General features: G+C 38.8%; 1 protein-coding gene across 1 annotated transcript; it reads left to right on the top strand.

Annotated features, from left to right (window-relative positions):
• Positions 1-105,274: 105,274 nt before the first annotated feature.
• On the top strand, positions 105,275-239,634 carry FAT4 (FAT atypical cadherin 4). The gene is made up of 17 exons (XM_010710090.3): positions 105,275-111,067; positions 175,091-175,222; positions 179,159-179,420; positions 181,142-181,492; positions 185,215-186,137; positions 186,917-187,091; positions 200,546-200,726; positions 204,350-204,600; positions 207,387-211,736; positions 218,949-219,053; positions 219,937-220,244; positions 223,881-223,966; positions 225,321-225,500; positions 226,371-226,495; positions 227,603-227,820; positions 232,392-232,653; positions 236,258-239,634. Exons 1-17 carry the CDS (start codon positions 105,329-105,331, stop codon positions 238,129-238,131), a joined length of 15,522 nt encoding a protein of 5,173 aa, XP_010708392.3. The 5' UTR covers positions 105,275-105,328; the 3' UTR covers positions 238,132-239,634.
• The last annotated feature ends 48,724 nt before the right edge of the window (positions 239,635-288,358 follow it).

The raw sequence follows: 288,358 nt of genomic DNA, 5'->3' as shown, positions 1-288,358 counted from the left end.
AGCACAGATGGAAAAGAACTGAGAGTCTGCAGTCTGCTTCGGATGGCTGCATCCTCAGACAGACAAAACTACATTAACTTGGCAGGAGCTCATATTGTGTTATACATCTTGGGCCCCATGGATGCCATGGGCCAGAAGAAACGCGATACAGAACACACCTGGGAATTTCACCATGTAACTCTGAAGCCAAGCCCACAGTTTTCTAAAAACCAATATTTATTAATATATATGCATATATATATATATCAGATTTATTACTGCTAGCACTATGGATCACTGGGTTCCTGCAGACTTGTCTTGTAGTTGAAATCAAACTTTGATTTGAGCTTTTTGCATCCTTTACTTTCAGTAGTAGGTTCATTAGGAGTAATATTCATCCCTCATCCCAGTGCCTTGTATGTCCTTCTAGAGGAGAGTGGGAACACTCATTTCTTATTGATGTAGTCCTTTTTGTCCTTTATTTTCTGCTATGTTCAGTAGTGGCAGGAGTCATATTAAGTGAGCATCAAGTATTCTTTAAAACGTTTATGTTGCCTAAAATGAGAATTCTCAAATAATATCCATTGCCCAAAGCATGCCCAAAGAACTTGGGAGATGGTTTAGATTCCTAATTCGTATCCAAATTAAAATACAATATATTGAAGAAGGAAGCAGTAGCATGAAATAAAATGAAATTCCATTCAATTTCCTACAGACTGCAGTCCATGCTGGCCATCCTGTTTTCCAATTTCAGTGTCTCCTTTGAAGTTAATTGTTTGCTAGTGAAAGCCACTGAATAGCAAACCTAATTTAACTCAAGGATAGCCCTTCCTCTGTTCGTCAATTGCCTGTGAACAACTCCCGCGGCCCAAGAATCTCAAGGTCTCACACTTCCCTGCCATGCATCTCTTATAGGATCTCCTCCCACGGTTCTGTGATGGGACTCTCCTAAGAGTGGCTTCAGGCTGCCCTGGGGCACCTGACCTTTGTGACTTGAAGTGGCATCTTTTGGTGAATTCCAGGGGTTTCACTTTTTAAAGAGAAGGAGCAAGTGACTTTCTATTTCAGCAGGTAAGGTTTTTATAAGTTGTTTCTGAACTCTATGGGACAGACTTGGATTCCCTTTCTAAAGGGAGACGAGTGCACTCCGAACTTTTTAACAGAGGCTTAATTTTTAACAGGGATTGAACTCTTTACAGTGCGAAGGCGAGAGAGAGAATTAAGATCCTTTTTTTTTCCTAGTCATGCGATAAATGCTTAAAGATAATTTTCTATTAAAATCCCTTTTCACATCTACACAAATTTGCCTTCACATGCTTCCTCGATCAGGAAGCCATGGTGTCATCACTTTGTCCAATTGGTCATGATGCACAAGTGTAACCAAACCAGGGTTTCTTACCCATAAGTTATAACATTTCATCATTTCCATTAAAAACTGTACATTCACTTGTAAATACCACATTCAGGTATAAATATTAATACATAGGAGAATGTAAATTTACAAGTCATAAAAACAATATCACTCATGTAAGAGCTCAGGCAAGAATAATTAAAATACATGCAAAACAGTCAAAGAAGTTGGAGATTACTATATTGATGAGTTTATTTTCTTTGTTATTCCTTGAGTTGTGGCTTTGAGCTAATAAAGTCTTCCCTCAATCAAGAAAGAAAAAATTACATTTTCTAGGAGAAAAATATATTACATCCTAAAAAATTCTAATTCTTTGAGTCCCATAAATGGATTTTATATAGACTCAAATATGTTTTAATACATAACGGTATAAAAAATATTTTCTTGCCTCCCACAGACAACTTGGCAAAAGCAAATAAAAAACAAAAGCAAACACGCAAACAAAACAAAGCAAACCTAAGTGGAACAGCTGTTCTCTGAAGATTGCTAATAGCCTGGATAGTACTATTGCTTTTGTGAGGGGAGACAGGAAATAAAAAGGCCAGAACTGTGAAAGGAGTACAAAATAAATGGAAATCATAGCAGTTCAAAGTTTAATTTAATTTTCCTTTAGTTTATCCTGGAAATGGTAAGACTTTCATATCACAATAGAATTTTGTCCAGGTCTTGAATGTAGCTAAAACAAATGATTATTTTTTTTCTTAATTCAATGACTTTTCTCTCTCTTGCCCTTCTGTTCTTCTAGTGCTTGGTATTCAGCATGCTCCATTGCCACGAGGAAATGCAGAAGCAGGAAATAAGGGAAACTTAATTAAATTGCAAATCTCCGTAGAAATCTTTGTGATCTACTTTTGCGAGTGAGAAGTCTTTCAAGATTATGCCAATCAGCTTTTGGATCCATATCTGAAATAGCTACTGCCATTTTCTTTCATTTTACCATTTCCTACTGTGTATCTCGGCCACTTTCCATTCTGCTGGCCATAGCACAAAAATGCTCCTCACTTCAAGAGTGAGGAGGAAGCCATTGGCACTGGGGAGGCTGGCAGACTCCATGAAAAACACTGATTTGATAGTTTACTGCTGTAAAGCTATGCAAATCTGTCTCTGAGACATTCCAGAATCAATATGCATTGATAATCTCTAAAATCCAAAACCAATCAGGTTTAATCGTGACATGCCTTATTAGGCACACATTTCTTTTTTAGTGCAATGTGAATATGCCTGAGGAAAATTAAGATGCAGTTAACTGCTTCTGTGGAACATCCCAAGGCAGTGCACTACATCCCTGTCAAATCCATGCAGTTCATATGAGGAATTCCAGTATAATCTCAGACAAATAGACATCTTGTGCACCTTCCTCTGCCTGGTACTTCTGAGTAAAACCAGCATGCGGGTCTCTGGATCATGCTGCAACCAGGCCAAACCATGCTGCAACTTGGCCAGACCCTCAAAAGGAACCAAGATTTCAGCAGGAATTAAGTCTGTCTGCTCTGCTTGAATAAAGCCTTTGCTCCTTTCACAGCAGTTTAGAGGCTGCCTGGGAGTAGAGGTGTGCTTTTCAAAAGAAAATAGCTTTAAATACACTCCCTGTTAACTAGAAGGTAATCCTACACAAATAATAAAGACTTGGCTGTGAAAATGTTTTTGCCCCTGCTTGTAACTCTCCTGACAGAAAAAAAAAAAAAACTTGATGCAAGACTAAGCCTGCAGTACCTGCACCTGCACTTGTAGAAAGTGCGATCCTGTTCCAGTGAAAGTCAGTGGGAATTCTGCTCTCACCTCCAATAAGGTCACTCTTTCTGCCTGTGAGCAGTCAGACTAGTGAAAGGGACTGTGTGCAAATCAGTTACTCCATGAATGCAAATGTTTATAGGGGGTTGTGTCCATGTTTTTAATTATCTCCTAAATTAAAGATTAATTATTTCCAAGTGTCAATTGTATTATCTTGCTAATTTGTCCGTTATGCTGGATGGGCACATGCTGACGTTAACACCACTCATTTTTAAAATGGCTTAACTGGGCAAAATGCTGAGTGTCCTTTGCAGATTAAATTCTTTGGAAAGAGCAAATTGTGTAGCAGTCAGCTTGGAGTTTCTAGCACAGAGCTGTGACGGTGGAGCTGCAAGAGCAATCTCTTGCTATGAAATCCAGAGCCAGTTCATGGCTGAAACATTGACAGTAAAAGGAAAAGGATTCTCTATACCACTTCTGGTTTACATCGGAAGAGAATCCGGTTTTCTCCTGTACTAAGCAGGTAATACATACTTCATAGAGTTAGGAGGGAAAAGTCTCAAAGTTAGCAGTCTGCTTTCAAGTGAAGTGCATTTCCTCCCACATCTTCATCATTCACACATGGTGTCATGAAAAAGAAGAGATATTGACTTAGGCATGTGCAGCATTAAATCCAGTGCTATTCAGACATGTTCTGCTTTCCCAGAGGAATACAAACACGGAAACTGGCAGACAGGCAATGTCTTCAGCTTCAGGTAACCTATGAAACTTAGAACAGACTTTGAGGGAGCTGTCATCATTCCTTTTAGTGGCAGAAGCACCCCACAGCCTGGCAAAGTGAGTATTCATAGAGACAGATTGAATCTAACCTGGCTTTAAGAAGGAAAAAAATACCTTAATGACAGCTTATTATCTTAAGCCATTGCCAGGTCACATCTCAGGATTCTTGTTAAAGTTTCCATATCAAATGACATGTCATGTGTGGCATTTCATGAACAGCTGCAACTTTGCTGTAAATATTTTATATGACTTTGAATAACATCTGTTTTTTTGGCATACTGCAGTCTATGCTTAACCTTGACTTCTGTCAGAATAATGTGCACCTTAGGGTATTTCAGTTTCTGAAATCATATTTAAATAAATCATTAACTTCATAAATAGAGACATCTCACCATAGATATTGATTGTTAAATGGATCTTCTCCAGAAAGAGCAGTCTAGCAGAGTAAGACTTCCTCTTACATGTATTTATGTTCAGTTTGTGCAAATGTGCAGAACTTACACAGACAATATGCAGCAACAAAAGATGTTCATCTTCTTGAAAAAGCAAGGCCTGAATGGGAAATGGCTGGCACAGGCTTCTTCCAAAGAAAATAAAAGCCTGCATCCAGAGTGTGAGAGCCTCAGAAATACACCTTTCTGTTGAACAGCAAGGAGTGAAGTTATTCACCACTCCCACGAAAATTGCCTTGCACACTCATTGTAATGGTTTTGACGTTCCTCTGGCCAGGTAAAGAAAAATTGATTTTCTTTTTCCTTAGTTTTATTTAATATCAGACAAAGGATGTAGGAGTACCAACACTCATACTGTATTTATCAAAATATAAACAGAGAAAGAAACTATAAGCTCTAATACACAAGGACAGAAGATTACATGAGGAGAGTTGTACAAATAATGAAATAAATGAAATAAAATGTACATCTGCTTTGCCATGCTATACAAGTCATATTGGCTTTATCTTTACAACTTTAATTACTCTTCATTTATTAGACAGATTTTTTTTTCAAGAATTCAAATTAAGCTTCTGGATTTTTATTTCAGGATTCAACACATAGTTATAAGCTGACTTAGCCTCTAACTATGCTGAAAAAGCCCTATTCTGTTAGAAAATGTATTTCAGATCTGAGAGTGGCCCTGCATATATTTCAGAAATGCATAATGTATTGGACACATTTAATGGGATGATTTCATATCACACAAATAAAATCAGCAGACGAGCTGCCAAGAATTAAGTATCAGGAACTGAAAATCTGTAAACTTCAGAAGATAACTATATGCTTAAGAGGAATCCTAACCATGCTTAAGAATAGACATCTCCCTGGATTGCAAGATGCTGAGTCCCGAATCCACTGCTCAGAGTTACTCAGATACATTCCCAGTTAAAAGACTGAAAGGCATTGTTAGCAGCAAGGCAAGCAGGAGTTCAGGCTTTTCAGTGGATCAAGGACACTGATTTTAGTATGACAGTGAATGTTACTTTACTCTTGCTTGCTGTAACAGAAAACCAAGAGATACCTTCACTAATTTGAGGAAAGGAAAATACAAAGTAAGAATAATAAACCTGACATAAGCATGCTTGCTCTTCTGCTATAATGAAATTTGGAGATTCAGCTCTGGTAACTAATGGAGAAGTTAGTCTATCAATTTACATAATCTCTCTGCTAGCTGGCAGTGTTGAGGTGAAAAACATTAAACTGAAAGGCATTTTGCTCACCATTTTCTCTCTGAATCCCCCATCTAATGCACAGAATTAAGCCGGTGCCACCATGTAGCCGATTTGCTCCAGCGAATTCAATATTAGTGTTTATTTATTAAATTGCTGAGCATTTAGCACATCTCTGGCACCTATTCAAAAGCTACTTTTTGTTGTTATTGTTGTTGTTGTTGTTGTTGTTGTTGTTGTTGTTGTTGTTGCGGGGAAGCATCCAGTAATACAGCTGATGGTTGTGATCAGGGAAAGCAGGTACAGCCATTGAGAAACATCTGTAGCTACGGTTCTTTGTTATTAAAGCATAATCGTAAAGTCTAGTTCTGATGCCTCTGAAAGCAGCAGAGGGATCACTCGGATGTGAACAGTCTCTCCTGAAGAAAAATAATGTTATACTCTGACCTGTGGCCTGGGTGTAGGGCAGCACATGGTGCAGGCCTGATGGGGGCAAAGCCCTATTTGGATGTCTACCTGCCCACCTGCTCCACAAGGGCTGGCTTTTCTTTCTCTCTTGGAGCCCATAGAGGCTTAGGAGAGAAACAACACATTCCTCAGCTATCAAATGGTGGGCTTGAGGCTTTCAGAGCTTGCCACAATTTTGAAAAGCTCAAGGCCCAGGACAAGCGACTCTGTATCAAATTCAATACCTCTTCTTGGTGCCAGCCAGGCCCTGTGTGTAGCACAGGCTTTGTAAGCCCAATAGCTATCAGCATGTCAAGCAATGAAAGGAGAGGTGTGCATGCTTGCCTCTTGTGTTATATGGTTATACATGCACTTGCTAGGAAAGCAAGATGTGTGCTGGACTTGTTGGCAGATTTATGGCTGGCTTTGCAGTGCTGTAGGTTCTTCAGAGAACAGCACAGTAGCTTCCTGTGCTGTTATTTTAAAGCAGCTTTTCTGTTACTGTTGATCACAGAAGCCGTCTGTAAGCTGAGATCTTTCCACAACTTAAATCTCAGTGTGAGGTCTCAAAGGGACCCCTCCATCCAGGAAAAGATACGTGTTTTGTTTGGGGGAGGAGGGTAAAAATAAATTCAGTGTGAGCTTTTTGTCCTTGACCAACTTCAACACTTTCAATTTCCTAGCAACAGTGAAAGTTGCCCATGACAGAAACAACAGTTGCCCTTCAATTCAGTGAGGAAATGATTCCTCTGTGCTCCAAGTATGATTTGTGTGCCTGTTCCCTACATACTTGTAAGGTGCAATATTCCACTCTAGGTAATCTGTGCTTTTACCTGATGTCTTGGAAAGCATATTTTACATGTGAAACTTTTACTCTGTTTTAAAAAATCCTAGAAATCCACCTCTGCCTTCAAACATACATCTTAACAAGAGAAAAATAACTACAAATAACAAAAGAAACAAAGAGAGCTTTACTATAAAACTTTGCTGAATATTTTAATATGCTCATAAAATCTCAGAGTCCTAGAAGACAGACAGCATCAGGAAGGGCTATACAGATAAGGTCCATGTGTTTCTGTATGGCTAATTGGTTGTCTTCTTCATTTTTGGTGGGAGAGCCTATGTTTCTGAAGTAGGAAATGAAGTATTCCCTCATATCTGATTGAGAACAGGCCAAAATATTTTTTATTTTATTTTTTTTTAGTCAGTGAGTTCAAAATTAATCCATTCATCCTAATAGTCTGACACTGTTCTTTGCCTAAAACAGGACAAATGGATCTTCCCAGTTTCTACACACCACATTTTTTCCCCCTTGTCTATTTTATGCCTTTTCTGTTTGCTCAGCAGTTTACAACCTTAGTCATGGTACATTGCATCTTCCATAGAACAGACAATACTTTCAGTGACAAGCATTCAACATGCTACATGGAGCAAATATAGGCAATGATAGGGCTAACAGGGTGCCAGGGCAAAGGCAGAGACAACTTTGCTTCATATATTAGAAAACTGGACAGGAAATTTTAATGATATGAAGATTTTGCAAATGAGAGTTGGATGAGTTTTGGTGATAGTTTCATTAAGATAAGAATTTTTCTTTTTTTCTCCTTCATAGTCAGTATATGTGTGCCTTTCTCCAGGTTTTTCTCCTTTTTCAGATCTTTGGCTGACCTATTTCTTTTGCAGCCTGTCTTAACAGTAATAATTCTTTCCTCTTTCAAAAACACTTTCTATCTTGGCCTTTGTGCAAGCTACTTACCATCGGAATTGCATCTAACAATGTTGCCACGTACTTTTATGATCTATGAGGGTCCAAAATACTTTCTACCAGCAAGAAGACATGCTCTGTAAGTGAGTGGCATCGAAGTTAGAAATAGTTAAACATTTGTGCTTAGAGTACATTATGTTACTTTCAGAAGTTTATTAATTAAGGAATAACTCCTGTCCTTAATTCACAAGGCACTGGAAGTTACTGGTTGGAAAGCAGTTTTTCCTATACCTCCTTTTATCGAAGGCTTAAAATAATAATAATAAAAAAAAAGATCGGAGATTGTTTTGGCCTCGAGAAATAAATCTGATGCTTTATAGATTTTCACAAGGTCCCTTGCTGTTCTCATTTTGCAAATCACTCTACATGACTGCTTTCTGTGGAGTTATCTCTACCTTTTTCCCTTAAGATATCCAGATTTCTCTTTAGTGGAACAAGGGAGTCATAACTCTAGCTATATGGCAAAGAAGCAGACAAATATCTGAAGTTCCCTGATTAATATACATACATTGCTGAGTTTCAAGCCAGAAAGAGTGTTATTCAAAATTACAAACTTCCAGCTTAAGGAATAGCTTACAGAAATGCTGATAGAAACTAAAGCTACTCTAACAGCAAGAGAATGCAAACAACTGAAAATTTGTATGCCCTTGAACTATTAATTATTCCATCTTGCCAGGATTAAAAGGAACTTCTGACTGACCTAAGTTCTGCTTAGAAAACAGAGAGAGAAATAGAGTATTCCCTGAGTCTCTGAAGTTTAACTATGTATTTGTTAAATTTAAGACCTGCCAAAACCCAGCTATTATTTTCTAGCTGCTTTGTACTAGGCAGCTTCTTGTAAGAGTGACTTATGGAACATTTCAGGACTTTCATACGAGCAACAACAACCATCATAAAACTTGTGGAATATGACGTTAGACTCTGAAATACTCCCAGCATATGTTCTGACAATATTGTGTATAGCAGCAGATGTATAAAAATATTTTAATTCAATTAACAATGCCATTAAAAATTCCAGGAATAAAATTACATTTGATAGACATGTTGTGAATAAAAATAACTGAAGTTATTGTTAATTTTCCTTATTAGAGACAAGTCCTATTTTAAGAATTTGTACAGACCTCCTCAGTAATACAACAATTGGGCATATAGGTTTCAATGTCAGACAAATATCAGACTCCTTTTAATCTTTATGACAATAAAACAAATTTCTAACTCATTTTGACTAGTCCAGCTATTCCAGCTACTAATCTCACCCTAGATTTTAGTTGGTTTGAACAGTGGAACTGTAGCAATTTCCATTCAGGAAAACAATAAATTAAAAAGGTCTCTCTTGAGGAGAAGGTTTGCTAACAAAGCTCACAATGGCTTAAATAGGGGAAGACCAGCAATAACTCAATAACTGTTATTGACACAGCCCAGTCTATTATGTCTTTGGAACGAGTTGGTGCCATGGCTGCCTGTACGTTGGGCACACTTGTTCTCCCTGGATCTCCCACTCGTGAATTAAATTATGGTAAGAAGAGCTTGAATATTTCTTGCAGAACAGATTCATTTCAGTAGCCCTGATGATGGAGAACTGCCATCAATCACAGATCTGTATTTGTATGTCCCAAAAAGACCTAGTGTGCTTGATTAGGAATCAGATGGGCAGGAAAGAAGATTTATACCACTTTTCCTGGTATGTGGACTTAAAACAAAGCAAACAGGCAGAAATTGATTTCCAGGAAAGAAAGCACTTGGGAAAATTAATAAATCAGTGGCTTATTGACAGCAATTGAATCATCAACACAAGTAAAATTAGGTATAATCTTCAGCCTTCTGCAATTTCTTCTTTTCCAGTTCTGGCATTTTCTGAAAAATAATGGTTGGCAGAAAGGTAGAGATGATAATATTCTTTATATAGGCTACATTTTCATTTTTTCTTTTCCCTTTTCCCTTTTCTGTACAAATGAAGGCAAACAGTTCCCACAACTAAAATAGGGAATGCACTGGAGCAAAAAGCCTGTGAAAGTCAGCAGCTGGGGTACACACATCAAGGCTTGGGAAGCTCATCCAGAAAACGAGCTTTTTCTCAACCCATAGAGAATTCAAAAAAGAGCTAGTTTGTTAGCACAGAAAATCTGTTAAATTATTCTTAATCTAGTATTATCCTTTGTTGTTTATATGGGAGCCAGCTAGAGTAACACAATCACAACTTCTTGCGTAGGCATAGACATTTGTCATGGCTCCATACATAATTGAATTTAAGTCATGGATATGTGTGAGATGAGGGGAGCCTCACTTAACAAATACAGTCCAGAGCCCAACTGCAATACCCATCAGATGGTTACTTAGAGATCTTGGAGTAAAGAGAGGGTTCAGTGGACATCTGTCCCTATTACAAATCTAAACATGAGCCAAAGGTGTTCCCCTTTGGCAAATGTTCCCTACAGTCCAGCTTTGAGGCCCATGAGTAACTAGATTAGGACAAAAGAGCAAATAATACAACCCTCCAAGCCTCTACTCGGCAGCCACAATGCAGCTGCTCTGGCTGTAACAGCCATGCAGGCAGCACTGCTGATGGGTACCGACATTTTGCCAAACCATTGTAAGTAATATATGACACATACACTGCTGCATCAGCAATGACACCGTCTTGGCTTCAGCACAGTTGGAAAAGAAAAGCAGGGTTTCTGCCTCCCATATTGCATCTCTGAGGTGCAAGAACACTTCAACTTTCAGAAAAAATGTACAGCTTTCCAAGGAAGTAAATTTTTAATGGGCCTCTTGAATATTATTCCTCTTGAATGCTTCTACTTTCACCTTCTTTCTGCTGTGTTCCTCCCAAGTAATGTGAAGCTTTTCTGAGAGAAAATGGCATTTTCTCCCCCTGATCTGAAATTCTGGGAAGTGTTTTTTGCTTCAAAAGTTGCTTGTTGGGATTGTAAATTCAAATTACTGCCATACCTTATGGCTTTCTTTGGCAGCAGAGCAGCACCACAGAGACCAGTGACATATTTCATCCCAGGGAACGTATCTAGCATATGTACTATGTATGCTAGCTGTGAGAAAAATGGTCCCCTTTTGTGTGCTACTAGTAGTAATGAGCGTTAGTAACAAAAAGGAAAACATTTTCAAAGGCTGAGCCAAATAAGAATAATGATGGTAAGGTAACATAGCAGAAGAGAGAGAAAATTTACTTTCCATAGGTGCTATAGGTACCCCTCAATGATGAAATGAAGCATGTTATATCACATACCATTGCCAGTACAAATAGATGGTACAAACCCCAGTCAACACAAACTTGGAAAACCATTCCATGCAAACACAAAGGAAAGACTCCAGCTTTGGGAGTTTTGCCCTGTGGGACATACTGTATCGAAAGAATTAGGGACACAAATAATGTGAAAAAAGCCGCATTGTAAGAAACCTTGTCTGGAGATTTCGAGTGTGACAGCCTGGTGAGAGCCCATGGACTCAGAGAGGAATATTAGGAGAGCAAGGCTATCAGCACTAGTAAAACCTTAACAAAACCTGGAAAACTTCAAATAGAAAAGGAGCCTCTGGCCTGAGTCCACTGATCTCATATCTTAATTTATGGGAGGTCATTGCTAACCAAACTCACTATTAAACTTTTTTTGTTGTTGCCAAATAGGTCTGGCAAGCATATTCTCTCTTCACACTGAAGAGCAGAGATGATCTCCATACTGGAGATCATTTATCTTGATTATTCTCTCTGCGTTTTTATCTCTTTCCTTCATGCTTTGCCTGTGATTTTGTTTCTCCAGATGTAAGCTTTCTCTGAGTACATGTTCTGTGTATCTTTCCCTCATGCTACTGAAAATTATTTGAGTACCATGGCAGTATTTCTTTTTCTGTTTCAGAGGCTCAGAAAGCCTGTCCTGCAAACCCCAGGCCACGCCTATCTTAATCCATACCCCTGCTTCTCATCCCCACCAGCTGCCATAAGCATCATTGCAGGACAATTCCCACACTCCAGCAAACTAAGTATCTCCCAGGAATCCTTCAGGTAGCATTTTATTTAAGTTACTGGGGCTTGACTGGAGAGGGGAAGAAAAAATCTGACTCTTCCCATCTCTATCAACTGAAGTCCTAGGCAGAATTGTGCTGGCTGTTTGTGTTAGCTTTTTTCAAGGAGGTTGCTGTCATTTGACTTATGTGATTTATTCCATGTAAGGTGAAGGAATAAATGAATCATAGCATTTCATGCATTGGAAGGGATCCTTAAAGGCCATCTAGTCCAACTCCCTTGCAGTGAACAGGGACATCTACAGCTACATCAGCTGCTCAGATCTCCATCCAGCCTGGCCTTGAGCATCCCCAGGGATGGGGCATCCACCTCCTCTCTGGGCAAAGTATGAGCAGAGGATTTAGGTCAGGATCTCAGTGGCATCACTCCTTCAAGCCTCCTGTAGCCAGGAGTCCCAAGTGACACTACCAATAAGTGCTGTTTTGCATCTTCCTGCAAACATGGAACTACTGCTGAAGCACTGAACCAGTGCTGTTCCCAGCTCCACTGTACCACTCATCCAGGCCATACAACACCCAGGCACCAGAGGACAGCAGTCAGGAAGGCTTTCTGAATTACATTTTCTATTCCCTCTCAGAGATATTTAAAAGTTTAGTCAGCTACATCAGTTTCTTCTTTCCATTCTCTTTTTAATTTGAATGCAGAATGAAATGGAAGTCACAATTTCTGATGCAGTTTGGTATTCAGACCCATACAATACAAACTTTTTTGTGCACGCCAGAAGAGAGAATGAGCACTTATGAAAGCCTTGTTTACAAATTGCTGCCTATCAGTCCTCTGTGGCTGGAGCAGAAAGGTAGAGAGCCCCTTGCAATGCTGAGCAATTGCTAACATCAGTGACTGACTTAGTGTATTTATTGCTATCCATTCTTCTTCCCAGAATCATCACTCAATCTTTCCTACCTTGCCCTAAAATATCTTTTTGAATAGACATCTGAATGGAATGAAAAAAATAGAGTCCTAAAATGGCACAGCATAGTGAGAAAGTAAGTTTAAATGTGATAGGTCTCTTTTAGATTTCCTAGAACATAAGCTTTGCTCCTCCTTTCTGCCTTTTGCTGTTTGCAATGTTAAACGGCTGCAATATAATATTTAATCTTAGGTACTCTTATTTTCCTATTTTAAATGTATTTCACCAACCCTCTATTTCTGATTTATCATTTGACTACTCATAACAATAAGCCTTAATTCTTGCATAGGCAGAAAGTACCAATGGAATCAGATGTATGCAAAAGTACAGTTCCGGCAAGTTGGACAATGCTACTCCATGCTGAACAAAGTAGCAGTTGAAATAAAAATAAATATTTCTAAAGTGGAACTTTTAACTTTTAAAAAACAAGCCACATATAATTATGGAAGTCTTCATTTATGGTATTTTGAGGCTCATAAAATCTAATTAGTATCAAATGAATTGGTTTGGTATTAATGGAAGTAAAAAGGAAAATGACATCTACAGTAGTACATCTACTTAATATAGGCATTCTTATTATATAGATACTATGTGTATGTGTATATTGAAAGGATTATTCATGAGTTCATAGGAATGGCCCAAGAGAAGCACTTCCATCTCCATTTTATTGTAAATGAGGCACAAGGCTAGTGATGATGTTCAGAGCTGCACTGCAGCTCAAGTGATGGTAAGAACAGTTTTGTTAAGCCTCCCCTCACACTACTCTCTCTCGTGTGTGCAGATACATTCTCTTGCTTTTTCCTTAAGTGTTTGATTAATCAAGCTGCACTACAGCCCTGGCTCTGTAGTCTATACAGAGCACCTTTATAGGTACACATGACAGAATATCATTGTCACTCTTCAGTCAGCAAGAGTGCATTCAGCTATATGGCAGGGCTGCAGCTGTATCACTCCCTGAGTCCCATCAGGACTGTAGCAGCAGTAGCTATTTCAGTTATTAGTGGAACAATAATAAAAAAATAATCCTGTTGTGGCTTTTAAGGTCCCTTATTCCTTCTAAGCAGCAACAGTGATAACTCCAACTTACAACCTGTTTTTTTTGTTTTTTTTTGTTTGTTTGTTTGTTTTTTAATATTTAATAGATAAATTTGCTTTCCACTTGGGGTAAGGGGGCTTAGTCACACTTGACGCTCCCAAGGGAGAGACTAAATTAACTTACATTAGAGGTGGATCTGGCCCTGTACAGCTACATACATAGTTCATGCAGTTAAACATGACGAATGTAATGGGACAGCTGCTTATCTAGGTCCTGTGAAGTTATCAGAATAACCAGCAAAGTGCACTTATCCATGATTCATGGTTCATTTATTTACAATAACGTTTTGCATAACAAATAAATGAGGATTTTGCAGTCTGCTTGTGGACAAGCTTATGGTTATAGAAACTGCAGAAATTCATCCAATAAATAATTAACTGTGAATTAAACATTCACCATCAGGAGTAGAAAAGCAATAAAAGCTTTTGTTTGCAACCCCTTTTTAAGAAGAGTGAAAATACAGATATTTTTAATTGGTTTTTAATGGCAGACCTAAGCCATAAGTGTAGATATAGACTGAAACATCTTTGAGGAATTTTTTGAACCCCTTGAATTCCAATTCGATCTACTGTAGAAACAAGAAACACTTTGCAATATGTGCATTGGAATACACAAACTGGAAAGACTTGACATTTCAGTAACTTGGACATTGGACTTCAGTCAAGTAAACAAACAAACAAAATGAGAGAGATATTTACAATTGACAGGTATCCAATTTGTGAGAATTATGTCTAAAATACAAGACAACGCATCTTTTCCTCTTTGGATAATGGGCAGAAAAATGAAAGCTAAAAATCCCTGGTTTGTTGTCACAGATTGATACAAGCCAAGTATATCTGCATTACCTTGCAGACTGAGCCCAATGTACCAGGCATGCAGCTATCCACGCTTTTCAGCTGCTCAGGCACCAGTGCTGTTTTCATGATCTGTGCCATTTGTACTCCAAGTAGCAATCACCCCCAGTAAGCCAAGATGGAAAGATGCACAAAAAGCAAGCTCTTGTTGGAGTGTCCCATAACCAGAAATTTAAATTTTGCAGTTTGCTGGAAGATTTCTGATATTTCTAAGGAGCCAATAGTTTAACCCAGTACAAATGACTTTGTTTTAATGTATTACTGCAAATAGGAGCTTCTTTTCTTTTTTTGAATCAGAAACAGTGTTGCAAGCAGGAACGGGGAAGTAATCATCCCCCTGTACCCAGCACTGGTGAGGCCACACCTTGTGTACTGTGTCCAGTTTTGAGCACCTCACTGCAAGAAAGACATTGAGACCCTGGAGCAGATTCAAAGAAGGGCAACAAAGCTGGTGAGGGGACTGGAGCCCAGGCCTTGTGAGGAGCGGCTGAAGGAGCTGGGATTGCTCAGTCTGGAGAAGAGGAGGCTCAGGGGAGACCTTACTGCTCTCTATAACTACCTGAAGGGAGGTCGTAGTGAGCTGGGGTCGGCCTCTTCTCTCGTGTAATTAAGTGATAGGACCAGAAGGAATGGCTTCAAGCTGCGCCAGGCTGGACGTTAGGAAATACTCCTTCTCTGAAAGAATGGTCAGGCACTGGAATGGGCTGTCCAGGGAGGTGTGGAGACACCAACCATGGAGTTGTTCAAGGAATGTTTGGACAAGGAACGTTTGTGTTGAGGAACATGGTTTAGTGAGAACTATTGATGATGGGTGAATGGTTGGACTGGGTGATCTTGTGGGTCTTTTCCACCCTTGGTGATTCTATGATTCCAACAAGAATACAATTATTTATTTATTTATTTATTTATTACACATACTCAGTGCAGGCAAGCATTTGAGGACATTAAGAAAAAATATATTTTCTCAGAAGTAATTTAATCTCTCCATGGGAGGCAAAACCTGAAGCTTAATTTCTGTGGGAAACAGTAGAAACGCAAGACAAAAATGTTTAGTATTTTGTTTCATAAAGCTGTCGGAAATGTGTTGTTTTATCGCTTTTGGCACTAGCATTCATTGTGTTCCATCTCCACTACTCTTGTTCCAGTACATACAAGTTTATGCAATACAGCGACATGCAAGTGACTTTGGAGTCTTATGTAATATAAAATCCTCAAGAAAGAGGAATAGATGACACAGGCCACAATAGGCAGCATCCTGGATGTGGGGTTTCTGAGGAGGACTTTACAAGCTCTGCATTGTCCACTGTGAGCATGCGGCACCATGGCTATTTGTCTCTGCAGCAGCTGAAGCTCAAACAGGAATTTGCATGTTCCACGGGCAGCAGCTTATTTCTGGGTCAGCCTTGACCTTTTCCCGCTTGTGGGGATGTCAGCTGCTCTGTGACTCTTGCATATTTTCCTTCAGTCTGTCACTGGATGAATACAAAATGCAGCCTAAGAACACAGAGAAGAAACGCATGTGTCTGTCAATCTGGTGAAATCAGGCCAACTCTGCTATTGGCCTTGATATTGGCCCTCTAGAGTGGAAACAGAACCCAGCTTTTTTGAGGCCAGGTTTTAATGATTTATATTCTTTCTTGTGTATTAATTTAAATGACAGAGAGGTTTGAGCTATTGCATTAGAAATATTAACGCATAGTTTTGAGAGTATTTCTGGGCATGTATGCTAAATTTGAAAATTCAATATACTTGCAAAATTGCAAGTATAAATCAAATAACAACTAAAGCATTTCCTCAGACTAACAGTTTTAAGTGCTCTCAGCAGCTGGAAAAACTGCAGACTCTTTGCTATGCAAAATTGGCATGTATAGATTTGGAGAACAGACAGTCCTTTGCTAAGCTACAGCAATTTGTCATGTTTAATGTGTTTGTTGTTAGCAGGGCACAAGCATGATTTGATTGCCATGGTGTTCTGACAAAAATCCATGCTTTTACTGGAAAAGGCAAGAAAAAGTTTTTGGGAACAAACTGAAGTTACCAAACATTAGAAGGTAGAGTTATGTTTGCCATCTATAGCACATTCTGTTTTGCTTTCTTATTTTATTTAGCTTTTTTGTTGTTTTTTGAGGGCAATGGGTGAGAAATCAGCAAAATACATAAAAATACCAGGAAGAGTATTTCACTATGGAGTGAAATTTATGATTGCAGCAGATGAAGTCTTAGATGTAGGTTAGTATCAATGTTATCAGGTAAAAGTAGCTCTTTTTTTGTCAGAGCTCTCTGAATGATCCTTCTCAAGGAAGATATGTAACCAAAGACAAATTACTGTGAACTGCTTAGCAGTTACTGATCCTATGTCATGCCTCTCATGTCATGGGGTATCTCCTGTAACTGTCAAATCTGCTGGTTGGCAAGTTTAATTGCAATGAGGTTTGCTAATTTTACAGTGCAATATATGCATCCTGAGGTTTACTCTTCAGAAGAGTCTTCTATTTCAGATTTACTTGTGCAGTTCAGCTTTTATTAAGCAAGAATTTGTACATTTATATAGTACTTTTTGTATATATATTGTACATATATATAGTACTTCAGCCAAAAGAGTTCATTAAAACTTAGGAAAAAAATAGACAAACAAAAATCAAGCCAAAAAACAAACAAACAAAAAAACCCAGCACACTCTTTTGAGTCCAAATTCATCTAATGAATCTTCACAGCTCTTCTTTGCAGGCATGGCCTCAGTTACCAGCATGATGAGCTGGACCAATATCTAGGCAGGAAAGGCACGCGTGGAGCACTCAGTAGTTTAGGTAAGATGTTGTCGAATGGTTAATAATCATCCTGAAATGGAAGGAATCAGCGTGTGGCCCTCTGTAAAAGACTGCCTGGCCACAGCTGCAGAGGGAAATGGATCCCTGGTGTGTTGGAGGCTGTGGGAAGCGGTCAATGAGTTCTGGTGAAGCAGCTGTGTCAGGAAAAAGCAACAGGATGCAAATATCTCTGCCACAGGGAGTGGGGAGAAGAGGCACTAGCCTGTGAATATGTTATATATTACGGCTGCCTAAGTTTTATCTTGACACAGTGTGAGAAAGGTCTTCTTCCTCACAGGCTGGATATTCCTGTGCACTGAGCAAAATGCTTGGCTTTGCTTTGTGTGTATGCTGGACGCTGCAGCTTACTTCTGATTTAGAATAATCATGGCTGGTTTGGTAGCTGTTGTGGCCACATATTTCATCTCCAAGCAGTGGTAATTACACTTGAATGCAAGGGAGGCTTAGATGGCATAGCAGAATTCATTATTCATAGATCTATGCTCTTTTCTAAAATGCAAGGATGCATGTGTCTTGTAAACAGACGTGTTTATAATGGGCAAACAAATAGTTGCGGAAGATGAAAGCAGATACTAAAGCAAATATATTTTTCTTTAGTTATAGCGCACAGAAGAACTAGGAATGACTGCCCCGGCACATTTGTAGGAACCTGGGGAGAAAAGCAAAAGCAGTACTGGAAAACAATGACAAAATATTTATAATTTTCAACTGTATGCACGTGCTGAATTTAAGTATGCAAATGACCTTAGATACAAAGGCCTTAGATCATAAATGAAAAGAATCCCCACACTGTGATGGCCGAAAACAAGCAAACAAAACAAATACTGAACAGTTCTGATCTTTATGCTTGTGATGTTTCTAACACTGCTTAAGTGCAACACATGTTCATCTAAACTTGATACACAGAAAACAAACAAAGAAAAAAAAAAAAAGCCAAAAAACTGGGAGATAATTGGTGGGCAGCATCCAAGTATTATCTTCATTTCTAATAATTTTTCTTTTCCTGTGAACATTGGTGCTCTTTTGTTTTCCTCTCCAAGATGCAGCTGTAAACCAGCTTATCAGATACAAATAAAATTTTCTTAAATTATTAAATTCTTAAAGTGGAGGAGAATAATGAATTGGTTTGATAGGCCTATAAAACAACCTGAGTCTGTGGACATTTGGAAATAATGGTCTCAATTAGGATCGGTAATGTATTCTTTGAGATATCATAAGAACTGTGGCAGCGTGCTTATTTTTCTCTTCTCCCAATGATCACCTGCAATATGCAATAAAATGCTAGGGTGTACTCATAAAAGAGCCATCACAGTATCCTCCCTAATATATATGCAAATATTTCATCACTTTGAAACTTTGAGGCATATGGGAAAGCTGTTACAAATTAAGATCAGCTTCAAGATGCCATATAAATCAAAGCAATAGCTCTTTTCTAAATAAAGTATCTGCTCGGGGAAGTAAGCTATTTGGATTAAACAGAGATATAAATTAGTCCCAAGCAGAATCCTCACAGAAAAACGGATAGAGCTTTACTCTCACCCTTCCTCCAGAGTGAAGACTTTTGCAGTTTGGAGGACTTCACAGTCCCCTTTGGACGCTGTACCAAATCACAGAATCAGAGAATCAAAGAATATCCCGAGTTGGAAGGGACCCACAAGGATCATAGAGTCCAAGTCCTGGCTGCTTACAGCAACACCCAAAATAGACCACATGTCTGAGAGCATTGTCCAAATGCTTCTTGAACTCCAGCAGCTTGGAGCTGTGACCAATGCCCTGGGGAGCCTGTTCCATGCCCACTGTACTCTGGTGAAGAAACTTTTCCTAAAACTCGGTCTGATCCTACCCTGGGTACTGATATTTATCTCCTGAGGCTTGACTACTCCAATGGACTCAAGGCTTCAAAAGCCTCTGGCTGTTTTGGGGGAATCCCAGGAGTTGAGAGGGGATGGAAATATCCCATTTCAAACCCTTTCCCCTGAAAACCTTTGAAATCCTAGAAAAGGGCATTTTCTTTGTACCTAAAAGAGTGGAGTACTGCGGGAAACTCTATTCTTCACAGCAGCAGGCAGCAGCAGGATGCCTGCCTACATTAGTGTATCTCTGGAACGAAGCAGCCTAAAGGAAGTAATCAATAATTTTCTGAAGTTCGGGAAGAAGAGGTAAGGGAAACACACACAAAAAAGTGTATTGCTTTCTAGGATTGAATTGTGGAAACAACCTTTCAGTGTCTAAAGGGGGACTACAAGAAAGAACAGACTTTTTTATCAAGGTCTGCTGTGATAAAACAACGGGAAATGGTTTTGCACTAAAAGGGGGGAGATTTAGACTGAACATAAGGAAGAAGTATTTTGCAATAAGTTGGTGAGGCACTGGCACAAGTTGCCCAGAGAGAAGGTGGGGGCCTCATCCCTGGGGACACTCGAGGTTGGCAGGGATGTAGCTGTAGGTGTCCTTGTTCCTTTCAGCGGAGTTGGACTAGATGGCCTTTAAGAGCCCCTTCCAACTCAAATGATTCTATGATTCTTCAAAATGATTGCAAAGAGGAAGGAGTCAGGAAGGCCAAATCGCACTGTTCCCTAATTGTGATGCTACAATGAGTAGTGTCCTAATGTCATTCAGGAGCTCAAGTAACAGCTTATTTTTCAAGGTCTCTCAAGGGGAAAAAATGATCACTGCATCTGCGAAGGAGGACTTTAACCGAGAAACCTGACCAAATGGGGAAGTGGAAAAAAGTGAGACTTCTATTTTAATAGGTGGAAAGAACCAAAAGATGTAGTGTAATAAACTGTGCTTCCCACATCCATATGCCATTTATCACTGAGGCTGCTCTCCTGGGTCACCAAGGAGACCAGGATCACCAGAGCAGCTTCTCTGAGCAGGGTTGCATGGAGATGGGCAGCCACAACACCCTTTGCAACATGAAGAAGGACAGGGGACACAGCAAGTCTCTGGTGACTTTGAGAACCTGCAGGATGACTGCATAGCAATGACACTGAAAGGAAGCTGAAGGTCTTTTCATTGGTTTCCCTTGTATTAGAAGAAAAACAATTATTCAGAGAAGGATTTTTGAGTAAGCGCAGCTTTTTGTTGGCAAGTCTGCCAGGGCTTGTGCTTGCACAAGAAGTTAGGCGTTCATGCAGAAGTTAGGCTGTAATTTGATGCACTGAACAAAAGAAAAAAATCTAGTCATTCTAAGACATTTTCTCATTCTAACAGTTCCCAGGCTTTCACAGTACTTTTAAGGCACCACATTGAGCGACAAAATCAGAATGTCCTCTCTGGTTCCCTGGACATGAAGGCTACCAAGCACTTGACAGGATTGCAGCACAGAGTAGTGCTCTGCATTATGGGAGTTACCAGGGTGTGTTTGATAAACGTGCAAAGTTTTTCTCAGCTCCTAAACTTATAACTTGTTACAATCCCCCTTTCTAGCTCCTGGGACTTGGCCAGATTCTCTTCAATAACACCACTTCTTGTCAAAAATAAATAAATAAATAAATATTTCTTAAAAATATGAGTGAAAACATTTGCAAAATTTCTACATCTAACTTGTCTTCTAAAAATTACTAGAGCTCTAACTTGACTTTAACAAACCTTTCACTGCTAATCACTAACTGCTGACTAAATACAGATAGTCCCTCAATGTCACCTGCTGTGCTCTCTGCCCTGCCCTGCCTTCAGGCTCAAATGCTGTAATGGATCAAAACAATCAGTGTAATGGGAGGAACCAGTTTGTTAATGTGGTACCCATGGCAGGTTAAATAAAAAAGGAAAACAAACACACAGACACCAATCAAATGCCTGAGCAAAAATGGAAAAAATAATACTTCTTTATTGCAGGAAGCACACAGATGAGGGAAATAACTCTAGAGGAAACATAAAGATGTTGCTGCAGATTATTTCTAGAGAAAAGAAAAGACATGCAGTCTGCTACATGATTTGGGGTTTTTTGTTTGAACAACTCTGAGCAACTCTTCTTTTTAGCTGATGCCTAGGAATACAAATTGTCTACTAAATATCCGCAGCTGCAGTCTGCTCTGCTACTGAAGCAGCTGCAGCATGTCACTGCTGTTTGCTTTGTACAGGAAAGGGGGAAGGGTTCAAAGAGAAACAAAGACCACAGCAGCCTTACTAAGACCTGCGTATTAAGGCTGTGGTTTTTGTATTTCTCCTTCTGGTTTCCCCTTCTCCTTGTGGTTTGTGTAGTAAGAGAAAGGGAAGTAGCAGCACAAGGACAACTGTAAAGCCTGGGCTTGATCAGATCTGTGTTCATTTTGGGATGATTTGTCTGAGTAGGTCTCACAGATTCATTCAAGCTCTTTTGTGCTTTTCTAGGCACTGTATTTTCTCTCCTCTCTACTCATACCTAATGCTGGGGCGTATCTTGGGTTTCTACCTGGTCCCTATCCCTGGTCGCATGTCTTTTGTACTGTAAAATCAATGTACATAGATGCACTGGCTGTCTCTGTGTTAGCATCTCATGTTATTGCTGATGCTTACTGCTTGTACTATGGTAGGATATAGAAGTTCTGGTCATGGCCCAAGATCTTTTTCAAGGGATAAGTGCAGAGAAAAGCAATGTGACCTTTTAAAGAGCTAAAGACTTATCGATTTCTTTAAGGATGTCTGAGGTATACAAAGTGTATTCTGTAATGCAGCAGATCAGTTTATAAATAACACATAAATGGCATATTAGAAGCAAAATCAATGCAAAGCACAGATTCATCAAAAGTTATAAGGAGTCGTAGTCTGTATAGAAGATAACTGAACCTCAACATATAAAATTTATATGATCCCCTGGGGTTAGGTATGATGTGCATCTTTCACCTTCACATACCAGGGATGGTCAAGAAGAGTAAAGGAAGTCATAGGATGGTTATATACTGTTATGCTGTTTAAGTTAGAACTTTCTTTCCAGTCTGTTATCTGGAATGCATGACTGTTGGGAAACCAAAATCACTCTATTTTAGAGTGACTCAGTTATAATGCTATGTTAGATAACAAAACAAAGATCAAGCAGTCACATTTTTAACGTTTTAGTAAAGTCAATTAAAACATAATATCCATGTAAGGCCTTCATGATTGGGAAGCTCAAAATGCACAGTGTCCCTCATCAGCTCTAAATTCCTTCATTCAGCATCAGATAACAACTCTACTGCTCAGTCATTAAGACTGTGAATCCCACTATTTGCCCTCTGATTTCATAGGGAATGAGGGCTTTGTTCTTCTGACTGTGAGGGATGCACTTGCACATAATACCTGCCTGTTTGAATAGATCGATACAGAAGGCAGCATGAATTACATCAGGAAACAGAGGCACAGAATAATACACTACTTCAAATAATTTCAGCTACTTACATTTATCAAAAGAAAAATCTAGCAAGTAAGAAACTTAAATAGCTTTCAATTAATTAAATTTCCCTAATTCAAGGAGTTTTTTAGTCATATTTTAAAATCCAGACATTCAGACACACTTGAAATAATTTTGCTTATGTTCTGAATGGTGAAAGAGCCAAACGGTTATACCTGGGTTCTCTAAATTAAACTCACTAAAACTGAGCCCATCATCATGTATTGTGCAACATGCATCATGCATATATAGCACTTGGCATTTTAGCATAATACGATTAATAACACATTTGAATGTTGATTTGCTTGATTTTTCATAGCAAAGTTATTATTGAAATATAGACATTTAATCTAATTTGTGTAAGATATACCATATGTAATAGTGTGAGTACATATTTTTATAATAAAAAATGACAGTTGAACTGCAATTGAGAGACAGAAATGTACAGCTCCATGAAAATACCTGCGTTTCAAGCACTTACATTTTGCAGCAGGAAAGGAGTGGGAGCAGAGAGGGAAAGGAAAGGAAAGAGATGAAAAGATTAAATTAGAGGCAAAAAATCATAGAAATATGTTGTGTGGCAGAATTGCCAGGTCACAACGTGAACAAATGGTTGAGCACCAGGTGAGAATGTGTGGCTAACCGAGGGAGCTCGGGTGCAAATAATACACCTGAGTGACTGGAAGGGGTAAGTCTGGATCCACCCTTTCTCACTCCCATTTAAGGGTTAGCATCTGAGCAGTAGCTCTCTGGATAGGGATTGTGCTCTTCTTATGATGTTGCTTGCTGTCAGGAGGGGTAAGACAATTTTCCTTCTTTGTTGCCTGCTATTGTTCTATAGTGTCTGTATCCTCTTTGAAGGCACTGTTATTGCTTTCTTTTTCCGTGTATGTTGAAAGACAGATAAATATATTGGAAGTAAAATGCAATGGTTTTGTTAGTATTAGGCCTCTCTTTGTTTCTTGTTATAAACCTACTATATGCAGTAGACATGTTGAGATAAGTGACCTGCTCTCGAATGCACAGAAGCTGCCATGTGCTTTTTAAACTCCTGGCTATTCCATGTTCCCTGTTTCTTTTTCTGTTTTTCAATAATTGTAGGCCACATCTTACAGCAGAGGTGGGCATTACATCACCTAAAGACAGATACCTCCTGGGAGTGGTTTCTACAGATTCATTTTACTCTTCTATTTTCAGAAGCTAACAGACTACTTTTTTGTAACAGGAGGGAGACATATCACCTGCAACTGTGGATGCATCTGAAAATATAACTGCCAATGCAAGTGTATGGGGCTGCTGAATCATGGCCTGAATGTCTGATTGATCACCTGAGGTGAGCAATGAGTCAGCCACGGGAGCACAGGTGAAGGCAATTCACCTGTGCTGCAGGAAGGGGTGGAGCCTGGCTGCACCTCTCCTAGACTCATTTAAGAGCTGACTGCCAGTGGGGAAGGATCTCTTCTGGAGATCTGCTCTACTGGAGTCTATTTCATGAGCCTAGGGTAGGGTGAGTGTCTTTCTTTTCTTACTCCAATATAACAATTACATCAGCTAAGCTCCTGGATATACTATACCATCTGTATATTCACTGATTATACAGCAAGTTTGTTACTTATGCGCTTTTTTGTCCTAGTGCATGGATGGCAGAAAGTGTTAGAGCACTTATGGTATTTGATAGATGTGTTCAACACTGAGAAGCTTGCACTTGTAGCACTACACCAATGCTATCAAGTGGTGAATGGCAGTGCAGGATCTCAGCATGGATTCAGGAAAGCTTCTGCTGACTGGGATCCATTTCATTCAGCTTCATTCGGAATAAATATTTTTTTTTAGTGTTAAAAGTAAGTGAGAAGAGCCATATCCTAATTCATCTTTTGCTTATGTAAGTATATTACTGTAGAAAAGATGATCTAGATAAAATGGTACTTTCTCATCTCAAGTATGCATGGAAGTCTGCACTTAAAGTTACTTCTTATATTAATTTTTGTTCCTTATGTCTAATATAATCACATACAACTTAGACAGGTGCTAAACATTTTGTTCAATTGCTTATGGAAAAAGCTAAAAGTGATTAGAAGTTACATAATGAAATTTATTTATTTTCCCTTAGCTAGAGGAACAAATTGATTACTGGTGTCACTATTGAATATTTCAACATTAACATGTGTTCTTAAAAACATTTCATTAGTTTATGGGGTTGCTGATTCTCTCAGAAAGGAAATTCTATTCGGCTACTATGAACTGCTGAAGGGAAATTAAAATCTGCGCTGAACAACTCTCATTGAAAGACAACTCTCATTGAAAGAAAACTCTGTGATGGGATTGTTTCTACATTGTAACATAGCTTTTCACACAATTTCTACTACTGCTTCCTTAAAATTAGCAACAAATTTCAACTGGCAAAATAAGTAGCTTACAAGGAAAGGAAAACGTCTTGTTTGGGAGTGTGGAGATTCCTCCAAAGCCAGGATTAAACCTAATTGCAGGTTAGCAGTGTTCAGTATGTGTCCCATGGTGCAGGGCCAGTGCCAGCATCTTCAGGACAATGAGACACTGATGCTGGAACCACTTAGGTTGGAATAAAATCTTCAAAAACAAATTCAACCATCAACTTAACCTACAGAGTCCCATTGCTAAACTAAGCCCCCTCACTGCCACATTTACACATTTTTTTAAATACCTCTAGACATGGGGACTCCACTGCTGCCCTTGCAAAGCTGCAGTTGCTGCTGGCAGTGGGCTCCTCTTATTTGCATTAAGCCCTTTACTTACATTTCTTCATGTGATTATACTTGGTTTGAAGTTAGTGGGAACTTCCTGTATTTATGTATGCAGTTTGCAGTTGTTCCATTATGTGTGGTGTCCATAATATCCTATGGGGAGCGATCTATCAAAGAACAAAACCCCAAATAAACAACGAATCTATTGAATAAAGGTATCTATTGAACACAGTTATGTTGTTGTTTCATGTAACAAGAGATTTGCCCTCTGGAAAAAACCAAACATATTTCACTTATAAATTTTCAGAATGGTCTAAGTAGCAGCATCCTTCTGTTGCATGATTTAGATAGCTTCTCCTACATTAGTAGGATATAAAATGTAGAACACCTGAATCTGGCTTATGAAAAGTTTGTGACTGTCTTGAAGATATTGTAAATATGCCACATGATGGATTTTTTTAACAATGAAGGAATGTTGTCAGCCTTTCAAATCCATCTATCATATTCACTTTAAAATAATTATGTACTCACCCTAAAGCCTCACCTTTTAATGGAGGAGCAAGTCGCATCATTAAACCTATGAGAAATGTCAGACTGAATGTATAAACACTTTTGATGTTAACTCATGAATGTGTCAACACTTCAACTAAAAAGAATGATTTTATTCAAAAAAGTTTGTTTTTTTTGATAAGACATTTTCTATTAGGAAAAAAAAGCATAGTCCAATGTTCTGCAGGTGTTTTTCCTTGGTATTTTAGGAACTTCTGTTTATTTCCCTTTTGGATTTTAAGCAAGTAGTTTGAAGCAATGTGTGTATTATTTGTTCCACTAATCATCTCTATGAAGCTATTACAGAAACTTTATTCAGTAAAGGCAGCTGGTGTATTGACTAGTATCATAGCTATAAAAATAAACTGGAGCTTAAGATCAAAACTGTAGCAATAACCATGCTCTAATAGTATAAAAAGAAGCAGGACCCATTACGGATTTTTTTTATTGCTATCTGTCAGTTTCCAATTTGGATTATTCTGGAAAGATTTTTGTAGTCTTTTCACTCTAAACAACTTTGGAGTAAGATGCAAGTCAGAATGAAGTGAGAGAGCATTAAATCAACTTGTCTTGGAAGTGCAAACATTGGTGGCATCATCTTGATTCATTTCTTCCTATCCTGTAAGGTGTCAGCACATGGTCTTTGTTTTGGTGAGAAAGCACATGTCAGGAAGCAGGGTGCATTTCTGTTTGAATAAATCTTGAAATCACACCAAAACATAAGAGGTACAGAAAGTAAGGCATCTTATCTCTGTCAATAGGAATTTCTCAGGAATTTTGGATTATCCTTCCTCTTACCATTTTGTCTTATCTTCCTAATGTTCACTGATTATTAGAGTTTTATTATCTCTCCAGCAATCTCCATCTTCACTTGACTCTCTGTGCCACTATCTGTCTCTTCTAGGCTTTCTACAGCAGGAAAGTCTATTGGGTGGGAGAGCTTGGCAACAGGTTCTCCACAGCTCATTAAACCTACTTTCAGTGGGACTATGAATGTCATGGAAGGAAATCCAAGATTTTCTACAGACAACTACTGAATGTACTGTGAGAGTGTGGCTTGGGCTAGCAGATATATCAAAAAGCTTTATGCCAGAAGATACTGTATCTTCTAGAGTGCTCAATTTTGTAAAAGAGGGGTAGAAGAAAATTAAAGATATCTCATGGTGTTATGATAGAGAAATAATATTCTTACCCTGTTTAAAATGTTGGTGCTGCTCATAACAAGTAGATGGAAACTAGTGAAAGTATCATTAGTATCATTACAAGCAGAAGTAGTACACAGAGAGAGGGATAAATATAATATATTGTGAAGGAACTGAAATGGCTTTGAAAATGCCAAGTATGAGTTTTTTGTCTACCTGAGTGTTGGAAGGTAGAGGTTATCAATGTCAACTGTTATACTGATGTAAACAATCTGAAGAGGAAAGGAACCTTGCTGCAGAGGCAAATCAGGGAGGTGACACTTCATAGTGCTCCCATTGACAATCCCAGCGTGTTACCCTAACTGCTGCTTGGACTGTGCCAGAATTAGATATCTGCACTTGATCTGTGAAGCAGTCTACATCATAACAGTGACCGGTCTGTCCCTCCATTGCTGATGATCTTGTTAGCCTTTAGGTCACTCGGAAACTAGATTTTCTGCTTTCTCTTCAAGTGAGTGATATAATTGTTAAGCAGCACACAGACAATATTTCTGGCCAGAGTCTGCCAGTTGCTGTGAGGACCCACGAAAAACCTTGCCACCAGTGAGGACTCTTTGTCTATAACTAAGGTGCTCTATGCTAGCTGTCAATACTGGACCTCATTGAAGCCAAAGCCACTGTAGAAATTTCTGCCATAAAATCTGTATTCTTTAGGACTGTGCAAAGCTGTGGTCTGTGATTTAGTCATACAAGCTGAGGAGTCCAGTGTAGGTGGAATTATATTTCACTGCTTTAAACTCATTTCAGTTTCTACCTACAAGAGTCATAAATGGCTGTGGGAAGAGAACAGCTGGAGTAAACTAACTACAGATACACACAATGTATTTTTATTTCTGTTAGAATTATTTTAACATTACAGGAGTTGATTGCAATAAATTATTTTAAACCTAAGTTGTTCAGTTGCTACCAAAGTGAGTCATAGTAAGTATTTATTTACAGATTTTTACATACGTTTTTGTTTCATAATTTTACTGATTCTTTCTCAAAAATTGGAATGAATGTACTGTAGAGAACTTCTTTTTTTTTTTTTTTTCCCCCTTACAAAATCTGTCTGGAATTAAAAAGATTGATAACCACAAGGACAAATTTTCAAGTACCACTAAATATAAATGTGAAACTGAGTGTTTGGGCAGAGATCCGTGAAACAAAGTAAAGCAGCTGTTGTCAGTGTAAAACATCCTACAAATGCATAAATTTGTGACATATGTTCACTGGAATATTTTTTACATTTTTTGGCTCAACAGACTGTATGTATTGTTCTCTAGATACTATACAAGAGTATATATATGTGAATGTATTCTTGTTTAATATTCACAGAATTGTGTACCTTTTCCCAAAGGCATAAATTAGAGACAATATTTCTCTATCATTACACTTTTATATCCTAAAATTAAAAATTCAAAGTTAAAATCGTTTCCAAATTGCTGCACTAAAAAAGAAACATTACAGGAAAAAAGATATATGCACATGTAAATTAAAGTGAACTTAATGGTACGTGTTGGAGTGGCAGAAGAGTATTAATCACTTCTGTAGCATTTAAGACTACTTGGTGCTCAATTTTCAGCAGTAAGTAGAGGGAAATCTGTCTACTACTGCTATCTAATGTTTAATTGAGCAATCTTGCCACTATTACAACACCCCAAAAAATCTAAAGCATGAAGCACCCTGCAGGATGCCAGTATCCCACCAGGTAAAACAGGAGCTGGAGGAGCGAGGATGGGTATTTAGATAGGAAAACCCATAGCCCAGAGCAAATGAAAGCTTTTCTGAGGCACACACCTCATGTCTAGGAGAGATGAATCAGCCTCCATTTGCCAGAGGGCACTTGGGCTGTCCACCTTTTGCCCACACAGGGAGTAAATAACCTGATATTTACATGGTGGAAATAGCGATTTGTGTGCTGCATGCCAGATTTCATTTGTTTTCCTTTCCAGAATTGAGCTGAGTTTTCAGTTAATTTTATTCAGCACTAGGAAGCGTTGTTAGAAAAATAGCAAGATACGTAATGTGGGCCTTCAGAAGGAAGAAAGGTAAATGTTAGTCAGCATTTTCCATGTTTTAAATATCTTAAAGTTTTAGAAAGTAATAATTTATATACTATTAATTTGTACATGGATTGTACTGTCATTTTTGTGATCTATATACTGGTGAATGAGTTATTTCCAATTCTAGTGCTATTTAACTAGCAAAATATCTCAGTCAAGAGCAAAACTGCTTCAGTAAATTATTGCCATCAGTAAGATGAATCAATACATTTCCAAGTCTGATTGAAGAAGCTGTAGTTGCCATTCGCATGGATGCTTTGGAACAAACACTGCTTGCAGAAGCAGTGGCACAAGCTCTGAGAGTCAGATGGCAGGGATCTCTTTTTGCTGTCAGAGTTGGCCTGAATGCTCAGGTGAACTTTGCAGCTAGACCTGTTTTCTTTGAAGGAGTGATGAGGATTTATGTTAGCTGAGGAGCTAGCCATAGAAAATTGAATTTTACTGAGTTCCGGTTTGACATATTTCATCATTGCTTCAATATCCTTCAGCTGGAATTTACTATTTCCATGTGTTTTTAAGAAATCTGTAATTAATGCAAACAAAGTTTTGGCTAATCTGAGTTTAGGTGCTGTTTTAAACTGACTTTGTTGAAAATAACAATGTACATGCCTTCGCTGAGTACTAATAACCACTAATGGGATGACTGGGGTGTCCCTGTGCCCCAGAGAGCTCTCTGAGTGTATTTGTAGAAGAAAACAACATTTCTGCATCAACTGTCTGCTGTGTAATGTGAAAATGCAGAGAGAATGAGAAAGATACTGGAAATTGCTTGCAGCTCATAGGAATGTAATTTCAGTTTGTGTTAGCAGAGAATGTGTCCCATTTAGTGCCAACAGAAAACTGTTCCTTTTCTTATGTCTATTGTTAAGAAAACTCAAAGGAAAGTTCCCATCAAATCATGCTGCCATGAAAAACAAGACAACACCAACTAACCAGACAACAGAAGATTCAGTTTTAGAAGGGAAAAAAGTGGGCAGGGAGTTGAGAAAAGCTTGGATGTAGCCCTCTACCTTATTGCAAACAAGATCAGTTTTGACTTTCATAGATTATCTAAATAATTATAAAAGTTCCTACTCACTCAAAATCTTGTTAAGGATGAAGGCTTGCAGCAGAAATTACAGAATAGAAGGTAGCCTTTTTATGTAGCAGATCATAATGGTCCTTTCTGCTAATGAAGATGCACTTTGAGGGCCTCGTGGAATAAAAGCTATAATTAAAATTTTCTCATGCTACCATAATAGGGAGGAAGGAGAGTGGCACCATTACAACTGCACTGAGCAGGGAAAGTCTGTACTGCACAAACCAGTCTTAATGAGGGTCCTCTGGCTTCCTTAGTCCACAGTCTTCTCAATCCCCAGTATACTGTGTCCTGGTTGAAAACAAAGATATGCTGAGGAAGATCACCACATTTTACTCTAATAGAGACAGTTTTTGACACTATGCACCTTAATTTATCTGGGATTTTTTTCCTGTAGTTACACGGCAACCCTTCAAACTGATCTATATCCTTGGGAAATCAATTTTGTTCTTGTACAGATTCCTTTGAATCTGTATCTGCTGAACTTTGCTGATGGCATTAAGGAAAGTTCAAGGTTAGAACTGTGTTCATTTCTCTCTGTGTGCTCTGTCATAAACAATGTTGCCTATGCAATGGGTGAGGCCACCAAAGGAAAGCAAGAGCGGAGTAACAGTAACTGTTAATGATGGTTTTCAGCGTCTGTAGGCAATAAACACAATTCATCAGGGGAAGAAAAAAAAAAAAAGGAACCAATAAGAAATTCCAGAGCAATTAAATCTAATTTTGCTATTCAAATTCCATTCTTTGTTAAACCACAACTTTGTGGTTTTGTTATGAAACAAAAGGGGTAGTTAATACCTCTTTTCACTGATGATGGTGAAATTATAATTTTTTCTCAGGTTCCACTCCTTAAAAGTGTTTAACGTTCTACGTATCTTAAAAGTGTACTTGTGATACCTGCTTCTTCTCTGTCAGTACTCACTATAGTTGCTTGGAATTGGACATCTTTGTCCATCTGGCCCTCATAGTACCACCTATAACAGTTACAGAGAGACCCCCTTGTACCTGACATTGGCTTTCAGTTTATGCAGTGTACCTTCTAGATGATGAGCTGCCAAGCTCCTTGTTGCCTGAGGGACATTACCTATGTCACTGGTACAGGATGTGAAAGTATCCATGTTCTTTCCAGGCAACTTAATTAAATGCATCTCATCTGGTAAATGATGATGATGTGTTGACAGAAGTTTCAGGACCAGTGCAGAAGATAACATCATTCTGAAGCTCTGGAAAGTGGCAGAATATGTGCAGACAGATGTGTAAAGTTTTGCTTTTTTAATTTTTAGAGAAATTGTAAAGATTTTTAATATCTTTATAAGTGCACTTATATCTTAAAACTATCTTCAGTTCATTTATACAGTCACATTTGTAATATTTTTTGATATAAAGCTCCTCTCAGGTATACACATTTCTGTTACAGGACAAAGATCAGAGGCTACAGTTGTGTTTAGGTTCACCATTGCCTCAATATTCAAATGCATAGCATGAAGTTCTACAGAGTTCTTTGTCACTCCATTATTTTGATTTTCATCATATGTTCATTGTTTCTGTTATTTTCCTTCATTATCTTTTTTTTTTAGATAGGGGTTATACCCTACCATTTCACCTATACACTGTTCCTCTTGATGTCCTACTTATCTGGATGGGACAGTGTATTTAAGAGTTGAACATCTGAGACAAATGTTATGCACATATCCTTCCTGCGTGCTGCCCAAATCCGCACCCACACACAATTTTCCCCCTTGCACGTACCTTTTTGGCTCCTGCTTCTCTTATCCCTAATTTTCCTTTTTGATTCATATTTACCAGTTCTCTCTGATTCACTGTGACTGTGTCAGACACCAGATGATCAGGAACAAAAACTGCTCAGGTCAATCTTGGAAAGATTTCTTCTCTTTTCATTGTGTGTCTCAGTTTTGGAATTGATAGCAAAACAATTGCTCATACATATTAACTTGGATTGTCCATAACTGATCAAGAAGGAAGTTCAGGGAGCTGGGCTCTGTCCTGGACACGGTTATTAGCCTTTTGCTATGTGTCTAAATCATGAAAAACTTGTACCTTGGTCCACTGGGACACCAGCATCACAGCACTGAGCCCCCTGGCAGCTGAGTAACAGTCAGGTCCTGAGCACAAGCTACAAGGGACTGTAAAAGGCATGAAAGAGGCATGATTTTTAGCCTAATGGGGCTACCTCTAGTGGTTAGGGACATCAAAAATTAGCTTTCCTTCAGTATTACTTTCCTAAATGTGTTTTCCCTAGCAAAAAAAGAATGTTTGAAACTTAAAGAAATGGAACACAGGATTCTCTTTAATGTTGCTCATAGAGTGCACAGTTAGTCACTATTCATACACAGCAGGTTATCAGCTCTTCTTCATCTTCCTGCCTCTATATCTCATTTCAGTGGTGTAAAAGTCATCCTTCATATGGTACAAGGAGACCAGTGCTGACAGAAATCACAAGCTTTAATGACTCAAGAAACAAAAAACTAACAAAACAACAAAACAGCTTTCTTACTATAAACACTGTCGTAACCGCTAGCATCGATTCATCCAACGTTGGCATCAGCCTTCTGGAGGAAGGGCTGGTTTTCCCATTCTTATCATCTATTATCAGGTCAGTCCCACCTTCTCCCATGAATTTGTACCAAAACAACCATTTACACATTTCTTCAACTTGTGTCCTAGCCAAACATTCCCTCTTTCACCTGTGCCACCCATACTCTTCAGTCTTTCCCTAAACAGCACCCTTTCCTGATCCAAACTGACTCTTTTTGCACTAATAGGAGTAAAACTAGCTAACATCCAGCTAAGAGAAATCCTGCTGGGATTCATCAGGATTTTTACTTTCTTTCCTGTCTGTGAATCTATAGCCTCTGGACTCCTCAAGGGGACCTGCTCCCCATAGGGTTTCCCTGAGCTGGTGGTCTTCTCTGCTATGCTGCCTGGCAAAGAATGCTGAGACAGCCATAGGTGAAAATACTTGTAAGAGGAGAAATGGTCTCTATTTCTCCATTGTGTTTCTTGACTGCATTCAGGTTGTGCTCGTTGTGCTTACTTGAAGAGAAGGATGCAGTAAATGTGATATGTTTACTTTAAGCATCTTTATCCAGTAACAATTTGTTGATGTAAGCTGAATTTATTACTAATTGTTATTTTTCCCCACGTTTCTAACATCTTTGTCTTAGTATAGAACAGCAATAGAAAATTGCTGCTATTTGTCCCCAGATTGAAGTATTTAAGTAAAGTTCAAGATGATGTCCTCCAATAATGATAGTACTCTGGAAGTCAACTACATTATTTTCACTAGAAATGCAAAGTAATATCAAGAATTTCAATTGGAATCAGTTGGATTCAGTAAGTGGAGCATTGCAGAAAACTGAAATGTGGATTTTTTCAGATGTTCACAACTTAGCATAAATAAAAATTTCAGAGAAGATACACTTTACTAGAATGCACTAATAGAGTATAGACTATAGAGAGTTTTAGTGTATGTTATATTAAAAGAATCTGAAAAATTGACTGATACTAAAATAAAAAGCAAAAAAAAAAACCAAAACTTTACCCATTGAAATTCATACTTGCCAATTTCCAGCAATATCATTAATAACAGGATAAGGAATATATAAAAACAGTATAAAAAAAACTTCACCAAAGTGATATAATGCTATAAAAATTTGGAGCAGAGAAGTGAGTCTAATTAGGCATTTCCATAATGTGTGTATGTATAGTCCTAATTCATAAACTGCTATTTCAAAAGAAATACTTCCAAATGGTAGAAGAGAAAAAAAAAAAAAAGTAGATGCTCAAAGACAAATGTCCACAGGAACGTGGTCACCAAACTGGCGCCACATTAAAATGGCTTGAGACAATGATCAGTAGTTCACAGAGCAATAAGACAGGACAAAATGGGTTGATTTACTTTAAGAGAACCTAAACATTGTGTTAAAGTCGACAGTGAAAATACTGCCGAAAATGAAGTGTGAGACAGAGGTTTTCTTGATAGCCACAGGATGTCCTTGGAACAGAGTCTGCATCTCAATGAGCTTGATTCCACTCATAGTGCATTAGAAACAAATTAGTTAGACTTGAACGTAATTATAATGTCAGGGTATTTTCAGCTCTAAGATCCATCGTTCCAGTTAAGAACCACACCCTACGTAGGAAAAACTGTCCTGCTTACAAATGCACAATAGATCATTTCTAGCCCAAAAAACAATGCCTCCCTCCACCTTTCTTCTTCTTCCTACGTTTTCTTTCCATTTAAAGCAGTTAAAAAGACTTGCATCTCTTCTCAGCTGCTTTTGTCAGGACAGCTAATGAGTTGGGGCGGATCTAGTGGAAAACACAGTAGAAATGGGGTCATGGAAAGGTTAAACTTCATGAATTTATTCATTGGGATTCAGATCGCATCCTCCTGAAATGAGATGTCATCATTAAAATTGTGAATGACACTGTTGCACAATGATTCTTCGTGACAAGCTGTTAGAAAGACATGAAGAAAATAGGTTTCCTTTAGACTTTAATACATCACTGTGATAAGAAAACAAGCTGAAATGGAACAAACAATGTCAGAAAAGTCCTGAAAACAATCTGTACCTGTATAAGGTACTTGTAAAAGAGAAATGCTCCAATTTCATGGAAAAGAAAAAAGCATCTTGGTATTCTGTCCTTGCTGTCTTTTCCTGGAATCTGTGGGATATAAATGGCAGAAGTATCTTGGAAATTAATATATTGCTTATTTCATCATAACTACTTTTGATATAGCAAAAATGTTGGCTTTTTTTTTTAAACTTTTTTTTTTTTTTTTGAACTGAGTAAGTTAATGCTTTGAAAAGGAGAAAAAACAGAGTAATAGTAGTTTCTGATGAAATGTGGAGGGGGATGACTAATTGCAGATGTGACTCAGAGCTAAGCTAGCCACTTTCAGGACATGGGCTCACAGCACTGAAAGGTGAATCAAACAGAAGATGGTGGAACAGTTGCTCAGAGAAGCTGAGGATGCTCCATCCCTGCGTGTGCTCGAGGACCATCTGGATGGGACCCTGGCCCTGATCTGGTGGGTGGCAACCAGCCTATGGCAAAGGGTTGGGGCTGGGGGGTCTTTAAGGTCACCTCCAACCTAATCCATTCTATGCTTCGGTTGTCTCAAGGCAAAAACCAACCATGGCCCAGTCCTGACTGGTGCTATGTTGCCTTTGTTAGGGCATTTATGCAACACAGGATGGCATTTGCATCTCCTGAAACATGCTGTTCACCGTTTTGTTCACCATCAAACATGAACTGCTTCTGCTGGACTGCTGTTGTGAATGATCTCGTCTTGCAGTATGTAGCTGGCTACTAACTTGCTGGAGTGAGTGGGTTAGCTACCACTTGTTTCCTCCAAGCCTCCCATTCTTGACTACAGACCATACCTGTGCTTTGGGAAGTACATTCTGAATTCAAATCCTATCTCCTAAAACACTTCCAGCCATTCCCAGGTCACTGTTGTCTGCAAATCTAATAACCCTACTTGTTATTAATACATCTAGCTTATTATAACTGGATGTCTCAGTTACAAAAGGTATTTTTCCAACCATCCTTGAAAGCTGCCTTTTTTTTTTTCTTTAAGAGAATTTACGTGACTTTGAAACTAACTGAGTTGCCTACAGAAAGGTTGCAGGCTCATCAGTGAGATTTACAGCCTGCTAACTTCTTTATAATAAAGTAAATACAGAACTGCTGGGCCATCAGAGAATCTGTCACAGAAGAACACTAACAGCAGCTTCCTTTTCTTTACCAAGCCCCTTTTCTCCTGATGTGGAAAAAAAAAAAACAAACTCAAACAACTTCAGTCTATGATTTAGAAAGAGAATTAAGATAAGATGGATACTTTACATTTTAAGATAAAGCTCGAACTTCTAGTGCTGCCCTTTAAGCATAGTTGGTGAGATTAAAGGAAGTCAGGTCTGAATAAATACTGTGGAACTTTGATTGGGATTTCTATCGGAGAAAAACAAAATGCCCAATAGAAGCTATCTCTCTGATTATTCTCCAGAGCTGCATAGTTACCCCTTATGTTAACATGACCTTCCAGTTTGAAACAGCCTTAATTTTACAACTCAGAAAACAATGTATATGAGAGATGTCCTATGAGATGCTCACTTTGCTGACAGGAAAGTATGCCCATGTCCAATAGATAAACGGTGAATTAATTTTAGCAGAACTGAGATTTCCTGGAACAAAATCTTATCTTTCTCTAGCAGAACTTAAAGCACTTTCTCTGCTCTGTATTGGCAATGTCTCTTCTTCCACTTTGCATTTCTCTAAATAGGTTAAGTTTCTGGATAGCCTTTGTCACCACATTTCATTGTGTGACAGCATTTATGTAATCTTGAACTTTCAAAGACATAGCTGTACATTTTTTTCCGGATCCTTTCTGTTCTCATCGGCTACTCTGGGAAAGCTATAAATTGTAAATAAACTTTTCAACATATATCTTAATATGATAAAGGGAAAAAGAATCACACATCTGTGTGTTACTAAATTATTAGTTACTAAATGATTACATGTCTAAATAGAAGAAACGCAGGTTGGATATTGGGAAAAATTCCTTCTCCTGAAGAGTAGTGAGGCACTGGCATAGGCTGCCCAGGGAGGTGGTGAAGTCACCGTAGCTGGAGGTGTTCAAGATCCACGGAGATATGGCACTGACAGACATGGTGGATTAGGGGCATAGCGGAGGTCAATTGTGAATGATCTTAGAGGGCTTTCCAACCTTAATGTTGCTAAGATTCTACGAAATGTTTTAACCAGAGCCCATATTAGCAGAACTCCAGCAGCAAGAATTACAAAGCCCATAAAGGACTACTCCTGCCTTTGGAAAAAAACACCCCCACACTGAAAAGAAGTCAGTTTCACCTCAGAACATGTACTGGCTATAGCTGCATAGCATTCTCAAGTAAAACAGCCGCAAAGAACAAGTGATTTCTGTAATATTTTGGCTTATGTGACTTTAAAGAACTGTACTGTTAAGCTGGCTGTTATTTTTTTTAATCTTAGTCAAACAGGTTTAAACTTTCTGAGGAGAGAGGCAGAAGTAAAAGCTGACCTGAAAAGTATCATATAAATGGAACTGAAAACATCAATATTAGAAAAAACCTGGAGGAAGATGCTAACCAAAATTACTATTACCCTGAGAAGAACAAACAACTATTTTTTTCTTAAGAGTTACCAAAATTCCTCCTCCATAGAAATACTGTGTGTTTTGTATTCCAGGTGCAAAAACTGCACACATAAGTGCATGGTAGTTCAACTGCAAGGTAGTACTAGTGGACAAACCACTATCCAAAATGCTGAATATAGCTATTGGCAGGAAAAGGTCATGCTGAAGAAGAAAACAAGGAGGCGGAAGTAAAAGCTGAGATTCTCTTAGAAGACCAAGTTTTGCCAAGAGCTGTGTTTGAAGTGGCCAGCTTGTAAGTACTGTTTGGAGCAATGTGCTGAGATGTTGTAAAATCAATTCTTTATTTGGGATAACTGCATTTTTCCCACAAAAACGAAAATGTTTTTAATGCAGCAGGAGAACATGCATGCCAAACTAGAGCAAGCCAAAATCAGCAAAAGCCCATGTACCATTTCCTCTTAGAAGGCCAAGATACTACTTCTCATAACCTCCTCACCATCAGTCAGCCTCTTTGAAGGCATATCTATTTTCTTTTTTGAAACCCTAAGCTCATTTCAAGCACTGTCTGTAGGGACAGACCCAAGGTAACTGTGCTGCACTGCTATAATGGAGATCTCAAGGTGCTGTTTTCTGTTCCACTACTTGATTCTTCAGTCCCTCACTTCTGCACACTGATATTAGTTACATGACATGTATATTGATTGCTAGGCGTTTCACAATAATGCCTTTCACATATGGGTAGAAATTATATCTGTGCTCAAGCTCCCAACCCAAATCCATAATCCTGACCTGACTTTCCTCTGAGGGGAAAAATGTTTGCCTAATAAAGATATGCCTGACCTCAGATCTTAATCTGGAGAGACATGAATCAGAAGTCAAGGCTCTGGAATGACAAGAACTAACTCATATTTTCATGTCTGGCAACAGCTTGCCCTGTGACCTGAGGGAGTCATTTCTTCCCTATGTGCCTTATTTTCTCCACGTAAACAGAGGTAACGCTTACCTTCACAAAGGCAATTCGAGGTCAATCACTAAAGGCTGCTATGCACATTCATAACTGTCTGGGAAAGTTTTTACTTTGATTCCTAGACGATGGCCAGGATAGCAACTTCTGCATCATTTTGAAGTACCTACATGTAGCAGTTCAAATCAGCTCATTGCTAATACAAACCTGACTAGGTTTCTGATGACCTCTGTATATTTTTTACTCATTGATGGGCACTACAATTAGGTTGCAAATACAGAATTAAGCTCATATTTGAAACTCCTGCCATGGTTTCACTGTTAAAGGAAATTTCTACACCAATCACCCCATTGCCAGCGAGGCAGAAATGCTGGGGAAGGAGGAGAAAAGAAAGAAAATCTTACGAAATACAAATTATTTCAGCCTTGATACATCTCCCTGAATCCAGGTGCTGGAGTCCATGGGGCAGAGCCTCCCTTCAAACACTAGATCTGCTAAGAGGAGCCCTGAAAACCTCTTCATGATGCCAGCCTATGTGGGCAACACCCTCCATGGGTACACACTTGCCATGACCACTATCCCTGCTTCAGCTCAGTCTTGTCCTCCATCACATGGATCTCTCAAAATTCGTGTGTCTTTATCCAGGGGAGTATCATTCTGCTAGCAGAGAGCTGGACTGAGGTCTGTAGCTACTTTTGTGGGTTGGCTGCTGGCATGTCCTGTCACAGCTGTGCTCATACAGCTAACCACATCTGAATCACTGACCCCAGGCTGGGTGGACAGGATGCAAGGCCTTCGTTACAGGAGCTTGGTCAGCTGCAGACACTGTCTTTCTTCTTTCTCAGACTTTGAAGTGGTTTTGTGGTCGTACCAAGCTGTTTAGTCAGTGTAACTTCCCTGCCAAGCAGCAAAATAGTTATTGGGATCAGGGATGAAGCGTCAAAACAGACAGAAAACCTAATTTTGCATTAATTTGGAAACTTTATATTCATCTGTGCATCTTTTTGTGAGGTGAGAAGCCTTTTAAAATTCAGTTTGGAGAGCTACGATCTTCAGCTGTTTCCATTCTGATCTTTGGGGACTGAACTGTCCTTGGTGCCCTGGGAAGTAGGGCAGAGCCATATTGCTGTATCTGGGTGGGTATGGACTGCTACCACAGGCGGCACAAAGCTGCTCCTCAGTTGCGTGTTGTCTCCTCTGGAACAGAGGAGACCGATCCTTTACTTCAATTTATCAATTTACCACTTCAATTTACTAAAACCAGTTCTGGCTGTGAAGATCACATCTTCTTAGGTTTCACTAAATTACAGATGTCACTGTTTTACAGGTTCACTGTTTCCTGTGTGAAAGATATCTGAAAATGCAAACAAATAGAACAGACTCTGCAAAGGGTTTTCTACATATGCACATTTCTATCAAAGTCACGAGGCTTATGCAAATCAGGAAAAAGTAACGAAACCCACCTGGAAAAATATTTTTCTAACACTAAATACTATTTGAATTTATAGCAGTCCTTTCGGGGGATCCATCACATATGCCTCCTGGTTCAGTAGATCTTTGGTCTTAAGTTGAGATAGATCTCTATAAATTTACAGGGCCTTTCATCAAACAGAGCACAGTCACCTTAAGCCTCTGGGTTTCAGACCTTGGTTGTTGGGGGGAAAATAGATAAAAAAGGAAAAAGCTTTTTGGGTAGGTGTATTGAGCAATACTGGTGTTTCTTTATGGGGTTTTCCTGGTTCATAACTCTAGATCATTCATTTTGTGAATGTTTATGAGAAGTCCAGTCTGGAAAGAGGAAAGAGGAAAAAAAGAAAAAAAAGGAATGCAATAGATCTGTTAGATCTGTCTGATCAGAACACTGAAAACACTACTTGCAGAGCAAAACAGTTTTGATATGAGGAAAGTCACCATCTTTCTGGCCCTTCATCTAAATTCAAGATACCACCTGTATCTGTAAAAGTAGTATTTATTTGTGTTATTGTATTGCTTCAGTCATGAACCAGAAATGCTGTGTTGTTCCTTAACAAATACACACAGAACCACCGAGTTTTTTGTAACTGTAAAATGAAGATCTTAAAGGTTTGAAGAAAAAAAGATGACAGTGCATCGTCCTCATTCCAGATCCAAATCCCTTTTAACTCCATCAGTCTGATGTTTTAAATGTGAAAGTAACAGCCTTTTGTGTTATGTAGCTGATTATTAGGTGTTTCTGCCACATTTAATCAGTAATTTAATATAGACTTATATGTGAGAAAGCTGGACTTTGTTTATGAGAATGCATTGACTATATTCATGTATCATGAGGAGATCCTGTTGGACTAATAAGTACATACACAGATTTTGACTGATCTTAAGGACAGTAAGAATTTTGCACATAATCTTTTTTATTTCTCAATTTGGCTTTTCTCTGCTTTCCTTTTTGCTCCCTTGGTTCATTAGTGCTTAGCTTTTTCCTCTTCTCTCCCATGTGCTGTCTTTCAGGTTTTCTATTTGACAACTGAGATATAATAAGTAGAAAATGCTTTTACTGTTAGTTCTGACAGTACAAGTACAAGCCAAAAGGTGATAAGGCTTCAAATAACAGATCTATAAGATTTTTTCATTTCTCTTGATTTGGAAGTAAAAAGAAATCAAATTGCCCAGTGTGTCCATGTTCACATGAGAACCAGAAGTGAAGAGTGATATTAAGGAAGCAAGGCATGGCTGCAGCCCCACCTGCGATACGATAAATCATGGGGGCTGAGACTGACAATGTGCTGAAGTACAGCACTGAGTGGAGCTAGTGGGATAGGTGACTAAATGCTCCTCACTATGCCTGAAGTCATCTCAGAAGTCTTCATGATGAGAGATATCTCTTCTTACTGATATTATTTCTTCTGATGTGAAATTTAATTCTGCCCAAGGAGGTGGTGGAGTCACCTTTCCCAATGGTGTTCAAGAGCTGTGGAGATGTAGCACTGAGGGACACGGTTAGTCTTGTTAGTGGGAACGGTGAGGATGGGTTGTGGGTTGGACTGGATGATCTTAGAGGTCTTTTTCAACCTTAATGATTCTATAATTCTATTATTAATATCACTGATGATAGGAATAAATTCACACTAAAGAATAAAATCCTTGAAGATTTAAAATGCTAGATAAAATAAAGACAGGATAGTTTCTTCAGTAAACAAAAACTGGATCCTAGGAATTCTGGGTGTTTTTTCTGATGTACAAAAGAATATAATGGCTGTAAAAATTCAGTGTTCTGGAGGTTAGTCTTCTGCCTGCCTGCTGGAAGAGGAGGCAGCTAGGAAAGCCTTCCACACAGCTCCACCAGTGCTGGTCTCCAGTTGGAAAAGATCACTTCTGAGCATGACAGAGCTGGTTCATTAGTTGGCATGGTCTGGCAATATTGAACAGTTTAAAGTCAGTGTTTGAACAGCAGCATGGCTAAGGCAATGCTGTTGCTGAGAACCAGTGTCTATCTGGTTGAGATCCAAGATCCAAAATCAGGACAGAACCCTGTTGATTCTGAACTGCCTGTCTTCCCAGCACCTTTGTGTGAGAAGGTTTGGGTTAGTGTTAGCTCTGCTTTAAACATGAGATTTCAGCAATGGCTTTTTGCTTGTTTTAGGCGTTTGAAGCCAGCTATTGTAGAATTTGAGAGCTGATCCAGGTCCTTCCCCAGGTACCACTCTAACCTTCATTCAGAAGCATTGCTTGCTTTCATAGTATCTCCTCCCATATCATAGAGTAAGCCTCGACTTACTCTACAGGCAAATGCTGCTGGGGTTAAAACCATCTCTGCCCTGCAGCTGGTTTATTTGTCACAGCTAGAGTCACAGCTAGCTGCTTGGTGCTGGGTGTTGCAGCACAATGGTGGGGAATTATTTAATATAAAACCACAGACTGAAAATGCATTCTTTTCAAGCCAAGGAGACTACTCTCCTTCAAACAGGACTTTGAATCATAAATAGTGTCGCTTGTCTTTATAGAAAGGATGACACTCAGTTAATAGGGTGGCAAAGTTCATCCACTACTCTATAATTAAAAAACAAGGGGAAAGATGAACCACATAAAAGAGTTTCCCACTGTGACAAATTCTGTGGATAACAACATTTTTGTTCTGTTGTAAAAAGCAACTGCTTTGGCTGTAAATCCTCCAGCAAGGGTAATGAGCAGTATAGTTGGCCTTTCATTTGTTTTGTAGTCTGATGCTCAATCTTTCCTGAAAATAAAAGCACAATGCCCAGATTGCTTGATCAATTGATCCAAAATATATCTAAAAGAAACAGCTTTGCTTCCACTACAGTACCTAATTTCAGCTGTGTAATTAAGGCAATAACATTTGCATTTCTAAGGAATGTGTCCTTTGGTCTGCACAAATAAATCATCTCCATGATTTTTATTTCTTACCTTTATTCCCTAGTGGCTCGCTTTTCGTATCTTCCTGTACATTGACTTTTGATAATAATAGTAACAACAACACCAATAATAATAATAGTTATTATCATATAATAATAGTTATTATTATTACTACTACTGTTATTATTGCCATTGTTAAATTGAATGTCACAAATCCCCTCCCACTGTAAGCTTTGATGGCAGGGACAAAATTCTTGCCTCATCTGCCAGCAGTCTCTTAGCACACGACTATGGATGAAGACCACTTCACAGCAGATAAATGTTTCAAATCCTAACAGGCTCAACTTTTATATTTCTTTTGCACCTTTTTTAATTTCAGAACAGAAATACAGCAAGCATATATATTTTTTTAATAAAGTATAATGAAAAAACTCTCCCATTTCCTCCCATTTCCAACTGTGATTAATTGAAACACAGTCCTCTAAGCTTCACTAATTTGTTCTGAAGCAAGCCATTTCCTCAAACAGCTGCAGAAGATGAAAGTTGTTGATAGGAAGCTGCTAATGCTTTTCTCGCTTCCATTGCTACGCACCAATTAAATCCCCAGATTCAATCCTCTCTCTTGACAGATATCTCTAAACTACCGTAGACAAAAACCACTAGACTCAACTACACATCCATTTGACCTGTGAGAGGCTTCACTTCCTTTCTGTGTAACTATTTGACCACAGGATTAAATGTAGCCACTGAGATGGAGGGAGCAAGGAGTGCAGTGTTAAGCGTTTAGGGTTATCGCTTCTCATGCCACTTCAGGAGTCAGTTTTTTCCATCCTTTCCCAGCCTGAGCACTCAGTGGGCAGCTGCTGCCGAGAGGGAGGCTGGTGTGGTTGCATGGATATGAAGCAGGCAGCCTGGATGCTATTTTTCAACTTGTTTAAAAAACGGCAGGACGCGTTTATCTGGGGCTCAGGGCAGCATTTAGGTGGTCTGATGTGGAAGCTGGAGTTGGACTTGACAATCCTTATGGGACAGTTCCAACTAGGGATATTCTATGATTCTGTGATAGGGAATAATTCTACCGGGGCATTGATTGGGAGATTAATGCTTTTCATTATTATGTGCATGGCAGTACACTTGCTAAACCTATTCTCCTCTTGAAGGCTATGCATGACTAGGCTTCTCAGACAAAGCTTCTGTTCTCTTTTTTTGGCACTACAGTTAGCTTAACTTCATCTGAGTCATTCACATTCTCCATGTGTCATGCTCTGAGTATATTTGCTAGCAGTTTTACATCCTAAGACATTTGTGTCACAACTTTCCATACTATTTTTTCCCCCTTTTCAAATGTAGACATTTTCTTTTTGGGCCCCAATCCCATTTTCCTTTGGTTTATTGTTGGCCTTAGGTTTTGGCTTGTTTGATGTGGGGGCTTTGCACTGTTCTGCTGGGGCTAGGGAAACCCAGCTGCAATTGATCTGGTACTTGACTGATGTACCATGTTGTTTCATCAGCTTTCCACATCATAAAATTAAACCTACATTTCTAAAGCTTTCAGACAACTGTAAGAATTGCCCATTATGCCCATTTATTTGCTATATGTTTTCTTTTTTAATTGCATTTTATTTTTTGTGCTGGTCTAGTCTAGTGCTTTGCATCTCAATGTTGCCATTAGTGAAACACAAAAGGGGCATGTAAGGACCACATAAGCAGGGAGAATAGACACCAGGCTCTGAAACATGTTGTTTTTTTTCCCTGCTTTTGTTTCCACTGGCACTGGCAGTGTTCATAGGTCAATAGAATCTGTACGAAAATGTCTTCAAAGTGCAGTTCTATTGCTGCTTGGCTGCATTTTTTCTACCAGTTTTTTGGCCGTCACTGAGGCATTGACTCAAGAATCGCTGAAAACTAACTAAATTCTAATCAGCAAGACTTATAATACCAAGCAGATATTTAAACAAAGAACAACAAAAACTACTTTTCTCTTCATTCCAGCTGCTTGTGATTCCATTGAATACTTCCAGTTGGGTTAGAGTCATGCATGACATTCACCATTTCTGATTTGCTGACAGTACCTACCTCACCATGCTACATGCTATGCATCTTCAGTGGTTTTACAAAAATGAATTAAAATTCATGGAAGGATTGCTGTCTGGCATGTAGCACTATTCTTCTCACAGTTGGGAAAACCAAGACAAAATGTTTGTTTACAATTAGAACTTTTGCTTTTGGTAAATATGAACATTTCAACAGTGGAATAAAAGTAGCCACTATAGCATATTCAGACCACTGTGCACAGCAGAAAGCAGTTATTCTCTTTGGACAACAATTCCTTGATAATGTCTGTCTGTACCCACCTATCTGATGAGCTGAGAGCTGGAGATTCAATGTCACCTTTTATTTTCTTTACTTATTATTCTGTCAGCAATACAGGGATCCAGGGATGCAGTTATCAACAATTTGAACTGTTTTTATTAATATGGATTTTCAGCATTAATTAGGGTGCTACAAGAGCATAGCATTTTGACTAGACTACTAAAAGCTCAGTTAGGGTGTTCAAGAATTAACTGGGCTAACATGCATTTCTTATCTCCATAGAAATCTGTGGATAACAAAATCTGTGTCTGTTCAGCCTGGAAAAAAGAAGAATGAAGGGGGATCTGATTAATGTTTATAAATATTTAAAGGGAGGTGGAAGGCAAGTGGATGAGGTGAGGCTTTTCTCGGTGGTGCACAGCAATAGGACAAGAAGCAATGGCTCAAAATTTGAACATAGGAAGTTCCATAAAATATGCGGAAGAACTTCTTTGTGGTAAGGGTGTCAGAGCACTGGAACAAGTTGCCCAGAGAAGTTGTGGAGTCTTCCTATATGGACATATCCAAAACTTGTCTGGACATCTACCTGTGCGATCTATTGTGGAGAACCTGCATTTGAAGGAGATTGGACTTGATGGTCTCTTGAGGTCCCTTCCAATCCCTGCGATTCTGTGATTCTGTGTAAACTTTGTGAAATGCCTTGGACTTGGATTTCAAGATGCACTACAAGAGATTTTGAGATCGCCTTCTGGATGGAGCTGTCCACCTGACTGTATTTTAGAATGTTTTAAATTCAAGCTTGCTACTTCAAAAGAAAAATGGCCTGGGAAGGTGATTTAAATAAATAATGATTAGTCAAATCCTGTGATTGAGGGGAGACTGTTACATAATGCATATCTTAAAAATGACTGGATTTAGGTAATGAAACTATTATACTACTGTAGATAATAATGGAACTATTATAATTATGACAAAACCACCATTTAACACTGTTTTTGCATATATTTTGCATATATACACAATACAAGGTTTTCCAGAGATCCCCTGTGTAGCTTCTTATGCTATGACTTGGCAATATCTTGCCACTCCTTGATGAACACACACTGATTTTCAACTCCATCTACCATAGTTAAACTTTCAAAAGACTATGAGGTGTATCTGTGAGCATGCCCTCTCCATACCTTTTTATCAAACCAAACCAGCACAAAGGAAGAATCGCAGGAATCCTGCTCTCGGCTTTGCTAGCCATTAAAGCTTGACCTGTGACTCTGAAGCATTCCTCATGTCTCCTCTGCAGTCATTCCTTTGCTGCTACCCATTATTGCTGGTAGCAGTGGCCTACTGCTTTGATTGCCTGCCTTGCTATAGGGGAAAATTATGCACACCGCTCTAGCACAGCTTTAAAAAGAATACTTAGCGTTTTCCTTGGCCTTTTTGAAGTTATTAGTCTGCGTGCTAACATAAAATTTCTGGAAATTTCATCATTATTTCCCTTCTCTTAAATAATAAATATCAAACATTAAACCATTTCACATTCAAAAAAAAAAACAAACAACCATAATACTTCCATTTCTGAATAGTGAGTCTTTGGGATCTTCATCTTTGATTCAAAGATAAGCTTGTCCCTTATCTTGTGTCATATTTTTGCATGCTTGTGTGTTACACGTTTCGTATATGTGGCTGCATGGACATTTACATATTCATTTAATGAATTCTTTTTTTCATACACATTCTGTTTTCATTAATTATTTAAGTTACTCTAGAAACTCATTTCATGAATGCATCCTTAAAAATGCTACTGAGAAATAAACCAAAACACGTTATATAAGAAATGGAGCCTTGATAGTGCCAATATTTTATTTTCTCCTTTGCATGAGCAAAGTTTTTTCTAGTTAATAAAGAACAAACACACACACAGCACACCTAGCTTCTGAAAAATAAATTTAATTTCCTTGGAGCTAAATAAAGACCTAACAAAACTCTTCTTGTTACAATTCTGATCTTCAGAGGAGTTTATTTATTTCTTTTTATAGGTCTGGACAGCCTTGAGCTTTCTGTGTTTAGATTAAATCAGCTCCAGAATCCCCCTGTTCTTTTTTCTGTTAACAACACTGAAATATGAATGATAATTTAAAATTAAAGCTGAACCTCCTGGGTCAGTGGGATTAAGTGAGAAGATATTGCTGAAACAAAAGAGCAGCCTTACTCTATACCAACACGGTCTGGATCCATGCAGGTTTCTGACGCTGGGCAAACTGCTGGAAACAAACACCACAGTGCCCTGTTTATTCATTGGAATGAATATCTATTCAGCCTGCTCTGATGTCTCTGCTAGAGGAAGTCTTTGGGGCAGGAGCTGCCTTTCCCTGGCTCCTGGTGAGGTCTCTGTTATTGTGGTGGAACTGAGAACAAGTATGAGCATGCCTCTGCAATCCTACCTCCACATCTCAGCATCATCCTCCCAGTCGGTGAAGCGACTGCTGCTAGAATGCATAAAGTCACTGGGCAGAGTATTTGTCTTGATCCCACACATGCATGTGCTGGGGAATCTGGATGATCCAGTCAATAAGCCCCTTCATACTTTTGCCTCTCTTCAAAGCAGGAGATCTGCCTGCACATCCAAATTGCCAAAATTCTGGCAAAGATATTTCTGTCCTCTTCTTTCTTTTTTGTGAAAATTTTCTCACACCTGCAGGTTAGTAAAACATAAAATCACTGCATCAAGATGAAATTTTAACTAGATACTATCCTAATCTTTTTTTTCACAGTATTAAAAAAAAAAAAAAAAATGTTTACTGGACCTGCAAGATGTCCATGACAAAAAAAAAAAAAAAAAAAAAAAAAAGCCACTGTTTTTCCTAGAAACGCTGTTTTGTTATGTTGATGCTGAGACTAAGCAAGAGAAAGGAAGATAGTATTATCTTTTGCTACAGTGACAGTAATGTCTGGTGGAGCTGTGATGGAGTATGATATTCTATGGATGCTGAAGGTAATGCTGCAACGGAGAATACAGTCTGTGAGGCCAGTAGCTATAGAAGGGAAGGTAGCACCAGGGTACTTGTTTCCATTGCCCCTAACAGCTCAACTGTTTACCTAAAGCAGATCATCCAGCTAGATTGCTAGATTGCTTGCAAACTTGATTTTCACAATTCAGTAGAAAATGTTAGTCAGTGTAATGCTATTTCCAAAGTCCACCATTATATTGATTGTTCCTGTAAAGTCACTGGAGAGACTAGCTGAGATTGTCTTTGATGGATGAGTAACGGTTTGTAATCCAGGATCTACGTTCCCTCTCAGGTTTGAAAACCCCAGTAGCAAAATATCCCTGGAAGCTGTTGTAGATTAATATTAGAAAGGATATTACAGTATAACACAATATTACGATGTATACTGCAATATCCTTATATTGCCACTGCTGGTTGTTAGGATGTTGTCATTGCTCTTTCTTCCAGTGAGGAATATTGTCTGGACCAAGCTGTTGCATTTATATCTCTGATATAAAACTCCCACTTCAAGACCTCCCTTGTGTAGTCCTAGAATTTTCCAGCCCACTCCCAGACTCTCAAGCTGAACATCATTTTCCATGACCAACTCCCCAGTAAAACTGAATAGCTGAATACACATGGAAAGCAACAACAAAAAGGGTGTGAGCAGGCCTGAGAGATGACTGCTGTACATTGCAGTGAAGTAATGAAAAAAGGAATTTATGCCTATGTCTGTTGTCAGTGCTGTGTGCAGTACTTGAAATGACCTATGTACACGTTCTCTTGGCTCATATGGGGAACACCCATCCTGCATGTGCACGAAGTGGTGCACTGGGGAGTAAAGGGAAGCCTCGCTATCTGTCCAGCCCTGGTCCCAGCTGAAGGAAAGTGTGTCATTCTGAGGACTCATATCCTTATCTTTTTGTAGTAATGATAGTTCAGCATGGAGTGGCTCTCTAGGAACTATCAGAAAGTTTTTGACCTTGTATGTCACTCTGCTGATTACCCCTCAAATGTGGTCTGAACACTTGCACAGACTCAACGTGCTTGCTGAAATGAATATGTGCCCAAAAGAGCAAATAGAGCAGATCACACGCCCTTGGGCACATATGCTGGCTGCTATCCCCACGCTCGGCTGCCCAGAAAAAGCGCCTTGGAATTCTTGCAGTGGCTGAGGCCAGGCCAGGCCGTGGGCAGTCTCCGTCATAACACCCGGCTCAAGACTTCTCCTTTGCCAGTAACAGGAACAAAATAATCACATTTAAATAAATCCCTGATGGAACACAGGTCACGCAAAATGACCTGCTCACATGCTTTCATTAAATCATTTTTCATACAAGTATAATAACTGAATAACTCAGTAATAAATAAGCAGGATTGTTAGGAGTTAACACAAAGTAAAGCAATGTTTATCAGGAAAGCTAAGATCAATTATGCAGCCAACTCTCATTTGGAAAAAGAGAAGAGGGAAGTTACAATTTCTTTTAAAGTGAGGACTGATTATAAATGCATTTGGATATTTTTGGAACGTGTTCTGGTTAACACAAGATAAGCTGCATTAATTTTTACTGGATAGCTGTTTCGTTGTTAAGTAAATATTCCAATTAAAATAAGATGAAGTCTGGTGAAAACATGCTCTACACAAACTTCATACAGAGCCCAGTCATTGGGGAACTGTGTCTGCCATTGCGCTGTGATGAAAACTGGTCAAAGGAAACAGAAAACTCAAATTACTCACATATGCCTTGTTGAGAGTTCTCTGCTTAGGAGAGCAGGTTAATGAGGACCTTTGTGGTATTTCAGGACCTGAAAAGAACATGATGCCCACCGAATAGTTTTTAAGTTATTTATAAAGTGCATTAAAAGGAACTAATTCTCCTTAGATTACACTGGTGTGTGAAGAATTCTGTTCCCTAAAAGCCCAAAGCGATAATTAATTTGTATAGACAGAATCAATTTAAAACACTTTCATTTCCATTTGTCATTATTACTGTCAGAAGTAGTTGATCTGCAGTATTGAATAGCGAATAAAGGCCACCAAGATTGTCACTAATTTATACCATTATATTGAACATGTTTTGCATGTTCAAATATCTGAACATATCTGCAATCTGTTGTATCTGCCCCCCCTTTGCACAGTACTTTCAGATCCAGTGGTGGAAGTACTGTAAAAGCATTAATTATTATCTTAGTAGTGGCAAGCATATTAAAAATGACTTCAAATATTGCATGAAGGAAATGCTTCCAAATCTGAATGTAATTTTTATTTCACCCTATTCATATTATGCAGGCAATAATGTATCTGTAATAAAGCTGAAACACATTATTCTTTTTATATTAGATGTAGTTTTGCAATTAGTTCCAGAGAATACCTCAAGAGACAAGAGAGACCAACAACAGTATTTAGCAGTTTCATCTTCAGTGTCAATGATGGTGTGAACATTACTAATCTGAATTTACAACCATCTCCTGAGACTTCAGATGGACATGAGGATGCTGTACCTTCCCTGGAGAGGTCTTCTCCTTCTTCCCACCTCGCCAGCACCTTTGCCCCATGCTGGGGACTGTGGAAGCCACATACCCCCTTGTGAAATGGACTGCTTTCTTTTCCTAGGACTGAAAAGCAGGAAAAGTTGGATGCAGATTGGAAACTTTTTGGAAAGGCAAAGTTAGTTATAAGGAAGGTTTCAATGTGATAACTCAGAGGAGGAAATCATATCAGTGTGAGCAAGAGCTAGAATAAACAAGTTACTACAAATACTTCTTTCCTCTTTAATAAATATTTGACTAGGGTCATCAGCCTCACCTGAAATGGATTCATATTTGACAGTGCAGCCCATTCCTCCCTCTTACAGCTGAAAAATGGCTTTTCTTGTTTTAAAAGTCAGAACTGGCAAGTATGTTTGCATGTGGGTTTTTCTGTCCTGTACATCAGCAAGCTATCAGGAGCTGTTATTATCAGGTGTATTATTAACATCTAACAACATGGTCTTTATTCTCTTTAATTAAATCTAATCAATTACATTTCTCTCTCTGTCCTAGTCCACTACTTAAAACTATTTCTGGAAAGTAATGCTAATAGCAGCACCCAGAGCCACATAACCATCAGGGAGAGACAAACCAACTATTGGCACCTTGTTGCTGTGCCACAATGCCACAGTCCTCACCAATGACCCAAAGGAGTTTAGGCAATACACCCCTTCAACTGATTTGTCTCAAATAGGTTTTTTGTTGTTTTTTTTTTTGGTCTATGCTAGTTCCAGAAAAAAGCACGGCAATGGCTTCCTCAAATTTTGCAAATTTTGTTGATAGTTGCACAATATTCCGCTTTGCTGTTTAAATCATAGAGCAGTTGATAGTTCACAAGGGAAATGTTGGGATTCCTAGTAGCTAAAAATTACAACAGCTTAGTTTTCCTGACAGTCCTACTGGAACACTCATTTCTAAAACCCTTATCTGTACAGTGTTCTGCATAGTCAAGTATTTCACAGAAAATGTGGCAAACTTTTTGTAATTCTATATATGAGGGAAGCAGAGACACATATTTAGTCCTAAAGGCCAAAGAAAATGTGGCACAAATTGTTTAACTGTCAAGAAGCCAATGTGTTTAATAGTTTTCTCACCTCAAACTGGGTCCTGTATGTCAGCCATAAAAAGGACTCAGACATCTCCAGAGTTTGCAGCTTAAAATGCTACCACCATTAATTACAGCAGAGTAGAAGGTGCTACAGGCTACTGAAAATTTTGAGATCAAATTCTCATGTCCTAAAATATGCTTGGTGTCACAACCACTACCCTGCCAGACACAGCAATTCCCATTGACTTTGGCTTTGCTATGGGTGTTGATGTTCACAAATCTCCATCTGCTCTAGTCCAGTCATGGGAACCAGGAAGGCAAACTCCCAAAATGTGAAAGAATATCTGAAAATATATGACTGCCAACTTTCACCAGGTAGTGCATACCACAGACACTGCCACATTGTTCTTATGGCCTCCAAGTAATGGCAGGATGTCCACGGCTGTGATGTTTTGCTGCTTGAGCCACCAATAATAAACATACTGAAAAATGAAAACCTATAAATTCATATAAAGAGAGGTATGGACTTAGCTTTCTTTCAAATAAACTCAAAATATACACTAGGATCAACTTCTACAACATCATGATGCATGTATGGAGCTGAATTCTTAGGAGAAACAAGCTTTCTCAAGTATTCTTCTGCTGTTATATTTCTTCTTGTATAATTTTTAATCTTATTCTCTATATGCTTCTATGCAACCAAAAACAAGAGTAAAGTCTTTCTGTGGCTAATCTAGTGACCGTAAATTCTCAGACCATATCAAAAGTTTGTGGATAAAGTGTTTGCTTCCTATTTTGAAGGTCATAAATTCAAATCCTGTTAATAGTCTCCCTTTATGAGATGTCTCATAGCTTATTTTCAGAAGCGTAATTGAACACTAGGTCAGTTAATTATTACTGAATTTCTCCAGCAACAATAAAAAGGGAAAACTATCCACTAAAAACAACTTAGAAAGTAATACTTACAAAATGATTAGCAATTTAAACTGTCCAATTAAATGATGCAATTAAATTTAAGTAGATTCCTCATTAGAGTTCTTTCAGTACTCATAAATGCATAAAACTCTTATAAAGCTGTTTGGGAACTGGGAATTCTGAAGCACTTCCGTGAACACGTGTGCTACATTTGGGGCTCATGTGTTTGTATCTGGTGAAAGAATCTAGGTGTGGGAATTCATAAATGCACATATGGGAGATCACGGTCAGAAAAAGTGATCTATTCTCTCTAATATTATCTTGTTTAGCTTATTGAAAGTTATAACACAGGTCTATCCTGAGTTTATTTGAAAGAATTGCCCTGTTCCATACTATAAGAGCAAATGGCACCTTGCTATGAACCAGTATTTCTAGGATACAAGAAAACTTGACACAAATAATAATAGATATCTGTAAGATTTTGCATTTGAACACCAAAATTAATGTGCTGCTTCACTGCATCATTCTAATATTTTACACAGAAATACTTTGCCTCTTCTGTCTTGTGAGACCATACACTTGTTTCTCAGGACTTGATGGTGATACTCTTTCTTTACATTGAATAACACTTGACACAGGGAAAAAGATTATGATAAAACTACAGTTAGTAAATTAGTCTGGGCCTCTGGGCCTTTTGGTTAGATTTCAGGAGATATATGTTAACGTTATATGTTAACGAGATTCATAATTATTAATTGTGCTTTATTTCTTAATGCCTTCTTTGTTTATAAGTGTTGGATAGATACCATGATGCCAGACACATGGCAGTGACTGAGTTCTTCCTAGGAAAGCTTGTCCGGGGTATCCAAGCATGACCTGCCTAGCCACTGGGTGCAATTTCTGGGAAACCTAGAGAAATCTCTGTCTTCATTACCAGATGTGTGCCAAGAGCAAGCAGAAAGCTGGAGTACGAGGTCTGGCATTGCTCCAGAGGAATGTGACTCTGCTGACAATGCATGAGAGTGGAAAGGATGAGATGCTTTTGCTATTGTCCCTTTGTGAGGAGCTGAAGGCAACCATGAGACCTCCCCTCAGCCTCATTTTCTCTGGGCTGAACAAATTGAGGTGTCTCAGCCACTCCTCACATATCTTGCCCTGTAGACACTTTCTCACCGTCATAGCCATCTTCTGGCACCCAAAAGTACACACAGTGCTCGAGGTGAGGCCAACCTGCACAGAGCAGAGTGAAGGGATGTCTCTGTTTCCATATTGCCACAGGGAGATTTACCTCATTCTTTTTTCTTCCAATTGATAGTGTGCTTTTCATATTAGCCCACAAAAATCATTATCATATGCTCAGCAAAACTCCTATGTAAAAGCATAAAGTCTTCTACTTAAAATGTAGGTTTTGATGTGCTACGTCTTTCCTAACAAAATCAAAATTAAAAAAAGAAATGTCGTGAGTTAAAAAAAGAAAAACAACAACATTCTTTCCAGTGGTGACTTTCAAGCTAAAGCTAGGACCATTTTTCTGGAAACTCACTTCACAGCATTTTTCACATATTAAGCCCTAAGGTGAAAAATGTGTTTTAATTATTTTGTGTGGGTTAAGTTAAAAGAATTTAAACCTTCTCTCTACTTTCTACAGATATTCATTAAAAAAAATTATCTTTGTGTAATATGCAATAACAGAAACAGAGCACCAGCAATATGGGGCTCAAACCCAGCACAGACTTCAATACTGAGGGGAGAAGGCATCAACTTTTCCATGTTGAAGGAACTCTACAAAACTCCCTGGCAAGGTTTGTGTAAATTACTCATACATGTGTTTTGCAAATTAAAGATGTCAGTAGAGGAGAGAAAATAGCAGTTAACGCTAGTAATTCTCAATTTTGTTGATTGTTCCACAGGAGAGGATTTACTTTCCCACCTGTGATCTCATTAAAAATATCTGAAAATTCTCACTTGTTATCTCTATCATGCACAATAATGGCAGAGGCAAAAAAGAGAGTTGCTGTAAGGTCTGCTTTTTCTTGTCTGCGGTGAAAGTGGATCTGTGTTGTAGTCTAAGTTTAACCTTCTGAAGGGCTTCAAATGGAGGACCTGCCTCCAAACTGTTGGCTGGCATGGGAGTCTGGATTGATCTTATGCACAGAAGAGTATGAAAAAACACTTTAAAACTGATCAGTAATGAAGAATTTATCAGGCTGAGCTGTGCTATAGAGATACTGAGTTTTTGATTTGTGATCCAGAAGTTACAGCAGGGAAATACAGACAGCCCAAGGACAGAATGGCACTTCAGAGAGCTCCCTTGGAAGGCAAGAACTTTTTTTGCATACCTCTATAAATGCCATATGCAAATCCGCAGTCAGTAAAGGTAACTTCAGTGTTGCATTCTCACTGCAAACCTTAAAGCGCCTTTTATATCCCCAGAGATATTGGACACATCCTGTGCATTTGATGAAAATTCATTTAGTTTGTGAGTTAACAAGTTTTCTTATCTTTTAGACTTAATTAACATGTAGTTTTATCAGCAACTAAGTTATTTGCAAAATCCACACGCTCACACATTTTAATTTACAGCACACTATTTATCAAATAAATTTTCTTTTTCCCTTACGTGAATGAGTGCCGTATGATTGCTTTTTTGTCCAGAACATGTTTTAAGTGGCAGAAATTAAAGATGATAGGCTAATAGCTGAACAGAACAGAATATAAGCTGGGAAAAATTACTCATCTGGCTGCCTAATGGACATTCAATTAAGAAAATGGTAAATTTTTTTTGTCCTTTTATTTTATCCTTTTTTTTGTTGGTGTTCTCTAAACCACAATTCAAAGAGGTTAAAGGAGAAAATTTTAGAAAACTTGGAACACAAGCATATTATATATACAGAAATCTTTTAAAATTCATCTGTGTTTCTTTACTCTTCATGTAGATGATCATGACTGGGGTTAAATAATTTGTCAGGCACTTCAAAAACGAAAATACATGATCTGAGAAAAAAACATGTTGGTCTTAGTCCTCTCAGCAACAGAAAATGCAAGTAAAATCTACAGCAGCTGCATTATGTTATGAAGTAAAAGTCTCAATATTGGTTCTATCAAAACCAATTACTACAGTCCTCTATCAAACTATGGCTATGATTATGGCTCTCTGAGAATAAATTTATCTGCCATTTTACATAATCTGTGTTTATTTGTGAATTCAGTATCAATCTGCTGAATGATTTCAAATACAATTACAAAAATTTAATTAGACAGAGCAGTTAAAAAGAGCAATTATCACCCCATGGCCCTCTAAAAAAAAGAAAAAAAAAACCAGAAAAATTACAGTAAATTTGTTTCTAGCAAAGAAAAAATGAACAGTTTGGTGTGGGATGCAATAAATGGAAACTATGAAAAAATTGCTTGTGAAAAATAATCAGTTACTTACCATATTCATATGAATAAAATTAGAGATATTAAGTTTGATCCCAGATAAAAACCTTCCTTTAATAACACTGAAGTAAATAAACACAAGGCATTAAAATTGCCTTCTGACTGCAGTCAGAAGTAGAATCAGCTTCTTTATGACTTTCATCAACTTTTATCCTTCCTTGGTTTCCCATTTCCTATATTTCTGTTACAAAATACATACCAACTTCATGGTCACTTATACGTAACAATCCTCACAACCTTTGGCATGTGCTATTACAGGAAAAAGGAAACAGGTTCTTAACTCCTTAAGAATTGAGCCAACACACCCTGTGAAAACACAAAGAATATTCAAGTATGAAGGAAGAGTAAAAATGAAAAACAAGCTCATGGAGACAGGGAGAAGTCAATCATGCAAGGCAATGAATCCACTTTGGAAAGAGAAGAACCTACGAAGTCTCACATGGCTGGAGGCAGTACTGAAACAACACCATGAGCAAGGCCATAGGAAAAGAGAAACAAAACAAAACAGTTAAACCCAGTGCTTTATATTTTGACCTTCCTTTAATCCAGTAAAATGCCAATCATCAACAGCATTGTTTTTAAAAAAATCAGGAAAACTTTAAAATCTGATGTGCATTGATAAGAAACAACCTTTTAAAGTAAGCCTGAACTAACAGTTTAAAGCTAAAGAATAGTGGGGCCCAGATTAAAATTCGTGAAATGTTGTTAGGTTAGGTCAGTGAGTTTACCAGCACCTTGAAAATGTGCAGCTTTCAGGTATCTTTTGCAACACAAAAAGGCCATAGAATGTGATATCATACTCTCCCAAGAGACTGAAAAAGGGGCTTTCACCTGCTCCACAAGGTTTCAGATGTTGTATTTAGTGATGATTTTTTTGCAGAATGAGTGAACAATCTTATGAAGAACAAAATTTCCCTGTCTGAGAGCTGCATACTTTACACTAATATACAAATTCCTCTTTCCATTTGCTTCCTTTCTATGCAAAAAAGACTCAGGTACAGAGCATGGGAAGGGGCTGCTATTCCTGCTGGATTTTTCCTGCCTTCGTAGAGCTGTTTTGACAAGAGAAGTCATGTTCTCCTGATGTTTTTGTAGCTTGCAATTTCTCCCATAGGTCTGCTTCTTCACAGCAGCCTAGAAATCTAGGGATTCTAGAAATCTAGAATCTAGGAGTCTGATCTAAATACAAGAGGGGCTTGAAATCAAGTTTCAGATGACAAATGTTTGAATTGCTGCATCTGGCTGCATTCAGTTACATGTGGGTATCAGACTGTTTCTAGGTCCCTGAAATTCTTTTCTACTTGTCCATCCCGTCTCAGAGCCCAGCCGCAAATGACACAGAAAATAATTCTTTGCAACTGGAAAATCAACATAAAGTATAGCTGTTTTACTAATATGGGTATAGCTCTAGAGGTGACAAAAAGACTGTACCAAAATAGCTCTGAAGCACTTAGGTTTGTTGATTACCTCTCATTATGTAAAATTAGCAAACCTAACAGTAAATCACTTCATTCTGAGCCCTCGGCTGGGTAGATAAATACCGAAGTACATCTGAATCCAGCATTCTCCTGGATTTGTCAAGTAACTCTTTCAAAGATACTGCTTGTGGCAGTAGAAGTTAAAAGTATTTGAGCATATAAGAGTTATCTATCTTTCTATTCTCCTGTTGCATTACCATGGGAAGGGCGTTGTGCATTCAGGGGATAGCATGGAGACAGGAGTTGGACTTCATGATTTTCATACATCCTTCCAACTCAGGATATTCTATGTTGTATGATAACTGCAAAATCTGATTTCTTTTAATTTTCTCACTAAAACTATGAAGTTTTATTTCAGTAAGACTACGAAGTCTACTAACAAGCAGAGTTCTCTTAAACTAACATTACCACTTGTTAAGAAACACTATAATTGCAATACCTGAGAAACTCCACCCTAGAAACTAACAGAGAAAAAAAAAAAAATAAACACAAAACCAGGAGACCCATTCTGCTTTTGTAGAAGAAATGCTGTCGTGGCTTCGAAACAGTGATTGAGCACCTGATGAGAAGGCAGGGCCAACCCAGGGAAGCTCAGGTGCATGCAATGCATTTGAGTGACTGGAAGGGGTGGAGCCAGGAATCATTCCTTTCCAGACCTCATTTAAGGGCTGGCAGTGGAGGCTGTGTCTTTGGCTGTTGTATTTGAGTATGTCCTTTCTTGTTGTAGCCTAGGATTTTGCTGCTCTGCTATCATTGTTATGTTTTACATCACGTTACAGCTCTGAACTCTCATTTTAAGAATTTTAATGCTCGGCCCACCAGCACAGGTGAAGGGCATATGGTTTGGAGACTCCTTGCAGGTGTTGTGACACATATATAGTACATTTGGGGCAGGTAAGCAAAGAATACTTGTGAGGATGAGGTAGAATGAATGGAGAAGCTCTAGTATGTAGTTATGATTCGAAGAACTGGATGCCAACTTGAATTTCTTTTGCTTTAATAGAAAAACCTGGAAAAATGGGGTTTTGTGAAATAGCTTGATTTCTTGTTTTCTTTCTCATAGCAAAGTGATTTTAAGATAATTTTTTTTGATACGTGATTGTAAGAAGGAAATCTGTTCTATCTACTATAGACTCTCTTATGGCTACCTTCAAGGGGAAAAAAAAACCTGCAAAGAAGAGATGAAGATAGTGGTAGCAAAAGCAAGGTAAGGCTAATAATCTGTTCAACTCTTAATTTTATGACTGATTTGTGCTAGGCGGTTTCTTTAGTGCATGGTCTGAGGCCTATTCTGTGTATACATTCAGTGTTTGTTTTATCTACCATAACTGTTCTTAGGCTATGCAGTGATTAAGGTTGCAGTTGAGAAATAAGAAGTTAAATGCGGTATTTCATTGATGTAGAGAGAAGTTATAATATTTCTCTATTGTTATACTACTCATTCTAGTCTGTCTCTTGATGCTATGATATCAAGCAACAAAACAGCTTCTGTAAACCGGGACATAAGCTCAAAGAAATACGTGAAAACAAAGCAGTTATTGTAAATATAAATGTTTTTTATATTCTGTACATAGTAAATGTTTTTTGAACTCTGATCTGAAGCAAGTAAAGAATAAAAAGAAAACTGTTAGGAAGGGCTATTTCATTAAAGCTCTATTTTTTCATAAAGCTTTCATACAAACATGCCAGAAATTCATTAAAGTTCAAATGTTTCTTTGTGAACAGAGTGAGTAAATTACAATTTAAAGTATGTGAACCATCTGTACTGCATTGAGAGTTATAGTACTGTGCTGGGAAAATTGATGAAGAGCTTTGCACTAAGTAATAATATGAATTCTACTGAAGCTCTGCCTATTGTCTAGTCCCTTCAACATTTGCTATTAGTAGAGCATTCCCCTTGGCCTTGTTTAACTCTTATTAGAATATTATACTTGAATGGCTCTATAATTGCTTTGAAGGCCTTACAGAGTGAAATGTAATGCATTTTACCTTGTGTGTTCACTTCCTATGTTCATAGCTGAAACTGAAGGAACATAAAAGGCACATTGCTTCATGAACTTGCAGGAGAAACTTCAAATGAAGAAAACAAATCAGGCTGGAGACTCCTCAAAACAAAAAAATTTCCTACCAGATTTTCACTCATGGTTGTAGTAAATACAAGTGACATGTTTCATGTCAGTGAAACAGCTGAACTTAGTCTCTATTACTTTGATAACTTTTGATGCTTTTTGACCTTGAGAAACAGACATGGGAACTTGAAGACCAATGGGATCAGTGTGCCTGTTTGAAGGTTATGCTATGGATGCTGCCAATATCTCTGCTTACAGAGGCATTTTTCAGACATGACTAAGAAAGAAAATGAGCTTGCCTCGAGCTCTCACTGATGGACTACAAAAACTTAATCTTGAAGAGGAAATTCCTTCAATTTGCTCATTTGGCAGATAGTAGCATGCTTTTTTTATTTACTTTGCTTAGTGCCAGGGCAGAGGATTGTAACTTGATGTAATGTGGGTTCAGTGGTATGTTGATGGGTAATAGTATAAGGTAGTTTCCTGCTCCCACTTTATCCTACTGCAATTTGCATGGCTGATGGGTTTCAGCAGTTTCAAGCTAATATGAGGAGGCTGGGGTAGAAGGGATGTGAGCTGAAGGACCATCAGGGGCTCTTATAGAGATGGAGAAGTTATTAAATAGGAGCATTCTCTGAAAGAAGTGATCAAAAAGGGTCATGAAGGGGGATATGCATACTATGCAATCTAAGAAAGAAGTAGAAAAAGTGGATATAACTTAAGCATTTTGAGCTATGCAGATCCAACTCTTGTTAAATCAGAAATGCAGGCTAAATTGGTACATAGCATAATAGTTCAATCCAATTTCTCTCTACTGAATTTTGCCTTTAAGAATGACTATAGGAAGACTTTATTTTGTTCAGTAAAGAAACAAGGAGGGAAACTCTTGATTGTTTTATATTGTGTGTGTTTTGGAGGTGTGAGCTTCCTGAAGGAACAATGTTTCTTCCTGGACTGTGACATTAAAAATAAACAAAAAACCCCACCTAACTTATTTTCACTTGCATTCCTGAAAAACTGAGTGCATTTTGTAGAGGACTTAGGTTTGTTTGGATAACTGATGTCAGCATAGTTTAAAAACTAAAACATAATAGTCATAGCTCTAAAAAACACATCACAGCAGAGCACAATAGAAAAGGGAACTAATCTAGCTCATGCAGGAATGAGAATTATCTTTAGTCCAATATTGCTTAGGAGGAATAGTTACTGTTTGTAACCTTAATTATTCACAGCTAAGTTACTCTACCTTAAATTTAAGGGAAATTCAGACTGTTCTCTGAGAGTATAGTCATTTGGTGCAATCCAAGCGCCACCAAGGCTGCCCTGAGAGATCTCTGTTGTATCCATCAGGACTCCTGATTATTTCTGAAATGAAAGATTTCACAGGCTGTATGTAAAGCTTTACAAAGCTAAGTGTTTTCATTAAAATAAATATTGGAGGCATAGGAAACTGGTGCAGAGTTTAAACTCTGGATCAAATCTGTGTTATGCAATAATTACTGGGAAGTTTTGAAGAATTGAAGAATATAACATGAAAGCTGTGACAGCAATCCTATGTGACTGGTTCTGCCTCAGCTGTGAAGACTGCATCTGGATACAAACTTGCTCTAAATTCAAAACCTGTGCAAAAGATAAACGAGCCAGTTCTCATCTGGCAAGTTTTGAGTACATGGAGTAAAATTAGTCATGAGAAGAGCTTCACTGAACAAGAAAATTGCCATAAAATATTGCAAGTCTATAAGATCTATTAAGAGTAATGCACTTCTAGACTAGTTTCTGCAGTGCTACTGATAATAGGCAACTCAGTATTTCTCACTCTGAAGGAATTCCTGTTGCTTATTAGTTGAGGACCATGATTCTATGTGCCATGCTGCTCCTCAAAATACAGACACTCCTCAAAGTCCACTTTTGGAGTAGATTTGTAAACAAAAATTGTGTTTTATGGAAAGATTAAAGTATGGTTGTACTGAAAAGCCCAAGTAGGTAACTCCTTATACTTAAAACGACATAGCACGTAGGCATGCATGAGTTGTGGAAGGGAGTGTAATAGTTATTGCTTCCTCGTAGAAGTGTGTTAGCATGAGAGTGTATGAGTTCAGTAGTATCTTAATTGCACCTGATGATTCATCCTTCTGTATGCATTAGAAATAATTAAATGACAATTTCCTTATATTTGATTAAATATTTCCTAGGACTGGGTGTGTAGAGTAGGTCCCACTAAAGCTATTTTTTTTGTTACAGCAATGCCAAATCTGCATTTTATCCATTCTCAGGCATATGCTACAGAATATTTATTATTAAACAAAATTAATTAAAAATACATTGAACTGGCCATTCTAAATCCTCTTTCCTATTCTAAGGGAGCTTGATGCTGTGAAATATGGCAGTAGACCAGTTTTTAATAAAATTCCTTTTTTCTTGAAGTAATACACTTTCCACTGATATTATATTACATAATTTGGATAATAAATAATGCGTATTCTAACTAAGCTCAAGGAGTGTTGGCAGATGGAAATTTGATTTGTAAGACATCTTTATCTTCTATCTACTTAGACTTCAATTGCTATCTGAGCAGGGGCCCTGTATGATATATTTAGTTCTTGCATTTCAATAGTTTTTCTGAGTAAAAGTTGGAATGTAATATTGATAGAAACTTGATAGAAATCATCTTCCAAAATTAGCATGGTCTGTTCTTTCTATGTTTAATATTCTGCATAATATTAAATAATGCAAAGATCAGTTAAAAAAAAAAGTGGAAGGGAAGAGAACTCAGTTCAGATATGATCTTTTTTAATGAATCTCATAGAAATGCAAGGTATAGGCAAATGAAGATACTTAAGTTACTGTCTAGATTTAAAAGATTTTCTATATCCTAGTTAGGTTTTTGTATATATGTCTGTGTTAAATCTTCCCGTGTAGCCCACTCAGAGCTGGAATGTTCATTTGTAATGCAGTGCTGTTATACCCATTTTTGATTGAGGTCATTATTGCACCTGCATGGGGAGACTGAGACATCAAAGGCACGAGACATCAAATACATGAAAGGGAGAAAAACAGTAAATTTAAGGATTTGATTATTTGTGTAAATTATCTTAGATATGGCATCTATCTTTGATGTAGTTGGCACAGCAAAAGGTTGCGAGGTCACTCTTTAAAATATAAACTGCTTTCTGTATCCTCCATGGTCCTCCTCCAGAGCAAGGTTTTGGTGCAGTGCAGTCCCACTGCCTTATATTTTTCTCTCTTTTTCAGATTTCCTCTGCATAGCGGTTGCTCATTCATTACTTAATGGGTCTGGTGAGAGTAGTATTGGAAGATGATGCTGTAAATCTCAGTCTCTCTTTTGGTTACTGAAGTCCCCAAATACAATTTTTATAAGAGGGCATGTCAATAAAGCTGAAATCTGTCTCCTGAGATTTTTTTTTTAAATCAATCTAGAAATATTGTAAATGGAAGTGATGACTTGCAAAATGAGACCCTCACTGAAGATGGCAGTCTCAAGAAGGGGTATACTCACCTGTGCTCTGATTGAAGCTGGGAGATGCAAGCAGGGTTCCTTGTATTGAGGGGTAGCCTCTGATTCCTAGTCTCTCCATAGTAGATCAGGAATGTTTTGTGTTTATGAATGATAAAGTTTGCTAGTGTTCAGAAACTTAAAAAGTATTTATTTTGATCATACTTGATTGGTATAACCCTAGAGCACTTGCTTAAGCTCATTAGCTGCTGTAGTGTTATAGGATACCACTATTTCCACAAAAGAGCATGAAATTTTGTATAAAGATCTCCATTGAACGAACTTGGTAAATGCTCACATTAACCACATGCCACCATAGGATTTATTGTCTGACTTAGTAAATTCACTGCAAGTGGTTGATTTGCAATGTTTGAATCTCATGTACGGCATGAAGCACACACGGCCAAAACAAGTCTTATGGGAACCTTGTTGAGCAATGATTCCATATTACAGCTCAGGCATAATTTGTACTTTATTTTTGCAAAATCCTACTTGTGAAAGATATTCTGGTTAAGTTAGAATTTTTTTTTTGTGAAAAGCCTCTGACATCAGTATTTTAAAGCTGTGATGTTATTCTTGCATCACATTTCATTACACAAGGAAAAAAACAACTAAGTTATATTTTTTAAACTGAAGTACATTTCAAATAGAGTTTCAAGGCCCTTCTGTCATTTTCACACTCAGTACAGTGATGAAAGTACCTCAGCTGTGATCTTGAAGGAATGAAGATATTCCTAAAGTGGAGGTTCTTAGCACTTCTGTCTTTATTATTTTGTCACTATTATTCAATAGGTACTAGTGGAATACTAATAATCCCTCTGGGGAAGCAGTATTTCTAAGCTCAATTGTTTAACAATTGTAAAAAAAAAAAATGCATAGATGAACAGACAAATTACCCACAGGGTATCATGAATTAATTTATCCCATGGGGCTGTTCAGTGGATTAATTAGTAATGCTTGGTGAAATAGTTACAATTAATGTGCTTTATTAGCTTAAATATTTTTCCTTCCCTCCCCCCATGAAATTGCCTACAGAAGACCATGGATTTTTAAAAATGTGTGTAATTGGGATAACAGTCCATCTGGATTTAAAATGCTTATTCAGTGAAACAACCTTGCTGTCTGCTTTGTGACATAGAGATCATGCAGACTGCAGTCCTAAAACACTGCTGAAGATATAACCCTTTATTTCTTCGTCTGCCTTCTGAGTTAGGTGTTTAAATGTGGGAACCCATCTGAATTAATAACATCTGAGTGTGCCCAGCTCCAGGATGTGCTAGTGTATTGCCCTCTCTATGAAAGAAGATGGTTGTTCACTCAACCTGCATCAACCTGCAGAGTCTGCTGTATAATGTTCTAACCCCTTTCTTATGCACTCTTTTCGTCAGGGGGAAGTAATGATGAACTTTAATTTTCAGATGCACAATCTATTAATTTTACTATTGAAACACAAGTGATCAGCTGTGGCATTACCAATTTAACTCAATGAGATGGAGAAAATTGATTATTCCAGTCAAAAAAGAAAAGCTCTAAGGTAGCATCTTCCTCTGCTATTGATGGAAAGAGATCTTTTAGATCAGACTATTAGCAATTTAGTTTGTAACTTTACAGTATGTCTAGAATTTCAGGCAGCTGTGAGAGCAAACTGTAATTTCCTATTCCATAATAATGCACTATTACTTAAAAAGAAAAACTTCAAATGCATCCTGAGGCATAGAAATTTATCCTGTTTTGAATAAAGATAAAGCACAAAATACATACAGTAAAACAGGAAATGTGTTTTTTGAGCAACATGTTTCATAAATCTTTGCTTCAGTGATAAAACTATATTTTCTGCATTTCTACATCAGTTTTGATTGTGCTGATCAATACAGCCTGGGATGCATACAGAAGCCTGTGGGGCTTTAGAAGATAAAATGTATGAAGTACTTTTCTTCATGGGAATGGGGCATTCTTAAATGTGGTAATAAGACAACAGCTATACCTACATCACCGATCTTGTATTTCAAAGCAATAAACTGGGACTCTGGTGTTCATTGCACTTGAAGTCTCATGTGGTGGAGGAATAGATTAAATAATATCCATGAAAGCAGGCTGGTCACCATCGTTTTTGGAGAAAATAATCTCTTGATGACTCAGAAAAGACCTGGGCTCTAGCATGTATGGGCAGGTGGTGTGTTGTGGGGGGATTAAAGTTCCCCTGTGAGTCAACTACTCAGGATTAACTTTTAAATTCTGTGAAAATTACATCTAGAAGTGTGATGCAGTGTGTTTTCTTATTTCTGGCAAAGTCATTTATTCCCACATGGATATATCATTAAAGGCAAGATCCAGGATGGAAATAGTACCAGCAGCAAGAAAACTGCCTCATACACGCTTTCCCTCACCCTAGGAAAGTAGGAATGAATCCACAAATTTGGAAACTTTTTTTCATCAAAAATTATCCAATTTATATTCTCTCAATCCTATGATAAATAGGTTAGAAAACAATCGGAACATGAAAGTGATGAAGTCTTAGAACATTTGTATGCATAGTGAAAGTACTGCTTTTCAGCTAGCAATAGTTTTGCAGGAGATGATGGGTGTGAGCCTCCCCACAATCACAGCTGTGGTACTTATTCCAGCAGTGGCTCTATGTGGAGATCTGCCATATTGCAGCCTGGTTAAAACTGGCAGTGCTGTTCATGACAAGGTCCCTCAGCCTTTCTGGATGTCTCCAAATACTCCCTGCTTTGAGGCTGTCAGTCTGCTGCTGTTCTACAGTGCACTGATTAGTTTTGAAGGATGAATTGTTTTGGAAATAACATAATACATCAGTGAGTCTTTCATTCCCTCATAGACCTGATTATCTTTGTCCCCCGTTGGCAGTGCTCTGTTGGAGAGGAGTGAGGCTGAATGCTCAGCCCGTGCCATAGCTCACCCCACTGTCCGATCTGAGGGGCCAACAATATGAAAGGATATGGCAAATTGTGTTACCAGTAGTCTGGATAGCAGCTTTTGAAATATCTGGGGACTGCTGCATATGAATGACTTGAAACGATTACCCTTTCCTACTAGTATTTCCACTAATTATTTCCGATCAGTTTCTCTAATAAGGAAAGTCACAAAAGGGAAATGAAAACAGAAGCATGTGTTCTGTGCTAAGTAAAGCTTCTCAGCTGGGAAGAGAGTAGTTTTAATTGTTAGATTTTTTCTTTTTTTTTCTCTCTCTTTTAATAAATATCCAAAAGCATACGAGAAAACATGACAAAGGAGCCGAGTTAATAATTGGCTTTATGTCAGTGCCGTGCGTGTAGCACTGGAGAGACAAAATCCTTCCTAAAAGCCCCGAGGCAGGCTGTAGGGGTGGAGCACGGCCACTTTGTGTCTGCTTCTTTAGCCCTGAGCTGGCACAGCAGCTGTTACCTATTGCATCACCGAAGGAGCCTTTCTCAACTCATTGTTTTGCATAAACACAAAAGATCTTTTCCTGAAATCTCCCTTCAAAGGCAGCCTTGTAAAGGCTGGCAAGAAGCCTACCTTCCGCTGAGTAAGGCTCTTTGTGGGACCCCTTTCTGCTCTGCTGCAGATATGCTTTTACAACACTACCACCTTGTTTGTTGAGAATATTCAGCAAGGCAGCTCAACCAAGACACTTCGTGTAAGTGATGCTGCTAGCTGCAGCAAAACAGTTGGATTGTAGTTAGGCCTGCATATGCAACAGCAACATGCAGTTACTGCTTCATTTTACAGCCCTTCCCCTCGTGGCTGCACACTTCTGTATGGATCTGCACAGTCTGCCCTGTTGTGAGAATTTAGAGGAGTGTGAGCATTCCATGGATGCTTCTCTGTCCAAAAAGCTATTCTTCTGAAGGCTAGTTCATACTTGTGCTATGTAGGATCACAAAAGTGGGGAGGGGTTGTGTTCAAGGGTAGGTTGGATGGGGCCCTGGGCAGCCTGATCCAGTGGTTGGTAGCCTTGCCCGTGCTGGGGATTGGAACTGGATGTTCCTTAAGGTTCCTTCCAACCTAGGCCATTCTCTTGGTATTCTCTTGACCCTGTAGTTATTCCCCTGGTGAAGTCTCTGTCTCACCAGCGGCACATGGCAAGCTGCTTTGTACCGCTCCTTCCAATGTCTGTGCTATCACATTCACTGAGCGCTTTTTCCAAGAGGTTCTGCTTAACCTCTCTTCCCAGCTCTCTGCTGTGCTGTCCTAGGGGATAAAGAGTCTGTTGCAGCTTCTGTAATGCTCAGGATTGAAAAAAAATCAAATATCCTTTTTTTTTTTTCCCCCTCCTCTAGAACTCCTTACTCCAAAGACTAGACATTTTATCCAGCTAGATAAAATGATATTTAAACACCCTGTACTTGTTAGAGCAAAAATTAAAACACTGGTGTTTTCAGCAGAGTTGTAGTTTTGTTTTTTCCACTAGCTGTACAGCATTGATCATATGGCTACCACTGAGTAATCAGCAGAATGAATTCCAAGTTTGACATTTCTTCTCAGGTTTGGCACCATGAATTTGCTTTCCTATGTTTCCACTGTCTTGTAGACTTCAGGGTCTGTTTAACATTTGGCAAAAATGATAGTCATCACATTTATTTCATGAAATGAGTCTGTTTGGCAATTTGGGGAACTAGAGAAGGTTAGGGAAAAAAATAGAAGTGCTGCTGCTGCAGCATTCCCCAGAGCAGCCCTGGCCCTATAGTCTGTCTGTCTGGGGACTATAATGCCCATCTCCCACACCAGGACTGGTCCCTAGGGCAGCACCTTCAGTGGAGATGTGCCACTGCCTTCACATTACTCTATTTGTGGCCATATCTCAAGGCTGCCAATTGAAAAAAGCTAGGGTAGATGTATCCAGTTAATCTGATAGCATGTCAAAACACTACTGTGTATGAGATAATCATCTGCAGGCTTCCTATGAGTGCTCCATGAGAAGAATAGCAGCCTTGTTCGGAGAAAATGCCAGGATAAAACAGTGCCTTTTTGAGGCAGGTAATCTTCAGGAATATACTCTGATAGACAAACAATTAGAAATGAGCTGCAGCTCTTGCTGCAGAAAAGCACCCACAAACAAGAATCTGCATGCCCAAACTGTGAAAACCAATTGATCAGCCAGCTGCTGTATGTAAAAATCGAAGTACACTCCTTGTCCCTTTTGCTGCTATAGCCTCTCTGATCAGGTGAGCCCATGAGCTGATGTAATCTTGAGGGGCTGTTTTAGACTGGGAAAAGAAGGATGATGGGTGGTTGGGCTGTCTCTTCTATCAACTACCAAGTGCCTCCAATCTTACAGTTTTCATTCCTTGTAAAAATATTAAACCTATGTACTGAGCGAAAATTTTCCATTCTAGATGTCAACTTTCTGAGTTTCTTATTTACTATTTATTTCAATGGAAATGGTTCAGGATGTTCAGGTTAGATACTAGGAAAAACTTCTCTGAAAGTGCGATATGGTAATGAAATAGGCTGCCCATGAAGGTGATGGTTACCATCCTTGGAGGTATAAACCGGAGGTGGCACTGAGGAACAAGAGTTTCTGGGAAGTATTGGAGGTAGATGGATGGTTGGACTAGCTGATCTTAGAGGTCTTTTCCAACCTTAATGATTCTACGATTTTGTAATTTTAATGAGAAAATGCAGTATTTTTTCTGCATTTATTTATTTTCCCCAATACTCTGAGGAAATAAAAAGGACAAAGTCTTTCCATTTGGGGGATGGAAATTTATATTTATAGAAGAAATGACATCTTAACCACAGGTATGACAACATCAATAGTATTATACTATTATTTTCAATGTAGCATCATATATAGTTCAATAAATAGTACTACTTCATTTCCGTTCAGACCACTTCTTTTATTTTGGCCCCTTATGGACAAGGACATGCAGGGGAATGTCACATATAATAATTGTAAATAGGAAATAAGACCTTGCTGCAAGGCATTTTTTCAAGCATGTCTTTCTGCAATTAAACCTCAAACTCTGATTTCATCTGATCTTTTCCCTATGTAAATTGTTAACAGAGCAACAACAATAAGAATTAAAAAAGATAATAATAAAATTTTGAATATTTTCCTTCAGGAATTCCCTGCAAATCAGAAACTGCCCTGCAGGCATCTCAGAATTGCCTGCAGTAGGTTTGCCTGCCCCTTTTTCCTGTTACAGACTGGGTATGATGGAGCAGAACCAGGATGATGGAGCAGAACAAGGATGATGATTGTATTAACTTTAAGTTCATTTTGAACTAGAATGGAAACACAAGACAATCCTCATGCTAGTGAGAAATTAGGGAAACTGAATTGGATTTAAACTCTGGTTTCTTTTTTGTTTGCTTGCTTGTTTTTCCTACCACCACTCCTGTTTTTTTTTGTTTTGTTTTGTTTTTTTGTTGTTTTTAATTATTAACAAAGACAAGTAGGATGATGTTACTTAGTATACTCCAGTGAATCCAGAGGGAAGGTGTTTCAGCATTAAATGTACTGTTGAGGGGCAAAAAGCACATGGCAGTGAAGAAGAGTGTTTTCAAACTACAACCAACCCATCCTCTGGGTGCTCAATTCCTCACATGGGAGAAGAGCATTTATGTGGTATTTTAGCGATATTTATTAACAACGTATTGTAAGCCTAAATCCGCCATGATTCTTATATCTGTTTTATTAAAGATGAAATGTCTGAGATCAGAGACAGCACATGAAGACTCTTTTATATATCATATACACTGAAAGTTTCAGATAGTCTGGCTTAAATGCAGCTTTTTCTTTGTAAGGAGTGCTTTCAGTATATGGCTGAGGGGATTGAAAAGATTACATCTTTCCCATGTTGTTCTGGATTGTCTCTGCTTCCTTTTCATTACCAGAGTCACCTAATTACTCCCTGTTCATGTGTGTTTCCTCTTTACCCCTCACCCCACCATCTCCCTGCTGCATCCTTTCTGGGTTTCCCCCTCCATTTGTTTTCTGCTTCAGCCCTACTCCTGGGCCTACTGATCCCAACGTCCTTGTCCTAATTTCTTTTCCAGACTGAACTCATTTCCTTTCTTGGCCATATTTCTCCTGATCTATTCCAAGCTTCCTTTGCACCTGCCCAGAGCTCTTTTCCTGCCAAACCCCAAATACAGTAATTGTGCTGTGGAAGTCTTTTAACAAGGCCAAATAGTGGAAGATGCAGAAAAATGACAGTGTTATGCACTGCGTTGCTCTGCATTTACCCTGTTTCTAGTGATCAAGGTACGGGTGCCATATCAGCTGGTGGGTACCATGCATCTCAAAAAACACATATCTGGGAGTAAAAGGGCAGATGCAGTATCTCAGAAAAATCATGTAGCTCAGTTGTAGCAATAAAATATGTGATACCAGATGTGGATTTGATCCCTGGAGGAGGAAGATAGTGGAGATTATGAATTAAAACACAATCTTTCTTGTTTGTTTTCAGTGCAATAAACTTCCAGAGCTTTGTTTTGCATTATGACCACATTGCTGGCATGTCTGTGCTTTATCCCACTGGAAAAAAAAAAAAAACAAAAAAAAAACAAACAAAAAAACATCCTTGTCTACTCTGTTTAGTTCTGAGCAGGAATTCTTCCATTTGTACTGTCCATTTTTGTTTCTTGTCTGACATTTGGAACTCCAGTTTCTTTAGTCACTTTAATGTAAAAATCCCCTTAAAGATCAGTTAACGAGTGAGCTTTAGCAAACATAGATCTAAACAGGTCTTGTAAAGGTTCATTCCTCAGAGCTTCTACTACTTTAAAATTAGCTTGTGTGATGCTTTATGTGTTACTTCCAAAAATAAAAGCAATGTAGGAAACAAGTTACTATTGGAGGTTTCTTCATAGTATTAAAACTGGGAGAGACGTCTATGGTTGGAGGTTAGCTTTTGTTTTAAATCTAGCTGAGCTAACAGAAAAGACATACAGAAAATGGCCCTTCACCCCCCCCCCCCACACACACAGTGCACTGTGTACGTCATTTAAGGAGTGGTGGTGGCTGCAGATGCTAATGCATGTTGCAGCCATGGTGTCTCCGGCTATGATCTTGCCACATATTAAAGTAATGGAGCATTCAGGCCTGGTTTGTATTTGAGAAACTTCCAAAGAAAACCTAAGTGTTATAATAAGTGACGTTTGTGATTTAAGAGGTGACACTTTCCTCTCTGTATTAATCTTAAGCCAATGTCTCAGCATGATGCTAAAGAAAATCTTTTCTAGAGGTGTTATGCTATGGAGGAGACGCAAAATGGTGATCAGTTGCTCATGTCTTTACTTTCTCTCATTTTATGATACCCTATGTGGAAGTTTTGTTCCTTAAAAAGCAGCTTAGAGACCATTGTATTTCGGCAGCAATGTGTTTCATGCTTGTGTTAGGTCTTTGAAGTGCATTACAGTAATATTATTTTCTTATGATGTGTCACACACAAAATGAGGTTGCCACTGGCTCTGGGTGATCTTAAATAAAATAGAGAGAAATGTCATTAAGACTAACTTGGAAAAGACAACTAGTAGGTATGTAAGTGCTCTTGAGAACTGTACATTTTATATAGCTAGCTAAAATTTCAAACTGTAGATCTCATCTTATTTTCCTTGGATATTTATATGTGCATACCATGCTGTTGATTGCAAGTAGATACAGACTCATGCAAGTAACTATTTGGACTGCATGCACATAAACGTTCTTATTGCACTGCTGTTTCAAGATGCATCTGATGGCTCTGTCTGAAAATGCATTCTAGCACATTGCATGTGTCTAGAGGCAGATAACAAATAGTTGGGAAAAACACAAGTGGGCATTTGCAGAAGGAGACTAACAATGGCTCTCTGGTGGTTTTTTGTAAGATACAGATGTGGAAAACTGCAAGAAATCCTAATTGATTGTGGTGGAGGGATCTAGACAGTGTGAGAAATAAAGGTAGTTATAAGCCAAATATTTCTTTCCCACCCAGAAAACGACATGTACTACTACTGGAAAATATGGGATGACAGAATCAGGTAAACACTGCTTCCACCCTCATTTCCAGCTGTTTCATAAAATCTCACATGCCTGCTTTCAGTATTTTCCTGCTCCCCAAATACATATTGAAATTGATAGAATATCTCCTGTTGGACTGCACGTGTCCTGTATATTCCCTCTACTACATCAACACCTCTTGTGATGAAGATCAGCTGTACCATATCCCAGATGGTTATAGACTAGCCAGCATCTTGCTCAAAACTCATTGTTCTTGGCGCTTGAAGGTCAGGGGATGTTTTTGAGATTGCTTTCTCTCCTTTCAATTACAGATGACCAATTCTCTTCTAGCCTTGGAAGTCCTCACTTCCTCTGGGCTAGAAGCCCAAAAAACCTAAAGTGAGAAAAATCTTATGGTACAAAACTGCTGTGGACTGGAGTTTTTTGTGTGCTTCATATTGATGAGACTTTACAGAGTGTCAGGATTTCACTCAGCTACAATTGCAGAATAGGACAGGGTGAAAAGCACTTGCAGAGATAGCAGCAAGATTAGAAAAATGAAAGAAGAAAGAAAAGCAATGGTTCAGTGAAGACTAATCAATCAGCAGGTAGTAATTACAACGGTTATATATAGATGCAGTTTGTGTAAAATGAAGTCATGGCAATTAAGTTTGGAACTTCTGTGGTTTTTTTTGTGGCTGGAAAAGAGTTTGTAAAATACACTGTTTCAAAAGAAAGAAACCCTCCTTCTGTTTTTAACACATTTTCTTTCTGAAACTTCTTTTTCCAAAAACAATTTTGACTTCATATGTCATAGACACTCCTGGAGAAAGATGTATGATAATATTAAAACACAAACATGAAACATGTGGGCTGTGATACATCTTTGAATATCATACAGGTTAATGCTTTCAGCCACCATGCAGAGCTATGAGAATATTTTGAGATGCATGGTCAGCATCAGCTGTGGCTTTGTCAGAAATCCGACATTCAAACAACACTTTTTTACATACTCCCAGGAGCAAAGGGCAAATCCCCATCTAGTTTCCTCAGTAAAGTCTACTGACTCCAACATTGTGATGTTGGATTTTGCTGACATAGGTCCACGTTCTGGTGCACTTGTTGGAGGAAAGTAAGAATCCAACCCTTGTATAGCATACTCATACTCCTTACTGCCCTTATTTCTCCTAGATTGAAAGAAGAAAATATTGGGAAAAAATTGAGTCTGACTATTATGATAGCAGATGGGCTTGATTAGATACTAAAATAGATGTAGCATGTGTTACACTTAATAGCTAAAAATGTTATGACACCTCTTTTCTGCCTTGCTGCTTTAATCACAAAGCCTTTATGCAATGAATGTGGCATACTGAGTTCCAACCAGATCAAATAGCAACTTCAACAGTTAATATAAAGCAAAATGTGGTGTAAAATGTTTTATTGCTTTCAAGATAACAGGATAGCTACATTTATAGCAGAGGGGAAAAAAAAAAAAAAAGGAAGAAAGAAAGATCCCACCTATAAGCTGATTACTAAAGCCAAGAGAATTCCTGATCACTTTTAAGGCAATTTCAGATATTAATGTCTACCCCCATTATCCTGTTTCTTATTCTGTAGGAAATTCCACTTACATCATTGACTTCCTGCTGCTATGGAAAATAGACATTGGTAATGCCTTAGAGTTAGAATTAGCCTTGATCTGTCTTGTTCTTCAGTCCTCAACTATGTCAGTGTCATTACTCAGAAATTATTAGTGCAGTCTTTTAGTTTTTATTCATTTATTTCCCCAGCATTTCTCCTCCATCAAACAAAATCAACTTTTTGCAAGTTAGGGTAAAAGTAGAATTAAAGCAGCTGCTGATGCTCAGAGTAAAAATCTCCTGAGTCTAAAAGCTATAGTAGTCACAGAGAATCCCAAAACTTCCAGGAAAGCCATTGGTTTCTACTACTGAGAGGTACTGCAATGCTCTCCTTCAGAGCTTTAAGGTGCCGTAGCAATGCTGGCATTGTCAGAGCCATGGGAAAGCAGCTGTTTCTCACAACTTCAGCCAAAACACAGCCACATATGTGAGATTAAGATTGTTGCTGCTGCAAATCAAAGCTCCTGATAGGACTTGTCCATCTTTCTGTCTTCTAACACTTTTCAGAGATGCCACACAGTTGATAGACTGGTGGGAAGTTTCTGCTGGTTAAGGATGCAACTATGATCTTCAGTGAACAAGTTTAGGGTTGGATTTTTTATTCTTGGAGGATGTGCAGCTGAGACATTGGAGTGTTCAAAGTATATTGAACTCACACAGGTCTTTTGCTTCATCCTCTCTTTTCAGTCTCACTGCGCACAACAAAATGCATTTGTTGTTTGAGTCTGACAAGCATAAGAAACAGAGAAAGGGATTTGATCACTACAGTACTGAGAGTCATACATACTTTTTACTGTGTTTCATATATTCATAATGTTATCAGGGATATTATCTTAAGGTAATACAACATCAGGGGCAGCTGATCCTCTTACTGTTTAGAAGTGATTCAGACCTATTGTGGCAAATACATACATATATATATGTATATATATATATATTTTTTTCCCCTGGGAGTACTTGCTTTACATGTTTTGCATTCAAGATACTTCTTCAAGATACACTTCAGGAAGGCAACATCTTCATAACTTAGTTCTGGAATGACTGTTGTTGCACTTCGTCTTTTTGTTTTCTTTTTTTAAATGAACATTTGAGAAGTGAGGGCACTTCCACAGGAGGAGGATGTGTCATTCCTATCCATTCTCACTCTCTTTTTCAGTTTCTTTTTCAGCTGATGTTCTTGCCAGGAGCTCATTCCAAGTGCTGAGATTTCCAGTCCAGGCTTCGTTCTTGTTTGCTCAGATTATTTTGCTGAGAAATGCCCTTCAGTGATAGCAAAGGAGAAGGAAACAAAGCAGGAGATTTGATTAATGAACTTCCCCTTGATGTGGGGATGTGCGAGCAGATTAAGCACAAGAGATAAACCTGGGTGCTGGAGAGCTTCTCAAAGTATGAGGATATTTGCATGTGCTTCGTTCTCTGGAATGGCATCTTAATTCAAGCTCTTGGGTACAGCTCATTAATAGCAAAACTGGGAGGGTTTGCCGTATGTAAGCCTACATGGGTTGTAATTAGTCATTAGAATGTGAACCTATTTTTTGTAATTAACTTAGTGTCAAAATTTCTCTGTTCATTATCTGTGGAAAACACTCACAAAACAATCAGCATCCATTTTACTGGAAGTGCTATTGAATGTCCTTGTTTTCTTCAAGGTATTTCCCTCTGATATTCTCCTAACTGCCCCTCCTGCTTACTATCACTATCTCCTTTCCCCACTGTGCTTTGGAGAGATTGAGGATGGTATAACTTTGAGGTTTTCCTTTATGTCATCTCCGTGAGCTTATTAAAACTCATTCAGTGCAAAGTTATGACACTTAACGTTACTAATCTAGTGGTAATGTTTATAGTCATACCTAGAGGCTTAGCATATAACTCTCTATACTTCAGAAACAAAAAAGACAGCAAAGCAAGACATTAAACAAGGCATTAAACTGACTCTGTTGTTTAGCTCTACCAAGATGCAAATGTTTGTTAGTGGTCATGGATAACTCTTTTGGCCTGATGCACCCTGCCCTGCTGATACTATCCTACAGAACACACAAAGGTTAGCGCCTTCTGAAGGTGGTGGACACAGGGCAGTGGTTCGGACTGCTCTCCTTGTTTGATCCTGGGGGAAATAAAGCTTTTTTTGCAAGTCAAGGGTGACGCACTGCATGTGTTTTCTCCTGTACCCTCTGATTCTCAAGGGAAGAGAATTTAACATGCTAAATTCAGCTTTTCAGATTGTTGTTGAGAAACAAAGGATGAAGAGAGTCATTAGATGTGCTGATTGTAGACAAACACTCAGGGAGCTTCTCCTTCCGATGAAGCCCTTTTTACATCTCTGGGAATCAGGTATTACACACATTCAAGAGTCTGAAAGAAAACAGAATTGATCCCACTCCCCACTTTTGCTCTTCTCACTCCCTTGTCACCGACTGGAAATAGGCAGATGGCTAGGCAGTGGAAAAATACCCATCTCTGCAGAGACCGATCATCATAGCAATAGACAGACTTTTACTCCCACACTCGACAAATCCATCCTGAGTATGATCACTTCATTACTGGATAACAAGAATTTTACCAGGAAATGGACTGAGTGATGAACAAGTCAGAAATGCACTGAGGGAAAGTTTAATTGACCTAAGGGATATTTTTTACTGCTAGATCTGAAGCAAAGGAAAAACTCTCTTGAGGAACTAGGTGTCAGTGTTTCTTGCTCTGGAGTCCCAGTGTGTCCTGTGCATTGATGAGTGAGAGGTAGGGTGAGGAGCATGCACCATGAGCATTCACTTCAGTCATTCACGGTCACATGCCTCTGCTAGGCATCACCTAGAGAAAAAGTGCACACAGAGAATCACACAATAAGAGTAACTTCTAGTTTTCACAGTCCTATCCAGAAGAAGGTTCATGTTTTCTTTCAAGGTTTCTCAGGAAATATTTGGTGTACACAAACTAGAGCCACCTGTAAAGGAAGAGCAGAGAGGTTCCTGTATCATTTTGCTCTCAGTCTTCTTTCTGTCCCCACCCTTTCAAACCACCTGCTTTGTCCAGAGATTGTCCCCAGATGCTCATAAAGGAAAGCCACCATGGAGACTTGAATCTGCTCCTATGTAATAGCTAGTGAGAAAGGCAGAATATAGGGATTTTTTTGCTTTTAGGCAAACATATCACTGCTTTATAAAATCAAATGAGTCTTTAAAAAATCTCATGTCCCCACATTTAAGCAACAGGCAGCTACTGGCATTACTGCTGTTAGTAACTGTAAAAGGCTTGCACAGTGTAACACACATTGACTCACAAGAGTCACAGGGGCTGAATGTAATGGTCCATCAACTCTAATTTTCTTAAAAAGTGGTTGGTATGAAGGGCATTAGAGGAGGGAGTTAAAAATTCCACATCACACAGCTATTTGCTTGAACTGTTCTTCCAGTAGGCATTTTTTTTCCTGGATTAGTACTCTGAAATGCAGGAGTTCCTTTCCTTTCCTGCTTGTCTTTAGGGTAGGGAAATAATGTCAATTTTTGAAAAGTTCTGATCATTCTTTCAATAAAAATAAATTGAATTTTTTTAGTGCTAAACTTCTCATGATGTCTTAAGATAATGAGTTCCCCACATCAATGCCACTTCCATCCGTTTTTTTATTTTTATTTTTTATAGAATAGGCCAGTCTAGTCAGTCCTTTCATATCCTTCTTTATTCTGCTTGGCTACATGTTTTCTTTCAGTTGTCCTGTCTCTGAAGCACAGTGGGCAACCTTCCCTGTCACTCAGGGCAGCTGTCCCCAGCCCTGCACACCCACACAAGGGCCATTTGTGGGCTGGCCAACAGCCACTTGTCCTGCTGTAAGATATGTTCCCATCTCCTTGAACATACAACTATTGCTTTAAAATCAGAGTCTTGCACTTGCTTGCTTCAAAGGAGAAATTTCTTGGCCGCCTCATTTCTAACCCTGTTCTCCCAGCCAGTCTGATATTTGGAAAGAAAATTCACTTTAATTGTGGTTTTTGAGATGAATAGCAGACAGGTTATTTTGTTAAAAAAAAAAAAAAAAAAAAAAAAAAAAGGTATCTCAGAAGACCATAAAGCTTTAGAAAAACTTTTCCTATTTATTGCGGAACACCTTGTTTTCCTGTTAGTGCAAGGACTAAAAGACACAAAGACACTCTTTCCCTATAATCAGGTTACAGCATCACAATATGGCTTTCTTTATAGGGGTCATTAGGTCTTTTATTTGGGGAAGAGAGTTCTTTCCATAGCTTTGGTGAATTAACTCTTTTGTTTGTAGCAGAGGGTTCTTCCCTCAAGCAAGCTTTTTTTAGGCTCTACAGCAATCTCACTGCCTGGAACTTGCATATTTATTTTACTCCCTTTGTTTGCAGAAAAAAACCCCAACAACAACTAATTTTTCTGAAGAAAACATCACAGAAACTTCATGCTACCTCAAGTGTCCTTCTTTAGATGTTGGTCTGTTGTTTATATCCCAGTAGCTATTGGAAAAAAAGGCTGAAATAGCTACTGCAATATTTAAACAGTGTGAAACTCTACAGGAAGGCCAGCAATGAAAATTCTCTGGTATTCATTACCTAACCTAAATTCTGCGGGGCAAAGGGAATGTGTTTGAATTTCTATTCTCTAAAGCATCAATTCAAAAAAAGGAATGCTTTTCAAAGTAAAAACTTGTCTTCATTGAGTGGAGTGGAGTGTATATTGGCTAACATTACAGGGATTTTTTTCTGATTTATAGCTTCTTTCCACAACCCTAGCTCCCCTCAAAGCACAGCAGCTGCTGGCAGCATTCTGCAACAGGGATTACTGGAGACTGACATATGTACATGGATAGAGAAGGCCCTTACTGTGGCTTTCCATGGGGAAATAGGCAAAAGAATGTTGCTGGTACCAGGATCTATACCTGCTATCTTTTCATGTCTGAAGAACTCTTCTAAAAGCAATGCTAAACTGAAAAATGTTAAAATTCTTCCTGGCTGAGATTTTTATGTCTGCTCCAATTAACACAGTGAAAGAAAAAGCTTTTTTTATTTTGGGGCTCATCTGTTGCTGAAACCATGTTTCCCTATGAAGCCAAAGGAAGCAACTCCTTTCCAAAAAGAAACAATACTATGATTAAGCCAATAGAAGAGGTGTTTTGAAAGAACTGCAGTGACCTTCATTCAGGCAGCAGCCTCCAGTAGGGAAACAACTGAATCACCTTGCTGGAGCTTGACTTTATGACAATTAGTAGACTTTACCATTGCACCAGATGTTATCTACAAAGAGAATAGCATCTCACTGTGTCATACCCAGAGGGTATAAAGCTAGCTCATGCCACTGACGCGTGCTCACTGCAGGGAACAGGAAGAGATCCAAGGTGTTAAACTCTGTCTGAGCTCTGCCATTGCAATGTTGGTAGGATAACCCAATGGCTTCAGAAGCTGACACTGGGTGCCCAGAGGGACACTGTGAGGGAGGGCAGTTTTGTAGTCACTCCACAGGCCCCACAGAGTTGAGAAGAGCAGTGAACCAAGCACACTGAGCAGGGTAAGGAGAACATCAACGGGTTCTAATCCTGGAAATTTAGAGGCAGGAGAGCCAGCCAATACTGGCTAGTGCTCTCCATTCTCATTTCACTGTTTACAGTAACAGAGAGCCAGCCAAAGCGGCAATGCAAAAGTCTTTTCCAGGGAATATCACTGTCCTGATTCCCCTCCTATTCCCAACATATAGTGTTTTATCTACTGTCTTTCACCTGCTCCAAAAGATATTGAATGTTCTCTCTGGTGTGGTGTCAGGTTTGAATTAAAGGCTAAATTTATCCAAAAGAAGGTGGGAAAGGCAAATTGAAGAGACTACCTGGTTATTGAAGAACTGAAGATCTTCTTCAGTTTTTAAACAAGCTCTCCTAAGTATTCTCTACAAAGCCAGAGTAAGATGATGTAGCTTTAGTAGTTGGTCACCATTTCCTAGGCAGTGGAAGAAAAAGGCTAACTGGAATCAAGAACCTCCTCTCTTTTTATTGACAGTGCTTCACAGAAGTGAAATATATCCTTTCTTCCTCCCCGCCTCCCTCTTTTTTCCATATGCTTACCTAAATTCATTAGATATTTGTTTAGAAATTTTAATAATACATTGAATAATTGATAATAATACAAATAATACAAAGCTTGAAAATTATTCCTGAGACACCATAGAAATTAAAAAAGTAAGAACTGATGTGACTCAGGCCTCATTATTTTCTCTGAGAGGAAGATGCTCTTTCTAGGTTCCTAATTTTGAACCCAGTCTTTTGATTTTGCTTGCTCTCGATAAAGGGTTTTGCTAGCAAACTATATTAGTTATTATGTCATAAACTGAACACAAAAAACAGATCAGATCCATACTGGCAAACTTAACTTAACTTAAACACTTAAACAAAAAAGCCATAGCAACATAACTGAAAAAGAAGTGGGCTGCTCTTCAAAAGTCCTTTCAAGACTGATATGGCCACATTGTACTCATTCAGTAACCTTTTAAAGAGCAATCACTCTTTTGCCAAACATTATTTTGGCAGGAAAACTTAGGAAATAAGTTAATAAATCTAGCTACATCTAAGAGTCTTTTGAAGAGTATTTTCTCCCACTTGCATCTCCTCCTTACCCCGTTCTTTCAATTTTCATTCCTGACTTCTGCTTGTTTCACATAATAAATAATAGAGTTAATTGGTAGCATGCTATAAGGCCTTGATATGGCATCAGGTTCTGTGAGAGGCTGACACAGACGTCTGCTGGGTGGAGAATGTCTATCCCAATTCCTGGCAGCCCATCAAAGCTCACGAGCCTGTCCCCTCTGCAGTGTGCACGTATCTGCTGGCAGAGGAACTGCTGTGGGGATGGGAGAGCACGTGTTGCAGAGATAAAGCCCCCACGCTGATCTCTTCTCCCCCTCTGCAACATGACAGCAACTGTAGTGGCTTTTCATCCATGAAGACACACTTGTATCATTTATTTATAATACTTCTGATATATCAAAATATGTCAAAGACAAGTCACTGCATCTGGAGTCATCCAAGAAATTGAACTTCAGAGTGTAACCAAGCATGAAATGAATCAGTCTGCACAGAGAGTTTGCACAAGTACTATCACAGAGATGAGGAAGCTTCCTCCCCTAACTCCTACAGTTTGAATGAAATCAAGATGACCGCCTTTTCAATTAATAAATACACTGATCTTCATACTGGTTAAAAAATTACTCTAATGCCCACCTTTATGAAGCACATAAGAATAACCATTTCTCCTTTACATAATTGCTAGGGAAAAATCAACTTCAAAGATGTCTTTGGATTTACAAATGTTTTGCCTAGTTAGTATTGATGTCAGTGAAATACTGATGATTGAGGCCTGTTAGTGATAGATTGTGGCAAGGTGATGTTCCTTGAGGTGATAACCAGTGATAAAAGCAGGGCTGTGGGTGGAGGTAGCCGGATTTGAGCTTGGTAGGAGGGGAGAATGGAGAGGAATTGCCTACCTGGATGTCATTTTATCATCAGCACTGATGAACAGCTCCAAGCTGAGCAAGATTGTTCCCACTTTGCTTCTGGTCTATGGTCCTGGCTTTTTACAACTTGCAGTTACATATAAGTTGTTTGAAGACAGAAATTATCTCAGGATTATTAAATCTCCTTTCCATAGCCCTAGTTCTTCATGAAACTTGGTTAGAACACATAAAAAAGGAATTTAATCTACTTCTTAACCCGAAAAATGTCATGTCAAGCCAAAGGAAAATTAATACTTTTACCTTCACAGCTGCTGTCTTCTTTCTCAGTGAGACAGCTTTACTGTTCCAGACCATTGGTTTTATTATATGTACTTGTTCCCTCAAACTCATTCATTATCACAAGTAACCTCAGGTTTACCTCTCGAGGATCACAAAACAAACTCAGAATACCTGGGGAAAAAAAATGTTCTGGAATTACCATGCTTCCAGGGAAATATTTGCAGGGGCCGTATTTACCATTTCTGTAGGCAGGGATCTGAAAAAAAAAACCAAAATCACTCATAATTTTTTATTAATCTATCGATCACTGGAATTTAAGTAGTAAAAATAAAATAATGATAGCAGTTAGTAGTGGTGAACCACTTCTTTGTGCAAATAGTCATAGATTCTGACTTGTGTATAGCTTCCTTATCAATGAACGTGCACACTTGAGTCAAATGGTGCGACAGGCTACTTATGAGCTCACCTTTTTGTGCTGACTTAAAATCATGTGTACTTCACCTGACCATAGTTGAAACACCAAGGAAGAAATTAATTACCACTAGTTCAAAAGTTCTGGCTCAGTAATATGCCCTATTACTATTCAGTATTCTATGTTATTAAGATTTACACTTTTGTCTAATTCTTTTTTCTTCTTTATGAAAGTGTAGAAGCAAATATTTCTTTCTCAGGCCCAGGCCAGCTGACTTCCTTTTCTAGGAAATCTGCAGAACTTGTTGACCCTAATTAAGACAAGAATAGCTATGGCTACAAAGAAGACAATTTCTGATAATAGCTTCTTAGTATCTTGCTGTCTATGGCATGAATACAAGATCAATAGCTTCTATTACAATATCAGATACGTTTGTTGATAGCCAAACAAAAGAATACCCTAAGCCTGAAAATAATACATAGAGTAGCAACTCTACAAAGCTTTACACTGACTGCATACAAACACTCATGTTTTATTTATGAGTTGCAAAACAAAACAGTTGGGTTAAAATAAGAATAAAATAAAATCAGATTCCAATACTTATTTTTTAGATATTCTTTTGATATTTGGAACCATGTATTTCTAAAAACAAAGAAGAGAGGTAAACTAGAAAGAAGCTAGCCAATAACTTCCCAGACTTCATCTTAAAAATTGGCTCTCTGCAGCTAGGTGACAAATAATTTATTGTCTGACTGGATTATGAAGATGTTCAAAATATCATGAGGGATTTTTGGTTCCAAAGAGTCCTGCAAAGCTTCTTGGGTTCACCTTCACAGTTCTCGGATTTGGTCAGCCTGGCTTTCTCGGCCTTTTTGATGTTCACATACTCTGTTGAGCTTCCTGGGATTTGCATCTTCCTAATTAGGAAATCTAAGTACTTTCCTAAGCCTGACAGTTCCTGGCTGAACCAGTGTTACTCCATCCCCTCAAACAAAAGAGATGCCCTAGCCCCAGCAGCCAGCACTGACTTCAGGGGGCTGTATCTGAGAGCTGCTGGGCTGGGTATGTACAGGAAAAATAATAGTAAAAAAGGATGCTGTGTAAGGTGTGAAACAGTGACAAATAGGTTACATCTGAGCAAACACAGTGGAGGACAGAATAATGCATGTTTATAGAGCTGCTCTTCGGGATTTTTTCAGGCAAAGATATTTTTCACACCTCCTTGTTTGTACTTCCAGATTTTCTTTGTCAACTCTGCCTGAGCTTGCTGTATGTGCTACATTTTGTCCTGTCACCCCTTGATTTGAACTACAGAGAAGGTTCAGCCATGTCCCGCAGCAGCAACTGCCAGGTAATACTCATAAAAAGAGAATCCTCTTTTTATGTATGGAAGACACTTTTCCCAGCTCTGGTGGTAGTTGCTGCACTTCTCAAAGGAGAGTAAAAACTTCCCTGATTCGGAGACTAAACTGTGTTGAGTCTTTCAGAGAGAGAGATCAGAGCTTCTGTGGTTGCAGTTTCTGAGATTTATAGGAAAGGCAAGACATGCAGATGATACGAAACAACAAGAAGAGTTGAATCCTAATGTTTAGTGTGAGGTCTGGGTGGGGATCATGTGTCTGGAAAGCAAAAGACTTCTGAAGTGTTTTGTGGGGACGTAAGCTTCTAGCACATCTCCTATTTCTTCCAGCAAGCCTGATTGCAGTATGCCAGTAGTGGCATAACTTCTTTTCACCAAAAAGAGCAGAGGAGCAAAAATACACCAGCTGTGACTATCTGAAGAAAAGCTCTATTGATTTACACTGAAACGCAGCTGTTACTCGCTGGCTGTAGCCAGTAAAGCTAAAGCAATGGGACGTGGCCCTAAAACACTGCAGGGTACTTTTATGTGCTTGCACAACTCCTTGATCTGTCACAAGCCTCCGTGGACAATGCAAGGCTGCAGGAAGAAAGCACACCCTAGTGTCAACCCTCTGCATCCACACTAGCTGAAAGTGTAGAGGCTCCATGTTATGAGAGGGCATGGTGGGATCAGATGAAGAAAGATGGGGAAAGAAGCACTGCTGAGTGTAAGCTGTGCTTCAGCAAACTCTTGGCAATGAGGGACAGTGCTCAGACATCCAAAGATGTGGGAAATGACGGGTGTCTCCATGAAACTGAGCTTCTGGTGGGATGTAGGTGCTTTAGTTCACAGATTCCAGCTCAGTGATAGCTAATGTGTGGAATATCATAGAACTATAGAATTACAGAATCATGAAGGTTGGAGACAAGACCACTAGATCATCCTGTCCAACTATCAACCCATCTCCACCATGTTGCTAAACCATGTACCTCAGTGCCTCATCTCTGTGTTTCCTGAATGCCTCCAAGGACAGTGGGTGACTTCACCACCTCCCTGGGCAGCTAGAAGTGTCGCCTATCTGACTAAATATCTCATATTAAACTGCTGCATTTTATTTTATTTGGCATGCAGTATATAATTTTTACATGCAATTCTGGGGGGTTCCCAAGCCCTGGGAAACTTGTAGGAGTATGGAGTAACATATCAGAGGTAGAAGGAAATATTTTCTGAGTGCTAGTTTTTAATTCTCTTTAAAACAAACACTTCTTTTTTTGGCATTTCTCTCACCTCCATTTTTGATGTTGATTTATATCTATCTCCATTTTTGCTCCAGCTTCAGTCTGCTGGCTGCATTCTTTGTCAAGCCAGCCTAATGCCCACATGAGCTCCATTAGCTGCACACTTTTGTATGGGCAAAAATACATGTTTTTTCTGTGCTGAGCTTTATTTGCCAAATCTAGGCCTGTTTTCACAGATAATGACTTCCTTTTTGTCTCTTTCTCCTTTTGTGTCCTTTTTTCCACAAGTGGTCTTTTCAAAATGTGATGTGACCCTCATTCATCATTTTTATCAGCCTTATAAACCCTGCATATGCCCTACGTTATATGAAAATTCATGCATGTAGAGGCAGTAAGTAAAAAAAAATCTTCCATTTTTCTTAGGAACCGAGGCTACCTCTGTGCCACTCAGAGTCAACTTCTTTTTCTACCTGAAACTATTAATTTTAATGGTGGTATATATAGGATAATAAATAGAAGCGCCTTTTTTTCAAGCTGTCATTATTCAACTTGAAGGGCAAGATTCTCTCATCCTTTTTCAGAGCCACTTTTCATTTGAAAGTATATTTGTAGACAATGCTATAAAATACATTAAATCAAAATACAAAAAAGGGAAAGTTAAAATAGTTACTTTATTTCAGAAAATATACAGAAGCTTTAACCTCTTTTTCCTCCTAGTAATGAAAAACTATTCTGGAGAAGTGCCAAAAATATACCTCTGGAGTAATTGTCATAGAACTATAGAATATCCCAAGTTGGAATTTAGGATTATCATTATGGGACCATAATGATAATCAAATTTTAGTCCTGGCTCTACTACCCCAAAATTATATAAGTATTTGCCTAGTTCTCTTTCCATCACACTTCAGATACCTGAAGTATCACAGTGTGCAGGTGTTGTTCTCCCTGGTGGTCATCACAGTCATATTTGCGGTGTTGTGCCTGTATGCTAGGTACAGAATTGTTGCCAGTGAGTTTTGGTAAACTGACCTTAGCTATTGTATCAGCACTCAGCTTTGCAGCTGCAGCCAGCAGAGGTTTAATTTTGGATATGAATTTTTGAGTGTTAGTTAAGATCCCCCTGATAATGCTGGGAAAATTTTACATGGGGCAGGAATTATTCTCTCTGTGTGCTGCGGTTCCCAGGGAGGGCTCCTCAGCAGAGTAGTATTGTGTGGGGGAAGTTTGGGTCTAAGCATTACAGGAGCACCTATGGTGCACAGGGGGCTATGAGGTTTCAGCTAGTTATATTATACTCCTGTCTACTGATACTCTCTGATAGCATCTGGGATTTCTGAACACCACAGGGACTTTTGTAAATGAAGTCGCCTCAATGATGTTTGTCCTAGACTGAGCACGCCGAGGCAGACAACTGATAAGGGACCTACAAGCTTGACATCAATACACAGTTGCTCTGTCATAACAATACAACAGCTACCTCAGCCGCTAGGTTACGACTCCTCAGAAATAAGGAATGCTCATTACGTGGAAGATAGTCAGAAGCGGTTTCCTAGAAAGGAAAGCCTCTGCAGGCAGCTGCAATGTAGAGGGCAGGCGTTAACAATGATGGCATTGTTTAGAAGCTATTGACGTCTGCAAACCAAAATCTATTTAACTATAAGAAAAAAAAAAAAACAACTACAAACGTGTTCTTCCATTCCAAACAGAGCCGACAGAGATTCAGCAAAGCTACCTACCTCTATACATAAAAAAGAATTATGTTTCTAATATGAGTTCCACAGGTTTACTTCTAGATAATTTCTTCTTTGATGGATGTGTGTCCAGCAAATCTTAGTGAATATCAGAAGTAACACATGGACAGAATTGTAGACATATTTTTCTACAGTGACTGTTGCAGGATGCCACGGTATCTTTCCTCTTTGAAATATTAATATTTTGGTTTAAATGAAAATATTTCTTTGAAATATCATTATCAGCATATGTTTCAGAGATTAAAATTAAAATTTTATAGGCACTAGGTGAAGCCTAGTTATTTATTTAATAAATAAATTTATTTAAAATTTATTTAAAGAACTTCTATCTAGCATTGAAGAAGTAGTCTGACACATAGACAAATATCTCTAGTATACAGACACAGAAACACAGGTAGGCAATCCTAACTCAAGAGCTCTTCATTTAAAATCTGAAGATCAGAGCCTCAAAGACCTGCAAGCCAAGCAAGAATTTCTCAGAGCCATAATTTTTATTTGTAATTATTCTTTCTAAGACAACAGCAGAGATCACAGCCATGGTCTTCAGGCCATGTCCTGTACTTACTTGCCTAATATAATTCTGCCTGTGGACTTTTATGTCACCCAGTATTTTAGATCCCTTATTATGAAGAAGGTAGAGAACAATTTACATTTCATTACTGCAAACTTCTGTAGCTGAATGCGTGACAAATATAAGCCATTGTGGCATGTCCTGCATTCAGACTGGAAGACTCAGGGCACTTATGAAGGTGTAGGAGTTCTTGGCCTTTTTGTGTCACAGGCTGGGGATAATGCTGACCGGTAGATATCACGTCTGAGGGAAGTTTCTGCCAGGAGAGCAATTATGGGACAACAGCTCAGCCCTCACTTCTCTGATAGCCCTCTCCAGAACCTGAAGGAAACATGTTTGGGAGGCCACATACTGACTTTTCTGGTGCCATAATGGAGGTAAGCTCATATTTCCCTCTCACCCAAAAATCATATAGATGGAAAAAAATCCTTGATAGCTACTGGTTGTTTGTCAATATCTTCATTATGCTTAACACCTGTTAAACAAAAGGTAAATGTAAGATAAATGCTGTTTTGTTTTTATGCCAGAGCTATAAATAAGCACAAATATGGAAAGAGAAGCTATTATGATATTCTTTCATTTTTTTCTTTTTTTGTCCCTGAGCATTTTTCATTGGACCAAAAAAAAAAAAAAAAAAAAAAAAAGAGAGAAAGAAAGAAAGAAACAAACAAAAGAACAAAAAACAGGAAATACTTTTAATCTCATCCTTTACTTTTTATCCAGTCCTTTGGACATGAAATAAATTATTTAAAGAATTCATCTGCATCTGAGATGGCACTTTTAAGTTCTTGGTTGTGGAGTTGTGCTGCCTGTGCTGAGCAGAGCCAACATTTTCCTCTGCAGTTATCAGAGCATGTGCCATGTCACTGCCTCACGAAGCCAGTGTGAACAGTGCAACTTAACTCAGGGATGGCTAGATCTAAGCCTAGGGGGAAAAATAACGGGGGAGAGGGGCAGTAGCCTTGCATTCTTTCAGCTTCTGTTTTGTTAATTATGGAGTTTTATAAACTGCTGTAGACAAATCATGCTTCCTTTCCTGAAAAAAACGGGGAGGGAAGAATAGCAATTCTCTCACCAAGTGGGTGCTGAGTATTGGGCTTCCCCCCACTGCAGAGCCTCCCCTACCTTCCACTCTGAGCAAAACATTTCACTGTGAGACTATTCCATCAAAGCTCAGAAAGAACCAAGCTGTAAAACCAATGACATGGAAATGGCTCAGTGCTTTTCCACCATTTTCTGTACCTTAGTAAGCATCTCAATACCAATGGGCATCAAAAACTCAATAAACAGGGAAAATTTCTAGCAGATATTGTAGAAGTTCAAACTTGAGACTGATCCCTCAGTCTTCTGTCATCTCTCTCAGGAAATCTTTGTTTTTTCCTTCTCTGGGAGTGTTCATAGATAGGAAAAAGAATGATTATTGTGATGGTAAGATCACACTGGGAAACCCTGACAACTTCTGTTTGTCAGCAAATTTGGATACGAAAGCATTTCATAACTCTGCTTTTTCAGCCTCCTCTCTCCTTGCTACATTCATAACATATACCTCAGCCAACCATATATTACTGAAGGTCTCTGGATAAACATAGACTACTGCAGTCCCTGCCCGTACAAAAGAGACTATGGAGCTGAAGCTGTTGTTACAGTAGACACCTCCTTTTGTTTCTGCCTCCTGTCTGAATGAAAAGGAAACTGTAATTTTTGATAGGGCTGTGTCTAGGATCCAAGAATGTAACCATGCAAGATTTTCATCTTTAATGAGAGCTTTTTCATATCTTCTCTGCCCATAAATAAATCTAATCTTGACAGATTAGATTCTTGCTCTCTTAAATGCTATCAGATAATTTATTTAATAACCTCTGCGTTGCAAGAAAGGAGGTGGGGACTTGCAACCCAGTAACTTCAGTGGTATCTATGTGGGGAAGAGACAATAGGAGGAGTTCTTTAAGCTGTAGATATCCCACTACCTCAGATACTGACTCATCAGATTCAATGATCAAGCATAATCATTGAATTTTTTTGGCTTTTGAATAAGCAGTCAGTGCACTGGCAGTAGAGAAGCCAGTGTACTTGAATGCCAGTGAGAGGCTGAAGCTGCAGTATCAGAACCTCTTTAGGATAAAGAACATGTGCATAGATATAGCTGGCTCTCCTACAAGAACCGTGAGGATAAAGAAATAAGAGAACAAACACAAGTAAGTTTGTACCAATCTGTCTGAAAAACTGTTAGAAATGACTGAATTTTATCATTATGTTACTAACTCCTCATGGGCAGTGGGGAAAACACTGCAGGAGAAACATAGCAACAGGGCAACTCTAATTACAAGAACTTGATTTTATCTGAAGATAATTCTTACTTTCAACTCCCCAGCTCAGGAGGGGAAGCAGTACATGCTGCTCTGTGCACTCCAGGCTGCATCTCTCTTCTGTGTGTGACATATGAGTTAAGGCACACCAAATTTTGTCTGACATTTGCTTCAGAGTTGAACATGCTGCTTTTTTTTTTTAATTAACTGTCATAGAAATTTAATACTGACTTAGAAATTTCTGTGACTACAAGAACCTACTGGATACATGCACAAGGTGAAATCCTGGGATTTTTTTCCATTTATTTAAATAAATCCAAGATAGACCTTGATTCAGAAGAAAGAAGACAAATGTTTTATCTTCTTAGGTATTTCTCTGTCTTCAGGAACTTTTCCTCTATCTCATGGTATTTAACATGTGAATATATATAAAACCTTATAGCAAGCCTTTGACTTATTTAGTCAAATCTGCTTTTTAAATTTTTTTTTTTTTTTTTTTAACTTGCTATAATTGAACATATGGAATTGCTTGGAAAAGGAAGAATCCACACAAGTTCAGTGTTGCTCCAAATTTTCTGCACTTAAAAAACAATGGTATAAATATGCCAGTCAAATTCATACTCAAATAATATCTGGTATTCTGCTACACTAAAACATGCAACCCTCTCATTCCTTTCTAGTCACAGTACAGACATTGATTTTGTGTTATCCTTACAGCCTTTATTATCAAATGTAATTCATTTTCCAGATTCTGAAGCCAGATGCTATTCTCCTGAAAAGCATTTGATGTACATAAGAGTAACAGCCAATTGTACTAAACATTTCATGAATTCCTGTGTTCCAGTGTAGCTTTGACAAGATTTTACTAATTAAGGAAATCTGTTTTGCCCAAGGAAGGAGAAAAGGTCATCAATATTAATAATGTCAAGATCTTTCTCTCATAATCTGAATCTCATATTTTATAATAAGAATCATAAAACAATATTCTTTGGAGGATAGAAAAAAAATCAGTTTTAGCAGGCATCCACTGAGCAAAGATAGATAGGTGCACTGCAGGCTATACTGAGCAAAGTATTTGTTGTCTAAAATGGGCATATGGCAGCACAGGCTTTCAGATAGGATTTCAAGCTCTAAGAGGAATGATCAGAAAACTCTTCTCTGAAACACCAGTTAACATGTAGCTAGCTTTGAGTACAATAGGGCTTTTCATTTCTGTGATGTTATATTCCCAAGAATATTAAAAATCAAGAAGAAATTTGGTTTAACAGAATTAACTCTTGATGAAAATAGAGGGAAGATGTTGAAGTCCAATCAGCAGATATGGAGAGGAGAGAGCCATGCAGAAGAATGTGCAGTGTCCCACAGCACAGAAGCTGTGCTAGGAGGAGTGAGGCACACTTGCATTGGGTTGAGCTGCAGGTCTGATGTGTGCAGTGCAGAGCATCTATGGGGTATTTTATGATCTCTGACTTTTTTTAAAGCAGGATTATCATATGCCATTAACAGGGTTCTAAGGAAATACACCTGCTTGTAAAAATACACAAGAATCAAGATGTGCTCACTAGCAGCATTCAAACTAATGCACAGCAGTCACCACCTGCTAAAGCACCACTTTTTTGCAGCATATCCCGTTTATGCCTCAAATTTACTTTACAAGAAAGCAATACATCTAGGTTAAATCTGCACTTCCTAGTAAAAAAAAGAGTGAATTTAGTCTACAGTAAGCCAAGAGGATGCTAATTAAAGATTGCAAACTATTGTTCAAGTAATCAGTTACATTGTTTTTTCTACATTTTGTCATCACTCTATATATTGTATTCCTCCAGAATATTGCATTTAATGCTGGTTAGAAAGCTGGTGTGCACCAACTGTGCTTGCTACAGGATTTAATGATGCCTTATGTAGATTTTCTTCTGCCAGTGTTTAGTTAGATATTGATCCACATAACTGAATGACCTTTTTATTGATTTTTTTTAAATAATTGATCTATACACAGATATTTGAGAGATAACACTCTAGGCAATAAGCACTTTCATCATTCAAAATTCTGCAACTAACAAGTCTTACTAAATTCTGCAACTAACAAGTCTTACTATCCGTCTGTAGCTATCTTGGACCATGTCTTTTACTGACGGACAAAACTAAATATTATTCCAAGGAGTGAAATAAAATCATAGAACCACAGAATCCTTAAGGTTGGAAAAGACCACTAAGATCACCCAATCCAACTGCCAACCCACCCCCACCATGCCCACCGACCATATTTCTCAGTGCCACATCTCCATTGTTCTTGAACTCCTCCAGGGATGGTGACTGCACCACCTCCCTGGGCAGCCTGTGCCAGTGCATTACCAGTACATTGTTCTGAAAAGTTTTTCCTAATATCCAGTATCTTGATATCCTAATATCGAATTGCCTGACCCTTAGATGAGCAGCTGTATGCAGAAGGAGCTAAGCTTACAATTAAGTCTTAATTGATATTGATGAGAAATTGAGTCAGCAGAGGTTGTGTAAGTTGTAAGTTACAGAACACATTGAGTCTTCTAAAACAAAAGCTTCTTTGGTTGTTTCCATTTTGTAATACATCCCATTATTTTTGTGGGACACAACAGGTTCAGGGGAGATTATTCAGCCTAGGGCAAAAAGGCCTAATCATAGGGCTGCTCTTTCGATGGCGCAGCCCTGATTACCCAAATGCCATGGGGCCACTGAATACTTTTTCATAATTAGGACCCTGGCTAATGGTAGTGCTTTCAAATGTAATTAATAACTTTCTGGGGATATTATTATTTTGAAAAACAGGAGATTGTGGTAATTGAAGTTCAGAAAACTGGGGTAGAACTAACGAGAGCTGGCATGAAATTAGTGGGGAATTATGGGAAATAGCAATTAAGAAATATGAAGTTATCTTTCTCTTTTGAGGCTATTACACAAGCATACAAGCAGGAGACTTCCACTCACATGATATGTTAAACTCAATGGAAAGTATAAAAGCAAAATTACATTTAAAAGATTGAAATAAACCCTGCTCCACAAGCATGGAGAAAGGTGGCTTTGTATCCAGTGTGGGCTGGAAATATAGTCCAGCTTTTCACATGCTCAAATCTGAGCAGGCAGCTAGGAGGAATTTACATAGATGCTCCAAGAAAATACTAAGGGTATTAGTTTCTGCAAAATCCTTAACTTTTTTTTCCTCTTTTTAGAAAATAACAGAGAGCTACTGTACCCTGCTGAGACCAACATCTGTGCAGACAATTAAACCCTTTTAGACCTCGAGCAGGGGAAACTCAGAGTAACCCGCCCTTTTCTACTGCATCCTCTGAAGGATTACAGATAAATAAAAGATTTTGCAAGCATCTAGGCATATACATAATTACAAAGAGGTCCCGCTGATGTGTTTTTAAATAAATTTGGTTAACAATGAAGTTTTATTTCCTGAAAAATACTGATATTGGCACTTGGGTCTGAAATGCAGCTCTAACGTCTTTGTTGTGTACCCAGCTTGGAAGGAGGCCAGATCTGAGGTAACAGAATAAGCAGCTGAAGAAATCCTTGAGTTTGGTTCTTCAGATTTCACAGGAAGTAATTTCTCAAAACTTGCTTCATGATGATATGACTCCACAAGCTCACTATATGGCATTCTGGTTTTCTTTTCCAAATCTTTTCAGTCATTTAGCTAGGGTTGTACAAATGATACAGAATATTTCTGCAGCTTACATTGGTATCTGGGAATGTAGTTATAAAGGGGACTCCAAACAATGGAGGATGCCAGTGTGTTATGGGTATCTTAAGGGTGCTGTAAGTTCAGTCCCTGCTCTCAAGGACTTAAAACTTAAATGAACAAAGTGAGCAAAGAAACTGAAATGAAGAGCTCTGCAAAACGAAGATGAATGAAAAAGACACATTTGCAGATACCATTTTAATGGCACTTTTTGAGGGAAAATGTTTCTGCTGAAATTATTCTGACCCAGGCCTGTGTATTAACAGTTCTTTGTGCTAACCTCTGTACTTTCCCCTGTACTCATACCACTCTGCAGGAGCAAAAGCTCATACATTTAACAATGAATGTTAGGTTCTGGGAAATCGCCAGCAGCAACTCAGGTTCCCAGGATAAGAAAAAAAGAAAGAAGAGGACAGAAAAAAAAGAGAAGAAGAAAGAAATGGACAGACTCTTTAGCAGAGTCTGTTGTAATAGGACAAGGGGAAATAGTTTCAAACTAAAAGATAAGAGATTTAGACTGGACATAAGGAAGATGTTTTTTACAATAAGATTATTGTGGCAGTGGCACAGGTTGCCCAAAGTGGTGGTGGATGCCCCACCTCTTAAGGCATTCAAGGTTAGGCTGGATGGAGCTCTGAGCACCTGATGTAGCTGTAAGCGTCCCTGTTCATTGCAGGGGAGTTGGACCAGATGGCCTTTAATGACCCCTTCCAATTCAAACGATTCTATGATTCTATGAAAACAGATAGATTGGCTGTGATTATCCCTCACTGCATCCACCCTCGACTTTATTGCAGGTATGAATCCACTACCTCTGGGGACAGGCAGCAGGTGGGTGCTTCTCACATGGTGACTCTGGCAGTGCTTTGCTTTGCTCTAACAGATGGAGACAGTGCTAAGAAAAATTACACCATGGTAATTATGTTCTTCTTCTGCATGATGATAGCATGTGATGGATGTGCTTCCTATCACTGAACATACTTGACTGTTGAAGCTTAGCTCCTGGCATATGTAGAGTGAAAGAAGATGTCTCTTATGTCACCTTGTTTTTTGTTTTTAAATCCCTGTATTCATGACACAATATCAGGAAACAAGTGTTCTGCTTTCAAAATGTTTCAAAATTGTCAAAAATAGTACATTTCACAAGTCTATCTAGGAAGTCATAAAGTAAATTAGAAGTTAGGACACAGGGTTATTAAAGTTTGGGTACGTCTCCCACGCAGACTGTGGAGTCAGTAGGACAGTGTGTGTTCTGGAGCATGGATGGCCTCTGCCTGCAAACCCAAGCTAGGCAGGATGGAGCACCACAGAAAGAAGAAGCCTGGATGGGGGGAATGTAGCAGAAATGCTAAATCATGGCTTGAAATAGTGATTGAGCACCTGGTGGGAAGGCAGGGCCAACCCAGGGGAGCTCAGGTGCGTGCAATGTGACTGGAAGGAGTGGATACAGGATCTATCCCTTCCCAGACCTCTTTTAAGGGTTGGCAGTGGAGGTTAGAATATCTTGCTGGAGATCTTTGATTATGTGGAGGTAAGTAGCTTCTTTCCTTAATTTTTTGTGCCTGTGGCTGTTGACTCTGCATTTGAGCAAGTCCTCACTTGCTATAGCCTGGCACCTTGTTGCTATGCTGTCATTGTTGTACTTTCTATTGCATTACAGCTCACAAACAGGGAGGGAAATGCTTCTTTCTGACAGTATGGTTGTGCTTCGAATTTGGTTTATACTCTGAGTTCAGTGTGATGAGCTACAGCACCAAGGTATAAAAAGTGCTGGTTTCAACAGGCATTAAAATTGCAGTGGTGAAAATACTTATGTTGCTGTAAAAGTGTTTACTTCTTAAATAACTACTGTGTATTTAAATATTGATTTCAAAATGTGGCTCAGTTAACGGGGTGGGATGACTTGCATGTTTTAAGAGCAAATAATAGTTTAAGTTTGCACACACAGATTAACTTCATGATAAGATTTATAGAAAATGTAATTACGAGTGTTTTTCTAATAAATGATAATAAAATGAAAGAACAGCCCTGCCAGAGCAGACATCCTTATAACAAAGCTGAGGAAGTGTGGGATAGACGAGTGGACAGTGAGGTGGGTTGAGAACTGGCTGACTGGCAGAGCGCAGAGGGTCATCGTTAGTGGTGCAGAGTCTGGCTGAAGACCTGTAACCAGTGGTGTCCCCCAGGGGTCTGTGCTGGGTCCGATCTTGTTCAACATCTTCACCAATGACCTTGATGAGGGGATAGTGGCCACCCTCAGCAAGTTTGCTGATGATACGAAGTTGGGAGGATTGGCTGACACGCCTGAAAGCTGTGCTGCCATTCAGCAAGACCTGGACAGGCTGGAGAGCTGGGCAGTAAGAAACTGGATGAGGTCCAACAAAAGCAAGTGTAGGGTCTTACACCTAGGGAGGAATAATTGCATGCACCAATACAGGCTGGGGGATGAGCTGCTGGAGAGGAGCTCTGCAGAGAGGGACCTGGGCGTCCTGGTGGACGACAGGTTGGTCATGAGCCAGCAGTGTGCCCTCGTGGCCAAAAAGGCCAATGGCATTCAGGGGTGCATTAAGAAGAGCGTGTCCAGCAGGTCGAGGGAGGTGATCCTCCCCCTCTACTCTGCCCTGGTAAGGCCTCATCTGGAGTACTGTGTCCAGTTCTGGGCTCCCCAGTACAAAAAAGACAGGGATCTCTTGGAAAGAGTCCAGCGGAGGGCCACAAAGATGGTGAAGGGCCTGGAGTATCTCCCCTATGAAGAAAGGCTAAGTGAACTGGGTCTGTTTAGCCTTGAGAAAAGAAGACTGAGAGGGGACCTGATCCAGGTTTATAAATATCTGAGGTGTGGCGGCCATAGTGGTGAGGCCAGTCTCTTTTCAGTGGTACGTGGAGACAGGACGAGGGGAAACGGACATAAGCTGCAGCATAGGAAGTTTCGCACGAATGTGCGTAAGAACTTCTTCACAGTGAGGGTGACGGAGCACTGGAACAGGCTGCCCAGGGAGGTTGTGGAGTCTCCTTCTCTGGAGATATTCTAGTCTTGCCTGGACGCCTACCTGTGCGACCTGGTGTAGGGAACCTGCTTTGGCAGGGGGGTTTGTCTCGATGATCTCTAGAGGTCCCTTCCAACCCCTACAATTCTGTGATTCTGTAAACTTTGTCACTTACTGTAGTTCACTAACCTCATCATGAAACATATTTGTCTCATACTCAATTTTGTAACGTTGTGCATCCAAATGGTTTGGCACAGACCTCATATGAGGTCAAAGTCAACCAAATAAAAATATTGTTTAAGTGCCTTGCGCAGGCTTTATATGCCCCAGAGACTACTCATTATGAATGAGGAGAAAGCACTATCTAACTTTTTTTTTTATTGTTTCTCTACACCCAAATAGATGTGACTTAATGAAAAGTAAATTTTCTGGTTGAGACCTTAAAGCTAAGGCAAGACTGGCCCTTCTGGCCCTTGTAGTCAAGACAAGGCTACCTCTCCGCTCAAGTTCATGTTATACTGTGTGTGCTGGAGTGCTTGCGTGTATATATGCAGATGTGTATATGAACACCTTGAACAAGTTTTAGGACAAACTTGTTTTGCTCAGCTCTGAATTAACGCATCATCTAGGTATTACCAAGTTTTGCTTGTGCTCCAGAGAGCAGACTATGTGTAGAATCATAGAATTGCTAAGGTTGGAAGAGACATCTAAGGTCATCCAGTTCAGCTATCAACTCATTCTCTCCATATCCACTAATTATGTCCTTCAGTGCACATCTCCTTGGTTTTGAACACCTCCAGGGACAGTGACTCCACCACCTCCCTGGGCAGCCCATTCCAATGCCTGATCACTCTTCCTGAGAAAAATAATTTCCTAATGTCTAACTGATATGGTTAGACATTTGCTCTACCATGGCTGGATATTAGCCTATGTATTTCCCTGCAAATGACAATCTCAGATGTCATGGGCAGCCCTGCCAGGAGGAGAGGGACCTGGAACACCAGTGGATGTGTAGCCACTGTGTTGACAGTGTGGCCACCACTTGCCCCCCAGCTCTGCATTGCTGCAGTGCTCATGAGGAGTAAAGCCCCCGGCATGGTGCACCCACGCGTGAGCATTACATCTGCTGCTTAAGCCACGAAGTAACCATTCTTCATCTATTGACCCTCTTAGTAAGTATCCACTTTCATTTGCAGTTACCATTTAGCAAGTATAATTTACCTCAGAGTAGTACAGGTACCTATATTACTGTGCCCTGAGGATCCTTTCATAATACAGAATTCTAGTGTTACTTGCTTTTTTAAAATAAAATTCTACCTTAGTGATTTAATTGGTAAAATACTAAACATTTAATTATCATACACTATGATCTGTTTCACCTTCTCTTCAGCCTGAAGGCTCTTAGGGTTTTCATTTTGCTTTCAAAGATCCTTCAGAGTAAATGCTTATACCAGAAGTGAAAGGCTTGTTCCATTTTGAGCCTGATTTAATTCTGTGATCTTTCTTTTTTATTGAGTGTGAAATAGAACCTTTTGCTGTATGGAGATGTAGGACAAAGTCTGTACAACGTTTACATCTCACACTACTTTGCATAGAGCCTACATGCATCACAGGTTTTTGGAGGTGTTAAAAATAAAGTGGGAGGGGATTTTTTTGTTTGTTTTTTTTTCCTACAGAGAACACATTAATTTTTTTTTTTTTTTAAATGTTAGGAGGATTCTGTTTCTTATGTAAATTCACCCCCTGCTGTTTCTTCACCTATCATTATCTATTAGCAATTTGGGTTGGGCTTATAATAATCAAGTATCCCAGCGATGAGCCTAAGAAGTTAATTAAAAGGGACTGAGCCTTCTACTAATGTTATCTGTCACTCTATAAATAGCTTAATAGGAGTTCATTTATTCAGGTTTATAAGCAGCTGTAAGGAAAGCTCTGTAGGAGGGGTTCACAGAGTCAGATTGTTCCATGACTTTCATGCTTTCTCTGCAATGCCTGTTCAGGGGATTGCTGGGAAGTGGGAGCTGCTTTTGGATAATGCTGTCAGCTCTGCAGGTTGGTGCTGCAATTGCTGTGGAGACGTATCTTGAAAGTATATAAATACATGTCAGTGATCTTTACTTTTTTTTATTACTTGCCAGGCTTTTTTCCAACTTTTTTCCTTTTTCCTGTAATTATTTCCATGCTAAAATAGCTGCCAATTGTAATTCCAATCTGCATCAAAGCTTTCTTCTTTTGAACTCCAAGTCATTTTAATATGAATGAATTTTCTGTTTCAAGAACTGAATCGGAAATGTTACAGGTACTTTATTTCTCTTCCTTGAACAAATGGCATCACAGCAAGAGCCATTAAAGTAACACTTAGCATCAGGAGGACTATTAACAAAACTGTTGGGCTCCTAAGGACAGATTTAACTTTCAGATTTGCTGGTGTGCAGGACTGTTGTATTAGGCTGATAGCCTATGCTTCTGTTTTAAAGGCATATATTCTCATGAAGATGGAGTAAAGGTCCAACAGTTCTCCAGTAATTGATTAAATAAATTATTGATGGATTACAGATTAAATGTGTTGGATTCAAGACAAATACTTTCTCCATGTCTGACTGTCAGTGGTTACATTTCAATACTGTACACATCACACAAAAAACCCTATCCAAAGCCTGTAGTATACAGATATTGAAGGAATAATGAGATGCTCTCGTTCCCTTTCTTTAAATCAGAAAAGAAAGCTAAACAAGCAATGAGAAGTTCTCCAAGTGTTCACACAAATTATGGAATAAAAAGGCTGAAATCCTGGGACATAAGCAAAATTAATTACTAGTTATTTAATTAGTTAGCAATGCTATCTGCTTGTGGCTTAGGCAACAGTTAAGGGCAGATAATGCTAATTCCTAACTGAACTGTACCATCTGGTGGGTACCCAGGAAATTACAGTTTCAATATCAAAACCAGTATACTTTTCAGTCTAAAACTGCTGAAAATATAGACACTTTCTGTAAGTGCCATACTATAAACAGAATATTACAAAAACACTTATGTAACTTTCACTTTCTAATATTAATACTTCAAGCCCTAATAATAATATATACAGATCCTAACTTCTAACTTTTCTAGTGCAAGTTTTACAGTGAAATAAGAGTGATGCAAACCTTCGGTTGTTATTTAGGCCCTTAAAGTCTTGTGACAAGGAAATTCTTGGAAAGAAAACCAAGCAAACAACGTAGGAAAGAAGCACTAGTAATCATCTGTAGAATTCCTTTTTTTATTTATTTTTATTTTTTCCCCCTCCAGATCTGTTTAAGTATCCTTAGGAAGTGATAAAGTGGAGGATTTGTTTAATGTTTTTCTATGATTGTATTTTATTTTTGTTTGTTTTTCTTTCCTGTTCAAGAGACACACCTGATAAGGATGGGGTGTTGAGGGGAATGGTGCTGAATTGTCTTCCTCAGCTATAAGAGGGGTCGTTAAAAGCCTTGAAAAATACTCCAGCTACTGGCTTCAATAGGGTTGTGCCAACAGCCAGCATGTGAGCTATTAACAGCAACAACAAATAAATATGGTTTAAAACCAAAAAAGCAACGATCACCACGTACAGTGAAGAGCTTTGCTAAGTACTCTAGCTGTTAAAAGAAAAAGAAAACATGCCTTTATAGATATTGCAAAATAAAGTGCCTGGATTCAAACCAACATATTCCTGGGCTATAAAACTTGTCTGAAAAAATGTGTGTTTTTTTTTTTTTTCCCAAACACAACTTGTCTATTAGGAGTTAAATATTGAAAGATCAATTCAACTCTCATTAGTATGACTGAGAAGGCACCCAAGAATTGAATTGGAAAAACTTATCCTGCTGTCCCTTCCGAGGGTGAGTGATCCTCAATAACACATCACGGATTATTCCAGCATAAAATCTGCATCAGAGCAAGTAAGCCTTGAAGGAAGACTAAATAAGGTATCTCTAAATAAGACCCTACAGATATTCAAGGCCAGGCTGGATGGGAGCTTTGAGCAACCTGATCTAGCTGTGGATATGTTTGTTCATTGCATGGGAGTTGGATTAGATCACCTTTATATGTCCTTTCTAACTCTAAGGGATTCTCTGAAGGCTCCACAATGAATTATCTATGCATTGTTTTGGGTTTGCTTACAGTGATAAGTGAGCCATTACAAACTCTTTGCAGCCTTTGCTGGACATAAGTGCTCTCCTTTGTGGAAGGCAGATGAGTCAGCGGTGGCTGGATAAGGGAATGAGGAAAACATTGACTTCTGTGAGCTGCTTTTGCAACCAGTAAAAAATGTGTGAACAGTGAAGAATAATAACTTTGCAAATGCCTGCAGGCATTCCCGTGTTGCATCAGTTTCCAAAAAAGATTTTCCTCCACTGAGCCCCATGGATGTGTTTGCAGAAGGTTCTGTGTGGAGCCAATAATACCAGCTTGAGTTCCAGAGAGCCAAGGGAACCTCTGTTCTCCAGGAATTGTAGCAATTACATATACTCACATCCATAATTTTTAACAATTTGTTTCAGCTGATAACACGGACCTCAAAAGAGATCACATTCAGGTGAATGATATCTGAAAGTCTCTGAGAAAGGAGGCGCTTCTACAAAGTGTAGATAATCTGCAGTCACACTACTGCTTCACTTGCTCTTGTCTGTAGGTTGACTTGCACTAATTCTGGCTTATGTAGAGACCTTTGACTTGTGGTCTTCTGCAAAATGATAATCATGCAAAAGTTGGACTCAACAGTTATTAGTTTAAATCAGTGTTGTTGTTCTGACTCAATAATTGATGAGCATCTTCCTGAGAGAAAAATTATATTACTATTTAACAACAAAGCAAAGATGCTTTCCACTACGTTTGCCCCAAACTGAAATACAAAATGGTGTTTCAAATTTGGATGCAGTTAGTCAAAGGAAGCAAGAGCAAAATCTCAGGAGAAGTACCAAAGAGGATTTGGTTTAATCGTTTAATGGATGGATGCTGCACTTTCTTAAGAAAGAATTATCTCAGATAAGGCAGAGAAGTACAATGAATAAATCCATTTTTTAGCTGAAAAGCTAGGAAAGCATTCTAGGAAATAATAAAAGTCTAGAATTGGGAGAGAAAAGGTGGGAAATGTTTGTCCTTGGTAATTGGACATTTTAAGAAAACAAACCTCAACAATTAATAGAACCCAGCTTTGCTATCAAGTTTTGTACTGGGAAATTCACTGTGTTATTATAAGACCTAAAGTTTCTGATCACCATGATGGTTTAGGGCCTGAAATAGCACTGGGAAGAAGCAGGTTCCAAAAAGTGCCTGTGACAGAGCAGTCTGAAACCTGACCTCTCAGGCTTCTTTGTGGATGTCCACAATTCTCAAGCAACTTGGTTGTCATAGCACCTTCTATAAAGTTCTGCCAAAACATAGAAATATCACTTCTGAGGGGTTTTATAGGCCAATTAAACAAGCTGGTTTTGTCTGGCATTAAGGCATGGAACATAGGTTTTAACAACAACAAAAAAAAATAGTTACGTTGTTTTATGTGAGTAATGGCAAGACTGGTCCTGAGGTAAAAGCTCCGGGAAAAAGTCACACTCTAACACTGATGAGGAAAACATTTGTTTGGTTCAAACACTAGACAGAGAGATATATAACAAAAAACAATATTTACAGTGCAAGTCAAGAACCATAATCTCTCATCTTGGCTGCAAAATGATACAGCTTCACATAGCACATGGAGCTATAGTTAGTCACAACTGGAAATCTACTCCTCCCTGCCTGAAACTTTTCCTCCCACAAAATCGACAAAATTAATTCTCTAAAGAAGTGGTCAAAGAAGCAGAATTTGAGCAATGAATGCCAGGCTGCTTTCTACGATATATTAAAGCAAGCTTTATCTAAGAAACGAGCAAGAAATTGCTTAGAAACTCTGGTAGTCATTTTTGTGGTATCCATTTTTGGTAATAGAGTTCTTTATAGTATTTTACTGAGATTGCAGTATTTACCTCATGTTGGATATTAGGAAAGACGACTTCTCAGAAAGCGTGGTGATGCATTGGCACAGGCTGCGCAGGGAGGTGGTGGAATCACCATCCCTGGAGGTGTTCAAGGAACATGGAAATGTGGTACTGAGGGGCCTGGTGAGGGTGGGCTGGAGGTTGGACTACGTGATCTTAGTGGTCTTTTTCAGCATTAATGATGTTATGATTCTAATCCCTGATAAAATAGACCTGCTGAGGGAGACTAATTGAAGGGAAATGATAGCCCTAAAAATAATTTTAAATATTTGGAGTTAATGAGGTATCCTTGTCCTGCCAGGGTGTTTCTAGTGGCTCTGCCAGGGGCCATCTATTCTTGGTCAAATACTGTTGTAGGATATTTACCAATTGTCTGTGAGGAAATGGAATTCATTCTGATTAAAAAAAATAAAAAATAAAAAATGTCAGCCCACAGAAAAATATGTGGTATAGCAAAATGGTACGTCAGTTATTCATGCAATTTCTAATGCTTTTTAATCAAAATATAGCCTGTACCATATGGAAATGGAAAAAGGAGTAGTAATATTCCCACAAGAACTGTGTTCTTGGTTATCTTTGCATACTGGAAAGCTGAACTTTGAGAAACACGCATTTTAATATCTGGTAAAGTTGCTTGTATAGGAGCAGAAAGTGTTGGTCACACTGACAGGGGAGCTGCTGGCATATTTTTGGGTCACACTGAGAATGAAAAAGATATCTGCCTCATTTCCTGACTACAAAACTCCCCAGTGCGGTGCTAATGTTTAGAAAATGGATTCAATTACTACATGGAAGAATACAGGAAAATCATCCTGAAGCGATGTGGTGAGACTTTCTGTATATATTATGGCAGTGAAACTAGTGAGACTGGAAGCTACATCCAGGAAAAACCCAGGCAGACCTCTGGACAGCCTCTAGCTCTGCAGGAGTGGCATCAGGCAGATAGGGATGTACTTCCACAAAAGGCTCTGACATCTCCTTCCACAAATGAAGCTGCAGCCTGCAGGTGATAGAAATGTGCAGCTGCCTGCAAGGGATAGGGAAAATGCCAAATGTCAAGTCCTGCATTGCTCTGGAGTGTGGTGAATCAAACAGGCAGAGGTTTTATGGTCTCGAATCGCAGAATCATTAAAGACCTCTAAGATCAAGTCCAACTGTCAGCCTGTCCCACTGTGTCCCTCAGTGCCACCTTTCTACATTTCTTGAACACCTCCATAGGTAGTGACCCCATCACCTCCCTGAGCTGCCCATTTCAGCACATCATAACTCTAACAAGTTTTTCCTAATATCCAGCCTGGACTTCTCCTGGCACAACTTGTGGCCAATCCATCTTTTGTCCTATCACTGTTACCTGGGAGAAGAGGCAGACCCCACCTTTCCACAACCTCCTGTCAGGCAGTTGCAGTGAGCCATAAGGTCTCTCCTCAGCCTCCTCTTCTCCAGACTAAATAATCCCAGCTCCCTCGCCTGCTTCCCAAATGACTTTTGCTCCAGACCCTTGACAGCTTTGTTGCCTTTCTCTGGACATGCACCAGTGCTCCGTCAGCATAGTGAGTAGAGAACACAGAAAAATCCCACCAGGTCTGCTGAATTCCTGATTGCTTTTTGTTCTGGCTACAGAACACAGTTCAGTTCCTCTTGTAATATCTTATTCTAGGCCTGAGACCTCCTAAGACTCTGTGTGATGATAGGTATACATCCAATTTTCATTTAGTTGACACAGGAACAAAACATGCTTATAAACTTAAAACACGTCCCCCCAAAATATGAGTGGTTCTTATTTTGTTCATTGGCCCTCAACGCGCTTCCACACTGTCTGTGCCTTCTGGAGCAACATTTCAGCCATGTCAGTGGCTTCTTTGGGCAAAACAGCACTGGGAACACTGTAAGCACAGGCAGTGCTGATCTGTTGTTATGAGGGCACTGATATGTATTTGCAGTGCTGAGATGAGATTGCTTTTCTGTATCTGGAGATGAAAGCCTGGGGAACTTTTGGGTTGTGTTATCAACAGAATTGCAGACAGCACGAAAAATGCCAAATGAACTTTTCTTCACTTTATTTCTGCATTTATGAATTGCTAGTGGGTTCCTCATAACGACATTCAAGGCAGAATAGGGGATCTTGATGCAGCTGATTTTGTTCCCCCTGTGTAAGGCCTGGACGCAGAGAGGCACTGGCTGTCACCCTGTCTGGCAAGGTTTCCTCGCTGCCTTTCTGCCTTTTTACCAGCAGAGTGCGTGTTGCGTTCACATGCATGTGAACAAATTGTTCATTTATCAGGAAGCAAAATCAGGGGTAGTGACAGAGAAAAGAGCTGATCCCAAAGAATCTATGATACTGTTCCATTAACTCATTTAAAACATGCCTTGCTGACAGTACTAGCGACTGCATGAATCACACTGTTTTATATCTAGCATAGCTGCTCCAGTTTCAATGGCTTGATTTCCAAGCCATTAAAATAACTTTTTGCTAAAATAATAATTATAATAATAAACTAAAATCGTTATAAATGCATCTAGTTACTTTGATTATGTATAAAACAGCAGCTATGACTCAGAATATAGTACAGCTGTTTTAAGGACATTATCAAAATTTTCTGACTGAGGTTGTTTTGAAAATCAGCTCTAGAAATTTGTGCAATTTCCTGCATTTTATTTGCAAAAGCACTTTCTGAATCCTATGGAGTGGAATTTGGATGTACTGAAACACTTTGGGAATGTAGCATAGTTCCTCTGTGCCCACGTCGGCTCTCTGGGGTATCAGTTGATGTGCCATCATGCACGAGTTGCAAAGCATTCATTATTTGCATTAATATAATGCAAGAGGCGGCCACTTTTACTCTAGTACCTGCTGTTGTCAGGCCTCGTTTGCTACTGTAGCAGCATAAACCCGGCGCCGTGAAACTCATTAATTAGGCACTCCCGTTTCTCAGCTCTGCAGCCAGGGGCCGCCGCACGCCTGCGGACGGAGCTCGGCGTCGGGGAGCGGCGCCGTCCGGCTGCGGTGCGAACACCAGGGGCCGCTCCGGGACCGCGGTTGCGGCACGACGGCTGCGGGGCCCCATCGCGGTCCCGCTCCGACGGACCGGGATGCGCGGCTGAGGTTTTTGCCGAGGAGAAAGGATAGGAGTCTGCTGAAGTTCGTCTCGGGATCTTTATTGAAAATAAGGAAATGAGCAGAATTTAATAAGAAAAGAAAAGTAACAAAAAAAAAGTTAAAGGAAATAATAATGTGAAGTTAGGTGATAACGATAAAAATAAAACTGCAAGCGTCCCAGGGGTCGCCCCCTTCCCGCCGGGCTCGGACGGCCGCGAACAGCGGAGCGCAGCGGCCGTCTCCGCATGCACAGCCGTCGGAGCAGCACCTGCCCCAGGTGCGCGGAGGGCGGGCGGGCGGCGGGGCGGGACTCGGGGCGGTGCGGGGCGGGGATCGGGGCGGGCACTAGGGCGGCGCGGCCAATGGGAGGCCGGGGGGGAGCCCGGCCGGGCGTCAAGAGGGACGGGATCAATGAGCGCCGCGCAAAGTTGGGGCCGGGCGGCGGTGGGCTACGCGGCCGTGGATTACAAACTCAGCGGAGGAGAAAGCGGCGGTGGTGGCGGCGGCGTCGTCTCCCGGGCCGGGCATGGTGGTGGGGTGGTGACGGCCGCTGAGGCGCGGCGGAGCACGCGGCCCCCGACGGCGCGGCGGCTGCTGCTGCTGAACGGCGATGCGGTGCGGAGTCCCCGGCCGGCCCCCGGCCCCCGAGCGGCGGCGGGCGCAGGACGAGCAGCGCGGCCCTTGAGCGCGACGGACGGCCGATCGGGTTCCTCCTCGGCGGGGCAGGGAGAGCGGAGCCTCGGCGGGACAGCGGGAGGGAGGGGCCGGAGCGAGGTGGCTGCGGGAGGCGGCCCCCGGCCGGGGGGTTCCGCTGAAAGCGGCGGCGGCGGCGCTGGGCCCTACCGCGGAAGCGGCCCCGGGGTCGCTATGGGCCGCCCCACCGCCGCCGCCCGCCGGGCCCCGCCGCCTCTGCTGCTGTCGCTGCTGCTGCCGCTGCTGCCGCTGGGCGCCGCCGCCGAGCCCCGGCAGGTCTTCCAGGTGCTGGAGGAGCAGCCGGCCGGCACCTGGGTGGGCACCATCGCCACCCGGCCCGGCTTCACCTACCGGCTGAGCGAGCACCACGCCCTCTTCTCCATCAACGCCACCTCGGGCGCCCTGCACACCCGCGCCTCCATCGACCGCGAGAGCCTGACCAGCGACGTGGTGGACCTGGTGGTGCTCTCCAGCCAGCCCACCTACCCCAGCGAGGTGCGCGTCCTGGTGCTCGACCTCAATGACAACGCGCCCGTCTTCCCCGATCCCTCCATCGTGGTGACTTTCAAGGAGGACACGGGCAGCGGGCGGCAGCTCATTCTGGACACGGCCACCGACGCCGACAGTGGCACCAACGGTGTGGACCACAGCTCCTATCGCATTGTGTCTGGCAACGAGGAGGGACGTTTCCGCCTCAACATCACCCTCAACCCTAGCGGTGAAGGTGCTTTTTTGCATCTGGTCTCGCAGGGCGGGCTGGATCGGGAGGCCACCCCCAGCTACCAGCTGTTGGTGCAGGTGGAGGACAAGGGTGAGCCCCGGCGGCGCGGGTACCTACAGGTCAACGTCACCGTGCAGGACATCAATGACAACCCACCTGTTTTCAGTCAGACTCTCTATCAGGCACGTGTGCCCGAGGATGCACCCGTTGGGGCCAGTGTTCTGCAGGTGGCAGCAGCTGATGCTGATGAAGGCACCAATGCTGACATCCGCTACCGCCTGGAGGGAGGCGATGGTGGAGGTGGGGAGGGAGCCAGCAGCCTCCCATTCGAGGTGGATCCTGAGAGTGGGGTGATTCGCATCCGGGAGCACCTGGACTATGAGCTGTGCCAACAGTACTCACTGACAGTGCAGGCCACAGACCGCGGAGTGCCTGCGCTGAGTGGCCGGGCCGAGGCCCTCATCCGCCTGCTGGATGTCAACGACAACGAGCCTCGGGTGAAGTTCCGCTACTTCCCAGCCACCTCCCGCTTTGCCTCCGTGGATGAGAATGCAGCACCTGGCACTGTGGTGGCCTTGCTGACGGTGAGCGATGCTGACTCCCCCGCTGCCAACGGGAACATCTCTGTGTCAATCTTGGCAGGCAATGAACAGCGGCACTTCGAGGTGCACAGCAGTAAGGTACCCAACCTCAGCCTGATCAAGGTGGCAGCTGCGCTGGATCGGGAGCGTATCCCTGCCTATAACCTTACGGTGGCTGTGGCTGATAACTATGGGGCCTCACCATCACCCCCGGGCTTGCCCACCTCTTCCCTTTCTCCTGATGGGGTGGTGGCAACTCCTGTGAGCCGCTCTTCAGTGGCTAGCCTGGTGATTTTTGTGAATGACATCAATGACCACCCGCCTGTCTTTGAGCAGTCAGTGTACAGGGTGAACATCAGTGAGGAGGTGCCCTTGGGCAGCTATGTGCGGGGCTTGAGTGCGACAGACCGTGACTCAGGCCTCAATGCCAACCTCAAATACAGCATTGTTTCAGGCAATGAGCTGGGCTGGTTCCACATCAGTGAGCACAGCGGGCTGGTCACCACAGCTGGTCCTGGGGGTGGCACTGCTGGGCATGCTGGGGGTGCGTCTGTCACCAGCGGGCTGGACCGGGAGACCACTTCCCAGGTGGTGCTCAACATCAGTGCACGTGACCAGGGGGTGCAGCCCAAATTTTCCTATGCGCAGTTGGTGGTGACCATCCTGGACGTCAATGACAACAAGCCTTGCTTCAGCCAACCTGAGGGCTACCAGGTTTCCTTGGCTGAAAACTCCCCATCGGGAACTGAGCTGCTGGTCCTGAGTGCTGTGGATGGGGATCTGGGGGACAATGGGACCATTCGTTTCTCCCTTCAAGAGGCTGAGCCGGGAGTAGTGGCAGTTGGCCCCTCTTCAGTGACCCCTCGACAGGTCTTTCGCTTGGATCCCGTGTCAGGCAAGCTCAGCACCATCTCACAGCTGGACAGGGAGGAGCAGGCTCACTTTTCCCTGCAGGTCCTGGCCACAGATTTGGGTTCTCCTCCCCTTTCTTCAGTAGCCCGGGTTAATGTGAGTCTTTTGGATGTGAATGACAATAGCCCGGTTTTCTATCCTGTCCAGTATTTTGCCCATATCCAAGAGAATGAGCCAGCTGGAACTTATGTAACCACAGTGTCTGCCACTGACCCTGATATGGGGCCCAATGGGACCGTCAAATACAGCATCTCAGCTGGGGATACCTCCAGGTTCCAAGTCCATAGCAAGACAGGGATCATTACCACAAAAATAGCCCTTGACAGGGAGGAGAGAACTGCTTACCAATTGCAGGTTGTGGCCACTGATGGTGGCCATCTTCAATCTCAGAACCAAGCCATTGTCACCATCACTGTCTTGGACACTCAGGACAATCCACCTGTTTTCAACCAGGGCATGTACGGTTTTGTTGTTTTTGAAAATGTTGCCCTAGGTTACCATGTAGGTACTGTTTTTGCTTCTACCATGGATCTCAATACCAACATCAGTTACCTTATTACAACAGGTGACCAACGGGGTATGTTTGCCATCAACAGAGTGACAGGGCAGATCACCACAGCCAGTATTATTGATAGGGAAGAGCAAGCATTTTACCAGCTGAAAGTGGTGGCTAGTGGTGGGGCAGTGACTGGAGATACTATAGTCAATATAACTGTCAAAGATTTAAATGACAATTCCCCACATTTTATTCATGCTGTGGAAAGTGTAAATGTGGTTGAAAACTGGAAAGCTGGTCATACCATATTCCAAGCCAAAGCTCTTGATCCTGATGAAGGTGTTAATGGCATGGTCCTTTACAGCCTTAAGCAAAACCCAAAGGGCTTGTTTTCAATCAATGAACAAACAGGTGCTATAAGCTTAATAGGGCAGCTGGACATAAATGCTGGGACTTACCAGGTTGAAATCCTGGCCTCAGATATGGGTGTGCCACAGCTGTCCTCTACTTTCATCTTGACTGTCTCTGTCCACGATGTTAATGATAACCCTCCTGTGTTTGACCAGCTTTCCTATGAAATTACAATTTTGGAGTCTGAGCCTGTGAATTCACGGTTCTTTAAGGTACAGGCTTCTGATAAAGATTCGGGAGTGAATGGTGAAATAGCTTACAGTATAATTGAAGGAAATGCTGGGGATGCCTTTGGCATTTTCCCAGATGGTCAGCTGTACATAAAGAGTGAACTGGATCGTGAGCTTCAAGAAAGATACGTTTTACTTGTTGTTGCCTCTGATAGAGCAGTGGAACCGCTCAATGCTACTGTAAACATTACAGTAATTCTGGAGGATGTAAATGATAACAGGCCATTGTTCAACAGTACGAACTATGTGTTTTATTTTGAAGAGGAACAGAGTGGCGGTTCCTATGTGGGTAAAATAAATGCTGTAGACAAAGATTTTGGGCCGAATGGTGAAGTCAGGTATTCATTTGAGCATATGCAACCAGATTTTGAGCTGAACACAATAACTGGGGAGATAAGAAGTACTCATCAGTTTGACAGGGAAGCTCTTATGAGACAGCGAGGAGCTGCAGTATTTAGTCTTACAGTTATAGCAACAGATCAGGGGTTGCCAAAGCCTCTAAAGGATCAGGCAACTGTACAGATCTACATGAAAGACATCAATGATAATGCTCCCAAGTTTTTGAAAGATCTCTACCAAGCTACCGTATCAGAATTGGCAGCAAATTTGACACAGGTTCTGAGAGTTTCTGCTTCAGATGTTGATGAAGGGACTAATGGGTTGATTCACTATTCTGTGATCAAGGGAAATGAAGAAAAGCAGTTTGCAATAGATAGTAGCACAGGCCAAGTGACCTTAGTAGGCAAACTAGATCATGAAGCTACTGCATCGTATTCACTTGTTATCCAAGCAGTAGACTCTGGAGCGGTTCCCTTAAGTTCAACTTGCACATTGAGCATTGATGTATTGGATGAGAATGACAACAGTCCTTCCTTCCCTAAATCAATCTTGTCAGTGGATGTCTTGGAAAACATGAGAGTTGGTGAACTTGTTTCCTCAGTCACTGCCACTGACTCAGATTCAGGTGACAATGCTGACCTCCATTATAGCATTACAGGGACAAACAATCATGGGACCTTTAGCATCAGTCCCAACACTGGTAGTATTTTTCTTGCAAAAAAATTGGACTTTGAGACGCAATCTTTGTATAAGCTAAATATAACAGCAAAAGACCAAGGAAGGCCGCCAAGGTCATCTACAATGTCAGTGGTAATATATGTTAGAGATTTTAATGACAACCCTCCTAATTTTCCTGCAGGGGACATTTTTAAATCTATTATTGAGAACATTCCTGTTGGTAGTTCTGTCATTTCTGTGACTGCTAATGATTCAGATGCAGATATTAATGGGCAGTTAACATATGCAATCATTCAACAGACGCCACGAGGTAATCATTTCCGTATAGACGAAGTCAGAGGGACAATATTTACCAATGCTGAAATAGATCGGGAGTTTGCTAATCTCTTTGAATTAACAGTCAAAGCCACTGATCAGGCTGTTCCTGTGGAGTCCAGACGGTTTGCTTTGAAGAATGTAACTATTTTAGTGATGGATCAAAATGACAATGTTCCTGTGTTCATATCGCAAAATGCTCTTGCAGCTGACCCTTCAGTCATGATTGGTTCAGTCCTAACAACAATTATTGCAGCAGATCCTGATGAGGGAGCCAATGGAGAGGTGGAATATGAAATAATCAATGGAGATACCAAAACATTCATTGTGGATCGCTACAGTGGAGACCTAAGAGTAGCATCAGCTTTGGTGCCTTCTCAGCTAATATACAATCTGATAGTTTCTGCTACAGATCTTGGCCCTGAAAGAAGGAAATCTACCACTGAGATGACTATAATTCTACAAGGCGTTGATGGGCCTATATTCACGCAGCCAAAATATATAACCATCTTAAAAGAGGGTGAGCCTATTGGGACAAACGTGATATCTATTGAAGCAGCCAGTCCACGGGGTTCTGAGGCCCAGGTGGAATATTACATTGTGTCTGTCCGATGCGAAGATAAGAGTCTGGGGCGCCTCTTCACCATTGGACGCCATACTGGTGTCATCCAGACTGCTGCCATTTTGGACAGGGAGCAAGGAGTGCGTCTCTACTTGGTGGATGTTTATGCCATTGAAAAATCTTCCATTTTGCCCCGCACGCAACGAGCAGAGGTAAAGCTTTTCTTTTATTCAGTAATTATTCATGTGTTTGCTTTCTAAACAAGCAGTTTCATGTATTTGTTGTTGAGTGTTATATGAATACTTGTGTCAGCAGAAGACCTGAACTTCAAGTCTGCTGATTGAGTAAAGGTAACCTTCCAACCAGTATGCTTCAAACTGTTTTCCTCAAAGCTACTTCTAGAAACTTGAGAGAGGCTCAGGGAAAGTACTTAAATTTGGAGCTAAAGGCACAATGTTGGCCAAATATCTTCTGAATAATAAATGCTTTAAGTCCTAAAAGCTTTAATCACAAGCATATTGTGAGTTTTGCAAACCTTCTCATTTTAGCAATCATAAATTAAGTCTTTCTGTTTTTGTGTGGCTTACAACTGTAGGTCTTTCATTGCAGTCATAATGTCAGCATTTGAGGATTGGCCAGTAGGGGATTGCTCTCTGAACAGTTCATTTAACGTCTCCGGTCTGGACATGCTCGTTCTCCTCTGCTGCGTGCTGTTCCTGGTGAAGTCTCTGGAATAGATCTCCAATCTACCGTTACTTCTTTACTCACACAGATGAGCATGAAATGGTCTTGTTTCTGTTCTATGATGTGAGGGGCTGTAAAAATGTAACAGTGTAGCAGGCAGCTTTGCTTATCAGAAAGCAATTTGCTTTGGTGTTGACTGAAGGATCTTAAACATTCTCTATGTGACTAGTTTGAGCAGCAAAGGGTGCAAAACAGATCTGAGACATCAGCTGTGAAGTACAAATATTTTAACTGCCCCAGAGTATGGTAGTAAAGCCACAGAGCTGAAAGCTTATACCATTCTTACTGCCTTCTGTGTGAAGATAGAAAGGCCTGTGTGAAAGGAGGCCTTGTTTGTGTTAGCTTGCACCATGTTCTGGAGCTGCCTTCTGCACTTTGCTATGAGTCATTGAACGTGCAGTCAGTGGAAGTTTGGGGCCGACACCACTCAGTAGGTCAGCCAGCGGAGAATGCTGGAAGTGCACTGGTTCAGTCATTTTCCCTACTGGCTAAGCCCGTTACCTCAGCACTGTACAGCCTCCTGTGTCCTAGGCATTACCCCCATCTCTATTTCTACTTCAGAGTTACAATTTTGTATGAGCCACCAACGTTACTGTGGTAGCTTGGTGGGTTTTCTGTTTATTTATGTATTTTTATTTTAGCAGATGGGGTATTTCAAATTCTTTCTTGGCATCTGTAGCTTTTTCTCTTAATTGCTACTTTTGTTCTTGTTAAAGTATGGTCCGTATAGATATGTAACCTAACTTTTCTATACTGACAGTGATTGATGCTCTACAAAGCAGTGCTATTAGAATGGGAATTTCAGCAGATTCCGAGCTCAGATTTCTTAGTGTGTGAGAGAGAGTTTATCTAAATGTGCGTGCTGTTAGCTATTGGTTAAGTTTTGAAGAGTAATGGTGAATCTGAATGTGACCAGTTTTAGTAGCGATGCTGGTTTAAATAATGCATGCTATTTTTATGAGAAGATTCCTACCATGTGGTTCTACGTATCCCTGCTGAAAATTTATAAAAGTTAACAGCAAAAACTGATAAAAGTTGAATTATTATTAAGGCATTTCTTAAGTTGCTTTAAGGGTTAAGCCTTTGTCAGTGAGCATTTGGGTCACAGTCCTGTGACTAAAAAGTTTCTTGACAGAAGAAAGGCTTACAGGAGGCCCCATGGTTGCAATAGGCTCTCACGTTGTAAAAGTATTTAATATGAATATTTGGTGAGCAGTGAAGAGAACAACTATTGAAACTTTAAACAAATTTTACATTGTTGAATACAAACCACTCCTGAAATGAGAAACAAATGTTTTGTTCTGTAAAGAATATTGAGAGCAATAGTTTGGAGCTTGGATTTTATGTTATTAGTTACATATTTATAGCTTCTTAAATGCTTCTTCTCCCAAATATGATTAGCTTACAGTGCTCCATTAGAAATATATTATAAATTATAATCAGCTATCAACCTTAAAAAATATAACCATATGCAGTATTTCTCTCAACTGACTTCATTTATTTGGAACAGCTTTTGCTATCCCATACTTGAACAAGAAGTACTACAGTAAAATTCTTTGCACAAGCTGACTGTTTGTGGGTGCTGAATAAGCAATACAGCTTCTCTTTGTGTTGCTTTTGGATGATAACTTTTTGGTCTGAAAATTGTACACTTGATACAATCTTAGTTTACTACTAGGTTTCTTTAATAAGAAACAGCCAGTACTGAAGTACATGAACTGTGTCTTTGAGAACACAAATTAAAGCTCACTTATGCTGAAGCGTAGATTGGGTATCGGGAAGAATCTCTTCATGGAGAGGGTGGTCAGGTACTGGAACGGGCTGCCATGGCAGGGGATGGAATCCCCATCGCTGGAAATATTTAAGAAATTTCATGTGGTGCTTAGGGACACAGTTTAGTGGAGGACTTGTAGTGTTAGGGGATGACTGGACTTGATCTTACTGCCTTTTTTAAAGTAAGTGGTTCTCTGGCTTAGAGTCGGTGGATTTTTTTGCACTTAGATTTCATATTTGTGTCTGATTCTGTGCTCATTCTTTTTATATGGAAAAGTGCAGGTTGAGATAATGCTTATGCTCCAACTGCTAAATAGTTTGAGATTTGCAATGAAAGCACAAGTGCTCATTCCATTGTATTTTACAGCTAGATTGTGTAATTGTGGGTAGTTGTTATTTAATTTGAAAACTGATTTTTTTTTTTTATAAATAATTTTGACAATCTATTTCTCTGCAATCTGCAGTTACAAATCAAGCTGTTTGACATTGTATTTTCATTCAGTGTTGTGTAGTTGTGTGATCAGTCTTTCCCTTTTTTCCCTTTTTTCCCTTTTTTCCCTTTTTTCCCTTTTTTCCCTTTTTTCCCTTTTTTCCCTTTTTTCCCTTTTTTCCCTTTTTTCCCTTTTTTCCCTTTTTTCCCTTTTTTCCCTTTTTTCCCTTTTTTCCCTTTTTTCCCTTTTTTCCCTTTTTTCCCTTTTTTCCCTTTTTTCCCTTTTTTCCCTTTTTTCCCTTTTTTTTTTTTCCCTTTTTTCCCTTTTTTCCCTTTTTTCCTTTTTTCCCTCTTACTGCTTGTATTACTCATTAAGTGTTGCACTTTTCTTCTCTGGGAGAAAAATAAAGCAGCTGTCCTGAAAGGAGCCTTTTTTTTTTTTTTTGTCATTTTATGTCTTTATATACTTCAGCTGGAAAAACAAGCAAAATACCAATTGCTTAGTACCTTGCTCTTTTTTTTGCACCATAAAATCTCTCTTACCCTCTTTAGACAGAGAGGAGGATTTCGCCATTATGATCCTATCATTAATACAGAATGTTTAGTGCAGATTGGTATTACTTGCAAAGCTCAAGACTATTCAATCTTGCCTTCTGAAACAACAACTATATGCTGTATGATGCATTGTATGATTGTGTGTTGTACTGTGTGTGGCAGTAGTGTGAGGAACCTAGGGGCAATTCTCTGTCATCTGTGCCATGTTACTACGGATTAAACAGAATTAGGCAGAATCTCTAGTCTGAGATTTAATCCTTAAGTGAGTGGCTTCTTTGGTAAGAACAGTGGGCTTTCTAGGGGCCAGTGGTGCTAGTGTGTCTATTGTGTGTGACAAATCAGAAAGTAATAGAGTGCTGAACTATTTGTTCAGTTAATCTTTTGTATACCTAAAGTAGCTTCAAAGGAAGAGAGAAATAGGTATTAATGAGGAAAGTGTGTGAACTTTATGGATATGGTGATGAAATTGAAAATGGAAGTACTTGGAGAGGGCTGCAGTGCAGATTAGTGTTCCTAGCCATGCTTTTTATCTGTGAATGCTAACACACTCTCAGAAGAGATATGAGTGTCCTCATTTACATGGTTTACGTGGAACACAAGACTCGGTTTTCTATTGCATTTGTACATTTGTAGCTTCCTCTTGTGTTTTTGTCATGATTAGAAACTGTTATGAAGCATCAGCTTCCACATCGGGGGAGGCTTTTATCCCACAGATACACAGTCTGGAAGGAAATGTTTGCAAGATAGGGGGTTTCAGACAATGCAGGCTTCTGGTATGGTAAAGGTCTGGAAACTAGTGTAGACAGGCAGAGTGAATAGCCCTCTCAGTGGAAAGAAAATCATAACACATTTTACACTGACTCTGTGTGAACTTCTGCCATAGCCATAAAGCCATAATTGCATGTTGTAATGAGCTGATGTGCAACTTCTTGACTCAGCCCAGCTTAAGTTCTCTGGCTAAGCCATCTCCATATCACTCCAGTGCCATGTTAAGTCCTTGCTAGCCTCAAGAGTGAGGTGTAGGAGTTCAGATGTGAACTATTCTACATAGCCTTTATCTGGCATGTCTTTTATTTACCAGTGCAAATAGGAACAATGGAGTACTCCTTGTATTCATACTATTTATAAATCGTTTTATTCTTTAATGATACATGGCACGTTTAATTGTAGCTTGACAAAGGAAACTACTTATGAAACATTTGAGTAAACAATGAAAATCTGCCTTCTTGACCCTGTTCCAAAGCTTTTTTTTTTCTTCTAGCGCTAATACTGATTCTGAGAAATGTGTAATTGAAAGTATTCCTGTCATTTGCACTCATCTGAAAAGGGATCTATACACTCTCCTTGAGCTAGTGCGAGATGAATGTGACTTATGTTGAAAACAGTTCCAAACCAATTAGTGGGTTTCAGTTCAAAGTTATCCTTTCTTAATTTCTCTAATTTCTTTAATGATTCTGCCATGCTACGTTTTCTTAGTATCTAGAATTTCTTATTTCTTTGCTATTTTTGCAGCTTTGGAGCATTTTTACATGTGAGGTCACTTCATAATTTTTATGTTAAAAATCACTAGACTTTAAAAACAACATTCTTTATTACGGAAAATATTATTTTTCGTGTGTCCATAATGCAAACACTAAAAATAATGGCTGAAAACGAATGTGAAATGTTCTTGTGTTTGTTTTTGCTAAGTGTTAAATTCTTCATACAAATCTCTAAATGATTCTTAGGTTCCATTGATGTTAATAAGCCAGTCCTTTTCCATGTAAAATGATATTCCCCAACCTGCTGGAGTGCAGGTTTCTTTCGGTGTGTTGGTGTTATGTGAAGCAATCAGTGGCTGTTCTGAAGTTCTCTAAAACGAATTTGCTCGCTGAAGCATTCATTCCCTCTTGGTCTCTTCAGCTCTCATCCCTAGTTTTGCTGTCGTAAGACTGCATTGTTGTTGGCTCCTGCAGTCTTTGTTATTGTCTCTGCCTGTTTCCTGAGCGTATCTTGAACTTGGCAGCAGCAAATGCCACACCTCATCATAGGATGCGTGTATCCTTTTGAGTGATGGAAGGAGTCTCCAGACATTTTTGTGGTCTTTTTTTTGTGTCGTCTTCAGTGGCTGAATGTTGTTAAAATACTACTCTAAGGGTCATTCCCTTCCCCTCCTTCCCCAAATAAAGAAGTGCCTGTTTTATTTTTAACAAAGCAACTCCTGAGCATGACATAGTTATAGTATTGTAGTTTGTTTTAACTGTGTCTAGACTAGGGAGTAGCATTTCTCTTAACTCAGTTTAGTTTGCTACCCATGTAATTATGTCTGTGCAAAACTGTGTGTGGACAAGCCCTAATACTCTAGGGTTCTAATTAGAAACAAAATTTACTGCAAGTAAAATTGAAGTAAAACAAAGACTTTTCCTAACACACAGTCAGGAAAAGCGATGCCAAATCAGTATGGTACATCATATGATTTGTTTCAGTAAATTTATAGCCTTACTTCACTTTGCCAAGAAAAATACCAGATATGTTAGGGAAACTGTGTCTTTGTTTTATTATGATGTTTCTCTCTATTCTAATAAATCTTGTATTTAATTAGACCACTCTAGTCTAGACTGTCACTGAGGTTTGTTTTTGTAGCGATCTATTTTTGTTTACTCCCTCAGAGCGATAACATACCAAAAGGACAGTAGAACAGATGGAAACTGATAGCTATGATTATACTGTAAAAATACATATAGTCACATTAGTTAATGCAAAGGAATTTCAAAGAGCCTATTACGAAGTGGTAATTTATGTGCCAACAGCTATGCAAAAAGTAATGAAAACAAGTATTTGCCTTACTATTTCATATTCTGCAGTCTTCATATGTGCATGCTGTAAGCAGTCCATTGTTTGTATTAACATGATAATCTTGAATAGTAGGGTTCTACTATATTTAGTGCAGACATCCAGCTTTATAGACAGGCAAGCATGCTATTGTAATCTGTTGAAAACATGCAGCAGCCTTTGAGGTTCACACAGATGGAAGGAGCTTTTGGACTCAATGTTGTGGAGCAGAACATCTTCTCACAGTGTGTTATGTCCCCCCCCCACACTCTGTCCTGTAGCTTGGAGATGGCATCCCTTGGCCAGGTTGGGGTTCCCTGCAGCAACCAAGCAAGGGAGGCTAACTCCTCAGAGCCCAAGGAGCTCTATCTGAAAGAGGGAATGTCAAAGAGCGTCTTGGAGGGAACTTGAGAGAGCTAGCAGAGAAGGTCCATGTAAAGGTCATCTTTTGCTGGTGCCCAGGAAATAAGCAAGGTCTATTCATAGGATCATAAAAGTTGGAAAGACCACTAAGATCATCTAGTCCAACTGCCAACCCATGCCTGTGACCACGCTAGACCATATTGCTCAGTCCTGCATCTACTCTTTCCTTAAATACATCCAGGGATGGTGACCCCATCACCTCCCTAGGCAACCTGTTCCAATACTTCACCACTCTTTCTGAGAAGCATTTTTCCTAATATCCAACCTGTGCCTCCATTGGGGCAACTTAAGACCATTAACTCCTGTCTTATTGACTACCTCTGTGGATTGTTCATGTATTGGATGACAGACCTTCATACTCTGTTCCCTATGATTGCCACAGTGGAATCATCATTGGGGGTGAGATTTTTCTGTGTCACTGTGGACGGTGTGTTTAGCATCCTTTGCCAGATCTGTAACATGAAGGAAGTAATTTTCTCACACATTTGTGTTAAGTAAAACAAATAGGAATAATTTTGAGATGTGCCATATGGCCTGTATGGGAAGTATCATCAGCCTCAACTCAGAACTAGTAACCTTGACTTCAGATATCCACATTTTCTAGTCTCTTGGTTAGCTGTGCTTTTCTAAATATGCATGTACAGTGCATGTGTCAAGATAATTCTCTGTTCAGCCACTCTGTTAGATGTGCTTTGAAAATGACCCAGCTGAGTCGAGCACCACTGTAGTTTTCTCTGTTGCATCCACCTGTACTGCTTTTGGTTCTCATAATGTACTCTTTTTGATCTCTGTTGAGCATGAGCCAAGCCTCAAGTTGCCTAATAAGCACAGACCTATCTTACAGATGAGGGAAACATAGCACTGTGACTTGGTTGTGTTTGTTTCTCCTCTTTACATTGCTTTTCATATGAATTTCCTAAAAAGCAAGAAGGACACAAGATATGCAATGAAGGTTCAGAGTAAATTTATTGTATGTTGTCTTTGTTAGGGCACATGTGGGCCTGCTTTGTAGTACAGTATGTCCCTGGTAAACTGAGCTTGACAGGTTTGGATAAATAGAAGCCATATGAGAGAATAATAAAGTTCATGCTTCGAGGATTGGCACTGATAGATGTCTTCAGGGCATCTGGTGCCTAGTGCTTCCAGAGGTCTAGTGCTCCTTCCTGGGAGCTGTATCACAGAGCCCGGCCCCCTGTGCCTCGTGCTTCAGGGGCACATCTGCATCTCCTTACCTCTGCTGGGCTGGTTTCTGGAAAGCTTCTATCCTGTTTAATCTTGTGAACTGATGAGCTGGAGACATTCTGTGTCATAGAAGTTACTTTTGACTCATTACCATACCCCTAGTGGGACGTATGTTTTTATGGGGTAGCTTATTAGGACAGTGTGTAACTATCATCCTCACTGATGGGAAAGAGATGAAGAACCCACTGATGGTTTCTTCATCCCTGTCCCCACTTAGGAGGTAACGGCAGGGCCAACATAGGTTCACAGCAGCACTGCAGGAGGTCCAGCCTTTGGGATCCAGGTCTGAAATCCTGCCAAGTGTTTTCTGTGAGGCCTCAGGTGTAGAGTTGCTCTGAGCTGATACACAGCTTTGCTCTTGGTACTGCTGCTTATGTGCTTTTCATGTCTGCTGTGAAGCGAGGAGTGAACAAAGGGCAATTCTCATTCAGCAAATTGTGGTAGTGAGTGGTAATTTTAGTTTTAAGGATTCATTTGTAGCTATATTTGCTTTAAATGCTTTTGAAATCATTTTGAGATGATTTTCTCAAATATGCATGAGAAAAATATTAACTTAGGATTTCAAGTAAATGCTTCCTATCTACACATGTTTGGGCTTTTAATTGAATAATATGCGAGTTTGGGCTTTGGTTAATTGTGATATTTCTTGAAATATAATTCAGGAGAAAGCTGTTAATTTGAAAAATGCTTATATATTGTATTTAACCTACCCAAATTATAGTCTTCTTTTAAACCTGTACACAAAACTTGTATCCTGTTTGTCCCAGCATCCAGTACTAGATAGTGCTGTACTAAGTTCTGCAGTAATAATTAATTATCAAAATAAGAATTTGGTGTGTAAGATTCTATAACAGTTGGAGAAAGAAAATACTAATCTCATACTGCATATATATAATATAAATATTACTTTGAATTTCAAATTAGAGATGTGGGTTTGCCACAGGCACTGTAGGTGGGTGAATTTTGTTTCCCCGTATAGTGTATCAGGACACAAACTGTCCCTTGGAGTACTCAAGAGAATGTTAAGGTGAGGGCTTTTAATGGCAACTCTTTTTCGGTCATTCTGGTAAATTAAGAGAATTTCGCTGAAATAGTTCAGAGGAATAAATAAGATACCTGAACTATGGAACATGTCTGCAGTATATGTGCTTAAAGCTCGTATTTTCCATAGGGGGTTTTTCATATCGCATTACACTTTAGGGTTCCTGGTGTTTTTCCCCATTTCACATTCTTTATTCCTTCAATACAACAAATCTTTTTAATCCATCAAAATGTCATGCTGTCTGAATTATGGAGATGTGTAGCGATTACAAGGCCTTGTTTGGAAACAGAAGGCAAACTCTGTAGTTTATTGCACTTATTCTTTAGAGACCTGTGTTTTTGTTTGTGTTTATTTAAATGAGGTGTTTTTGTTTGTTTGTTTGTGTTGTGAGCATGATTCTATTCGTTTTGAAAGCAGATTAATAAAGTCTTTATGCCTGTCTGGTTGGGGGGGGGGGGGGGGGGGGAGAAAAATTGGGCCTTTATGATTTTGGTGTACAAATTAATGAAAATCTTAATTTTAATCCCAGCAGGGTCATACCAGATTGTCTGGAATTTAATTATGGTGGTGGTGATCTTACATGAAGAAGAGATTTTCTTTCCACTGTTTTTTCTCTCTAACAACTCTCTTAAGTCATGCACTTCTAGCTTTCTAGGATTCAGCTTTTATTTTGTTTTTATTTATAAATTTCTTAGCACGAAATAATTCCCGTGATTAGTGCTGAAGGTTGCTTGTTTTTTTTTTTTTTTTTTTTTTAATCATCCCTTTATTGCTCCATGCTGTTTTATCAAGTGAGGCTGCAGTTACTCACAATAAGGTTAAGTGATCACGTTGAGCTTGTAATTAATTAAACACAAGCAACGATGCCTTATTATTTTAAGCCCTGCAGTTGACAGATTCAGACGTCTGCTTGAGCTGTGGAGGTGGAGAGAGGAGGAAGTGGGAGTCAACGTTTTCTCTGCAGGGCAGGATGATGTTGGGTAGTAGAAAGCTGTGCACATGCCTGCCAAAATACTTGGATCAGACTAAGGGAACACAGATGGCTGAGGCTGATAAAGGTGTCTCTTATTGTTTTTGCTGCTCAGTGCTGTTTTGAGTTTGTGTGATTGAGAGGGAGGTAAGAGGGGAGGAAGAAGACTACCCGAGTATGTTTATTATAATACATTTTACAGTGTAGGGAAAAACTTGTATAAATGCAATAATCCTGCTCAGACGAGCTCAGTAGGACGCCATATGCTGAAGCTAAGCCCTTTTAGGTTTCGGTAACAAATGAACAATAACGAGTCCTAAGGGATTTACGCTGCAGTTCTACCACGTCCTGCTGTCTGACCTTTGGTTCTTATCTCCTCATAGGAAAATCACAATGCAGGGCTGGAATCAGCCCCAGAGAACTGGACTAAAGGCTGTGGCTGCCCTGGCAAGCTTGTAACCAAGCTGACTGCTAACTCTCCTCTTGCACAGTTCCTCCTTGTTGCCCGAGTCCTTTATTGTCATGAGCATTTGTTGCTGTTCGTCTGGGTGAAGTCCAGGTGTTGTTCTGTTTATATTTTTTAGCTTTTCTGCTGCTTGTTGTAGAGATCAACTAGTTGTTGCTATCTAGTTAGTGGTTTGTATAACTTAAACTTGCTTGCAGAAATCAGTCTTTTTTTCCAGATATAGTGGTTGTTCCAAGTCCATTGGATCTGTTACTCCCTTAAGCAATGTCCATCAGTGCAGGGCTGAGAAGAAGGGAGTAGAAACAAATGCTTTTTTTCCTACCATCTATTTAAAGCAAAGTCTTAAATATTTTCATTAAAAGGATTTAAGAATGGTTCTTGTTTTGTAAATGTGATGTTTTCCTGCTCATGGCTAAAAAACCCAATGGATATTCCATCTGTTGAGAGTGAAGGAGAAATGGGACTTTGTGCTAGGCAAATGAATTTCATTCTGAATGCCTCTCTAACTTAATTTGCAGTCATTAAGTTGAGATTGCAGTTTTTTTCATAGAAATTAATGTATTCAGTATAGTTCTGAAGTTATACTGCTAGCGGTAAGTAACTAAGAATAAACTTTGTCAAAAACAGCTTTATTTTGGCCAGTTGTATTCTAAATGCTTTTTCTTGCCTTGCTTGATCACCTCATATACATGTTTGTAAAACAGACATTGAAATGAATTTGTGGTGGTGTAAAACTGCCCAGATCTGATGGAGGGAAACAGTGTTTCATTCTAAATTTTGCTGCTATAAAATGCATGAGCTTTTATAATTCCTTGAGGTCTCACATGTGCAAACAGTTCCTTCTATAAATACAGCATGATGTTACGAATATTAATTGTGGCTACTACTATACAAATAGAAAAACAAATGCAACCCAGATATGTTCTCCCTGGAAAAAAAAGAAGTGTGTGAGCATTAAAAGGCAGATTTTTTTTTCCGTGAAAATGTATCATTGTTATTACAGCTTTAGATCTATGAAGGGCTTATGAGCATAGGAATCTGGACTTTATAAGAGATACTTAAAAACAAAAAATAATAAAAATAAAAAAAAAAACTGGCTTTCCTTTTAGTTATGCTATTGTTTCTTTTTTTTTTTTTTTAGTTAATGGAATAGTACTTCATCTATATTGATATATTGAAGCAGAAAATGTGGCCTCAAGTCTGAAAGACCTTCTAAAATCTTAAAATCTATATGGAAGTGAGACAGGATAAACACCAAAGATCTAACAGATCTTTTGCAAAGGAAATAAGGAAAATGAGGCATTCTGCAGTCTGCAATTAATGGTGTCTGTGTAAAGCAATATAAGACAATGGTATTAACACATTGCCCATAATTAAAAGAGCTAGTGAGAAGTTATGTTATGAAGTATGATATGAAGGAGGCTACAACTTTATAGAACACAGTTCTATATAAACTGCCATCAAGAAGTCGATTAAGCTCTAGAAATTCATTTTTGAGCCTATGCCTTGGTTATTGCTTATACAATTTTTAAAATAAATGGAGCTTTATCTAGTGTTTGCTGTTGAAGAAATAGTTTTCTTATGGGGAGAAGATTCCAGTTTAAAAAATGTATTTATCGAGAAACTTGAGTGTTTGCATGTATAAAGATCTTACACTGGAGATAGTGACCAGCAAGGGCTCTTAGCATGCTTGAGAGTGGGTTGGTGGCTGAATTCTATATTCCTCTTCCCCCACCATGTTCATCTGCAAATGAAAATGTTTGAAATAGGCTGTGTATTCGTTCTTCAGAAATGTTTAACAAAGTTCACATGGCAATTTTCTCTTTAGAAGAAGCTCAGTTTATTATCAGTTTCTTTTATATTTTCAATTCGGAAAGTTTTACTGAAAGTAAAGAATTGTTTTAGTGTGCTGAAAAACACTGCCTTTCTCCACGACTTCAAAATATATTTTAATTGTAACAAATCTGTGTGGCTGTATACTTCTCCATATAAAAACAAAACAAAAACAAACAAACAAAAAACCTCTAGTGCTCAGAATGAACAATTCTGAAACAGAGAAACATTGCCTTAGGATTCCCTCTGTGACATCCACAGACATTGATTAATTGGGTCAGTCAGCGTGGCTCTTTTTTAAAAAAGAAAAAGCTTAATGATTAACTAATTTCTTTTTCTGTGCCTCCTACCGAGCATACAAAAGGCTTATAGAAGAATGTAGAAATGGCGCACTTAGAGGAGTTGTTGTGCACAATAGAAACACAGCTAAAGATTTCCCGATGCACTATATATAACCAGAAACATTAATTTCCTTGTGATAGATGTCAAGATCTGAATTTAATGTGTGCTCCAAGTCACTGAATGTTTTCTGGAGAGGGAAGAAAAAACAACTTTTTCTCCTTGGGGTGTGGGTAAAGTAACACCTCTGTTGAACAATTTACCAGTGGTTGTTTTAATCTATGTTACAACATTCCTTCTGAAAACTGAGGATTTCTTAAGTTATTACCAATTCAAAGCCAAGTGACATTGCTCTGGCTTGGCATTTCTAAATGCCTAGTGGAAGGTAGTGAGATTTGAGATGTGCCTGCTGTGAACGTGTAAATTCTTTTGTTGGTGTCACCTTGCAATATAAGGCACTTGTTCCATAAATAAGGGGATCATAATACAGTTTGCAACAGCTCTCATCTTTCACGTTAAATTCCATGCAGTTGGTGACTGCCAGACGTGGTGGTAGTGTGGTGAAGCATAATTAAGCATCTCTTGAATTATGCACACGTAGTATTCAGTGTTCTTTTACCTGTATCAAATTCAATTTCATTGTAATTATGTTTTCAAACTAATGTATGAAATCTATGTATATGCTTCTGAAAAGTATATTCTTGGTATTAGTTATATTTTGATATTTTCCTTCTTATTTGTCTTTCTAAACTGGTATTTGGTCAGTGTAGCAATATATGGAATAGTGAGAAGATTTAATTGTTTTAAGAAATAACTAGGTTTTCTATCGTACGCATCTTCTCCTGAATCATATGAGTGCCTCCTTTGTGTAATGGAGCTGGTAAGATAGAGGAGGGAATGGGACAGTGACAGCTGAAGAAGGTCAGTAGATCCTGTACAGATTAGATTGATTAGGAAGAGCCCAAGATATGTGATAGATGCAAAGCTTTTTTATATACTATGTTATACGAGGCATCACTGTTTTTGCTCCTGTTCATTGTGATCAATTGCATTTCTCTGTTCTTTATCTCTGTCAAAACCTCTGATTTATGTGATTTACATTCTGGGAAGTAGTTTGCTCTTCTGGGGAAGAATTTTCCTTGTATTATCTGGTAGCACTTTGTAAATAGCAGGGTATTTTTATTCTTCCCATGACTAGGAAAGGAACAATTGTAGCGAATAGCTATGTGATTTACCACAGAATTTAAAATACAGAACTGTATGTAATTTTTTGGTGTACAGATCAATGTGAAAGTTACAGCAGGGTAGTTTCAATGTGGTTGCTTTAGTTTATATATTTTGAAAGTTACATTTTCCATAAAACTGCCTTATTAATGTTGTGGATTTACATAATAGATGTCTGTCAGTAGTGTGCAGCTCAATATTCTTAATGTAGTCAGTCCCGTAAAGTCATTTGCTCCCTAATATTCAGTCGGTGTTAGTCTGCTGGGTGCAAGTTTATGCACACCTAAGCATTTGAAATTTAGTGTTACCTTTTGGATGCTAGAATTAGTTGTGTTATGGTATGTGAATAACATTATCAGGAAAATTTACAATTTGAAGTCCAAGTATCCTTTCAAGGGAGTGTTGTTTGTGTTACAGGCTGATAGGTTCTGCCAGGCTCCATTGGCTTTCTGAAAGGTTAGTGGGATGGTGGCACGATGGGGTGATGATCAGGGGATCTTAGCTCAAGGATTTAATTTCTTTTGAGAATGTAAATCCTGATCCAGACTCTGCTTTTATTGTGACAGTGGCATGACTTTCTGATGGTAGCTTTCACTGGGATTTTATGAGTCCTTTGAAAAGAGCCTGCATGTTCTTTTCCAAAGAGGGACAGTTCAGGCAAATAGATGGCAGGTAGGTATCTAAAGGGGGGCTGCTCATTGCTGTTCTCATTCACTGCATTGGCACGGACAGTTTTATCAGCACCTTGTAAATTGGCTTAGGAAACAGATGTTAGTGAAAAATAGTCCCAAAATAACTATTTTCCAGCTGGGTTGATTTTTCTAATCCATGTTACAGCTTGTGTAGTACAGTATTGATGCAGCTTGTGCTGGTGGGCAGTAAGAGACTGGGGATGAAACACTGGGGATGGAGAAGGGAGATTAGCAGTGATTTAAACCAGGGTAATTTCCAAAAAAATTATTATTTTGATTATTTTTTTCCCCAAAGAGTATTTTGATACTATTGGAAGTTTCACATCTAACTCCAGGCATTTGTATCCAAGCATTTAATAGATGAGCATCTGGGCATCTCCTGCAAGTTGGTGTCTATCCTGTATGTATGCGTTGGATGGGAAAACGTGTTTCACTAACTGCACATAATTGGAGCCTTAGAAAACAACATCATTCACTTTGCAATATTCTCTTTTCTGAGACTTCATCTATATAATCTACTTTATTTTTTAAAAAATCCTGTTTTCTGTCATTTTATTTTATTTTTTTAGTACATGCTTATCTTTTTCTGGCTTTCACAAATAGACAATTTTTTAAAAATGATGCAGAACATGGTCAACTTTTTGATTTAACTGCTGTTATTTTGAAGCTGAAAGTGCTGGAAGTCAGGTTTTAACAATGGCTTGCAAAAAGTCCGCCAAAAAAAATAACAAAAATATCTAAGGATTTATTTAGTCATGAAAATGTTCCCTCATTTCAAATGCAGACTGTCCTGGATGAATAATGGGATACAGGAATGAGTGGAATGAAGGAATGCATCTGGATTCTGCAGCTCCAGAAGCTGAAGTTGTCCAAAGCCAGGGTATCTGTCAGTAGTCACTGAGGAGGAGCACTTGGCAAACTGCAGAATGATCTTCCCTAAACATAGAGGTTAATGAACCTACATTTCCCTCTTGCTGAGCATACAGCCTTTGCTGCGTGAAGTAGGAGAGCTGGGAAGAGATACTCATGGCAAAGAGTTAGAAGATAGAGTGATGCATTGCACATATCAGCTTTCCAAGGAAAGAGGTGAATCTCCTGCTTGATCTAGCCATTGTTACTCTATATTTTTTGCTACATTCTCTACCCTGCTACAAATCCTCTCGCCCACATTTCTAGGGTATTGTCTTGGGAGGTTGGACAGGCAGGTTGTGGACTTGCTATACATGCCTACATTGAAGCTTTGATGTGATGGAGGTTGTCCCAAGGGCTTCCCTTAAGCCTGTCCATTCTTTGGTCTTGTGAACTACTTACTTGTGCACTTAGCCAAAGTAAAATCATTGCAAGATAACTCGTAGGGTAAGAATTCAGGACTTGACTCAAGAAGAGCACTGAAATAAAGTAAGAAAGATGCTGTATTTTCTCGCACTTTAGTTTTCTGTCATTGTCCGCATCTACAAGTACTTTCCTCTTCTGTTAATTTCTGAATGTAAATTTAGTATGTACATACACACGTGTGTGTGTGTTTTAGTGTGTAGTCATTCATATTTATTGTTTTTATTTAACACTTCTTCCTGCTCTACTACTACTGGCAGCAGTATTTGATTCATTTCTGTGATTAATTCTTATCCCTTCCAAGCTCATGGAACCTTTAAAAAAGAAAAAAGAAATCCTAATAATAATAGTAGCATTCAAGTTCATTTATCTTCATTTTGTTCCAGTGCAGTGGTGGATATTCCAAATTCTCCATGGTAATAGAGAAGTATTTCAGAAGTAAATATCTTGCCAGATCTGTGCATTTTCATTACAATTATTGCTAAGAAGAAAGCGTATTTATCAGACATAGGCTTTGTAGCACTAGAACATAGATGTTTAATGCTGATGCAAATTAGTGTTCTTTCATTGTGAGTTTAACACTGAAGTAGTGCAATTTTTTTTTTCTTTTTTTTTTTTTTTTTTTTTAAGAACCAAAGATCTTTTCTAAGAAAGAATTCACTGGCATCTCTTTGGTAGGCAAGCAGTGCAATGCATCCCTGCGGTTTCTTACAGGCCAAACAGAAAGATCTTCTTTACTCTGCCTATTTTGTTGCTTGTGGATTATGTGCATTAGCTGTTATCCCATTATATGGTACATTCGTAACTGCTCTGTTCAAGGTCTGAAGGAACCAGGTTGAGACTGTGTGCAGTCCCACTAACATGAAAAGAGTACAGGCTAAAAAATTAGTATTTGGCTACCAGGAAGGCAAATAAGGAACCAAAGATTTCTACTTAAATTGGTTCAGCATTTCTTTCTTTTCTCTTCACCTGCCTGATTGCTGTCCTTAGGCAGCTGTCTCCCTTCTTTCATTTTGCGTGGCATATCTGATGTAAGCCAAGAAGAGGCAGTTATTTGTTGCTCCTGGAGGCTCTGCCTGATTTTACAATAATTTTTCTATGCTGCAAGTCGTACATAAATATGGTTGGGAACTATGGAGCACTGCAAAGCTTATCAAAGCAGTAGTTCCAGTTCCATTCTGTGAAAGAAAGGTGTTTTCTGAAGCAGTCCCAAGGAGCCTGGCTGTGATGGTGCAAGGCGAGTGCAGTGCTCTCCCTTCTGGAACAGTCCTGAGCATGGTGAGCGCAGTCATATTGCACTAACAAGTATATTTCTTTTCCTACAGTTGTCTTGTAGTTTTGTTTCATTCTCCTAATTTAATCCCACTGTTGATGTTCTGTTTAGGACTGAACTTAGAATTAGCAATTAAACTATTAAACTATTTTAGTATCTAGTTTTTCTACTTGACAATTTGAGATAAATACACTATCCTTTCAAGCAAAATAACTTTTTGGTTCTTTTTATGTTTGTTTATTTACATTGTCCCTGTCTAGGCTAATTATTGGATGCTTCAAATTATGGATATTCATCAAGACAACACAGGAAAAAAGTAATTACTGAAAAATCATGTTCAAAGCCTTTTGTCTATATTGAGATTACATGCATAAATCAGTCAGAAAGCACTCACCTTCCTTCACTGACATTTAAGAAATTAAGAAGCTTGGTGCTACACTTAGAACTGTTACAGTTATTTAAGACTTGTTATATTACTGTTTGATATGTCCATATGAAGATTAATTCTGGAGAAGTTCCATATATTGCTGATTTGATATTTAGGACTTGAATACCTAAATGATTATTAGCAGTGAAACTTTTGTTAAAGAGTAATTGTAGTCATAACTAGCCATACAAAAAAGCCATACAAATTTCCTGTATAACATGGTGTGATTTGTCAATGAAAATTTGCCCATCCACTAAATTTTTCCTATAAGGAAATGGAGGTTTGTGAGAATTGAGTAGATGCAGTTCAGTAGATCAGTTAATGGCTGATAAGTGTAATAAAGGAAGGAGAGTGTATAGAATTGTATGCACTTAGATCAATTCATTTTGGGTAATTTTTTATTAGACTTTGCTGTGGTTTGATGAGCATTCCTAGTGACATAAAAATATGCGTGTTGAAGGGCAAGAAGAAAATGTTAAACAGTGTCTTGTAATTGTAAAGGTTGGACCTAGATCAGAACACTACAGTCAAGAGCACTGTGTCCTTATAACAGCTGTGCAAGCAGAATAATATGTAAGTAAAGGGAAAAGAGTTATTTCTCCCCTTATGAGCTTCACACATTTATGAGTTTTCATATCAATGGATTTTTGAGGCATTCTTTTTCTGTAGATACATTGAAGATTTCAGACCAAATAGTGGTAACAGCTGCCAAATGTCTTAGGCACAACTTCATATAGTATTGTTGTGCAGAAGACAGTCAAGGTGCAGATGTAGTGATCCTGTCATCAACTTTGAGAGATTTGCATGACTCTGCTGGAGCTCTTTTGTCTGCTATGCTAGTGAAGAGGATAACATGTCTTTCTGTGAATAACAAATGGACATCTCTTGAAGATGTTGCTGTCTGTTATCCTGACAGCTTTCTCCCACAGCCAGGAAAATTTAACAGAAGGGCAGAAGAAGGCTGCTAGGAAGGATCAACATCTGATCAAGGTTTGAGGTATTGGGCATCCATCCCATCCTAAACTATGTCATGCTATAAAGATTACTCAACCCTATGTAGTGGCAGCTCTCTCAAAGCATCTCAGAAATATTAGTTACCTGTTAGTTTAGATTAACGAACTTTATGAATTCATATTTGCCAGGTTTGGAGATGATGCTAATTAGTTTCTGTGAGAAGAAAGGTGCAGAGCAGTATGTCCCATAAGGCCATTTCCTAAGCCAGTACACAAAACATCTGCAGATGCATTGGGAACTGGTCTGTAAAGGTCAGAGAAACATATAGCCATGCTGAAGGCCACTTTATTCTCCTGCTGTTGGAAAGAGAGATCATTTGTATGCTTTCTGCTGTGTTAACATCACTGCCAGGGTTGAAATGATGCCATAAGGCATCAGCAGTGTAGGTGCCTTGGTGAATGAGTGTGTTCAGAGAGCTGTCACATACCCTCCTAATTAATTAGAGATGATGTCGTATGAATGTAACTGTCTTCAGCAGTTTGTCAGTGTCAATAAACAGCATTTCTTGATGAAACTTGATAGTCCTCATCCCTATGCTTCATTACTATGAAATGTAGGGGTTGATTTTGGTGTTTGTTCTATTTCAGTTAAAGTTTTGTCTTAAACTATAACAAATGGAAACAAGCGCTTGGTTTGGAGGTCTTTTTTTTTTTTTCTCATGCGAGTTGCATCTTACTGATTTCAGGACCATAGTTCAGTGATCTTGTGAGGTACGTGAGAGCACTCATTTCTTAGAGGCAATTGTGGTTTTTCTTATTTAGCTTGATATTGACAAGGTTTTTTTGAAAGTAATGCTCTTAGAGGTCATTTGACTGTTGAGGGTTGTTCACTTTGTTGGCCCAAACACTAAAACCTTGTGTTCTTGGATTCTGATTGCTGACGCTTTGATAAAGTCATTTGAAGTTCTGCAGACTGAATTTTCCACCTTTTCTAATGTTTCTATGGTCACAGGGAAGCGACCTGTATTCAATCTTTTAAATGCAAATCTTTGAGAAGTTACTGTGCAATTTTGTGTACCAGACTTCTCCATGGCTTACAAAAAGTGCCTTTTCTAAGCAGCTACAGTAGTGTCTTTTCTCTTTCTTTTCTATTTTCTTCCTCTCTTTCTTTCTCCTTATGTGACAGCAATTGACTAAACTTGGGTCTTTTAGGGTAACAAAAGACTGAGAAAAATCTTAAAGGTTTTTATTGCTCTACTTTTTTGGCTGGGCCAGAACAGACAAAGGCCTTTCCACTTGATTAGATAATAAGGCTAACGTAGGCTTTGAGTGAAAAATATCTTTACATTCTCTTCTTCCTTCTCCTTCAACCCCCAAAGAAAGAAAGGGAGGGGGGAGATGGAAATAAAAAGAAAGCCATGCTTAATCAACCACAATTAAATCTTTCATGGCAAACTCACTTTGGAGGAATAAACGCATTTTGTATTGCCTAACAACTCGAGTGAACATTTACAACATGTGAGAACTGGGCGGGAGAAAAATTATGGTCATCTCTTTGGTTCACAAGAACCAGGGAAGGCAGGTCATTGACTTGATTTTCATGGGAAGATTGACTCTGGAGCGCTCGCAGATTCAGGAGCAGAGTGAACTGGTATTGACAACTGTGACTTGGGGAGGGGGGCATTGATTGTGCCATGGCTTGGTGGGGAAAAACAAGGGAAGATCTAAAACAAAATGCAGAAAGGGAACAGTGGTTGCTGTGTCCTGGGACTGGCAGGCAGCTTCTCATCAGTGATGGGTTAAGTGTTGCTTCTTAACTTGAGAAGATGAGGTAGAGAAATATTAGTATAATTAAAGAGGCTGCCCTCAAGAGAGAAATAGTTTGCTCTTAAGCTAAAGAAATTGTGTCATGTTTCTCTGCTGCATACTGTGAGAAGGCTGCAGGAGATGCTCCTGCAGAGGACAGTGCAGGCAAAAAAAAAAAAAAAAAAAGTGGAAATCCAAATGTGCTTTTCCAAGGTAGTCTGTAGGCATAATAGGAAAAGAGTAGTATCTAAAGGAGTTTTTAATTATTATTTTAAAGATTTCTTTTCTGACATGCTCTGTATGTAGAGTGCAAGTAAAAGTAATCTGAACACTGACGTGTGCTCACTCACATAAGGTTCATCAGTCCCTTATTACCCACCTGTGTAGGTCCTGTTTTTTGTCTCACCTGGACACTGAGACTGCCCCATGTTCATGCTGGAAATGTGGATAAGCAAGCAGCCTTTTCATATGTTCCCCTGTGAGGGAGTTGTGCAACCCATCTTCTGCTCATTGTGTAGCTGTGGTGCTGCTGTTGCTGCTGCCATGCATGTCTCTTCCTCCTCCCCTCCACTCATGTGTACTTATTCTCATTATGAGACTTCAGGTCATCATTTGTTTCCTTTTACCAACTAATCTCTTGTCTTTTTCATCTCTCCCTCTACCTCTGAATCCATTGTTTCGTAATCTTGTGAGTGCCAGCAGCCCTACCTCCATCCAGGTTTCCTTCCAGTGCAGAGTGAGTTTTCCAAGTTCCTTCCCAGGAAGATTTTGGTCCCTTTTGAGTATCATCTGCAGGACACATTATTGTTACTCTAAGTTAATTTTTTAAGTTAAGATAAAAACTTAATACTTACAGTGAAGTGGCAGTTATGATAAACTGCATTACAGCCTATGTGAGCAAGTGAAACAGCTTAAACAAAACAAATATACTCATTGTATGTGATCTTGCACCTAGGGGAAACATGACAAGAGCCAAACCAAAGAAGTCTGACCCTTAATGGATGCCTGAGATAATTCTCTTGCCATTTTTAAGGTTATTACCTTGTTGCTTCAAATTCCCCAAAGTAGTTAGAGTCAGTTAGCACTGAACCCATACTCTCATCTGGGATCCACAAGATGGATGCTCCTCTTTGCATCCACTGAAAACCCTTGCCCTGCTTGGGACTTCAGGCCTTTTTGTGGAGCACAATCCTGAAGGTTTCACCACAGTTTGTGGAAAAATCTCCTTCCAGAAGCTCAGCACCAGAATAATGATGAAACTGAAAGAACAGGATCTGCTTGCTTTGGGCTTCTGGAGTACAAGTTGACCAGGAACAGAGATGATGCGTGATGGCTGGGTTATTCCTTCCCATCTCTGTGGCCAGGTAGCTAGTTCAGTGCCATCAGCTTCTGTCTGACTGATGAGTAAGTAGCAGGATTTTTATGTATTTATCTGTAGTCATTGATGGTGTGCATAGCCACGCTGTCAGTGATTGTGACTTCATATATGACAGCAATTCATTATGTCTTCCTAGCCTCCTAGCCAGAATTTTACCACTTATTTTGAGTCACTTATTGTGAACTTACAAATATACATCAATAGATGAGAACATACGACATTATCTATTTAATTTAGGTATATATATGATGCTTCTGTGACTTTGTTTGGGAAGTTATTCAGTTTTCCATCTGGCATGTGTTCCTCATTTTTCTCTCACTGCAGAACTTTTAGCTGGTACATTCTTTTGTCTTCTTTTTTTTTTTTTTTTTTTTTCATTAATTGCTAGATGGTCTTGTGCAACTACTTGAAGTTTTTTGATTTTTTTTTTTTTTAATTTTATTTTAAATCTCTTCTAAAAGTCATCAACTGAATTTTCCTTTTTAAAAGGCTGGAAGTACTGTTCACGCATGTAACTCAGTTTACATAGTTGCTCTGTATTTGAGCTGTTCTCTGCAATGGAATATAGCAGTTATGCAAAGCAAAATCCTCAATTTTTGATGCTGGCTGAAAGCAAGCCAACCCACACTCTCTAGCCTCCAAAAACCCCTGGGGTTAGTGCTGCACAAAGATCACCCTAGGAAGCGGCTGAGTTTTTTTTACCACTGCTTTTTATCTGAATTCCTGCTTTGCTTGAGCTTTAGAAATCAAATGAGCAGAAGAAATACAGCAGATAATTTGAGATGTGTGTGGGAAGAATGGAAGCTGAAAGATGGGCTTTCTTAAGCCTTCACTCAGTTCCTGCCTTCCCAAGGAGTAAGCAGGGAGATTATTCTTCCTGTCTGTTTTTCTACAGCAAAATAATCGTCTTGAGCATGCCCATGTGGAAATATTCTTATTTCACATTATCTTTGTGTTAAATGGTAAGGGGGGGAGCAGAAGTAGGTGACTGTTTTGGATAAGTTGAAGTGTTTTATTTCATAATTATGAATGGCATCACTAAAATCAGGCAAGCGCAGAGCCTAAGATACTTTAGTGCGCTCATTCCTGTCCCTGGGGACACAGCTTCCATGGGTCCCTTCCTGTGCCCAGGATGTGCTACTCCCTGTCACCTGGGAGATCAGGTGCTGTCCTCAGCTCAGACCTGCTGTGCCTTAATCTGCTTGTCCTGTGGAGCACTTCCAGTTGTAATTGTCCTAATCTAGGATTTTATCTCCTTGCCCAGGAGATGATCCAGTTCTAGCAACAGTAACTGCACATCCTAGGACACCCATGCTGTCAGGTCCTTTAACTGCCTCTTACTGCCTTCGTGCCCCTCTAAATCAGAGGGAAGAATGGGCTGAAAAAGGAACATCAGGTCATGAGAAGGTGACATTTGAGCAGCCAGGGAGAGCTACGTGTTATTGCTATGCATTCAAGCAAAAAATATTCACTTTCATTGAGTTTGGAGCTATTGTATTTACATGTCAAATTGTGGGGCAGAATGTTGCTGGTGAACAAGTGTGGTGTAGCAAAATCACATTAAATACATCAGTATATATGTAAAGAGCTGAAAGCACAAAAATAAGAAACTTCTTGCTAAGTGGCAGTTGCCTGAAGAAATACTTTTTAATGCCAAAACCACTTTGTTGCTTTATAGCTTCTACCTGATGCATTTCTTATGGTTCGTTCATTTCTGTACTATTACAGAAAAGTGAGCACAAAAGCATTTTTATTGCCAGCCCTTAAGCTCCCTGTGCACTGTTTCTGCACCCCAAACTTTCCGACTGCTTGAGAAGGCCAGGGATTTTGTATCTCAACCCCTTCTTAACTCCTTGCCTGCTGAAAGGGTGGAATCTGATTTATCGCTTCTATTGTTTGCATTAATGTAGCCTTGAGTAGATCTATCATCCATCTTCACCTTTTATTACTGATAGTTTTCCCAAGTTGTTTGGTACTTTGAATGGTTATGTAGTGTGTTTCTAATTTTGCTGAAGTTAGTTAAAATCCCATAGTCATTAGCTGGACTAGTGTTTCATTATCTTGAAGAGGAAGCTCATTCCCTATGTAGTTTCTTAACTTTTTCTGCACGCATTATTGGGAGTAATGGCACACTTACACTTGCAATTTGGGGTAGGCAATTTAGATGGTGTAGTTCTTGTAAGTTAGCTTTCATTTAAAATGCATGTAACTGATTAAGTGGCTTGGCAGCCGGTCAGAATGATTGTTTAAATACTGCAACTTCACAGTAATTTTGAAATGGAAAACCAGCCAGTAATTTAGTGATATCATTGAGAAACATAACGTTCTTTCAGAGAAATAGGCGGCTTTGTTTGCAAGGGGTAGACATTCCCCCTTCTTTTGGTCAGGGCTGTCTCATACACTCCTGTGTTCTGCTTTGTTCCATGTTAAGCACAAATGAATGCAGAGTATTTTCTTTAATCCAGTGTAAACTTTATATTTGCTAAAGCCATGCTAAACATTGGAGTGCATCCACCCAAAAATTACAAACTCTTGTTTTGTGCAGTACTAATTGGATTAAGTGGTTTTCTCTTCAAGAAGAGCTGAGGTTTCTGGGTATGTTAGTATGAAACTGCTCATGTATATGGAGCAGCTGTGCTTTGTCTTCATCATCAGGAAACTAACTGACGACTTTGACTTGCTTGTGGTGATATTTCTCTTCATCTGTAGAAAACAATACACGTTATCATCCAGAAGCCCTATCATTTGTGTAGACAATATCATAGACAAAATGAGCAGTAACATGGGAAGATACAGGTACAGAAGTGAGTTTTCTGAGTCTTGCTCCTGTGGTGTTGTTCAGCTTATAGATATTTCCATGTCTGTAATCTTTTTTTTTTTTTTTTTTTGTAAAAGGATGACTCAGACCAGTGGAGTGCAGTTCTGTGTTAGAGTATTCCTGTTTTAACTTAACAAAAGCCACCTTGTATTTCTGCAGTACTACTTCAATTGCCTACTATTCATTTTCAAAACTAAAGTGACTCACTGTCAGTTTTGCACACGCTTGATCCTCATAAGTAGTTGCAGAGTTTCCCCAAAAAACTGCATACAAGCTGGTATCATAGGGAAGATGTGTTCTTAAAAATGGACAAGGGAAGCTAAAAACCATGACACGTTCCAATTTTCTTCATAGAAAGGCTGTCTGAGTCATGTAAATAATCTTGTAGATGCTGTAGACCAGAGAGATGCATTAGCGTACAGCAATATAAAGATCCACACGCTTTAAAGAAGTGTATAATCTTCTTTTAAAGCATATAGGTTCTAACAAAGGGAGCATTTCTTCTGGTATGGCTTTGACTGTGCCTGCAGCGTTTCGGGTGGTGTGATGACAGACTGTAGCTTTCTTTAAGAATTAATGCAGCTTTTAGATTTCATACAGTACAGCTTTTAGGTCTAGTTGTTCCTGCAAAGGTTAACATGTCTGAAGTTGACACAGGCAAACAGGTATCAGTCCGTCTGCTTTCCCAGTGCGCTGCTAGCATCCCAGCTGCATCCTGTGATTGACACACTTGTATCCGGGCTGCAGCAGCCCCACTGTTTTTGCTGCCTTGGGTTTTCTGTCCCCAGCAGGTCGCCACGTGCTCTCCTCAGTGGGAGCTCTCCTTGCCGCTGTGTCTGGCTTTGGGCAACTGCAGAGCTTTGCTGAATGCCACTCAGTGTGGTTTTGGTCTGTATGATTTGGTGTGCACTGCCTTCAGTTGCATGTGTCCAGGGTGTTAAAAACACGTTTCTGTTTCCTCCTCACAAATGAACATGTCTCCTCACAGTTTCTCCCTCTCCTCTCCTCTCCTTCCCGCCCTCCCCTTCCCCTTTCCAGAATAAAAAGTATTGGATAGGAATATTTGAGATGTAGAAATCACAGCTTTGAGCTTTCAATGCCTATCAAGAACAGATTGCTGTCAGGATGATTTCTTGATAATGTAAACTGTTAAGATACTCACAGAAATGTATTGAACAATTTGAAATCAGAAAAAATGCCAAAATCACATAACCAGAAGATGGCTTATGCAAGAACTGGTTTATTGAGCCCAAATCTCCCAGCAAATGCTTTTCCCCTGGTCAGGGTTATTCTCAGGCATCATCCTGAGACCTGAAGCTCCAGGGAAGCTGGCTTCCCCAGCAAGGCGGGCTGCGTCTGCATCTGCTGATGGTGTTAGAAGTGCTGAACAGAGTCATGAAGTAGCTTGTTCAAAGTGAAATTTACCTTGTACTGAAGACAGGAATGGGGGAAAAAAAGCTATTTTAATGACTGACAACTCACAACTAGTAGTACTAAGGGAGTCATTGACTAAGCATGGACCAAGGAGTTCCAGGCCTGGAGACCCCAGTGCAAGAAAGATGCACAGCTCTTGGAACCAGTACAGAGGAGGACCACTAAGATGATCAGAAGGTTGGAGCAACTCTCCTATGAAGAAAGGTTGAGGGAACTGGGGCTTATTTAGCTTAGAAAATAGAAGGCTTCGGGGAGACCTCATTGTGGCCTTCTAACACTTGAAGGGAGCATATAAACAGGAGGGGGAGCGGCTGTTTACAAGAGTGGATAGCGATAGGACAAGGTTTAAGTTAGATATTAGGAAGCAATTTTTCACACAGAGGGTGGTGAAGTACTGTAACATGTTGCTAAGGAGGCTGTGGATGCCCCATCCCTGGGGGCATTTTAGGGGGGGATGTGGCTCTGGGCAGCCTGGTCTAGTAGCTGGTGACCCTGCACATAGCAGGAGGATTGAAACTAGATAGTCATTATGGTCCTTTTCAACTCAGGCCATTCTATGATTCTGTGATTCTTTTGTAGTCACCTGCATTGTGGCAAAACAACAACAAAAACAAAAACAACAAAAAAAAAACAACCCCCCCCCAAAAAAAAAAACACAAAAAAAAACCTCACATGGCAGTAAAGTCTTCTTATTAATTGCTTTTTTTAAAAAACAAAACAAAACAAACAGTCCTGCTTGCAATACTAAATACCACTGCAACATGACTGTCATTCTTCTTCCCAGTAGTAAAATGAAATGCTGAACCCCTTATCCATCTACTGTTATTTCTCACATGGCGACATTCAAAAACCCATTGACAAGCTGCAAATGATGTGTGAAGCAAGCTCCAGGATTAAATTTATAGCCTTCCCCAGGAGGAAAGAATTTGGAGGCAGGAATAAACTCAGGATAGTAAAACAAAAGGGCACAATGGAGGTGAATCAGGAGAACTCATATTCATATTTACCTAATGAGAAATACCAGGCTGTCTGAGTTTATGTGGTGTCCTGGGGGTTTTATGCACAGGTATGTAGAACATTATATTATAGGTCCTTCTCATGAGTTTTTACAGCTCTCACTAATGAGAAACTACATGTCTCTCTCTCTCCCCCCAGCTTTCCAGCTGGAATTTGAATGTGTGATAAATAAGATATAAACGGTAGAAAACTGAGGGCTTATGCCCTGTGGATATGTTTGCATCTTGGGTTCGACAGGCGAATACCTTCCTCCTGGGGGGGTTGTCTCTTACTACCAAGTTTGTTGTTGAATGGGTGTGAATAGGCTTTGGGGACCTTTAGATGCTGTTAAATCGCTCATGTTAATGAAGTGGTGGAGCTAGGGACCCCCTTCTCTGCAGTAATCAAAGAAATGGTGAGTCCCCTCACATATCTATAAGATTATTTCCTTTCATCTGCCAGTATTAGTTTCTTTTGAAGTCATATAACCTTCGCTCTCCATAAATCAAGGAAAGCCATTTTAAGCAGCTCAGTGGACAAAGGGGAATCCTGTGACCTGGCTTTGGCAAAAGCTGACCTGGCCTCAGTTGCTCGGCCTGTCACCCCGGTGTCCAGCCCTGGTGGGGCAGTGGTGGGTCAGAAGCATAGGATGCTGAGCTGGAAGGGACCCATAAGAATCAAGCCCAACTCCTGGCTCCACACAGGACCACCACCCAAAATTAAAACCTTGCATTGTCCAAACACAGAGTGGGTGCTTTGGCCTTCAGTTGAAGTGCACGTGCTGTTGTTGGATGAAGTTCAGCCATGCCTGTAAGCGCTCAGGGCGCCGAGTCCTGCAGAGGGAACAATGGTTGGATAGTAGGCAGCTTCCTGGTCTGCATGCAGGCATTGCTCAACAAACTCCAGTGCTTGTTTTTGTTTCCTGAAAGTGTGTTTATAAAAAAATAAAAGAAATCACGATTTCATTGCCAAAAACGTAGAGAGCTCCTGTATAAAGCCTGGACAAATTCCTACTGCCAAATGAAGGCCTCTGTTGGGAATGAGAGGTTGGGACCTTACGTCATTACCAATATGACGAATTACTGCCCTCTTCACAGCTAGCAGTGGATTGTCAGTGCTGTGCCTTCTAGATTTCAGAGCCCCATATTGTGTTTTGTGTGTATTCATTTATAAGTTAATTATTATTCTATTCTCTTTGTGCTGCTTTATGCTTTTGACACATCTGCTCCTTCTGTATCATTCTGGATCATTTTTAAGGAAGGAGCATAGTTTGGAAAGACCAGACGTGAGTTCTTTTAGAAATTTGAGACAGAAAATATTTGGCAAGACACTTCATTAGATATCTTCTGGAAATGTGCTAGTTCAAGAGTACAGATGAAGTATATCCTTCAGGATGAGGAAAATGTTTCAGTAATAGCTAAACAGCCTTTTGTGTTTAAGAATGAAGTTGTGGTTTTTAATTGCATAGCAGAGTCTTTGCTTGTCTTTCCAGCCCTTCTCTCTATTCTCAACACTCAGTTCAGGTCCCAGGCATTCCCATAGAATGGGCAGGAGACCACAAGCAATTGACAAAACCTGGCCAACTGAACTGTGGGAAAATAAGCAATCACCCATTGTCTTCTGCCATTCCCCAAAATGCAGAAGAGTTCCTTACATATCTAATAAAACAAGGGCAACCCATATGGATCCTGTCCTCGCTTCTTGCTGCCCACTTTTGGGAAGCAAGGCTGTGACTACCAGAGGTTCAGTGGAGGGAAGGCTTGGGGTGATGTCTTACAGTCATCCACTTAGCTAGATTTTTGCAAGCAGCTCTACTTGCTACATTTCAGGGAAAGCAGCTTATATCTGAATATCTGCTCTCATGAGTGTTATTTCCTGGAAAGAAGCTGAGTTTTTGCTGAGCCTGTTTTTTCCTCCTCAAAGAAAAAGGCAAGTCATACATGTGCAATCTTGACACAGTTTATTGTATTGGAAAAAGGTACTTTTTATTTTTTCTTCTTTTTTTTTTTTTTTTTTTAAAGCATGTCACTATGTTTTGTGAGCACTGCCTTCATCATGACTGAGGTCTTTTTAAATCAAATGTTAAAATATCCTTAGCCGTTGTAGGTGATCCATCACCTGCTCTTCTTAGTGCTTAATACTCTATTGGCAGAAGCCCAGGAGGGCTGGCCCTTACCCCTAGTTCTCAGAAGCTGGTGGTTTCCAGAGACCTGCCACCTGGCCAGTGTCTCCAAGTTGTGACCCGAAGGGGAGAGGTTGTGGCCCGCTCCCCAGCTGTCTGCAGCATCCTGTTCTTCAGCCATTCTCTTGTGAGAGAAGAGTGGTGGCAACAGGTGACATCTTACAGATGTAAATTAAAGCATGGGAAGAGAGGTTACCCTCTGCAGTGGAATTCCTAGCAGAAAACAGGTGAAGACTGTGTTTTTCTTCAACACTGCTTAGCACTCTGCAGCAATGGGGTCTTACACCCAATATTTTTTCTATAGTCAGCATCAGACTCTGATTGTGACATTTCAGTTGTTTGTTAAAAGTCACATCCTAGAAGTCTTGTTCTTCTTGAGTAATAGGCTTGTATCAAACAAGATCTTCCCCTAACTAGGTGCTGCTCAGTGCAAAAACAGTTTTAAGTGAGACAAATTCATACATGAATTCATCAGGAACTGTATACTGGTGGGCCTTTTTAGATAAGTAAAAGCTTTCCAGAATGAGTGGATATACTTCAAGTTTTATGTGTTAGGCTATTCAGCTATTTGTTAACGCACTTGCATTTTATTTCTTTGTCATTGCTCACATTTTTGTACTCGCATTGTATCAGAATGTTATGTGTCATCTTGTGCTTTTGACCTGTAATATCCATTAAGTGCTACTATAGGATTACTTCAGCCCTTGCAGCAGAGAGCAGGCAGATTCCTCAGGCTGTTCTGTTCAGGTTTTGGTGTTGTTGCACCTGTTGCTATTGTCTAGCCCTAAAGAAGGAGATGGCCAAAGCAGATGGAGATCACACCTGGGGTTATTGCAGTGGCCAGCTGGGACAGTCCCTCGGGGCTGACTGAGTTGCTTGTGCTTGGATGCCTGTTCAGGCAGGTTTTGTTTTTCTTTGCTGGGTATTATATTTCTCTTCAGTAGGTAGCAACTAGAAACAAGAACAGGGAAGCAGAGGCTCTTGTGCAGAGGTTATCTTGGGTGGTTTGCAGATGATTACAGAAGGGGAGCATGCCAGAAAGTTGAATCACTGCTATTGGGTCATAGAGGAGACTTGACTTTTCAGGATACTTTTGTGTCACAAATAATGCCTGCAGCTGGGATGCCAGGCTCTGAAATGTCTCATTGGTGATCCTGTGGCGCTTTGATGAGGAAAAAGTCTTTTTAAGCTGTAGGGCCTGGTTAGCTCTGTCTTAGAAAAATAAATTCCAAGTGGCCTTTGTTAACCACAAATTATACGATATTGTAGCATAAAATAGAAGTTCATTTTGGCTGCATATTTTTGTTCTGAAATCAGCAGGAGGAGGAAATGCTGATATGGGTGTATACATAGGAGGAAGATTTATCAAAGAAGCATACATTTACACACCCACTTTTTTAATTTATGGTCAGTAAATGATAGGTTTCCTTTCTTTGTTTTTGAATGTGAAGTAAATTTCTAACAAAATTATTTATATACACATTCCTTTCAAAAAATATAGAGTACCACTGGATCAGTGTGAGGTCTCAGTGTCCAGTTTGAAGTGAGGGAACTTCAGACACAGCCTCCACGCTTTCCTGCCAGCATAGCTTCTCTCTGCAAGCATGAATTTCATTACTGCATGTCACTTTCTTGCTGCCTGTTTTAGAGTGTATGAATTGCAACACTCTTCCCACATACAAGTTATTCAGTTAGCTTGGAGTTACTTTCTTAAAACAAACAAATCCAGGAAAAATAAAGTTACACCATCTGTAATCCTAACATACTAGATAACGAGTGAAGTATTTTCCCCAGACTGAGCAAAGCTGGAGGTATATAATGCTTGTTCTTACTATACACAAACTATTTATATTTTTAACTTGCTAAGACAGTCAGGATGTAGGTTTCAAAGCAAATAAATGTGTATGTGTGTTTGCATAGCTTTCGTTCTTCAGGGGCATTCTTCCTGTTTCCTTTTCAAGGTTTCCCCTAAAATTAGTTTCTTTCTTATAGTAAACACAATTGGTTACTCTTAAATATTGTAGAATATATGGGAACAATGTTACTAGTTTTAATCATCTTGCAGTGGGGCTGAATGATGCTGGTGGCAATTAATTAGTACCACTTCTTGTTTTACATGGTGTTGTTTTGACCGACCAAACCACCTCCTGAAGGACTTTGTTTATAGCTGTGTTGAATGATCCGTAATTCTGAAGAAAAGTTTCTTTCTTTAGGCTTTGTAACCAACCAATAAATTTTAACAGCTATGATTAGTTTTGTTGTTCCCATTAGTCTAAAGATTTGCAACAATTTCTCCCCTCCCTTCTGCCTCACCTGGATGCTTGTGCAGGTCCCCTGTGTGCTCTGCACCCTCCCAGAGAGGGGATGACATCCACCAGGTGCCCACGTAGCATCCCTGTCCGACCTGCTGGCCCAACAGATGCATTGTGGTCTCCAGCTGCTAAGACTTCCACCTAGAGTTACTTAAAATATCGTTGAAATCCTTCGCGCTCACGTACTCCATCATTCTTTTTAAAAATGTACTCCTTGTTATGGAAAGGTAAGAATGAGTGAAACAGAGCAAAGTACCAGGAAGAAAACCCAGTGATCTTTTGCCTTGCTTCTGCTGTTTTTTGCTATGCTGCAGCAGGAGCAGCAGAGGGAGCACAAGTTAACACATGATTTCTTTACCAAGAGCTATGCTGTCATTGCTGATGACATTTTGCTTGATGGATAAAGAATGGAAAAGGCCCAACCTAGGGAGTTTTCCAGAGGACAGGGATATAATGTCCCTGTGATTTAACATGGATTGCAGCAAGGCACCATATCATGTAGCTGCTTCTGTTTTAAGTTGTGATCCCAGCGAAGCCTGGGGTTGTGCAGTGTGGGCCACGCTGCTGTGACCAGTGTTGCCGGATTGTGGTTGTCATTGTCTCTACCCTTAGGCCAGCAATGAGCTGAACTTCAGCCTGGACAGGATCTCTGACTTTCTGTCTTTAAAACTAAGCCCCCAGCAGGGGCAAAGAGGAGAGATTTCTCCCTCTTTGTTAATAAAGTGTTAATAAAATGCAAGCTTTATGCTTTCCTTTCAAAATAGAGATTGCCAGCAGCCAATCTTTCTTGAATTATTAAGCAGAAGTAAAGGTTATTAAAATTTGTGCGAATCAATGGCTGGGGACCCAAAGCTAGAACTTTAGAAAGTGCTAGGAACTGCAACTGTTTTTGGTCTTGGAGATTAGAAATAGTAGGAATTTCTTTTTGCGGAAAATGAAAACTGCTTGTGTACTTTCACAAATTCACCCTTTGCACCTTATTGCTTTATTCAATGTTCGACTTTGTTTCTGGGGCTGCTGCTGACTGTGTATCAGAGATAGGCACAGGTTGCGAAGAAATAAAAGGTTATCTGAGCAGGTCAGGGAGTGAATTCATTGTTTTCCAGTAATGCTTTTTAAATGCTGAATTGTGCAGTGTTCAGAGCTGCAGCATAGAATTTTGACACACAGATAGTGATCTGTATTATTCTTTACCTATGAAGTTAATTACCAACTCCATAGGTTTTTAATGTAATTTACTCGATAGCTGCTTTTAAACACCTTCTGGAAATAGCAACTTACTTTTCTTGATGTTGCTTCTCTTGTGTTTCCAAGAAGTTTCCCCAGCAGATCTTATTCAGAGTTTTCCCTCAGACTCTCCAGGCACCAGCTTGCCCCCATATTCACGTGTCAGGCTTCCAAACCTGTGCCAGGTCTGTGTGTCAGAGCACCAACCACCTCCTGTGCCCAGTAAGGAGGGGATGAACTGATGAATAGCGAGAGACTTCAGGCCCATAGAGTGTCATGATGACATGCTTGCCTTTTGCAGTGTGTCTTTTAAATGACTGTTCTTCATCAGAAGTAGGGAAATAGAGATGAGAAGCCTCAAGCAGAGGTCATCATGGCCACCTTAGTTATCAATGATGAATGAAAAGATAGCTTTATCCAGTGTTGGTACTTTCACATTTTAAGAGTATTAGGTGCATGTGGTTTAAGGAAAACCCCCAGATGCTGACTTTGGAGAGGTGGATTTTTTTTCCTTATAGCGATGTTGGCTGTGTTTCTGCCCTAAATATGAAAATAATTTATCACATGCCTTGGTTAAGCTTCAGCCAGCTGTTTTATATTGAAGAACTGATCTTATTTCACTGGCAGGAGAGCTCAGGAGTGATATAAGTAGCACCCAAAGTGCAAGTAAATATAGAGTCTGGTGTCATTTGTATATGTCCAGCACTGGCTGTTGTTACTTCCAACCTTTCCTGTTTATTTAAAATAAAAATTGAATATTGATCTGTGGCATTTTTGTGTGAATGAGCTTTGAAAGTAGCTATTCATGTGTGCCTCTGTCTTACCAATATCCTGTGTGGGGAGAGAGAAATGTATGTTTGTAATGGAAAACTAAAGTCATTGTAATTTGTGAATAAGAGCCTTTATTTAATTATTTATTTATTTTTGAGATAGACAGTACGAAAAACCACACCAGTATATGAGCATAGCTGCATGTACTGATATACAAAAAATTCAGAGCTTCAGGGCAGGACTTAAACAGATGTCTGTGCAACTGAAATCTCTATATAAAAATTATTGGGTGGATGCAATCAGTTTTGCTGTGTTTCATTTCTTCCTTTGTTATAAGTTTGCATAGGTTTCTCTTTGTCAAGTCCCCAGCTGGTAGGAGGTAGTGAGATACTGCAAAAATATAAGAAGTAAACAATCACACACTTAGTAGATCCATTTCTTCTTGTTTCTAGATCCAGAGTATAGCTTGTTTTATTATAGTCCCACTTGAGTACGTAAATTGTCTGTGAAGCTGTTGATCCTCTATCTAAAATCATTTTCCTGGATCTTGAGGGTTTCCTGAATCAAGGTGAGTGTGGGTTTGCATGGTCAATCAGAGCAGCACATTGTTTAATGTTAATGAAAAGTGTGTAAAGAGCTAGCAACTTGCTTCCTCTCCAAAAGATATGGAAGGAGGTGGTTCTCTGCACAGTTGATGGAGCTGCACAGTAAAGTTCCCTACCAAAAAGCATTGTGGAGCTAACAGCTGATATGAGCTCAAGAGGAGATTGGGTAATGCATAAAAACTACATCCTGCTTGAAAATTTCTGAGACTGAACATGGATGGAAGATGGAGAAATGTGAAGGCAATTATCCTTAAATGTATGCCCAGTTTTTTTTTTTTTTCTTAATGATTTTAGATTTGCTCTTTCAGCCCCATGTTATGAAGCAATACCAAACCACCACCATCAAAAAAAAAAAAAAAACAAAAAAAAAACCAAAACACAAAAGAACCAATAAAATATATTTTACTAAAAAAAAATTTCTGTATGTGATCTTCAAAAATCACATCTTTCACAAATAACTCTATAGAATCGAAGTTGAACTCTTGCTTACAGCACTGTTGGAGGCCTTAGCCAATAAACCTTTGGTCTCAGCCAAAGTGACTGTTCTTACCTGCTATGTAGGGAAGGTGTAAAAGATAAGAAGACCTAAGTAGTACAACCTGACAAGATACTTAAATCATTCATATTACTTCTAGAGCACCTATAAGGCCAAATTGTTTTTCAACTTAATAGCTATTTAAAGTAAGAACCAGGTCAGTGCTTCCCGGAGATGTTCAGATAATTATTCTTGGTCTGTCTTGAAACAGAAATGTCTTTCATACCTGGTAGTGGAAAGAGACCATCTTTGTGCTCGCCACCTATGTGATAGGGAACGGATAACTGAGAGATATGCCAGACCTCAGAAACAGACGTGGTTCCTGCAGCTCTGGTTCTTTGCTGGACAACGAACTAAGTAGCTATTGCCTTACCAATCCAGCGGGAGGGATCACTTACTCACCAGGACAGCTTTTTAATAGCAAACTTAGTAATGCCTTGTAAGGGCACGTCCAGGGAGTTTTTTAGTATGCATTTCACAGAGTGGTTACAGAAGCGTCTGCCTGGAGCACCACAGGTACAGTTGATCCTCTCCTTGGGCATGGTGATGAACTAACTAGTCAATTTCCAGATTTTTCCTGCCTTATGTTTTTGGGTTTGTGGCATGGGACAGAGAAACTTGGCAATGTTTTTGGAACTGCTAATCCTAGCAGGGTTGAATAACTCAGACATACCAAAATCTTAGGCCAAGCCAAAATACAGTAAAATTTAACAGATAGCAATTCAAGCATAATTGCTGAAGATAGGGACAAATGTATTCTGAAGTGGCAAACAGTTTAAGGAGATAATGAATGTATGGCTGACAGTGGTAGAAAGTGTTTAAATGACTTCTTTACCTTTTCTACCTACTAACTTAGTCCTGTAAAGTTTCTGGCTATTTTGAAAATGAACAAATACAAGATTTTTTTTTTTTTCTTCCCTTCTTTTTCTTGACTAGATTTGTCAGGAACCAATCCCTCGCTTAGTCTTTCTCCAGCAAAAATCTCCCTGAGATGTTTGGGGATCTCCAAATGAGCATGGTTTCCTTGCAGACCAGGGCCTTGTGTTTTTCTGGTGAGAACAAGAGCTGCCAAAAACAATACTGGGCTGAGCCTTCAGACTCTTTTCTTATCCATAGTTGCCTTCTTGTGCATCCCATTTTCAGTGTAAAGGATGTGTTTCACAGTGTCAGGAAGGGCAGTGTTTTTCCGGCCCCTCTGTTAATCTTTTCTTTTTAGTCAGAATTTCTGTTAATAATGAAAGCTTTGCATAAATAAATATTTCGGTGTTCATTTACAATTCTTCAGCTGCTGCTTAGTGTGCATGAAAAAAGGGGGTGTGATTTGTGGGGCTGTGGGTGTGTGACCAAAAGGCACCGTTTCACATTTTGCTCAGAAGCCAGCTAGCTGGCTGCCTTTCTAAGGGCGTCTCTTGTGATGTAAATACACACCAAGGGCTGATAAAATATTGATGTACTAGAGCACATCACCTGGAGAGGTCAAAGTGAGGATAAATAAATGATAGGATCTTGGAAGCAGTTGCCATTAAGTAAAGCTTGAGAGGACTACAATTTTTGTCTAGCTAACCTGAAGTTTCTTATAAAATCTGTGGAATATGGGGTGGGAGATCTCTGATATCCAGTTGTCAGTGGTTGGTCAATATTACTTAAAGCATTATACAAAGGCGTAGATTAAAATATGTATTGTGTAGTGTCAGTACTTGCTTTTAGCATATTGTATTTTGGAAATACCCACACATGTATACATGCATAGGTAAATACATCAAATAGATTTACACCCCTTTAAAAACAAACAAACAATGAAAATAATGAGATGGAAGGTAGGATTTAATTACTCCTTTATAAATTGTACTTACTCTGCATTTCTTTGCTTAGAATTGGAAGAAGCTAACCTCCTTTGTATACAGGCATTTGTCATCTAAATTTTAGCAGTTTAAGTTGTTAGTAATACTGAATTTTTTTTTTTTAACTGTTTTGTCATGGATGTAACTACTGATTTTAAGCTTAATGACTTTTTTTGTAAAAAGTCCTTTACAGGTGGTATGCCAAAGTAGATAACTATTCTCTGAACTTTACAGATAATCTGTCTACCTGGGACGGATTTCATGAGAAAAGTGATGGGGGTAATTAGAATGAAGGACAGACATAGAGAAATGGGAGACATTTGTTATTAAGAGCCCTATAAAAATATTTCCTTCTGTAAACACAGCTGCTGTATGAAATGTTATTTTAAAATATATAGTGAACGTCATATAAATGTCTAATTGACAGCTGAAATATTGCAGAATGTAATCTATGTGTGTAGGTCAAGAAAAGAAAGTGATAATTCAGGGACAAGTGTTTCTGACACAAGTCACAAATCCAGATTTCATGTATGCTTTTTGCTTACAAATTTAGATAATGTGTTCTTTTGCTTATGGGACTTAAATCTTCAAGCAGTTTCAGCTCCATCAAAAACCTGTTTCATGCAGTGCACTTTAATGGCTGGGCCTGGCACAAAAGCCTTCGGATGGCCATGTGTAGATGGCAGCATTTACCTACTGTACTTTTTCTTAATTGACTTCAGACGATAGGGATTATTATTTCTCAGTGCTGAAAATAAATCACATTCACAAAAAATCAATAAGGATAAAGAATCATTTTATCCAAACCCTGCTAGTTTATCCTAAGCCACCAGAATGGCTAAGGAATCTATTTATGGATAGATGAGTGGTGTGAAAGAACACACTACTTTTATGCACTTCTGAAGGGTTGCACTATGTTGGTGAGAAAGACGATCCTGCTACATGGGGATGGAATTTTCTCTGTTGGGAAAGAGCTAAAAGTAGTGGCTGCCTTTGAGAGATTGGCTAGAAAAGGGTAGTGCCCATTGTTCTTGAGTCCTGATCAGAAGCTTACGGTGTAGCCTGGGGGTTTGCCTCTCACCTTCCCCAGAACCAGGCTCACTGCTGCTTTGCGTCTCATCTAGGTCTCTTGTTCAATTAAAAAATATATTTTAAAAAAAATGATGTTCTCCAAGGTGTTTTCGCATATTTGAGAATTGAGCACTTTTTTTTTTTTATTTTAAGTAGATCGTTTATTACTTGAAAGCTTTGAAGTTTAACATGAATAACAAATGTGAATAATACAGGAATTCCTAGAGATCTGTCTGTAGGATTTTTCATATTTATTTAAGAGCATTTTACGTAATTGTGTGCAGAAGGATTAGGGGAAAAAGTCTTTCCGTGAAGTCCAGCTTTTGGACAAAGATACAGGTTTTAACAAGTAAACAACATATGGCAGGGAATTACAGTTGCTGGAAAGCACTAGAGAGTGCAGCTCTTTTCATTTAGCAGCACTGGGAGAACTTCAAAGGACAACTTTTAGGTAGTGTTGCTACTTGCTATTGACCTTATTACCACCATCTTAAAATGAGCAATCCACTGGAGGCAGCACAAGAGCAGCATATCATGTGCTGCTGAACAAGCTGCCCAGTACCTGGGGTGCTGTGTGATGGTTGTAGGACACTTGTAGCTCTGTAGGCTCAGCCTTAGCTGAGGATAGCAGTTAGCTCAAATGAAGACGCATGTTCAGTATGTGCTAGTAGAATCACAACTCCGCATTCTACCTTTTCTGCAAACTCAGATGAAGATTGCGAGGCATAAAGTCCCTCTGCCCCAGAGTTCACAATATAAATAAAATCATCAGAGTAGAGTGCACTGACGAAAGCAAAAAGGAAATACCTGAGACGGGGAAAAAATCTTTAAATTATTATTGTTGACTCATATTTCTGGCTATTCTATTAAATATAAAATGAGATGTGAATGAAAACAATACCTGGAAACCCCACGGTGTCCAAAAGTAAGAATCACACTGGACAGGGTTTTAGTATTATGTTAGAAGAGTCCATGACTTTGCAAGTTCTGTTGCCATAAGGGTTTGCAATGAAGCATTGTAAAGTAATAAAAGGGCAAGGCGTGGAGCCAAATACTTCTGTTTGTAATTGTGGTGGTGATGTGCAGAGTAGGAGGAAGAGCAAATCAAACGCAGATGGTTTTTGTATGAAGCCTTGACTTTTATTGATGATAGTGCTCAAGGTGGTGTTGACACTGAAATAGTGCTAAATAAAGACTTGTGTTATATAGTATTTAAAAGTATCCTACGCATCATGGATATTGTCATTCTGCAGTCCAAAGCTTCATTTCAGTTCAAAATCCCTCCATTTTCTCACTCTTGTTGCTACCAGGATGATCTTATCAGCTGTTTGTAGCAAATGGTCAACTCAGTGTTCCCCAGGCTGTTAGAGTATCGCAGAGATAGGGCTGGGAGAAGGGGGTGTGTGTGTGTGTGTGTGTGTGTGTGTGTGTGTGTGTGTGTGTGTGTGTGTGTGTGTGTGTGTGTGTGTGTGTGTGTTTTCCATCATGGAGGCAGGACTGCTTGCCTTCATTGCTCTTGGCAGTGGCTTGTTCTGCACCCTTCCATTTTCCCAACCTCTCTCTCCCAGCCTTGCAGCATTTCTAACCAAAATTCCGCTTATTACAACTTGAGTTCTCAGGTTTTTGCACATGCAGAATAGTTCATTCTTTCTCTTCATATGTTTAAGTTATTTCCATATCTTCTCCACCCACCATTTTTTCTTTTTCTAGACTAAATCTCAGTTCTGTCAGTTCCATTCAGTTTGTGTGTCATGTTAAATGTTATTGGTGCTCTCCTTTTCTGTCCTCTTTCCTTTGGATTCATACCACTATGGAGTTGCAGTACTGAATTTTCACAGAATCACAGAATGGCCAAAGTTGGAAGGGACCTCAAGGATCATGAATCTCCAACCCCCCTTTTGGTCAGAGAGCTCTAGTTAAGATGAGTCCCTGACTAGCAGAACAGAAGGACTTTTTCCCATGACATATGCACGGCACTCCTGTTTTTTGTGTCATGTTTTGTGTGGCATGTTTTTTGCTTTTTCTACAACTGGGGCATGTTATTGGCTTCTGTTCAGATGAGAGAACTGGAAAGAAACCCCCTGCCCCCCCCCCCCCCCCCCCCAAAAAAAAAAAAAGATGTGACATCTGTGACTTTACCCCTATGTGGATCATCTGTTGTTCCATCACTGCAGAAAATTAGGTCTGACACAGTTGTCTTTCTGTTCTTTGTCTTCTAGGTGTCTTTGAACCCTTCCTTTGATTATTTAGGTGTCATCTCTCTCCTTTTCTGTATTAAAAAGTCTCCTACATAAAATCTGCTGATGGCTTGGGCATAAGCAGCTAGTCCTTCTTTCTCAGTTCCCCCTTGTTTTTCCTTAAGGAGTGCTTAATCATGACACAAAAACAGTGCAGAGAATGGCCGCTCTCAGGAAGGGACATTTTAAACTGCTAATACCTCTCATATTGGAGATGTATGTTGAAAGATAACTTGTAAAACATCAGAATATATTGACTGGACAGAGCTGTAATTCGGCCTTGCCCACAGCATTCGTTGCTGTATTGCTCCTGCTAGCTCAGGAAGGATATTAAAGCATATGAAGAAGGGCAGTAAAAATTAAGAAAGGATTTCAGGCAGAGAATAAAACCAATGAAGATAGCTTTAGGTTGCTAGTTAATTGATTAGAAGTCAGATGCACTTGAATGGTTAGAATTCAGGCGCATTAGTATTGAATCAACCTTTTTACATACAGAGGCTAACATACATATTAATAGCCATGAAATGAATAGACGTAGAGAGGTTAGGAAGGAGCATTGCCCAGAGTCAACAGAGGAAAACAAGCAGGTAGACTTTTGAGAGAAATGTGCCATCAGTGGCACCACCACTGCCCCGTGCAGTTGGGAGAAGAGGAATTGGATTATGGAAGTGACATAATTTGGGTGATGTTTTCTTCTCTGTTCCCTAAGGAAGCAGTAGACCCTGCAAATCCCATGTTCCAGCATGCAAGTACATGAGCATTCAGCCAAGGAAAGTAGTATTAATCTGACCCACAGTCACGTTAACTCAACCCATTTATCAACTGTGCACTTGCATTTTGAGTGAATTACAAACAAAAGAAGAGATCTCAAGGCATTAAAAAAAAAAAAAAATAGGTTATGTTCACAAGTAGCGGTTACACCCCAAGGGTATGTATCGCTGCTGCTTCAGTAGGATGAGGACACAGATGGCACAAACTGCACGTCTGACAAAATATTTGAACCTCCTCCACTTGGTTCAGATATAGTTAGCAGAGCCAAGACTGAAACTGAGATAAAAGCTCTCATTTGCCAGCCCTGAAATAAATATCGATCGTGGGCACCCGGAGGGGAGCAGCAGCTCTCGCAGGATACCGCTCTGTGTGAAGCTGGCAACGGGGAATACACACATGCTGTATCTTAAATACTATTGTATGAATGTATTTTACACTGTGTTTGACGTGGTCTTGCTGAGATGTTGTGTAAGCTCTGGGGACTTTCTGTAGCTTTTGGCTTTGAGGTTTGTCCTTTTTCAGAACTCCCACTAAAATGGCTCAGGTGTTGTCCATCCCTCCTGCTGACATCTCCTTGCTACTAGCCAAGGTTTGCTCTGAACCAAAGGTCTATTTGACATCTACAGAGCACTTCTTCCTCAAAATATTAGGGGAGGGCTAATGCTATCAGCTATCTTAGGTTTAAAGTCTGGAGAGTTTCTTTACCTGAGCATTAACTTTTTGTTTTGAGCAGGCTTCCTATCTAACTGAACATTTTTATTAAGATCTTTGTAAAACAGCATGACTAGCCAATGAATCTTTATTATGAAGCTCTCCAATGAAGATTTTCTTTTTCTATCAAGTTCCTGGAAAGTGGCCATTCTTGTTGCACACAAATCTTTTTGTATTTGAAAGCATAAAGTCCAATTTTATGACTCAAATCTTATTTAAGTTGAACTTTTGTACATTGGATTGATAGCTTAGCTCACTCAGTGGATTCATACCCACCACACAGGCTTAATAGCTTTTCTTTCCTTTTTTCACTTATTTGAGCAAGTTGTTAGATGATCCCTGTTTTTAAGCTTATTGCTGAGCAGGGTCGCACTAGTGCTGCATGCAAAGGCTTAAGTGTAGATTCCATAATCAGAGTCACAGATGTACTCATTTGTTCTTATTCTAATGAAAGTATTGTTTAGTTTATAGCGATTGATTTATTTTCTCTTTTCTTTTCTCTTCCCCTTCTCCGTTTCCCCTTCTGCTCCTTTTTTTTCCTCCTGCTCTTAAGCAAAAAACCAAACGACTATGCATTAGAAGTGCAAATATTTTTCAACAGTGTCTACAGTGAGGCAGGGTTTCTCTGAAGCATTTTCCTGAACCTGCTGGATTTTAAGGCTGTATCAGTTAGCCAGTGCAGTAACAGCATGCTTTTCTCTTGTGCATCAGCCCTGCAAAAGTTATCTAGGTTACTGGAGCATTTGTCACTTGGTGTTATCTGGGACCCTGTCAAAAGATGCACACAAATTGTTGTTGCTGTGGTACATTAAGTTGTTAAAATAAGGTTTTATGCAGGCAGGAAAATATACATGGTTTGAAATTCTTAATCACTTTTTCTGTGTCATGTTCTAGAGAAGTAAGATTGTATGATGGCTATCCTTCTGTTGTCCTTATGTTGTTACATAGTTGCTGTTATCTGTTCTGAGCAGATTACTGACATAATGGCCGATTTATGGCGTAGCTATTGAAGGCAATAGGATTTACACCAGAAGGAGTTTTGCTGCAATTTAATTATGATTTCACTACCAGGAAATCAGCTGAAGTTCAGAAAAAAAATATTGAAGTGCTACTCTGTTTCTTTGTTGTTTGATAATATTATTTGACAAAGTGGTTATCAAATTTGTGTTGTTTACAGAGTTGTTCTTAATAAGATGCACATGTAAATCATACCAACATCAATCAAAGGATCTTATCTGTCTGTACTTAAATTAGACAATTTGATAACCTCCTATGGTATAAAGCATGTATGGCACAGAAAGTTTAATTATGCAGTACCACTGAGGTCAGTTACTGTACAGTATGAAAATTAGGACAGAATTTGATATGCTTTCTCTGATGATTTCATTAACTCAGGAATGTATTTGTAATATTGTAGCTGTATTTTGTCCTGTGTTAGAACTTTAAATAATGGAAAACGTGGTTCACAGTGTACTTTGTGAATCTACAGATAATATTGTTTCAATAAACATGTAATTTGCTAAACATAAGAAGAAGAAGTTTGAAGTAATTTTATCATGGAATCATAGAATTGTTTGGGTTGGAAGGGACCCTTAAAGGCCATATGATCCAACTCTCCTGCAATGAACAGGGACACCTACAGCTACATCAGGTGCTCTTCCAGCCTGACCTTGGATGTCTCCAAGGACAGAGCACACTCATAGAAAATTTATTTTGATTTACTGTTTCCATTTTTTCATGACAAGTACATGTTCATTAGTCTGAGGAGTTGTTGGGGCGGTAGCTATGGATTTACTGGAGATGCCAATAGGGCTTTAAGGCCCTGGCTGTGCATCCCCCATGATCTGGATATAGGGATACATGAGATTCCCAGCTCTCTAAAGTGCTGTCCAAGTGAGTGTTTGGTCAGTTGGACTTTCAGTGGGCTGGACTACAAGATCAGGGACTCAGCGGTCCTCTCTCCCTGGCCACTCACCACAGAGGATGCTGTTCTGTGTGCTTCTGGGCTTGCAGAGTCATGAAGTCCCCTAGGAAGTCTTATTCTACTTTTTTGTTTTTGTTGTTTGCTTGTTTTTCTGTTTGTGATGGTTAAGGACCAAGATGGGAAAAGCTTTAAGACTAACATATGGTGTAATTATCAAAAGCATCAATTTTGTGGCATTGCCATGGCTCTACATAAAAGATATTGTTCTCCAAAGTCTACAGATCGTGGGGGAAATATTTACTTTGTTGTGGGTCAGACCTACTCTGCAGAGCTCGTGAAGGGGTCATTTTCTTGCAGCTGGGCCTTTTTGGACTGGATGAAGTCAGCGGAGGAGAAGCAGCTCTGTGGCTGTGCCACCTACAAAAGAAGACAGCTCAGGGCCACCCTCTTGTTCAAGTGCAACTTCAGTATCCAGCGCAGAGAAACGCAAGGATTCCCTATGCTTTTGTGACCCTTTTTCAGCCATACAACCAGAGTACTCACAGAGGTGTTGTGGCTTCACTTCTATACCTACAGAAAAGCTGTTTGGAAGCCCATCTGCTGTGACTTAAAATTATTGCAAAAAAAATCAGCAAGAATAATGTCCCCAGTAGTTACCAGAGCAAGAAGAAAAAAGCCAGAAGTAATTCTACATATACTCCATTGCCTGTAAGCATGACTGTTTTGGTGATTAGTTAGTGAGATAGGTTTGCTCCTAATCTTTTCTACTTTTATCCAGCAGTAATTGGACATTTTGAGAATTATTTTGACATAAGATAGGTGTACTATTTATTTAGTTGCAGTCATATATTGTTTGTACAATATGTGGCTTGGGTTTTTTTTTTTTGTCTCATCAAAGGCAACCAAGATTCTCCAGATTCTCATTAACTCAGCAGATGCACATTTTCCTTTTGTCTGCCTATTTTCCTTGAAATGAGTCGAGCCAAAAAGACCTTCTTTAGCCATACTTTGCATAGTGTTCGTTATTTCATTTAACTGATTATGACCATGTGTATTTCTACATGAGTTATTTCTGGGACTTGAATTTATTTTCTTTCAAAGTTAGCAGCAGTAGCTAAATATTTCCTCCAATAAATAACTCTGGGTGCAAATATACCAGTAATAGAGGATACTAAGCATCTTTTCATTTGTAAAAACCTTTTGCTGTTGTCCTTTTCAGCAAGTCATCTTCATAAATTGGAGAAGAAAGGTAGTTTCCTTTCTGGGGACAAAATAGGTCTTTATTTCTCAACATGTATACAAGATTGTCAATTTATTGAATAACTCTTGAGAATAAGTGTTCTGTATGGTTCCGACCTGGACTAAACTTCTTGTGGTCTGATGCCTGTTTACTTCTGGAGTTCATCTTTTTTAATTAGCAGGAAAGTGGTCATCCAGGACTAAAAACAGAATTCTCAGATGAAACACTAGACTAAACATGCATCTTTTCCTGTGGAGTTGACTGCCTTTAGGATTCCAGTCCTGTCTCTAGGGTGCCACTGGATGAAGCAGAAACTGCCTCGTGTTGGGGCTCTCAGTGTAAATGCATGTTTGTTCGTGTTGTAGGTGGCTGGTTCTTCTCAATTCACTCCCATTTGTCATTTTTAGTATATAAAATAGGCTAGAAAATGCATAGCAATGAGCATTTGTGTGATTGAAAGTGAATTGTGACTCCAGTACATTGGCAAGTTGCATGTTGCTTTGAGTGGTGGTTAAGGTTGGCAGGGCAGAAACTTCCCATGCAAATCTTCAGTGCATGCCAATCCATGCTAACTCATTAAGGTGAACCTAAAGCACAGGACAGCTAAAAGAATTAATTTAAACTTATTTGTGCAGAAGTGCAAACCTCTCAAATCTGTCAAAATTAATGAGAAGAATAAGAAGAAAAATTGCAGTTCTGTCTAGACTACTAGAGCAACCTAGAGCTGCTAGACTGCCTTGTCTGCTAGAGTCTGCCTCATGTCAATGAATGCTATAGAAAACCTATTCCTTTCTCCTAGCTGAAGTGCTTGTATTTTATAGACTTATATATATTTTTTTAATGCAGCAGAAGAGGTTTCATTAACAATGCAATCTACCACCACTTCAGTGTTTTTTGTGAAATGATGTTCTTAGGCCACAATAAAATTCCAAACTTGTTATCAGCATGGCACAGAAATATGCTTAGAGGAGTGATGCAGTCATCAGTTATCATTATTATAAAAAATTTCCTCTTCTTTTTTTTTTTACTGCTATTCCTGTGACCTGAATTTCTATGTGCATACCCTGCAACATTCCCTCTCACACCCTGCCCTGATGGCCAGAAGATAGAACTAGCAATCTTAGAGTTTCCAAGGCTTGGGTTAGGGAGAGAAAACACAAGATAAATGCTTTCTTCCTCATAAGACTTAATTTTGGACATCTCCTCTTCGAGTTTGAGCACAGAATTATTTTAGTACATAGTTGGAAATGTGTGTGTTGTGTAGGTAAGTCATCTCGCCATCACAAGGTGCCCAGCCTCTGCAGAGTTGATTGGCAATTTTAGGAAAGCTGCATCTCATCACTTAACTTCCAGCATTGCAAAGGTAAAGATGTCTTTTGAAAGGAATTTGAATAATGTGTTGAAGCTTCCTTTGTGATTGAGCAGCTAGTAACTACAAAGCAAGATAATGTATCTGAAGTTCGGGAAGGTGTTATATTTTAAATATTTGTGAGCCCGGATGTCAAACTAATTTGTTTTTAATGCTAGAAATATCACCCTTGGCAGCTAAATTAAAAAAAAAAAAAAAAAAAAAAAAAAAAAAAAAAAAAAAGAAACTAATCCTTAAACATTTGCTTCTGTTGTAGAAAATAAAATAATTTCCTGTTTATTTTTAATTTCTGCATCATCAGATCTCATTCTAATGATTTTCTGGTCAACTGCACATTAAGTCCATCCCAAAGGGAGTGATAAGAGGGCTCAGGATAAGGCTACATATGGCAAATTTACAAAATTTGTTCCAATTTCAAAGCCATCCACTTCCTGCGTGCTTAACAGACAATTAGCATTTACTGCATGCTACCAAATGAAATAGATGAGCATTTTTTTCTACAGTGCTATAGAAAGAGTGCAGCATTTCTTGGCTTCATTGTCAATAGCCAGTATATTCTGTGCAGTCTGAATGCATACATGCACTTATAAAACAGTTTAGTTCCTTTGAAGTTAATTCCAGATTTCAGTCAATCATCACTTTTGCTCTTTATCACACTAGCACTATAAATCTTCTCACAATTTAATATTCATTTATTCAGCTATTAAAGAAAAACGAGGCTTTTTCAGTATTAGCAGATTGTGATATAATGGTGGAATACACTTAGTTCATTTGAATTTATTATTCTATAACTTGCTGTAAAAATCAAATGCATTTTAATTAAATATATAAATTCTTTTAAGCTTCAAGTTTATTTGAATTTTATCTGTTAAAAAAGCAAATCAAATGCTTACAGTATAACTTAATTTCATATTGCATCTTGCTAGGCAGGACTAATCCTTTTACTTCTGTTGATTTCAGAACTTTTGTTATTGTTGATATCTCTGTAACTCAGGGTTTATGGTTTTAAATGTCATTTAGGTGTTCAAGAAAAAATGAAAGGCAGCATATACTCTGCTTTATTTGAAACTTTATGAGGAGTTTATTTCATTCAAATTTTCAGTCTTTAATACACCTGTTTTTGATAGGCTTGCAAGATGGATTGTGTTACACGTTGGTGGTTGTGACTGAATGCTGAATTCAGGAGGAATTTGCAGAAACACTTATTATCTTCACTTTGTTTTTGTTCCATAACACAGTGGCAGTGGGTAGAAGTAAAGGTATCTGGGTTTGATGTTTGCTATAAACAGAATGATTAAGTTAGAGTGTGTCCACAGGAGGACCACAGGAATGATCCCAGGGATAGAACACAACCCCTACTAGACTGAGAGAGCTGAGACTGTACAGCCTGGAGGAGTTAATGCTCCAGAGGAAACCTGAGAGTGGCCTTTCAGGGGTACTATAAGGTAGACAGGGACAGACTCTTTAGCAGGGTCTGTTTTGACAGGACAAGGGGAAATGGTTTCAAACTAAAAGACTGGAGATTTAGATTGGATATAAGAAAGAAGTTTTTTACCATAAGGGTAGTGAAGCACTGGAACAGGTTGCCCAGAGAGATGGTGGATGCCCCGTCTTTGGAGAAACTCAAGGTCAGGCTGGACGGGGCTCCTGAGCACCGGATGTTGCTGTAATGTTCCAACTCACTGTAGAGGAGATGGACTACATTGCCTTTAAGTGTCCCTTTCAATTCAAACAATTCTATGATTCTATACGTTTAAGCCAATGGCTATTATTTACTTGATGGTGGGATCTGATAAGATGTTGAATGTTGCTCAGAAGAGCACAAATATGATTGTAAGTGCCTCAACTGTTATAGTTCTCATTGATTTCATGCCTCTGCTATAAAATATTCAGTAGATGAAAATCTAAATGTATAACTAGAAAAATACTGTTTAGAAAACAATATTAGTATTCATAAACAAAGAATAACATCAATTTTTGAACAAGCACCATCCAAGGTGCCCATGACCAAATTACAAAGGGAAGCAGAAGCTCCCTTTAGACTTGCCATGCAGGGAGTGAGTGGGTAACAAGGTGGGCATGGCTGCTGGATACTCATTGCCATGCAGGGGGCATTGCCCTGATGGGGGTACCAGGTTGTAGGGCTGTCTTGGGGTGCAGCTGCCCACCATAGCACTGTCCACAGTACAGAATGCACTGATTTCTCAGTCTTCTATTAAGGAAAAAAAAAAAAAAAAAAAAAAATCACTTTATGTATATGTAATATGATTTCTTCTTAACTCCTATGATGAGGCTCTTAGTAGCAATTTAGCTGGCAGATCTCATTCCATCACTGATAACAAGAGTCACATCCATTAGCCCTCCTCATATCACTCAGCATTCACAAAGGGAGAAAAACACATCCCATTGGTTACATTGGTAATTAAATTGTCACCACTGCCACTGAGCTAGCAGAGGCTTTGAGTTGCTGCTATTGTGTAATTATTCTGAACTATTTACCTGCCTCATTTTCTTTCTTTCTACTGATTGATTGCTTTCTCAGGAATTTTTAATGATTATTATACTTTTAACTAGAAAATAAAATAATTTTTATATAAAAGTTTTGCTCTGGTGTTCTTCTATGCTATGCTGAAGAAAGATAATGTCATGCAGATTAAACTAGACTGAGATTTGGAATTTTTGGTGATCAGGGATAGACTAAAAAAAAGAGGGAGAAAGTGCAGCATTATTTGCTAGACCTCTCCATGATGCCCAGGTTTGCTGTAATTTTCCTAATAAGAGTCAATGTATGAATTTGTCTGGTTTCATAAATTATGAGGACTGCTCAGAAAGTAATGCCTCCTGTTTGCTTATGTTGGCTCCTGATGTCAGAGGTGGATGTTACTGGTATGGCAGCAGAGGTTGAACCTTCCCAACCACATTCCATTATATGTTGTTGCCATGTAACAAATGGCAGCAGAGGGGCAGTCTGACAGAATGGCATCTGACGTGGAAGCATGTTTGAGGCAAAGGTGTGCAATTGAATTCCTCCATTCAGAAAAAATGGCACCCAGTGACATTCACAAAAGCTAGCTGAATGCTTCTGGAGACCAACCAGTGTATGTGAGTACGATAAGGTGGTGGGTGGTACATTTCAGAAGACAAAACAAATTCTGGATGGCCATGAAGATTTTCATGAGCATGGCATGAAGTCTCTTGTTCATTACTGGTGAAAATACATAGTTAATGGAGATGACTGTGTTCAAAAATAATGGTTGATAGAGAATTTGCTCTATCAAATAGTGTTGTTGTGCTCTTTGTTGTAGTTTCTTTGGAAATAAATAGGAGACATTACTTTCAGAGCAACCTATGTAATTTTGGCTGCACTATCTTTGTTCTCCTACCCTTTAATATAATGGAGTCATTTAACTGTAAGCCATTCAATTTTTGTTCTCAAAATACTTTTTTTTTCTTGATTGTTTGTGAAACTATTGAACTGCTCCAATTGTGGAAATACAATGAATAATCATTCTCTAATCTGTTCCATATGTCTAGTAAGCAAGCTTGTACATCCAGAACTTCTTGTTTCAGCTAAAAACCAGCAAGACTGATTCTGTTGCAGTTTAATATACAAGAACACTTAAAAAAAAAAAAAAACCAACATGCATTTCTTAAAACTTACAGCATGCCACAGCATAAACACTCCACTAAGAACATGACATATACTCTCATGAGTAACAGCAAAGCAAAATAAAGGCAAATAAATTGACTATAATTCAGTCTTTCACAGAAATAAATACATCTTTTAATCATGTATTCATAAAAATGCTTAAATACCATGAATAGTTTCTGACTTTTTTTTATAGTTTACATTTGAACGTTCATTCTGAATTTTTATTCTTTTCTGAATATATTGGAGGGCTTACTGTGCCCTAAGAAGTGAATTGCTGATTCTGTGCACTGCTGAAATTCTTCCCATACATTTTTAGGAATCCAGAGGCTTGCAATAATAACCAGTGACGAGGAACTTTCAAAGGATCAAGAATTTGGCATGGTCAAGACAATCATTGAAAAACCCAAGTGCTATAATGCAAGAAAAAGCTGAGTTGCTATAGTTGGGATATCCAACTGAAACCTGAGCAAGTAAAGACTCTTTGGTTAGACTTGTGCCTGAAATACCATGAGAACAGCTCTTTTGTGGCGTTTCTGCTTCCTGCCACATTAAAATTAAGATATGCAAGAAATACCAGAATATCTTTCTTCTTCTTTTCCTTTTTTCTTTTTTTTTTTCCTTCCTTAATGTTTACTAAAAGTATAAAACCTCAAAGTTAGTTTTGCTTTGATTGAAGGGAAGCTTTGATTTGGTCATTCTTTGTCTGGAGTAACCGAGCTAGCCTTACTAGCAGCTGTGTGTTGCATAATTGTGAAGTGCTGGTGATATTTCTGACTCGGTAACCAGGGCTTGCTTAGGGCTAGGCCACAAAGCTGCATTCTTCTAATGTCCTTTGGCAGCAAGTGTCTGTGAAGTGTTATCAGGTCAGTCGTGGAGTGTTCCAGAAGAAGTCTGCTGGGCAGCATGAACCTTTGTGGTTTAACCTTTGTCCTCTCCACCCAAGCAGCATAGAACTGTTCAGTGCTAAAGCTAGGAAAGAGAGAAAAAAATCTTGAATAAGTTCACTCTGTTCTTCTGTTTTATTTATATTTGTGTATATATATATATATATATATATATATATATATATATGTCTGTAGTCTCTCTTTGCTTTTTCTGCATGGTGTTGCCTCTGAATGTGTTGAAGTCAATAAGAGGTGCAAATTCTTTGGTAGTGGAGGAGAGAGCTGTAATACAGCACTTCAATACTGGGTAGAATGTGGACTATTAAAAGTTCCCAGTATTGGCTCTGGAGGCCATAGAGTGTAACTTCATAGGTTTATTTTGTTTCTACATATAAGGAAAGATGTAGTAGATCTATAGAAACCAATAAAAGTCAATCTCTGAATTTATACTTGGACGAAAGAAACACTTCATGTTTTTTATTAGATGACTAAGAATATATATATATATATATAAGATAGAGATATAAGCACACTTTTCCATCTATTCTTGCTATTTCTGTGAATGCCTGTTTTTTTACACATTTTTTTTCTTCATTGTATGATATCATATATAAAAACATTGAAATTGGTTCTTAATGTTTCATTTTTCTATATCAAATCCAAAGTCATGTAAACTGAGTGAGAAAATTTAAAGAAGGAGAATGGAAAACAAAATTTGTAATTGAACTGAAAAACTTATAAATGGAGTTTCAGCCTCCTTTCCATATTCCCAGGCCAAAAATTGTGTTGTTCAACCTCCTGGAACTTTTCTGCAGATAAGAGCTTGCAGTTATAAGTAACATCGAACATTCTCAGTTTGCTAGAGATCCAAAACAGTTGTCTTTATTCAAAAAGGATCTGATGACAAAACTTCATCACTAGAATCAGTAAATTTTTAAGGAGAGATAATGTAGAGAAGTTGAACATTATTGGGCAGAAGAATGAAGTTAAGGCATGCGGGACTTTTACTTTTTGTGCTAATATATATGTTGCAATATCCAATATGCACTGCAGCAGTTTACTGTTAGCGAGGACTTTCTTCATAATTGAAATAAATGTCATGATTGACCAGAAGGATAACCAGGACAAGATCTGCATGAAGATACAGCTGTTTAAACAAAGGTACTGCTACTGGGGAGAAAAGTGAGTAAAGAGGACTGATCGGATGTGTCCAAAGGACTGAAATTTTTGGCTGTTGCACTCAATTCTGATGAGTCAGCTGTGGAAAGCAGCATAACTTTGTTTTTAAGATGCAGATTTGTAAAGAAAAGTAAAACAAGGACCTGCTGCTAGCTTCCCCAAACCTGTGGCCCCACAGAGTTAACCTTAGCACCATTTTCAAGCCTCTCAATGAGCCTGTAAGACTTCTGGGGCAGGGGTCAAGGAATGGCAGCGGAGTCCAAGGGCTCTCCTTCATAAGCAGTCTTCCCACAGATGTGCATTTTGATGGGGTGGCGTTTAATTCCTCCATATGTGAGCTATGGCACTTGCTGACGTTCATCAATGCATGCTGACCATTGATGGAAACCAACCAGTGGATGTGAGAACAGTGAGGTGGTGGGTGATGTGTTTCAGCAGTGGTGGCATCAAGGTGAAAGACAAGCCGTGTTCCAGATCACCAAGCAGATTTGTATAAGCATGTAATGCAGATTCTTGTTCATCACTGGCAAAAGTTCCAAGCTAATGGTGTTGACTATATTGAAAAATAATGGTTGGTAGTTGAGAATTTGCTTTATCAAATAGTGTTATTGTATTTTGTGTATGTGTTGTAGTTTCCATGGGAATAAATAGGAGGCATTACTTTTAGAGAAAACCTAGTTATTTGGAGTTTCTAGCTGAGCAGTGGCTTGTTAGCAGCCTGATAATGCTGTGAGTGAAAAACTTCTGGGCAAAAAGTCTAGAAAAAGTCCTGTTTTTCTGAATGGGAAACTAAAAAATAACACTTTTTACCAAAATTAATTCAGACTTGTATAATGTTTCTGCTCCAAAAAGTGCCACTATTAAACTCCAGTAACTGCATGACATTAGGCCCTATAGCTTTAATTCTTCTCCACTCTAAGAACAGTAATTTTTTTAAAAAGCACCAGTATGTGCTTTCTTAGGTGACTGTAGCAATGTTGTTTGTACCATGCCTATGGGTAGGGAGAAGTTTGGGAAACCTTCAGTGGTGGAGTGAATTTAACTTATTGTTCTGACTATTGAATGTGTCTCATAATTATTAAATAGCACATCTGTAAGTTTAATTAGCTGATTTATTTAATTTAGAGGTGTGATATTCACATCACTGAATTGCTAATGCTTGCTTTTTCTATCTTTATGCAATTTTTCTCTGCCTTTTTTTTTCCTGGCATGCACTTAAATGTTCTTACCAACTCAATCCATTTATTATTAAATGGCAGTAGACCTCATTTAATTAAATGCAAAGTTATAAACTAAATGGTTCCCAAATGTACAGTGTTTTGAGTATTTAACCAAGAAAAAAAAAAAAAAAAGAAAAACCTCGCTAGGAAGTGTTTGCCAAATGTTTGTATTGTTTTGGCAGGTATTTGGAATGGGTTTTGTTACTAGAGGTAGTACTAGACGCAGAAGAATTAATATCTTCATGAGAAAATCACCACTTTTACCTGGGGAGATGACACAGGGACCACGTGCGTGCGTGTGTCCCAGCGTCCATAAGTAGGCAGTGAAAGGATGGGTGCAGGAGGGAAGGAAAGCTGTGCTCTGATTGCCCTCCCCGTCTTTCTAGCACATGTGGTGCTCTCATGGTGCTTGGCAAGGAAGGGTTGTTCCATGGTGTGCAGATTGGAGGTTGTGCCCTCTGCACTCAAGGAACTCAAATGTATTTGTTGTGTGTGTATACATCTGTCCATACAAATGCACACACACACTTAAAATCCGTAGTGCCAGCCCAGTCATGTGTTGGTCCCACCAGCCTTGCCATTTCTGGGCAGACCTGGGGGAGGTCCTAATATGTTAGTTAGTCCTATAGAAACATGGCTCAGAATAACATTTTTGAATAATCAATCTCTTTTTTTATTTTTTTAAGTTTTTTTTTTTCCTTAGGGTTTTTTTTTTCTTTCTTTCTTTCTTTTTTTTTTTTTCCCCTCTCTCTTTTAACTTCAGGAATATTAACTGAGCTACACATGTTACTCATTTAGCAGTACTGACAAAATAACCTGTATTTCATTATGGTTTTGGTGGTGAAGGGGGAAAAAAACATGGCTGCTCATGGCTTTCCTTATCATTTTTCTTCCTTGTACCACTTTGATGTTTATCTCTCAGTTATTATTAAGTTGGATTATTTCAGGTTTCCATGTATACAATTGTGCGTTTTGGTGTGTGTTTTAAAATCAGCAGGCTGTTGCTTTCTTAAATTATCCAAGGTTTGAGTATTGCATTCTGTAGCCTGGTCTTAATTCCCTTTGTTACATGTGAGACTGTGCCTCTTTTTGGCAAGCAGTAAATTATGTAGCACTTAAACAGTTACTTAGACAATATTGATTTCAGGATAAGGAGGAGCAGCAATACAGCTTGATTTGCCTTTAGAAAAACAATTTTTCCATTCCAGCTTTTTAACCAGCAGATTCAGATGGGATTGCCAGTCTGTCCCCCTGCACTCAGCAAGCCTTGCAGACATTGTGGGATTGAGAGTGGGGCTATGTCCTGTCCTTGCTCGTAGCCATTTGCACAGGGCTATCCTGGGCTGCTGAGCACCAGGGACATCGCGTGGAGTAGGAGCTTTTTCTTGAGGAATAACATCAGTCATGGTTGCGTGCAGATAGCATACCCAAGCAGTAAATAATTGAAACATAGCCTTAACTGTTTGCTTTAACTTGCCCTTTCTCAAGTAAAGTTGCAGTGATGCTTAGATTTGAAGATCTGAGCCTTCTTCTGCCAGTGCTATGAGCTGCTTAACACATCATACATGTCTTTGCCTGGGCTGAGCTGGAGGGGTACCCGAGCACACAGGCAGCTTGGCTGGAGGAGGGGCAAAGTTTGGACAGCACAGAGTGCATCTTTGTGATTTCTGAGCAGGAAGCCCGTGCTGTCGCTGAGCAGCTGGGAGAGTGCCTGGACCCAGTGTTTATTTCATTAAGTGGAGTATCAGAATACCATTTGTGTCATCCTTGGTGATTTATGGTATGCACGCTAGGATTAAGTGCTACAAATAATAGTTTCTGAAGTTAATTTCTGTGTACTGCTTTAGTGTTTATTCATCTGTTTCCATGAACATGTGGAGGGATACAATTTATCAGCTGCATATGTTTACTCATGGGCTAATGAACGTAGTTTCTCATGTCACTGGTTTTAATGAAAGCTCTGCTCAGGTACTGCTGCACTCTTAGCATGAACAGATAAATCATATTGCATATCCTCTAAAAGTAGTATTTGCAGCTCTGTCACAGGAATGTACCACTTCTTTTTAGTGGTTGTATCATCTGGGCTCTGAGGAAGGGCTAGCTCTAACCACAGCAGGTAACGTGCTCCCAGACAATGCCTTATTGTCTGCCTAGGCAAGCACATGCTGCTCTCAGAGACTTTGCATACCTACTTAGAATCAAGATTAAATTACCAACCTTTTTGGCATTTTTATGTAAAATGTTCTTTATCCTAGTCTTCTCATAGCTGAAGTATGAGTCACTTGCAAGCCATACTAGATTTTGGCTACGCTGCTTGATGAAGTGTTCTGGATGCAGTGAAACATTTAATCAAGGCTCCAGGCAGAGCAATTCCCAGTGGTCACCTTAAAAAAACGGATAGAGAAAGAAGAAACAAATTATGGCACCTTTTCTTTGCAGCATTAGGTTTAGTGTTTGTTAGGGACATCACATGGAAATGACTTTGTTTTAACCTTAAATAACAATGTAAGCAGATTTCTGCCTAATTTTTCTGATAGTGTTGGTTAAATCTCTGAGTTGTACAAGTACTCTGATCTCCCAGTGTATTCTAGGAGATATTGGTGCTTTATAAAAGTGAGCTGGTTGTAAAACATCAAATTGCCATACTAAAATACACATTACCATATGACTTCACGTCCAGGAAAGTTATGCAGTGTTAATATGCTGGAATTGGAACCCATGGATTGAAATTACCTGGGAAATTACAGCATTACTTATAAATCTTATTCGTCATGTTTATGCACACGTTTATTTAATGGAGAAAATGAAATTTTAATAAAATGTGTTGAGACCTACATTTCCAAACAATTTTTAGGCTGGTAATCAGTAATAACTCCTAGGAAAGAGGAAATATAGTTTGAGATTGGCTCAAAAGTTTATCTTTTGCTTTGTCCATATTTGGTCTCCATGGTCTGCATTAGGGTGATTGGAGTGGGCGATCACAGCCTGTGACAGATTTCACATCCCTTCTTTCCTTAAGATACTCCTTCAAAATGGACCTTTGAGCTGTAACATCTAGATCCTTGTACCTTGTTCTTCTTCTGTGGAGAGATCCCAAGTATATGGCTTGGCACATCCATTTATCGCCTAAGTGCTTATCCCCATCACCTACAATTAGGGACTAGAAGAAGTTCCCTTTATATTCACTACATTCAGGTATATATATTTTTTCCCAAAGACGCTACCCCAAAACTGAATGATCAAGTGGTTGCTGCTGCCCCCCGGATATTTCAGCTTGTCTTTTTTTCCAGTGTTGCCTCGTTTCCTAATCCTTAGTGTTCCCACCATTAATACTGGAATTCTTATCAACTTTATATTTCTATTTAACAGATTTGCTCTGCAGCACAATAGCTTAATGGGATTTTTTATTGTACTAGCATGTACTGGGATTGTTTGCCTCCTAGAAAATGGAATATTCAGATGCCTCATTCATCCTTTAAGTAAAAGTCTTGTCCCAAGACATTTTCTGGAAAGTGGGCTTTCCATCCTGTTGTGGAAATTGTAAATATATAGGGCTGTAATTCAGCTTTCACATCTTCCTGAGCTTTGGTATTCCTGGTTATTCAAGTAATGTTAAAAGTGTTTATTTTTTTTCTCCCCCAGGCTTACCATTTCCCAGCATTAGCTTTCTCTCCAGGCTGTAGCATGGTTCCCACAGAAATGAGTTACATGCCACTTCTTTATCTTTCCTAGCTCAATGTAATGAGGCATTCTGCATCAATGAGAAGTGCCCTACTCACCCAGAGTCACCTTTAGGTAAAGCTGGAAAGCTGGTTCAGCATAGCCATTAAGTTTTTATCATTCTTGAAGTTTTTTTTTTAGAGATTTCCTGGAACAGTGATGGTTGTTTTTTTGTTTCTTTGTTTGTTTTTCTTTTTTTCTTTCTTTTTTTCCCCCACATTTTCCTCACATCTTCTCTCTGGAAATCCATTTTTTTGCTTGCTAGCAGACTGATATTTAATCTGTTCCTTTGCCTTCACAGTTTGGAGGAAGCACATGCACTGTTCCTGCAAACTCTTAGTATAGCCATAACTTCACTGATGTGAATAGCCAATAAGATTACTCATGTCAATAAAAAAGGAATCTATATGTACATGTGTTTTTCAGGATTAGTGAACCATTTCTTCCTGGATGAACTAAAGGCATAAGTGGTGGAGGCAGGAGAAAAATAACTAGTGTTGGCTATGTTCTTGTGTTAGTTGCATGCACATGTTAAATTGGCAATTTAATTTTTTTTTTTAAACTATTTATGATAATATTTGCCAGGAGGCGGGGAACAGAATCCTTCACTTTCATTCTTCTAAAATTATTTATGCACTACCACAGTCTCCATCAAAGAAGGACAGGCCCCTTATGTTTTTTAGCATGAAGGATCATATAATAACTTAAGCATAAGCACAAGTCTTCAGGGCAGTGTGTGCCAATAGCATCTTTAGATTAGATGCTATCTCGTGAGAGATGTGGTGAATATCATGGCTACAAGCAAAGGAAAGAAGAATGACTCAACAATATATAAATTGAAAGAAAAGCTGTTGCCTTTCCTCTCTGTTTGATCTTTAATCAAATAGCTGTCACATTTGAAGAAGTATTGAATGTGTGAGACATCTGGGACTTCCTTTCTTCTTAGATCACTTTTCTAGCCAGAGATCTCAGATGAAGCATGGAATGTGGATGGGATGGCTGCAAGTGACTGCACGTGGTTCGGGGCTCCCAGTGAACCTTGCTGCTGCCGCATGAACTAATTCATTTGCTGTGGAACCATTTTCCCCCTTATTTTCATTGGATAGATGGAAGAACTTCAGAAAAAAAATCTGTCTATAAACCCTCCTCACCTTGAAATAAAAGAAAAACAAATGTTAATAAGCGCAATAAAACAGAGGGATATATTCTGGCCAAATGAGTCCACTGGTTTATAGAAGGCGTTATGATCGGATAAAATTTGGCATGTTGCCTTCTAGTGCAATGTTTTATTTTACATACCTTTGTAGCTCATAAACCCAGCATGTTTGGTCACTAGAATAATTTCTTGTTCCAGAATAAAACTATTAAGCTTTTTATGTAAAGCATGGAAATTGTCTAGCCTGTTCAATAGTGATTGTCTGGGGGACTAGTGTTTTTGAAGTGGATTAATTCTTTTGCTCTAAGAAATGAAACTTGGCCATCTAGCAACTGTTTCTTAATTCAACATATTTACAGTAAGAACAGATTTTTCAAATGCAGACTGTATTTAATAGCACCCAGATACTCATTTTGTTTAACAAAAAACCTCCAGTTTTCTATCATAATTTTTTCCATGCCCCCGGAATTGTTTCTAAAACTGCACTAAGTAGTGACTTTACATTGCAGTATCCCTCTTGTAGAGCTTCTTTCACATAGACTCTTCATAAATGCCCTCAGTTAATTCAAAGAATGTATCTTTTATTATTTTCAAAGTAAAGACCACATTTAAAAGTCAAAATCAGTAAGTTTCACATGAAGTTAATTGTATTCAGTTCATGCCCTAAACGCTTAAATAATGTATGCTTTATGAATTGAGGTTCTCATTTGATTATTTATATATATTATCACTGGAGGATCATCTGAATTTTTACTCTCCTTATATCTGCATTTAAACAAGCAAATCAAGTACAATCTATTTAAGGTAAATGCTGCTTTACATCATAGAGACAAAAACCTTACTGCTTCATACTCCCAGAAGACGTAATTTGTTCTGAATTTGTTTATGGAAAATAACCTCAAGAGCACCAATTTGAGCAGCAAATAAGAATCCCAATAAGATTAAAGTAATTAATACTTCCTCTGCTTTGCAAATGTGAGATGGCAGGATGCAGCAATTAGGTTGGCACAGATGAGGATAGGCTGACCATCTACAATAGGCAGAGGCGTTGCACTGTTGCGAGGAGGTTACTGCACCTGGAGGATGTGGAATTTGATTCAGACACAGGAAAATTTGAAATTTGTGACAGTTTGACTTCCTGCTGTTACTAATGTCTGTGATTTACTCTGTGTTTGTATTTTTGCATCCTAAATTAATACAGGCTGAACAGAACAAAACCAGTCAGGAAGCCCAAAGACAATTTGCACAGAAGTTAATATCTAAAATTACCTTGTTTATTTTACAGCAGTGAATAAGCAATCTATATCATTCTCTCCAACTACCTGAAAGGAAGTTGTAGTGAGTTGGCAGTCAGTCTCTTCTATGAAGGAACTGGGATAGGATGAGAAGGAATGGCCTCAAGCTGTGCCAGGAGAGGTTCAGGTTGAGTACTAGGAAAAATTTATTCTCTGAAAGTGTGGTTGGGCACTGCAAAAGGCTGCTCCAGGACGTGGTGGAGTCACCAGCCCTGGATGTGTTGGAGAAATGGAGATGTGTCCTAAGGACATGGTTAGTTGGCGCAGTGGGGATGGGTTGGTGGTTAGACAAGATGATCTTCTATGTCTTTTCCAGCCTTCATGGTTCTATAATTCTATATGTTTTTTTGCTAAGTAAACTGAAAGAAAGCTTTAATTTTCACTCTTTTTTTCAAGATGCATTAAATGTGTGAGGGGAAGCATTATACTGGAATTTATAGAAATTTAGAATAATTTTTTGAGATTTACACAGACAAAAGTAGAACAAAATTTGTCTGATTTTTTTCCATTTCTTCCTTAAAATTAAAGCAAGACAATATTTTGAATCTATATATCAATTTTCTATCACGCTTGTGAGAGATTTAGAAGTCATTGCAACTAAATAGTCACAGCATTCCCATGACTTCAGCAGAAATTCAAGGAGCAAAACCTGTATCAGCACCTGGACCAGCAGGAAGAGCCATTCAGAGAACTGAAAAGCATGAAGTGGGTAAACAGGCTGCAGTCCTTTTCCTACTGCTGTATTTTATTATATTTGAGTCCTTATTTTATTTGAGATAAGAAGATTTGGTTCCTATATTAAGTTTACTGTTGATATAGATGGAAATCAAAGGTGTGTCTGCAAGATGGAAAGTTGTAGGAGGTTTTTGGTCAGGGTTTGTCCAGAGTGAAGTACACTGAAAAGCTCAGGAGCTGCTTTTAGGTGACTGGTTTGTGCCCGTTTTGCATGCCCAGAGTGTTGATTGATGGCTGTGGGGTCTTGCAGAAACAAACATTCCTCATGTTGGCTAGGGTTGGAGGAGGAGAGGAGAAAGTGGGTGGTGGCTGTCACTTCCTGCAGTCTTATAGGCATCTCCACCTAGGGGTTCCTTACTATTCCATGGGCTAAGATATGAACAATTTCCTTGAATTCCTTTTCCTTCGTCCTGGGGCATATTTCAGCTTTTGAGGCTTTTGGTCTTCTGAACTGGATATTTATCGTTGTACTCGCTGTTGTTGCTGGAAGGTGTTTTGCCATGGCTGAGCATGAGAGTGCAGCATGCATTGTGTAGAGCTTTCTGAACAAGATGCCTGGGGTGTAGGTGACCTTCTTGTCTTGCATTCATTAAGTCTGAGGCAGACTTGCACAGTTAATAATTGGTAGCATATGATATTAATCAAAGCATGTATTTTAAGAGCCGAGTGATGCATACTGGTATCTTTATGCATATGTAATATGGAACTAGAAAGAGGCATTTGTCTGCAGAGAAATTTGGCTTAGATATCTAATGACAGATTTTGAATTTTTTTTTCCCTCTCAGTAAAGATGTGATAAGATATGTTGAAGCCTTTCTGTACCCTGTGGCACTGAGAGACTTTGTGGTCATGATTGTCTTATGAGCTTTTACGTGGGGTCTGGCCTTCTGAAATAATTTCAAAGTGAAATTAATTTCTAAAACACTTATTACTCAAGTGAAATTTTTGGAAATGGGCATATTTGCACAGAGCTGCTAATGAGACCTAACCAACAGTGAATTATGACACCATATGCATTACCTAAGTTCTGCTAAGTGGATTAGCAGTAATTACAGTGTAAAAACTTTAAAAAAAATACTTAGGTATCTTTCTAAAAAATTATTTCCTTGTTTGAAAATTTCTTACTTCTCCGTAATCTAACGCACACATTCAGTATGAAATACAATGTCTTTGTCTACTTGAAAACTGATTTTTCAGGATAAACCTACTTCTATAAAATATATCATTTTTACTTCTATTTTTCAATCCTCCAGAATCCAACTTTGTAATTTATTTGTCTCATGAACCCTATCGATCTGTATTCTTGGATTCTTACTATTTTACATTATGCAAGCTGTAGGCAGTGCAGAGTTCCTAACCCCAAACCCCAGAAGTTTTTGTATTTTTTTCATATGATTTTACAAAGGCCAATCTCTCATTTAAAAAATGGTTTCCGGTGGTGAAATGTCACTTGTAGCTGAAATGTTGAAGCTGTACATGACATACATGTTATTAACAAATAAATTGCAGAGCTGTGCAGCTGCTTTAGCTTGAAACTGTACCTAACAAAATGCAATACTTTCACCAGAGGTGTGTGTTTTGCCATGGCAGTTCAGATGCAGGACCTATTTGGCAGTTGACAAAATCCTTCATCTGTCTTCTTCTATGTTTCTCCCCTTTGCATGATTAATTGTCACCCAGATGCAGCAGTCACCGTGAAAATCAACATGGGCTAGTTTTCCCTCTGAGAATTTGCCTGGTTATTTGATTGTTTGAACCATTGCTTAGTGATCAGCACTTCTAGTACTTCTAACTTCTACTGTCATAAATTTAAATTTGATAACAAATCATCTGGGTTACTTTGTCTCAGTCCGTGAGGCCTTTTACTTACCTTTTGTGAATGATCAAAGGAATGGTATATGGTATAAATAATGGCCTCCTATAAAAGTCCATTGAAGACCTGTAGGCCCAATGTTTTGTCTGCACTTCCTGCAGATCTCCCTAAAGTTAATGTAATATATCCTCTTTTTTTAAAGATGTGTCACTTCTCTTTAATGCTGTGGAAAAATTCTGGCAGTGATAGTAACCTACTGTGGGTATAAATACCAAACACAAACTTTAAAAAAACAGCCAAACAAAAAAAGCATGACAGAGCAATTTACTTGCATGAGATGATTGATGAATTTCGGATGCAGCTACTGAAAGCTTGGGGAAAGACGAGCAAGCAAGCCTGGGTGGTGCCTCACTTGTAATTTATTTGTCTCATGAACCCTACTGATCTGTATTCTTGGATTCTTACTATTTTACATAAGCTGTAGGCAATGCAGAGTTCCTAACCCCAAACCCCAGAAGTTTTCGTATTTTAGATAACCAAGCTTCTGTCATTATAATAGTTATCTTTGGGATTGCCCCAGAGATTAAGTCAGCATGGTTTGGCAGTTACTGATCGGGGGGGAAAAATATACGGCAGATGACTAGAAACAGTAAAAATCATAGGCTTCAGATTACCAGAGATGTCTGCATTGATCACATCCAGAGCAGACCTGTATGCTTTCAAGCAAGTACAGGGAAATCCTTTGCGGACAGTGGCATGGCAAGTACATGTGATAACAGGCTTCCTTCAGCACATACTTTTGTCTTTAGCAGATCTTCAGTGTTTGGTGACCATTTAATATTTTAGATCCAAAACTAACCATTTCTCCCACCCCTCTCCTCCTTCCTCCCTCCCCCCATCCCCCACAAATAAGGTAGAATGTCTGTGTCCTCTCTTTCATTTTTTCTTTTCTTGGGACATTGCATGTCATACCCGGCAAACAGGGAAAATCAAGCTCTACAGCTTTTTGAATTAGCATAATTAGATCTGTGAGAGCTCAACAATCCTGTCCATGAAAAAACTAAGATAGGATAGATGAGTGCACAGTGAGGTAGATTGAGAACTGGCTGACTGACAAAACTCAGAAGCTTGTGGTCAGAGGTGGAGAGTCTGACTGGAGGTATGAGTGGTGTCCCCCAGGGCTCAATACTCGGTCTGGTCTTCTTTAACATCTTCATCAATGACCTTTATGAAGGGATAGAGTGCACCCTCAGCAAGTTTGGTGATGATACAAAGATGGGAGGAGTCACTAACACACCAGAATGCTGTGCTACCACTCAGAGTGACCTGGACAGGCAGGAGAGTTGGGCAGAAGGGAACCTGATGAGGTTCAACAAGGGCAGGTGTAGAGTGGGGAGGAATAACTGCAGCATCAATGCAGGTTATTGGCTGACCAGCTGGAAAGGAGGTCTGCAGAGAAAGACCTAATTGTCTTGGTGGATAACAAGTTGGCCATGAGCCAGCAGTGTGCCCTTGTGGCCATGAAGGTCAGTGGTATCCTGAGGTACATTAAAAAGAGAATGGCCAGCAGGTCAAGGGAAGTTCTCCCCCACTGCTCTGCCCTCATGAGGTTATATCTGGAGTACTGTGGCCAGTTCTGGGCTCCCCAGTTGAAGAAAGACAGGGAACTTCTAGAGAGCCCAGCGGAGGGCCACAAAGGTGATGAGAAGCCTGGATTATTTCTGAAGAAAGGCTTAGAGACCTGGGAGTATTCAGCCTGGAGAAGAGAGGACTGAGAGAGATTTTATAAATGCTTGGAAGTGCTAAGGGGCAGGACTCAAGTGAATGGAGCCAGTTGCAGGCTATTTTCAACAGTGTCAGGTGACAGATCAAGGAGCAACGGGCACAAACTAGAACACAGAAAGTTCCATCTGAAGATAAGAAAAACTTTTCTGTGAGGGCGACAGAGCACTGAAACACTGCCCAGGGAGGTTGTGGAGTCTCTAACTCTGGAGATATTCAAGACCCATCTGGACACTTTCCTGTGTGACCTGTTGTAGGAACCTGCTTTAGAAGGGGGTGGAGTTGGATTTTATCCAGAGGTTCCTTCCAACCCTATGATTCTATTATTTTATGTGATTCTGTGAAATAATGCACAATCTTACATAAACTATCTTTATTACTTGGAAAAACATGCGCATTTAGCAAGTGAAAAAAATATTTGTTTAGATATGCATAGGCAAACATGCATATGAGTAGATGGTAGTGACTGCTCCTAAAGTAACATTTGTTTGCAATCAGAGGAGAGCTTTGAGATAAAGAGTAAAACAGAACTTTTTATTATTATTATTATTTTTTAATATGAAGTGCAAGGGTGTTTTTTCCTCCCTCAAAGCTGAGAGTTGCCAATAAATAAACATTTCAGAGAGGATTTTACACCACCTCATCTTTATGTCAAGCAGCATTTAATGGTTGAATGATCCTCTGCCCCGGGACTTGGCAGCTATCCTCCAGGGGCTGACTTTGGGGATTACAATGACAGTCTATCAGTGGATCTTTTCCAATATAAACTAGGCTAGGGCCATTTAAAATCAGTTGCTATCAACAAGTTAAATTATCTTTATTTATGTTAGAAGCTTTCCTATAAGTATTTCATAACAGTGTGGAATTTTAATATCCGGAGGGGTTGTTCCTGTTGTCACTGTTATTTGGCAATGTTCTAATCCATGCGATTAGGCACAATTTACCTGATTTCTTTCAAAATTATGTGATTTGTAACATTCAAGTCTAATCAACATCTAACTTGCAGTGCTCACACAACTTTTTCTGATTCCTCTCTTTATAGGTGGAAATAACGCTTCAAGATATCAACGACAACCCGCCAGTATTCCCCACAGATATGCTTGATCTGACTGTAGAAGAGAATATAGGAGATGGATCTAAGATAATGCAGCTGACAGCCATGGATGCTGATGAGGTAGGAGCATCGTTGCACATATAAAAAATGCTATTCTGGAGATGCACATTCTACTTGTTCCTTTACTCCCTGCTTGAGGGTTTGAGGAGCCATTGTGCCACCCAGTTCTTTGTGCTGCATCTGCACTCTTTGCTAGGCTGTGTTCAGTGCCTTCCATGCAGTCCCACATAGGCACACACGGTCATGAGAAGGTCCCTGTTAACTGAAGGCTGCTCGCTGGACCATGTGAGAGTTAAGTTCTCATAACATGTCCTAATGAGTAGTTGCACTGATGACCAAAAACACCCCGTTTGGTTCTAGACGGTGTTGTTTTCAGCAGTTTCATCACATGCCATACTTGCTGACTTGTCAACAGTACTGGGCTGCCCAGCTTATTGCAGAAATGTATTGACATCCAGTTTAAGAACACAGCTTTAGATCTAAGTTAGATCCCAGCTTTGAAATTTGCAATATAATTCATATGAGATAAGCCTTGTAGAATGAGAGAACTCTAATGCCTGCTCACACTTTCACCAGATATCTTTATACTGTTATCCTGAAGAAAAGTCTTATTTCGTCAGAGAAAGGAAAGAAAATAATGCTAAAACATCTGCTCTGTACCTTTCACAGAGCCTTTTTGCTTGCATAGATGTGTTTCGGTGAGGATGCTACAACTAAGGAGCTGTTAAGGACCTAGCAAAAGTCTTCCGAGCGATTGGTGTTAAACAATTGGCCTGTTGGCTTAATGAGGGTTATTGGAGTCTCTTGTATGTGTCAGGCAAATACATCCAAATATAATTTAATGTATTCATTCCTTTTGGAAAGTAAATTATGAGAGAGTTAATCATATTGTTTCATTCACTTGAACTATTTGCTTTCCACTAGGGAAATGACTAAAAAGTCAGTATGAGCATGAAAAGAAGATTGTGTTGTCATTAAAATATAGGGTTACACTTAACAACAACAAGCAATTCTTTCATTCAAATAATAAGGTAATTCAGCCCTCTCAGGAGAATTTTATTTCCAGTCATTTTTGTGTTACTTTGGCTAGTCCTTCTGTGATTGCTAATTGATGTATTTAATCTTGCTACTATATAGGGATGCCAAGAAGACCAATGGTATCCTGGAGTGCATTAAAAGGAGTGTGGCCAACAGGTTGAGGGTGGTGATCCTTCCCCTCTCCTCTGCCCTGGTGAGGCCACATTTGGAGTACTGTGTCCAGTTCTGGGTTCTCCAGTTCAAGAAAGACAGGGAACTACTAGAGACGGTGGGAATGGGCACAAGCTGGAACACAGTAAATTCAATCTGTAGATGAGAAAATCTTCTTTACTGTAAGGGTGACAAAATACTGGAGTAGGCTACCCAGAAAGGCTGTAGAGTCACTTTCTCTGGAGATATTCAAAACCCACCTGGATGCTTTCTTGTGCGACCTACACCATGGGACCTGCTTTAGCAGGGGGTTGGACTAGATGACCTCCAGAGGTCTCTTCCAACACCTACAATTCTGTGATTCTGTGACTGGTAAAAATGATTAAGAACTTTTTTTCTGATGAACAGACAAAAATTGACTTTGGAAAAGTGCATATCCATTACAAAAATTGTAACTGTGCACCTTATAACGTGTATCTTAAGATTAGAAAGAAATAAACGTTAAATAGCTGCTTTATGCTGAGGTTTGGCAAACTGTTATCTAAGATGTTAGCAATATATTATGTTCTCTTCTCTTTTGTGTCAACTCCTGCTGCGTTATGTTTCTGTCTTCTGTCTTCACATGTGCAACCCACATATGCAGCTCAGTAAAATGAGCATGCTGCCTTTGCTATGTGCATAGCTGCTTTCAGAGCGAAAGGTTTAGCTTTGAGAGGATAACAGAACCTTTAAAACTTAGGATTGAAGTGTATACAAGAATCCCTCATTGATAGTATTAAGACATCACGTTTCAGCCCCTTGTATGTTAAAATGATCACTTTTTAGTGATCTGAGAAAAGAGTGAAGACAGTATGTAAGTGCTAAATGGCGCCGAAGGCTTTAGCAATTGCAACAACTTCTAGCACTTTGCAAGTTTTTTTTCAGACTTTTCCTGATGGGAAATTTCTATACAGTTTTTTAATATGTTATACCTTATAATTGTGTATTTTGCTTTGTTTTTCACCTAATTCTCACCTAATGTAAAGTTACTAATTTGACTAGGCCATCATCACAAGTAGTTCTGTTTTCAGTGTGTTCTGTTGGTAGAAGGTTACCCAGCCAAAAAAATGGTAGAGAATGTGATCACCTCTGAAATCTTAAATTCCCATCATCTGTTTTTATTAAACCACACAATTACAGGAAAACATATTACATATCTCAAGCATACACCTGAGCACACAGGATCTGTGTATGCTGAAGCACTGCATGCAGCTGTTCCAGACCAGGCACTTGGAGAAGGGAGTTTTCTTTCAAAATGTCATTTTATCTGTTGGCTGAATCTGATTCTTTGAAGCAGCACTCCAGGGAATAGGTTTGGCATCAGGCACTGTCACAAGGTCAGGTAGTGAATGCTTTTCTCTCATGTCACAGGTAAGAGTGGGTGTTTATCTTTGTTAATTTGCCTTTTTAGCTATCTGATAGTAGTTGTAATTTCTTTCTCCCTGATCTCTTTGATCAGGCTGACCTGTGGTCCCCACACAAAAGACATGGGGGAAATGCCAAGTGCTCACCAGAACACATGTCCCAGTGCCTGCACGTGTATCTTGTAAAGGAAGGAAGTAACCCCAGATTCTGAGATCTTGTTTTGCTTTTTGCATAAAGACCAATGCTAGGAAGAAAAAGGTATAGCTAAGTATTGGCTTTTTGGGGAAATGTGCTGGGCTGGCTGCATCCCCTGGCATAACAGACTGTCGGCATCTTCACATTGAGCAAGCCATCCTTAGGAGGTGACTGAAGGTGGAGCCTGAGTAGTGGCCATTTTTGGGAAGCATTAGAACTGAGATCTGTAAAGCTGAATGATTTTTTCATTACTGATACAGGCAGGATAAGGTGGCTTTTCACAATGTTTGTGATAGGGCAGGGCTAAAGCAAGATGCATTGTATCAATTTTGGGGTAGAAAGGTTTTTTTTTTGTTAACTTTTAATTTCAACATTTAAGGAATAAATAAGAAAACATATTTTCTACATAAAATTACTTTTCTGTCATTTTTCTTTTTAGCCAAAATGTTCAAAATGCTTAAGAATCCTTTGTTTTTTTCCAAGGTCAAGTGAGAAATTCTGTTCAATCCCCAAAGGAAAATTTTTTGTCTTCCGGGGACTGACAGCACAACCCAAGAGATCAGAACTGTACTGTTAGTGACAAATGACTTGTCACTACAGGGCTGGCTACTCATAGAGATGAATGCATCCTGACGCATGAAGGGCCCTTTAGGGGGCTGCTGCACAGCACCCGTGCAAACACTGCTCGCAGGAGTTTCCTCTGACCTGGAGGTGGTGGAGCTGGTGCTTGCTGCCCTGATCTCCATCCTTGTATCCATCCTATCCTCCTTCTCTTCAGCCTGACAGGGAGGGCAGAGCTGTGTCTGCAGGCAGGATGTTCATTTAAATTAACCTTCCAACATAAAATACTAATAAGCACTGATCATTATTAAGTGAAAAGGTGTTGCACTGCTTGGTAATGCTGACTTGAAGTTAAAACAGGTATCAGAGCTTTGTGGTCTTGACTGGATGCAATCCTTTTATGAACAGCGGAGCAAAAGAGTATCAGAGCAATCTTGTTACTTCACGTCTCATAAATAAAAACTGTGTGTGTATGCATCTGTGTTGGGGGACTGAAAAAGAGGCTGAGCAAGAAGGCTGTTTATTAAAGGAAGCTGTTCTGAAAGTATTTGCCAAGTGCAGTTACTGGAACAGTTCTTGTCTTACATAAAATTACGATGTGGTTTTCCTGGCAAATAACTTGATTTGACCACTTCTGTTTTTACTTAGGGAGCCAATGCCCTTGTCACATACACTATTATCAGTGGTGCGGATGATAGCTTCCATGTTGACCCCGAGTCAGGAGACCTGATAGCCACCAAGCGCCTGGACCGGGAGCGCCGCTCCAAGTACTCTCTGCTGGTTCGTGCTGACGATGGCCTGCAGTCCTCTGACATGAGGATAAACATCACTGTCAGTGATGTTAATGACCACATCCCCAAATTCTCCAAACCAGTGTATTCCTTTGACATTCCAGAAGATGCCACTCCAGGTAAATGTAAATAGGAAATGGCCCTAAAGTGACAGAAGTTTTCTTTTTGTCTATCTAGAGGTACTTGAGAGGAAGAGGGCAGAAGACCTATCTGACTTATCCAGTGAGCAGCTCTCAAACATGATGGAGAGGTAGAGGGAATAGTGTCATGCTGAAACTCTGCTTGCTAACTTGTGCACTAGTAGAGTAATATTTCTTTTAGGAAAGTACAGAAACGTTTGCTATTCCAAGAAAAAACAGCCTAATACATAGGTGCAGAATAGGAATTATGCATATTCTAGTGGAAAACTTGGAGTGCTACTACTTAAAATAATAAAATAAACAAGAAAAGAAATAAGTGGAAAAACTTACAGGATGGAAACACTATATTCTTGTGGAAAAGATGCGGTGATGCTAGTCATCTTCAGTGAATATGACTCATAATACTTAATAAATTGAGGGTAGGATCACAAGACTGGTGACCATTGAACTGCCAGTAATTTATACATTGGCTCTGACATACGCTCAATTCCTAACCTTAACATCGTATTTTCTTAATCTCATCTTCAACTCCTGGCTCTGACAATGTTTTCTTTAAAAAATGTAACCGTTAGGTAGCTAATTCTGATTCCTAGAATTAATCGCTGATCTCGAGTTGCTCTTTTCCTTTTTCTAAAATTTGTTTCTTTTGTTTTAGTTTTGTTTTAGACTGTTTTAGTGTTTATAAGCTAGGTTTTAAGCTAGAAACTATTTAGAACAAACTTTTCAAAAGCTATGTTGTCTGAAAATGCAGTGTTTTTTTTTGTTAAAGGCAGTATACTACAGCCATAGAGGCATTTTGACCAATTAACATGCAATCAGAAATGTTAAAGTATTAGGTAATCAGATGTATAGAAATTGTACAGGGATATTCAACTGGGAAAGAGCTGTAGCAATATTCATCCTGATAAGCAGTTTTCTTCATCCTGATAAGCAGTTTTCGTTGTCACATTGCTTGTAAACAATTAACTGTGCTAGAACAAATATAATTCATTTGGTTCCAGGAAAAAGAATTTAAATGATTAACTTTCTTGGAAATGACCTGATTTTAATTATAATTACTGTTCAAAATACTAAATAGCAAGACTGAATTTCCAAACTTTAGTAAGATAGGTCAGTCATGTGAATGCAGCTATGCGGAAATGAAAACAATAGCACAAATTCACAAGGAGCTTAATTTCAAAAAACACTGAAAAATTGATCCCTATAAGGTTTCCGGTTTTCTAACCACTGTTACTCTGCTTATGCACTTTTTTCAAAAAGTAGAACTAGGATCTTTGGTATGTCCTGACATTTCAATTTCTGCATTTAAAGGAATTATATAGAAGTTTTCAGAACATGTATTTATCTTTGGGGAGAAAAGTGCCCTTTGAGAGGCAGAAAGAAAATGCATAAAAATTGTTTTTGCCATGGTTGATATCTCATCTGGGCATTTTCCCATTTAAAGATAAAAATAAATATTGCTGACCATTTCTTGTCTGTATTTTTTAATAGCCCTTGAAAATCAACATAATATTGGATTTTGTTGCTGTCAGCTTTGAAAAACCTTTTGAAGAAGTTAAGCATACAGTGCTGAGGCTTGAATATTTTTACAAAGGATTCCTTTAACTCTGCAGAGGTGTTTGACAATGATCTCTCTCTTAACACATTGGCGATGTGCCTTTTGCTAGTGACTTACTTTACTTTCTTCTCATGCTGTGCAGGCTCATTAGTGGCAGCCATTCTAGCTACTGATGATGACTCTGGTATAAATGGAGAAATCACATACACTGTGAGTGAAGATGATGAAGAGGGCATGTTCTTCCTGAACCCCGTTACAGGAGTCTTCAACTTGACCCGTGCACTAGACTATGAAGCACAGCAGTATTACATTCTGACCATCCGTGCGGAAGATGGAGGAGGCCAATTTACTACCATCAGAGTGTACTTCAATATACTGGACATAAATGACAATCCACCAGTGTTCAGCATGACCTCATATAGTACATCTTTGATGGAGAACTTGGCTCCAGGATCTGCTATTCTCAACTTCAGTGTTACTGATGCAGATGACGGTAGGCTTTTACTAATATTCTGATGATAAATGCATATTTCACGTAAGCAACATATTAAAAGGCCTAGCAAAAAGGACTTATTAGGGACTTGTTAGGACATCATAATGTGATCACATTTACTGTATTCTATGTACGTAGAGGTTATTTTTCTCATATTTCACATTAGGTTTAAGAGGGTGGCAATGAATTGCAAAGCTGTGTTTTATCTAGAACATGTTACACTGTCAAGCACCAGGAGAGAAATCCTGTCCAGCTTGCATATTTAAGTTAGACCTAAGTGTTCTTTCAAATTTTTTTTTTCCTTTTATAATCTATTCTAAGTAAGTTTCTGCAGTAAGAGGTTTCGTCTACAATTATCACAGCACATATTCTGAAATGTATTGTAACTTTTAAGTATATTGTTAAGAGAACTATGATCTGCAAGGTGCCGATAGTGAAGAATTTTAAAAAAAAAAAAAAAGGCAAAAAGAGAAGGAAATTTTCTCTTTAAAATAAGCTTTAATATTGAGATTATTTATGACATCTAGATGGTATTAATGTGTCAGAGTGCTAAAGATACAATCTTTATAGCTCAAGCTTTTTTCCATATAATTTTTGTCCAAACAAGAATAATTGCAGAATATGATCATAAAATACATAAAAATTATTCCATAGCATGTTAAGTGTCCACAGACATTACTCTGGATGGCTTAATACAGAGTTATTCATAGCACATATGCTGAGTTTCCAGGTGAAGGATATTTTGTGACATGTTAGGCAAACTTGTCACCTCTTAACTCAAGAGGCTCAGGAAAGACTGTAGAAACACCTTACACTGAAAGGTACACTTCAAGCACAGAGCACTCACGTGCTTCAAGGAATTCCAGATTGTTCGCATATAACAACTAAGCTCATCAAGATGGTTCAGTGAAATAATTTTTTCCTCAGGAAATACTAGGTTGTCCAAATTACAGACATTTTTGTGGGAACATCCGATTGCTGATGGATAGTACTTTCTGTGGTAACAACAATTTTTGAGATCAAATTGAGAAAGTGATAGAGAGAAGAGGTTTCATAAGATAAGCCATCAAGTCAGAAATTACAATTTCATTATATTGGCTGTTCTTGCATGGATATTTCTTTCTCTACTCTTGTTAAAGATTTTATATGCAAGCTAAATGTAAATTGGAGGAGGAACTTATACTTGCATCCAGGGAAGTGATTTCTTCTTTAGACTTGCAGACAAATGTGTTTGTGTCTCATCTGTCTCCTCTCATAGTTCATCTTTTCTGTCCAAGTATTCTTGCCTATATCACAATATACAGTGGGAAGAAACTGTGGAATGAAAAAAAAAAATGCAAACTAACAAGTGAAACAGGGAGAAAAAAAAAAAAAAACCTTAAAAAAATTAGCAGTACGATGCTTGGTTTCAAACATTCTTGAAAGTTAGTTCCACTTAGCCATTAGGGATCTGCTTTCTTTTTCCTCGTATGTTAATGTTCATCTGTGTACAATGAATGTGAACTGTCATGACATTGACATACAATTTTACATTTATCGTCCAGTCAATTAGGAAGGAAGCAAATGAGCTTTAGAAGAACAAATCAGCCAGACATCTTGCCTCTTCTACTTTCTGGCACACTGACTGTTTTTAATAGGTTGAATTTAAAATTAGTAGGGCAGAAATTTCATTCCAAGGTCATGCCAGGCTCAGTTACCCAGTAGGACTGCAACTTCAGCAAATGTTATCATCTGTTGGTATTTTTGTTTCAAGCCCAAACCTTTTTATCCTGTGCTTTCTTGTATTTGGGTAGAGTACAGAAATAACCGTTACTGTACTGCTTTGCATGTGATTTGCAGACAATGCACACAAATATAATTTCATTGATTGTTTGTGCTACATGATTTCAAAGATCAGAAGAGCTCTTAAAAGACATTGTTTTCTAGTGATGTATACCTGTTGTTTTAGGATAAACATTGGTAAAGGGCAAAACTGACTGTGATAGTGAAACAGCTCCACTGTCATTTTTTTGTTTGACATACCTTGGGGAAACAACAGCTGTTTATGTCAACTTGAACCATACAGATACATAGTAAATATTAGTTAAAACTACAGGGGAAATAATGAAAAGGTAGAAGGAGTGAGAAGAACAGGTAGTAAATTTAATAGGAACAAGCACCACTATAGCAAACAATGGATAAAAAGAGTATTAAAATTTAGTAAAAAATGGTTTTCATCTAAATGTTCTAATTTCTACCTATTTCTGAAGTCAGTTGCCAAAATACTGAATTGCCAGGAAGTACTTTACTGAAATCAGAAGTCTTCCATTCATGTAATTAATCATTTTGAAGTACAGCTGAACAGAAAATAGAATTGTATTATGTTTTTACATTCCTTTACTTGATCAAAGTAATGTAGAAACACTAATATCTGGCATATAAATGTATTAATTTCTTTAATTGCATAAAAATATTTTGTCTTTTATGTTTGGTTCTATTTGCTTTGTAATTATGTCCATACAAAGAAGAGGAGAGAGAGAAAGGTGCCAATTAGAGTAGCCCTTGGGGGAAGGCAAGTAGAACTAGAGTTCCTGAGTCTGAGCATAATAAACAGCAGTAATTAAAAAATCAAATACAGTAATAATATTGTAATCAAAGCAATTTAGTTGAAGGAAAAAAGCTGCTGAGTAAAAATGACAAAATGTACAACAAAGTAATAATCTGCTAAAGCAGGCAGCTTGGTTTCTTTGCATGTAAAAGTGAGTTTGAGGGGTAAATGAGTAGTGAAAAGTCTGTTAATCTGCTAATCCTAAATCACAGTCTTCATGACCCAAAACACGAAAACAAATCAATATGAATTAAAATATTAATGAGATAAATACTTAATATATCTGTGTATATATAAATCCATATAAATATACAGAAATATATGTGTATAAATGAAAGAAGACTTATTTCTATTTCCATTGGGTGTTCCAACAATTAGCTGTTTAGAGTGAGCTCTGACGTTGCAATGGCAATATACATTGTTTGCTATGTGGCATACTTAGAGCCATTTCGAAGCCTTGTAAGACTCAGAATGCATTTCCCGTACCAAAAGTATAAATCACTCCCTTGACCATAATTGCTAGTTGTGTTTCAGTCATAAGATGAAGGCTATTCATCTGGTGTTTTTGAACACTTCCTTGTATGGTAAGCATACCTCTCCACAGTATTCACTCTTGGCCTGCTCCATCTAGGCATGGGAGTTTCTGTTTTTTTTGGTTTGTTTTTTGTAATTGGTTGGAAAAAATGATGAAATAATTATGTCAATGATAATGTTGCTGACTAGAAATGGGGAGAATGGAGCAAAAAACTGTTCTTTTAGCAGCAGAACTATTGATACTTTCTTCAAAACTATTGCAGATGTGACAAGTCGTACATGTTCTCACTGCAGTTCTTGCTGAAAGAAGTACAGGGATGAGATCTGCTGGCTTTTCCCTCAGTGGCCGCTCTAGTTAGCAATATCCTTCCCTGTCCCTCTTCAGCTCCTGTCAGAATTTAATTATTTCCATGGCTTATGTTCCACTGTGAAACTTTGCTGAAATTAACTGTTGGATTCAAAAATGATGATGGAGAAGCTGAATGGGAGGCATGTTCGTATGCTCCTCATTTCCGTAGGAAATGAGGCTAGAAGCATCTATGTATCTAGATCAGTGGGATTAAGGCATATTCTCTTACCTAGCTGTTTTCCTGCCCCCCAGGCTGCAACTCACAGCTGTCATTCAGCATCGCCTCCGGGGACAGCGTAGGGCACTTTGGTATCGACAACAGCGGGGTGCTGAGCATCCAACAACCTTTGGATCGGGAAAAGCAGTCTTTCTATAGCCTTGTTGTTCAAGTCCACGACATGGCCCCTCTCCCTGCCTCCAGGTACACAAGCACAGCTCAAGTCTCCATTATTCTGCTGGATGTGAATGACAGCCCTCCTAGCTTTATCTCTCCAAAGCTGACCTACATCCCAGAAAATACACCGATAGACACAGTCGTGTTCAAGGCACAGGCGACTGACCCTGACAGCGGTCCAAACAGCTACATCGAGTACAGTCTGCTTAGGCCTCTGGGCAATAAATTCAGCATTGGCACTATTGATGGTGAGGTCAGGCTGATCGGGGAGCTTGACAGAGAAGCTGTGTCCAACTACACATTGACTGTGGTGGCTACGGACAAGGGCCAGCCATCGCTTTCTTCATCTACAGATGTGATAGTCATAGTCCTCGACATTAATGATAACAATCCCATTTTTGCACAAAAGCTTTATAGAGTAGAGTTGGAGGAAAACACTTTAACAGGAACAGATTTAATCCAGGTGCTTGCTGCTGATGGAGATGAGGGTACAAATGGGCAGGTTCGCTATTCCATTGTGAGTGGAGATACTGGTAATGAGTTTCGCATCGATTCTGTGACGGGGGTGATAACGGTTGCTAAGCCTTTGGACAGAGAGAGGAAACCCTCCTATATGCTGACTGTTCAGTCCTCCGATCGTGGAAGCAGCCCAAGGACTGACACCACAACAGTCAATATTGTTCTGAAAGATGTTAATGATTACATTCCCACATTTGAACTTTCTCCCTACAATGTGAATGTTCCTGAGAATTTAGAGACGCTTCCCAAAGTCATTCTTCAGGTGAGTACGCTCAACAAATTGACATGCATTTGCTACAATTACATACATTTGCTACAATGCCTTGGAACATTTTATTAATATACCTTGACCATTGGGGAAAAAAACAAACAAACAAACAAAAAACCCACAAGATTGAAAAGCTACCTTTTGGCCGTAACCTAACAAGCAATGGTTGCTGTTTTGTTTTCCTTTCTGTATTTTTTTTTTCTTGCTTTTTGCCAAAATTTGGTATTGGGCTTTGAATTTGGTTTTGTGTCATCCCCCCTTCATCACCCCCCCCCATCTATCTTTTCACACACTCTAGGACTTCAAGAGTTTCCCCTATTCTCTCAGCTCATTTTCAAAATCCATGCAACAAATCTGTCCATCTGATCCTTGCCTATGTAGGATGAGGCTCTAGTCCAAACACTGAAAGAGAAATAAATGGATTGAGATGGCAGGACATACAGTGTGTTCTTGGATACTGAGCTCAGTCTATACCAAGTCATCTGTGATTTTCACTGCACCCCAATGCCATCTTTATGTATTTAAACGTAAGAAAGATAAGTAATCAACTATTTTAAAATTTTCAAGCAATGCTTTTAAGTCCACCACCACTGTTTTAAATCATTTTACCATTACAGCTATTTTGTAATAGCCTTAAGATACTGGGATTAGTTCAATCCATTAATTAGAATTAATGTCACAGAGAATATTTTCTTTACCCCAATAAAATTGTACAGACTCCGCACTTATTGGTTACTGAATTTTTTTTTCATGCCTTTATGTTGCTTTTGTAGGTTGTAGCAAGAGATGATGATCAAGGCCTAAACAGCAAGCTTACCTATGTCCTGGTGAGTGGCAATGAAGAAGGAGCCTTTACTCTCTCAGCCAGCGGGGAGCTGCGCTTAGTGCAGAGCCTGGACCGAGAAACGAAGGAGCAGTATGTTTTATTGATCACAGCTGCTGACTCAGGTAAAGTAAATGTGCAGTCTCTTCTAGTTAAATCTTGCCTTACTTGACAGCATTACATTCCTGATGCAAAAAAAGAAAAAAAAAGTACTTTCTTAACGATCTGTAATTTTAGTGCATGGAGATTTGTACTGAAGTTTCAGTTTAGCTCTCCAGGGTGAAATCTGGGCTCACATGATGTCAAAGGGAGTTCATTTTCTTGAAATCAAGATTTTTATCCGTATGCATTAGTAGGTCTCACTACAGATTTTAGATGGATTGGTTTATTTCCACCATAGTAGTGAGTGATCCTACCAAGGTCATGAGAGCCTCTTCAATAGCAATAAAAAACAGTTTAATGTTGTCATCAGAAATGTGCAGACATTTCAAACCAATGGCCAGGAAAGAGCTATGGATTACACAGTTAATCTTACTGAAATGTTACCCCTCAAGAGTAATGACAATTTAGATTTTAGCATTTAAATTTTCTGCTTTTCCTACCATACAGTCTTAGATTGCTCCAAAATCCCAAATGTATTTTAAGTTCCCTCAGTTTAAAACACAGACATGAATTCTTATTATGAAGATTAATGACTTTTTGACTACAGGTGTCTGAGCATAAAATGTAGGTTGCAGATTTGGATATGAGTATTGGTAACAAAGACATTCTGCATCTTATCCTGAATGGATCACCAGTCCTCCGGAATCTGATGGTTTGTAATTTACTGCAGGACTTGTTCTTACTTTCAAATAATAAAAATAGAAGCAAACCCAACTTGTTGACAAGTTGGTACAGTTTTGTTTTCTACTGTATTGTGCACAGTATATTATGTCAGTGACAGTGTCTGTGACTTATATTTTCCTATTGCAGCAGTACTCAGGTATTTCACAGTCTGAGCACAGCTGAAACTGTGAAATATAATTTTAGGACTTGGCATATCATTTGTCTTGTACTTTGGCTGGAGATACTATGCCACATTGTATTTTTTCACACTGGCTTTCCATTACTGTATAGCTGCAAAGTGCACACTTGTGACTTGGACATGCTTGGGCTTGAACAAGCTTATGTTAGTTCTGAATCTGGATACATCAGATAAAGCAGATCTTTGGTACCTGTTTACTCTCCCAGTCCAAGTTGCACGTCTAGAAATTGAGTAGAATTCTATAGAATTTTGCCCTACATACGAAATATGTGGAGTCTGAATTCATAGGGCATGTGTCAAGTGGCAAACAATGATTTCCTTCTAAAAAAAAAAATAGCAAGAAATCAGTTTTACCCTCTGCCGAGCACCACATATAAGCCAAAAGTTTGACAATAGCATAATCTTTTCCTAAACTAATTCCTAAGAAATGTGAAATCCAGAATTTTTATCCAATCATGGCAAATGAAAATATTTATCTGTATTTGAAGACTTCTTAGTTTCAGCAAGTTCAGGGGAGGATTTAATACATGAATTATGCATGGAACCTTTGTCTTCAGTGGCTGACAACAATAGCAGTGTGTATCATTAGTTCCTATCATAAGCACATATATATTATGCTGACTAATTTATTGTTGTTGTTGTTTTTAAATAATTTTTCATGGTCTCATAATCTCAAGATGTTGTTTCCTCTTATCAGTACAAAAAGATGCTAGCAAAAATGTTCAGAAACAGATGCTAAATAGTGACTTTAAGTTAAAGGTAACTGTTTATTGCATTTAAGTTTCCAACCAGACAGTCAGTATGATTTGTTACAGCTTTTAGCCAAATAATGTTAGATGTTATCTTTTGATTGGACTGGAAACTTTCTCTAAGTTCTTACCATCAAAGAAAACGTTTGAAACTATGTTAGCCGTGATTTATCTATATAAAACAACATGGGAAAATCTGCTCCTGCAGAAGTTGATGCCAAAATTTCCCTTGATTTCAGGGAAGTAGTAAGTGGGCTGTAGTCATAACAGGTACTCAGAGAAGAAATTCTAGGGGACTCATGTTTAAATTAGTCATACTGAGTTCATCAGTCTAGGTAGTAAAGAGTACAGATAAATAATTTGTTTGAGGCCTCTTCAAAGAGTGATGTTTGCAACAGTAATATGGAAGAAAGGACCAAGCTACAGACTCTGGGTTTTCTGTTGAGCTTTGTCTTAAGTCTTGTATTACTGTGTGTTACATTATCGTTTGTGGAATGCACAAGAATTACTGTAGACATCTGGCAGCTGAAATAGAAAAAAAAGAAAAAATAATGGGGAAAGAAGTCTTTCTTAAAAGAGTTGTAGCTTATCAGAAGAAGAATGTATTACTTTAAAATATACAAACGCTACTGGTAGGGTTATGTGATGGATATCCATCACAGCAGTAATACACTGACCTTTGCTAGTTGATGTTTGATTCATTAAATAAGGTATTTCTGGTTCTACTACCAGAAAGATGGCAGTGATGTATCTGAAATGGGTAAACAGTGCATTCAAATATTCTGTTCTAGAGCAGCTGATTATACAGTTTATAAAAGAAATTCTCACTGGCACGTCCAGTTCTTTGCCTAATATAACTATGTGTTTCTAATATCTTAGCTTGTATTTGTCTGATAATGCTTCTATTCTTAGAAAGAAGAATCTTGCATAGAGTCAATTCAACCCACAACAAATAAAAAACAGGTAGTGTTGCAGTGTAAGAAATCAGTGGCTGCCAAAATGTTGAAGAGAGCAGACGTGTCTAAAAGCATTTACATACATATTATTTCTGAAAATAAATCAAGGAAGAGGTTTGCACTTTGAGTACAGCTTTTATTAGCTGTAATAAACAGTCTTTTGGTTCCCCTTTAGCAGCCAAACAAGTCTTGCTATATATGGTGCGTCTTATATAGCTTCTTTTCCAGACAAATATCACGGTAGGTGTCCAGATGCAGTTAGCTCTGATGAGGTTGGGGTAGTACGTCAAGGGCAAAATTCTCTCTTTCCAACCTATTTCCTATTTTTCATAGAACCTACATCTCGATTTTTTTTATGCTCCACTGACTAATTTAAAAGATTAGAGAATGATACTCTACTCCTATAGAAATCTGTGCCAACTCTTTCCTTTGTTTCAAAGAAGCAGACACAATACATGCTCAGAAGCACGTTTTGACTTAAGAACTGATGAATTTTCAACTTGTTTTTGAATGTCTTCCTGATCTCCCTATACATAATCAAGAATTTCTTAGTTATATTTATTATCAGTTCATCTATTTGTGGCTGTGGCACTTACAGTGTTTTTGTAGTTGTCTATGGAGAAGTTGATGGAAGAATTAATTAATTTTGTCCAGAAGTGTCAGCACAGTGTATTGAAAACAGTCTGTGGCCTCAGAAAGTGTAGCCCCATTGCTCATGACCATCACTTCATCCCCTAAACCTCGTGGGTTTTAATAGCACATATTGGCAGCACAACCCGAGTCTATTTGTAGCAGATGAAGGATTACAACATGGCAAAATGTCAGCCTGCATATGCAAAGCATAGTGCCAGCTGGGCTGCATGAGATTGAGTGCCCGCACTGGCTTTGGAGTCTGTGCTTCATCACACTGTGCAGGCATGCTCTCCCTAGAGCCCAGATTTCAGTCCTGGGCACATGAGAAAAGTTGTTAAGTTGCTGAGTATTAAGAGTTGAGCCAAGCTGCTTGTAAGCATGTGCTACAGGTGAGAAAGGGATCACTGGCAGAATCATGTGCACCAGAGATGTCAGTTGGGCAGTTTTCAGAAGAATGCTTTCCCAAGCAAAAGTCAGAGTCATGACATAAGCATCAACTTGGCTCTGACCCAGCTATTCTTTGACGCTGCCTGCTATCTTCTACATACTCCTCAAGATAGATCTTGAATCAACAGAGTGCAGTATCAAAACCTGATAAAACATTTTCTGGTGCTTGGCTCAGCAGTAGATGACAGTGATTTGTGGCCATACAGCCTGGTTCATGCTCAGTTTCTCTGAGACACTATCCACAAAGATTCATGATTTCAGCCTCTTTCCTCACTTTTGCATTTCCTCCTTACTTTGTCTCAGATAGTTGACTGTTGGTCAAGGCAGTAGGCTATTACAAAGAGGCACAAAGCATCCCTCATTAGGAGTATTCAACATCTTCCAGAGCTGTACACCTGTGGCTTTGTTTAAGAAAGAAAACATAATTCAGCTCCAAAGTTCACCCATCCCAGTTTAGAGCCCCTCGTGCAGCAAAAGCTGTAGACCAGAGTGTGTGAAATATAAATATGACAGGCAAAATGATGGTCTGTGGAATAACACGATAGTGTTTAGATTGCAGATGCTCCTCCAAAATATCTGCTAACATAAACACTGAGAAACCTACGTGAAACTATTTGAATGAGTCTTTACGGGTCTGTTTCTAACACATAAATCATCTGTTTTGCTTTGCTGTAATCTTCTTCATGGCAAAATGGTTGGGGAAAGGGACTTTCTCAATGATTTTTTTCCCCCCATCTGTTGGGGACCCAGCAATGAGTAAACATTCGGTCCTGGCAGCCTGACAAGAAGTGGTGCAGCCTCTTTTATCATCCATAGCTTTAACTCGTTGAGCCATTTTCTGGAGAAAATGTTAGCATTCCAACAGTCCTCCTCCTTTTATTTATTGGTCACAGGGAGGTAGAGTAGCACATCTGGAAACCTGCTAGCTGCTCAGGACTACTGTTTAAATAAACTGCACCCACCATATCTTGCTTTGGTTGGACAGAACAGCATGTTGCCACAATAAAGCCACAATCAAAATGTGATGTTTCTAATTAGAATCTGTGTTGCTGTGGGTTTTTAAATTATTTTCTTAAAATAACCTATTTACTAATTTAGATAAATCTGAAAGGCATGAACCAGTGGACTGATTAATGTATTTAGTTAGCTGGTTGTTGTATACCTTCCTGGCCTGTGTCAAAAAGCAACCATATGTTTTTTCTTTACAAAATGTTGGCCCTTAACTTATGCATTCTTTCCTCAAGAATGCAGGAGGGCAACCAAACATAGAGGTTATATCCCTTTCAGGAATTCTCATTTGACATATGCTTTTGGTTCACTTCAATCTTAAAATCAAATTAAATCTGACAATATAGTTGTATTGTTCTTCTAACCCTTTCTTTTGACACGTTTTGAGATATTTCCTGGTCTGTGGTGACAAGTAAAGGATAACTGTATTTTCATATTGGAAAAACTGCAGGCTCTATTTTCTGGTGATAGAAAGAAAGAGTCTTGAGGGTTAACATTATGTGAGATTTATATGACTGGGCTTAGAGACATTTATACTCATCCTGTTTTCTTAGCATACACTGTTTCTACTTAACAGGCAGTTTGCATTGTGAAAACATATTGCTTTAAAAGAATGAGCTGTGTTTTTAAAACAAATTCAGCTATTATTAAATCTTGTTACTGTCAAAAACAAACAAACAAGTCACAAATTCCCTTTAGAAATGGCCTGTTTTTCATGCTTTCTGTATTATGTCTAAATATGCACATTACTTCAGCCATGGTTGAGCTAAATGAAGCTGATGTGCTTACCTTGGTGCTGAGCAGTTTACATAATGAATACTCTCTTGTAGGATCTGTTTTATGCCACAGCTCTGTCAAAATGAATGTTTGTTTTTATCCCAGCCCCATTTATTTCCGTGCTGGTAGGGAAGCACTTCCTCATGCCAACACTATCTATTTGAGTCTAATTTTGCTATTTTACTAGTTGTTTTATTTTTACTATTTCACCACCGTTACAAAATCTATTGTTTTAGTAGTTCTGCATGATTTTTTTTAAAATTTATTTCTAAATCAGACAAGAGAACTGGCAACGGACTTATCAGTGAGCTCTGATAAGCATTTATTCTGTGTTACCATGTTTAAAATCAAGAGAGAGGGGAATCAATAGTGGCATTTTGTAGATTTGGGAGGCTAATATCAAGATCCTACCATTTCATGGAGCTTAGAAACTGTTGGCAATGTTTTCATTTTTCTCTGGAGATCAACAGGCTCACAGAGCTGTTTAGGCAGCAGGGTTATGGCAAAGTCAGTCAGGTGTCAGATGTCCCTTAGACAGTAATTGCCAAGGAAGAGCCTGTATCCATGTCTATATTATGTGGCAAATTTACTCCCCAAAGGAGATGAAGTTTTAGCCCATCCCTTTAGAGGACTTCCCTGCAAGATGTGTAATACGGCCCTAGAATACCATTTGAGGGATTTTGTCTTCTATTTGGAGTTAAATCTTCATTATTAGATCATTATTTTTTAAATAGTTCGAGTCCCCTGGGCTAAATCCAAGTTTTTGTGTTCTCTGGCGTGAGATTTGGGAGAGGTGTGTATTCAGATTGGCAAAGGGGTCAGCTGGCCAGAGTAAGCTAAAATATCTATGAAAAGAAGGAAAGTTACTTTTTCACTTAGGTTAAAACCATGGGCAGACTTCAGCTTTGAGACCAGTTCCTAATTGATGGTGGATTTTATTTGGACAAGGCAAGCAAAGTTACAAATATATATTAAAAGGTTTATCTTCTTTAGTTCAAGAATGCTCTTACTACTTTTAGAAAAATGGTAAATTTAATGTACTTTTTCATTCAAACATTTCTTGTGTAATTCCTTTTCTCCTCTGTCAAGATTGTGGAGAATCCAGCAAGGTTTATTTTAAATGAGATAATCTGTTTCTAGCTGGAAGTTGTTGGGTGAACTGCTCTCTTTTTCACTGTGTACTCTTTTTGGTTGGGATAGTGTTAATTTCTTCTTTTGGTTTATAAAAAATAGTGGTGAGAATTCTTGTGTCATTGAACATAGTTTTATGCCTTCTAGGAAGATTGAATAATGAGTGTGGATGATGTTCTTGCTTATTCTGTTATAGTATTATAAAATCGTAGAATTGCTCAGATTGGAAAAGACCTTAAAGATTAGCTTATTGCACCACTAATGCAGGAAGCTCAAATATCCAGTATTATTCTTATCTGTTCTATCATTCGTCTTGCTACAATCAACTTAGAAGTCTTAAGTGAAAATTAACTTAAAATAATTGTCCTTTTGCTTAGATCACTTTTAAATGAAATTCTACTGCAGAGGTGTTGAAGAGTTTGTTGAATGTTGTTTTGCAAAAGAGTAAGATAAGTAATCATTACGCTATGCAAGGAAAAATTTTCAGCCTTTTATAAATACAAATACATTTCCAGTTATTGTGATCTTAAACTGTTTTCTGAATCAGGTGTTACACCTTATAAATGGCATGTCTGCTAGTTGATTCTTCAGTAACAAAGCTACAATTTCAGAAAGGATAAAATGAGTAAAACTCATTCATATGACCTGAAAACTTATCCTGCTGGTTAATCTTTGCTATTTATAAAGGATGTTTTTAAATCATAATTCAAAATCACACATTACAGGAATTTCTCTGTGGGATATTCAAGACTACAAGCAGTCAAAATTTAATTTAGTCAGCAGTCCCTCCAGGAGCCATCTTTTCTGGTGTTTTTTTTTTGTTGTTGTTTTTTATTTGTTTGTTTCTGTTTACAGCAATAGCTTATAACAAGGATAGGGTGTTTGATGATTTAAGAAAATATTTTTATTTTTAAATCTTTATGTATTTTTTTAATTTATTCTTTAATCTAGCTGCAGTCACCAGACTTCCTGGTGGTGTGCACTGCCATGCCTCTACCCTTGGACACTGTATACACCGTGGACACATCAAGATGCTCCCTTACAGGCAGTCATCTGCCAGGTCTTGTTATGAAAATTATGTTCAGCTGTAAGAAATTGGCCTTAAAGCTTCTTCTTGTGAAACTTCCTTGGAAAAAGACATTTTTTTTTGTTCTGGATTTAAATGTGGTTCTTGGTAAGAAATCTTTGATAGTTACACACATCTTTCCTAAACCACATCTCCAATGACCTATGCTTTAGACCTTACCAGTAGCACAGGAGATAAAACACTTGGGCCTTGGGAGGAGGACAAAACCTGATAGCCAGGAGTTGCTGACTGACGTCTGCTTTATCAGCTGCCCAACATCCAACTTATGCTGTGCTCAGTGCAGCCAGAATCTTGTACAAATAATTACTTCTTTTGCTCATTTACATATGCACTGTCTAATATGTTCCAGGTAAATAAATTAATTCAAATTTTTCTGTGTTTCAAATCAAGCTTCTTTTACACTAGAAGTTAAATGTGTAATGCAAGTTAGTTGCATTTTAACTTTTTCTATCTCCATTTTAAATACTGCTTGCTTCTGTAAGGCTCAGAACACTCTATCTGCATATCAAAGCATTAAGAATGATTGGCTGCTTTATTATGAGAAAGGCCTTGTTTACTTGGGTGATAAAGTTAGTGCTCTGTAATAACGCATTCAACTTCTAGCCCTGGGACTCATTCACTGAGTGTTTGACTGCAGAAGTGAAATCCGCTTTGTTGCAAAGCAACACATTTCAGTAAAGCAAAAATTCCATTTCTGTTAAATTGCTTTCCAATTTTCAAGATAATGATGTGTTTAATTTATCACAAAACATGGTAAATTGCCTGCCGTATGTGTTTTGATTAGTCTTTTATATTCATTTTATTTAATTTTATTTTTTTTTAATTTCATTTAATTTTATCTATAGTGTTCTACTTAAATTTAGTGTTAGTTTTCTAGTATTTAATTTTGATATTTTATTTTTGGCAAAAAGTTTTGAGTTTTTAGTTTCTGAAAGGAATTATAGTTGTACTGTCTTTTGTAGTAACCACTGCACAGACAAGACTGAGGATCCGTTAAAACTTCAAACAATGTGTGGATAATATGCTGAACACATTCTCTTATTTCTAGTTTTTGTTGTAAGCTATCCAGTATCACACAGCTGGGATGATTTCCAATAATATAATCTTTTTGTGAATGTTTTTGAAGCATCTCAATGGCTTTGTGAGTTTCCTTCAGATGTTTTGTTTTGCACCTCTATCCCACAAAGTGTTGTGACTGTTCCCCCGTATTCATGCTGGAGTCTGGCTGTGGTGTGGAGACCTGAACAGATTCTGTCTTCTCTTGGAGGGTAGGAGCAAAAAGTTGAAGAGGCCTGCTCTAATTTCTACACTGACACATTTTTGTCATCATACTCTTTTTGTGGCTCATCAGTCACAGATGAGCAGTAGCATCAGGGGACCTTCTTGGTGATCTTTGCCATCCATGCTTTGCTGAAACAGGCAAAAGAGGAGGGAAATAGAAGAGGGAGGTTCAGCTTCTGCCTGCCTGCTCCACAGTCTCCTGGTGTCATGTCGTTGGCACCTCCCCAGATGTTCTCTGCAGAGAGGGAAGTTGCATCCCACAGCCAGCCTAGGATGAGGTGGCCTCTCATAACCTCGTTCTGCAACTTGTTCTCCACCATGAGCCTCCAAGGAGCAGGTTCCCAAGGTCTGCTCCTTCTCTTCATCCCCAGACACATGTTTACTTAGCAGATGTAAGCAAAAAGCTTAAGTTTTTGGAAGAACATCCGTGGGAAGCAATTTTATTCTTGAACTCTGTGTTGCTATTTTGACACTCTCCCAGGTTAATCTTTATTTCAACAATGACATGTGGACATTTGTGGGGCTCTCTGCTTAATGTATATGTACAGCTGTCACCTTGAAAATAAACTGTTCTGTTCATAAAAACAGACCACAGTGCACAGATATTGAAAATTCAAATAATATGAATAATATATGAATTTTGTCTTCTAAGTTTTAAAGATTTGATGTTCACTGAGCAGTCAGTTTGATCTTTCCCGTTTATTTCCCTGAGTTAACTTCACATTCTGTGGCTATTAATCATTTGATGGCTGCTTCGTTTCCCTATCTGTCTTGAAAATGGTTTTTCAACGTGGATGTTTTAAGCCTTTGTGAGAGGCTGTGTTTTGGAACCTAAAAACTATTAGTATAGTTCTAGAAAAATGCTCTAAATAAGAGATGTCTGACAGAAATAATTACTACTTCTGCTGCAAAATGGCTTAAAATATTATAAAAGTTTGTAGAAATTTCCCTGCAAGCTCAGTAAAAGAAAAGTGTAAGTCTGTGGCACTCAGAGCTGTTTGTAGGAGAATGCAGAGTCTTGTGTACTGTGTACAACAATTTTATGTAGATTGTAAACATGTCTGGTTTATCAAAAATAGGTTGGGGACAATTCAAATGTTAGATTAATAGAACAGAATTTACACAAATTTAACTACTCTTATTTATGTGAAATGTTAGGCATAATGTGAAAAGCACACACACAAGAAGGATAATGCTCTAGCATAATTAGAATAACTGACTTGAGTAAGATTTGCTATTGAAGCAAAACTAAGAAATCTGGGAACTCAGCCCAACCATGGAAAGTACTTCTTTTACCACAAATATGACATCTACATTTTATGAAACCTACTTATTATCAGGGGCCAAATTCTGTGGTCCTTATGCAAGCAGAACTTTCACTGGAAGTTCACTGAGAATGGTAGAGTTTGGCCCTGAGCTATTTCTTTTCCATTGAAAATTACTTCATTTGTAATTTCCTCTTCTTATATTTCTCAGTAACTGCAGAAATGTGAGCTAGTCATTTAATTTCAAGTGAATACAAGCTTTGAGAACTCTGTGAAACTGCAACTTTATCTTTCAGCATAATAGAATAAAGGAATAAATTTGTGGACGTGATGTTTTACTTAGAGAGGAAAAAGGACGTATTTGGATAACTTTTCCTGTGTAGACAGGAAAGCAATGTAGATGCGTGAGTTTTTCCATCTAAGAAAAATGAGAATGATTTTTGGTTTTGAGACAAAAAGCAGTGGCTTTGGATGTTACAAACAGCTGAATTAATATTGGACTTCTGGGATATTTCTTGAGCCACAAACTAGCACTGAATGAGATCTGAGTTGCTTATATTACCCTAGCTAATTTTATTAGTATGCTCAACCTTGGCTGGTATTTTCACTTCTCTGAGACTAAAATAAATGTGTCTACACTGTGCTGTACTGTGCCTTGTAGACACACCCAATGGGAGCAATGGCCATCAAGTGTCTTACAAAGAGCCAATTTCTGCCATTTTGATTCACACAAGTGCTCTTATTTTGACAAGTGTAATGCATCAATAAGGAATATGTGGGTAGATAACACATATGGAGTCAGACCAAATTGATAGAGTACTGGGCTAATACAAAATCTTCCCTGTATTAGCATACTCTTCCCTTAGGAGTACTCTTCCCATTTCTCCATGGTGATGGGAAGCCTTGTGAGTACAGATATCATAGCATTGAGCTCCAGCTCCTTCTTACACCAAGGAATGTGCTTGAGCTCATGCCATCATGCTACCATTGGGTTATGTCTAATGGAGCCTTCTGGAGCAGCTTCTGCTGCAGTTGTTTTTGTGAAGAAGCTGACAGATTGAATTTTCCATCATTGGCTCTTTGTGTGAGCAAATGCATTTAAGACAATGAGTTTCACATCTTCGCTGAAATTTAGCTTTCTTTTCCAGGCTGAATTGCATTACTAATGCTCTTTGAATGGGATTTACCCGAGGTTAATTTCTGAATTATGCATAAATTGTTTAATCACCTGTGAAACTTAACAACTTTTGACTTTTCATTTCATTAGCTGTGAGATGGATGAGGATTAAATGTGTTTGGAAGGCCAGACCTTGATGACACATGCAGTGAACGGCACTGAGGACTCCGTTTCATTTAATGCAGTAATAATAAACACTCCATGGGCAGTATTTCAGCAATCAGGAACGCTTTTGCAGCCTTTTCTATCTATAAGCATTTGGCTAGATGACAATATTGAAAAGAAGGAAAAAAAAAAGTGAAAAATGAGTCAAACTTAGTGCCTTAATGTATCCTTCCCGACTGAAAGTATATTAATTGGCAGAGTGCATTACCTCAGAAAGGAGCAGAGAAAGGGCTCCATTGTGCATAGACAAGGCGGGAAACTTCTCCTCTGGCTCATTTCTTCCTTCTCAGCATTGTGATCTGGCCTGTCCTGTTGGTGGGCTTCAAAGGAAGCCTGGCGAGATTTATAGCTCATCTCCTTTAGAAGCTCCTTGATTTGGTTTGTTTGCACGTTACATCAAATTACTTGGAAGTATTTTGTGTTTAGAAATGTCCTTCCCCTGCAGAAGCTACTCTCAACTTCTTCATGGGAGGCTGTAATATGCCTTCAGACTGTGAGGGTTAAAAGTGGGGAAAATTGGTCATTAGTTGCTTTTTCTCACAGAAGCTCTGTGTCTGAAGCCCTTGCCAGGACCACGTGAGATGCAAGAGCAGAGCCTGCCTCCTTCCTAGCCCTGAGAGGCCAAGGCCTAGCAGTGACCTCGTGCAGCAGCAACTCCAACCGTCTGCTGTGATGGAGGGATTAGGACGGTCACAAGGGGCTGCCTGTATTTTATCAAGTGACAGCTCAGTCTAATAAACTTGCCTTTCAGTAAGGGCTTGAATCAGTCTCCAGGGTGCTGGCCCAAACCATTTCATTAATGTTGCTTTTTCCCTGCTCCAGCAAACGGTGAATTATTGTATCTCCTTGAGACTGAGGGGGAGAGGGATGCAATCTTGGGTAAATCAGGCATGGTCACCATTTGTCTTTGTGCTGTACCTTGTGAGTTTTGTGCTCTTCTCTCTCTCCCTCCCTGTTTTGCTACATATTCAAAGAAAAGCAGGATCCCATTTTTTCAGGGACCCTCAGCGAAGAATTTGGTTAGCAGAAGGTGTTATGCTGATTCTTGGCTCAATGAAAGTGCAATAAACTGGCAAAGCCATCATGAACTTGTGAAACTTTTCAGTGTCATTTTAAGATTTGATGAAAGAGAACTGTAAAGAGAATCAGTACTGAAAGACTGCTTGTGAATATGCATGCTATGTCTTAGTTGTTTGCACACATCAGGGTTAAATATTGGAAAAAGAAGAAAAGTTGTAGGTTAAATAAATTTGATCTTATTTCCCATAAACCAGTATCACATCAGAGTGAGGACTGTGCTGCTGTAGATGGTTGCTTCTAGAGAGAAATCAAGCCTGCCTGAGTCTGGAAACTGTGCAACCTTCTCACCCTTTGGAGAAGGTCTTCCTAGGTCAGGGTGTGACCGGCAATAGAAGTGCTGTGTGAGTGGCTGGGGTTTGCCACTATTTTCCCTCTATTTGTTCTGTGGATAAGTAAATTGAAGGCTGGAGTCTTCACGGCTGTCAGCGTGCCACCTTTGAACAACTTTTCAAAGGCAACCACATGTTCAAATTGGCCTTAATTGTTACAGGAAGACTTCTGAATGTTTCCAAGACCATCTTTTTCCACTGAGCTTGTATTACAAAAATTGCTGGAATTAGATGAAGCAAGTATTAAAAAAAAAAAAAAAAATTTTTTTTTTTTTTAACTGTCACAACTTGTACTTTATGTCAATGTGCCTTTGAAACAAATCTGACCCTGTTCTGTGTGTCTCATTGTCTTTCTTGCTCTGTGTACTGTGACATGTTCAAGCATTAGTCTTTAAATTGGGGATGGCAGATCTCAGATAAACACTGTGGTATTTGTAACCTCTAGCATTCTGTATTCTGCTTTCCTGCAGGATCTCCTGCCCTCACTGGCACTGGAACCATCACTGTCACTGTGGATGATGTCAATGACAATGTCCCTACATTCGCCTTTAATATGTATTCTGCTGCAGTTCCTGAGGATGCACCTACAGGGACAGATATTTTGCTAGTAAACTCCTCAGATGCTGATGCTTCTAGAAATGCTGTTATTAGGTAAGTCATTTAGCACTGCTGAATGCAGTCCCTCCTCATGCCTCACCTAAATTTTTTTTTTAGCAATGTCCATAATCAGTATGACATAAAGCTTTAAGTTGCAAAAGGATATTAGTATGTGTGTGGCTACATCCTTTCAGCAAATGTGACCTTTGTTTTTCTTTTTAGAAATTTATTAAATATGAGAAGAGTTACAGTCTTGTTTTTAATTTTCTAATAAGTTAAAAGTAAACTGGAGTTCTATTTACACCTGAGTGTTGTTGTTAATAGTCTAGGTTTCTTCTTAGTAGATATAAACAAAAAATAAAAAGTAAACCCTCAAACTGCACGTAAAATAATAAATGGATTAAGCACATGAAGCTACACTTTTGACATACACGTTCTCTGCATGAAAAAGCATGATATAAGCTATGAACAATCTGCGTTACTGACTAACCTTGGTATGTGTGTCCTTTGGAAACGCTTTAAACCTTATATTTAGCATAGCATTTTGAACTGAGGGCTTGCAATTAAGGATAATTTAATTTTCACTTAAAGTTGTCATGTTCCGTGGGTAAATCTACAGTCAATTAATGTGTTCAGTCTAGAGCCCAGTTTATGGAATGAAAATTACACAATACCAGAAGTGAGATGTATCCTATTTGGAAAAAAAAAAAATAAGAATTCAGAGTTTTTGCTTTAAATACCAACTCGTTTGCATATCTTAGTTGGTGCAGCTCTATTTTTTAACTGTTCGCTGGGTTGAACACTGGCCATTACCAGTCCATGAACAAGAATAATGAAGATGCTAAGTGGCAGTGACAAGCTAGGGATTATCCATTGTGAATTGATTTATTGGTAATGGAATAAAAAGCAGATTCTTACAAGACATTAATCACAATAGCATGTAGACTATCTCTTAAAAATTAACTTTTATTGCTGGAAACACCTGTTTCTCTGTTCCCTAAATTACAAGTCAGAATATAAAAGTAGCTTATTTATTTACTATTTCAGTTCATACTTCATACAAAGTGAATAGGAAAATATCGCTGTTCTCATACATGGGGAAAAAAAAAAAGAAAAAAAGAAATAAAGTAAAGCAGAACTGTGTTATAGCAAAGCAAGTATGTACAAAATGCTGTAATATTTTCTTTCCCTCTAGCTAAAACCTAGAAATAGAAACTTTTTGTTTTGGCATCTTTAAATATTTGAAAAGTCTCCCAAATTACCATTTATTACGTTGTGAAACAATAAAACTTTTAATTCAATTCACTCTCACTCAGAGAAACTTATTTCTGGAAAACTTTCTTAGGAAAAAGAATACCATACAAAGCGTGGATTATTGTAATGTTTGCACCCCATAACTAAAAATTATCAGCATGCTCTCAGATTTCTTTAGTGTGTTTGAATTGCTTTGATATTTCTACTGTTAGTCCTTGCCATTCATTAATTATCTCGAGAAGAATAGATTTATTTTTTCATAAGTAACCATTTGTAATATGTTTTGATTGCACTTTTCAAACTCAGGCGTATACTTAGTTTTTGTTTGATAGAATTTGTCCAGATTTAGAATTTCAAATAATACAAATCTTAAAAGATGACAAAACTTCCAATTATTGGAGGGACCAGAATACCTAAGCACTTCTTGTCGGAGGTGCCACCGACTCAGAATTTTTCAGTCTTGTTAGAGCACATTCCAAAACGAAATCCTTGCTTTCTATGGATGGTATATGAAATTCTATGTGAAGATATTCTTAAAAAGAAAAAAATAAAGACTTAATTCTGTAAAAGACAGCTAATCTTCTGCAAAACGGTTACAATTCCACGTACCCCAAGTCTTTTACTCTTATTTCTGGTGATAGCATAATATGGGGAGCTGATGGGTTGGTGAGGTTCTTTCTGGTAATGCATGTTTGAGTATTGTTGAAGGCACTATAGATAAGAAGGATCAGCTCAGAGTAGTCAGAAGACTGGATTAGGAGTACTTCAGTCACATTTCTTTTGTACTAGTTGTGATTACAAAGTTGGGAGTTTTATCTTTTGATGTGCTTTGGATTTTTTTTTGTAAATGGACAGTTACATTGTCCACTTGGAGATGTAATTGTCCACTTGGTTTGCTTGAAGCTGTAATCATATATAACTCAGAATATCCTATGGCAAATGCAATTTGTCTTCTTTGTTTTTTAAAGTGTCTTTCAAGATGTCTTTCCAAAGCTATCATGAGTCATTCTTCGTACATTGAAGTACACTTTAAGGAGACTCTTCTGTGTCGTCTCATAGTGTTAAGACACTGCAAATCACAGATGAAGTGTGTCCATACTACTGGTATTTACAGAGATTTAAGTGGTGCTTTAAGCACCGCACATTCTTTCCACTCTAGATGCACATTTCTTTGGCTGGAGAATAATTACATATGGCCATCATATTGAATTATAATTAAGCAATTAAAGTGTGCTTCTGGCATTCTGTAGAGATTAATGACTGAACATGAGAGGTTGCCACAGCTTATTAGACAGACTGGCTATCAGTCCTCTAGGAAAAGCTTCTGGCCTATGTTGTTATTTCTGTCATATCCTGTTTAGGTTTTGAAAAGATGAAGATGTGGATTTTACTCTTTTTCATGATAGTAGATTTCCCCTGGATATTTTTGTAGAATTGTGTGCTACAAAACAAAGTTGCTACTGTACTATAACAGTCTTCTCTGAAGAAGCAGTGCTAATCACAGTTGAATTTTGATTTTGTAAGGATTGTAATATTGGATGTGAGAATTGATTGTTTTAGCCAGTTTTTGTTTCCGTTTTTTTTTTTCCCTAGAAATTCCATAATCTGAATTAATAGAAATTTAATGTTAAACAATTACCTTTAAAAATAGAGCTTAGTGCTCTAGGTGCCGTTGAGATGCATTTTGTGCTAAAAGTAGATATATAGACATTCAAGGAGCAAAGACAAATTCACTACACTAGCAAGTCAGAGGCACATGAGATGCAGTAGGCACACGATCAGTTTCTACCACATTTTTAGACACTCCCACAAACATACAAATGTGCACATGCAGACACACCAATTGTCAAATTCTTCTCCTCATTCATTGCTGTTAGGATAGTTCTGTGGTTATGGATTTGCTATGATTTACTATGAATTAAACTTGAAATATCGAATAGCAAAACTTAGTAGCAAGAAAATATGAATTATAAACCTTCATATTATTTTGTAAAAATCATCCTTTGATTTCTGAAAGTAGTACTATTTCCAATTATATTCTGCAGTTTCAGTCAAGAGCATGTCAGTGTTTCGGAGTAATACTTCATGCGTTAGCCCACAGAGGCTGCCGATAGCAGGTCACTAGTGATTTTGAGAGAATGCCCAGCTGTGCACAGAGGCTCAGTCTGAAACTCATTTATCAGAAATCTATCTGTTTTAAGCAACTACATTTGGAAATCCCCAGAAATGTCATTTATGAGAAGTCTCAAAATATGGAAGAGAAATAAAGCGAAGACAGCTGGATAGACAGAAGAAAATCCTAGTGTCAATATCTGTCAGCATGGTGGTCTGAAGAGTATGAAAAATGTTGTTATCTGAAGTCAGCAGGCTGCCTTATGAAATACTAAACGCAATTTTCTTCTTCATTTTTTTCTGTCAAACAGCTATAGGCTTACTGGTGGCAATTCTCAATTCACAATCAACCCATCCACAGGACAGATCATCACCAGTGCTCTACTTGATCGAGAGACAAGAGAGAACTACACGTTGGTTGTTGTGGCAAGTGATGGGGGCTACCCCAAGGCTCTTTCCAGTTCCACCAGTGTGCTTGTTGCTGTTGCTGATGTGAATGACAACCCTCCCAAATTTCAACACCATCCCTATGTCACTCATGTTCCATCGCCTACTACTTCAGGTAACCTTATCATTGATGACACTTTGATAGCTTAGGATACTTCAGATGGCATTAACATCATACTAAATGCAAAACCATGTCTCAAAAAATGTTTCTGATTTATTCCAAATTTTTGTCTCTGTGTTGCATAGAAGTAAGTGATGGTAAATATGACCTACATATTGGTAATTTTTTTCAGTTTATTTCTTCCACCTAAATCCAGCTTACACTCCTGCAGCTCTATAAAGAAGACAGCAAAAATGAGCAACGAGTTTTAATCTATAAAAAAGAAAAACAAATGGTCAAATTATTTTGTTGGGAAGCCAGTAGCCTATTTTTCCTCTTTGAGTATCCTGTATATAGATATTCCTTTGCTGTATTGAGCAATTCTTAAAGACCATTGTGTCAACACCTTCTGAAAAGATTTCTATATTTTCTGTATAAGATATTGATTATGTTGCCTTTCTCTGAGTCAAGTTATGAAGTAAAGTAAAACCAAGCTGCAGCCTGTTGAAACTGTGCAATCAGTTGATTGTGCAATAAGTTGAAGTTACTTCACTTCATGCAGAAATTAATTTCTGATTCAGTTTATGATTAAACAAACCTGATAAGTAAAAAATTAGAAATGGATAAATCTTAATACTAGTATTTCCTATTGCAGAATCAACATCGCAGGGAAAAAGAAAGAAAATATATATTTGCATTGAAATAGGAAGAATATATCAAAGGATTCTACTATTGAGACTTGTCCAAGGTTTAAAACAGATTAATACTGGGACCTCTACTATCTCAAAATAGTAAAAGATTTTTAAAGATGTTCACTGTATTACCATAGACTCACCAAACTGCAATCATAGTAGTTAGCTGTGAAAGTCAACTTTCTCCAATCTAATATGCATTTACATATGATGCCTACAGAGAGGATTCCAAGACGACTGGTTTACGAAACAAATTTTCTTTCAATAGGAAAAAAAAAAAGAAAAGAAAAAGAAGCTATATTTCTTTGTCTTGGAGTTCTCTTTCTAAATTTTAAACAATTGCAAATACTTCTTCTTTTTATGGAAGAATGAATTTGTTTATATTTCTTTCCTGTTTCCAGAGCACCATAATGAAAGTACATTATTATTACATTGGTGAATCTTTGTGTATTCTGACCGGAATACAGTGTCTTTGTGTGGTTCCTTTTTTGATTGTTTCTTTAAATGTGATTATGATGAGCATACATACTTTTAATTGAACTGTTCTGGCAATACTGTTTTTGGACTTTGTATGACTCTTTATAACTAGAAATGCATAGAAAGCCTAAGCCATGTTTACTCTTTTTAACTTTGCAAAAAGCTTGAGATACATGCGCTTTTTATTTACAAATTCTTCAGTTGATAGTTTATTTTCATTTAAAAGGAAATGTTCATAAGGCTATTGACAATTACTAGCAGTCATGGCAACTATTAAAACAAAATGAAACAAAAAACCAAACCCTCAAAATTTTTTCAAGACTTTTGCTTTTATTCTGACCACAGAATTTGTAATGTGCAGTATGAAAGAAAACAAAGCTTAATTTTTTATAGATTTAGTTGACACTAGAAATGAGAACAAGTAATAATAATAATTAATAGTAAAATTGTTTTATCTGAAGCAAAAATTGATACTTGATGTCTCATTTCTCAGAAGGAATTTGAATATTGTGCTTTCCTAAATATTCTTCCTCAGATGGTGACATAGAGTATAGTTTTAGGGGGACACTAAAACACTGCCACTTTGACACTGCCAAAGTCATTCCTGCCTGCAACTGATTTTGCCTTAAGAGGTTGAAAACATGATTTTTGTACAGAAGTGGCATCTTCTAAATTTAAATAGTAGTAAAGCATCAACAGAGTATTCTGCAAATTGATTGAACAGTGTCAAATTTGAAAGATCTGCTATGAATTAGATCTGTAAACTTCAGTACAAAAGGACACCCTGGATTCTCCATGAAAATACAGATCCTAATGCAGAAAGTGCCCATATTACTGGGAAATGTAAATTTGAAATTGATCAATGTTATTGTACTAGTGTGTGATAGTTTATTATTTCTGTGTGATTTACCACTATCTCAGATGATCACCATGCTTTTAAAAATGTGGTCCCATTAGTTTACTGTCCTCTAAATAATCTCACAGATTACTGGCAACAAAGCCACAGCATCTAGGAAATAGGAGGAAAAAATTGTGAGGGAGAGTGAGTCAATGAGGGTGAATGTCCACTCGTGCTGCCTGTTCAGTTATTTGTTAGTTGTAGAATTACAATGTTGGATTTTTTTGAGGGTGGGTGGGAATCATTTTATTTTTTGGGTTTTTTAGTTAGTTTGTTTATTTGTTGCTTTTTTTGTTTGTTATAACATGGATAAACTATGAGCAACTGCAAAAAAAAAAAAAAAGTATCAGTGACTTTCAATTTCCCTTGAGTTATGACTTTCATAATGTGAATGTTCTAGAAATGGGATGCTGGACTATCAAAAAATTGCAGATTCAATTGCCAGTGCACACAGCCACTGGCATCTGTGCAGTGCATTTCCCTTAATGCAGTGACCTGGTTTTCAGACCCATGCTTTTTGACCACATGTATGTTTCATGGGCTCACAAGTTACTTTCTTGAACATCATATAATGTGTAAAAGAAGTTCATTTTCAGAGCAGTATGAGAAAGAGCATGTTCCTCAAGGAAGAGTCCCTCTTCCTCACATATATTTCTGAGTGAAAAGCTGGCATAGTGTTTTCCACAACTGATGCATTCATTCATGAACTGCCTGGTCTTTGTTCTCCATTTCAGGTTCGTTTGTGTTTGCAGTGACTGTCACTGATGCAGATACCGGCTCTAACGCGGAGCTCCATTATTCCCTTGTGGGGAAGAACGCGGAGAAATTCCACATTGATTCAGCAAGGGGGGCAATCCTAGCTGCCAATGAGCTGGCAGGAGAGTCTGAAGTCACAATTTCTGTCCATGTGAGGGATGGCGGCCGGTACCCCAAGACAGACTCTACAACTGTCACCGTGAGGTTTGTGAGCAGAGCAGAATTTCCTCAAGTTCAAGCCGAACAGGAGACTTTCACTTTTCCTGAAAATCAAGCAGTTGGGACGCTTGTCACCACGATTTCTGGGTCTTCAGCCAGAGGAGGCTCCTTGTCCTACTATATTGCCAGTGGGAACCTGGGCAACACCTTCATAGTGGATCAGGTAACAGGACAGCTTTCTGTCGGCCAGGCTTTGGATTTTGAAGCCATACAGAAATATGTGATTTGGATTGAGGCCAGAGATACAGGCTTTCCTCCCTTTTCCTCGTATAAGAAATTGGAAGTAACGGTTGTAGATGTCAATGATAATGCACCGGAGTTTGAGCAAGATCCCTTCATTGCTGAAATAGTGGAGAATCTGTCCCCACGGAAGTTACTGACGGTGGCTGCAGTTGACAGGGACAGTGGTCTAAATGGACAGTTAATTTATGAAATAATTGAGGGCAATACAGAAAATAGTTTCAATATCAACAGAGCCACAGGTGAGATCAGGAGTATCAGGCCCTTGGACAGGGAGAAATTGTCTCAATACACACTAACCATAAAAGCTTCAGATAAAGGCACCCCTCTCCAGAGCACAACCGTCAAAGTTATCATTAATGTTTTAGATGAAAATGACAACGCCCCAAGATTTTCTCAGATATTTAGTGCTTCTGTGCCTGAAAATGCACCTCTGGGATTTACAGTAACCCGAGTCACAACTTCAGATGAAGACATTGGCATGAATGCAATCAGCAGGTACTCCATAAGGGATACAAGTCTCCCATTTATCATAAATCCAAGCACTGGAGATATCACAGTCAGCAGACTGCTAAACAGGGAGGATACGGATCGCTACAGAATCAGAGTTTCTGCACATGACTCTGGCTGGACAGTGAGCACAGATGTCACCGTATTTGTCACTGATGTCAATGACAATGCTCCACGATTTACAAAACCATCCTATTACTTGGAGTGTCCTGAGCTCCCTGGGATTGGGTTGAAAGTCACTCAAGTTTCAGCCACTGATCCCGATGAAGGATCTAACGGTCACATCTTCTATTTCATAAAATCTCAATCTGAGTTCTTCCGTATCAATGCAACCACAGGGGAAATTTTCAACAAACAATATTTAAGGTACCAAAACTCAAGTGGTTCAAGCAATGTCAACATAAACAGGCACAGCTTCATTGTGACTTCTTCAGACCGCGGCAGTCCTCCATTGCTGAGTGAGACAACTGTCACAATAAACATAGTCGACAGCAATGACAATGCACCACTGTTCCTTGCTCCTAAATATTTTACACCTGTTACTAAGAATGTGAGAACTGGCACAAACTTAATTAAAGTCACTGCAGTGGATGATAAAGACTTTGGTTTGAATTCTGAAGTGGAATACTTTCTTTCTGATGAAAGCAAAACTAATAAATTCAGACTGGACAGGAGTACAGGCTGGATTTCTGTGTCATCTTCACTAATGGCTGATTTGAACAAAAAATTTTTATTTAAAGTAAAAGCAAAGGATAAAGGTAATCCTCCACTGTCATCCGAGGTAGCTGTTGAAATAGTCGTAACAGAGGAAAACTATCATACACCTGAGTTTTCTCAAAGCCATATGACTGTTACTATCCCAGAGAGTCACTCTGTTGGAGCAGTGATCAGGACGGTTTCAGCCCGAGACAGAGATGCCGCTATGAATGGATTAATCAGATATAATATTTCCTCTGGAAATGAGGCTGGCAACTTTGCTATCAACACAACTACTGGTACACTGACACTAGCAAAACCACTTGATTTTGAGTTATGCCAAAAGCATGACCTAATTGTTACTGCCACAGATGGAGGATGGGTGTCCAGAACAGGCTTCTGCAGTGTCACCATTAATGTCATTGATGTGAATGATAATTCTCCAGCATTCAGCCCTGAGGACTATTTTCCCAAAGTATTAGAAAATGCCCCAAGTGGGACAACTGTTATTCGTTTAAATGCCAGTGATGCTGACTCTGGACCTAATGCTGTGATTGCATATGCCATTCAGTCCTCAGATAGTGACCTCTTTGTCATTGACCCCAACACAGGAACAATCACTACCCAAGGATTTTTAGATTATGAAACAAAGCAAAGTTACCATTTAACAATAAAGGCTTTTAATGTTCCAGATGAAGAGAGGTGCAGTTTTGCCAGTGTCAACATCCAGTTAGAAGGGACTAATGAATATGTCCCCCGTTTTGTGTCTAAGCTTTATTATTTTGAAGTTTCTGAGGCAGCATCTGAAGGTACCATTGTGGGTGAAGTTTTTGCAAGCGATCGTGATCTGGGAACTGATGGAGAAGTTCACTACCTTATCTTTGGCAATAGCAGAAAGAAGGGCTTCCAGATAGATGGAAGAAGTGGCCAGATCTATGTTTCAGGACCTCTTGACAGAGAAAAAGAAGAACGAATCTCTTTGAGAGTTCTTGCAAAAAATTCTGGAAGCATTCGTGGTGCAGATATAGATGAAGTAACTGTTAATATCACTGTACTGGATGCCAACGATCCTCCTGTATTCACTTTAGGAACCTACAACATACAAATTAGCGAGGGTGTTCCTCCGGGCACCCATGTCACATTTGTGAGTGCCTTTGATTCAGATTCTGTCCCTAGCTGGAGCCGGTTTTCTTATTTCATTGGGTTTGGTAATGACAACAGTGCCTTTTCCATCAACCCACAGACAGGACAGGTCACTGTCACAGCAGAACTGGATCGAGAAACTCTGCCTGTGTACAACCTGTCTTTGCTGGCCATTGATTCAGGAACACCATCTGCAACAGGCAGTGCCTCTTTATTGGTAACTTTGGAAGACATCAATGATAATGGCCCCACCTTGTCCACCCGCCAGGGAGAAGTCATGGAGAATAATCGTGCGGGAACTCTTGTAATGACACTTCAATCCTCAGATCCCGATCTCCCTCCAAACCAAGGCCCCTTTACGTACTACTTACTCAGCACTGGCCCTGCAACTAGTTACTTCAGCCTTAGCACTGCTGGTGTCCTGACTACAACAAGGGAGATTGATAGGGAGCAAATCAGTGATTTCTACCTGTCAGTGATTACAAGAGACTCTGGCATTCCTCAAATGTCTTCCACAGGAACTGTGCAGATAAAGGTAATAGACCAAAATGACAACCCATCTCAGCCGAGAACGGTAGAAATCTATGTTCACTATTATGGCAACCTTTTCCCAGGAGGAATTTTGGGCAATGTAAAGCCACAGGACCCCGATGTGTTAGACAGCTTCCAGTGCTCCCTCACCTCAGGAGTCACCAGCCTCTTCAGTATTCCTGGGGGCACCTGTGAGCTGCACTCACAGGCCAGGTCCACAGATGGGGTGTTTGACCTGGCTGTGCTCAGCAGCGACGGCTTGCATGGTGCTGTCACGAGCAGTGTCCGTGTTTTCTTTGCGGGTTTTGGCAATGCCACCATTGACAACAGCATCCTTCTTCGCTTGAGTGTCCATACTGTGCAGGATTTTCTGACGAACCACTACCTCCATTTCCTGCGCATTGCCAGCTCACAGCTGACAGGGCTGGGCACTGCCATACAGCTCTATGGGCTGTACGAGGAGAGCAACCAGACCTTCCTGATGGCGGCTGTCAAGCGCAGCAGCAACCAGTATGTGAATCCCAGTGGTGTGGCCACCTTCTTTGAGAGCATCAAAGACATCCTCTTCCGGCAGAGCGGGGTGCGGATTGAGTCTGTGGATCACAACTCGTGCCTCCAGAGCCCGTGCCAGAATGGAGGGAGCTGCATGAGGAGGCTGGCTGTAGGCCCAGCCTTGAAGAGCCACGAGAGCATCCCTGTCATCATCGTGGCCAATGAGCCCCTTCGGCCCTTCATGTGCAGGTGCATGCCAGGGTATGAAGGCAGCTTGTGTGAGATCGACATTGATGAGTGCCTCCCTTCACCGTGTCACAACGATGGGACTTGCCACAACCTGGTGGGGGGATTCTCATGCAGTTGCCCAGACGGCTTTACCGGCATGGCCTGCGAGAGGGACGTCAATGAGTGCCTTTCCAACCCATGCAAAAATGGGGCTGCCTGCCAGAACTTCCCTGGAACGTTCAACTGTATTTGCAAAACTGGGTATACAGGTACACTTTTACTTCTCTTCATCTCAGTCAAGAGAATGGGAAAGAGAGCAGAAATGTACCTTTAAAGCAAAAGATATCTTCCAGCTACAATTATCTGAATATGAGCATTCCCATTAGGTGAAGGAGTCATGCAAAAGACCACTTTTGTAGTTATGAAAACCAAGAAGACCAGATACCCACAGTGTTATTTTATTTTAGCTGTCCTTAAGCAAATCTCTCTTACCTGATTTGCATTAGAAGAGAAGGATTTTACTAGAGCTATTTTAATTTATTAAATATGTAGAAAACATTTCCAGTGCTTAAGTATGACTTTTTCTGTTCTTGTTATTGTTGTGCATATTGTGGTAGCATTTTGATTCTGTTAGGAGTGTGCCAAGCAAGAAAATCACCCTATGCGCCAAATTGCTTACGGTCATACAATATAGAAAACAGATGAAGGATATGGAAAAGAAAACAAATCTCAGGCAAAATGATCAAGCATGCATATGTTGTCCCTTTGCCATTTATTTTTTTCATTAACAGAAATGGCTGCAGCATTCCTACTTCTTCTGAGTGTTTGTTTGTTTTTTTTCCCCCCAGTATTTGTTTCACATTATCCCTAGAAAAGCAGACTGATGTTTGCATTATGGCAAGGTTCTAATCTATATTGTCATGTGGGAAGGACATGTATTTTATTTGTAGTTATCAAAGGGCATATTTATTAATTAAATTAAATTAAATTCCTGACTAACTCCTCCTGTGAAGATTCTGGATACTTTCAGATGTTCTAAGAAAAATATCAACACACTTAGGTTGCAAATTCTCTTAAACTCCTACAGCCACTATAACATATAGCGTTAGGGGTCAGATGAAAATATAGAGACATCCTCAAAAGGGGAAGAATACTACTTGGTTGTCATTAATAATTATGGCATCAAAACTTTGGCCCACTAAATTTGTCGTCTTGGAATTTATCTAGCATGACTGTCTTCCAACCTTAATCTTCTTTTATTGCTTAGGCTGAGGTTTGGGAAAACAGCTGTACTTGAAATCGCCTGTAAATTTTGAGTTCATGTGCATGTTTTGTTCTGATCTGGCATAATCTGAGTGTGATTGGATCCTCCATCTGTGGTTCCTCTGTGCATTGAAAAGCATTTGCTGTGATGTACTTTACTTGAGGATCTTTAGTTATTATCCTTGAGTTTGAGGAGCATTCAAGAAAATATTGTTTTTTGAAAATTCTAAAAAACTCAAAAACGCTTATGTAGGAAAAATGTTGCTTTAAAAGTTTAATGTGTTAGAAGCTGATACAGACTCATATATTCTGATGGGTTTCCCCTCACCATATTTCAGTTGTCTGTCACGTGGGTGGCTATGGCTGTGGGAGAGAGTTGGAACCTTGTGCTACAGTCAGTGGAGTTCTACTCCATTCTGCAGTGGAGCTTCTAGAGGAACTCAGATCACTTTCCAAATGATTTGATCAAAGAAAGAACTCCTAATCTTTATAATTTTTGGATGTCAGTTTCTCAAAACAGAAAGAAATAGGAATATTGCTATTGCATATTGGTGCAAGGCTACTTCTATCATGTCTTACAACTGCAGTGAAGGAACACAGTTACAAAATGTGTGTACCACTGCAGAGTTTCAGTCTTTTTGTGCATAACCTTTGGAAAAAATGCTAGTTCTTGCATTCTGTCTTTCTGTCATGTATTCATTGTGTGTTTAAAAAAAAAAAAACGACAGAACAACAGCAGCAAACTTAGGACATCTCATTCAGATATTCCTATCATGCTTAGAGCATCCTTAGTACAAAACAGCAAAAGAAATTAAAACATTTTTAGCTAGCTGAGTATTACCAGTCTGAACAATTATAACCATTACTTATGGCCACTTTCTAGAGATGTAATAAAGAGACTAGAGAAGTTAAAGCTTCTATTACCTCTTATAAGGAGTATTTCAAATGCCTTAGGGGGGACCAGGTAGGCACAGCTTTGCTCATTATGATGTGACAATTCGGCTTGCTTCTACTGTCCCCAAAGCTTGTTTGTAACCAGTGGATACTCAGGGTATCTTTTTAAGCCAGATTAGTACTGGAGATGTTGTATACTTTATTGCAAAGGATAAAATTAATTGATTTTGAATAAAGGCATGACTACTTCATTTAGACACAGCTACAGCAGCTGATAAGCATTCAGAGTGAAAGATCTCTTGATGTAGAGGATACTGATGTGATCTTCTGTGTGAACCCCACAGATGTACTACTGAGCCTCAGGTCAGGAACAATTATTGTGAACTGAGAAGCAGTTCCAATTAAGTTTACAATCCAGGAGTTTATTTTATGTTATATTATTACTTCAGATTATTTTGCCAGGAGCATGGCAAAATAGTTCTAGGGAACTTGTCCCCTGTAACGCTTTAGGTTATTAGCACCAGAGGTTAAATGGGCATATGTTTGATGTTGCCAACAAGCAAAACACTTCATTAACTAGCAGCATACTGTAGTATTTGCCTCTAGCCTATAATTTGAAGCATTAAAGAAATGTCTTGGTCATTTTTTTCTGGTCTTAAAGTTTAATGTTCAAGCCTGATGTTAGCTAAAAATAAAGCTCTACACATGATAAACGCTTGGGGAAAAAAAAAAAAAGAAAGGAAAAAAGAAAAGAATGTTTTAACTAAGAAAATGTGATAAGAGACTGTTACAGTTTGAAGTGTTGGATTTCTTTCGCGCCACGAATTAAATCTGGCATCTGGTATGAGCTTCCTCTAAACTACTTGTCAACATAAATAATTTTAAAACAGAATACCACTGAGGCAGGCGTTTATGTCTGGGAGTCAGATCTTTTTAAAATCAGTTGGCTATTGTAGAATCAAGAAGTATTTAAGTGTCCTGAGATTAATTGGTCAGGACAGAAAACAAACGGCACTAAAGCATGTAATTAAAAACCAACATATCTTTGGAGCTGAATATCAGTGGAGTTTATTAGATAAGATCTCAACTAATAATCAGTATATTTTGAGGTTTTATGTCTGCAGAAGCGTATTTGAAATGCTACAAATTTAATATACAATAGGTTCTGCAGATATCAGAATACAGATTGTTTGAGAATGCTTGTCATAGAGACTGCTATGTCATTATTATACTACCAACAGAAAGATTGCACAGCTGGTTGAGATTTTAATCCTGATCCATATATGATTACAGATAGCTGTAGTGAATGTAAAAATAAAGCTTGAAACTGTTTCTTTATGAATACAATACCGGAGTGCCTCACTGAAAAGAGACAGCCAAAATAGCAGATTTTTAATTCAGTGTATCATAAACATAGCCTTGCTGCTTCTCTTGGAATGAAAATACAGTCTCCTAATTGAATTTGCATAGTTGGTAAAAAACAAAAACAAAATAGTATCACAGCAGTGCATACAAGTAGAAATGTTTATTTTCTTAGACAGATATTGTTCACTGCAAATTCAAGTACTTGAGCTTTAGACCCTTACAATGGCTTACCTGGAAACTGAGAGTCTTTCTTTTATTTGATTTATTATGTTTTGTCAGCTGCATTTCACTTCATCACACTGCAAAGGTAATTTGGTTCGTTTCACTGAATAGGATTATGAAGAGTGATTACCTCAGAGCAACATCATTAGTGTTTAAACAATCTGTTATAATTACATCTCTTAATGATGATCAGGTTTTGTTTTTAAAATAATAATTTTCTAGAAGAAATATGTCTTGTTATTTACAGTACTTGTCAGCCCTTCCTTTGAACCTTTCATTTTCAGTTTTCCAGGACTCATTGAGATGAAGGAATATAGGTTTGTGAAATTGTTTCAAAAGCAGGATTAATATAATAGAAGAACCATTTTAAAAGATGTGCATAAGGAACAACAAAAACTGAAACTCTTGAATCAGCTGAAATCTAACCCAAGAGCATTCAGTTGATATCTGTTCCTGTTACATTCTTCAATTTTAAAAAAGTTATTCTCAGGAAGTTTGATTTTTGCATGTGATATCATCAGCTTGAGGTGATGAATGATAAATACTGAATGCTGTCTGTTATCAATTATCTAGTGTTATACTAAACTCACGTTCTTCAAACAACATCTTTGTGACACAAAGGTAAATACCTTGAATCTTTCAGTATTTCAGTTGAGATGTAATCTAAAAATTCAACTAACTGCATCATTTACCTAAGCTGGAGTGTTACTGGAGGCAGGCTGGGTTTGGAGTCTCTTTGGTTCATGAAACATTGACTGAGATGTTTCCTTCCCTTCATTGGATTTGATACCCTGAAATACATAGGTTCCTCCAAAAATAATGCCTCCTATTTATTTCTATCTATAACCTATAACAGATAGAAAGAGCATAGTAACTCTGAGCAAATTCTCAGCTACAAAACACCATTTCCAACCCAAATGGTCACCACATTAGCTGTGCATTTTTGCCAGTAATGAACAAGAGCTTGCATTCTGCAGATGTACAAATCTGCAGCAGCAGAAGTAACCTGCTGTCACATTTGCTGAAATACCCACTGCCTCACTATGCTCACATCCACTGGTTGATTTCCCTAGACAGAGATAACAGAGAAATAAATAGGGATATAGAAGAAATATAGGTTAGATTAAAATGGAAGAGCCAGAATGTGCAATTTGAACACTGGTAGACCATCCTGAACTCAGGCTGATCAGAGGGCTGGAACACATCTCCTGTGAAGAGACTCTGAGAGTGTTGTCGTTGTTCATCCTGGAAAAGAGAAGGTTTGGGGGAGCCCTTATAGCAGCCATCCAGTATTTGAACAGGGCGTACAGGACAGTTGGAGAGAGACTTTTCATTATGGAGTACCTTGGTAAGACAAGGGGTGATATATTTAATCCAGAAGAGGGGAAATTTAGATTAGACATCAAGAAGAAATTCTTCACAGTGAGGATGGTGAGGCTCTGGCACAGATTCCACAGATGGAGCATCTCCATCTGTGCACTTCCAAGATGCTCAAAGCCAGATTGGATGGGGGCCTGGAGCCTGATCTAGTGAGTGGTGTCCCTGCCCATGGCAGGGGCTTGGAACTAGATGATCTTTAAGGTCCTTTCCAAACCAAATCAGTTTAAGATTCTATGATTTTACTTTATCAAAGTCTTAATTGTAAGTGCTTGTATGGAACAGCCGTAGTGACAAACTGGAAAAGCATTCCTAAGTTGTGTTTTTGTTCTGCTGATAACTGGCTTTTGCTTCCTAAGATAAGCATGTTTAGCACTTCAGAGAATCACAGAGAATATCCAAAGTTTCTTTTTCATTTTAGATAAATATTAGTTTTATTAGCTCTGATGGATTGTTTAATCAGAGTATTTGTGTTCCCTTGTGTCAAAACAGTTGGAATAAATGCAAACACATTTTTATTATTTTTTTGAATTATTGAAACAATTGTTAAATATGAAAAAGGTGTTGTTATTCACTAGTTAAAATATGTGCAGCTAAAATAAACATCTATTTTCTGTTGCTGACTCAGCAAATATGCCAGCTTTAAAGAGAGCTGACAAAAGGAAGAGCACTTAAGGCACACTTCAGAAGACTTAGTAAGCCCTATTAGCTACATTAGATTTTTTTTTTAACTAAGAAATATCATTGAGCTAATTTAGTGTCTTTACCTCATTCTTGCGATCTGTTCTCCTTGATAAGTCAAAGATGGATGCTATGTGTCATAATTCTTCAATAAGGAAAACAGCAAAATCTAACCTTAAAAAATTATCTCATCCTTCAGTCATGCCTGTTAGACAATAAAAAAATAAATACCCCCAGAGTGTAATTAGATACAGACACTGGAAATGTTTCCCGGGTTCGTGGTGAATCTGTGAGTTGCATGTTAAAAACAGGACTACTCTAATGTTCCATTTCCATGCTGTCTCCAGTCATACGGGGGGGCTCCTGCTCACATGAAAGAACAGCCTCAATCTTCTTTAGCTTAAACAGAAAGGTACTGTAAAAGAAAGTGTTCTAATCAGGGGATGAAAGCTGTGAAACAGTAACACTAGCAGAGCTAGTAGTAGTACAATCCTATTTGTCTACAATTTTAGAAGCTAGCAATCTCCCAAAGTCTGAGAACTACATATTGTTGTCACGTGCCAAGTAATAGTTACAGGATAGAAGCATCACAAAAGTATGGACAGCCTCTATGCAAGTTCATATTGTTATTTTAACTTAAACATGCTTTATACTTGTATAGTGCAATGAGTAAAATAATTCATTGTTAGTGCGGTAAGAAGCATATGCAAGTCTTACCCTTTGCTAAGTATCTGCAGTTATCCTGGCTTAGGTGGAGTTTAAGGAAAGATCTGGAAAAAATATGGCTGATTTTTCAAATTCTTTACAGAGAAACATAGGCAGAAAACACAATAGTTTCAAGTTTTTGCTGAATAGATAGGGAAGGCTAGCAGTGCTGGCAGAAACCAAGGCAGGTACCAAGAGTGACATATATGGAAGTACTGCCAAATCGGTAAAAGCCAAGCAATGAAAAACCAAAAAAGTGAAAACAAACACTTTGGTAGTTAATGTTTTCAGACAAAGAAAATTTTACTTTTGTACAAAGAATCCCCTTGCCAGTGTTCAGCATCTGTTAAAATCTTCACCACTTCTCCTGGTTCTTTTCCTTGTTGAAATGAATTATGTGATTTCAGTTTATTCTCTGTTGAATAATATCTACCACATGTGACAGTGGCTGCTTAGAAAAGGACTGCATCCAGGGTAACATATTTTAGCTCTGGAGGACTCTGGTCCCTCTGAGTCAGGAAGGAGGTTGTAATTGATGAGGAAGATCATATAATGTACAATAGCAGCCTGTGTTCACCATGTTGTGTTCGTACAGGTTCCAGCAAGGGCTGTCACTATCCTTGATCCCCTTCTTGATCCCCTTCACAATGAGCGCGCTGCATTCAATAGGAAGAAAAACCCTTTTTGTTTTCATTCAGCTTCTCATTTCATATCAAGATCCCGCTGGTATAGGCGTATAGGCGCCAGTTAATAAAAAGAAATGTAGTGTCTATATGAGATAATTACAACAAAACACTTGAAAATTTGTCTGTGTTGATCAGGCCCATGTCAGGGTTGGGAGCAATACCTATGTTTTCTATCTTCTTCCCTCTCTAAGCCCCACACATTTTCCCTTTTGTTGCTTAAATGTATTCTGACTTGGCTATTGATTGGGTTACTCTGACCTGGAAATTGCTCTTGTTTCATGATGGCAGGGAAAACGTGTGACTCCACTGTCAATTACTGTGAATGCAACCCCTGTTTTAATGGTGGGTCCTGCCAGAGTGAGTTTGAGGGGTACTACTGCCCTTGCCCCTTTGGTGAGTTTGCTACTCCTATTCCTTATCTTCCCTTTCCCTACTAATAATTCTCAAATATGCAATTTATGTTTACCTTTTTGAAACTGATAAGTATGTGCATGGAACCCTGTCCTGTCCTCATTACAAGAAGTTGACTCAATCAGAACAGATTTTAGTTCTCACAGGTGCTTGCCCTTTCAGTTTATTGCGTGCTAATGAAATTTTGAGTTCCAAAAACCAGCATACAGTTCTGAGAATTAGAGGAGCATGTGTAGTACTGCCAAAATAGTTTAATAACTATTAGAATTTAGTTGTCTTGAGTTTGTTTTGTGGAATGAACCCAATAAAGACATAAGACAACACAGATATTTAAGACATTCTGATGTAATTGCATTTAGATTGATTTCGAATGCAAGTTCCTACAAAATTGTCATTGTTTGGACAGAAAAGCACAAAAAGTAAATGCAATGGATTAATTAAAAAAACAACCACAAGCAACAGACAAACTCAAGTGATAATCTATATTTTAAAGCTGCTGAAACCCTCAGTACACACTTGTAAATAGCTGTAAGTGCATTTTTCTACTAACATTTGGAGTAACCTTTATTTTGTTTTCCTTATGTTACATTTTCTTGAAGCTTTATTCATTTCTTATATTTATAATTGTGGTCCATAGTAAATGCAACTAATACTCAAATTGTTTTCTAATTGTCACTGCAATTAAAAACAAAATCAAGGAAAAAAACTATGTCCTCTAGAACACTTCTGCTCACATTGCATATTTTTTATCATATCTTAGAAGCTTTTTAAAAGGCCTGTCTAAAGCACATCAATACTTCATTTCTGGGATTATGCTCGATGAGGAAAAGCTATCTGCTACCAGATTTTATTTTTTGTTTTGCAGGTGTTTTTGGGAATCATTGTGAACTGAATAGTTATGGATTTGAAGAGTTGTCTTATATGGAGTTTCCCAGTATGGATCCAAACAATAATTATATCTACATAAAGTTTGCCACTATAAAAAGGAATGCTTTAATGTTGTATAACTACGATAACCAAACTGGAGAACGGGCAGAATTTCTGGCTCTGGAAATAACAGAAGGAAGGCTGAGATTCTCCTACAATCTTGGCAGCGGCACGTACAAGCTTACCACAACTAAGAAGGTGTCTGATGGACAATTTCACACAGCTATTGCCCGGAGGGCTGGAATGGTAAGAAATGCTAAAATGGGAATTTAAGACAAGTTCAGCCAAGTGACTTTGGCTTCCACATGAACTCACAAGAACATAAAATTAGTAACATTGCATTTGCTAGCAGAACCTCCAACTTTGGATAAAAAAAACTCCCTCATTTCTTTCTTATTCCAACTGACTCAAAGACCGACAATGGTTTGTTTAGTATGAAGATAATAAAAAATAATTAAAGAAACATGTGCAATGCCCCGCACTCTAAATGTGAAAAATGAGAACCAGGAATAATTAGTGAGATAAATTACTGCATATGAGGCCAATTAACTGATGCAGATTACGGGAATGATATTAAGGAGTACTGATTAACCATAGTAACAACAAAAATGCTGAAAATAATTTACCTTAATGTTTGGATAGTAGAAATGGTCAAATTCGAAATTCCATCTATGACCTTTTTAAGCTAGTTCAGAAATTTTGCAAATTTCATTGAAATAAAAGCCTTTTTTTTTTTTTTTTTTTTCTTTCCTCCCCCCTCTGTATCCCAAATGCAGAGAGTTCAAAATTGCTACACTGAGAGGGATTTTGTGGGGAGAAATAGGAGAGTTACTTCCTGCCTGCCCCTATCAGAGGGAAGAAATTCTGTCAAAAAGTGGACAGGGACAATTGATTGCCATATGCCTGGTGCCTCAACCCTTCTGCCTTTTTTTTTTCTTCAGTAAATGTTTTTATTCCTCTTCTCTAGTTTTTAATAATATTTCTAAAGCAGAACATAAACCAAATATTCTTTGAGTTCAAGCCAAACTTTTTGACTCCATAGTGTTTGAGTTAGAAATGAAACCAAATATATTTGCCATCCACAATCAGTAACTACTGCCCAAAAGCTCCCTTTTCAGGAAGATATGGCCAGCATATACGGAATCTCATATTCTTCCCATGTTTGAAATTAAAGTCACATAAGAATAATGGATGGATGGAGCTCCACATTTTGTTTTATAGTTCAGACCAGAAGAGATGGAGGGAATAAAAGAATAAACTGTTCTACCCGGTGTGACTCCTCCTGAGTCCTCCTAGAGATTTCCTTTCACTAACGGCTGCAGCAGTCATTGCTGCTAAGGTAGTTTTTATAGTTTGTAGCTGCTCTGTTTGCAGTGCCCTACTGAAATGCTTCATGTCCAGGGTGAGAAGTCCATAGGCACAAATGTCTCAGGAATATCAGAGGGGTATACTAGGTCTTGATCCATGGTTCTGTATGGTCAGAGTTGCCTCCCGACTTTTCTGCACAGCACTTTTTTCTCCTGAGGAGTCTTGAGCCAGAAACTGCATGTCAGCTGCATGTTGCAATACCTGATTTCTTTCGCTTGTTGAACTGGGGAATGGCTTAGTCTTCAACTAAATTTGGATATCTGAGTTGTGCACGTAGGAGTTTTATATCCAAGCAACATGAAGCATAATTGTGATGCTGAGTAATGATGGTGTTTTAGTGTACCTTAATATCAAATACTTAACAGTTTGCCTCACAGCTTCCAAAAAGTTATGCTCAAAAACGCACCTAGGTCTTATAAGACATAACATTTACATTTTAGCAACTAAATTAGTGTGGTATACCTGTTGATATTAATTATAACTTAGTATAGAGCCTACCTTGAAAATTGCAGAAAATAAATGAGATACACTTAAAAAAATAAAGTGGGAAAATATTTTACTTGTGGATATGCCAGAGGGCTAGACTACAGAAGAAGAGAGAGCATAAGAATACTATATAAAGAAAATTTCACTTATGAATGCTTCAGACTGAGAGCATTTAAGACAACCTATATTTTTGCATGATTTTTGTTTAAACCATCTCATTAATGTCAGCTGTTTACAAACAGAGTATGTAATCAGAATCACCTTTGTCTTAGATATTTCTTCTGCAAGAAAAATGTCTCCCAGGTGTCCAAAACTGCATAAAATAGCCCCCCTTCAGGATTCCAAATCTGTCATTTCCTACAGCACAGTGGGATTTTATCGGAAACTGGTAAAATCATTAAGTTGTCAGTCCTGAGATATTGCAGAATGACAGACTAGAAAGTCTCATAATGCAGCAAGGTAACTGTAGAGTAATGCTTAAGTAACAAGCAGGAACATTTGACTAACATTAGAAAATAAATTGTATGAACTCTGGTCCAAGTAAAATATATTCTCAAATATCTAGCCCTTCAGCTGGGTTTGCAACTTGGCTTTCACAGTGCATAGCAATGTAAGTTAGGGAGATTACACTGATTGAGCTAAGAACAAAAAACTCATTTCATTTTTTGTTGTTGAAACTCTGAAGGAAAATATGTACACATATGATGGCATACAGACCAGTCAGCTTATTATTCTTTCTATGAATTGTTTCATTTATACAGGGCATGTAATCTACTTTGGAATTGCAGACTGATGTTTCACAGGAGAAGCAGTTTTCATATTATGTATGGAAAGAAATTCAAGATAAGCTTTTATTAAAAAAAAAAAAAAAAGAAAAGCAAATTGAACAATTTAGACACAGTAGGACGTGATTTAGAGCCGAGAGCTGTGAATGTCAGCTTGCACTGTGCATTTTGGAAATACAATGGAGAATCTGTTGGGATTCCAAGATGTTGTTAGTGAACTGAGATGCAGGCAGGAGAAAAAAACTTTGCACTGTAATGAGATTGTGATAGCTATTGCTGTTTGCTCAGCTCCTGTAGAGTAACCTAAACCAAAGTAGAAATCAAGTCTTTTTGGAAAGAAACGTTTGATTTCAATTTGCCGTAGAACTGTACCACACATCTAGTGGAAACATGAGGAGCTGATATGTACAACCTGAAGATTAAGTTTATTTTTCTGAAAATTTGATTTAACTAACCTTCAGGACTTTTTTCACAGTGCATCTGTTATTAATAAATCACCATGAGGAAAATTCTTTGCTAAATGAGGAATAAAATAAAAACTCCTTTTTAAATTAGTAGGAGTTTTTTCATGGTTTTAGTGAAAGTTTTTTTAAGAATTTTAGTACAGAAATTAGAAAATAAAAATGCCATGATTTGCTTTGGTGTAAATAACATGTAAAAAGACGGCTCCACTGTCTAGAGATCGATGGCTTTGAGATATCAATAAATTAAAGAGGAAAACTGCTTTAAGTGTTGATGATGCCCAGCACTTCTCTGGATGTCAACTTGGTCCTTCTGACCAAGCGATGTCCACATGTTTCACCATTATTGATGTAGTCCACTTGGGTTATTATTTTTAACTAATAATCTTAGAGTTTGCACACCCAGCTTTTGCACGGCACTTTTCATCCAGTTCAGGCAAGTGATTAGTGTCATGGTCAAGCCCCTGGAGGAATGCCCTTTGTGCTTGGAGGAAAGCAAGCAAATGTGGAGGAATCCAAAGCTGAAAAGTTGGTGTTTCACTGTATGACTCTGTATGAGCTTGTCAGTTAACTCCTGCTCCATTACTATCTGCATCTCAGTGTTCACTGTGGTGTTGCAGAAAGGAGTTGGTCAGTGTCTCTGAGCAATCTTTTGATACTGAGTGACATAATGTACAAGTACTTCATTCTAGCCGAGCTCTTTATATATATTATAAGCATTTAATGTGGTTGGGAATGTACCCTTGCAATATTCAACATATCTGTATATGTGGCTTTTGCAGGCAGCATCACTGACAGTGGATTCCTGCTCTGAGGATCAGGAGCCAGGCTATTGCACTGTTAGCAATGTGGCTGTTTCCACTGACTGGTAAATAATTCTTCATTTTTGGGGGGTTTAGTTCTGTAAAATGAAAATAAACCACTTGCTAAAATTAGAGAAGCTTGGAATAATGATTACGTGTCTTTAGCCCAGTCTAAGGGAAGGGATAGATGCCTAAGTTGCACTCATTCGGGAGGTCTAAAGAGGTAATTCTCTGAAGTGTCATCACCTTCCATCCTTGTAGAAGCAGGTTAAATTTTCTCCATGTCCCATTGATTGCCTACTCAGGCTAAATTCCCATGTCCAAGGATTTTATTCAAAAATCCCCAATTCTCAGGTCCATCTCTGTTCCTAGGGTATGGGTGAACATAAGAACCCCACATAACAGGGTAGTCCACACTGTAGTGTAAATGAGGATAAGGTTTTTTAATTAATGTTGTGGGATTTCACATCAAAATCTAGACAAAATTAGTTATCAGAATATCAGATACTCATGATTACTGGCAACTTGTAAATCTTAATTAAAAAATGAAACAAATTTATGTGTTGTAATCAAATTGCTCTTTGATGTACTACAATACTTCTGGACAGTTCAAAATTCTACAAAATTTAGTGCAACAAGTATTTAGCAAAACCTTTTCCACTTTTACTTGAGGTGTCTGTCTTGGTAAAAACAGGCTTAGACAGCAAAATACTATTACTTTAGTAGTGCCTACATTTCACTCCAGTATTGCTCACTCTGGGCTTTGATTTGTTTGGTGTTTTTTTTTTTTTTTTTGAATGTACCTATAGTTTCTTGTGAAGGTGTAAGAAACACAACTGCTTTTCTAATAGGAAAAAAATAAATAATTACTTGAACAAATTTTTGTGTCTTTTTTTTTTCTATTTCATTTAATATTGACTAGTACAGAGAACATTCTTTCTTTTCTTACTATAACTAACTCAGAACCTTTTCTGTCACTTCTTTTGATCCTCCTTAAAAATAGCAGTAACTTTAATTCCCATCATTGTTGCTGATTCCTTACAGTTGTCACAATCATATTTCCTAACACAGGTGGTTTCTCCACTAGTATAGTATATACAAATGCAGATATGTATTTGTAAAGCAACGAATCCACCTTCCAGCTGTTTAAATATAATCTATAATTTAAGCCATAATTGAGTGAAAATCTGTATTCATTTTGATTTCAAGTGAGTTGCTCAGTTAAGTGAATAGAAGTTTTGACATTCAACAACAGTGTGAATTTATATGTCATAGGGGCATCACTCTCTTTCCCCTTCTAAACGTACATTATGAATTTTGGAAGTGGAACTTTAGCCACAGACCCTAGCTGACAGCTCCTTTGTTGTCCCTGCTATTTTATGTCTGATGTCGTTAAACCTTTTTTTCTCTCTTTTATAGGACCCTTGATGTACAACCAAATCGACTTACCGTTGGTGGTATCAGGTCTGTTGAGCCCATCCTTCAAAGGAGAGGACAGGTGGAAAGCCATGATTTTGTGGGCTGTATAATGGAGTTTGCAGTCAATGGACGTCCCCTGGAGCCCAGCCAGGCTTTGGCAGCTCAAGGAATCTTAGATCAGTACGTCTGCTATATATGGTATCGAATAGACAGTATTTATGATATAGGAAGCCAGCATGAAACTCAGGCACCAGTCCTGACACTTTTAGATATTTCTTGTAAAAAATGACTGTAGAATTTATTATAAAGTGTGAAAAAATTAAGAAATGAATCTGGGTGAGAGATTCACAAAAGATTACAGAAACTTCAAAAAAGCAACATCATTACATTTCTGTTGCCAATTATTATTATTAATGTTGCTTTGCAGGCTGAAATAGAGTAGCCCTGTTTCTTTATAAATTCCACCTGGGTTTGATTGTACTTCTACGGTTCACTAAACCACTGCTCCCCCTTATTTCTTTTTAATTCACAATGTCTGTTCTATCAATTTGCCTCTCAAGTAACACTGAATTTCACTCATATCCTCTGAGTGATCTTTCAGAAACGATCAGCTATTTGACTCTATTGTTTTTCCGTCTCTCTATTTGAAGCCACAGTTGTAGCAACAATGTCAGTCTTAGGTCCAAATTTGGTAGCACACCCTTCCTCTTTCCACCTCCAGTCTTCACTGTTCTTTGTGAAAGAAGTGAGGTCTCCAGAGATCTGCAGTGTAAAAAGCACCTGAAAGAGTGTCTTCATCTCTTATATAACAGATAATAGGAATTTCACTGCCTGTGAATTCCCTTCCCTTTATTAAGCCTGTTGTAACTTGATTCTGAAAAGTGGGATCTGTTTTGAACCATCAGCTGTCTGAGAGAAGAGCATCTCAACTTTTGCATCTCTTGAAGGGAAGAAAAGGATTATCATTCAAACACACAATCCTTTCCAGCAAATTTGCTCTGCTTGTTTGTACATGCATTCCTCAGTATCTGCTTTTCTGCATTGTTTCAGATGTCCTCGATTAGAAAGTGCTTGTACAACTAGCCCCTGCCAACATGGTGGCACCTGCACTGATCACTGGTCATGGCAGCAATGCCAATGCAAAGATGGACTGACGGGAGACCACTGTGAAAAATGTAGGGTTTTGCTCTCTTTTTCATCTGCATCTAACTGTATGGTTATACCATTAAGAGTTTCTTTTCAGGGGCACAGGATAATGAATTTTATGAAATAATGAAAACAAGCAGCCTACTTGCCTCTTAAATAATCATGAAGGAAAAGTCCACAATGGACTATTGTTCTTTCATAAGTTAAAAATAACATCAAGTTATATATATTAAGTTTCCTTGTCTTTATATCACATTTCAGGTAATTTACACTCATTTAAAGCTACTGCTTCCAATCAGGTATAATCAGTAACCAAAATAAAGCTATCCAAAAGAAGGGATTTGTCTGCTGTGGAGAGGTAAGAGAGAGAGTAAGAGGGAGAAGGCTTCCCTTTGCATAGCTTATGGCTTCTCTGTACTTTTTTATCTAATAATCATCAAGTTATATGCGTGAAAGTATATGGCATATGTAAGTAAATGCAAGACATTTACATTCTGGGATTATAAACTTGAGTATGGATAGCTCTATAAATCAATACACAATTGTCTAGGAGAGCAAAGCAATTTATTTCCATATAGTGGTAGTATATTGACTGAATTTTGTTTTCTTACATGTCCTACTATTGTTTAGCTGATTTATATGCTTTTATTATGTCAGTTTACGAAATAATTTTGCCATGATTTTAACAGCGTTTAGTAGTCAATGCTCTACCATTTTTATTCTTTTACACCGTTTTACAAATGGAAAGTCATTATCTCTGTCCTGAAGAGCTTAGAGTTCAATATATCATGAAACCCTGTTTGCAGTAATGGAAATAGTAACATCCCTGGGAAGGAATTATAGTTCTGAGTGCCAAATTTTTTCTCCTACTCCCTCACTTGTTCTCTAGCGAGTTTTAATTTACTATTGACTGATACCAGCAGTAAATTACTAGCACACTCCCCCTCTCAAACACACATTCTGGTTCAAGCCAAAGAACAGAGGGGGGTGAAATTGCCATTCACTCCTGCTCTCCCCACTGACCTGCTCTGAACTTGATCTCCTCCCTGAAGAAAATTGTTGTTATCAGGCAGATCATCACTGTACTATATCTGCAACCAGCTGCATACTAAGTGCTTCCCCCATCCTTGTCCCAGATATTACTGCCGACACTGCCTTATCACTGGAAGGCAAAGGACGACTTGACTACCACATAAGCCCAAATAAGAAGCGTGAATACATGATGAGATACGTTGCTAGAGGTGCCAGCCCAGAACCTCTGAATGTGGACAGCTTGGAAGTGAAGTTCAGAACAAGAAGCGAGAATGGGATTTTAGTTCACATCCAGGAAAGCAGCAACTTCACTACTGTGAAGGTAAGATTGCAGCTAATGCTGAGTTTGATTTGATTGGTCTGCCTCTTGTACAGTGATCAAAATCATATTTTTCCATTACTCTTGCCGTTTCCTTTGTAAAATGTTAGGTCTTTAACTAAAGCTAGGCAGTGTGCCAGTATCATTCATCTTCTCTACAATTCCCTTGCTATTTGCCAAGGTATCAGAAGATCTTGATGGCTTTGTATCTAAGCAGTTTTGTCTAGACTCCAAATAGTGACTGTTTTAAGGCAGAGGGTATGGTACTCATTGCCATATTTGTTATCATCATGAAGTTACAATCTACAGAGCAAATAATTTCATTATTGGCTTTTTATCTTCTGATTTTTCAAACCTTGAACCTGGACTCTCTTAAGCTAGCAAACAACAGCCAAAAAGTTTTCACAAATTCCTACTGATGTGGCTTGTGCTTATCAAACTAGGAAGTGAGGGATAATTTGAATTCATGAGGTTACCCACAGAGCAATGTCAATATCAAATTGTTTTTAGATATGTCGCTGAGTTAATGCTTCAAATGCCACGCAGTTTTCTTTCCCAAGAGTTTATTGCTGCAGAAGTTACCTTCCTCAAGAGAAAGCAATGGTTCAGTTCCCGGCGATGACTCAGTCCATTTACTCATAACTCTAAATGAGTGCAGCAGTGATGCTGGCAAGCCCCTTTATTGGGTTGGTGTAAGCTCCAAGTTTCCTTGACTGCTGTAACGCTTTCCAAGTTGTTTTTTTTTTTTTTTTCCTGACTTTAAAAGAAACTCATACAGAAATTCACACTTTCTAAGCTTCAGCCCCATTGATATTGTCCACCTGCCCGGTTCCTGTGCGGATCAGAAGTACAGAGCTTTCCTGTCCTCTGGCTACTTTTAAGAAGCAAGTCTGCACTGCTTCACAGGCATACACTTATAACCTGTCATTTAATAGAGAGTGTCTGCCACAGTCATATTAGCTGGTAAAATCTAATTATTTTGTGTTCCAGAGGAAAACAAACAAACAAACAAGAAGAAGAAGACAAACCAAACAAAAAGAAAAACCGTGAATATTACCTTTTTTTCTCCCTAGACAAATTCACTATACTAGCTGTGCAATTAATTTTAATTAAAAAAAGAAAAAAAAGAAAAAAAGAATTTTCTTTCCTTCATGAAGGTCTTATTGGTGTGTTTGTGCAAACACTCTTATTGTTGTTTGCTTTGGTGAAGTTATATAAATAAGCAGAGGGTGTCATATCCCATCCCCAGGTGTTCGAGGGCTAAGAACTCAAGTTTGCTTAGTAGCAGATCCTTTAAGGAAGCAGGGGTAACTTCACTGAAGTGATCATTACCAGAAAGTTCTCAGATGATGGTAGTTAATAAAACAGATCTTTTTCACTGTAGTTAGTACAGTATGGGTTCTATTCCACTTATACCCAGCGTAGGTATCACGACAAGGGCGCGCTGTGGTAGTGGCCCAAGATGTCAGTAAAGCTAGCCCACATGTCACTTTCCCTGGCATCTCAGCCCACTCTCTGTGCAGTAAATGAGATTCGGAGACTTCTATTTGCAATTCTTTTGATTATCTTCAAAACAGACATTTTTATAACTTGATTTTTGGATAATTTAATAAGCTTGTTTTCCAAGGCGTAAGCATTTGGAGAAAACCTGCATGTGGTTTTAATATTAAATTTTGCTAGAGAAAAGCTATAAGTGACTACCTCCATGCCTCCACATTTTTCCTCGTGTACTCAACTGGTTTTGTTACAGCTGGGACTGAGATAAAATTAGAGAAATGGCAATAAATCAGAACTACTGAGATTGCAAGCAGCTGATTATTTAAATGATGGATGTAACCTCCCTTTAAAGAACCTCAAGCCTGGAGAAAAAAAGGTCTTATTTATGATATTAAGGACTCCTTAATCCAGGAAAAATGTAAGAACTAGCAGTTGAAATTAAAGAATAGTAAAAATCAAAAGGAAAATGTCCCTCAAAAAAAAAAAAACAAAAAAAAAAACACAAAAAGGAAAATGGGAGGAGGAGGACTCTTTACTACTAGAGCTCACTGTCTCAGCATATTTTCTAATGAGTAATGTATACTGCAGCTAATTCAGTTAGAAGTAAAGAGATAAATACAGCACGCTAAAGGTGAAATTACCTGTCCTGTTTTAGCTGAAAATCTCATCTGAAATTAGATTAGATTAACATAATTGCACCTCTAAGATCAATGAATTGTACAAGTAGAGAATGTGGATTATGTATTGCCCATACATGCTAACGTATGCACATATCAAGTTACAGGAATAAATCAGAACATAGCTCATTTCAATGGTATCCTATATAGTGAGCTATAAATCTGTACAGGCTAGTGCTCAAATTTAAAACAAGTAAGAAGCAATTTGCTCAGTAAAGTAGATTCAGAATGTTAGTAGAGTTGGATCAATCTTGTATTTAGAAATATGTTCGCTTTAGTAGCTCATTCTTTTCAGTATATCCCACTTGTCAGTTGCTCAGCCATTTAAATAAAACCTAGAAATGAGTGTTATTCAATATTGTAAGCATTGACATTTGTTTCAAATTTAGAAGTATGTTGTGCTTCAAGGAACAAAAAAGAGCATTCCTTATTTTTTCCTGATTAAAGAAGTCATGGACCAATCTCATCTCTAGAAATTTTATTTTCTAAATACTTCTGGTGTAATATTTATAGACATTGGTCACGTGCCATTTTAAAGAAATAAAGTAGCACTTCAGAGTCATAAATCAGTATGGTGGGTAAATAATTATATAATTCTTCTCTAATGTGGACTTAGAAGACACAGGTCAATGTTTAGTATTCTCATAAGTTTAGAGGATACTGTTTGATATAGCATATTCCTTTGTGTTTTTGTAAAGACCTGAACACACAACAGCACTTTCACAGAGCGAAAAGACCAAATAAAACGAACAAAACCCATGAAAGCTTGTAAATGTAAATAAATATATATATTCCATGCAGTTAGTCCTTTCATAAATATTTTTCATTGTGGCAAATGGTGTTTAATATGTTCTGATCATCTGTGTGACTGCATTTCCAAATATGGTTTTTTCTTCAGCCTGTGTCACAGTTTAGATGTCTGCCACCTGTATTTGCCAACACCAAACTTATCCTGTCTTTGAGGGGGGGATCTTTATCAAAGAATATTTAAACAGTACATTTTCAAGTAGTTCAAATTATGTTGATTATAAGCAAAGTTCATATATAAATTAACCACTGTTTTTCTTGATCTAAATGGACTTTCCGCTAGATGTGTTCAGTTCAGGCTGCTGACAGAACATGAGCGTGGTTTTCAGACATATTAAAGCTGATCTATATGAAGAAAGTCCTCATTTTGTATCACTAAAAAAAAGGAAATCTAGAGCACTGAACAGTTTCTAGAAACTAGAACAGCATTCTTGTTGTCCGTGTGTCACCCCACAGTTCTTCTCAGGTTAATGTTACATTTTCTGGAACAAAGCACTCAAGGCTTATAGAGCTTTCTACAAACCTGTGGCTCTGACCGCTCCTATACAATGCTTGTGCACCTTCTACACACTGCACATCACAGCAAGGAACACAGAAGGGAAAGGAGTGGTCCTATGATGAATATGCAAAGTAACAGAGATGAGTATGAAAGAGAATCTGCAACAAGTTGCACAGCTACCCTATGAAATGTATTTGTTATTTCTGACACCCTACATAAAGCTTACAAGTTGGTACAGTGCTCAGGAGATCAGCTGACATACCCAGGTCCTACACAGCATTTGAGAATTTTCTGGGTTTGGTTATGGATTTTTTTTTTTCCCACTCTTTTATCTTAAATGTAAAGTTTGTACAAATCTCTCTTTGGGATTGCTTAACACACAATTCATAAGAGGTTTAAAATTCTTCATCTCATGCATGTAGCGTCATCTGTTGAGGAAAAGCCAAAATGTGTTTCAGAGTCTTCAATAGTATATTTTTTTCTAATAGCTCAAAAGCTTAAAATCAGTTTTCTTAAGTAAGCATCATTTGAAAATTCACACAAAATAATAGACTTCACAGGCCTTTAGTAAGATTTCTAAAACAGAAATATTTTCCTGCAGAATGAAATTGGAATCTTGCTCAAATTCTGTCATACATTTTCCTACTGTGTCATAATGAGTTGCAAGTTTTTGGGCAAGGACAACATCTGTTTATTCTGCAAAGCATTTTCTCCACTTGCTTTGACAGAGAAGAAGAGTTTGTCTTTATTGGTTAAAATATTTTGTCATGTGCATACCCTCCCTACTGCTAGCTTCTCAATAGGTTTTCCTCTTATGAGAGTATCCGAGGAATAAGTGGATGGCAACTACATATTTTCTACAGATGTAATAATGAATCTAATTGCAGCCAAGTACTAAATAATATATGCATTTTAGTACCAAACAGTTGTTTGGGGAAAAATACATTCATATATTTTACTACAACCAAAGCCATGTGTTACTGTAGCTGTACTGGATAAGCATAATGTTAGTTATGTGTATGTGGGGGCAGAAAGTTGAGTCTGTGACTATCACTTTAAAATGATGCATTCTGTTGTTTTCTTTTTCTGATCAGATAAGAGCTGGGAAAGTGCACTACATATCTGATGCTGGAATTGCTGGGAAAGTGGAAAGAAACATTCCAGAAGTGTACACAGCAGATGGGCAGTGGCATTCAGTACGCATTGAGAAGAACGGCTCTATTACTGTCCTGTCTGTTGACAAGACTCATAGACGAGACATTCTCCATGTCACACAGGATTTTGGTGGACTAAACGTTCTTACAATATCTTTGGGAGGTATCCCACCAAACCAGCCTTTCAAGAGCACAGTTGCAGGTAATTCATTTTTCTTTTTGGTATAGTGCACATGAGCACATTTGAGCAGACAAAGGGTGTCTGCTTGCTTTAAGGTTGCAAAAAGTACTGTAATTCTATATCAGTAACTAATACACTTCTACACTTTGCCAGGAAAGCTGTAATTTGAATGGGTAAGGGTTGCAAATTTTTTTCCTCTAACACAAACTTGTTTTCAAAAAACAGCATTGCATCTGCAGGGCTTTTTGCAGGCACGGAGTGAGTTTGCTTGATTGTATGCAAGTGCATTGTTATGAATTTGTTTTGCTTATGGAGAAGAAAGGATCCATTCTTTACCTGGGTCAGAATCTGGAAAATTAAGGCAAATCTACTGAGGCAAAAATTCTAAATGAGTACATTGTCTCTGTAGGGGTTTAGTAAATGCTGTAGGATTTAGCCTGTTGTTAATATGATTAAAATATTTTCTGAAATTCCATCTTCCTCCTCCTTAATCCTGCTGTCAAATGAAGGATTTTTTTGTTTGTTTGCTTGTTTTTTGTTTGTTTTTTTTTCTGAACAACAGAAACTAAAGACAATTAAAAAACACTCTGTGACCAACATCCATCTTGTAAGGAGTAAATCAGTCTTAAGAGTTGAAGCAGTATCTTAGACCCTGGCAAAATAAATAATGTATATTTTATATTATTCCCCAAGTAATAAGTCAAGATGGAAGTGATTTTTTGCTAGAAACTGTGAGATATTCCAGACAATGCAGGAATACGTTTAACAAGATTTTATATTGAAAAAATTGTCCTTACTTCAAGAAAGGTGACCAGATAAAGTAACTTTAAAGGTGCAAATTAACACTTCACACTTGTGTGTTGTGAACTTGTTTGAAATGTGGTCTGAAACAATTTGAATGCTATGCTTACTTTTACCCTTTTTACACATACATTTTATGAGCGGTGTCTGCATGGAAAAGCCAAAGAGGCTTTAGGAAAGCTGGAACAAAGACAATTGAGGACACTAACTTCTCACCCACCTCCTGATGTGGCAGCACAGAAATTATGAATGTCTGGCTTCCACTAGGAATGTACAATCCAAAATCTCACGTTCATATGATTTTTTTTTTTTTTTTTTAAATACTGGATTATATTGTGTACGACATACCAAGCATTTACAAGGGGGAGATATAAAACTCTGCATGAACGCAGATGGTCAAGAAATATCTGGAGCAGTGTGAATGGCTGTTAAAGGCAGACAAAAACATACACGGGTGACAATTCCAGGGCTGTGAAGCTGGTATGTCCAATATTGTTTTCAAACCCGGGTAGACATGATGAAATCCCAGTTGCTGTGTATCACATCGCTGCTGAAAAGGACCACCAAGCATGAGGCAAGCTAATCCTCCATTTTGCTTGGTCTCCCACCTGAACTTAAATCCTCAATTTCCTCTTTTTTCAGGAATGTAAAAACAGGAGAAAATGAAAATATAAGTAGTGCTGAAACAAAATCAGCTCTTTCAGAATGCATGCATGTAATACAGAAATAACATGCTTGCAAAACTTAGAAGGACTTTCATGTCCCTTTACACCATACGAGTTAGATCTCTCAGCAAAGCATTTTTGACATAGGTTCCCAATCATTTTCATTTCTGACATCAGAGAGCGTTCAAATTTTAAAATTAACATCCTTTCAAGGTTATAAATTCATAACAGAACTTCATACAACTTCAATATATTTGATATTTCAAGAGAGTCTGTAGTCTTGATTCTTATCTCTGCATTAACCATTTTTATGGAGATGTCCACAATTATTCATTATCTTACTATTCATAACAGGTATTCTTCCATTCCAGCAGTATGTTTGCAGAAATTAAACCTTCTCTGAAGCTAATGATGCATGGGACATTCACTCCATTTTATTGTTTCATTCAAGTGTGATGCTTCGGAACAGAGTAGAAACACTTTTTTGCTCCTTGCAGAAGCACTTTTTTGCTCCTTGTAGATTGTATCTCTTGCGTAATATCTGATAAATTTGGTCTTAATTATAGTTTTCCTTTAAGCCTGGCACTGTGTTGGCATCTGAAGGAACATCCCTCAGGAGTTAAGGAGAAATAAATATGTTTCGTACAATAACTATGCATGTCATACTTAGGAACGTAATTTATGAACAACCCTGTGCATGCCATTTTGTCACAACTCTGAGCAAAGGTCAGCACTAGGTTATGTTCTCCTAAAACTCTTGCAGAAAGGAGTAGATCTATGGAACACAGACAGCTGTTAGACTAGCAGAAGACCTCACACAGAACTGTACAAAGGCCAGGGATAATCCATCTCTGTGGTCTCTTACAGCTCTGAAATAATGTATTATCCCTGACAGGATAGTGCTACAGCCAATCTGTGGGAATTTCAGGAAGAGCTCTCCTTAAATTCAGAGTCATACAGTTATTGCCATGAGCACCTATTTCGTAGCACAGCAGGACAGGACACTGCACTGAACCTCGACAGGCAACTTCAGAAAGCGGGAAACTAGAAAGAATGCAAGCAAAGGGAAATCATTTATAACGTTTTGTGCTAGGACAGCCTAGCCAGATGATGGATGATAAGAAGTTATAGAAATATGGGAAAATTAGGAATGGAAGACATTCAAGTATACTATGTGAAATCATTAGAAGGAATATTTGTTCAAAATCATTTGAAAGACATTAAAACCATTAGAATAGGTGTTTCTCTGTAGTAACCTTTGGAATTTTGGTTTATTTACTAAACAGTGGAGCTTTTCATATAACTTCAATGAAATGGGACTGTGAATTGACAATTAATTGAGTTACTTTAACAATATATTTTTAAAAAATATGGTGTTTCTATAAAATCCAGGGATACTCATGTTGCTTAGTATTTTGGTAAAATGTTACTTAATATTTTTGCAAAATAATTTTACTTCAAGGGGAAACTGCATTACAGTAAAAATCTGAGAATCTTCTTTGATGAGCCTATCTGTAGGGAAAGGAAAGGTGTAGGTGCAAAAGTATCAATTTGCATTGCATTGCATTTTTCTTTCCATTTTATATTGTGTTTTCTTCTTGATTTGACCTTTATTGCCAATTTCCAAGCTTGTAGTACATATTTCCTCATCAAGCAGTAGTTCCCCCTCTTGTGCAGCCTGTAATCCTTAGAAGACATGTAAATTTTACAAATTGTATTCAGGCTTCTGCTTGCATTTGCCTGTTCTTACAAATTTAATGAAAGCAGTAAGACTACAAAATGTTTTGAAGGGCTTCTAGAAAATATAGTGTGTGTATTTCAGCATTTTAATTGCAGATTTGGATACATTAATTCACCTGAGAATACTTCCATTGCTTTGAAATCTTAGTATTGAAGTTAAAAAACACAGCTTCTGAATTCTGTTGTGGCAGACTTAAAAAAAAATTATTCTTGCTTCTTTTTATCATTTAGATATTCCATGTATATCATCAAAGACAATTTCTTGTCTTTATTTTCCATTTTTATGCACAGCTTATGAAAATCATTTGTATTAAAAGGTGCAGGTATAAAAGTTACGTCCAAAGCTCTGGTCATAAACAGCTTTTACTTAACCTTGTTCTGCTTAGAAATCCCAAAGTGACTGCTGCTTTCTCTCTTAGGCTTTGACGGCTGCATTTCATACATCAAGTATGGTGGGGAGAGCCTCCCCTTCACTGGCAAGCACAGCATGGCCACCCTTTCCAAAACAGACCCCTCAGTCAAGATGGGCTGCCGTGGCCCCAACATCTGTGCCAGCAGTCCCTGCTGGGGTGAGCTGATGTGCATCAACCAGTGGTACACCTACCAGTGTGTCCCACCAGGTGCTTGTGCCTCCAGTCCCTGCCAAAATGGTGGCAGCTGCGAGCCTGGCCCACAGACCAGCTTCACCTGCAGTTGCCCTGAGTCGTACATGGGACAGAGATGTGAGATTGTGGTGGCATGCCTGGGGGTCTCCTGTGGCCCTGGTCACGTCTGCAGAGCAGGGCCCAGCAGCGGCTATGTGTGCCTGCCATCCCTGCACCCTGCTGAGCTGTCCCTGCCCCTCTGGGCTGTGCCTGCAATTGTGGGCGGTTGTGCGACAGTGCTGGCTCTGCTGGTCCTCAGCCTCATTCTCTGCAACCAGTGCCGGGGGAAGAAGTCAAAGGCCCCAAAGCAGGAGAAGAAAACGAAGGAGAAGAAGAAGAAAGGGAGTGAGAATGTGGCATTTGATGATCCTGACAACATCCCGCCTTATGGTGACGACATGACAGTCAGGAAGCAGCCCGAGGGGAACCCCAAACCTGATATCATAGAAAGAGAAAATCCCTATCTCATCTATGATGAGACTGACATCCCGCATGCCACAGAGACCATTCCCAGTGCCCCACTGGCTTCACCTGAGCCCGAGATCGAGCACTATGACATTGACAATGCCAGCAGCATCGCTCCCTCGGATGCCGACATCATCCAGCACTACAAGCAGTTTCGGAGCCATACACCCAAGTTCTCCATCCAGAGGCACAGCCCACTGGGCTTTGCCCGGCAGTCTCCCATGCCACTGGGAGCCAGTAGCCTGACGTACCAGCCCTCTTATGGGCAGGGCTTGAGGACAACATCTTTAAGCCACTCAGCCTGCCCTACTCCTAACCCTCTGTCTCGGCATAGCCCTGCACCTTTCTCCAAGTCATCGACTTTCTACAGGCACAGTCCAGCCCGGGAGCTGCACCTGTCCATACGGGAAGGGAGCCCACTGGAGATGCACAATGATGTCTGCCAGCCTGGCATTTTCAACTATGCCACTCGGCTGGGGAGGAGAAGTAAGAGTCCACAGACCATGGCAAGCCATGGTTCCCGGCCAGGCAGCCGCCTGAAGCAGCCCATCGGTCAGATTCCACTGGAGACTGCTCCTCCAGTGGGACTGTCCATTGAAGAGGTGGAGAGACTGAACACTCCGCGCCCCAGAAACCCCAGCATCTGTAGTGCTGACCACGGCCGGTCCTCTTCTGAGGAGGACTGCAGAAGGCCCCTGTCTCGGACAAGGAACCCGGCTGATGGCATTCCTGCACCTGAATCCTCCTCCGACAGCGACTCCCACGAGTCCTTCACATGCTCAGAGATGGAGTACGACAGGGATAAGCCTATTGCATACACCTCCAGGATGCCCAAATTATCCCAGGTCAATGAGTCTGATGCAGATGATGAGGACAACTATGGGGTGAGGCTGAAGCCCCGGCGGTATCCTGGCCGTCGTGGGGAGGGTGGGCCCGTGGGAGCACAGGCGGCCGGCACTGGGGAGAACTCCCTGCCCATGAAGCTGGGGCAGCAGGCAGGAAGCTTCAACTGGGACAACCTCTTGAACTGGGGCCCAGGCTTCGGGCATTATGTGGATGTTTTCAAGGATTTGGCATCACTTCCCGAAAAAACAACAGCAGCAGCAGCGGCAGCGAGTGAAGACAACAAAGGTGGTACAACAAAGCCTGTTTCCAAGGAGGGGGAAGCAGAACAGTACGTATAGGCTTTGTCTCTGGCGTTGCCGCAGTGCAAGGCCATGGAACGATCAGACTGTTGTGTGGTTGTAGAGAAGGAAAGGTCAGCATTCGCACCCCAGGCCAGTTTGGTTCGAGGAGACTTTAAAAATAATAACCATTATGCTGCTGAAAGAGACTTAAAACACTTTTAATTTAATTATGATTGGATGAATTTATTTCTCCTGCATGCATTGTATTTGGAAACAAGATATTTGGCATGCAGTTTTTGAAAAGGGTTTCCTATTTACCATTGTTTGGTTTGTGATTCTTAAATTAATAATGCTTTGTTCTGAAAATGAACTAATTTTTTTGCTTAATTGTGAAGGATGTGTATATTGTATCCAGCTACTAATGTGTTTTACAATGCAAAGTATTGAGGATTTAATTTTCCTTAAGAAGTGCATGGAAGAAGGATGATGAATGAAGGAATAGCAAGTTGTCTCATAAAATGTAGTCACTATATTCTGCAATTGCTCAAACATAAAGATTATGGAAGAAATCAGCTTGAGTAATTGCTGGCAACAGTGCTGTAAGTCGTATTCCATACAAGAGGTGCTAGAAGCAGCTCAAGCTGGTCAGCACTTTAAGAGTTGTTTTCAGCTTGTTAATTTGTTTGTTCGGGGGCTTTTCTGTCTGGGGATTTTATTTTTATTTTTATTTTTTTTGACAAAGTTGTGTGAGAGCTTCTGAATCTCTATGATGTATTTGGGGATGCTAAACCCTGATCCCTGCCTGCTCCCCATCAGTGCTTCCAGTGGAAGGGGAGTGTTGGCATCAGGAAAAAACTCCATTTCCACATCTCTTGCCATTGCAACTTGGCTGTGCAGCTGCTGCAGCCTGCGTTTCTCCCCATCTTTCATTTTCCATCTGTTCTATGGAAAGGTAGTAATAACACTTACTCACCTACCTCACGGGGGTGTTGTGAGGACTAGTTAGTTAACTCATCTGAAGTGCTTAGACATTATAAAGCACTATAATAAGTATTATCATAATTATAATTAAAGCACTGCCTAGCCTTTGTGACCCTGGAGTGGCATTTTCTGCATTATATGATTTTCTATGATGAAAACTTTGAATAATTATTTATTGTATAGAAAATTACTGCACTCTAGCATTTGGAAGCGGATATGAGGGAAAACTACTTGTAGACTCACTAAAGTAGCTTACTGTTTGTCCCAAATTCCCTAAAGTTTTATGTTAAGTACAACTTCACAAAGTCCTTACATCTTCATGCAAATCTGATGAACCTATCCTACTGTGTAAAAACTTCCAAATTTTTTTTTTTTACCTAAGCTGTGTTTTTTATATCAATATTTTCCTATGCTGAATAATTTTCTTGCTTTCAGGGAAGGTAAGAAAAATACTTTTTTTTACATTTGTTACTTATGTAACATCCATATTTTTCACATTTTGATAAAATTGTAACATACTGTATGCTTTCTACCTGTAAATGCCAATAATAGAATTAAAATATTTATTTAAAATCTTTACTAAGCATTATTGGAATCGTTTCATCTTTTCTCTCTCTATCTTTTACTCCTTGATCTTCTCTTTTATTAATTTTTTTTTTTTTTTTTAGAAAATGGACTTTAAGAAGCAAGTTAGTAGTGTAATACACATTCAGTACACATTCAGAGTTCAGTCATGGTGAAGGCAGAACAAGTATCACTGTGGAAATTAAATTCTTTTCTCTGCAGAAGGGCAACACAAGCCCAGTGTGCTTCTTGAGGTACCGCCAAGTCTCATATGTCTGTTCCTTACCAAGTAACAAATTTTACCAAGGGTAAGAGAAGCAGTCCACCTATCCACCTTACTTGTCACGAGTGACCTTGATTTGTTCAAAATTAGCAGGTTTCACCATTCTCAGGGAAATGGAGAGGAGCTATTGTTGGGGCACTGTGACACTGCTGGACCTGAGGTCATGTCAAGTAGTACCGAGTTTACTTTCAAATGACAAAGCTGTATTTTCATGCATAAGAGGACTGTTAGTAGCAACTGGTCTTACATTTGTTAACCAAGACTTCCAATTCAATTCAAATCAGAATCTTTCCAGTATGTAGATAGCTGAAAGTGAAAAACAAGATTCATCTTTAAGAAAGCAGCAGCTGAGTAATAAATAGCTGCATTTTTGTATGTTTATAAAAGACTAAATCAGCTTAGACAACTTTTGGAGAATGCAAACAGTGAAAAAGTTTACATGCAAGAGGTGAGTTACAATTTTTATTGGTGGTATTTTGCTAAAAGAACTTAGAAAAAGAAGAACAAAATTTCTTATTTGTTAATTGTTTCAGTTTTTTGTTAGCTTACCTTGGAACCGGCAAGGAGGAATTGACACTCTCTTTAGCTAAAAATGCTGCTGACTTTCATCTTGTTTCACAATGGTGAAAATATAATAGGGCAAAGTCGCACACATTTGTATATAAGCAGTTTCTTCTGAAATAACAAGAGATCCACAAATGATTTCTAAGTTTGAGTAGCTGCTGTAATTAAACATCTGTTAAAAAGCTGTATGTTTATTTGGAATATTAGCCTTTAATTTAGAGTGTACCACATCCAAGCAATGAATTTAATAACTCATGAAAACTTTAACCAATGAAATCTGTTAAATATAACATCAAAAGTACTGAAAATTGCAATATGCCAGTTAAATATTCTGAGATTATTAAAGAAAATATTAAATGAAAATAGTATGTAATGTGGCCTTGCACAAAACTTGTCGTACCTTTAAATGCAATTTGCAGTATACTGAGTTGTAGTGCAATCTTAAGTGCTGACACTTTCCGTGATAAACAAAATTATATATTTTGCTTTTTCTTTGTTTCCCCATTTCTTAAAAGCACAGAGTTGTTTTTTATACTGAAATGTATTCATTTCCATCTCAATTCCTTCATTATGAGAATCAGAATAGGGGTCCAAGTGAGTCATGTGAAACAATCATCCAAAACTGTCTTGAGGAATGAGCTGCCTAATTCCCCTGCTTCATCATTTGAACTGCATGGTCCCGTTTCAAAATCTAGGACATTATAAATCACATATCAGGAAAGGAAAACAGTCTGCATTGTTCACTTCCCTGGAGCCTTCCAATATACCTTATGTCAGCAATAAGGCTTTAATTGACCAGCCCTTCTAAACTCAAACAAGATTGTAACGTGGTTATAATTGCACTCTAGCTTGACTGTGGGAGATGGTTACTGCTTTCTCCAATCGGCTGGGCAGAGTAAGACCTATTAATGGATGTTGTACATACATTACTCTAGGTATGATTTCTCCACATTCGCAAAATTAAAAACTTGTTATTTAAGCATACTTTAAAGATTGTATTCTTACATCTAAGATACTTAAGCAATTTTCAAATAATAATAATAATAAAAGATTTTTCAGTGAGTACTGAACTACTCTTTAGGATAATTGAAAAACAAAATGGCTACACTGTAAAAAGAGTACATAACATAATCCTTGCAGATAAGGAAAATTACTCCTTGTATCTTCATATTTCCCTTGCTAATCGCCCTTCTAAAGACTGAGTTAAATGTTGTAATCATTCCTCTTTCTTCAACCTTGTGTGTCTTTTTGAACAACGTCCTTCCCATGTCTCCCCATAAAGCTCTCAGAATATGCTCATGTGGTGGTGATGAAGCGCTCTGTGCAGCCAGCCTTGTGAGAAGCCAGGACAGGACAGAGCACCTCTTTTGCACAGGACTCTAAGCCCCCCAGACATGGGGGATCAGGACTGGAACTGCCGTCACAGCTCCACATAAACTAACATAGGCTGAAGCATGGAGATTTGTTTGGTTTTCTGGGAGGTGTAGAATTACTGTGTTTATATTCCCACTGCTTATTCCCACTAGCAGCTTGCAAAGACACACTCTGGCTTCTTTCCCATGGGAAGGAACTGTGCCACTGCCCAGTTTCTTCTACAGAACTAGAGTTGATCTGCCATTGGTGTCTCAGATGGGGATGCTTTCTCATAATGACTAATCAGATAAAGATAGTCAGGAATATGTCAGATTTACTTAGCACTTCCTTTTATACCTGTGAAAATGAAAACATAATTACCTTAAAATTCTGTAATTTCTGGTGGGGTCCCTAACTATTAAAAGATGTGAAATCTAAATTTGTCTGATTCAAAATTTTCAAATATTTTTCATCAGTTGTGTAATTAAAAAAAAAACAACAACAAACCACACAAAACACAAAAATTACAGGTACAGTACTTGACCAAGTAACAGAAAGTCCCACATTCTTCTAGTGAGAACATTCCATGTCAACAAGTTGACTATGAGTTGAATATGATTGCTGCTCACAACTCAGAAAGTATTGGTTAGCAGTGTGAAATACAGCTTGTGATGTATTATTCCAGCTTGGAAATGAGAAGTCTTAGGGTAAGGAGGGATTAGAAATCTCACAGATGCACTCAACAAAGGCAGATGGAACCAGATATGTCTTAGAAGTTTACAGCATAAGGACTAGAACTACCAGTGGCAGAAAGGCAAATTCCTGTTGGATATAAGGAAAATTATTCTGGCAATGGGAATGGTTAGTTGCTGCAAGAGATTGCTCAGTGGTGTTGTCCCTGGAAATACTTGAAACTTGTTTGGACAGTGTGCGAGGAAACTTCATCCAACTTACATCCAACTTACTTTGTCCAGGGAATTAGTCCACATGACCTTCAGATGTCTCTTCTAACTTGAACATCCAGTGATTCCAGGTAAGTCCAATACTCATCAATTCCCCTTCTGATTGTTACAAAAGACAGTTAAGAAACACTGTCCTGGATGACCAGCCATCTTTTAGTACCAAAACATTTGAAGATCTGTTCATCAGAGGTGCAAATGAGCAGTACAAATAACTATTTTGTACCAGATAGTACACAAGGAGATCTGACCTTCGGATCAGATACATTTTTTGCCAGCCAACTCTTACAAGTGATAATCTGGAGAGCCCTTAAGATGACAGGATATACCATGTGCTTTTACTATGTGTGATGATCACCTCCTGTGCCACTTTGAGTGATGTCTTTTTTACTGTATTGTAGGTTATATTTCTTAAGTATAAAATTCAAACTATAATATTATCCTTTGGTGTATTTTAAAACGTTGTCATGTAAAAGGCACTTCCTTAACAGAAATCCATAGGAGGATTCTAATTAATCTTTTCTGTTTAAAATTGAGAGGGAGAATGAGGAGAAAAAGAGAAATCAGTAAAAAAAATTGCCATTTTAGAATTGAGGGAAGAAGAACGTGAACAGGTTGCTCTCTCTGCTTTCTCTTGTGAGCATTTTGTTGTTCACACTTTTATCCTCTTCCATGTCCATCTATGTATTCGTTTAACAATCATTCCTGTGTTCTTTGAAGTCAGTGTTTTGTTCATCCCAATATCATCACTTTGGTTCCCTATAAATAGCACTTAAGGAGGGTGACTGATAGCATGTAATCAGTTTGTTGGTGAACATCACTGCCTTGTTTCAAATATTTCGATATTTGCACAAAATTTGCCACTCCTATACTTTGTATGAACATCACATTCATTAAGTCAAGCCTTGTACAACCCATACAGTAAACCTATCCGAGGTTACTGTAGTTGGGTCCCTAGCCATTTTTATAGCCTTCTTTTTTCCCAAGTGACCTCCAGATTACAGCATCCTGCTGCATAGGGACGGTCATGAGTGGATAGTGTGTTTCTAAGTTGGATTTTGTGTTATAAGTTCCTTTTATCTCTGTAAGAGGCCTTCACAATGTAAATTCTCTACAGAATCATTCTTCCATTTTATGGCCATGTGCATTTCATTTAGGGGCATGTACAAAAATAAATAAATAATAATGTTGTAATAGTAGCAGGCGAGTTTCTCAACAACTTCAAAATGTAGATGGAAGAGTCCATAAAAGCAATGCCAAAAGGTTTGGCAACCTGCTAAAACAAAACCACGGGGCATTTCAGTTGATTGCATTCTCTGTTGGGGAGAAAATACTGGCAAGCATGTCTACCCTTAATGATGAAAATTACTTGACATTTAAGCAGCGAATACTGAAACAACCTAAGCAGAGCCTGCTTAAGAGCCAGCCTGCGTGAGATGTCTGTTGGACTTTTCAGGTCTCACCTGGGAATCTGCTTCTAAAAGCACCCAGGGCCAGAGGCTCTTAAAAGCATGCTTGATGATTTTCAGGAGCCTTAGCTTGAGGCCTCTGATCACTAGGAATGCTGTCTTGCGCCTCTGAACCATGCCAAAGGCTAGTCCCCAGGGGTGACTCTGAGGTGATTCCACACGATTGACTGAATTCTGTTCTTCTAATTTGCCACTTACTGACGAGAAAAACGGCGGCTCTTGATCTGTTGTTCCAAGAAAATGTTAAGTTTTGCAGGACACAATTTGCCAAAGTTTCCACTAATTTGGCTTGAGTTCCTTGAGCCTTTTGTCAGCTCAGCACTTGTGAAGGGCTGTTTATGGCGATACCCTGTACAGTGCAATACAGTGCAAGTCAAATAGTGGCATGTTCTGTCCTTTCTTTGCGGTTGTAAAGGATCACACTGTGGCTTCGTGCAGCTCTGCTTCATCCCATCTTGCACAATATTCCCCCTTCTCTGCTTTTAGCACAGGGTAAAATGAGTGTCCAGAAGAATGCTGTTGTTTTTTTTGTTTGATTGTTTGTTTTGTTTTGTTTTGTCTCTTTCTTACAATTGAAAAGCAGAGCTAGTGATAGATGGAGAATGAGGAGAAATTGGTCCTCCTTACTACCAGTAAATAAGAATGCTAATGTCACTTTTAGGGAAAAAGCTAGAGGAAAACAGATGAAAGCCCTACATCCTAACATTTGTTCCAAATTCAGGACAAAGCACCAGCATACCAGTTAAAAGCTGAAATCGTTACAACCTTTCTAGATTTCCACCTGGGCTGCATGGATGGCAAGCAGTATTTCAGATATGTCACGCTTTGTGTCCACCGCTGTGTTAAAATTGTCAAGAGAAGGAAAGAAGATAGCACTATGCTGAATCATAAAGAAGTAGTCATTGGAGATGAGAAACCTCTGTGTGAAAAGATATGCCAGGTTGAAAAACCAGTGAAAGAGATGCAGGGTGCAGCAGCAGAGCAGAGATGGCCATGATGGAATGAAAATTCTGCATATTCTCCCAAGAACCTCAATACTCCTTGAGCGCTCTCTTTGTCACAGTCAGCATGCACAAGGCAACAGTGCAGATGAGTGTGGTCAGCAACTGTTTGCAGACCAAAAATATGCATCAACTGAAAATGTTCTACAAAGGAGAACATTTCTACTCACGCATATATAAGCTTGTGTGTACATGGCAACGTATGTACACATTCATGAACACGCTTTCCATATGGCAGTTAATACCTTGAAAATTTCCTGGCAAGACTCCTGGCAAGTGGATTAACAACCACTCTCCAGTCCCTGAGTATTAATAATAATTAAAAAAAAAAAAGCTAAAAAACAAGCTATTGTTCAGTATAATTCTCTGTATTTTTTTAAATATCATTATTTTTTTGTGTATAGCCTATTAGAAAAGGAGCACAGAAGATAAACAGGTCCCTGTATTCATTTTTGTTAGTTTATTTCCCTTGAGTCTTTTAAAAGCCAGAGCCTGATTTAGCAATTAGTGTTTGTACTTGCATATCTTCTGCAATTAGCTAATACAGCAAATTAGGGAATAAGGAATAAACATTATTATAAAAACCAAGCATTAATATAAAATAAAACATACCTGATGAAAAATGGATGTTGTTGAGTCATTCAGAAAACATACTTTGCTGTTAATGACCAACAATAATTCCAAATATATGTTATTATTCCCTTTATAATACAATTCTCCTTTCACTATGGAAATCCATATTAAAACACTTTGTTAAGCCTTGGCAGAGATATTATGTGACAGCATTGTTCCGTAAGAATTTCTTCTAATTTGTAGAAAAATAAATGAGAATTTGAACAGTTTGTCTCCTAAAACAACTGCTGATAAGTGTATATTAAAAAAAATAAAAAATTTTAAAAAAGGAACAATTATTTTACACAGAATGTTCAATCAGATGATAGAATTCAATGTGATCATCAAACCAGACAGGATTTTGTAGAGGCACATAATGCAATGTGGCAGAGGATACCATGTTTGTAATTACATAGAGAGTGCTGATGGCATTTTCCTGGTTTGTAGAAGTGAGGCTACAATTAGCAAGATTAGAAAGAAGCATACTACAACATAATGCTTGAGGCACGAGGCTGGTTTTAAGAGTAGTGAGCTGTGATACAGAAACACATCCTCAGCATCAGAACATTTGAAAAAGGCTCCAGTCTCAACTGCAGCTGCTTGTTGCAGTTTTGCTGTGATAGCATTCAGAGCTGCCTGTGAATATTCCTTTTCTGCCTTAATTTTATTTGCCTAGGCAGATTATAACATATAATAAACAGATTTATTTACAAAGAAGAAGATGCTTTTGGAATGAATCACTGATTGGCATTCAGTCTGCACTGAAATGTTTTTGTTACCAAGAAAAAGGACAGGCCAAAACTTCCTGTCTTCTTGATGTTCCTTTCACCCTTGTCCTTGACCATGTTCTTAAAGACCTTTCTGGCTGAAGATGTTTTTCATACTTTGAGAGGGAAGGGAAAATGCAACTTTATTTGAGATGTATTTAAAGCTAAAAGCACTTAAAGGTAACAACATGGAAGAATGCAATCCTTAAAAAGTCAACAATTAATGAAGTCTCCAATCTATAAGAATGCTCCAGTGTTTAAGCAATTGTTTTATGAAATGATAGAATACTCTGTCATCTTGAAATTCTAGAAAACTCTGGAATGCACAAAGAAGTCAAATAACCAGATTGTTGTATCCATAGCAATCATACTTTTATTACAATTACTCAGAATCTACAGTGGGTCTCTTAATGTCCGTGCATGAGGTGCACTACCACCACCACAGGATTTCTTGGAGCACCACAGGCAGAAAACAGCCCTAATGTTAAGACCCTGAGGATGACAAGAATTCCTTCCTCTTCCTGAAGGAACATTCCTGGTAAGTGCCAGTGATGCTTGAAACTTGTCCTCTCAATATCAGTAGGAAATCACTTTTCAGCTAGGGTAAATCGTGCTATTATTGTTGTTTGTGTGTATGTGCTAGTATTGTTGTTCTTTTCTAATCCTATTACATTTATGGATGTGAACCTTTTGTTTTTTTTGAATCATTTGCTGCTTCACGTCATGTGAAAGAGGTGATAAATATTCTCATTATTTCAACATAACTTTTTTTTTTTAATTGAAGTTTTTAATTGCAGTAAAAAGTAGTTTGCTATGAGGGAGATTTTGGATTAAGTAATACACATTTTGACTTTTAGAGATTCTGTTGTTTTTTTCCTGTCTTTCTTAGAACCCACTTGATTTTCTCAGTATTATTTTTGCTCACAGGTTCTTAGTATTAAGATCTGCAGCAGTTTTCTATTAAGCTAATTCTGCAGATAGTTTCTCATACGTGAAACCTGTCAATACTGCTCAGCAGACTGTGATGAAGGGAGCCCTTCTTTTTTGTTGATTTGAGTACTCTTACTGAATAATTGTATCTGACAAGTTTCTAAAGCTTTGTCAGAGTTTTCTTCGCCTTCTGATTTCTGTTGCTTCTGTTTTAATTTTAAGATGTCCCTGGGTAGTTGTCAAGGGAAATGAACTTGGCTGTTTTGTTTTAAGTGACATTCAATACTCTGAAAAAAAAAAGAAGTGGAGTATGACAAGTTTGTAATTTTGTCAATTTTTCTTTTTTCATCTATGGAATGGCTAGACATGCACATATCTACCTGTTCTACTGGTGCAGTATGCTATGCCCTGAATTTTTAATAGCATTTTTCTACAGCTGGTTTAGGAGTACAGGCTTGGGGCTTTTTTTGTGTATGTGCTTATAAATGGACTTTATCACTTTTGTAGAGTAGGAAGAGTACTTAACCTGGCAAATGTCAGTGACAAGAGAACTCTGCTATACAGAGCAGCTAAGAGAACATCTTCCAAATTGTCTCATCAGCGTTTCTCTGCCCTCTGTCAGTAGACACTGTCACTTCATGAAAAACAAAGCAATGGAAACTATAAAATCTAAAAAAGAAAGGCAGAATGGAAAACCATAGTGTTTGTGCACAACACACATGTTACAAAGCTATCATCTGTCCTTAGTTAGCATTTCTAATGAGATCAAATAGCACAAGCTCCTGAGTGCAGCTGCCTTCTGTTCTTTGTTCTGAGGACTTGGGCACCTCTCTGTTGAAAGCTCGGGCATGTTGCTGAGTTTAGCAGCTCAAGGGCTGACTCTTGGCGGGTAGTTAAGAATAGAACAGTGCTTGCACATTTTTGAGTGCATTTCTGTCCCTTTTGGTGACATGTGTGTAGAGTTTTGTGCTGGGCACTCTGGACACAGTGTTAGCTGAATTGGATGCTCCTCTTGCAGCTGTGCATAGGCTGTCTTCCTACCAATGCACTGAGATAACAAATGAACAAAATGTTGTCAAGCTCCCACATTAGCAATTACCATGGCACAGTTCAGATACACAAGACATTTCCCTGCTAATTAACTAACGCCATTACTCACACACAACAGTTCACTATTGGCTGTGGCAATTAGGGAGTGTCAGTGTGCCAGCTGCTGCCTGTGCCCTTGCAGGCATGGGCAGCATGCATCGTCCCAGTACCTACAGGCTGCTGTATTTCAGAGTTAACACAGCATGTGTTCGGGGTACTTCTGAGGCAGTGAGTCAGAAAAGATGCAATCTGGCAACAGATGAGCTTGCAGGCAAGCAGAGAAGCAGCGTATTAGGGGAAATCTCTGCCTTTTGAACCCATGTTCTGACACACATGGTAATTGTTGGATTGAACAAGATGCTTTTGACTCTTTTTAAAAGGCAGCTGACTTGGCAAAGGCACAGCATCCATGTCTGCAGTTTTGTCTTTTCCCCCAGCTGCCAGACTTTTAGTGTGTTAATTACACTCTCTGTTGCTATAAAGGTGTAGTGGAGCTTGCATAGCATCTTTTTCAAAATGAAACTCACCAAAATGCACAGAGCTCCATGTTTCTGTAGACTTGTGTTTTATTCAACATTTATCTGCTCGGTGCTTAATTTATTTTGTTTAAAACGTTGATACTCATGCCTGAACTGATTTATATCCACTCTGTCTTTGTTCCCAGTCTTAGAGGGGAGATGTTAAGCAACTACTCCTGACAAGGTAAACTGAGAGATTAGGAAAAACTTATTCTACAAAAGAGTGGTTGAGTACTAGAACAGGCTGCCCAGGAAAGTACTGGTCACCATCCCTGAAACTGTTCAGGAAATATATGGCACTGAGAGACATGGATTAAAGAACAGTATAGGTGGAAGGTGGACGGTTGGACAAGATGATCCCAGATGTCTTTTCCAAAATTAATGATTCTGTCAATCTCTGATTTCCGAGGTTACAAACGAAACTGGATTTCCAAGTTGAACATACCAGTGGTCCACAAATGCTATGGATTTTCACTGAGTGGCAAGAGGATAGAGGATTATATAGATTATATAGATTATAGAGGATTACATAGATTATATAGATTAAGGACATTATATGTATGCTGTGCTACATGGTTGTTGACTACCATGGCATGACAGTAATTCTTAAGCCTCAGCTCTGGGTTTGATGTGCACCTTATGACGTTTGCTATCTTCTAATGTTCCCATCACTTTACAGTGTCCACTGAAGTGGCTCCTTTCTTGCATTAGTATAAGGAAGAGATTAATCCTTTCCACTGCCTTGCTCTGTATTTTGTACACCTACAGCTGCAGGACATCTGCTGAGACAGAAGATTCTACATAAATAAGATGTTAATGTAAAAAATGTTATTTACATTACCTAAAATGAGAGTGTTAAGGAAATGTCTAAGAGGCTGTGTATCTTCCCTGTGACAGCTGGACAGAGGCTTCTAAACAAAAAGCAGCAGGCAACCTGGTATTTTCAAGGGGTGCTTTACATTTTCTGTGAACTATGGAAAGAAAGTCTTTTCAGGTTGCTTTCCGTAGACTTTTTTGGTCTTAATTGCTCTATTGTACTTTCGTTGCTCCTTGCTCTAATGGGATCCTTTTCCTGCTTATTGAGGCTTAACAAATTATTGGTAAGGTCACATACAACTTCCAGCTGACCTCACATACCAAAGCAAACACATATGAAAGAGAAATATCATTGTCCACCTTGGAAAGACACCAGAGCTCAACTTCCAGACTGTGCATTTTCTTTTGCTTGTCTTTCTTCTAGATTCAATCTGATGTGGCCATATTTAGCCATTGCACTGATTTGGATTTTGCTTAGTTTTTTACTTGACTTCAGGTATAGTCTTGGTTTGATCATGCTGTATACCCAGGGACTTGCGCCATGCAACCCACTGGACAAAAACTGGAACAAAGGAAGTTGTCTCTGAACATCCTTCTTGGAAATCTTCAAAAGCCTGGACATGTTTCTGGGCACCCTGCTCTGGATTGCCTTGTTCTAGCAGGAAGGTTGGACCAAATAATGATCTTCAGAAGTCCCACCCAACCTCAACCAACACCATTTTCAAAAGACACAGATAATATGAACAACCATCACAGTGAGGTTTAGCAGACCTCACGATCAGCAAAACACCCCAGCCAATTTTCTGGCTATGAGATCACTAAAATCAACAGCTTCTGAATGCTCACAACCAACATCAAGCAGAGAGCGAGTAAAAGAGCAAGCAGTTCTATGCTGCCACATCTGCAGCCTCAGCAAAACTCTGTGCCACCACCTTCTTCACTGTTCTGCATGAAAACTCATCAGTGACTTAGGTATTCAGGATCTCTGTTTGTTGATGATAATAATCTCCCATCTTGAGTTGTTTAGTACATAAGAGCCTGCCTATTGATAATAATCTCTTTTGTTAGAAAGAAAATAGTCTTCCATGATTGCCAGACGTTAGCACTGATATGGCAAATCATGCTGTGTCAGCAGCGTAACATGAACAAATCAAACCCTCAAATTATTTGTGGTTGAATGTTTGTTCCATGACTCTTTTGTCACTCAGCCTCCCTTTTCTTCTTCATGTCTTCTTTTTTCCCCTGCTAAACTACTTAGACACATTTTCCGCTCTATTCATCACTGGAAATTGTTGTTGTGGTAGGACAGTGCATTCTTCCCTCTTTCTCCCTGATTTCTGACATCTGTAACAACCCGTAGTGCTTTTGGGGCTCAGTGGCCACCCCCATGCTCCCTGACATTCCTTCTGCTGGAGCTGTAAGCCTACTTTTTCAGCACAGAATTAAAGCAAAATGAGATGAAAATCACATGCAAAACTGGGAAGTCTTTTCCTGTTGGGGTAACGTGTGAGGGTCTGATGAGAGCATGCTATGTGCCTGGGGGGTGCTTTCTTGCTTATACAAAGCCTGATCATTTCCAAACTGTGTCAGTCCCATGTGTTTAGATCTTGTACAAGATCCCAACACAATATTCCTGCTCTGAACATTTCCTGCTACTCCTTTGGCACTCAGGCTAAGCTCCCACCTTGGCAGTGCGCTAAGGGCATTGCTCTTACAAGCTTATTCGGACTTCCAGATAAATGGCAGAAAGCTTAGGATATGATAATAGATGACCAATAATTTGGACAGGTTTTTTTCTTAGACAGCAAAGGAATTTCTCAGCCGAGCTCTGGGGTCACTGAATATTTTAGTATTTGTTATTTATTTACTGTGTGCCACTATATTAGTTACATTTACTTGCTGTGCACCATCAGCCATTAGGCAATGTAAGGACATGGCACTAAACTGTAACTGTGGAAGGGCTTCCAGTAGTAAGACTCCTCTGCTTGTAATGAAAGACAGCAAACAAGCTGCTTGCCTTCAGCTGCTTTAAGAAACATGTGTTTATGATACTTGCTGCTTCTTGTTTTAATGTTTCCACCAGGTCTGTGCTGAAAGACACACCAGTTTTTGCAAATGTCTCTTGGACTCTCATCAGTCTTGCAAAACAGTCTGATGTATTTCTTTGTGTACAGTTTGTGCTATTTCTCTGAAAGGTACTGTAAAAAGAACTTCAACAAACACTGCACTCCAGGTCTGTATATAGAAGACAACATCCATGTACAAAATAAACATAGGAACACTTTTATTTTATTGATATAGATTTATATATATATATATATATATATATATATATATACACACCAAATGCCACTGCTTTTTACTGTAATGAAATTCTGATTATTCCACAAACCATCCTGTTCCATCTGAGCTGAAATCTTTCATAGGCTGTAACAGAAACACAGCAGAAGTTATACTGGGTTTAGTGGAAGAATGCAGCTTATAGTGCCAAGACTTTTCTTTTTTCAAGTCATGCACAAAAATGCTGCAGTAGCTTTTATGAATATAACCAGTGAGTTAGATTTTCCCTTGGCCAGTGGGAATCGAGAACAAAGGAAGAAATACACATAGGCTGTGTTTTTTACTCAAATTCTCTGGTCATCCACTAACCAAAAATGTTGAAATAATAGCTAAGTAAATAATTTTTTTCTGATGCAGAACTACATGAAAGGCTGTCTTAAGGAATTCCCCACCACAGACTTGCCACTTTCTGTTTTTTCCCCTAGGGACATCAGCTTTGGTTTATCCTCTCCCCTCCCCACTTAAAAAGTGCCACATTCTTGCTGAAATCTCCATTCCCAGAGCAAAGGGAATCATTACTTACCAAAACTTAAAAATGACCAGATCTTCCTCATCTGAACCTCATCTCAATACAGCAGGAGGATGTACCCCTCCTTGCCTGAGCAAATCTCACCTAAAGGAACAGGAGCTATGGGTGTCATACAGGGACACTCTTCTGGTTCCTCCTCAAGGCACAGAATTATTCTTCATACTCTGTGCTCCAAATTCTGGATAAAGACAGTGACATGGGCAGCATTTAAACCCGTTTCCTAATTCCACAATCTGCAAAGAATGGAAGTAACTGATCTACACTTGTTCAATTTTTTCTAGTTTCTGATGACATTTTCCACTTGTTTATACTGCATTTCTTTAAACACTTTATGTGATCTGTACATGGCTGATCAACTATGGCTAGAAGCTGTAAGTCTGTGGGAAAACCCCCTAGAGAAAATGCAGCACTTACCACACTGTTGAGGGAGGCACACCCAAACGGAGATTTAACTCTCTCCTCCACAGAAAATCATGTGTGCTCAGCACTGCTTGACTGGGCAATGAAAAAAGTTACGTTGTGATGTGAACATCTCTTGTGACTGTTCCTCAATTTTCTCCTTGCTAACTAAAGGTGTATTTATTTGGTTTCATTCATGCTAAGGTGGGTTAAAGCCATGTGGGTGTATGACTTTGAATCATTTCTGAAGGACTGATACCACAAGCATTAACTTTGCATGCTTCCCAAGGCACCCAAGACTTTGGTGAGAAAACTTTTATCTGCTCTGAGAATATCGAATCTCCAGTTTACTCATGTGGTGTCTCAGAGTTTCTGACGACAGGCAGTAGTGATGTCTACCTTTCAGTCTGTTGGAGCAGCCCCACTTTAGCTCTGCGCTCTGCCCTCCTAACTTATAAACAGCATTTCGTAAATCAAGTCTCTTTTGTGTCTTACTAGTCCCTTGAATCAACTTTTTTTTTTTCTACAAAAAGATAAAGGTAAGCCAACATCTAATGATTTCAAAATATGGAGGTATCAGGACTCACTTGTTTATATTTTGGTTTCATAAGAGAGGGGAAACAGTAGAGTGCTGTCAAAGTGGCTTATTGCTATAACTTGTTGGAAGAGTCTACTGACATTTATATTTTGAATGAGTTTATTGAAGTAAAGATAGACTTCTTGCGGATTAACTGGGGGCAAAATCTTGATCTTACTATAGCAAAAAATAGCATAGTATTCTTGCTATCTGCACACTGTCTTTACAAGAGAGGTCATCTTTGTGTTGCTGGGTGGTTCTTTTCTTGGAGGGAAAAGGTTGTTTTTAATACTGAATGATAAAAAGACCCTGGAAAAATAAATAATCTTGCTAGGAATGGAACGGGGAGGAGGGGACTGCCCTCAGGAAAGCATTGTGTTTCCAAGGCTTTACTCCTTCAACAGCCTGGCTCTGGAGTCATGACTCTTTGTGTTTATTATTGTATAATCATTGTATATATTAATGGTCTGACGAGTAAAACTCCACCAGCATCATTTCAGAAAATGCAAGTGGGAAAAAATAGTAATGAACCATCCAAAATAGTATTTGTTGAAGCTATTTTCAGCTGTCAAGGAACAAGAAGGCTTCAGCAAGCTTGCTCTTATGGCCCCTTTATTTTCCTTCTTTCCTTTCTGTTTTGTGATTTTCTTCTCTTACCAATGTGGCATCACACCAAACCACTGAATGTTTATTTGGAGAGAGAAGGATGTTCAAGCTAAAACTTTATCCTAAATTCACCAACAGATTAGATAAGGGTCTGAGAGGGTGGCAAAGATGAGAACAGAAACCTGGGAGCTATTGCTTTCAAATTCCCAGCACTAAGTTGTGTGGTCAGGTCACTTCTGAGACTGCATAAAATAACTGAACTGTTTAAATCATCTACAATAGATTCAGAACAGTTTCTGTATGGCCTATCAGCATGAAGGATGCAGGCAAAACAACCATTTTGTTCTGGGTTGATGCTGCTTCACTCACTGGGAAGCCTTTCCTGACAGTCCTTCCTTTGATTTTCTACAACAGCAGACCTTTTCTCATCATCCTTTTGCTTTCCTTCTTGATGAATTACACTCAGATCCTGGGTTGGTCTGAGCTCTGACCCAGTCAAAAAACCTTGGATTTCTTTAGGTCAGTTCTTGAAGTACTAACAAGATAGAAAACATCCTTTTCTGTGCATAGAAGCTTGTACTACTCATAAGCGAAGGGTGTGCACATCAGTCTCCCTCCTGTTCTCCCTGCTCACGCAGGATTTTTTCTCCAGGCTTTCTCCTAGCAATGTTTTCTAGCTTACTCAGTCATCATAAATGCTGTGCTGTCCCCTCACAGACTCTTGGAGACTCTTCTGTGTTTGGGTCACTTCAGTAGACTAAATCATAGAACCATAAAATGGCTTGGATTGGAAAGGACCTAAAAGGTTATTTAGTTCCAATCCCAATGCCACAGGCAGGTTTGCCAACCACTAGATCAAGGCTGCCCAGGGCCCCATCTGGCCTGCCCCTGAACACTTCCAGTGATGGATCTTCCACAACCTCTCTGAGCATCATCTGCCAGAACTTCACACTCTCTGTGAAAAACTTCCCCCTGATGTCTGTATTTCTTCTCCTTTAATTTAAAACCATTTCCCCTTGTCCTGTCATTATCTTCCCATGTAGAATCATAGAATGGCTTGGGTTGGAAGGGGACTGTAACCTTTTCAGCAGCTTGCCATCACCCACAGCAATGCACATGCCAGACGTACGCTCTGAATTTGTCCACTTGCTTGATGGAACTTTTCCCTGTCTCCAGCCCCGGTAGCGGGGTGATGGGGAGTGGGGCTGCATGGGCACTCCAAGTGATGCAGAGGGGGAGGCAGGGAGCAACCTTGCTGTTTTAAGTGATCTACTCTGGACTTGCAGAAGATGATAACTGGGAGAAAACAGGGAGAGCTCAGCCTGAGTCTCTATTCCCGTTAGTTTTCAATCAGTGGAACTACATTGGCCTTGAATCTATTTCTAATTTACATAAAGACAACTAAGATCAGAAGCAGATGTAAGATATATTGAAGTCTGTTTTGTTTACAGGCATGCACTGGTCCTGTGGAAACAGCTAAGCAGTGTATCACAGTGTTAGGCCATGCAGTGCCATAGCATCCCTCATACTGCTCTCTGCCTGCCATCCTGCAGCACAGCCAGTCTTGCCAGCGCCTTGGGAAACACTGTGAGGCTCACCATGCCTTTGTTGCACAGCTAAGGAAAAGCCACCAGCAGAATTTCTTTCTGTTTCGAGGGCAGCTTCTCCACAAGAAAAACTGTGTGTTCAGTGAAATGCAACTTGCTGATAAATTATTTGCAAGGGTGCTGAAGGCTTGCATTGCCATGGTTGTTTGTAATTCTTTACAGCACGGCTGCTACAGACTGCACTGCTGGGCTTTCAAGCCCTATTTCTCAGAATGAAATGTTCACTCAGCAGCTGAGCCTTTTTTTGTAATTAATAACATTTAAAGTGACAGAGGCTTAGCTTCCCCCTACAACTTCTCTTTCAATGCCGACACAGCAAAGATTCACTGACTTCTTTCAGCCAGTGCCGGTTATCTACAACCTACCCTTACTGTGGTTTGCCATTCCTCAGTCTTTTTCACAGCTGCATTGATCGCATTTTAATCAGATAGGAAACAAGTCAAGCCTGGTGGAGGCTGAGGAGCTGAAAGTAGAGTGAGCAAGTGAGCCAGAACCATGCAGCATGCCCTGTGGCAGCCCCCAAACTCTACTCTCAGCTGACCCACAGATCTGAGCACAGGCCATGCTCATACACACATCTGCATTTCTGTAGTGCCTCATCCATCCATGAACCAAGTAACCAAGAGCAGGACTTGATCTGCAGGCTGAACTTTACCAAAATAAAGCCAGAGGGGAGTTAACTAACATAATTCAAAATTCTTTAGTATGTTATGAACAAACTGATGGCTGTTCTGCTTCTGCACTGAATCAATATTGTCAGAAAAAATAAACTGATTTGAAGGAAATAAGAAGCAATACTTTTTAAAGAAAAACAGAATACCAAATGTTATTCTTTTATTCTGAAGATGTTTGTTTTTTAAATAGGTGAACATGCTATAAAGAAGTATATGTGCATTTGCATATCAGTATGTATAGAATTGGAAAAGTCCTTTAAAGGTCATCTAGTCCAACTCAGAGGGACACCTACAGCTACATCGGGTGCTCAGAGCCTGTCCAGATTGACCTTGAATGTCTCCAGGGACAAAGCATCCATCACCTCTCTGGGCAACTTGCTCTAGTGCCTCACCACCCTTATTGTAGAAAGATTCTTTCTTATATCCAATATAAATCTTCCCTCTTGTCATGGTTTTGTGATTTTTGGTTTTCAGTATTCCACATCATAACATCATGTGGGGCACTGGGAGTTTAACTGTTAATGCTCAAGTTCTGGGTACCTGCCCGGAAGAGAAGAAGAACTACATTCTCCAGGGGACTTTGCAGTTACAGAGAGGAGATATAACTCCTGGCAAGGACACTTGATGGGTTCTTCTTTGCCTGCTCTTCTTTGTTGGCTCTCCTCCCATCTCCCTGCTGCTCAGCCGGACTGCGAATCTCACCTCAGCATTGTGGTGAGGCTTATCCACCTTTTGGACATTCTCTCTCTCATTATATTTGATTTATTAGCTTCAATTCAGATTATAGTTGTATTATGGTGTGTTATCTTCCATTCTGATACTATATTTAGTAAATTAGTTTGTTTCTCCTCAGATTGTTGCTGCTGTTTTTAATTATTTTGGGGTCCCTTGTTCCCTTTTTCTGGAGGCGCGGATTTTGCGAAATCCCTCCGTCCCGCTAGTCATGGAACTGGGCCGAACCAGCCCATAAACTGTTGACAGCTCTAAATATTCTCTACAGCTCTAAATGTGATTCTCAGACTTTTGAAGTGGTTCAAGGTTCTAGCATCCTTGAAATACAGCAAGAAACACTGTTTCAGAGCCTTTCCCAATAGAGCACGGTCTTAACAGCATCAGAAATTCTTCATGGAAGCACAGTCCAAAACCAATTTTTTATGGAAGCTTGTGATCCCAGGTAAGACTGGAATAAATATTCCAGCTTTCAGGCATTATTTATTTCTCGAAACAAACTTAACACCAAAACTTATGAAAAATTACTCAGGGTTTTACCAAGTGCAATTGCAACACATTTGCAGTACTGTTGTCTTCTGCACTTAAGATCTGGTGGAGGTGGTGGGGAGAAATTAGAATCTGTTGTACTGACTTCATGATCTGAGCAATTGTTACCCATTTTGGTGTCTGCCCCATTTTAATTACAGCACCTAACCACAGGTCTGTGATTCAGCTGGGAAAACAGAGAGTTCATTCACAGTGACATTTTGGGTAGCCTTAAAGCTGCCTTTCACCAGCCTCAGCTGCATGAGCTCACTGCTAGCCTGCCCCAGAATTTACGTTACAGCTGTTCACCGTATGTGTCCTGACCCTTCAACCGATCCCAAATTTGTCTTAATCCTGCTGCTCCTTCTAAGCTTGTCTGTGTCAATCAAAATAAGAGATGTGAAATGTAGTATTGTGACATTACAACATTAGAAAAATATAAAAAGGCAGGGAATTAGATCTAGGGCTTGGTCTGATTGTTCCTGGCAGAGGGGCTCTGGTTTTACTGGCTTACAGATGGACTGGGATAACAGCGCATTGAGTCCTCTTTATTGCTGCATTTCCAGGCTTGGGCAAAAAACTGCTCAGACTTCAGGTTTTTAGTGTAGTGTGCTGATGAGTGTGAAGTTGACCAGGACCTTAACGCTGATATCTTTTTAAGTTTAATTTCAGTTCAGATTCAGTGTTTTTCCTGACTGATCTGAAAGGTAGGGATAGTCGTGCATGTGTCTGGAGGAAATGAAGACTCCTGTGAGGGCCACAGTTAAAAGGTCAGCTCATAAATGCAATGCCTTGCCATTGCACATTGGGCACGTAAAGTTTTATGTAGCCAACTCCATCTATGAAGGCAAATAACTTAGTGATGGATGCAAATGTTTGTATTCTGCTAGATTGGTACTGCAACTGGGAAGAAATAGATCCAAAGATTTAAGGACTTTTTGCAAAAAAAAAAGTCCCAAAGAATGGGCCAGTGCAGTAATGCTTTGATCTTCATAGAAAGAGCTTTAAAGAAAACAAAGCAGGAAAAAAAAGCAGAAGAGACAAAACCTGTCAGTAGTTCAAGTGCTCCTAGCTCTCAAAGAAGGTATATGGTACCAGTTGCCATTCTTGCTTCTGTACCAGCTCATCTTTTTCTTCACTTGAGGTTTTCCATGGATCACTGTCCATGGAACACTGTAAAATGGTGTTTTCAATAAATCCCAAGCCTAGTAACAATAATTATTTATGGTTTAACACGTAATTATAGGTCAACACTTCAAATCTAAACAGGAAAAATGATTGTAATGTGTTAGGGAAAGCAGAATTGCATTCTACATCAAATTCAGTAAGAGTTAATAAGATATATAGGTAGATCTGAGAACACATTTTTCTGGTAATTTATAGTCGGTTTGGTAATCCTTGGCTGAAAGTCTCTGGGCTTGTCAGCTTCAAAACAGGCTGAGATCCCATTGAAGGTTACTTACTGTTGAAAAACTGAGATTAGTGTTCTCTCCTGTTCTGCAAGACAAGATAATACAGGTAAAAATAGATGCTGCTTTCATGGGGAATATTTTATGAGTAATTAATTAATAATGTGAAAATGTATAAATGAAGTTTTGATATTCAATGCCAGATTCCAGAAGCTGATTGCTGCTGGATATTTTGAGCACCTGGTGATTAGGAAAATTATGTGGCAAATTCTTTCTTGCCATGAATCCAGCAAGTCTATTGATTTCAGCAAATCTAGTTTAGCTAATGCTACACGTGTGTATAAGTATATGGGACCTCTTCAAGCTATGTAATGGGCTATCACAAGGCTGATACTCTCTTATCCTTTTTTGAACATATTTGCTCCATGTCAAATGCAGTTAGGTTTTTACCGCTGTTGTTCCTTTGCAGTGAGAAAATTTAATGTGAGAATTTCTGGAAGACATTAAGTATGGTCTTCCACACTACCACTCTGACACCTCAGTAACAGCACAGCCACACTCTGTTGTTGCTTAAATGGTATTTGCTCTTTTTTGTACTCTGATCTCATCCTAGTTTGCCCACCATGCTCAAATAACATTGGCCTAATTAAAATCAGGCAAATATTTGAGTCATGTGTAATAGGTAATATAAAGTACATATGCAATGAGTTAACTAAACATCTAGCTTCAAATCAATAAAGGTTTTCTTCTGGCACTAACTTGCCAATAGACTGAGATCAACGACTTCTGCCAGTCCTATCTGAGCTGTCTGTCAGATGCTGCGTGGGTAGTGTTGGCCTTTTGATAGGAATTATTCAAACACAGAATCCTTAAGATGTGGTGGGTTTTTCTCTTTTGTTTTAGCTTTCTTTGGGATGTGTGTGTAGCTTTGATTTGCATGGGAAAATTGTCCTAAGTGATAAGAGAAGAAGATAGAGCAACAGTGATTTTTTGTGATACTTTTCCAAGAGTGTCCAGGAGTGTCCCAATCTAATCTCTGTTTGGTTATGGTAGTTGGATTAGTATAAAACATTGGCAAATTGGGTCTCCAGCCTTACAAACTGAACACAAATATTTAGCCTGGCAAAGGGTTTTTCATTAACAATCCCTCAACTGTCTAAGAGAAAGTGGGTCTTTAAATAGTCTTACACTGATAAAAAATTCATGTGCCAAGTTTCTGCCATTCCTTAAGGCCAGAAAAGAGTTCTCTGTAGTCAAGAGTATCTGTTCAGAAATGGAGACAGAAGGGTTTTGGTCCCATGTGTATGCTGAGAAAGAGCCCACCTAAATTCCCGCTTCTATTCCTTCTTCTGATTTTGAGAAGTGAAAAGCAAATGCAAGTTATTTTCTATTTCTATTGAACTTTCTGTGCTTAGCATATCCAAGTTTTAAAACATTGTAGGGAGAGAAGATGGCTCTGGGTCCAACTATTGGAAGAGCAGGTACAGGAAGAATTATTTCACTGCTAATAATTCTGTTACTTCCAAAGTACATGACAGTAAATTGCAGCATAACATTATAAATCCCTTCTCCATATTTTCCATACACATCTCAACGGGAATTTTCCTCTTCTAGTTTTTAAATAGCTGTTCACTGATATTTCTGTTTTTCTTGGATAACTGAACAGAATAATCCGTGAAACACAGTGGCAGCACTTCTAAAACTTAAAACAGAAAATACACACACAAGCACACATACATGTATTTGCAGGTTATAATAAATATGTGAAACTCATTCTTAGAAGTCATCAGTATAAAGAATATGACAGACAGTGAGAAAGCTCAGGCATTTTTGTAATACTGTAGCTGTGTTATGCAGAATTAATAAATAAAGTAGGATTAAAAAGACAAAAAGAATAGAAAATCACATTGAGAATTGAAAAACAATTGCTTAGTTGTAGGGGAAGGCTTTCCTTAGATTTCTGTGGGTGTTCTTTTAACAATATTGACTGTTGAACTATCATGAAAAGAAATTACTATTGTGAATAAAACATTGCATCTCTTCTTCCCTAAAACTGTGGTCTGAACATGGACTCTGTTCTCAGGCTTCTCACCTTCTATCTTGCTGGCTGGAGAGGGGCAAGAGCCAGGCAGTGCAGTACCGGCTCTTCAACAGCAAGGCCTGTGACATCCCAAACAGAGAGAGGACAGATAATTTGATCCTTTCAGATGTCAGGTGTGAGAAAAATAACCTTCCTTGTCAGACCACCTAGTTTTTAGCTTGGATTGATTCATCATCCACATCCCCCAAACACTAGTTACAGCACAGTGAAGTGGACAGCTGGGGAAACAAGTGGTGGGGATTTCATTGTGAACTGTATGATCCCTCAGTTGCTTCAGGCTAAAGGCATACCAATACAGCACAGAAATAAAGTTACCATCTTTATAGTTAACATCTATTTTTATTGGAAGCATTTATTAAAAATCTATGGCCTTCTAACCCACTTTGAAAGGGGTTTCATTTGACTCTCAAGGCCTGTAAATTGCATGGGTTTTTATTTAGCCGTGGCTCCTGTCTTTAATTCCCAGTGCACCTGATATTCAGCTCACAAGTAAGACTTATCTCATCAGTCCTAACCAGCCAATATTTTCTTATTGCCCATCAGGAACTGCAGTGTCAGCATACCTCACGTACTCCTCAGCCTGTATCTCTAGCCACCCCAACCTGGCTGAAACTGCTGCTTAGTACGTGGACCAGCCACACCTTCATCGAATGGCAATGGGAAGCTAAGCAGCCAAGCAGCCCCATTGAGAGTGTTTTCCTAGGACAGGAGATCCATGAATCTCCAAGGCCTGCTCCAAAGTATTTTGAATACCTAAAACAAAATAATCACTGGAGTAAGGGATTGAAACCATAGACCTGCCCTCCAGGCATATAGCCTGACATCTGCTTTATAGAGCTGCATTAGGACTTGAGAAAAGATCTCCATGAGAAGGGTAAGAGCGTGAATTTCAATGGCTCAGTGCCAAAGCACTGCTGAGATATAAACTCCTGTTGCTAAGCTTCAAGGGCTTTGAGAAGAGCATTGCAATGCATGGTTAGTGGCTGCCGGTGGCACAGGCATTCAGCTGACTCCTGAAGATCTGTCATCAATTGCACTGTTGCCTCTGGCTGTGAAGGAGCAGACTGAAAGGGATGAGAGGAGAGCTACTGCCCCAAGGTGTCAAAATCAGGGGTCCCAAGGAGGAAGAAGAATAGATTAATCTAGATGCTTCATGTACTAGATGAGAGGTTCTCAGTTAATGAGTAGAAGAGTAGTGGGCAAAACTAACTTCTTTTTCTGAAAGGAAAAATACCCCTGTTGGCTTTATTCAACCCTCTAAAACTCAGTTCAAGCCTATGAATTATAACAGCATGAAGGTATCTTTGCACACTAATGAATAAAGGATTTAGAATACTGGACAGAGTTCAGGATGTACAAGCTTTGGAATGTGGCACAGACAAATTTAAAACAGGTCTGTGTGCTTAGATGTAGACAGACAGGAATTCTTCTGCTGCTAGTTCCAGTTTGCTGGACTCTTGCCAGCCCCTGCCCAGACAGGGTGGAGATGTGCCCATGACAGGAGTTCCTGAATTAGTGTCAGAGAGAGGACTTGTGGCACCAGGCGCAGCACTTGTGAGTGGCTCTGAAATTGGAACTGGCCATGTCAAGGTAGTTTCCAGCTCAGGCAGAGGAAGGATGCAAACACTGTGCATGCCTTATCTAAGCAAGGTGTGGGTCCATCTCTATGTCAGTATAGACAGGGAGAGGGTTAAAAAAGAAAAGGGAGAAAGAGATGTTAGCTGCAGTTTATTTCTGGTGATGGCCCTGCTTAGCAACCTCAAAATCTGCACCTGAGAGGTTACAGAGTAAAGCCAGAAGGAGCTTGGAAGTGGGATGCTTGTGCTTTTGTAAAGAATAGTGGAATTAAGTTTTTTTCCTTCTTGTCTCCTCCTTTTTCTCCATGTTATGAATTTTTTTAAACTCTAGCATTTTCACACTTCTTTATCATCTTTCAGAATGTTTTCTTTTTTTCTTTCTTTCTCTGTTTCCTCTAATAAATTATTAGGGAAAAAAAAAAGGTTTTTTTTTTTCCTTTGTAATTTGGAAAAGGAGATATTTGAAAGGGAACATAACTGTTTAGCCTTACATGATACTTGAGCTAAGCATGTCTCTAATCTCAGTTTTTAAAGCAGTCCAAACAAAATAACTGTTAAGGCACTGTCCTTCAATTAATAACTAAGAAGGTAGTTTACAAGCACATATCTTGCTCTGTGTTCATTTCTGAAGGTTGTTAATAATTAGATGAATAACAGATATCTTGCTATCTCTTCACATTTGTCTAAGCTCTTAAAATGACATAGATTTTAAGTCTAGCTCTACATATTGCAGTTTATCTCATGTCTTTACACTTAATCTAACAACTGACTTGGATTAGAAAGAAACATTTCAATTATCCTTAAGCACAACTGTTATTTAGAGATATAGATGGGGATGTACCTAGCTAAGGCTCCTTTAGCAGTAGACTTTTAGCAGCTGAATAATTCCTATTTGATTGCAAACCTGCAGAGGGAAGTTAGGGAAGAAAGGGTTGTGTACATGTGATTGGTAGGCAGTTTCTCTCATGTTTCTGCCAAATTTCATTGCCTTAATTAGATGAATCAGTCAAAAGTTTGTTTGAAAATCAGTCCCTTGAAGCATATCTGAGGAGTAAGATCATGGATGAAGAAATGTGAAAGGCTTTCTTTGACTACTGTTGTACAGACTGTGCCTAACCTTCTTTTAAGAGTGTAGATTGTAGTTATTGTTACCCAAAGTGTTTTTTTTTCTAATTGGGAGAGATCTATACAACCCAAATGCTGTTTTGGTAGGCAAAGTAAGAAAATATTTGGCTGTTTCATATAGCAAACACTGTTGCCAATCTAAGATAGAGAATTAATATAGAGAAAAGAAACTAAACGTTTATTGATGCTGATTATTTTCTGAAAAGTTTTAAGAAATCTGTTTATATGTGGGCTGGTTGTGTTATCATTTTGTCTGATGTCTGAAAAGAAGCACAATTTCTTTCTTTGCTTACTCAGATATCAAGATCTGAAAGGTAAACACAGAAGGCACAACAGTGCTTGATCCCACCAGTCAGAAGATACATAAACAAAGTACAGAGTTTTAAGAAAAATAAATGAAAAAAAAAGAAAAAGAAATTGTTTCTTTGTAAAGAAACAACAGGAACAGCCTGACTTTGATTACGTTTTCACATTTGGAGTATCCAACCAATGTGAAATCCTCATCAGTATCAATGCAATGGATCACTAATCAGTACAGACTGGAGAAGTCCAGGAAAGTGCTCAAAAGCAGTAGGTAGAAGCCCTGATGGAAGCAAATGGAGAAGAAAATTGAAGCAAATGCAGAAAACTCAGCTGTTGGGTAAATTGAAGACAATCCTTCTAGAGACGTAATCCTAAGGTATGTGATTGCTGCTGTGATATACAGAGAAATATTATGTGTGTGCAACATTATGTGGCTAGCATCAGAAGCTGATTGTTGTTGTACAAAGCAGAATCTCCTTTTTTTTTTTTTCTTGTCTTCCTTCAGGTTCTTTCAATGTCTAATTGTATTACACCAGTTATCTTTCTGAGATCTAGCACTGAGGTTGGGTTGAAAAGGAAAGTCTGCCTCAAACATACCTTTTCTATGCTTATCTTTAATATCTCCTTTTTTTGTTTATTTGTTTTTTGATTTTGTTTTTTGTTTTTTTTTTTTTTTTTTTTACATTGCTATGTAACTTGAACCTTCATGTGCCATTTGGCACTGCTCCTGTATGAATTTCAGGTGAACAATAACATGATGAGAACATAATATATCAACAAATATGGAAAATGCAATGTTAATATTTAGTAAATATGAGACATAAGGATTGGATTTTGTGAGGGGAAAGAAGATGATTGATGGGAGCCTAGGGCCAGAATACTTTTAAAAATACTGGCTCAATATCTATTGCACTCTTAATTAAATCCTGATCCCTCCTAGACTTACACATATGTCTAAGTGTCATTGAAGCCAAAGTACTTTAAGAAGACTGTTCAGCATGTGACTGCTAGCATTGCTCAAGTTACTGTTGGAGTTGCTCAAGTTAAGTATGTTAGCAAGGATCTGAAGAATTAGATGTTTCAATAGTTACATGGTTTTATTTGTTTCTTTAGTGTCGTAATGAAATGTGTATCCTGCGGCTGGAAAAGCCCTACTGAAGCTGTCTTATTCAAATTGTCACCTTCCATCTCTGGTAGTTTGCCGATATGGGAGGAACTAAACAAAGAATGAGAATGTTTATCTGATTTTTATTGTTAGAGAAACGGGTGCACCGAGCTCATGAAGGAAGAGTTTGTAGCTAACTTGTAAAGAGTAAGAATAAATTGTTGATAGTTTAGAAGTCGGTGCTAATAATAGTGAAACTGATAAAACTTTGAAACTAATAAATCATTTATGCATATTAATGATGCTTTAAGTAAGTCTATAATTGCTTTAAAATTTAGTTTAACCTCTATTTTGTTTCTATCCTTCACCTACAAGTTTTGCATCCACTGTTTAGCCTGTTTGCTGGAAGTGATTGATGGGTATTAAAATCTGATAGATGTATTTTTAATGTGTTGGGAAGGTAAAATACTATCTTTTATCAATTATCTTAGAGGCTGTGGCAAAACTACCTATGTCTTTGCAGAGCAAAAATGAGACCCCTGATATTCTGGGAGCATGGAATCCTTTTATTGCGATCAACTTACTCCTTGGTACTTTTGATTTACCTTTCTTTCTTCCAACTAACTTCTGAGGAAAGAATGGCTGTTGTTTTTCATCTTTCTGGAGCATTAGATGAATGCAGAGAAAGAAAGGCTTGAAAATCAAACAAAGTTAACTGTATAAATGAAGAAATCGTATGCTCTTCTTAAACAAAGTGCTCTGAAGGTAATATGATTTTTTTTCCTGAATTAAATTTAATAATTTGCTAAGCACGTTTTCATGCTACATGCTCCAGCTCAAATACTATTGTACTTTTTCAAGATGCATATGCAATAAATACACAACAAAATAGTGATTAAATTGAAGAAAGTATTTTTGACTAACTCAAAGTGCACAAACTTCATTTCCTAGCCCCATGCAGTGGCTTCTCTTTATATTTGCCTATTTGGGCCAAATACTTATGTGCACGGATGTTGAAAATACTAACTGCTCAGGATCAACTGTATACAGGGAAAATATCCTACTCTGGGATTTGGGCCTTATCGGTTCTCATTAGCAAGAATTGGTGAGCACAATCGCCTTTATCTCATCTAGTCTCCTTCAGTACTGCCAGTTTTTTTCTCTCTCTCAGATTGTTTTTCTCCAGGCTACGGCTATTCTTTTGGTCAGTATGAGCTGGTTGTCATTGCTAAGGACTCTGGAATATAAGTAACATTCATGCCCATGCTGAAGAATTGTAGACTTCCCTGGATTCCTGTATAATTGCAAATCTCTTCTGTGTTGTTCTAATAAACAGTTAGTGGCTCCTTACCTCATGAAATTATGTACTCATTGTGATCTTTAAATTTAAAATATTTTAACAGACAAATCTTCCAAGACTGACTTTTCTTTGTGTTGTCTTTTTTCTTTAATGCTGTACTGGGAAAACAATGTTTTATTACCCTGGTGTGTAATTTTCTGAACAGTATATTAATAGGACCAATGCCAATAAGCTAGAATGTTATGCAAACAAGGATGCTATAAATTATGTGTGGACTATTTACATAAAAACTTCAGTTTGAGAATGCAGACAGTAACTCATTGTTAAGTATTTTATGGCAATTTCAGTAGTAAAGATGAAGGTAAAGAGCGAAACCCCCTCTTTATAATATAGAAAGCAAGATTTACTGGATGGTCAGCCAAATTTCACAGGGTCTTGAACAATAAACCATGAAGTCACTAAAGATATAATTATTTGATACAATGTTCAGCTACCATAATCTAGTAATACTAAGTGACTAGTTATCTTTGTCATAATAAACAGATGTTTATGGATTAAACTCCAGCGACTGGAGGAAGTAATTTTGTAGGATATCAGGTATATATTTGTATATCTAAAGGGAAGAAATTGTATTCACCTTTCTGATAATTTTAGATTATGCTTGGATCTCTGCTACTAATGTTTCCCAAGTTTGACAAAGTTGGACTGCAATGAACTCAGATCTGAAGGTTGCCTTCCTTGCACTCAAGAGGGACACGACTAGGTAGAAGCAATTTATGAAACTATTTATACATAAAAATGCATCGTTTTCATCTTACCTGTGTCTTCCTTTTGGTTTGGCTGTTCCTGAGAGGTTAAATGAACAAATCTGGTGTAAGGATTTCAACTGTGTGATCTGTTACTGCAGCTCCTCAAAACTTCGGTGCAAATCTGAGGAGCAAGGATGCTTATAGGACACATTATTTACATACTTGACTGCTAGTTACAACTAGAAGAGTAAGCAGCACATCAGGAAGCTGGCAGGGCTTGTATAGCATTGCATTTTATCTCTGACTGGCTCATTCTCTTCAGAGTCAGCGCTTCGTCAGTTATTCCATGTCTCTGGCAAAGGCCTCTTCACTATAGTGGGCATTTTGAGAGGTTACTGTTTTAGCAGTTATCTTCGTTGTAACAGCTAAAGTGACTTAAAAAAAAAAAAAAAAAAAAAAAAAAAAAAAAAAAAAGTATCCAGAGTAAGTCTGCATTACCAGAGCAATTAGGGCTGAAATTCAGGATGAGTTTTTCTAATGAATGAAGAATTTTTATTGTCTTCAGTTTTGTTGCTGCTTAATATGTTGTTCAAAACAAAGTATGCAAATATATATTACAGTTGAAATATAATAGAAAATTAACAACAGCTTTGTGTACAAGAAACAGAAGTATTATTTGTTTATCCTCTGTGTTGTCTCACCTATCATTGTTATGTCAAGTTCATAATAAAACAAGTACAGGTGTGATCCAGTTACACCTACTGTATCAGGAGGGAGAAGAGAACAAAAGTTTTCAATATCAGACTTTCATCTATGATGAAAACTTCAAAATTTGTGACAATCCAGTTACTGAAGGATAGTTACAAGTGTCCTCTTCAGCTGCATGGCCACAAGCAACTCCCCCCACCAAAAAAAAAAAAAAAAAAAAAAAAAAAAAAAAAAGTCTAAATGGTACAGAGAGCCGTGTTGCTTGAATGTTCCTAAAGAGAAGGGAATGCCATCTTCATCAACTGTTCTTTGATAGCCTTTCTTTGTTGCCTTTATCTTTGCCTAACCTGAATAAACCTAAAATTTTAGAAATAATATTCTACAATTTCCAAGGACTACTAATGTTAAGTGAAGTGGTCTAAAGTTTCTAATGATTCCACTCTAATATCCATTAAAATGATCTCTAACATCCACCTATGTACCTAAAACCATGCTGTATTCTTTGACATCACTCCTATTTTATGTAATTTTCAAAGGTCTTGCAGAAATTGCAAGATTTTAAAGGAATGTGAAAATACACTTTTAAGACAACTCTTAAAATTGAATCTTTATCCAGGCTACATTTTAACAAAAACCTTCTCAGAATCTCTCTTCTGATATGAAATAGAATGGGTGGGAAACTCCCTATCTGTATTGTTTCTAGCCTGAGTGGAGATTTCCAGTGTATTCATAGTCACTATATTACATATACAGTTGCATTCAATAATTTTTGGATTTATAACTTGGAAAAGAAAAAGTGTTCTATAAGGCAATGTCCCAGTTCAATTTGTTTTTATGGCAATGACATTGCAAAACTTGTGAATAGCGTTTCTAACAAATTAGGGTTAAAGTAATTATATAATGTTCAGAAGCATGTTTTCAGTTATTTCTTTGAAAGTAGGTTTTTACTATTTTTTTAAAATTTTCCTCCTAATAACTTTGTCAGAATTAAACACACAAACTAGCACATGTATAAGTCTAACATTTACATATGTAACTGTAAGTTTTTGTGCAACAGGAGAGATTTCTGTGGGTATGTGTGTATATATATATATATAAATACATATGTATGTAATGAATGCAAAATCAACAAATTATATTGAACACGCAACTGACTAAATGTTGTTTATATGTTTACACACATGTTTTGATCCTGGGAATGGTTAGGTTAGTGTTAAGCTGACTGGAAAACTCTTGCGAGCTGATTCCTGCTGAAGGCATGCGTAGGAAGGAAAGGACAACCAAATTCTATAGAGACACTTTTTATCATGTTAGGCAGAATTGATGCTCTAGTGATCCCTCATCACATTTTTCTTTCAGAATGAATCCTAGTTTTGGCCACTCTCTCATGGCATGCCATCTTGATTTAATGTAGAAAGCGTTTGAGCTCTTGGATATGACCATAAAGCTTTTTACCTTAGTTTAAGGTTTTAAATTTTATCTCAGTAATAAGTGTTTACATTTCATTACAACTTAATGGGACTTCTTGAATATAAATCATTGCAATTGTTTTTACTTCCTCAGTAGATGCATCAACTTCAACTCACTCCACATGCTCAAGTGCAGGCATAGGACCAGAGAGAAAACTGTTGACTTGAATCTCAAGCATAAATACAAAGCCATGCTCTTAAGGATAAACTTTAGTCAGGGTTAATCCCAATTTAAATTTAAGTCTGGCTTTGGCCAGCACTTCAATACAGATTTAAGTACAGCTGTCACAAGTAAAATTCTTGAAGAACAAATCACTTTGAATGGCATTTCTCCTGGTTTGTTCCCTGAATTTCATTCTCTAGCAAAATATGATTTCTTCTAACAGGCTAATATATTTATTTTAAAGTGGTAAGCATAAATAGGTACAGCTGCATTTAATTAGATCCCCATTGGAACATCTTGTTGTGGCTAGGGTGAAACCATCTCATACTGGCAGCCTTGATAGAGGATGTCCTCGTCTACAAGAGGAATCTATACTTGATTTAGCATATTTCTCCATATGTTTTCCTTCTAGGCTATGGCATCTTTGTCCAAGATTTTTTCAGTATTTTACAGCTGTGTCAGTCAGTCTCATAAAAAGATACTGCACCTCCTTTATAATGATTCCTTTCCTGTGCCCTTCAACCATTACAGCTGCAACAATGCCACTGCTGTTAAAATGTGTGCATGAATCTCTCTTGTTGTTACCAGTTTTTCCATGAAAGGATTAGACCTTAGTCTACCTTTATTCTTCAGGAAAATAGGTACAATAATTCAGTGGGTGCATAGTGACTTGATTACCATTTTATGCAGACTTAACACTTTCTACCCTTTTTGAAAAGGTGTTCTCATGTAATGAATTCATGAATCTCATGCAAGCAAAAGCAGTTCTTCTTTTGGAAATGTCACTTACCTTAATGAGTACTATTTGCTGTTGAAAAGACCCTCATCATAAAATCTTACAAAAAAAGCTATGATGTTTTATAAGACAAAATCCTTGTGCTGATCTCTTTCTTCCTCTACTCAGTAGTTAAATTCAGAAGGTCAGATGAAGGTGCTATATTTTTGAACGTGGCTTCTCTATATACCGAGTCTTTTAGATTACCATGCTCAAAGTGAAAGTTCTGTTAAACTCCAGAAGGCACTAACACTAATACTTCATCCTTATTGCTTCCATGTCACTGGAACAGGTTGCCCAGAGATGTGGTTGATGCCCTGTCCCTGGAGAATTTCAAGGTGAGGTTGGATAAAGCCATGGGCAACACGATCTAGCTGTGGTATCATTGTTCATAGTAGGGGAGTTGGACTAGATGGCCCTCAGTGGTTCATTCCTGCGCTAAGAACTCCATGATCCTATGATTAATATTTCAGTTCCTTTTTTTTATGTAGATTTTCATTTCTAGAGCTCTTTCTCCTTTTAAGGTAACAGCCTATTTATTTGTTGTCTCTTCCCGGATGTTGTTTTTTTCTTTTTTCTTAATATAAGTCTCAATAGATAGGATTTGCTTCATGCTGTAGTGTCTAAATGGAATAATAGAAGGATTCACATATACTTTTCTTCTTTCTCTTCCTCTATCAGATATCTGTGTAATCATATTTAGCAAACTTAATTTCTTAATATTGTTACAAGTTCAAGTGACTTGATTGGAATACACATACAAATAAATGTACACTGTTATTTGTTTAGAAGCTTCAGATTCCAAAAACAAGACCTCACCTTAAGTAAATGACTTCAAAACCAAAGACAGCGCTTTGCTTCTATATTTTCTAATGGGCACTGTATTTGTTTGACTTGACCATGTTCTAACTTCTTCAGTAGTGCACATAAATGATGGAAGGATGTGCAAATTAAAGAAGAAAATCTGATTGTAACTCAGTACTATTGCAAGATTCTTAATATTTTTTGTGTGAAAATTATGGATCACTATACGAACTAGACAACTCCAAACATAAGATATTGAGTTAAAAAATAATATTAACAAATTTAAGAGGTAACATTTTCATGTACTTTTATTTTACTGTTTAAGCAATTCATTACCAAGCTTAACAAGGTGATTTAATCTTTCAGCTTCCTCTTCCTTTTAAACTTTACTAATAGCAACCATCTTTTTAATAAAGACACTTAATCTGTTTTCCCCCTTCCTGTGGTTATAATAACGACATACATTTTTATGTATATAATAATATATAATTGCTGTGAAATCAAAGAAATATATGATCTACTGAATTCAAGTCAGAGATCCAGGAAAAAAGACATGAGACAGTTGGAAACTCTTAGAACAAATGAGCTTTAAGCTACATGAAGTTAAAGCTTGAAAATGAGTTTACTGTAATGTTTCAAAATTGCAGCAGATATTTTCTCCAGTTATTCTATAAGAATCCAAAGCAGCAGATTTACTACTGAAAGGCAGAACTGATGTTTTCAGTACGTGCCCCAGTGAGTACAGGCATTACTAGCAGAGCTCCAGATGTTGGTGCATTTTTGGGCATGTGAACAATTTAAAGTTAAGCTCTGCTTATACTGACAGACCTACTCCCACCCTCTTGTGGAAGTCTGAAGTCTGAGCTTTGTCCTCGATCTCATGGTGGGACCAGGATGCTGAAATAACTTTGTGCTCACACAGGGATAGGAAAAACTTGTGTAGGGATCCAAGTACAAGAACTAATACCTAATATATCAACTACATCATCAATGTGGCAAACAAACATTTGGAAACGGGAAAGTATTTTCAAATATATCAGAGATTTTCTTCAGTTCTCTTCTGTAACACCAAAGATACTATAAGCAGGCTTTCTCTGGCTTTGATTTCAAAATTATACTTGCTTATATTTACTGTTGAAGACTATAGCTTTCCTACTAAAAAGACTCCTATTACCTTTGGATTATCAGCAAAGAGCAGATTAGGTGGTAGATTTTTATTGCACAAAAAGAGAAACAGCACCAAGACAGTCCTTTCTTATCACAATTTGCAGTGACAATCAGTTTGCAGGTTATTACTTAGCTGTGGCATGGCTGATGATTGAGTGCTGTTACTTCTAAGACTGAGAATGTTTTCAAGTCTGCACAAAAAATCCACATCATAAAGTTAAGTCAGTTGACTGGAGTGAAAGGTTATTACAAACAATTTTGGGTGATTAACTTGCTTAATAAAAAAATTGTTAAACACCATTATTATTTTTCCTTTTCCCTTTCAAGACCATGCTAACAGAGCCTATCAGCCACTAATGTCATCCAAACTGTAGCTACAAAGTAGTCATTCACAGAACTCATCTTAATTCAACCAGGCTGGAATGTAATTCAATGGAAAAAAAAAAAAAAAAAAAAGAAAAAAAGACCAGTTTGAGCTTTGGATATTTTTTATAAACATCTCATAATACGTATTTTCTGTGACTTGCTTTTTTTTTTTTTTAAATATGTTTTCTCTTTTTATTTTCTTCCTTCCTCCCTCTTCATTTCCTTATCAGCATTAATTGTATAGATACAATACATGCATTATTGCGATCTGTGGGAAAATACAACTAAATATAGCATAGGTATCATGTTTAAAAATACACCGTTTTTTAACATAACAGTTCATCTTCTCATACTTGATCAGGTTTTAGTTTTAATTTAGAAACCTAACATTTGGTGTTAATAACTTTATGTCATTTTGGTGAGAAATACCACTGCAATCTTGTCCACTGCTCAATCTGACTGCTATTCATGTTTGTACTCCTTTCCAACATGTTCCTCTTCCATTTCCCTGAGATAGAAACTGTGTGTTCTTAGCCTTTCAATGTGACCAGTGGCAGATGTACAGTGCTTTGAGCACCAGTCACAGCAGTGGGAATCTGGACACCTCATTGTCAGCTCACAGCTGGTTGTTATAGACACTCCCTTTAATGTCCTGTTGTGATAGGCAGTGTTGTCTTCACTGATGGCATTCGATGAGAAATTATTTTCTTCCTACTGCTCCTATCAGCTCAGAGGAGGCATCCAGGAGAAGAAGCCAAGAGAGAAAGAAGGAAGGTGTGATAGTAGAACCAAATGTTTTCACTCCTGTTTGCTGTTTCCTAGCCAGCCTCCAAAAACCATCCTGTGAGGGGTAGGTTGTTGAAGTGAGGCTGTCTTCACTAACTGGTAAGTCTGCACCTGTTTCTTCAGGCATTCAACAGGGACATCTGTGTATCTGTGTTCAGCTCCCATTTTAGGTTCACTGCAAAGGATTGTGTCAAATCAATCTGAGCATGCTCCTGTGCTCCTTGGCAATGCTCAGAGCCTTAGAGCCAGTTTCATCTCAGCAGATCCCCAAATGCTCTGTCTTTCATCCTTGCCCTTTGGTAAGATCAAGTATTAGATTAAATTCCCATATTGATCATGCAAGATGTTACTACCTGTAACCAGTGGTGTTCCCCAGAGGTCTGTGCTGGGTCCGGTCTTGTTCAACATCTTCATCAATGACCTTGATGAGGGGATAGTGGCCACCCTCAGCAAGTTTGCTGATGATACGAAGATGGGAGGATTGGCTGACACGCCTGAAGGCTGTGCTGCCATTCAGCGAGACCTGGACAGGCTGGAGAGCTGGGCAGTAAGAAACCAGATGAGGTTCAACAAAAGGTTGTGGAGTCTCCTTCTCTGGAGATATTCAAGTCTCGCCTGGACGCCTACCTGTGCGACCTGGTGTAGGGAACCTGCTTTGGTAGGGGGGTTGGTCTCGATGATCTCTAGAGGTCCCTTCCAACCCCTACAATTCTGTGATTCTGTGATTCTGTGATACTATCTTCCACTTATTCTGTGAGTTGTTTTATTTATTTTTTGTGAATGTTGGATGTAATGGCTGGTTTGTGAAAGAATAGGTTCCCTATCAATTGTAGGATGGCTAAGTGAGCAGCACTTAGCTGATTGTGTTGCTTAACTGGTCTGCCAGCCACTCAGAAATGTCCACAAAACTGGTGCAATTAATTTGTTCAAAAAAAAAAAAAAAGAGACATCTCTTTATGATTTTGAAGTGTTTCTGATACCACATGGATCTTCAGCAAGTTTCTGAAAATGGCATTGCATGATGAATATAACTTGCAAAACTAAAAGCTTTCACTGCAACCTTTATGAATCTCTTTAATTAGCATCTCTGGAAAAAGATGCAACAAATTCATTGTGGAAGAGTCTATCTATATACACATTATCACAAGCATTTTCTTTTTAGTACATACAACACTAAGCTCCAACTATTGTGAACAACCTAATTCAGCAGGCCATGTGATATTCATGAGGAACAGAAAAAAGATTTAATAGTTTTACTACTTGGCAGTGTATTCTGTTTCAATGCAGAATTTAAGCTCTTTGTGTTAAATTCGAACAAAGCTAGACAGAAGAATAAAGAAATCATGCTGACTTTCACAGCCAGGAGGAGGAATCATTTTTGGAAACTTACAAAAGGGTGAAATATTCTCTTTCTCTGAATGCTTTCTTTAGAATGAGTAAGATCCAATTTGTGGAGTTCCTCTGAGGTAGTTCAGAACAAGAAGATGACTTTCTTGATCATCTGAGTTGTTGCCAGGTACTGATTGCCAGCAAGCAGTCTTGTTAGTATTATTAACAGAGTTTTTTAGAAAGAATGGTGCAATTTCAGACTTGATTCCAACTGTGAACATACAAACAGGTTTTCTGGTTCCTCCTGCAACCTAAGTTTCCTATGAGTTTCTTTATAAGCATTTTTCTCCACTCTTTTGTGCAAGTATTAGATGAATTTCTGAAGTCAGCTTTCCTAGTGCATCAATCATGCTATATCTATTTTCAGGGTTTTTTTTTAATCAGACTGAATCCAAGTTATCTGCTAGTGAATCGGAGAGAATAATAACTTGTGAAGGCATCAGCATCACTGGACATAACCTGGAAAGTGCACTAGGACTTATAGAATATGCCAGAGTGTAAAGGATGAAAATGAGAGCAGTATTCTGAACAATCAGAAGAGAAATTACAGCTGAGCAATAAGTTCTTGATGTTTCAGAATACCTTTGCTTTGATAACTGGATGCAGCCAACCACACAGGAAGGAGTAGTCTGAGCAGCTCTCTTCCTTGGATTTGTCTGACTTCCTTGGCTCTGCTGTATGTGTAAAAAAAAAACAAAACCTAACAACAATGTTTTACAGAAAGGAATGGAGGAGAAGTTTTGCAGTAACCCTACGATCAGCCTAACATGAAAATGGGGCAAAAAAGAGAAGGTTTGGTCTCAATCTTTCCTATTCTTCCCACTGACAATGTATCTATTCTTCTTTGTCAGAACAGAAGTAGTCATGGCGAAGATTCAGGTAAAGCTGAATTCAGGTGATTTCCACCAAAGCAGACAAAAGTTCAGTCAATCATTGCTAAAGAAATATTTTGAGAGCTTGCTCCTCAGCTCCCATGCACTGTTAAACTCACTTGAAATCAGTAACTTTTCAGTAATGGCTGGCAGCTGACAAACTTCTATAAAGATGAAGTAACTAAGAAATGAGGGAAAAGCTCACATCAGAACATAATGGCATTATAATTTGCACAAGAACATTAGTCAGAGAGGAAATTATTACTAAATGCTACAAGAGAGTCTTATAACAAAGGAATCTTATGGGAGGAAATGTTCAGGGTTTTTTACGGTCTGTTCTCTATTTCAGTGCCTGATGTAACAACTAGCTCTAATGTGCACAGTCAAGGTCATTCAGTAGAACTTGAGCCAGCAGCCATTTGTTCCAACAGCCCTTTATTTCTTCTCAGGTCTTATTGAATTCCTAAAAGATTTTCTTCCTATTGTTTAACAGAGGCTGTGTGAGGTCTAGAAGTTGTCTTCTATTCTTTTATTGCCTTTTTTTATAATTTCTTATTCTCTGTTTTCAATACCGCTACACACTTCAGTTTCTCCCACAGATGCTATGTGTGAAATCTGTGTCCCCAAAGGATAAATACATGCATGAATGTCTTTTTTGCCTTTCTTTTCACTGCTTTATGCATTTTCAAAATTTAATTGCCTCTGTTGGAATTTCTCTAGTGGGCTTCAAAATCAGAGCAACTTTCTCTGGCTGTGAAATTTTCTCAAATTGGCTAGAAAGATGGGAAATATTTTGCCTCCTACTAGTGTGTCTTCACACCTGTGAAGTCTTACAGTATTTTTGTGAGATGTAATATTTGGACCACAGTTTCAGGCATTTCAGCATTATAGCCTTTCTGAGACATGCTGAATGTTCAGATTGCATTGCCTATTTTCACTGAGTAAAAAATTGAACTTCATATATGTGAATTTTATAAAAATTCCTCTCACTTAGGCATGTCACTGCCAGTCATTGGAGGCATCTGAACACAGCAGTACGTCATCTTGGAAACCTGCCTAAGATCCTAAAACCAGATCAGCAGTTGTAAATTTAGCCTAGAGTGGGGCTTTTCTTTAGGCAGGACAAAGGGAGCTTGAAGAGGCTCAAGCACCAAAGCCAGGGATGCTAGGAATGTGGCTTCTTGCCTATACTCCCAGTGAGCAGTGATGACTTCCTACATGAGAACCACGTGGGAAAGAGTAACGGCAGGCAGTTGCAGTCTGAATTCACACCCCCAGTGTGTGCACATGTAGTAGTATGAATCACAGAATCACAGAATCTTAGGGGATGGAAGGGACCTCTAGAGATCATCGAGACCAACCCCCTCCCAAAGCAGGTTCCCTACACCAGGTCGCACAGGTAGGCGTCCAGGCGAGACTAGAATATCTCCAGAGAAGGAGACTTTACAACCTCCCTGGGCAGCCTGTTCCAGTGCTCCGTCACCCTCACCGTAAAGAAGTTCTTACGCACATTCGTGCGAAACTTCCTGTGCTGCAGCTTATGTCCGTTTCCCCTTGTCCTGTCTCCACGTACCACTGAAAAGAGACTGGCCTCACCACTATGGCCGCCACACTTCAGATATTTATAAACCTGGATCAGGTCCCCTCTCAGTGGTCTTTTCTCAAGGCTAAACAGACCCAGTTCACTCAGCCTTTCTTCATAGGGGAGATGCTCCAGGACCTTCACCATCTTTGTGGCCCTCTGCTGGACTCTTTCCAAGAGATCCCTGTCTTTTTTGTACCGGGGAGCCCAGAACTGGACACAGTACTCCAGATGAGGCCTTACCAGGGCAGAGTAGAGGGGGAGGATCACCTCCCTCGACCTGCTGGACACGCTCTTCTTAATGCACCCCAGAATGCCATTCGCCTTTTTGGCCACGAGGGCACACTGCTGGCTCATGGCCAACCTGTCGTCCACCAGGACGCCCAGGTCCCTCTCTGCAGAGCTCCTCTCCAGCAGCTCATCCCCCAGCCTGTATTGGTGCATGCAATTATTCCTCCCTAGGTGTAAGACCCTACACTTGCTTTTGCTGAACCTCATCCGGTTGCTTACTGCCCAGCTCTCCAGCCTGTCCAGGTCTCGCTGAATGGCAGCACAGCCTTCAGGCGTGTCAGCCAATCCTCCCAACTTCGTATCATCAGCAAACTTGCTGAGGGTGGCCACTATCCCCTCATCAAGGTCATTGATGAAGATGTTGAACAAGACCGGACCCAGCACAGACCCCTGGGGGACACCACTGGTTACACGTCTCCAGCCAGACTCTGCACCACCAACGACGACCCTCTGCGCTCTGCCAGTCAGCCAGTTCTCAACCCACCTCACTGTCCACTCGTCTATCCCACACTTCCTCAGCTTTGTTATAAGGATGTCGTGGGAGACAGTATCAAATGCCTTTCTAAAATCAAGGTAGACTACATCTACCGCTCTTCCCCCATCCACCCAGCATGTGACAGCATCATAGAAGGCCACTAGGTTGGTCGAGCACGACCTCCCCTTGGTGAACCCATGCTGACTACTCCTGATAACCTCCTTTTCTCCCAGTTGTCTGGAGATGGTATCCAGCACAAGCTGTTCCATCACCTTTCCAGGGACAGAGGTGAGGCTGACAGGCCTATAATTACCCAGATCTTCCTTCTTGCCCTTTTTGAAGACCGGAGTGACATTGGCTATCCTCCAGTCTTCAGGGACCTCCCCTGTTATCCAAGACCTCCCAAAAATGATGGAGAGCGGTTCGGCAATGACCTCCGCCAGCTCCCTCAGCACACGTGGATGCACCCCATCAGGTCCCATGGACTTGTGGACCTTAGTACTGCCTAGGCGCTCACGCACGTCCTCTTTCCTGACTAAAGGGAAGTCTCCCATTCTCCAGACCCTCTCACTAACCTCCAGGGTGTGGGAAACCTGAGGGAGAGCCTTTTCAGTGAAGACGGAAGTAAAGAAGGCATTCAGTATCTCTGCCTTCTCAGCATCCCCCGTTACCAGAACCCCCCCCTCACTTAGTAAGGGGCCCGCATTCTCTCTAGTTTTCCTTTTGCTGTTAACATACCTGAAGAAGCTTTTTTTATTATCCTTTATCACTTTAGCCAGATTTAATTCCAGGCGGGCTTTAGCCTTCCACGTTGCATCCCTGCAGGCCCTGACTACATTCCTATATTCTTCCCAAGTGGTCAGATCCTTTTTCCACATTTCATGGACCTTCTTCTTTCCTTTGAGCTTGCGCATGAGCTCCTTGCTCATCCACACAAGTCTCCTGCCACCTTTTCCGGATTTCTTGCTCACAGGGACGCACCGATCCTGAGCTTGGAAGAAGAGCTGTTTAAATGCTGATCAGCTCTCAGAGGCCCCCTTACCTTCTAATACCCGAGCCCACGGGATAGCTCCAAGTAGGTCCCGGAAGAGATCGAAGTTGGCTCTCCTAAAATCCAGGGTAGCAATCCTACTTATTGTTTTTGTAAAGAAGAAATACTTCTGAGCAGTTTGAGATATTTGGATCAAATTCTTTCAAAGAATGGATTATGCTAGAGTGACTCTGTTCATGCAGCAAATATGTATTTTCATCGCTAGTTGCTGTGATTATATGTTGCCAGTCTTTCCCTATTTCCTGATTATAATACAGTTTTGTCTGAGCTAAATTAGAGAAGATGTTTTCAAAGTGGAGATTGAAGTCCTGGCTAGAAAAATGATTACAGCTTTTTTTATCAGCCCAATCCTTAATCCAGAATTTTAAACTAAGTAACACTGTTTCATTTTCACTTTACCTGTAAATGGCTATTTAATTAAGGGATCTTTCTAGCCGCTGACATCCTAAGTATCTACACATGGAAAATAAGTATTTTATATGTGTCTTTCCTATATCTAAAATTAAGTACACCTGTTCTTATTCAGGAAAGTAAGTGTCATTAAATCATGAAATTGCTTATGATAAAACCAAAGAAAGTGCAAGTGAAAATGTAAACATGATGAAGACTTGGTGGTGCCAAAATCAAAGCTTATATTAACCAGCTGATAGCTAGCTGGAAGTCAGAAATAAGATACATTAAATTAAACAGTTTGAGATTAATCTTTAGCAATCTGGCAGAGCTTGAATTAAAACAAATTTCAAATAATGTCAACATCAGTTTAATTCTCCTTCCCTTACACTCTCTTTCATTCCGCAGCTTTATACACATGCTTTTACTTGAATTTCAAACTGGAGTTTGCACTTCTAGCTGGTAGCCATTGTGCCCATATTCACGTGGCCCAGATTTTCCAAACATTGGGAAGCATAGCATTTTAACAGGAAATTCCCTAAGTCATTTGGAAAAGGAATAGGCTTTTCTGTCATTTGCCAGCCAACACTGCTTTCTGAATAGGTTAATTGAAGTTGTTTGGGTTTGCTATTTATCTCAATTTGTAGGCAAAAAGCTATCTGATATTTGAAATTTAGGTTTGTATCAAGGTTGTCACTCCTGTGTATCACTTTACAAAAAAGCTTTGTTGCAGTTTTGCTGTGAAGAGCTGCATGCCAAGCAAAATTGAGTAGTGTTTGGATTTAATATTAAAGCAAGAGCAGATAATACAGAAAATAAAAATCACTCTCCTGTTGTGCAAGATATACATATATGGCTCTATTCACTTGAAAATCTGTTCTCATTGATCTTAGTCTGACTCTCGGCAGGGTTTCTTTGGTCAAGGAGGCTAAAATTGATTCAAGGCCCAAAACTGTTCAACTCAGTGTTGACAAAACCTAGAATCCAGCGTTCTTGTGTCAACACGCTCTGACTTTCTTGGATCTTCAAACCATGTCTTGCTGTATGACCAAAAATGGAAGGTGGATTGCAATGAGAAACATATGGCTGAGAATGGAATTTCAGACTGGGAGAGAAGAAAGGAGGAGGAGGATGGAGATTGAAAGGGAAAGAGCAGAGGAGAGGAGAAAATGAAAAGAGAAACTAAATGTAGGCTTCCCTGTTTGGGAGAAGAAAAACAACGTACCAAACTTTTCTGGTGACCTTACATGGGAACCTGATAGAGATTTGTTTGTATGACTTCTCACTCTTTCATTTATTTCCTTTTGCTGCTATTTCTATAGTATGCTAGGGATTAGATTTAGGGATAAATTGAAGAGCTACAAATTTTGATTTACCTACTTTCCAAAGTATTCCAAGGGGGTGTGCAGTATGTTTGAAAACAGGAGCAGTGTAATGGCAGGAATGACTTTTTAAGTGAATAAGTTTGGCTATGACTCTGTAGTTTGAGGCTATTCACAGAAATGTCTGAAACAAAAACTCATCCAATTAGTTCATAATTAGAGCTGACTGTATGACAACAACAGTTCTGCAATGTGGCAACATGTGAGGTCCAGAAATTTGGTTTTGCTCAAATATGGCCTTATCTCCAGAGAATTTAAAAATTCTCATTTTTCATTCTGACATGGAAAAAAATGGGGGCTTTTTTTTTTTTTCTTCAAAATATCAGTGTATTTTTGAAGGGAAGAGGAACAGACTTTCAGTGAGCTGTACTTCGTAAAGCTCAATTACAACATGCGGCAATACGTGGGTTGGATTGCATCCATCTCCTGCCGGTATGTGCAGGGAGATCCCGGCTGTCCCTCAGAAAGCAGATAGCTCCTGCTGTTAGCTTGTGGGATTCCTCAGAGAGGTCCCAGAAAAGCCACTGGCCCTTGGTGGGATGACTAAATAGCTGTGAGGGGTGCAGCATGCAACTAACCAAGTTGCATGCAGGTTTCGGAAGGTGAAAACACGTGGGCTGAAAGCCACCAGCCCCATAAGGACCTTCAGGTTAGTCTGCTGATGACCCTCAAGAGCTGAGAAACCAGTCAGGTGATAAAGTGACTGCAGGTGTGGCTATGACAAGAGGGACTGCAGGGAACTAAGCACACAAGTGAATTCTGCTGTCTATTCAAATGAGAAAGATCTCATTTTATCTAGTATAGCTGCTGCTATTGTGTTTTAGATAAATTTATTTTTGTAAGGACCGCAGAAACCAGAACATTTTTGGCTGGATTGAGGCATTCTGCCTCTTGCTGTAGCTTTCCAAACCGAATCAGACACAGACATAGGGCAAACAATTGCAAATAAAAGAGGCGTTCACACCATATTCTCTGCTATTAAAAACAATGTTACAATGAAGATGCTAGAATTACTCTGCTTTAGACATAATAACACTTGAAAGCCCTAATCATGGTCCTTATTTTGGCAAAATTCCCAGTGGAGATTATTAGAGTGATGGCTCAGAGGTAACATTTCTAACTCAGTGGCTTCTTTTGGACTCTGCTAAATTCACTGTAGTCCAACGCTGCTGTTATCTGAATAGGTAACAGTGTTCACTTTGATTTCAATGAGAGGTGATAACTGAGCTAATTTTAAGTGATTCTTGATGCATCAGCTAGATTTTAAGAGTAGAAGAGAAAATCCTTTTATATTGACAGATGCTTCTTTACATGCCTAAAGAAACTTCCACATACATAAAGGCTGTAGTTAAACACCAATATAAACACTGATCTGTGCAATAGGAAACTGGAAATAACTTTGGTAAGTAGTCAGGCTAGATTCAATAAATGCACTTCAGATTTTGATTTAAAAAATTGGTATACCACTGGCCAAAGTTTTATGCACGTTTACTGTTATATGCAAATGGCTATCGTAGAACATTCTACATTTGTTTGCTTTTCAAAAATAAACAACCCCCCTTTCATCTGTTTTGGACCATCTATTAAATACTAGTCAGTACAGACTGCTTTAAAAATAGCATAAGCTAAACACTGATGGTTTTTAATAAAACAGATTTAAACACTGAGTAAGTTTAATAAAGCAAATACTTAAGACAAGCATAATGAAAGGTGAAAGTTTGTTTTCTTTTTATTTAATTTCTTAACCTCTACTCTTCAATCCTATGTTTGGCTTGGGGTTTAAAATAAATTATTCTCTTAAATGAAGTAATAAGAGAACTAGAGTGAGGAGCCGACCTGTGCAAAGAGATTTATTGCAAAGCAGACAGAGAGAAAAAAGTTCCTATATTAACTACAAAACAGTAAGTGCTAAGACCTTAATAACTTTATTGCAATGAAAATGTTTTTCATAGAGTCAAAACAGATTAGTTGCAAGAAAAAATATTTGGCTCTTCTACTTTGTGCCAAATGGTGAAAATTTCAGTTAATCTAAATAGATTTATGGCTTTCATCATCATCTGCTCCCTCTGATGATTTGGCACCTTTCTGCTGAAACCAAACACCTTGAGACAGCACTCAGATGATGAAGAAAAGTGATCACATGTGCCCTGCTGCCTTCACCTAGTCTCATGTCCCTCATCTCCCTCCAGTTTCTGTTCAGCATGGGTCAGTGCAACCTCTACGCTTTTGTGCATCCCTGAGAGCTGCTTTGGAGGAGCCATGGGTAAATGGCTGCCTGTGCTGCTGTGTCCCCCCTGTGGGACTATACCTATTTGCCAAATGGTGTCAGTCCATGTGAGTGCAGTCTGAGTGAGAGTCTTGGAATTATTGGACCATTCAGGTTGGAAAAGTCCACTAAGATCATCCAGTCCAACCGTCAAATGGACTAGAAGAGAAGTAAGCAGTAGTAGTGGTGAAGGTCCTATGCAGCACCATCTAGGACCACCTCTGCTTAGTAGAACACATTATTATTATTATTATTATTATTTTGAAAAGAATTCTCTAATTGCCTTCCTCACAGCTTCTACAATGTGGGCAGATATTTGATTTCAAATTTTATGAAGCATTTCCTCCATTTGCATTAGTAAATTCTGCAGCTGCTCCTGAATTTTTGCCAGCACTACCAGACCTCAGTAAATGCAGAGAATTTTTCCCAAAGCTTCTGTTCATACTGAAAATAGTCTTGCACTCTGAATATTTCAATGAGAACAGTTTCCGGTAAAAATGCAGTTCCAACTTAAAGTGGAGAAGTAATTATTTTCAGCTATCATGTTACTAATTCTTGAAAGAAATAGATGTATAAATTCTAATTTAAACTCGTCTGTATGGGAGCAATAGCAAAAGGGGTTTATTTCTCATAAAAAAAAAATAAATATATATATATTTTGTGAAGAAGCTTTTCAGAGAAAAGATTCTCCAAAGTCACAAAGGCTGTAAACAACTTTATCTTGCCAAGTGTCATGTAAAGGAAAAGAAGAATTTTGGTGTATACAGATAAGGTCCCATTTATTTAAGGCCTCTATGGATTTTTATTAGGGAGGATCTCTTTATACTACATATATTTGCAAATTATAATTTGCAGCCATTAGATGATAGCATAGTGGCAATACATTATTTAAAACCGTTACCAGAATGTTGTTAATTTATTTCTTCAATTTACATTACATGTAAGTATGGAAATAGAAGTTTTCCTAATGATGACATTCAAATTAGGGCCACTGGCATTAATGGAAAGAGTTAATGACAGTCTTCATGGGTGACTCTGAGCTGTTGACTGGGAAAGATGCTTGGCAGATGTATTTTTTTGCTATATGAAAAAGAAATTTTACAATTTGGATGTCTTGTCCAATTTTAAGAATGTTGTTTTGGTGAAAGAGTGGAAGTGAAAAACAGCTCTGTAATCAAAGATGTCAGTGAGGCTAATTAACCAAGTTGTCCAATACAGTTTTCTAATCGACATATTATTTTTAGATTTTCTTGATCATTCTCATACTTGCTTATTGTTAAGATCAAATACTCCTGATGGAGAAAAAAAGCACAACAAATTCCATAAGTTCTATGTGAACTTCCTAAATAGCTTAACGCTTACTTGAGTCTAAAAGTTACAGATATGTGTATAAAGAAAAGGATTTTTACATCTTTGTCAGTAACACATTCCTTACGGCATGAGTTTCTCAGTTTTTGTGTTCTTTCAAGTAGACAGATATCTAACTTTTCACTTAGATATCCAATGCAAAGTCAGAATTCGGTGCCTAAAGAAAATAAATTTTAGTCAAAATGAAAATGATAGGCAACAGCTTTAAAAACATTAATCTTTAGCTGTAATTTGACTGAAAGTTACATTTTTTTCTTGAGTGTGAAAAACTCTTTTCCTACTATTAACCATGTTCTCCAAATATCTTGATATTTTAAAGTAGGAGCATGTGGTTTTTTTTGTTTCTTTTTTTTTTTTTTTTTTTTTTTTTTTGAGACATCACTATTGCTCCTGAGACTTTTCACCTGTTCACTGTGTTATTCTGAATTCAAGAAAATAATTTACAATAGCTGTTCTCACAAAATAGAGGAAGAATGTTTCTTTACGAAAGATAGGCATGCCTGTCAAAACTTATGTGAACAGGACAAGAGATGGCTTTCTTCTGAGTACGTGGGATGAAGGGCAGATGTACTTCTTCAAGAGAATACAACCCCAGTTAGAGTTGTGAACAAGAAATTGTTCCTTCCCTTTAATGCTGTGCTCAGAAGACATTTTATGTTTTTCCAGCCATAGTCTTGATAGGTAACTCAGGGAAATTCCAGTTAGAAGACAAGAAGACAGCAGCAGCTTAGGGAGTTTTGTTTCATTTTTTTAGTAATTCGCTGTAACAAAAATCTTAATGCGTTAGGGAGTGTGTCTTGCTGAGAGGAAAGCTTTCTGGAGCTGTGAAAATGCAAAAGCCCTGTATAATATCACTGCATCACTCCAGATGACGCTTCTGGAAAGATTAGCTGTGATAGCATGCAGAGATGAACTTCAAGTGAGTGTTTATACAAGATAATCTCATCATCGGACATCAGAAGGATGTGAGTCCCTTCCCCAGCCATGCACCAGTTCCCATCCTCCTCCAAGTGGGAGCCCATGCATCATTTTGCGTATGCTTTGCTCTCTGGGTGGAAGAGATATTTCTGCCACTCCAGCTACCACCTCTAAGGCAGGCATTGTGTCATTCAATAATGCTGGTGCACATCCCAAAAGTGACTGTACATTGAAAAGATTCAAGGCAGAACTGTAGGTACTGTCCTGTATGCTGCATTCAGAACTTGGAACTAAGGCTCCTTCTCCCCAAGTGTCCATCTTTTGAATGACTACTCTGAGTGTCTACATTTGCCCCTGCAAAGATTTTAACTGTACCAAATGGATATCTCAAGGAAGTGAGAGCTGAGTTTGGTGCAAGCATATTGAGATTTGTGTCAGGGATAGGTAACTGCTTCAAATTACAAGAGAGATTCTGGTTGGGTATTAGGAAAAATTTCCATCTCAGAAAAAATGGTGAGGCATTGGAATGTGCTGCCCAGGGAGGTGGTGAAGTCACTGTCCCTGGAGGTGTCCAAGAACTGTGGAGATGTGGTACTGAGAGACACGGTTAGTAGACATGTTGGAGATGAGTTGGGAGTTGGACTGGATAATCTTAGAGGTCTTTTCCAACCTTAAAAATTCTGTGATTCTATAACCTGTGCTGGGACTAGAGGCTGTTAAGAGTATGCTGAGCCCTGTTCTGAAGCTAGGGTCTGCCTGCCCTAAGTAGCTGATTCTCCAGAATTCTCCTGAGGGCCAGGACACTGAGCTCCATTGGAAGAATGCTGCATGTGCAACAGGGGTTGCTCATCCTTCCAGAGGATGTTCAAATATTCCATCTACATGTTGGTATAGGAAGGATATAAGTGTCTGCCTTATCTTCATGTTACAAATGGAAGTTTGCAATGGCAGCTCATATGTCTACTTCAGAAAATGTATGTTGCTATAGTGCTAGTCAGATAAGTTGGTCATTTATTTTCTGGATTTTTCCTATTACAAAAATTTGTCTTGGTATTCAGTGCCTGTATAAAGAACTTGGTCATGTGGCAGAGCACAGAAAGGGATGTTGCAAATTCAGACTACTCATGTCACTTAGCCTTACACCTCTCAAAGGGCTACTCTGAGCTGCTTTGAGAGCTGCTAGGAAAGAAATGAAGCGGCTGCTTGCTCCAGCTGCACTTTTCCTCAGTGATGACACAGGGCTGCGTTTCTCGCACAGCTGGGATGTGGTAGGGGAATTGGTTGAATGTGCAGCTGTGCTGGCTCAGTGCTGAGCTGTGAGAGTCACACTTCATGGACTCCTACTTGCTGCCAGGAGGAATCGTCACCTGGTGTACCTCATGGAGGAACTGGAGGTACCAAGCTGCCTGTGCAGGATGCTAACCTAATGCACCAATTCCAGCTGATACTAGTTTGCAGAGATACGCTGTGTGCTGTATGCACACTTTTTGATAGCCCCATATGTTTTGGATGACAGCATTAATATACATGGCTGCCTGGCTCCTTTAGTTTTGCCCTCTGTCCACCTCCTCCTTGAACCTTGTGTTTTCTGCTCTCTCTCTCATTTTTTTTTTTTTTTCTTAGAAAGCTAAGTTTGTGGCGGGCATAATGAAATGAGTTAAACGGTGTCAAATTAAATTAGTTCACAAACTTGAAGAAATCCAATCAGGAAATAGCAACAGCTCTTATGAGAGAGCATGAGAGAGAGGGAGGTGAGGAGGATATTTCTGCCTGTGTGTGTTCAAATGAAAACCCTGTGCCCCAAAAGAAAATCAAATAATTCTAAATGCTTTGGATTGATGCACTGCATTTGTGAGTGAGTTTTAACACTTTTTCCTGGGAAAGATTAAAAAAAACACTTATTTGTTCATAGGAACAGTTATATGTACAGCACTTATTGGGAAGAAAATTAATTTCTGCATCAGTATTTTGTATGTTTAGAAGTCCTGTTGCTATGTGGATCTGTGAATGAGCTACCGTGCATATCTATTAACTTAATGTAAGACTGTATGGAATAAATAAGAGCAATGTATGCAGCCTGGTAACTACATTGCTTTAGTTCTCCTCTGAGTTTAGTAATGCAGCAACCATGAAGAAATCTTTCCAGCTACAGCTTGCCTTTATTTTACAAGTTGATCTCATTTCACTTGCTCATGTGACTTCCAAAAAGTTAAATCTGCAGAGGCTTCCTCTCACTTCATTTTGTCCTGAACTTAAAATAGTCAAAAATCTTTTATACAGCTTGCAACAGAAAAGAGCCATGGTGGCTTTCAACCAATTACATCATGATTATGCAGTAATCTGTATTTTCTCTGTGGTCAGAATTTTTTTTTTTTTTTTTTTTTTGCTACAAGTGTCTGTTACTGTAAATTTATGGAAGAAAAAGGGACACAATTTCTGCTTTGTAAACTGAATATTTTATTATATTAGGGGCTTGCCAAAGTTCTCATAATATATTT

The sequence above is a fragment of the Meleagris gallopavo genome, chromosome 4, assembly GCF_905368555.1.
Source record: "Meleagris gallopavo chromosome 4, MGAL_WU_HG_1.1, whole genome shotgun sequence".
NCBI lineage: Eukaryota > Metazoa > Chordata > Aves > Galliformes > Phasianidae > Meleagris > Meleagris gallopavo.
This window is presented reverse-complemented; position numbering and strand designations above follow the sequence as displayed.

What these genes read in the sequence shown, in the direction of transcription:
- FAT4 (XM_010710090.3), top strand. Translation starts at nt 105,329, where the DNA reads ATGAGCGCCGCGCAAAGTTGGGGCCGGGCGGCGGTGGGCTACGCGGCC. An exon ending in TCCAGAAGATGCCACTCCAG is followed by an intron (nt 179,421 to 181,141) that starts GTAAATGTAAAT and finishes CATGCTGTGCAG; the next exon opens with GCTCATTAGTGGCAGCCATT. An exon ending in GGGAGACCACTGTGAAAAAT is followed by an intron (nt 226,496 to 227,602) that starts GTAGGGTTTTGC and finishes TCCTTGTCCCAG; the next exon opens with ATATTACTGCCGACACTGCC.